This window comes from Schistocerca gregaria, chromosome X, assembly GCF_023897955.1.
Source record: "Schistocerca gregaria isolate iqSchGreg1 chromosome X, iqSchGreg1.2, whole genome shotgun sequence".
NCBI classification, from domain to species: Eukaryota; Metazoa; Arthropoda; class Insecta; order Orthoptera; family Acrididae; genus Schistocerca; species Schistocerca gregaria.
Window position 1 is genome coordinate 450,243,963 of NC_064931.1, and position 249,197 is coordinate 450,493,159.

The following is a 249,197-nucleotide window of genomic DNA, read 5'->3' on the forward strand; positions in this document are numbered from 1 at the left end:
TGTTATTTCCTCATTTGATAGTTAAGTCATTAGCTAACTTTTTTGCTGTTACAATAAAGTTCTCAAAACCTTCCTGCATCTTCTCATATATGATTTCAAAGCTGCATTTTGTATTTTCTTTTTCATGCAGTATTGGACATTCTTGGAGTTGCTGATTACCTACTTATATCCTGCATTCTCCATGTATTTGATTTTACCTCAAGATTTATTTTCTTCTCTGGGAATGCAACATCAAAGCGACATTTGTAATTACAAAAAATGAGTCTAATGTTTTATTGACATTATCTTGGGACACCATCTCCCAACTTATTTTTTGTAACATATAATGTAGTGATTTTTCTTGTGACATAGTTGTAATTTATTTTTCAGTTACTGCTATGCAAAGTTTTACTTTAATTGTTATCTGAAAAACAAGTTTCCACCATCACACTCTTTTCCACTAAATATTGGTTTAGTTTTTTTTTCTATTCCTGACCTTGTATGTTGGTCTCTTATGCTGTTGACAGGTTGTAAGACATTAATAAGTTCTTCATTTGACCCCCTTTAGTATTAATAGCTCTGAATTTTACATTGATGTCACCTAACAGAATTGTACATTTTAACTGAATATGAAATAAATTTAAAAGGAGTTTTGGATTTTCTGTCACTTCATGCACACAGTACCCAAAGTCTTTTTCAGTTAATTTCCTTAGATGCATTCTACATTATTTATAAAAAAACACACACACTACACCATATGTATAGGTTTGCTTACAGAATCAGCTGATCATTTCAAAATTGGCAATTGGAGATGTGCATGTTTGTGTTTCCTTTAACCAGTGCCCAGTAGTGCAAAACATCATGACTCCCTAAAGATCATTATTTTGAAGTATCTTGTATTTACCCATTTTGCCACTGAAACCTTGGATATTTCTTACACAGTCTTAAAGAATTTCTACATTCTATCCTTTGTCCATTGTGTACCTTAGTGATTTCCTGGGATTGTTTAACACTAGAACTTACCCAGTATTCTTCTTCTGTGGTGTGCTGGGTGTTTGATTACTGCCGTTTCTGCAGGCAGTTTCTTCGTGTCAGTTGCTTTGATGGTGATGATGTATGTGCTATAGCTGTTATTCTATATTTTTAGCCTAAAAGTGATATAGCTGTTATGTTTTTAGCCTAAAAATCTTTGCCACTGCTACCTGTTATAACAGGGATTTGACCATGCATAACATGAGATCCACACAGTATACTCCCTTTAGATACCTTTCCAAATTTCCCTTTCTCTGACAAGTTGAGATGTAGGCCCATCTAGCGAAAGCCCCAACACTTAACATAACAATATGCACATTGGACATCATCTGTGCTATTATAAGTCAGTATGTGGAATCTATGTATTTTATCTATATTCATCCAAAGATAATCTCACAATGATACAGGATTTATGGAGGTAATACAATGCAAACAAATAAGTTAAAATACGCTGAGGTGACAAAAGTCATGTGATAGTGATATGCACATATACAGATAGTGGTGGTATCATATACACAAGATGTAAAAGGGCACTGCATTTCCAGAGCCATCATTTGTACTAGGGTGATTCATGTGAAAAAGTTTGTGATATGATTATGGCTACATGATAGGAATTAACAGACTTTGATAGTTGGAGCTAAATGCATAGGACATTCCATTTTGGAAATCTTCAGGCAATTCAACATTCCAAGACCCACAATGTCAAGATTATGCTGAGAAGACCAAATTTCAGGAATTGCCTCTCACCATGGACAACACAGTGGCCAACAGCCATCACGTAATGACTAAGAAGAGCAGCGTTTGCATAGAGTTGTCAGTGCTAACAGACAACCAACACTGTGTGAAATATCTGCAGAAATCAGTGTGATACATATATATCCATTACAACACTGTGGCAAAATTTGGTATTAATAGGCTATGGTAGCATATGACCAATGATACTGCTTTCACTAAGAGCATGACATTGCCTGCAGCACCTCTCCTAGGCTCATGACCATACCAGTTGCACCCTAGAAGACTGAAAAACAGTGGTCTGGTCAGCTGAGTCCTGATTTCATTTGGTTAGAGCTGATAGGAGCGTTTGAGTGTGGCACAGATCCCACAAAAACATATACCCAAATTGTCAACAAGGCACTGTGCAAGCTGGTGGTGGCTCTATAATGGTGTGATCTGTGTTTATATGGAAAGGCCATTGTCGTCTGATCAAACTGAACCAATCATTGATTGGAAGTGGTTATGCTTGGCTGGGCTACTTCAAGAACATTTTCAGTCATTCATTAACTTCATGTTCCCAAACAACACTCTCATGTCACTGGACCACAATTGTTGGCGACTGATTTGAAGAACATTCTGGACAATTCAAGCACATGATTTGGCCACCCAAATCACCCAAATAAATCTCACTGAACATTTATGGGACATAACCAAGATGTCACTTCATCTGCAACATCCTACACCAGTAACACTTCCGCAATTATGGACAGCTATAGAGGTAGCATGGCACAACATTTCTGCAGGGGACTTCCAATTACTTGAATCCCTACCACATTGAGTTGTTACACTACACCAGCCCAAAGGAAGTCCAACATTTGGCACTTTAGTGTACACACAGCATACAAAATACAGCATACAACATACAGCATACAAACCATGATTTTTGAGGCTAGGACAGGTAGTCTGTGAGGGTAGGACAGGTGGTTGACTGTGGCCTCCATTAATGGACCATACCAACATTTACCTTAGTGATGTAGGAACTATGGAAAAGTGAAATCAGTATGACTAGACAGAACAAGTACCATCCTCCCAAATAAGAGGCCAGAGTCTTAACAGGCTGCACTTCCTCATTCTGTAAGTTGCTATTGTATGCGTTACCTATAGAGAATGTTACGGTTGCCTTTTTAAAGATTTAGTAATCTTTTTCATTTCCTTTGGTTATTTATTATATACCATTTTATTCCTTGATTTAAATTGGTCTTGTACTTCATTGTTTGTTTCCCTGGATAAATGTAATTCCAAACTGGCTCTTGTTCCATGATTATGTGTAAAGCTATTAGCAAAGAATTTAGTAATATTTCCCTCATATGTTTTGGTAGATGTACTTGCTCAATGCAGTAAGGATGCAGACTATTTTAAACAGCTTGTTACAGTGAGCCTGGCTACTATCACAGTGTTAAATGTTAAAAAATACTACCACAGTTATTATTGTTTTGGTCCTTTTCTGCAGTTTAAAAAATGTGTCCATGATTTGTGCCTTTGATCCCCATAAAAAATCCCATAGCTAAGAACTGAGTGTATGAAGCATATTATGTCACCACAAGGCACTGGTTGTTACAAACTGATGCTAAGACACTGAAGCATAATATGTTGATGGTATTCTATTTGCCAATATCTTTGTGCATTCATTCTATGTTAGCTGACACTCAATCTTTATCCATTAAGACTTTCTGTTTGTTATAGAGTATATAGGTTTCTCATCTATGATTAATGTGACAGAGTTGTTTCTCCTCTTTATGTTTAATGCTTACTGTCTGTTTCCTTTATGTTCAATTAGTGTATTACATACTGCCCAACTGTAAACATCCTTGATATTTTTGTTTGATTTCTCTAATAGGAGCTTTGGTGTTTTATCAGTCTTATCATCTGTCTTTCATAGTTTTATCATGTCTCACACTGTCTGGAAAGTTGTTGATATATAGTTTGTAAAGGTTATAAGTGAAGATCTCTTTTATGTGTGGTACCTTAAGATGTACATACATCATTATGTTTGTTGTTCTTTCTTTGCATCTTCCCACAAACTTTACAACCTGTTTTTGTGCATGGCTGTAACTGCACCACAAAGTGGACTACACCTTTCAGTATAGACTAACCATTTTGTGTCCACATGTATCCACCCTTCAACACCTGTCCTGCTACCTAGGGGAAAATAAGCATTGATGGCATGTTCTTGCCACACGCACCTGCAGGCATATAATTTGTATGCAATTTGTTGTTTTTACATCAGCCTCAGTCACTAATACAAATATCTGCACTTATGCTTATTACACCCTGTAGATTAAAAAGAGAACTGGCTCCAATCCATTACCCTGAGGAATACCTGTGTTTATACAATTCTTGTATCACAATTGTTTTACTGAAATTTTTCATTGGCATGCGTGCCAACAATCTACATAATTTGCACTCAGCTTTCAATGTATGCCTTCAACAAGTCATTCACTATTCCGCTTATACCTAGTGCTTCTAGCTTGCTTAATAGTGTTTTACAGTCAAGAGAGTCAAAAGTATTGGACATGTCTAAAAAAAATGCCTGTAATACAGTCATTCTCATCAAGAGCTTTATGAATCACTTTTTTGAACTCTGTAATGGCTGATATTGTACCTTTCCCACTTTGGAAACTAAACCATGTTTCATTAAAAAGGTTGTGTTTATTCATATAACTTGTTATTCTCTCTTTCATGACTTATGCAATTATTTTTTAGAATAAAGATAGTAATAGGAGTTGCCTGTAATTTTCAGTCCTTCTAGCATTAACTTTCTTTAGTAAGGACACCACTCATGCATGCTTTAAGTACTCTGGAAAAATATCTGAACTGAAGGACTCATTCATTACTTTTGTCAATAGGGCAAATATACTGTCTATACATATCTTCAGAAAAGAGACAGTATACTCATCTATGCCTTCTGCATTCTTATTTGCTTATTTCTGAATTGATTTTCTTGACTTCAAGCTATGCTGTGGGGAACATCATTGTGCTTGTTCTGTAAGTTATTATGCTCACTACAAGTGTTTCAGGAACATTTTGGTGTGATTTCCCAACAATACAAGAGAACTAATCGTCTTCAGAATTAGCAAATTCCTGAGAACTTTCGGCAGTTCTGTTGCCATCTTTGATTTACAGATTATTATACTTGTGTCTACCTTTTCCAGTTTCTTGTTTTACGACATCCCACACTACTTTGCTTTTATGTTCTGGTCATGCATTTTCTCATTGAATGATTTTTTTCTGCAATCTGTGTTCTCCTGCACATTTTATTTCATATGTGTGCCAGTTCTCTAGGATCTGTGGATTAGTGTAGTGCTTTTGCAAAGAAATGGGTAAGTTTAAGTGTCTGTGAGGACTTTCTAATATTCACAGTTATCCATCTAGTTTCCTTAGCTGCTGCAAAAGAAATGTCTAATTTTGCATATTTACCCTCAATAGTTAATTTAAATAATGTGCAAAATTTAGAGAACTAGCATCTACATTGTTTTCCATATACACATCATAATAGATCAGATTTGCCGATGCCCTAGAAAAATTATGTATTTTATGTTTCGAGAAAATCCATCTACATCTGTATTTATATCTTTACAATGCAACCAACTGTGAAGTCCATGACAGAGGGTACATCTCACTGTACCACTTATTTAGATTTTTCCCATTCTGTTCACATAAGGAAAATGGGAAGAATGATTGACTAAATGCCTCTAGGAGCAATCCCAATTCCTAGAGTCATTGTTTAAAGATAGTTCTTGAAATTTTATAAATAGGCTTTGTCAGAATAATTCACATCTATCTTCAAAAAGTCTGACAGTTCAGTTTATTTGGCAGCTCTGTGACATTCTCCCATGTGTCAAACAAGCCTGTGACAATTCAAGCTGCCCTTTTCTGAATACATTTAATATCACCTGTTACTTCCATTTTGTATGGGTTCAAAACACTTGAACAGTATTCCAGGATGGCTCACAAGAGTGATGTGTATGCAATCTTCTTTGTAGACTGGTTGCATTTTTCCAGTATTTTACTAATAAACCAAAGTTTAAAACCCACCTTATTCATGACTCATGAGCTCATTCCATTTCATATCTCCGCAAAGAGTTGGACACAGGTATTTACATGAATTAAATGATTCAAACTGTGACTCACTGATATTATAGTCACAGAATACTACACTTTTTCATTCAGTGAAGTGCACAATTTCACATTTCGTAACATTTAAATGAAGTTACCACCTTTGCATCACTTTGAAATGTTATCAAGCTCTGACTGAAAATTTATGCAGTTTATTGCAGACAGTACTTCATTATAGATAACTGTATCATCTGCAAAAGTTTCAGGTTACTATTGTCTGCAATATCAGTAATATATGAAATGAACAGCAAGAGTACCAGCACAGTTCTCTGGAGTATACCTGAAATTACTTTTACATCTGTTGATGACTCTCTGTCCTAGATAACTTGCTGTATACTCCCTACCAATAATCCTCAATCCAGTCACTAATTTCGCTTGGTACCCCATATGATTGTACTTTTGATAATAAGCTCATATGTAGTACTGAGTCAAATGCTTCCAGAAGTCAAGAAATGCTTCATCTACCTGACTGCTTTGGACCAAACCTTTCAGTAAGTCATCTGAGAAAAGTGTGAGCTGGGTTTCACATGATGCAATGTTTTCAGAATCCATGGTGGTTGGCAAGGAGGAGGTCATTCTGCTTGAGATACCTCATTATGTGTGAGCACAGAATATATTCTAAAATTCAATGACCAATTTATGTCATAGATGTTTGCATAGTTTTGTGGATCACTTCTGCTACTCTTCTTGTAGACTTTTTTTGTTCAAGGGATCTATTATAGATTGTAGTTAAAGTGGAGGCTAACTCAACCATAAATTCATTATAGAAACTGACAGGGATTCCATTGTCCCCCAGAGCTTTGTTCAGTTTTCATGATTTTAACTGTTTTTCAATGCTCCTGACACTAACACTTATTTCACTCATCTCTTCAGTGATACGAGCATAAAATTGTGGCTATTCTTCTGGGTTTTCCTTTTTAAAGGAACATTAGAAAATTAAGTTAAGCATTTTTGCTTTTGCTTTGTTAACCTTAATTAAGTCTCATTCACAAGTGACTGGACACTAACTTTGGTGAAACTAACAGCTTTTATGAATGACCAGAATTTCTTGGTGTTTTGTGGAAGTACATTTGACATTATTCTGCAATGATAGTCACTGAAGGCTTCAAGAATTGCTCTTTGTCACAGTTATACATTTCAGTTCATGCTGTCTATAGCCTTATGGTTTGTTTTACACTTGACGTGCAGTAGTCTCTTTGTTTTGAAGTTTCAACAAGATTATGAAAAGTCTAGGTTGCTACTTACCAAATAGTGGAGATGTTGAGTTGTAGGCAGACACAACAAAAAGACTGCCAAAAAAAGTCAGCTTTCAGCCAAAAGGCCTTCTTCTAAAGTAGAAAAGGCACAAATATTCACTCAAGCGCACACCTGACCAAAGGTCCTGGTCGCCTCAGCAATTTGGCCAAAAGCTAACTTGTTTGTTACTCTTTTTGCTTCACCTGCCTGCGACTCAACATCTCCACTATCTGGTAAATAGCAGTCTATTCTTTTCATATTATTGTCATTATTACATCCTGGATTTTCCATCTTTAAATGTTTCTTTACAGTGACTGTATAGCATGGAGGGTCACTCCCATTATGAACTGTTCTAGTGGGTACATATCTGCGCCATGCATGGTTAACTATTCTTTGAAACTTGATCCATAGTCCTTCTACATGCTACTCTCCTGTGCTAAAACTTTCGTGTTCCTACTGCTTTTTTATCTTGTTTATTGAGCATAGATATTATGTTTCTGTTTGTTTTAGTTGCCCTTTGTACTTTGGTAATCATTGTTGCCACAATCCTCATGGTCACTAACACTAGTTTAGATGTGGACAACCTCAAAGAGGTCAGGTCTACTTGATGCCATTATGTCTAACATATTTTCATTATGTCTGGGGTTCTGAAAGTTTGTTCTTCATTGTTTTCTGAGAAGGTATTTAGTAATGTTTCACAGGATATCCTGTCATGCCCACCACTAACAAAACTGTGGTTTTCCCAGTTGATTGTTGGATGATTAAAGTCTTCACCAATGATAATAGCAGGATTGGGAAATCAGGTTTTCTCTAAAGTTTAGGATTACAGTAGGAGGTGAGTCTAGTGGTCAATAGAAGGCTCAATTTACAATTTTATGTCCACCACCAATATTGACTCTTGCCCATATAATATCACTTGCAGCTTCAGTTTCTACCTTGGTGAATTTGAATTTCATTTCTGATGTGACAAATACACCATCTCCATTTTGCATTAGGCTGTTCTTTCAATATACACTTAAATTTTTCTGAGAAATCTCACTTTTATCAACTTCAGGTTTTAACCTGCTTTCCATACTTTGTGTTATGTGGGGTTCTCTGCTTTTTAGGAGCAATTCAAAGCTGCATTTTTTTGTGAATGCTTCGACAGTTAACTACTAGCATTTTAACATTCTTGCCTGAGGGGGCCATTCCTTTGTGTCTTACACTAATGCATCTGGGTTTCCTACAGCTATCATTATGTAGGCTTCATGGAGAGTTGCATAATCTAGCAAAACCTTTGGTGCACCCCACACACAGTTAGTTCTCTGGGTAGTAGCCAATGAGGTGTAGTGCACACCTGACCCATACAGAGATGCCCTACAGTTATCAACCCTATGGTGCAAGTCCAAGGCCTTTTGTAGGTATGCAGTTTCGTGAGTTTTACCAAGCTTGCCTTTAGTTTTATTATCTGACAGCAATGTTCCAAAGTATCAAGATATAATACAACTACTTTACAATTATTCTTGTCAATATCTGTAAGTACATAGTCTAAAATTGAAGCTGAACTTTTTGAAACAGTTGTAACAGTGTTTTCCATTTGTGCCACACCAAAAGTACTCGAAATATTTAGGAACTTATTTATAATTTTGCTCTCAACACTTTTATCAATATTTGTGCTTCCACATATGAGGGGCAGTCAATAAATACTGCAAGACATTATTTTCAACCAGTTTCAGTTGAAAAAATGTGGAATTTTCTGTGGGATATCATGGAATATTTGCACTACAGCCTCTATAATTTCATGAAGTTACAGTAGGTGGCAGTGCTACATGTCGCCTCAAAAATGCTATCTTTAACAGAGGTGCATTCCAAGCAAAGAGCAGTCATTGCATCATAGACATTCATAGTCACTTGCCAAATGTCGACAGAGACCTGGCAGTAAACCAAAGTATGGTGGGTTGTTGGATGAGGCCTCTGTCATTATTGCAAGGTCACGCAAACCTGTTTGAACACCTGCATGCTGGCTGGTCACACACAGCTGTCACTCCTTCAATTTTGCAATGTGTGGACACTCTCATTTGAATTGAGTGGGGGATCACAATCAAATGCCTCACTGCACAAGTTCACATTGTTGCCACCAGTGTGGGAAGCTACAGTATCTTATTCAGGTAATCACCTACGGCGTATTTCTTGTCCTTATTAACTATCACTACCTGATCACCTTTTGTGAAACCCTTACACAAAGTTCCTAAACCCTCAATCACCTGATCAAGCCCAGCAATCTGCACGAATATATTTACGTATCCTATAATAGAGGGCCTCCGCCTCAGTCATGACTGCTTCCTAACAGTGGCTCTCCCTTTTCCTCAACATATACACCTTTTCTTATTCTTCCTAATCATGGGCAGAGTTTGCTCCACGCATCCTACTTCTACACCACCTCAAGGCTCCTCTCCCCTCAACTCTGCCAGAACTGAATCTACATAATGGAACACAGAATATAATAAACTATTTTCATCAGAAATGTTTCTCAGGTCTTAAGAATTAAGTGGCAAAAGGCCACCTTGCAGAACTCATTACTTTCTTTGAATGGTTTCTAAATCACGCAAATAGATCTTTTCATTGAGTTTCATTTGTCACATATTCTGTTATTTCATACACATATGTGACACAGCTGTATTGATACTTAACATCAGCACATTGCTCATGCAAAGTTTGTAGCCCCTTCGCAGTAGGTATGGGCATGGACTCATATGGTAGGTTCTCAAGGCATGAACTAGTAAGGAATTGGTCGGAGTATACAGAGAGTGTTTAGTATGAGTTCTGCAACAAGCCTCTGGCATCGCAGAGGTCATGTGGCACTGTACATAAAGTTTTTGGTATCTGTCAGTGGATAGTGGGGGTCACTTGTGCATCAACAGGTCACTATGTTGCTGCCCACTCAGGAAGTGAAGTGGCAAGCAGCACCAATTGACTTATGCACGGGACTTTGATTCTGATTTTGTTGAGTTTACTTGTTCTGTTTGTTTAGGCTCTGGTTCTGTAGTTACAGGCTGCTGGACTATTTTGCTGTGCAATACACACTCTGCTTCAGAAGTGTTTTGATTACCCTGTGTACAGCTTTAAGAACCTTTAGTGGAACTAAGATGAACAATGGTCCTTCCACGTGGTGCTGCAAGATTGCTTCTTCCAGCTTGTTTTGTTTTAAAAAGGCACAAGTACCTTATGCATATGGCAGAATGATTATAAGTAGTAGTTTGTGTGGATGAATGTGGCCATGTTGTGGTGCTCTCAGACAATGTTAAAGTTGTATGGTGTTTAACTGTATGTTTCCTCTGTTGTAGAAATCTGTGCAAACTTGTTTAGTATTAAGTGTGGGAATGGTGCAAGAGTGTGAAAAGATGAGCTGGGTGTCAAGTCCTGTGGTCTCATGTACCCAGTGAGTCCCCAGTAGCCAATTGGGTCCCATGGAAATTTACCTTAAAGCTTCTTTAAGTCATTCCCCAGCTTCAGGACAGACCATTTTCACATGTATGTATGTGTGTACTCTGCAACTGGTTGACAAAGCAAATTCTGTAACATCCTCTGTTATGCTTGTATTGCTTAAATCACTCAGTGCTGTACTGTTTACTGAATACTTGTCTAGAAATAATCAAATTTCCTGCAGGGTTACACCCATAAAATTTCTTTTCATATCTATTCACGTGTGTATTATTTGCTGAATTTAACTGATGCTAGCTTTGCATATGTTGCATATTCTAACTGTTCTGACTATTTTCTTGAGAAAGGGCAGTGCCTGATGTCTAGCTTAGTATTGACTGTATACAAAGTTTTTATTGTTAGAATGTTTTACAATAAAAGGGTAAGGCCTATTAATTCAGTGTACTCTCTTGTATTTCTTGTGTATTTTCACATTTCTGAGATAATTGTCATAATAAAGGGTGGTGCCTGACATCTAAGTCAAGGTTGAATTTTGAACCATAGCACTTCCGTAGAGTAATCCAACATTAAATAATATTTGTTAAAGGGCTAAAGTCTATTCCTTAAATGTAAATCTGATTTTCCTCTGGTGTATCTATTGTGTATTTGACTGTACAAGGTATTTTCTTAAGGGAGGGCAGAGCCTGATGTTAAGGGCACAATTAACACTGGAATTATCATGTCATGTAAGGCAGGCTTCCATAGAGTAACTCAGGTTTTAGTACTATTTGCTAAAGTGGCTATGGCCTGCTGACTATGTGAATCTCTTATTAAAATTGTCAACATTTGTACCAAAAAGTGCTTGTGCAAAGGAAATGGTTTCTTAAATAAATATTATGTAATGGCTTTCAGAAGCTATCCATTCAAGAGAACGTTTGCATTCAAGTCTGACTTGCTCCAATGGTTGTCTCTAGTTTCCTATCCCTGTCATGGCGGTATCAATATGAGTGGGTATCATCAAGTTACAAAAATTTGTATTCATTGCATAGAACATAATTAATTAATGACACCAGCATCAGTTAATTTGATAAAATGGAGCATGTTCTAATTGGAAACACTAACAGATTATTGTGTAAGGAAGGCTGTATTCATATGATGTTTATTAATCTCTAACATTTTATGGCTTTTCCTCTACAATTTCTTTAAGTATTTGAAACACATCTTTGAATGACCTATTTCTCATACAAATGGCTCTGGATTATAAACCCACAGGTGTGTAAATAACTTTATCAATGAAATATTCAAAGTGATTATTATTTTTACTTTTAAAATGTACTAACTTTCTTCTGAGATTGTATTTATTGATTTATTGATTTAGTGCTACAGTATGCCTAATATATGTCAATGACCAACAGAAAAAGAGCTTTGATACGCAAGTTACTTTATGCAATATACTATATGTAATTCAAAAATAGTTTCATTATGTGCAGGTGACGCCTTGAACAAAGGCTTGATGTAATGACTCAAGTGTTAAATTTACATCTCCACCCACATACATCTCTTTGTAATCTTTCATTGTCTTTTTACATTCTGTGTTCCTTTCTGTCTCGTTGTCATGCTGAGAAGCTGCCTTTATTTTTAAATGTGTCTGGTAGTCCTACCACAAATATCACAAATCTGGTAAGCATGACCTTTTACCAGATTTATTTGCATTCAACTTGTGTGCACCATGTAGCACCTTTCATAGGCTCAGAAGTTTTCTTTCATGTTTTTGAGTAGGGGTCGTCAATCATTAAACAAATTATGCATAAACCATATAGATCAGGCAATAGTAACTACATTCCTTTGGAATTATCGATACCCTGTGTACCTCTAGTAACTTCTTACGTCATTATCTTTCTTCTTCATTTTGTTGTAAATTGAAGTTACTTTCAGTAAAGTTGCTACCACACATGTGATCCAAAATATAATCATAAAATCACAGCTGACTGCATTTCATGAATGCTAAAGTGTTGGCAACCATCTCTGTTCACTGTGATTTATTTTTCAAATTTCCTTGTATGTGTCACCTATGTCTATGATTTTCAAAGTGAAGTCGGCCTATATTGTAGTGTGAGATATCAATGCAAGTCTTTGTATAGGAAGAAAAGTGTACTTTTTGACCTTTTAAGGACTAACATACTAAAATTCTTCATTGTTAAAAATACTTAACACAATTCTAGAAGCTTGTTTTGTAACATTGTATATTCCATCCTAATTGTTTCCCATTAATGCAGTATCCTGCAATATTTTCTACATTACATTTAAATTCTCCCTCAGTCACTGAAATTGTCTATTAAGTAGCTCTGTTCTCTTTCTATGCACTAACAGTCAGCATTAAATCAGGAAGAAATACTTAATCCTCTCTATCGGCACAAATAAATTTTGTCATAACTCTCTGTTACATTCATACATTTCATCACCACAAGGCAAAATCTTTATGCTGTATGGGATGTGTGTCAGTTCATTCCATAAACTTCAGTTACTTAACTTTATGTTCAATAATGAATTAGTCGGCTATAAGATTTATCAGATTCAAAACTCATGACAGTTTGCTTCATGTATAATATGAGAAATTAGATTGTCAGTAGTGAGAAATATGGTACCACCTCATACGCAAGCTTTTAGAAGTTTAATTTTTATGTGACACAGCTGTGTGGTATATCTATCAAATTGCCCCTACCTATGATAATGTCTTCTGCTAGGACTAATGATTGACTAAAATATTTACTGAAATATATGATACATTATGCTGATTTAAAAATGTTGCAGCACTTGTAGAGTTTCTGTTTAAGGACTGGGGCTGTCATCTGCAACTGACTGCTACCACTTCAGAATTTCTGCAATAGTGTCCACTAAGGAGCTTAAGAAAAGAGCAAATAGGAACTTGGATAACTGCAAACACACAACTTCTTTTAAATTTATTATAGTGCTAAAAAATAACAACTTCAAGGAATATGCTTTACAATGTCTACTACTCATAAATGCCAGATATCTGAATTAAAGCTTCACATACATTTAAATTTCAATCTAGTCATCAGGCATACTTTATTAAATTAGTTTCAACAGTTTTTAAAATTATTTATATACTCCACAGATACTTTGTCTCACTTACTTTACTGATAGCAAAAGATTTTCTGTAATGCACGTGTAATGGAAAACAGTACTACAATTTTTCCATTAAAATCTTAGCATTTGTACATAGTAAGATTCCTTGTCTGTTAATTTTGGTTTGAAGTTGTAACATATTATGGTCAACAGTAGTGCAATATATATGTACAGGTTATATGAAAGAGTGCTATTGTGCTCACTTCAGTAACTGCTTTTTTTTTAAATAATTCATGTAAACTTCACACTGAATTCTACTCAGTCAGTCGTCTTTAAAAGAAGTGGTGTATGAGAAACACATTAACCTTGGACTGCTGACATTCTTCCTTGTTTGTGGACTAGGAAGAGGTTCTTAAAGAGGATGATTTCACCATTAGTACACATCCAAAGTTATGTTTGGTTGGTTGAAGTATTTGTATGTTGAATACTTATCATTCTTGGTGAAGTTTATTTTACGTATTAAAGGCTAAATGTCAACTTCAATTACCTAAGGTTTAAATTTTTGAGAATATGTCACCATCAAATCTCAAGCACTGCCTCTTCAAATTCTATTTACATAGGCCAATCCTAATCTCTACGACCCCACAAACAAATCGGAAAAAAAGAAATCAAATAAATAGTATAACTGGTAAATGGTATCCCAAACATAGACCTTTGAAGTCTACTTCTTTGTTTTTAAAGAATATATGTTAGTACATTTTACATTCCATTCATTTCAATACCTATCATTTACATTTTAGCATGGATAGTATTATTTTCATCATCTATTATCAATAATCTACTCAGATTGTAAATGAAGTCATACATACAATCTCCAGTGGCAAACAGTTAGAGTGGTTATATGTTCCGAATATTTGCATAGGCATAAAGACAACAAAAACATTATTAAAGTGTGCTATAACACTAAATTATTCTCACTATAACCAAAACTGAATAGAATTGCTAGTTATATATATTTGCCAGTCTGTATTGTCTTGTCCATATATATGATTATCATAATATTTTTCATTGAATTTTTCTCTCAAACCATACAAAAAATTCAGAAATATTTGAAAAAAGTAGTACAGTTCTAATGATCTGGCACACCTGCTTCAAGGCATGTGGAAAAAATCTTTGTAATGATGTATTAGTATGAACTAACTGTGGATTTCATTTGCTCACTTCACACATAGCTCAGAAAAGATGATCATAACATTATTTGTAGTCACAGCATTCTATATCTTTATCACAAAGAGCAGACTAAGACCAAAATAGAAAAGCTCTAAATTCTGCTGCATCTGAATATCTGCAAATGCAGTAACAACTAAAAATATAATGCTGAAATTATGTGTAAACGTCATATCATATTTACAATAATTAATTCACATTCACAACATCAGTACTTGATTGTGTTGTTCACAGTAAGGCAAATATCAGAAAACATTAACACTGAAGTTCATTTCTTTAAATGGTATGCTAATGCACTAATGATACTTTCATTCAACACATGGTATGAATATTACAGTATAGTATAGTCCAACTACCCTTAAGTATGCACCATAAATTTAATGACAAAAGTTGTCATAACAAACTATACATAACTTTTTACATGTAATAATATATTATGGTTATCATATATTCGTTAACAAGACAACAATACCCGTGAACTTTCACAAAGGTAAATCTAGGTGCTTGCACCCCGGTGTTCTTGATAGTATATGCAGTATAGGGTAATTCATAAACATAACAGCACATATTGTAGTATCAAATACAAGTCAGACCTTTCAAAAGAAGAGTAATAAGTTAAAATGAAAGAGAAATGGCTTTCTTTGAATATGTAAGATGAAATATGCTTGTGGATAATTATTTTCCCTTAGCGAGTTTTTGGAGGTTCTTGTGGAGCCTGAGGAGGTATCTGTCCCACATTCTGAGTCATTCCAGGAGGTGGTGGTGGTGGTGGAGGTGCTACAGGAGCTGAATCAGGCATCAGTTTAACTGAAAAAAAAGAAAATAGTTATGACTTGTTGTCTCACAGTTACTGGACTATAAACAAATAATTAAAACCAGTTCAAAAGCTGTATGGACAGTACTATTGCTTTTCTTGTTATACATATCTGTGTAAACATGCTCCTTTCAGTCTAATGTTTTCTCTAAAATTTGTTTTACTATCTGAATTTTAAACTTACAAAGTAAAACTCATAGTATTGTTACTATTACTACTTATTACCACGTATGATAGTCTCTGTTAACCTTACATTATAAGAATACAAACAATTAAGAATATACATACAATAAAATACAAATACATTAAGAAAACAAGTAACATTAGTATGTAGATTATTTAAAAAAGGCTCTACTTAGCTTTTCCTGGTAGCTACTTAATTGTATGAAATTTCACTACTAATAATTTAACACCACCATGTGGTTTAGTTACATGTTCTATCCACTCTTTGTGTGCACTCTGTAATATGTATCAAAATATTTGTCAACCAAAAACAGTATCTGTAATCATAGTTTATGTTCAAAGCTTTCCCACCAACCATGACTGTCCTTCAGAAGGCAACACAAATAGATTTAGTGACACCACAAGAAAATTGTCATGTTTTAGGGAACTGACAGCTAGGGTGTTCAAATAGTCCTTCTCTTTAGAATTATAATAACAAATAACATATCTTGCATGATAGGTTTAAGGCATATTTACTGTAAGCTGTCATTACTCCTAAATGGATGTTATAATTCTAACACCTTCCTCCAGAGCAGTAGAACACTCTTGTAGTCTGCAACTCGTAACTCATGTGGCTGTGAAAGAGTGAATTGTACATTTCTAAGAGATACTGTGTTGTTGTTATGTGCATTAGTTTTTTTAATGGTGCACAACTTCTTTATTCACATCCATGTGCTATGTGTGTTTGCCAACTGAGTCTGCTGTCAGTCTTGAAACCAAGATGTTACACAATACCTATATTGCCCAGTCACTCTTTGGTCATATTGAGTAATACATCTGCTTATGAATTGCCTCATTCAGGTCTTTTGCATTACATAATAAGGTTGTATCATGTGAAAACAGTAAGGTCAGACGTCTGCAGCCCAAATAATTTACCACTAATATGAATAAAAAATGCTTGCATGATTTTGCTCTTTTGAGCACTATCTGTTGCTTGTTTTCTAAGCAGTACTGAAAAGTCACCAGGACAACACCAATAGCTCCACAATGCTCCACCTTGCTCAGAAAACTCTTGTGTTTTATGTAGTTAAACACTTTATTAAGTTCAAAAACTGTTCATGTTTTGTACTCCTTCTCTTTATACACCTTCCTGATCATTCTTCCATTAACAAGACACTGCTGAAATGATGAACTTTCATTGCCTAGATCAGTGTCATACATCATGTCATTACAAAGTCCCCCACTTTTTCTGGTACATGAGTTAGTAATATTGATCTCTTGCTTAACACTTCAATTTGATCACTCCTTTTGTAGACTGGCGCTCTTCAAGCTACAATAAAAAAACTGGGCAATTACAACACGAAAAATACTGTTTGATGCTACGGTTAGTGGTCCTGTAATTCAATAATAATTTTATTCAGGATAACACATGATGTACCATTGTCATCTGGAATCTCTGAACACTTGTTAGCTTTCACAATGCTATGAAGTCATTAGGATGCATTTCCTCCTCTCACTAACAGTACAATAGCTGTTTTGCTTCACAACGCATGTAGAGTCTATATCCAAATCTGGAAATTTTTTCACATATTCTCACAAGGTACTCATTATACAGGGTGAACATTAATAAAACTTTCGACCTGCAGGGATGGATTCCTGACTGGAAACAGAGGAAGGAAGGTCTTATGAACATGTGTCCAGAAATGCATCATTGCATTTTTGTGATGTGGCTGGTGTCTGTGAAGATACTTTTTTTGGTATAGCCATGCTGCCTCTTAACCATTTACAGCTGCTTGGCTGTACACAAACACCATCTTGGCTTGTTCCTGACATTAACACTAGACCATTCTGCTGCTTAAAGTATGCTTTGTCAGTCACACAACCTGCAAAGCAAAAGGAACACACAACATGTGGTCAGAGGAGCTTTCATTTGTCAGCACCATCTACTGTGGCAATGATGCATTTCTGGGCACATGTTCACAGGACCTTTCTTCCTCTGTTTCTAGTCAAGAATCCATCCCTGCAAGTCGAAAGTTTTATTAGTATTCACCCTGTATATATGAGGAAAATGTAGAGAATCTGTGTTCGTCAACTGAATCCCAAGCTCCCTTGCATGGATTATGAACATTTTCAAGTACAAGTATTGTAATTCTTTTTGACCACTTTGGTCTCTTTGCCATAAGCACCTTTTGCTTATAAATAATGGCAAAAAACATGTTGTATATAATTAGCTCCGTTGCTGCTATTATGTGGTTATTTAGTATGAGTAAAGTGCATTTTATGTTAGCCATGTGCCATGTTTTTTGTTGTTTTTTTATGTCTAGCAATTTCTTGTTGCAGTCAGTTAAAAATGCACTTCTCAGATGATAAAATTCTTCCCAATTAAATGATTCTCCTGCTAAACATGCACTATAAAAGCCAAATAATATCAGATCGGTTTGCATGCAAATCCACAATTAATGCAATACATCCTGCAATTACTGCTTCCTCTACACTTTTCCTGGAATACCTTGTGCATAAACTAAAACATCACCTCTGGTTGGCTGGTAGTTTGTCAGAAATAGTCCATATGTGCTACTCATATTTATAAATTCACTCACATTGATATTTGTTTAAGCTTTTTGTCCACCGAAATAATACAATTTTACTCCAGTCACATTAGGTACCTGAAGATGACATTTCAAAGTCATAATTTGGAGGACAGTAAACTGAAATAACAATTATGTCAAAACCTAATAGCAGCAGCTATCTCCATATCTGTATTAACACAGTGCCTCTTTACGACATTTTCACAGACATTAAAGCTACTGTCAGCATAAACAATCATAGAAACATGAATAATTGTTCAGTTTTTCTTTTATTTTTTTCCTAGAGCATGCCCACATACTTAATAACTTTGTAGTATTCATTTTCTGGCTGCAAAGCTCAGTTTAACAAACACATAACATACCTGGCTCCATTTTCTCAGCTAAGAATGATAATAAATTACCTTTTGCTCTAAGACACTGAACATTTACAATGAGTATTACTACAGGGACCTTTAATTTAGTATCTCCTACTATGTTACTAGAACACAGGGCATCTTTGGAAATAAAAACTGTCAGGTGACAGCATTTTTCGGCCACATACTTTTGATCATTATTTTGCGCCTTACTTCAAAGTACAAGCTGATCTTCGAGCTACTGGGCAAAGCCTCCATCTCTAGCTTCACAAATATGAATTTTTTATTCATATTAAGATTAATGTTGTAACTTAGAACACTTTTTAGACTTTTATCTGGAGGTAGCCCTGTAAAATAACTTTAATACATTTTCTTATTCCATTCTGAAATGATAGCATTCACTTTATGTCCACTCCACACTTTTTAAAATTACAAAAATTACTCTGGAAATGTAAGGTTTTTTTCTGGTGTTAAAAACTGTTCCAGGGTACAAAATGGTCATGTAAATGGGAACAAATATTCTATTCAAATTTTAAAATGTTGCAATCAAAGAAATTTTGTCAATACTGTTTTTAATACATTATGTGTTATGTTATCATTCTACCCCCTTTTTTTTCTTTTTCTTTTTTTGAGTCATCAGTCTACTGGCTGGTTTGATGTGACCCACTACAAATCCCCCTCCTGTATGAACCTCTTGATCTCAAGATAGCACTAGCAACCTATGTCCTCAATTATTTGGTGGTTGTATTCCAGTCTCTGTCTTCCTCAACAGTTTTTATTCTCTACAGCTCCCTCTAGTACCATGGAAGTTATTCCCTGATGTCTTAACAGGTGTCCTATCATCCTGTCCCTTCTTTGTCTCAGTGTTTACCATAAATTCCATTGCTCTCCAATTCTGTGCAGGACCTCCTCATTCCTTACCATATCAGTCCACCTAAATTTCAACATTCGCCTACAGCTACACATCTCCAGTGCTTTGGTTCTCCTCTGTTCCAGTTTTCTCACAGTCCGTGTTTCACTACTATGCGATGCTGTGCTCCAAACACATTCTCAGATATTTCTTCCTCAAATTAAGGCCTATGTTTGACATTAGTAGACGTCTCTTGGCCAAAAACACCCTTTTTGTCAGTGCTAGTCTGCTTTTGAAGTTCTCCTTGTTCTGTCTGTCATTGGTTATTTTGCTGTCTGGGTAGTAGAATCCTTAAACTTCATCTTCTTCATGACCATCAATTCTGATGTTAAGTTTCTCACTGTTCTCATTTGCGCCACTTCTCATTACTTTTGTCTTCCTTCAATTTACTTTCAATCCATATTCTGTATTCATTAGAGTGTTCATTCCATTCAGTAGGTCATGTAATTATTCCTCACTTTCATTGAGGATAGAAATGTCATTAGGGCATTGTATCATTGATATCTTTTCACCTAGAATTTTAATTCCTCTCCTAAACAATTTGTTTATTACCATCATTGCTTCTTTGATGTATAGATTGAACGGTAGGCTCAAAAGATTACTCCCTGTCTTACATCCTTTTTAATCATTGTACTACATACCAATAACCAGTAAGTGAAATCCAATTAAAAAGACGTATTATCAAGAAGCAGTTAAAAGTTAACAACAATTCTTGAAATAGATGCTATTGTCTACTAACACAAATTTCCATTTTCAAGACAGGGATAATAGTTAAGACATTAAAGAATTATGGTTCATTTGCAAATGTCATGTGTCCCATTGTAGAAAACCTCCTTCCATTTCAAGGTATAAGATGGTGCATGACCAATGAAGTTTAGCTTAACTGTCCACATGTTATGGAACTAGTTTATTATACAGAAATTAAATATACAGAGCTCCATATATTTACAAATGCTGGACAAAACGCAATGAACACAACATTATGTCTCATAGCAACCCCCCTCCCCTCGCAAAAAAAATCTGAATTCAGTCACTATGTAGCAACTCAAACCAGGATACATGTGTAGCTAGGCACACTTTCCTCCAGGTTCATTGCTCTCCGATATGCAGAAAATTTTCCATTGTCAGTGAAGAGACAGTGATATGTTATTTCAATGTATAATTATTTTTTGTAAAATCTTTATTAGCCAAGATAATATATAGGAAACTACACTCCTGGAAATGGAAAAAAGAACACATTGACACCGGTGTGTCAGACCCACCATACTTGCTCCGGACACTGCGAGAGGGCTGTACAAGCAATGATCACACGCACAGCACAGCGGACACACCAGGAACCGTGGTGTTGGCTGTCGAATGGCGCTAGCTGTGCAGCATTTGTGCACCGCCGCCGTCAGTGTCAGCCAGTTTGCCGTGGCATACAGAGCTCCATCGCAGTCTTTAACACTGGTAGCATGCCGCGACAGCGTGGACGTGAACCGTATGTGCAGTTGACGGACTTTGAGCGAGGGCGTATAGTGGGCATGCAGGAGGCCGGGTGGACGTACCGCCGAATTGCTCAACACGTGGGGCGTGAGGTCTCCACACTACATCGATGTTGTCGCCAGTGGTCGGCGGAAATTGCACGTGCCCGTCGACCTGGGACCGGACCGCAACAATGCACGGATGCACGCCAAGACCGTAGGATCCTACGCAGTGCCGTAGGGGACCGCACCGCCACTTCCCAGCAAATTAGGGACACTGTTGCTCCTGGGGTATCGGCGAGGACCATTCGCAACCAACTCCATGAAGCTGGGCTACGGTCCCGCACACCGTTAGGCCGTCTTCCGCTCACACCCCAACATCGTGCAGCCCGCCTCCAGTGGTGTCGCGACAGGCGTGACTGGAGGGACGAATGGAGACGTGTCATCTTCAGCGATGAGAGTCACTTCTGCCTTGGTGCCAATGATGGTCGTATGCATGTTTGGCGCCGTGCAGGTGAGCGCCACAATCAGGGCTGCATACGACCGAGGCACACAGGGCCAACACCCGGCATCACGGTGTGAGGAGCGATCTCCTACACTGGCCATACACCTCTGGTGATCATCGAGGGGACACTGAATAGTGCACGGTACATCCAAACCGTCATCGAACCCATCGTTCTACCATTCTTAGACAGGCAAGGGAACCTGCTGTTCCAACAGGACAATGCACGTCCGCATGTATCCCGTGCCACCCAACGTGCTCTAGAAGGTGTAAGTCAACTACCCTGGCCAGCAAGATCTCCGGATCTGTCCACCATTGAGCATGTTTGGGACTGGATGAAGCGTCGTCTCACGCGGTCTGCACGTCCAGCACGAAAGCTGGTCCAACTGAGGCGCCAGGTGGAAATGGCATGGCAAGCCGTTCCACAGGACTACATCCAGCATCTCTACGATCGTCTCCATGGGAGAATAGCAGCCTGCATTGCTGCGGAAGGTGGATATACACTGTACTAGTGCCGACATTGTGCATGCTCTTTTGCCTCTGTCTATGTGCCTGTGGTTCTGTCAGTGTGATCATATGATGTATCTGACCCCAGGAATGTGTCAATAAAGTTTCCCCTTCCTGGGACAATGAATTCACGGTGTTCTTATTTCAATTTCCAGGAGTGTAGATAACTAATTCTTGACTATTTTTGGTCATTTCAGATTTGAAGGATATTGAAGCAGAGTGTTACAAGACAGGAATTGCCATTCAATATTAAAGGTATTTACAAAAGATTTTAACAAAAGTATTAAATAGTTCATACTAGAATATAAAGAGTATGTGTAAGATAAGTGGACACTTAGGCAGTTAACTTTTAACAGTGCAACAGAATGTCAGCTGTGAAGTATGTACATCAACTGTCACAAAATGATGTAAAATTGTCATCAGATCATAACAATGTAAGCATACATATGCCATAAATGACAAGAAAATAGCATAAAAGTAACATGAAAACCATTACATTATAGGCATACCTTTGAACTTGTGCCTGTAACTTGAGTATACAGTAAATATTGACAAGTGCTGTTGTCATGCATTTAATGTGACATAGAAAATAGCCATGCTGTCTGGTGACAGTGACAGTCTAGGTTTCCATGAGCTGGTCAGAAACAAACTGAATAGTGTCAAGTACCCAGCCTCATAGGTGAAGAAAGTGAGAGAGGTGGCAACACAGTGTAATACAGTTTTGTCAAAAAACAGTTAAAATATGACTGTTGGAAGGAAACAGAGTAAAATAGACAAGTTGAATAAACAAAAATATGAAGTTGTACAGGTAGAAGATCTTGCAAATGGTGTAATTTCATAAAACTCTTTATTAAAACAGAATGACCAACAGTACAGTAATTTATACAGATTTATATAAAAAGTACTGCACATGTGTACAGAAAAAGGAAATCACATTAGCATGGATTTGCTTAAAATTATACGAAATATGAGGATGGCCAATATATGTGATTGTTTTGAATGGGTTACATTAATGTACACCATAATGATGTTACTGATATAAAATGATAAACAGAAATAGACAGTGGCAATTGGAACAATTCATCGAATAACTGGAATTTAAAATTACAAAAGACCAACATAATATGCCCATACAATAGTGGAAATTTACATACTGTGAGGCACTGGCTTACAGAATTATCGTTGCAAACAAATGCTACGCACATACACATTTAATAGTGAACCTCAGTGTGCATTAGCAAATCATCTGGATGTATATATCATTATATTGTAGAATAACTTCCATATAGAGTCCTTCACAGTGTAGTAAAGAAAAGCAATCAGTTAAAAATGACATGTATAAAATATAAAAAAGCCTGATCCAGGGTGTGGGTAACTTTTCTGATCCCTACCCCTTTTCCTAAACCTCACCAGTCATTTTCCTTAACCCCTCTTCCTTCCCCTTCAACACTTCCTTCTACACGAGAAGGAGCCACTAACTCCAAAAGCATGTGAACTGTAATACCTTTTATATTTGTGCTCTCCTGCCACCACTTGATGACTAGATTTTCTTTATCTACACAATAATTGAATATATACAATAACTTAGACAACAGTACCATCACTTACACATGGGGAAATGGATGCATGTACCAGTAACCTCTATTACACACATCAAAAAAAGTTTTTCATCACCTCGGTTCTGACAGTTCCGGAACCTGTACAGAAAATTGGAATAGAGATCAACATAAACACCAGTTCCACCCTTTTTATTGCTCATGAAAACCACACATTGTATGTTATACCACCATACCTTGAGACCTTCACAGGTGGTGATCGAGATTGCTATACATACCAGTTCCTTTAATACCCAGTGGCACATTCTCTTGCATTGATGCATGACTGTATTTGCCATGGCATACAATCCACAAGTTCATCAAGGCACTGTTGGTCCAGATTGTCCCACTCCTCAATGGTGATTCGGCTTGGATCCCCCAGAGTGGTTGGTGGGTCATGTCATCCATAAACAGCCCTTTTCAATCTATCCCAGGCATGTCGATAGGGTTCATGTCTGGAGAACATACTGGCCACTCTAGTTGAGCGATATCGTTATCCTGAAGGAAGTCATATAAAAGATGTGCATGATGGGGGCGCAAATTTTCATCCATGAAAATGAATGCCTCACCAATTTGCTGCCAAAATGGTTGCACTATCGGTCGGAGGATGGCATTCACGTATTGTACAGCTGTTATGGCACCTTCCATGACCAACAGTGGTGTATGTCGGTCCCAGATAATGCCACCCCAAAACAACAGGGAACCTCCACCTTGGTGCACTGACTGGACAGTGTGTCTAAGGCTTTCAGCCTGACCAGGTTGCCTCTGAACACATCTCTGACGATTGTCTGGTTGAAGGCGTATGAGACACTCAATGGTGAAGAAAATGCAATGCAAATTCTGAGCAGTCCATTTGGCACATTGTTGGGCCCATCTGTACCAAAATGTGTGGTGTCATGGTTGCAAAGATGAACCTCGCCATGTCGCGAGTGAAGTTGTGCATTATGTAGGCTATTTCGCACAGTTCGAGTCATAACACTATGACATGTGGCTGCACAAAAAGCATTGTTCAACATGGTGGCGTTGCTCTCAGTGTTCCTCCAAGCCATAATCTGTGGGTAGCAGTCATCCACTGCAGTAATGGTCCTTGGACGGCCTGAGCGAGGCATGTCATCCACAGTTCCTGTCTCTATCTATCTCCTACATGTTTGAACAACATCTCTTCAGTTGACTCCGAGACGCCTGGACACATCCCTTGTTGAGAGCCCTTCCTGGCACAAAGTAATATTGTGCACATGATTTAACCATGGTATCAACTGTCTAGGCATAGTTGAACTACAGATAACAAAAGCTGTGCATCCCCATCCTGGTGGAATGACTGGAACTGATTGGCAAACGGTCCACCTCAGTCTAATAGGTTCTGCTCATGCATGGTTTTCTACATCTTTGGGTGGGCTAAGTGACATCTCTAAACAGTCAAAGGGACTGTGTCTGTTACACAATATCCACAGTCAACATCTATCTTCAGGAGTTCTGGGAACCACGGTGAAGCAAAACTTTTTTGATGTGTGTATTTGTCATCACTGATTAATTTTGTAAGTTTATCTTTTATATCCATTATTTCAGTTGACCATTATTGTATTGTTCACTTTTTTTGTGGATAGCACACAGTCGTTGGATGCATACAGTAACTTAGACATCTGTAACATATCACCTAGACATGGGTCATTGTTCTTTTGTGTCATTCACCCATATTTACTTCATTTGCTTGACCTTAATCTTTTGCTTTACCTATGCTTTTTTTTTTATATTTTATACATGTCATTTTTATCTGATTGCTTTTCTTTATAACACCATAAAGGATTCGATATGTAAGTTACACTATGGTATTATAAAAAATTGCAGATGATACATTCATACATATCATCTTTACATATTTGCTAATGCACACTAAGGTTTGCTTTTAGATGTGTATGTGCATAGGATTTGTCTGCTACAATAACTTTGTAAGTCAGACCCTCACAGTATGTAAATTTTCACTACTGTAGTGATGTGTTATGTTTGTCTTTCATAATTTTAGATTTCAGCTGTTAGATGACTCATTCCAGCTGCCCTATCTATTTCTGTTTTTTTATTTTATATCAGTTACATCATTATGGTATACAGTGACATAGCCCCTTCAAATCAATCACATATATTGGCCATATTCATATTTTGTATAGTTTTAAGTGAGTTTGTGCTAATGTGATTTACTTTTTCTGTACACATGTGCTTTACTTTTCATACAGATCTGTATAAATTACTGTACTATTGGTCGTTCTGTTTTAGTAAAAAGCCTTCTGTCTGTACAGCATCATATTTGTGTTTATTCAACTTGTCTATTGTTCTCTAATAGTTTCCTTCCACCAATAATGCTTTTAACATTTTTTTACTTCATTTTATAACTTACCTGTACATTACCTATTATACAACTCAAAATTGTGTTATACTGTGTTGCCACCTTCTGTTACTTTCTTCACCTATGAGCCTGGGCACTTGATGCAAGTCAGTCTGTTTCTGACCAGCTCATGGAAACTTTGAATGTCACTGTTACCAGACAGCATGATTATCTTCTGTGTCACACTGACTGCACCGCAACAGTGCTTGTCTGTACTTACTATATACTCATTTTACGAGCACAAGTTCAAAGGTATGCCTATAACGCAATGGTTTTCATGTTACTTTTATGCTATTTTCTTGTCATTTATGGCATATGTATGCTTACATTATGATGATTTGATGAGAATTTTACATCACTTTGTGACAGTTGATGTATATACTTCACAGCCAACATTCCATTGCATTGTTAAAAGCCAACTAAGTGTCCACTTATCTTAGAAACACACTTTTTATTCTAGTTTGTGGTGTTCTATTCTTTTGTTGAAATATTTTGTAAATACCATTATTGTTAATGGAATTTTTGTCTTATAACCTTCTATTTCAATACCTCTTGTATCTAAAGATGACCAGAAATGGTCAAAATTAGTTATCTATTTTGCTATATGTGACCTTGGTCGATAAAGATTTTGCAGAAAGTCAAAATTCATTGACCTAAATACATACCCAAAATGACCATGCATCTAAACATAATTTGTGTTATTTGTTGAACAGGGACATACACAATCATAGCAAGATGTGGGAAAGATTCTCAGAAACAAAGAACAATACTTCATTTAAATGACAATATTCTTGTAAACATGTGTCACTCTCTACTCAAGAGACTCCCAGACAGCATAAAATATTGAAATAACATTACTATCCATAAATAAATTAAAATGTTAATTTGGATCAATGTGCCTATGCAGCAATAAAGAGGGTATAGAAGCTAGGCATTAAAACTTCCAAATAAAATTATAAGGTACATATATTAATGTAAGAAATTACTCATTTCTGGTACCCATTATTTGTATTTTGTTTCTATTTCATGCATCTGAGGAAACCAACAGTTTGAAGAGAATAGAAAGGAAGTACAATGGCAGTCCTCAGAATACAGAGGGAAAGATTGTATAGCTTGAATGGAAAACTATGTGTTTATGTGCACTGTGTATTAGGCTCCTAGTGATAATGCATTAAAAGAAACTTTAATTTTATACAAATTTTCTTTTTAGTGTTTCTGTAATTGGCACACTTGCATAACAATTTGTATAGGTCTACTCTGTTTATGTCTGTGGAGGAATGTGTGTTGTGGATCCTGGTTATTAGTATGTATCTGTGTAAATATAACAGACCTGTCTTTTACTACCTAATATCCATGTTTCATTCTGTTTCTCTATGAAATTAATGTTACATTACGTTATATTAAACTCAAACATCTACAAGCAATGAAAAAGATAATAATCAGGTAAAATGATCAGAAACAAAAGAAAACCATCCTATATTTATAGAAGATAACCTATAGTATAACACACAATCTATAGTGTTTGTGATGAACTTTTAATGGATATATAATTATTATTATTTTCAGATTTTTGATCATTGTGCCTCATTCAAGAGTGAATATAGGCATAAAGTTGAAAAGTATGAACACATATCACTCCTCCCAGCATTTTCTAAAGTATCTGAGAGACTACTGAAACAACAAATTACCAAGTACTTCCAGATTGTAATCAACACTGGTTTCAAAGAGGTAGAAGTACAGAAAGAGAATTATTATTATTATTATAGATAAAATAATTAAAAACCTAGATAACAACAATATTGTTGTATGAATTAATTCAACTATTTCTAACACTTTTGATACTTATAGTCGTGAAATTCTCTTAGATAATCTGGAAGCAATGAGGACAAATGTAATGTGGTTTCAGTCATATTTGCAAAATAGATCACAGGTTGTGGAACTTAATTCAGGTCATTTTGATCACAAATCAGATCAGTACCTGATGTAAAGTTATTTGAAATAGCTGTACCATAGGATAGCATGTTAGGTCCCTTACTATACCTTATTAAATGATATGTAGATCTTGGAAACTGTAGCTAGTGCCATGTTGTTTGCAGATGATACTAGTGTACTACTGAATGATGTTAAGGAATCTCTGTCTACAGCAACTGATCAAATCCTCAAGTCCTCACATCCGTGGTTCAATGCTAACAGAATGTCTCTTAATGTGAAGACAACATATTACATTCAGATTGGAAAAATGAATCACAACCAAGATCTCCAGGTGGTATTGGGCAGAAATGAGTTACATAGGGTACAGTATATGACACTTTTAGAAATATATGTTGATCAAGACAGACTGGAAAGACCACACAACAAAACTCTCCCAAAGCCCAGGCTCTATATATTTTGCCCTGATAATCATTTTTTAAGTATGCTCCTCAGAAGATGCTAGAATGGCTTACTTGGTTCCTTCCAGTCTATTGTAGCTCATGAAATAGATTTTTGGGGTAAAATTTGTTGATGATTAAATGATGTTTTCACATTACAAAATAATTTTGAATAATGAAATTAAATTATACATTGGCAACGAACTGGTAAAGAAAGAGTCTAGTGTAAAATTTCGTGGCCTAACAATCCAAAGGAACCTGAAATGGGACACACATATTGACTCCCTGTCAACTAAGTTGTCAAAAAATATATTTGCAATCAGTACTATTAGCAAGTTCTGTAAAGACACTGTAGTCCTAAAGACTGCATACCATCCTCTTTTCTCCTCTCTCTTGAACTACGGTATTGAAATTTGGGGGGCAACAACCAAACAATCAAGATAAGCTACTCATTCTTCAAAAAAAGGGGTGTGAGAATAATCTGTGGAGGGAAATATAGGGAATCTTGTTGCAACTTGTTTCCAAAAACAGGAGTGTTAACTGATATAAACACATACATTCTAAAAGGAATATTGCTTGTGAAAAGAATGCACCCAAACACTTATTTGGATTTCCACCAGTACAATACTAGAAATAATGAAAGAACAGCACTTTACAAAAAGGGGCCTCAGTACATAGGTATAAAATAAGCTAATCCACTGCCTAGTGCAGTCATGGCTCTTCCTATAATTAAACTAAAACATCACCTTAAGAAATTGTTAGCAAAACACCCTTACTACACATTATAAAAGTACCATACTTAAATGAAGAACAACAAATGTTTTGTGAAATTATGTAAATAGAAATCAGTAGACATCTTATTGTAATTTTGTTGTAAATTAACAACGTATTCAGAAGAACGTGTCTTGTGTATTGCATAAATAACTGTAATCATTACTGTTTCTTTGTACATGTGCAGTGTACCATTCGATGTTGAATAAAATTATTATTATTATTATTATTATTATTATTATTATTATTATTATTATTACAGAAAAGGGCTCTTCCAATCTTGTCACTAAGTCTACAATAGCGTTTGCTGTGTGTTTGCTGTACCCACTTATGCACATACAAATGTGTATTGATGAAAATAATGAATCTTGGAAATCTGCAAACTAACAGTGATCACCATAGCTATAATACTCACAACTATGGGTCTCTCAATGTTAAGCAAGGAAAAACAACTTGCACTAAAAGACACGTAACCCACTTTAGTGTTACTCTTCATAATACATTGCCATGATACATAAAGAGCCTGGAGAGGGGAAATGCCTTTTAGAGCAGAGTTAAGATCATTTCTTATTTCAAAGGGTTTTTTAAGTGTAAATTAATATGTTAATTTACACAATACTGTGCCCTCATTTACTGCTAAGTACTTTTTAATCAGTTAATGGTTGCACCATTTATGCTGTGTTTGTCTTTGCAAAATAACACTTCCGCTGTTGGTTTGCTGTTTTCTGTGCCTCAGATCCAGCACAATACATCTCTTAAGAGAAGGGATCTGTTGCAAGATTAGTTTTGATAGATATAGTGTTGGTTGGTGTTCATGTTTTATACTTTTAAATTTCATTTAATTAACATCTATGGTCACAAACTTTTTGTTCACAGATTACCGGTTTCAGTCTATAATGACCATTTTCACATATGCAGAAAAAAATATGGGGAAAAAAACATAAATACACTCGCAGATTGTCTACAGCTTAAAAACAACAAATAGACCATTATGAAAAGTACTACTGACATATATATAATTTTCATGAGAGTTATATATTGTGTTCATAAGTTTTCATATTCTCAGAATTGTATCAACTCTAAGACAAAAATAAATAAATAAATAAATAAAAAGACACACTATGAAGGAACTATCAAAATGAATAGGAAATTGGAGGATGATATGTGTACACACAAGCAAATTATTACAATTTAAGAAAAGGTAGATGATTTATTCAATGAAAGAGCTTAGTAAATTGAGAAAGTCAATACTCTGTTGGTCCAATTCTGGCCCTTATGCAAACAGTTATTCAACTTGGGATTGATTGACAGAGATGTGGGATGTCCTCCTGCGGGATGTTATGCCAAATTCTGTCCAGCTGGTACGTTAGATCATCAAAATTCCAAATCTCAAGATGGTTGGAAGGCCCTGGCAATAATGCCCAAAACATTGTCAGCTAGGCAGAGATCCAGGGAACTTAGTGGGCAAGTTGTGGTTTGGCAAGCAGTAGAATCTCTTGTCATGTGCAGAGGGCATTATCTTGCTGAGATGTGAGCCCAGGATGGTTGTCATGAAGGGCATCAAACAGAATGTAGAATATCACTGCTGTACTGCTGTGCTGAAGTGTGTCATGGATGACAACCAAAGTGAATTTTTGATGCTCTTTCTCAGGAATAAATCATCTGTGTTTTCTGAAATTATAATTATTTGTTTTTATGTATATTTATCTCACAGCTACCATTTTCCATCCAATTTGGATAATTCCTTCATGGTGTGTCATCTTTTTATGTGGTTTCTATTCCAGTCATATAATGAGATTGAGGTGGCTAAGCTACTGTTAATGCACTGGACTCACATTTGGTAGGGGCAGGCTTTGTACTCCATCTGGCCATCCTGACTTGGTTTTTCCATGATTTTCCCAATTTGCTAGGGTGAACAATAGGATGGATCCATTTATAAGGCCATGGGCAGCTTCCTGACCTACCCTCATTTAATTGTATTCTAGTTTCCATATGTTTTATAGGTGTGTACAGGTTGGCCCTAGAGGAACGGTGAGCATTCAGGGGCAGACAGGAATGATCATTTGAAGCCAAAAATCTGGTAAACAAGTGCTCTAAAATGCATACCTTAAGACCTTTATCACTTCTTCATCTTTGATAGTGTAAAACAAATCTCTTCTACTGCAAGTTTTTTGGTTTCCATATTTTCAGAAGTTATAGAATGGATCAAAACAAGAGAAAACGTCCAGTAAACATGGGCACTAAAGTGCATCTTCATATATTCATGGTGCAAAGACTGTTCCATAAAATTTTGGTCATGCAGCCACATAAATTTGACTTCTTCTTTTAATATTTTGGCTGAATACCATCCAACCATCTTCAGAGTGAGCCGAGGTGACTGACACTCCAGCACTTGATCTAGCTCTTATTCCAGCAAGTGCTGGAGCATCAGTTGCATCAGCTCATTCTGAAGATGGCTGGATGGTATTCTGCTTGCTCCAGCAAGTTCTGGAGCGTCAGTCATCTCAGCTCACTCTGAAGATAGCTGGACAGTATTCATCAGAAATATTAGAAGAAGAAGTCGAATCTATGGGGCTGCATGTCCGAAATTTTATGGTACATGGGCTCTAAAGTTCATAACTCAAGGACTATGACCACTTGTTCATCTTTCCTACTGTGAAACATCTTTCTTCTACAGAACAAGTGCTCATAGTTCTTAAATTATGCATTTTGGAGCCCATGTTTACTAGACAATTTTTTCTTGTCTTGGTCTATAATACTTCCAAAAGCAAAAAGCTTGCAATAGTAGAAATCTGTTTGACAGTATCGAAGATGAAGAAGTGCTCATAGCCATTAAGATATGCATTTTAGAGCACTTGTTTAATAGGCTTCTTTGCTCTGAATAATCATTCCTGTCAAATCCGTGAATATTTACCTTTCCTCCTCGGACACCCTGCATATTATTTCTGTAATGTATCTCAGACATTGCTGAACAGTCTAAGGATGAATAAATGAAGAATATAGAAAATATTGTCTTTTTCATTGCATTTGGATGCTTGAGAATGATCTGTTGTTTGACTAAAACTGGTAGTTTCAATAAAGCAACATATAGTTATAACACAAAATCATGATTTTTCAGTAATGTTTAAAAGGTGTAAATCCTTATGAATAAATAATTTGGTCACTGCAGATATGCACTAGCCCTACTCCTACTGGATAGTGGAAAGATAGTAGCTTGACTGTAGACTTTGTTGAAGAAACCTTTCTACTGTGGATCCGAAATTTGATGACAAGATAGAGAAACTAATCACACATAAACACAGCTGGATTTGAAACTGACGTATGCCTAATACAAGTCCAGGACATAGATTGTTACCCCATCTCAAAATATGTATACGGTATACTTTCTCTCCTCAAAGTGATTGTGGTTTTTCAGTGTTGGTAGAAGAACTTTCCAAATATCTGAGTACAAATTTACAAGATATTAAGGGTTTAAATTAGTTCATGATGTACACTTGGATATTTCATTAGGTTCATTACTTTTGTAAAAGGATATACAAGTTTCAGTTTTAGTCAAATTCATTGTTTTAATTCACAAAGAAGATGCTTTTTGGTTCACAGTTCACACTGAGAAGTTTCTTCCTATAATCTCTTCAAAGTTAAGAATATCTAAAATATAAATGAGAAAGAGACTTTATTTCCGCTATATCTCAGCTCTAAGGTTTTGAAGATACTAATGTGTTATGGTACATTTAAACTTGGAACTAGTGTCTTCAACACATTCCCACATGACCATACCAGTTATTCACTATTATGATGTTTCAAAGTCAGAGTCAGTCAGTGTCCCAAATAAATTAACTTCATCATGCTTTCAGACAGAATGTGTCTTCTTTATTCTGTGGCAGTGAGATTCATCTTCCTAAATAACCTGTAATTAAGATATTGAAGGAGTTTATAAGAAATAATGATTTTATCATGAAACTGAAGGAACAAGAGAGAGGGAGAGAGACGGAGACAGAGAGCTTTAGTTTTGAAACTTTCATACAAAAGGCTCTACATTACTGGTGCACATATTATTCAATTAGGAGTGACTGTATTGAAGAAGAGGTGAATGAAAAATTTTGCTCATTTTTTAAGTTGGGCCTACATAAATAAATATATAGTTGAAATCTCTGAACAGTCTTTTCACTTTCACACTGTATGCAAATGTTACATATGGACGAACAATCATAAGCATGAGCTAGCCTCCACTGAAAACTACAAAATTCATTTAACTTTTCACATCTACATACATACTGTGCAAGCTACCATATGATGCATGGCAGAGGGTACATTGTACCACTGCTATAAATTCCCATCTGATTTGAGTTTAGCACAATTATATTATCTTTCCTATGTTAGGTGTACAGGCAGTGATGAAACAGGGCAAACAAGCAAGTACAAAACAAGGATGCATAAGTGGTGTACTTACCAACAATTATAGCTAATATAACCAATCCAATAACTCCCATTATAATCATCATCTGAAAATATTAGAGAAAATGTTAGATAACAACAACAAAGCAACATTTGTTATGGGTAAATTCAACAAAGTTAAGGCCTTCTGAAACGTTAAATGTTAAACATGCTACAAGAGAAATTGTTACAGATTTTCAAGCTTTTCTGAGATGCAGAGTGATTAGGTACCAGGTTGGAGAAGAAAGAAACTTTCAGATAGAACAATGCAGAATACACATGAGGTAGACATAACACTGCTTAAAACACAAAACTATAGAGGTTACTACATTAACAACTATCAGCTAAAGCAGTTCCATTTTTAGAAAGCATTATTAGTTTATTAAAATTATTAGTGGCTACTTTATCAACAGATCTGGACTTCAGGATGAGTATGGTATTACATTTCCCAGCATAAAAAGTAATATGAGTGTTTCTGTGTTAACACATATAGAGTTTCCACTATTTGATGGTTCAGCAGCATTCACAATTACTGTAATAAGCTACATACAACAACAATCTCAGAGGATATACTCACCTGATTTTGCTACACTATAAAAGGAACATACTTTACGAAAGTGAATAGCATATCAATGTAAACTTAGCATATTTTGTAGACATGTTTTGTTTTTATGGTATGTTGTACCTCATCATGCGACTCCTCATATGAACCTATGGAATTACCAGTGCACATAATACAATCTAAAAAAGTAGTTCATATTTGCAGTCATCCTTCCTCAATTGTTACTTCAGTGATATTTATCATGTAGCTAAGAAAAATATTACTTGTATTTTCCAACAAAATGTTGTCATCAAGCACATAGCACCCAATCATGTTAGGTACTTTCTACAGTTTTTATGTGACCTATGCTTTATGTGTACCCAACAGCTCTCATGTAAGCAATAGAAGTACACAATATAAGTTTTCAATTATCTGCAAGCCATGATTTTGCATTTCATTGCACATAACCTTCTCTGTTGTGCACTGCACTCAACCTTGCTGAGTTAACATGTCATATGGGCCCAGCTCCTGGTGTGATGGTATGTAGTGCCTTGGAATATGACATGGCAGCATGTTGCCATTGCTGCTCCAATCTAGTTCAATATAGAAGGTATCGGATTATTGTCCTGGCTAGCTCCCTCTCCAAACCACCTACCCACTGAAAAAACCTCATCAGGGGCTGCTCAGAGACTAGCACACCACCACTCATCAGTCACTAAAATTGTTGAATCATAGTATAGAGTTGAAGTAGCATGGAATGATATACCTGTATCTGTCATTCAGTTTTAGTTCAGTTTAATGCCTAACTGGGTTCAAGTCACTGTTGCTGCAAGATGTGGCAGCATTATGCACTGCATTTTGCACCTTTTATGAACCTAATATGGTAGAAATTTAATTCCACATTATTTCTACTTTACTGAATATGCACAGTAAGTAAAATATCATTATTTCCCATCCTTCTTGATGCTACAATTTTAATGTCCAGTGGCTTTTATTAAATGTGGAATGGGCACTGAAAGACCATGTAAGTAGGTCTACTTCGTCCCACATAAATAATGTCATATTCACAGGAAATATCATGCACAGTGAGCTCTTTGAGACCTGACTTTCTGACTTTCCTTGTTTCCTCTGAGATACATGTTCTGCACCATTGGTTGTTGCACCACAGAATCAAGCAATACTGTTGGCCTGGCCTCTTTCACTGAGTCACAAATAATTCTTTCTGTCTGTAACTTATAAAATCTGCAACATTTTTCTTGCTGTAGTATTTTCCTGGAATGCATGTATCAAGTGAATACATTTTGACAGGACATATTATTTTATCATAAATAATTTCAACCCTATGTACAGGTGCATTCAAGACAATTCTTTTGTAGACAACATGTTAATGCTATTTTTGTTCTATTAATGCTTGGTGTATGGTGATTTCCTCAGCACTATGGGATCACAGCTACCAACCTTCTGCTGTTGCATCACATCTAAGAAAAGCAGTTTACCATCATTCTGCATCTTCTGAAATGCAAAACTAAATTAGTGATGTACTAACTGAGAGTATTGATGGTGACCCTCCAGCCTCTGACTCTCCATGATCACCTTGCTTTGTAGCCCACAAGAGTTGCCTTTGCTGCCTATCTAACCTTCCATGAATGCATAAATTTGGGCCACCTCTGCAAACTTCTAAATCTTGTATTTTCAATGATATTAAGAGAGCACTATGCCAATCCCAGCAGTCACAAACTTCACTCCTGATGAAAATAATGGTAACAGCTGCTAACAGCTCAAGCATTTTTTTGGATTAATACTGCTCAATAACAATTGAATGATTAAGTTATTTATCTTAAATTCAGTTATTCTATCATGACTGTTGCCAAATGACTATCTAATTTGCTTGTGGTGTTTCCATCTACTGAGTATGCTGTTTCATACCAAGCATTGTTTAGCTATGCGGGCTATAAGTGAATTGAATTCTGTCACTGCACATGCCAATTCTATGAACTCAGCCTTTGTTTATGTCACTGCTTAGACTATTTCTTCACCTTCACTGTGAATTTCATTCATATGAAAAATATTTGTATTGTTTTAGATAAAAGTAACATATATACAGACTCATGAGCATAAATGTTCAGAGTTATATAAAGAAGCCCCTGTAAATATCTAATTGCCCATAACACAGATCACTCCCACAGTTCATTTATGTTATAACTACAAAAAATTGCTTTACTTGCACCATTTTTCTAAGTCATTATGCCCTATTAAATTGTAAAATTAAACAGAGGGCAAATTAAATTGGAAACAGCTATTTAGCTTATATTTTCTTAACTTAGTTTCTCTAGTGGTTGATTAATATTCTCATCCCGTACTGACTGATTAGCTACATGATTATGAAGAAATGTTATGTAGAAGTTACAGTTAGTCTTCTGTCCATTTCGTATACTCCTAGATTATTATTATCTGTGTCAAACTATATGAGATATGGTTTTGAGATCAATTTTACTCATTTGTATACCTGTTCATCTGTTCTTTGTTTTATTTTTGTCTGGACCTTACATGTAAATTCAAGACCAAGCTTGTTTCTGTCGTATGGCTGGATTGGTCCCATTCTCCATGGTACAGGAACCCAGTTAATAATGTGGGTGAGCATTATGTGACAAATATAGTGAATTATGGCATAAGAAAGTAGACAATGTGACACGTTGGGGTTTGGATCGGTCCACGGAGCATGCTGATATAGCCAAAGTGTTTAAGGTAACTATCCATGCTAAGTGTGAACTCTGGGTTTGAATCCTGGTTTACACAGATCTCATATGACACTTACAGGTAGTACATTAAGTTGTATGACATTGACAACCACAATCATTACTGTACACCAAAGAATGAAGTAGTCTAATATCAGCCACTGAGACTGCAATGTAATAATTTCAAATGTGTTAGTTATAAAATAAATGTGCCCTGAAAATGTTACAAAAAGGTTTAAAAATAACCATATATAAATCTGTGCATATTATATAAGTCCTGTAGTTTGTTTAACTTCATTCTAGTATTAAAAGCAACAAATATTTCTTATGTGAAATTGATAGGGTGTGTTACGTAATATGGTTATAAGCCTTAAAGTTTTTATTCCTTATTGTCCAGGATATAACAGATTTGACCCATGGCAATGGTATAACTAGTTTGTGTACAAACATTCTATTTACAAAAATATTCAAAAATTTAGATTCTACTTAATTACATATTCACAAAATTTTGAAAAATATTCAAAAATTTAGATTCTACTTTATCACATATTCACAAAATTTTGACCTTCTTACTAATTAATTTGAAATTTATTCACTGACTGGTAATTCTTCAACATTAGCTGTATTAGGTATAGAGGTACTAACTATGAGTGACACATGAAAATTTGTGCCATACTGAGACTGAAACCCAGATTTTTCCCTTACTACAGGTGGTCACTTTAAGCAGTTTGGCTATCCGTGCACACTCCCTGGACCAACCCAAACCTCCATATATCACATTTTCTACATCTTTATGCCATACACCACTATATTCATCACCTAATGCTCACCAGCATTACTAACTGGGTTTGAGCATGAAGAAGAAGAAATTATGAGGAATCAAGAGCCAATTTGTTATAGTTGTATGGCTGGATGGGTCTCATTCTCCCTGGCGCACGAACCCAGTTAATAACATTGGTGAGCGCTATGTGGTCAGTATAGTGAGCTATGGGATAAGAATGTAGACAATGTGACATGTGGAGGTTAGAGACAGTTCAGAGAGCATGTAGGTATATCTGAAGTGTCTAAGATGATCATTCTCGATAAGTGGGAAATCTGTGTTTGAGTCCTGGTCTGGCACAGATTTTCATATGACACTTACAGGTAATGCATCTATACCTAATACATCTAATGTCAAAGAACTGGACAGGAGTAGATCACCAAACAAGGTCAGTTCTTTTAAACATGCAAGTAAGTTACTACTAATTATTTGTTTGAGGAATAACATACCTCGTAAAAATCTCTCAGTTCCTTCTTTGAAAAGAACCTTTTGTCTTCTTTCAAAATTGTGTAACTTAGCAAATATCTTTATTAAAAGTTATTGTTGCCATAAATATTCCACAATATTCAAATTTTAGAATGTACCAGTAATGGTAATCTTTCCAAAATTACAACATTTCTATTTTGTAGCCATTATATTTCTGAATCCAAAAATGAATAATATTAGTAAGAAAACATGTTAATTAAGAAGAGCACCAAATGTGAAAGTTTGTTTCCCAAAAATTCTTGTTGAGGTTTTAGAACAACGAGGAACATTTTGTGCCTCCAAAATTCCACCCACAGAAGTAGAAACTTATTTCAAAGCCATCAATTAACCTCAACAACTTCATTGAAAATCATGGAAAACTCTTGTCTATAATTCCTGTCTTTTATATTGATATTGATACCATATGTACTCACCCTTTGTTTTAATCTTTTGTGGAAATTGTACTATGTCTGTCTTAAAAAGGCAGTGCAGGTATTGTCACAGTCAGTCTTCTTGATTTTGACAAAAAGTACTGTGTAAAGTCAACTGCATAATAAGCACTTTTTTTTCAAAAAATGACTTAAATATTAGTATTTGTAAATGGATTTATAAAAACATGCAACCTCAAAAAGATGGTAATATCAACCACAAGGCTTTGTGTTTCTCAGCTAGTGACACATCTCAAAGATAAATAAATTTTTTTCTGCTACTACTTCTTTCCAAATAAGTAACTCACAATGCAGTTGTATAACCTCTAAATGTGTGCAATTGGTGGAGGATCAAGCAATGTAGTTGCAAGACTCCCCACATTTGCTGTTACTCAATCTGAACCCAGAACTGTATTTGCATCTGTTAGGCTGATTCTGCTTACTCTTATATAGATGAAAGTATAACTGAAGGAATTAGCTGTCATTGGTACCATAATATAACAGGATCTGCAGTAATGTGTTGTGGATCCAGTGGGAAGACCACTTTTCAGACAAACAGAAATTTCTAACAGAACATCTTTTGCACATAATTCATATAGAATTTCATTTACAAGACTGAACATAACTTCCTCTACATACAGGGTTGTCAGAAACCACCTCAAAAGTTTCTAAGAGTGTTGCAGGGTAGGGTGTGCTGAGAAATGAATGTTACAGAAAAAATTCAATATACTGCACCTTTAATGAGTTAATTAGCATTGAAGATAGCCAATCGAGCAGTTGTGCATGCAAATTAAAGTGGTCTGACAGAGATGCTGCCACTGAATATGTCCTTTGTTTAGTTTCCTAAGACTGAACAAGAGAGAGATACAAAGATTGGTCCTGGGACAGACTCAAGCCAAAGGCTGAGTAGTCTTATGTGCTATCACTTACACTACAAGAACAACTGACACCAATTGTATCTGGCGGACCACTTGAATTTGCATGTGTGACAGCCTGATTGGCTAACTTGAATGTTAATTCACTCTGAAACAGAGCCAAATGCTGAATTTTCTTCTTAACAATTATTTCTCAGCAACACTCTCACAAACTTTTCAAACTGTTTGTGACTGTTCTGTAGAGTATTCTGAATGAAAGCCCAAGAACAAAGGAGTCAGTGAGCTGGTTTGTATAATGTTGAGATAAACCTGAACTTAAAAAATTCTACAAAAACAGTCAAAGAAAAAACAGATCAGTGAGAGATGTACCATCTTCATCTCTATTTTATAAACAGCCATCATTATAGCACATTCAAGTCTGTTTGGAAATATGTGAGCTTTTATTGTAGCAGAATTCATGACTTTCTGTATAGCACACAACTTTGATATTTCAATCAGTACCCTATCATACCCAGAAGGGTAGGTTTTGTAATTTCATGCAAGACTGAATTTGAAATGGAGTGCCTTAGATAACAGTTCCATCAACAAGCTACAATTCTGTAACTTCCCTTCATACAAAAGTAAATGCCAGTTATATACACTTAGCTTCAGTATTTGCAGTAGGAAAGGTAAACTCTAAATAACTATCAAAATAAAATTTACTCACTTTGAGATTTTGCAACCAAAACTTCCTCTTCAGCTTTCCTGCTTGTTGTTCAAATTGTGAGGCTCCTTGCTGGAGGGCATCTACAGTGGAGAGACAAGAAAATGATGTGTACTTCTTCACAAAAATGGAAGTATCATTATGTCTAAACTGATGCAAGAATCACCAACACTAGTAATACATTCACAGAAATATGAGTTTTAATAATTCTTTTCTTTTTTTCCCATTACAAATAGAAATATGTTTCAGTTATGTCTACTTCTGTCAAATCCTTCAAACAGTAATGCAATGACCCTCTTATTTCTGATCTCAATTATATTAAGGAAACACAACTGTATCAAAAGTACTGAATAAGGTGTAAATTTATAACTACTGTGATCACCCACTAAACTGAAAGGGAATATCTCTGTAAAATAATATAAGTTTATATTACAGAGAGTGTCAATGGAGGTCACACATTCAATGTAGTTGACACTTGATGATCCTTCTGCTTTTATGACCATGGTCTCCCACATGTTCAATGAGTTCAAACACAAAAGCAATTTCAAAAATGAAAGTCACCTCAGTCACACAACAGCAGTCACTGAAAAATTGAACTTCTGCTGTAAATCTTACTAAAATTTTCAAAGTAGTAGAAGAGAAGCTACAAAACACAAGTCTGCATGAAATCTTGGTCCACCATGGCAACTCATCTGCAGACAGCATGGCAAAACCACAAGCAATTCCTCAAGTGTCTCAAAGCCAAACAACTCTGTATCTACTTTACATTTTAGATCTTGTTTCTTGTCTTTTTCCCTCACATGAAATGTGTGTGAAACAATGCAACTGGTTCCATGGTCATTCTGATTCTGTGGATGTGGAAAATGTTTACCAATGAAGTATTAGTTTTAGGTTTTGGTTCTGATTATACTAAAGCATGTACTGTCACTGTTGTTTACTAAATCAGTAATATGTTACACATTTCAGAGCAGAACTCTATTATCAGGGAGTACAGTTCATGTTTTTGCAGCTTACACTTGCTTCAGTGTCTCGCTTAGCAGTAAACAAAACAGTTCATCTCATTCTATTTAGTGATACGTCACTTACCTCACATATCAGTGGGATATCAAGACATCCCATGTAGTCTTGGTATTACACTTTATTTGCTGCAAAAAGACATACAGTCACAGTAATACTGTTAAGACAGGGCAGTAACTGTAACTGTCCGTTTGACCTCATTTAATGAGGGGAAAACTAAAGAAAACGTATGCTGAAAAAACACAAACTGTAGACCTTCAGAACTGAGTTATGCTTTAAAATGCCTCAGATATTATTGAAAAAAAAATTATGACTGGAGATTTTTAATGCTATTAAATACTCAAACCAAAGAGCTGATAACTCACGAAAAAGGTCCGTTAATAATGTAACTATTTCTCAAAAACCTTCCCAAGGAAGCAAATCATGGTATTCTTGCTAAATGATTTTGGAGGAGGAAAGCATGTATGAAATATGCAAGAAAGGACTTAAAGAAAATGCTAAAATAACATTGAAGATCATCAAAATTTGCACTGCTTTCCTACAGCTTCCAGAGTGGCCCTCATTCAAACATATCTTTTAGCTTTTATCTGTCTGCAAGATATTCTTTATATTTTGTAAGACTCCCACTTACAAAAAAGTAATTAAATATGATTCTCTTACAGTTGGTGAAGAATGAGGAAATACTGGACGTGATTCACTCAAAGTGCTAACCAAGAATTGACTCGAAATTATTTCAGAGGATTCCGCAAAACTTCAACGATTATCACCAAATTGGGATTGGAACACAGTCCCATAAGTTAATCACAACACTAACGTATGATGTTCTTTGATTTCAGTGCAGAATTTTCTGATATGTTTCATTTTATACATACATGTTACAAAAATTCAACTCAACTAAATGCCAAAATTTAATATTTTTAAGGTTATTTAATAGTTTTCATCTATTTTTAATGACTGTTCAATATTTCCCACATCTTATACAGGGCCTTCATTGTGACCATCATCCATTCATCTAACATTTGATGTATAATATTTTCCTAACATTATTTCTTTTATGTGTTACATTAATGCACACAAGTGACAAGTTGATTTCTAACTTCTCTTGCAACATACAGTACTTTTGCTTATTGTTTATCTTTTCTCTTTCTGCTACTGGATAGGGTATGTTTAGGAACTTTTGTAAAGCACATGCTTGCACCACGGAATAAATATTCAGAAGGATTAACAAAGCAATAGTCGTTGACTAGTATTACAAAATACTAGTCAGTTTATATCCCCAGAATTTAAATAAAAAAGAAAGCTTAAGACATGTATAATAATCAAGTTAGTCAATAGTGAGTAATAATGAACAGATATGAAGCAATTATAGAGAATTAGCACAGTCAGAGACCAAATTTCAACAAACATAGAACATCACCAATAATTTTATAGATTCATGTGTTGGTTTTGCTCAACTTTTTATAAGTAATTAAAAAGCTATGATATATGGTAATGAGAACAAAATGTGAACTCAGCGGTCCTAGAAATTTGCTCCCGCTGTGCATTCAAGACAGGTTGTCTCTGCAGTTTTTTCAACCTGATGTATGACACTCTCACAAAACTTATTTATTGTTTCAAAGCAATACTGCCGCTTAATACATAAACTTTACTTGCAGTTTTCACAGAAATAAAAATATTCTTTGTAAGACAAAAAAATCTGACTAAAATATCATCTTGATATCACCATTGTTCTTCACGCCACATAATTAAGGTGTTTTGAGTCCTCTGTTGTTCTCATAAGCAACACAACATTTCTTGATTATATTAATCAAAACTGTAAAGTACAGTAAGGTACTGCCAGTGCTCATAAATAATAATAAGTGAATGGTCATTTCAGTGTTGTTATGTTATTGCAGTTTCCATATATTTCATTTTTGGAAGAACAAACACTTAAAGGTAATGATAACTTTCAAATTTTTTTATTCATTTATTGTGTGATGAACATTTTGCTGATCCATATTAGAAGAAAAACTCCCTCTCCCTACCATTAAAGCCTCACAGTGTCTGTGTAAAACATGTATCACTACATTTAGAACTGAGGAATATCAAATCACAGAAATTCCAAATAATCTTTTGAAAATCTTCTGTCATTTACTAGTACCTCATCCAACTTTTTACTAAAGTCTGTAGAAAAAGTTTATAGATTCTCTCTGTTTAGAACACATGTAAGAGGAAAGCTAAAAAAACATGCTGTATGTTTGTAAGTGTAATTGCTAATGTGTGCTGCATGACAAAAATATGAAGAAAATAGGAAACAATATTTTACACCTTTAATTGAACACTTGAGCTTGTGACATAATTTTTAAAATAAGGTCCAAATATATGATAAGGTTTCGAGTTTTCCAACTTTAGTAGAACTTAATTTTCTACAACAACAAAAGTTTATTTCATATGACATACCTGCTCGATCATCAAGTTCTGATAGTTTCTGATCTCGTTCAAGTACTTTCTCGACATTAGTTTTCATGATGTCAACAACCTGTAGGCACAAAAAATCATAATTATTAGCACACATTTCTAATAAAACAGTAATTCATATTACATTTTTCCAACAATGCTGTAACTTAATTAAGGAGATAATATTAATTTTTGATATTTGGTGATCATTTAAATAAATTATTGACTCCACATTAAGTGCTAATTACTAGCTATTGCACAATCTTCAGATGATTATTTACATATTTATTGTGAATGTCCTTGTGTCAAAATTTAACATTTTGATTGCCACTCAAAACATTGTTATGAGTGCAGAGAGCCAAGTTCACATCAACTCATTTAAAACAGGTGAGGTTAACTTTGTATGAATAAAGGTGCTTGGAAAGTGCAAGAGCAGAGTTTAAAACACTTTAAGTAGTTTACATGACCTGAACTTAAAGATAATGTTGGCCTGAATGCTTCATTTTTGGGACAAATCACAATGGTGTTAAATATGTACTTTTGCACTAAGTCACAGTTTTCTACATTGTTTATATGTTTCATTTTTCTGTACTGTCAGTTCTACAGTCTACAATTGGTCTTCCTTTCTTCTTTCTTCAGGAAGCTGGTTTCCACAAAAAGAATAAGTATTTACACTATTCCCAATATTCAGTTTACTTTTGTTCAATGAATTCACCTGAAAGTATTGCTTCATCTTATACTAGTATCTAGAGATGAGATGCTCCTTCAGTTTCCTTTTGAAGGTGATCCATTCCTCTATGCTCTTTATGCTAAGTGGTAGTCTGTTATAAAATAAGTTTCCTGCATTTAGGGCCCCTACCAGTCATTATCAACCTTTTACTGCAGGTATGGTAATTTGATCCAGATTTCTGTTTAGAGGTGGTATACAATTTACCATGAAAAGGAGCATTTTATCACAATAATATAACCAGTGTACAGTTAATATTTTAAAGTTTCACTATGCATCTGATGGCTTTCTTTTGAAGTATTAAAACTCTCTGAATATGTGTATAATCTGCTGCTTTCCATATTGATACACAGTGCAATATGTGTGGGAAGATAAGTTCGTAGTACATTTTAGCAAGGTTTCTGTATCCTCTGTATAGGACCTTTTCTTCATTAAAATGTATATTTGTGCTCACGTTTGAGCAGATCTTATCATGGTTTTTCCATGACAGAAACTTGTCCCCATCTGTTCACAGAAACTTATTATAGTCCACTTCTTCTAGGTCTGCATACTCAATGCTCAGAATAAAATCCTCCAAGCTGACAGTTCAATCTATTTGAAATTTTTTAGAAGTTTTCCCCATTAATTGAGTGATCATTTTTCTCTAGAATATCATTCTACCATTTGCATGTTCTCACTGGCTCTCTTTTCCAGATCCTTTAATGAACTGCACCCCCACCATGTTTGATAAATATTATACTGGTGTTTCATGGTGTAGCACTTTTACTTTCTGTCATTATATTTACTGCATCCATGACACTTGAAAACACAACAAGCATTTGTTTACAGAATAGGTGATATAAGACCTGATTATTGACCACAGCCAGAAAAATAAAACATGATGCTGGCATTTTCTTGGCTTAAATACATTGAAATCATCACTAAATTCAATTAAAATGTAAAATTTCACAAGAAAACATGATATAAGACTGGATATGTTAAGAACCATCTCTATACACTCAATAACAACCTGTAACTCATTAGATGACTGGCTCTGTGTTTGAACAGATGGCCTTAATAGAAAGAGGTGTAACTGCAGTTGTAGGGGGATAATGCCTGCTTGTTCAAGTTTGTGTACCAATGTTGTCAATAATTCCACATCAGCTCAGTGACATCAAAATATCTGATAATTTGAGTTATGGTGGAAGTGTTAACTATGGAGTTCATTGTTAATGGCTAGAAAAGAAGTAACTCTCCAGTGAATAAGATATTGAATCCATGGTAATGAGGTGTCAGACCATCTTTCCAAGAAAAGAACTTCAGTACAAGGAGCAAAATATCCTGCATTGTCACACTAATTAATAAGAAACTAACAAATGAAGTTCTTCAGATAGATCTGAGGTGTTATTGTCATTGATACCCCTGGAATTGGCATCCGGTGACAACTGGTACCACATCGAGAAATTTCAGCAGACACTGATAGTGGTTGTGTGGGACAATGGTATAGTCAATGATGTTCACCCACTGGGTCTGCCTTCACCAGCTGTCAACAAGAGTGGCCTATGCAGATTGGATATAGGACAGCACAACTGCAGCCAGGGCCAGTTCATTATGAGTTAGAGAGCAGACTACACAGCATCATGGCATTCCTACTGCATGTTGAGTGTTGATTTCTATTGCTGTGTACAATGGACTACATTAATGAACTGTACATCTGGCTTGATCAAGTTGAGTAAATATACATTTATGGATTATTTGTGAGGATTAATTATTAGGTCTTACACAGATCTCTAGCAGCAATAGTTTTCTGCTCCACTACTCCTGGTGACCTGTCTTCTTACATTGGTATCCACTGAGGTATACAGCAAAATCAAAGGAAGGAATATTAGAGTTTAAGTCATTGGAGATGGCACACAAGGTCAGATTACAAAAGAATGGGGAAAGAAATCAGCTGTACCCTTCCCATAGGGATCATCTCAGCATTTGCCTGGAGCAATTTTGTAAATCACAGAACACCTAAATCTGAATGGCCAGATAGGGACTTGAAAAATCATCCACCTGAATGCAAGTGCAATGTGCTGACGGCTGCTCTGTTTTTCTAGAGGGGAAAGAACATACAGTGCAGAATGCATATCAGAAATGGAAAGGCCTTTTACAAATATGAATAGTTATTCTATAATATACAAGGAATAAAACTGTTGCAACATTATAACTAACTGAATGCCAGTTGTGCCTTATTGTTCACTTGGTGTGCATCAATCACTCAAATTTTTGATTTATAAGAATGGAAGTATTCTTATTAACCAGTGTCATTTGCTAAGTTGTGGAAAATTAGAACAACATAAAACAGCATCCAGAGGAACTTTGTATTAGAATGCCTGACACTAATGACTACATCAAAATTACAGCTCCAATGAGCTTCTTTTGTATGTTGACTAAGTGAAGCAGTGTGTGTAATTGAGACATTTTCATTTGTAACAGTCTTGTGTAAATGTATATTTCACTTTTCCTGTGTCTTTTGCTATGGCTCATTTCACAACTACAGGAAAAATGCTGCTCCTAGTGTGGTATATGAATCCAGTAGATTTGTTACTGCTGAAAGCAATCATTTACATTTTTGCTTACATACTCTTTGGCCTGACTTGTCTCCTATAATTTTCTTCACTAAATAGCAGAATCACTTTACCTAACTTTCTACATCCTCCGTATCATTCTTATATAGTAATACCCATTCCAAGTTCACTCAGTAAGCAAAGAGAGATTCAAGAAAGAAGTGGCAAACTCAGATGGCAGATGATATAAGAAAGTTATTGAGTTGCAAGTGCCACCAACTTTTATAATGTCGAGAAGCTCTCATTATGAGGGAAATGTAAAAATGCCTTGTCCTAGGTGTGAATGACTGCTGTTTCAGGTCGTAAATGTCATTTTTGGATTTAGTCCCCTTTAATATCAAAATACATTCCTGAAAACCAGTTCTCAAAGGTCTACAAAAGTGGATTAGTCATCATCGGAATGGGAAGAAATTACATGTGGTGTCCCACAAGGATCCCTCTTAAGGCCATTGCTTTTTCCTGTGTACATTAATGATCTCTCATTAGTTACACTGCCAGAAGCAAAGTTCACTTTTTTTGCAGATGACACAAGTATTGCAATAAATAGTATGTTGGGTGAAGTTCTAGAAAGATCTGCTAATGATATTTTCATGGATATTAATAAATGGTTGAAAGCCAACTCACTGACATTAAACTTCGAAAAGACTCACTATATGCAATTCAGAACCTGTAAGAGGTTTCTACTCAGTATATGCATAAAGTATGAAGAAGAGCAGATAGAAGAGGTTGATAGTCTTAAATCCCTGGGATTACAACTTGATAATAAATTCAGTTGGGAGGAGCACACCACAGAACTGCAGAAACGCCTTAACAAATCTGTATTTGCAATTCAAGTGCTAGCAGACATAGGCGACATAAAAATGAAGAAGCTTGCATACTTTACCTACTTTCATTCCATAATGTCATATGGTATAATATTTTGGGATAACTCTCCAAGTCAAACAAATGTTTTCAGAGTCCAAAAGCATGTAATAGGTATTATTTGCGGAGTAAATTCACGGACGTCCTGTAGAAACCTCTTCAAAGAGCTGGGTCTACTAACTACTGCCTCTCAGTATATTTACTCCTTAATGAAATTTGTCCTAAATAATATATCTCTTTTTCCAACAAACAGCTCAGTTCATACATACAATACCAGGAACAAAAATTATCTGCACAAGGACTTAAAAGCACTTACTTTAGTTCAAAAAGGGGTCCACTACTCAGGAACACTCATTTTCAATAATTTGCCAGCAAACATAAAAAAATTTAGTTACAAATAAAGATCAGTTTAAAAGGAACCTAAAAGACTTACTAGTGGCCAACTCCTTCTACTCCATTGACGAATTTGTTAATAGAAACAAATGATTTATTGTATATATTCATAATATTAGCATTGCTATTTCAGCTTTTTCTTTAAAAAAAAAAAAAAAAAAAAGAGATGTTCCACATCCATGAGGATCTCCTCAGCACAGATCTATGGAATAAAAATCTAATCTAATCTAATCTAATCATGGTGGAGGGTTTATCCCATTGTACCACTTCCTGAGCATGGGACAGATGACTCAATACCTCCACGTGTCCTGTAATTAATCTCATCTTATCCCCACAGTCCCTATGAGAGCAATAAGTAAGGAGTTATAGTATATTCCCAGAGTCATCATTTAAAGTTGGTTCTTGAAATTTTGTAAAGAGGCTTTTGAAGGAAAGTTTATGTCTGTCTTCAAGAGTCTGTCATTTCAGTTCTTTCAGCACATCTGTGGCTCTTTCTGGTGGGTCAAACAAGCCTGTGAACATTTTTGCTACCCTTCTCTGCATGCGTTAAATATCCACTGCTAGTCCTATTTGGTGTGGGTCCCACATACTTAAGTAATACTTTAGGGTGGGTCATATGAGTGATTTGTGAGCTGTCTCCTTTGTAGACTCATTGCATTTTCCTAGTATTCTAACAACAGCCTGAAGTCTGCCACCTGCTTTACACATGACTGTCTTTGTGATCATTTCACTTGATATCCCTATCAAGTATTACACCAGTTATTTGCATGAAGTGACTGGTTACAGCTTCAACTCATTGATATTGTAAGCATAGGATACAGGATACTATGTTTCTTCATTTTGTGAAGTGCACAGTTTTACATTCCTAAACATTAAAAAAAGTAAAGTCGTAGGACACGTATTGGTAAGAGACCCCAATGAGCAAGTTCAGCCACCTAATTGGAAAGACTTTCCTATCCTCCACATTTGTAGGCAATTTTCATTCACGAAGTATTGGAGCTGTCTACAAGGGCATCTGTTAAGTGAAGATGACTGTAATGGTGTGTGTGTGTGTGTGTGTGTGTGTGTGTGTGTGTGTGTGTGTGTGTGTGTGTGTGTGTGTGTGTAGTGTTTTGTTTATGTTGGGGATGATGGGAAAAGGGAGAACATGAAACTCGACACCAGCACCAAGCCTGTTTCTCTTGAAAAGCACCAAGGGGGCCAACGAGCTAATGTCCCCACCAAACTGACAGATTGCCATCAACAGTGCCATATGTCCTCACTTCATGAGACCCTGGGGAAAGGTTTGTAATTTAATCCAGGGCACTGGCACAAAGACTAGTGATCAGAAGCTTTAGGCCACCACCTCTCTCATTGCCAGATAAATACTGGCAGCAAAAATTTCATCCTATACCAGGATTCAAACTGGCTTGCCTCTGAGTAGAATGCCACTGCACTTGTGTGCATTAATGATCTCGTCTATGCAGGTGGGTATTCTAAAAACTTAAAGGAAGCTGTCAGTCTTTGCACCACTTTGAATTCTTATCAATATCTAACTTAATATTTCTACAGCTTCCGTCAGACACTTCACTACAAATGACTGCTTCACCTGTGAAAAGTTTGAACTTACTATTAATATTGTCTGTGCTGTCATTAATATCCAGCATGAACAGCTAGGGTCCCAACACACTTTCCTGGGGGCACTCGTGAAGTTCCTTCTATATCTGTTGATGACTCTCCACTCAAGATAACATGCTATGTCCTCCTTACCAAGAAATCTTTCGTCCAGTCACACATTTTGTCTGACAGCCCATATGATAATACTTTTGAAATAATTGTTGGTGTGCTATTCAGTAAAATGCTTTTTGGAAATTGAGAAATAGTGCTATTACATGACTATCTTGAATCATGGCTTTCAGAACATTATGTGAGGAAAGTGCGAGCTGCATTTCACATGATCAATGTTTTTGGAATCCATGCTAGTTGGCATGAAGCAGGTTATTTTGTTCAAGATACCTTGTTACATCTGAATGCAAAATATGTCCTAAGATTCTACAACAAATGGATGTCAAGGAAATTGGATGGTAGTTTTGTGGATCACTTCTGCTACTATTTTTGTAGGCAGGTGTGACTTTAGCCACTTAGATTTTAGTTTGAAGAGAGGCTAACTTGACCCCAAATTCTGTAGGCACTCTCAGTAGTATGAGAATTGAGTTGGGACATTATTCTTCAGTTTTCCTTTGTAGGGGAATATTTGAAAACAGAGCTGAGTATTTCAGATTTCATTTTGCTATTCTCAGCTTCAGTTCCTCTTTCATCCATGAATGAATCAACCAAACCTTAGTGCCCCTAATAGTCATTACATACAGTGAGAATTTCTTTGGGTTTTGGAGGGATCCTTCGACACTATTCTGCCATCATAGTCACTGAAGGCTTTATGCCTTGCTCTTTTGACAGCCAAATGTGTTTCATTCAGTAGATCTCCATCTATAGGCCTTTGCTTTATTTTACACCTGTTTCTTTAGGAGTTTCTTTACAGTACTGTATACCACAGAGTGTCCCTCCCACTATGAACTGTTCTACTGGGTGTATATCTATCTTGTGCATGGTCAGCTATGCTCTTACACTTGAGCCATATTTCCCTACATTCTCCTGTCCTGAAGTAAAAGCTTCAAGTTCTTCACTGTGATATGACACCACTGCTACTTTATCTAGCTTACTGAACATATAAATCTTTCTACTTGTTTTAGTTACACATTGTACTTTGTTAATCATTGTTGCTACAACTGCCTCATGGCCACTGATACCAGTTTCAATGTAGCTGTCCTCAAAGAGGTCAGGTCTATATGTTTCCATTAGATCTAATATAATTCCATCATGAATGGGTCCCAAACTATCTGTTCTAAATATTTTTCACAAAAGGCATTTAGCAATGTTTCACAGCATGCCTTTCACTCCCACCACTAACTAAACTTTAATTTTCTCAGTTGATTGTTGGATGATTAAAGTCTACACCAAGGATTATAGTATGACTGATATATTTAAGTACAAGCAAACTGAGGGTTTCTTTAAAGTTTTTGGTTACATCAGGAGGTGGGCCAAGTAGCTGGTAGTAGGATTCAGTTATAATTTTATGCCCATCCCTATAGTGAGTCTTGCCAAAAGAGTCTTGCATGTATTTGTTTACTGTGACAAATACACCACCTCCATTTCCCTTTAGCCTACCCTATCGATATGTGCTTAACTTTTCACCAAAAATCGCACTTCTGTGAGCTTCAAGTTTTAACCAGCTTTCTTTATCTAGTGTTATGTGAGCTTCACCATTTTTCAGGAGAGTTTCGAACACTGGCACCTTGCAAATATTTTGGCAGTACCTTGCTGTGGTAGTAAGTGAAGGCTTTATGCATTGCTCTCTTGATAGCTAAACATGTGTTGTTCAGCATCCTTCTATCTATATCCCTTTGCTTTGTTTTCACCTGTTTCTTTAGGATTTTAATACTATCTCCTCAGGGGCAGTATTTCTTTGGGTCTTACAATGATACTTCTGAGTCTCCTAGAACTATTGTTATATGGACTGGATGGATGTTTGCCTAATCGAAAAAATCCTGTGTGCACCTCAGACAAGATATGGAAGAAAACAGTTCATATCAACTTAACTCCAGAAATTTATATCTTCCACAAAAGACAGCAATGCTGTTATTGACTCACCAACTCTTTTTTTCCTAGACAGCTTTCACTTGACCTTGGTTAAGTGCACTTACATGGTGGTTTCCTTATCATCTCTAACAGACTGACATGGTAATCATGCATGGGCTAGAAAATGAAAATAGAGACGCCTCCTTACAGAACCCACCAATAAAACCTTTTCATCAGAACAAAGACCGCTTGTGAGAACACCTGTGCACGCTGCAGGTGATAGAAATACCGGTAGTGGTGATATAAATAAAAAAGCATAACAGGCGGCTCACTTGTCTGGCGTTTCTAACGATACGGAGTTTAATAGTCTCATAGAATTTGTTTTTGAAGTGACAGTCTCTGCCATCTAACAATGCTATTTTGCACAGACTCTCAGGAAATGAATAGAGAGGGTGAGGAAGGAAGTGAGAATTGTTATAGTTAAATGTCTCGTCGACATCTAGGTTATCGGTGTTGGAACATTTGTTCTCTTGGCAAAGAACAGAGAGAATCTCACATCAATGGAAACTTCTTGGCATTTGTTTCAGATGATTTAGTAGAAGAATGGAAAACCAGAAGCAATATGGGTGACTCAGACTGGAATCTAGCTTCTTTCAACTAAGAATCCACTTCAACTACTCAGTTACTTCTTTCTGTTCTTAAACTTCAGGTTACTGGTAAATCTGTGCTGTCTCCTTATCATCTCCATCTGTTTGGCCATTTGCAAGTAACATATTAGTTTCTCAAGAATACCTGACAATTACGTAGCTCTGCTTGATTTTGCTCACTCCATAGCTAAACTGCAACTGCAATAACTTAGCGAGTAACAATATTACCATTTGTCACAGAAAATGCACATTGTCGGAAGGCAGTTGATTTGAATGTTTTTACTATCATAGGGGAGAGCAGGGCAAGATGGGCTGGGTGGCAAGACAGGATTCTTGTAAGTGCTGCCAAGGCAGATGTTGCAACCTAACGGCGAATAGTTGAACTAGTAGGCTGTTGCTATGTGAGTGCTTGACAGTGCTGGCAGCCCTTTTGAGCAAACCATTCAGAGAGTATACATCAAAATGTGTTTTTGTCTGTGCTGATGTAATTTTTCATCGTTTTCAGATGTGAAAAGGTAAGAGAAGTAATTGTTTCTCACACTTTTAACTATTATCATTGAAAAAAGCGCTCTTTTAGTGATAAATTAATGCATGCATTAACTAATTGAATAGATCCTTTGTGCTGTAATATTAAACTAACCTAAAAATGGTCCCTGGTGCCAAGACAAGGTACATAGTGGGAGGGCAAAATGGAGTACCCCATATGACATAACACATAATGCAAGAAATCTAATTATATTTTTTATTTCCAGAAAATGGTTCAGACATATAAAAGGAAAACAGAGAGGGGTTCATGGAGTGACGCAGCTATAAAAAATGCTGTCACTGAAATAGTCAATGGCTGAATGGGTTATTATCGAACAGCAATGGCATTTCAGGTGCCTCAAACAACTCTTGAACGTAACGTAAAAAAATTCAAATCAGAATCTAATGAAGCTGATAAAGGTGAATCTTTTGCTGTAAAGAATCAACTGGGACCTTAAAAAAGTGTATTTAGCTCTGAAGAAGAACAAGAATTAGTTATTTATATAAAGAATGTGGAAAGGCGTTTGTTTGGTTTGACTGGTAATGATGTAAAGTGGCTGCCATACCTGTTAGCTGTGAGAAATAACAAGCAGCATAATTTTAGCCAGAAAGGATTGGCTTAGGGGATTTTTGCAAAGAAACCCAGGTTTATCACTTGGGAAACCTGAGCAAACCTCCGCAGCTAGAGCGATGGCTTTTAACAAAGTTAATGTATCCATATTCTTTCGTTTATTAGGGGAACTATATGACCAGCACAAATTTACAGCAGATCAAATTTATAATTGTGATGAAAGTGGGATTTCTACTGTTTCAAAGAAGACTTCAAAGGTATTGGCATCGAAAGGGAAAAAACAAGTAGGCTCGTTATCATATGCCAAAATAAGGAAAACTGTCTCTGTTGAATTTTGAACGAATGCAGCTAAAGGTTTTATGCTGCCCATGTTAGTGCATCCCCACCAGCGAATGAATCTGTAACTACTTAACAATTGTGGGCAGAATGTCATGTCTCTGGTTGGATGCAGAAAGACATTTTTGAGAAATAGTTTGACAAATTCATTGAATTTTCTAAAGCAACCAAAGAGAAACTCATGCTGTTAGTGTTGGATGAGCATTCAACCCATATGCAGAGCCTGATTATAATTGATAGAGCAAGGGATAATGGTGTGGTCATCCTCTGTTTTCCACACCATTGTACCCATGGGCTTCAGCCTCTAGATGTTTCATTCATGAAGCCCCTCAGCACATACTATGATCAAGAGCTAACCAACTGGCTAAGATTAAGTACTGGTGACATTGTTACCATGTTTCAGATTTCAGAGATTTTGGACAAACCTTTTCTCAGAGCTGCAACCATGTTGACTGCCATAAACGCTTAAAATAAAAAAAAAATAAAAAACAGGAATTTGCCCTTTCGAACCAAACATCTTCCCAGATTCAATGTTTGAAGTTTCTCTCACTGCAGACACTCCTTTAGCTACAGGTGAGGCTGCTAACATTACTGTCAATAACGACAAGGAGAGGCTTCAGTTGGCTCACATAAGCAGGTTATGCCAGAGACAAGTGATGATCCTGTCAACCAAGCTGGTCCTAAAGAGCAAGATGCACTTGCTGCAGGCCTAAGCCTGGGGTGCTTATTTTGGAATGATAATAACCCCACTTATCACACTACAAACAAGCAGGCTTCTGAGAACAACACCAACCAGTTAAGGTCACTTGCTGTTTCACCTGAACAAACTGTTGTGATCCCTCATGTCGGAAAGAAAAACATCCAAAAAGCAGGTCACAAAAAGGAAAAACTGTTGTTGTTACTAGCTTCCCTTACAAAAGAGCACTTCTGGTGAGTGCAAGTGAAGTTAAGTCTGGCAAAAAGAAGGAACAGGAAGGAAAGAGTGCGCCTGAGAAGAATGTTAAAGAATCACTCTTTGTTTGTAAAGGAAAATGTGGGAAAAATAAAAAACCAATGACAAACTTGGCAAAGAAAATAAAAAAAGGGAAAAATTAAGAAGAATGCCCATCAGAAGAAGATGACACTGCATGCCCATATTGCAGCTATTTCTGCTTGCAGTCAACAGAAGGATGGGTGACATGTGTCTCTTGCAAAAAGTGGGCTCACTGTTCATGTGCAGGAGAAGAGGACGAGGATGCCGAGGTACATCATGTCTGTGAATTTTGCTTTCGGGAAGACGATGATAACTGAATAACAGTAAAATAAACCTACTAGTGATTAAAGTAAAAATGATTGAACACCCTTACAATCCATTAACAAGAATTAATTTAGTTAGGCCTACTGAAGTTAATATATTGAGTAACTAATTTAACTTTTTTATCATGCAGTGTTTTAGGTATTGAAGTTAATGTTACAACTACTTTTTTAAGTTAGCAGCCTATTTATATAATTTCTTTGCAATAAAATGTTAAAAAGATGATTTGTATTTAGTTATTGGAGTTGTCTTTAGTAATTAAAGTTAATGTTTAAAGTTAATACTTTAAAGTTAATAGTTACTAAACTTTAACATCATATAATGTTTACTTAGTGCATTTTTATTAGATATTAAAACAAATCTTTTTATACATTTGTAAATCTGTGTTCACTGAATCATTTAATAACCTTTGCCTTGTACAGTATTGGAGCAACCCATCTTGGCCCCACCTGTCTACCTAATCCATCTTGCCCTCACTATAGGGCAAGATGCGGTACTTGGTAAACGTTGAAAAATATTTTTTTATACACTACTGGACATTAAAATTGCTACACCATGAAGATGACGTGCTACAAACGCAAAATTTAACCGACAAGAAGAAGATGCTGTGATATACAAATGATTAGCTTTTCAGAGCATTCACACAAGGTTGGCGCCGGTGGCGACACCTACAACGTGCTGACATGAGGAAAGTTTCCAACCGATTTCTCATACACAAACAGAAGTTGAGTGGCGTTGCCTGGTGAAACGTTGTTGTGATGCCTCGGGTAAGGAGGAGAAATGTGTACTATCATGTTTCCGACTTTGATAAAGGTCGGATTGTAGCTTATCGCAATTGCGGGTTTATCGTATTGCGACATTGCTGCTTGCATTGGTCGAGATCCAATGACTGTTAGCAGAATATGGAATCGGTGGGTTAAGGAGGGTAATACAGTACGCTGTGCTGGATCCCAATGGCCTCGTATCACTAGCAGTCGAGATAACAGGCATCTTATCCGCATGGCTGTAACCGATCGTACAGTCACGTCTCGATCCCTGAGTCAACAGATGGGGACGTTTGCAAGACAACAACCATCTGTACAAACAGTTCGACGACGTTTGCTGCAGTATGGACTACCAGATGGAAGACCATGGCTGTGGTTACCCTTGACACCGCATCACAGACAGGAGCGCCTGTGATGGTGTACTCAATGACGAACCTGGCTGCACGAATGGCAAAACGTCATTTTTTCGGATGAATCCAGGTTCTGTTTACAGCATCATGATGGTTGCATCCGTGTTTGGCGACATCACAGTGAATGCATATTGGAAGCATGTATCCGTCATCGCCATACTGGCGTATCACCCGGCGTGATGGTATGGGGTGCCATTGGTTACATGTCTCGGTTCGCATTGACGGCACTTTGAACAGTGGATGCTACATTTCAGATGTGTTACGACCCGTGGCTCTACCCTTTATTCAATCCCTGTGCGACCCTACATTTCAGGAGGATAATGCACGACTGCATGTTGCAGGTCTTTACGGGCCTTTCTGGATACAGAAAATTTTCGACTGCTGCCCTGGCCACCACTTTCTCTAGATCTCTCACGAACTGAAAACGTCTGGTCAATCGTGGCCGAGCAACTGGCTCGCCACAATACGCCAGTCACTACTCTTGATGAACTGTGGTATCGTATTGAAGCTGCATGGGCAGCTGTACCTGTACACGCCATTCAAGCTCTGACTCAATGCCCAGGCGTATCAAAGCCGTTAATACGGCCAGAGGTGGTTGTTCTGGATACTGATTTCTCAGGATCTATGCACCCAAACTGCGTGAAAATGTAATCACATGTCAGTTCTAGTATAATATATTTGTCCAATGAACAGTCGTTTGTCATCTGCATTTCTTCTTGGTGTAGCAATTTTAATGACCAGTAGTGTAGTAAATACTAACATTTTTGGTCCTAATTTTTTTATAAACTCTAGAAATACTGACGTTTAAGGTGGGACATATGGTATTTTTACTGAGCATTTTGTAAGCCTACAAAAAATTGTTAAATGCTTAAGCACCCCGTCTTGCCCCCTGACTCAACTTTTTCTGTCAGATGGGATGTTCTGAAATTTGCCCCTATAATTCTTACTCATACTTAACGTCAGACTAATTTTTTATTTTATTTTTTATTTAAAACTATTACGGCACTGGAGAGCTGTTGTGTCAATAGCTTAGGACAGCAAATTATTGCGGAATTCAAGTGATTTTCTTTGAAAATACCGATGTAGGCCCACTCTTGTAGCCTTCCTCTCTTATTTCGCCCAACGAATATCCCTTTAATCAGAGTAGGAAATTAGCTTCAATTGCATAATAAATGATTTATCAAACTTTTTATCGTAGTGACAATTCTTTTAAGGACGGTATATTACTCATTTTGCTCGCTGTTCTTTGTTGTTTACTCATTTTATCTTCGGTGTTCAAAAAATGGTTCAAATGGCTCTGAGCACTATGGGACTTAACATCTGAGGTCATCAGTCCCCTATAACTTACAACTACTTAAACCCATGCCCGAGGCAGGATTCGAACCTGCGACCGTAGAGGCGCGCGGTTCCAGACTGAAGCGCGTAGAACCGCTCGGCCACCACAGCCGGCGACTTCTAGTCAGATCAAGAATATGGTTCGGAGAGTTTAGAGTTCTTTCGGCGTGCAAGCCCAAGAATTTGCAGTATTTTTTAAAATTCAAATTTTAGACTTAGGTCTTCTTATACCTACTGAGTCCGTGGAACTATCTCGGGTGTCTCTCTTATGGGTTTGTCAGGCGCATTTTCTCTGGTGTTTAGGCAGATGCGTGCAATTTCATTTTTGCAACGTGTAGCTGGAGACAGACCAAACAAATAATACTCATCACGTCTTTCATATGACGCCCAGAGTCTACGGAAAGCGTCGGTTTGTTTCCCAGCAGAAACAAAATGATTTTTCAATCGGAATTTTACACGTCCATTCGTCTGAGAGGTCACAAATTTGTCAAGTGTGTTTGTCGTTTCTACCTATATGTATTAACAGAAACAGTACAACACGTAGAATAAGCAGTGCCCCAGAGCGACCGTGCAGCGCTTCTGCATTGGGGAGCAGTTAGCGCGGGCCAGGGTGGTGTTGTCGCTGCTAGCGTACTGGTTATTCCTCGTGTTTTACTGTCCCTGTTAATATATATCCATAAAGCGAACATCACACTAGACGTATTAGGAACCGCTCTACCAATAAAAAATTACGGTTCAGAAGTCGTTTTGTTTGTAGTGGGAAACAAACCGACGCTTTCCGTCGACGCTGGGCGTCGCCTGAAAGACGTGATTAGTACTATTTGTTTGGGCTGACCCCAGTTACACATTGCAAAAACGAAATTGCAAATACATGCCAAAACATTAGGGTAATGCGCCTGATGGCCCTTAGGAGAGACACCCTGTATTTGCAAAAAAAAAAAAAAAAAAAAAAAAAAAAAACTTCTTTTTTTTCAAGTTTGAAGCAAGTTCGTTGCAACTAAACCATTTTTGAACATCCATGAAAAAGTTGTTTGTAGATATCGCTATATTGCTGTCTGCTGTATTTTCAACCAATTGGGGTGCATTGTCTGCAACGAAGGAAATTATTCGCACAGCTATTGCACAGAGTGGGAGACTATTTATTAAAATAGGAAACAACGTAGGACTGTACACAGAGCTCCACTGTACTTCCATGCTTACTGTATATCACTATGATGAAGTTAGTATTCCATCTGCACCCTTAAATGACATCTTCTATTTTCATTCTGTTAGGCGTACCTCAGTCCACATCCTGACTCTTTCAGTAAAAATGAAAAGCCAATTCTACTCAAGAGAATAGCATGACCCACGCATTAAAAACCGTTTGACCGAAAGATTTGAACACATACCGTTTTAATGTTTAGTGACCCAAGAGTAAGATCAGTGAAGGAGAATGTTGTAGTATGTTGACAGAGCAGGTGCTCACCTCGTCGACCTGCGCCTGTGTCTGCTGGAGCCTCTTCTGCGCGGCTATCTGCTGCGGGGTCCTGGGCCCGCCCACGATGGCGCCATCCTCCCCTGGCGTCAGGCCGGCACCTCCTGGCGCTGCGGGCGCTCCCTCGGCAGACCTGCAACACGGAGCACCCCGTACCTGTCAGCGGCCTTCCGAGGAACGAGGGACACGCTATTTGCTTGATTCTGGATCTCGTGGACGAACAGAGCGAGCTATGTTTCCCTGAATGCTGCATAATCCTGCAAGGAAGTACGCGGGCGTGTAATGTCTCCCACCCTGAAAAGCTTTTAAGGGTGTGTTGCAATGTACGTTGAGCTGCGAAATAATTGTTAAGAAAAAATTTGATACGTTGCGCTGTTAATTAGCATTGAAGTCAGCCAGTCAGACCGTTGCGCTCGCAGGTTCGAGCGGTCCGCCAGAGACGGTGTCGCCAAACGTGTCCTTCGTTTGGTTTCATAACACGAAACATGACAGCGATTAAAAAACTGAACATGGAACGGTAGTATGGATCGAACCTGAGCCTAAGGTCAGCAGTCTCGTGCGCTGTCATCTACGCCAGGTATGAGCAACCCTTGGTGACCCGCGGGCCTGATTCACATACGTCCCTAAGCTCGCTGGCCGCTTCGTCACCTAACGTGACAGCAACGCTTTCAAAGTCGAAATTATTGCACCCGTGACAATGTTTACGGGGTAACACACCGATATGAATGGTACCCATATACCGACGGCGCCCGCTAGCAAAATTATGCCTCAAAACGCGAATATTTGAGATATCATCATTTTAAGTTCATCCCATTTTCAGATGTTTATATTTATTTATGTGTCCTGAACATTGTTTCTTTATTTACGATGTTTTACAATAGCTGTCTTAGAAATTTCCGTTGCACAGTTCTCCAACGCCGTTAGTAAAAAAGCGATGTTCACGATATCTAAATAAATGGAAACATATGAAGCTAGGTTGCCGGGCATCTTAAAATGCCATCATGAAAAAATAAATGCCTATACAGGCAGTTGGTTGCAAATAATTCATTACAAATTGCCTTCAGTTTCAACAAGTGCAATGGCCTAATATATCCACAATGGATAAGAATTGCTTACTGAACTTAATGCGAAAAAGAATAGAAAAATAAAACAAGGCAATGAGACAGGTAATCCCTGTTGATAAGCAGTTAGGAGCACCTTTTGCGATTTTTTGTCTCAGACAGGTCATTAGGGTGTCTAAAATTTAGTGTGTTAATATCCACAAGTATTTTTTTTAAATATTTGTCCAAAAATACTTTTCGTTACTGATAGCATACGCATGGGTTGTTTCTGTAACACTAAATAAATTAAGTCATCATTTCTTCTTTCATTTTAAAAAGTTTTAATGTCTAAATCGCTTGTAGTCCTCATATATCGGCTGTATTACACAGAAGCCAAACTAGAATAATGCGAACGAGAGAGGGGCAAACATCTGAAAATTCGTGACAGGGAAGTACAATGTGAGCGCCTATCTCTCTCTCTCTCTCTCTCTCTCTCTCTCTCTCTCTCTCTCTCTCTCTCTCTCTCTCTCCAAGAATTCTTCCGAGTACCGGACTGAAATCGATTGCTGGCCGGACCCAGTCAGTAGGCCGCCAGTTGCCCATCCAAGATGAGAACAACTGACACTAATTGTATCACGCGGGACGCTTGAATTAGAGGGTGCAACGGCCTGATTGGCTAACTTCAATGCTAATTAACTCGGAAACAGCGCAGCATACCGAATTTTTTTCTTAACAACTATCTCTCAGCACGATCTACCCTGTAACATCCTTTCAAGTTTTCGGACTGTTTCTGACCGCACTGTATATTATCTCTACATTGGAAGCCGTTTTATTTATTCACGCAGCACCCTGTAAGCTGGTTACGAGTAGGTGACATGCTTCTTATGTAGTCTAATGGAGGTGATCGAACTGCCCCGTATGGGACTATAGGTATTTATGTAAACGTCGCACTCGCTCAAATGTGCTAACCTGTATACAAATCATATCACAGACAGTATGAGCTATTCTAGTATCTGTACGTGTAGGAAGATCTTAATGTGTACGAAACCTTTCACGGATGAAAGTCTAAATGGCTGAAGTCCTGCCACCGAGAAAATCATGTGACTGGACTGCCATGTCCGATCCACCGAGTATCGAACCTGTTCGAGATGACTTCGCAGTATGGTGATTGGTGGTTGAGAACCACATATTAAGCTATCGACGCTGCATAAAGCCAAAGGCAGTGTCCTGCAGTGCAGTGCAGTCACCGCGCGTCTCGCCTGTAAAGCGCCGTGGCAGAGCGACCACTCCCACGAGGCCGCAGCCAGCAATCACTGTCTACACACACGGGCTGAACCGGTACTGGTGATTCATGGCCGCCATCCCACAGGGATTAAGCGTACCCCACATATAGTAGGAAAATAAGTGTTTATTCCAATAAATGCACTGGCCCTTTAAAGGAAATACACTCAGCCATGGGAACCTTGCGTTTCTGGAAATATGTCCACTGCAACTCATTTGTTCTTTATCCATTTAAGGATCGAATTCCAGAATTTGTCTCCATGAATCCAAATCATCCTGTGTAACTGTAGGAGTTCGTTCAAATTTCATCGGAACCAAACGGAACTTAGTGGAAATTGAATGAAATGGAAATCTAGTTCGACAATTCTTACAGAAGGACAGGAAACTCCTGCTACAGTACACTCTTCTGAAACAGCGCTGATGTGACAACCGAGTTTAAAGTTCCTATCCACCAGGAAAACCACCATGTTAATGTCCATACTACACTATGATTAAACAACATACTTTCCTGGTGAATATCTATGCTGTACCACGAAAAGGTAATTTCGCATCGCGTTTTCATCCGCTGTAAAATATACAGTACCTTTAAGAGATCAAAATTTCTGGTTTCAGTAACGTTTAAATGGTAATAACGGTCCGAATGCAAACTTAGAGCGCTGGTTTCAGCAACAGATTCGATCAAAACGTGCATTGACAGAAATAAGAAGCTCTACACAATGAACACCTTGATCAAACGCCACCAAACTGATACTTCTGCATTTACATGGCTGTGGGATATTTTGATTAAAATTTAATCGTTATGGGCGTTTATTTCCAGTATTTTCTGTAAAGAAAAAAAGCAGTCTCTGCGGATGGAGAATGTTGAGAGTGCATGATGACTGCTCGATGTGTCTAATGTTAATGAAACTTTTCAGATGAAGATTGCAGCACAATATGCGCAGAGGCTGTGCACATACAGCTTATCGCCATATTTCAGACTGTGAGAAAAATGGAATCATTGGCAAAACGTAGATAAGAGCATCATACCGACAGATCACACAGACAGTTGATTGTTGTGCAACAGAATGCGTGTTGAAGAGATAGACTCAGAAGAACATTGTGGCAATAGAGTAGGCTCGACACTTACCAGCTGGATTGCACCACGGAACCATAACAATTGCAGTAGTGGCGTAACCACACTCTTATAAGGGGCGATAAAAAAGTTACTGTCTGAGGGCGTTGCTGCAGCGTACATGCAGCACAGCGTGACGCATGTATAAAGCAACGACATGTAGGCTAGGTATTAGTGTGGCATTCGTGTCTTTCAGACATGTCTGCGGTAAATTCGGAAACGTAGACTATGGCCACGTCATTACGAATAGTGTCCAAACAGGACCAACGTGCTGGTATTCTTTTCTTGGCTGCCGAAGGACAAACGCCGGTAAATATCCATTGGAGCGTGAAGAGTGTGTATGGGGCAGCACGTCTGTCGAACTTCCCCGTTGTAGAAGGGTGCGCAAAGTTCCGTGATGGTCGCGGTGCGAGACAAGACGCCTGTCGATCTGGGAGGTCAGCCTCATCCACTGCGGACAAGTGGGGGGCATTCGAGCACCCACCCTACACTATAGATCTCTGCCCATGCAAATTTGTTTTACCAAACGGGTATCTTCAACCTAGTGCGTCGGTTTGATGATTGCACTAATACTCACAGCGACTTTGCCTAATCGACATACTGATTCTGGCTGTACGGCCTCCGAACGGAAATTTTTTGATCACTCTTTACAATACCCAAAGCACCGTCGCTGCTTCTGTATCCGTACCACCAACAGGATACGACAAACCGACTGCCGCCGATCTCATCCGCATGATATTCTCTATGCAATCAGCATGAGTAAGATATTGCTCATTCACGAACTGAGTGTAGCAGATTTATGACATTTTACCAAATACAGTTCGACCATAATCTACACGAAGGTGATAAAAGTCATGGGACATCTCGTAATAACATGTCGGACCTCCAAATGCCTGATGTAATGCAGCAACTAGATGTAACATGGACTCAACAAGTCGTTGGAGTCCCCTTCATATACATCGAGTCATGCTGCCTGTATATCCGTCCATAACTGCGAAAGTGTTTCGAGTGTAGGATGTTTTACACGAACTGACCTCTCAATTACGTCCCATAAATGTTTGAAGGGGGACATGTCCAGCGATCTGGGTTCGCAAATCATTAGCTCGAATTGTCCAGATTGATCTTCAGATCAATCATGAACAATTGTGACCCAGTGACATGACACAGCTGTTTGGGAACATGAAGTCCATGAATGGCTGCAGATGGTCTCCAAGCAGACGAACGTAACAATTTCCAGTCAATGACCGGTTAATTACGACCACAGGACCCTATCTGTTCCATTTAAGCACAGCTTACACTATTATAGGGCCACTACTAGATTGCACAGCGCCTTGTCAACAACTTGGGTCCATGGCTTCATGTGATCTGTGGCACATTCGAACCTTGCCTTCAGCTCTTACCACCTGAAATCGGGATTCATCGGGCCAGGCCATGGTTTTCCAGACGTCTAGGGCGCAACCGATATGGTCCAGAGCCCAGGAGAGGCGTTGTTGGCAAAGGCACTTGGCTCAAATGGCTCTGAGCTCTGTGGGACTTAACATCTATGGTCATCAGTCCCCTAGAACTTAGAACTACTTAAACCTAACTAACCTAAGGACATCACTCAACACCCAGTCATCACGAGACAGAGAAAATCCCTGACCCCGCTGGGAATCGAACCCGCGAACCCGGGAGCGGGAAGGGAGAACGCTACCGCATGACCACGGGTTGCAGACAAAGGCACTTGCGTCGGTCGTCTGCTGTCATATCTTATTAACGCCAAATTTCGCCGCACTGTCCTAACAGATACGTTCGTCTCATCTCACATTGATTTCTGCGATTATTTCACGCAGTCTTGCTTGTCTGTTAGCACTGTCAACTCCATACAAATGCCACTGCTCTCGGTCGTTAAGTGAAGGCCGTCGGCCACTGTGTTGTCCGTGGTGACAGGTAATGCCTGAAATTTAGTATTCTCGGCACACTGTTGACACTGCGGATCTCGGAATACTTAATTCCCTAAGATTTCGGAAATGGAACATGCCATGCGTCTAACTACATATACCATTCCGCGTTGAAAGTCGGTTAATTCCCATAGTGCGGCCATAATCACGTAGGAAGCCTTTTAACATGTATCACCTGAGCACAAATGACAGCTCCACCAATGCACTCCCCTTATATACCTAGTGTTCGCAACACTACTGCCATCAGTATATGTGCATCTGGATATCCAATGACTAGTCATCTTAGAGTACAAGACAGCTCAACGTGCAAAAAATGGCTCTTAGCACCATGGGACTTAACAGCTGAGGTCATCAGTACCCTAGAACTTAGAACTACTTAAACCTAACTAACCTAAGGACATCACACACATCCATGCCCGAGGCAGGATTCTAACCTGCGACCATAGCGGTCGTGCGGTTCCAGACTGTAGCGCCTAGAACCGCTGGGCCACTTCGGCCGGCATCAACGTGCAAATGAAGACTGATTTATATCATGCAGCTGTCATGTGTTTTTACTTGTTAGCAATTCTTCATTGGTCTTTTGCACACACAGTTTACAGTGCTGAGCAAATTATGTAAGATTATCTCCTTAATTGGACTAAGTTTACGGTCACTAAATAGTTAACCACTGCTGAAGCATATTGTCGGAGCAGAGTCTTAGATGGCTAAACTACTCCTAACTGCAACGCAGGTGCATAAAATGGCAACTCGTTTATAAAATTAGACCTACACCCGAAATTCTTATGACATTTAGATATTTAGTTTTCGTAGAAGGAAAATAATGGCATGAAGTTGGCCCTATTTTTTGCAGACGATTCTGTTGTCTATAGGAAGGTTGCTACACTAGAAGACTATGGAAAGCCAGGTAGACATTTTTTCTCTAACGTTTCACTCTCTAACAGTGCGTGGGGAAAATGAACACTTAAATATTTCTGTACGAGCTCTGATTTCTCTTCCTTTATTACGATGACCTTTTCTCTCTATGTAGGTTGGTGATGATAAAATACGTTTTCCCTTCTGTAGAGTTCTAGGGTTAAATTAACCGTAAGCTGTAGCGTGGCCTACGCGGAAAGCCATATATGCGCCTCGCTACAGCTTATGGTTAGTTTAATACTGGCAAATAAGCAACGCTTCTTCCCCAAGCTGTCAACGTTGAGGGTTTCGGGATGGTCTTAGCCCGGTTTTCTGTTGATGGACGTACGCACATTTGCGAGTTATAAATTTTGAGAATGTTGGGGAATGTGCTCTTTCCGGCTTTTAAACAAATCGCTTCTATGGACTGACTGTAAACACCTCATTGTGCAAATATAGTTTGCGAAACCGGTCGTATCTTTGAATAATGATTTTTGACAGTCGCTGCAGTCTTTCTTATTCAACATATCTGAATTTTTTATGTTTCCATTTATTGTAGCTAACTGATAGACTTGCATTAAGTCATTACACGTCCGTTTTATCTGAACAAGCTGTGTTCGTGTCTTGTGTATGTGGATGCTGCTTTCTAGTCTTTTGCGTTGTCTTTCTCACAGGAGCTATTACTTAGTCATTGCTTGCTATTAGTGTTGTCAGAAGTAAATTTTTCTCTGCTGGTTCTTCCATTTTTCCCCTGGTTTCAAATGATTTCTTTGGTTTATGGCTTTTTTATTTCTATTGATTTTAGTTCTGCCCTACTCTGTGCTCGTGTTGGGCGTTTTATCTGATTTTGTGTTATATTTTTATTTCTATGGGCTTCTCTTTCCATTTCTGGTCTCGTTTTTATCGTTGTGACTTTGAATGTCTAAGCGCGCGTGCCTGCTAGAGGAATTTGCTTTTCCTATAGCTGAAGTTTCCACTACTTTCTCGGCGTACGAGTAGACCTTTCCATGGTCTCCTCTCTGCTTGATATATATATTTATATGTTTATTAGTGTTGTTCACATGTTCTATGTGCGAGTTGTGATGCTATATCTCTGCAACTATGGCGGATAATGGGGAGCGCACACATTTAGATATTTTGCATTCATTTCTTCACCACGCTTAGGTATGACTGGGCTCTTACGTGTTTTGGACGTTGCTGTTCGCTATGTACTTCGTGTAAGTACATTCTGGCCGTCATCGATTACTCGTATTTTTTTGTATTTCGCTATATGTTTTTTTTTTCTTTATGTTTACTGTCTACTGCAAGTGATGTGTCATTCTCTTTCCCGATAATTTTACCACTGGAGCAATTTACTTTTTAAATCGGCGGAGCCACATCTCCCCCTGATGGTAGTTATCCACCACAGATTATGAGGGGCTCAAGACCCTGTACCATTTTACATGTATCACATACTTTATCAGGCCTCCATTCTCAAAGTTAAAATGTCTTTAAATAGGCCACTTTACGTTACTTATGTGGAGAACGGTCCCATAGGGTACTAAAACTTATACTATTGCCACCGCGTTTACCTAAAAGTGAAGATTATATACACGGACACGTCTTCAACCGAGCACTGTGGTACTACCTGTTACCTTCTTAGATTATGGATTTGAGTGGGAGAAGTTAGCCTTGTTACAAGGTCGCGTCACAATCTGGGCACAAGTTGCTGTTGGAGTGTTTCTATGACCAACCATCGGCTTGCGAACACAAGATTTGGGAGTCCATTGTGAACGAAATGACTGTTTACTTCTTATGCGGTACTCACGGAACTTGTGAACAGCTGTCAGCGCTAGGCATGAGCGAGACGGAAGCAAATCGTCATTACTCTTCCTTAACTGCGACAGAAATGATTGATAGGGCTGACTGAACGTGCCTCCACGCCTGACCCAAACTTCCACTGCCACTAATGTTTCCATCTATAAATTTCGAATACTACTATCGGAGGTTTAGCAACGGGGGAACGTATTCGGTAGACGACCGTGCTTACCCTGCTGCAAGGGATATATGAACTGAAATAAATGAATTGAAACTAAGTGACTGGATCAACACGGATAAAATCAATGAAAGCAATTAATATTCCCTGGCAGATTAAAACTTTTGTCAATCCAAGACTCGACCTCGGATCTACTGCTTATCACGACAAGTCGCCTTAAGCATTTACAAACCAATTTTCATTTGACTGGACATGTTAATTATATGTCAGGTTTAGAGTAATTTATAGTTTTCGAATGATATCATTTCATGTAACTGCACCTTTATTTATTTCATCTCTATTGACGCATTCGTTTCACTCCATTGCGTTTATTTAACTTCATAAAATTGAATTATTTGTTACACAGATACAATATTTTTTCTGAAATTCTCTTTACTAATCTTGAGGCCTACTTTTGTACGACAATGTTGTGAAGGTTTGACAGAGTTTGTACATTTTCATATACACTCCTAGAAATTGAAATAAGAACACCGTGAATTCATTGTCCCAGGAAGGGGAAACTTTATTGACACATTCCTAGGGTCAGATACATCACATGATCACACTGACAGAACCACAGGCACATAGACACAGGCAACAGAGCATGCACAATGTCGGCACTAGTACAGTGTATATCCACCTTTCGCAGCAATGCACGCTGCTATTCTTCCATGGAGACGATCGTAGGGATGCTGGATGTAGTCCTGTGGAACGGCTTGCCATGCCATTTCCACCTGGCGCCTCAGTTGGACCAGCGTTCGTGCTGGACGTGCAGAACGCGTGAGACGCCGCTTCATCCAGTCCCAAACATGCTCAATGGGGGACAGATCCGGAGATCTTGCTGGCCAGGGTAGTTGACATACACCTTCTAGAGCACGTTGGGTGGCACGGGATACATGCGGACGTGCATTGTCCTGTTGAAACAGCAAGTTCCCTTGCCGGTCTAGGAATGGTAGAACGATGGGTTCGATGACGGTTTGGATGTACCGTGCACTAACAGTGTCCCCTCGACGATCACCAGAGGTGTACGGCCAGTGTAGGAGATCGCTCCCCACACCATGATGCCGGGTGTTGGTCCTGTGTGCCTCGGTGGTATGCAGTCCTGATTGTGGCGCTCACCTGCACGGCGCCAAACACGCATACGACCATCATTGGCACCAAGGCAGAAGCGACTCTCATCGCTGAAGACGACACGTCTCCATTCGTCCCTCCATCCACGCCTGTCGCGACACCACTGGAGGCGGGCTGCACGATGTTGGGGCGTGAGCGGAAGACGGCCTAACGGTGTGCGGGACCGTAGCCCAGCTTCATGGAGACGGTTGCGAATGGTCCTCGCCGATACCCCAGGAGCAACAGTGTCCCTAATTTGCTGGGAGTGGCGGTGCGGTCCCCTACGGCACTACGTAGGATCCTACGGTCTTGGCGTGCATCCGTGCGTCGCTGCGGTCCGGTCTCAGGTCGACGGGCACGTGCACCTTCCGCCAACCACTGGCGACAACATCGATGTACTGTGGAGACCTCACGCCCCGCGTGTTGAGCAATTCGGCGGTACGTCCACCCGGCCTCCCGCATGCCCACTATACGCCTTCGCTCAAAGTCCGTCAACTGCACATACGGTTCACGTCCACGCTGTCGCGGCATGCTACCAGTGTTAAAGACTGCGATGGAGTTCCGTATGCCACGGCAAACTGTCTGACACTGACGGCGGCGGTGCACAAATGCTGCGCAGCTAGCGCCATTCGACGGCCAACACCGCGGTTCCTGGTGTGTCCGCTGTGCCGTGCGTGTGATCATTGCTTGTACAGCCCTCTCGCAGTGTTCGGAGCAAGTATGGTGGGTCTGACACACCGGTGTCAATGTGTTCTTTTTTCCATTTCTAGGAGTGTATTTCACATTATCAAAGAAATCGCTGCCTAATAACACCTTTACGCACACTTACTGTGACCATGTTGCTGATTTCTATGTAGGGTAGATACTCGAATCTCATCCCCTCATCATCGCGTTCCATCTTCCGCAATATACAAATCACCCACTTATTCAGTCTTAATGTTGTGCAAGCACGTTCCGCCCCATTCCCTTTGTCACTATCACCCTTTTCTCATTCTTAAAATTTTGGGTATCGGAAGCTGTCTTGCCTGGCCACAGACACATTTCAAGCCATCACTTCCTTGCTCGTCTTTTATGGTAACAATTTGCATTGCTTTGAAGTGGAACGAGACTGATTCTTTCCAACTATGGCTGGAACTACTGTTGACTTTGTCGGATAGTGTCCAACTTTTCAACAGCTACGCCATATCTGCCTCAACAGTGCGTTCAGTACTCAGAGGTGAAAAATGTGCCAGACTAGCTACACATTTTGTCATGTCACTCCATAGGCAATAATTTGCTGTTTTCGTCCTGTTAGTGAATGGCTGCGGAACACAGACTCCGGGCTGCGTCACCACATCAAGGAGCACGGTTTTAGTTAGCTCTGAGTCCTATGTTTAAGCTCTCTTGTGCTAACATATTCTGTAAAATTTGGAAGTCACACTCAGCACTGTGTAGTCCACACATCTCTGATGCAATTCCAGTTTCATATATAGAATTGGCGAATAGTTAACGCTTCCTTCGAAAATGAAAGCACCAGAGTAAAATCCGTGAACCAATCACTTATAAAGAATAAAGGAAAGCTTTGTCAGGACAGGATGTACTTAAAAACGCAGTTTAGAGCGGCACCGGCAAGGCTCCTAAATGACGGAATTTAAGGGTGAAGACTCAAATTCTAACAGGCGACAGAGCTCTAGAAATTCAATTCAGCGTTCTCCATCCAGAATGGCGGCTTTGTTCTTCGATCGCGGGCTTAATGAAAGGAAGGGGCGAGGCGGATCCTGAGCGCTGCGTCCACAGCAGGACAGCCGCTCAATAACCTGCCGCATTGACTCCCTCTGTCCGACAGCTGCGTTCCCATGCTACGCACCGTCAGACCTAGTCCACAACGCTCTTCCATTCAGCCAACGTTCTTACACTCTTCCTCAGTTACGATGTTTTTCTCTAAACCATGGAGCAAACGTCAGGCGCAATGGATCATCAGCTAAAAACTCTCAGCGTTCGCAAGTATCTTGGCTTTAAGACCTTGAAAGGTTCCACTCCAAGAACTGAACCAATTCGAAAATCAAATGTATGAAAGTATGTTGAAGTTATAAACAAATATGTATCTGAAATAAAGCGAGTAATTTAAACCTATGCTTCTTCGAAGCTAGTGCACAGCAGGAATCCTAGAACTGGAATTCACTCAAACGTTCATCAGTTACATGCGTAAGTCATAACATTTTTCAAGCGCTGCAACGGTGGTGTTCCCCGCATTCTCTTCGTGAACTCTAACCAGATAAAAACGGAACCGTCAGCCCTGATAGACACGTGAGAATACACTGTTTCTCAGTCATACCTGGAAAACTCGTAGACATCACATGTACATCTGTTGATTTAAGTTAAATCTACAGCCCAGCGAATAAAAGTTTTTACGTCATTGTCGTCGGAGCCCACGACACAGGCATACGTAGTGCCACCGGTCGCAGTACCTGAAGAAGGCTACCGTAGATCAGTGCCCAGAAATTCAGTCACTAACTCAGCTGGAAACCCGAAAACATTCGAGCCCCGATTTCAGTTGGTAAGAGCTAGTGACAGGATTACAGTGTGGCTCAGACCCGACGAACCCATGGACCCAAGTTGTCAACAAGGCAATGTGCAAGCTAGTGGTTTCTCTATAATTGTTTGGGCTGTAGTTGCATGGAATGGACTGGGTCTCGTGTCACCTAACCCGATCATTGAGTAGAAATTGTTATGTTCGACTATTGGAGACCATTTGCAGCCATTCAAGGACTTCATGTTACCAAACAACGATTGAATTTTTATGGCTGACAATGCGCCATGTCACCGGGCCACAATTGTTCGCGACTGGACATTTTGGACAATGTGAATTATTTGGCGACCCACATCGTCTGATATTAACCCCATGAAACATTTATGGGACATAATCGACAGCTCAGTTTGTGCACAACATCCTGCACCGACAACACTTCCGCAATAGAGTCAGCATGGGTCAATAATTCTGCAGCGGACTCCCTACGACTTGTTCAGCCCATGCCACAACGAGTTACTGCACTATGCCGGGAAAAATTAGACCCGACAAGATATTAGGAGGTATTCCATGACTTTTGTCACCTCAGTATATGTCACAGAGAATTGCAACTCGATACTAATTTAAAAGTAACACTGACTTCCGACCATGTCTTCAGGGTGCTTCACTTTTTTTGTCAAGCAGTACAGTACACGGAGCTGTCATTTCTGGCAGCAAAAATGGCTCCAACCCAGCTGGACGTAGCGACGAGCAGACCTTGGATAACAGATAATAGTACGTCATCCCAAGCTACTTCAACTCTATGCCGGAATTTATCGATCGTAGTGGCTGGCGTGTGATAGCGTGTCAGCCTCTCACCAACAAATGGTTCAAATGGCTCTGAGCACTATGGGGCTTTACATCTGAGGTCATCAGTCCCCTAGAAATTAAAACTACTTAAACCTACCTAAGCTAAGGACGTCACACACATCCATGCCCGAGACAGGATTCGAACCAGCGACCGTAGAGTCCGCGCGGTTCCAGACTGAAGCACGTAGAACAGCTCACATGACCAAATATTTTCATTGGAAAACGAGGTGGTCAGGGCAACAACAGCACACATTCTGACTCGGGGTAGTTCAGGACAACATGAGCAACGTATGGATTTGCGTTACCTTGTTGAAACATATCTTCGCGGATAACTCGAAGAAAGGCCATAGCCATAGGCCGTAACACGTCAGAAACGTATAGACTGTTGTCCAGACTACCGTCCAGCGGCGGTTGGGATCTTGAGTAGCATTGATTACGGTTCTCCTGAATCCGTCGATTCCATATTTGCATGACAGCTGTGGGGTCGTGAACAATACCAGCAGCAATGGTCACGATCCTTCCGCTCACAGACGTTTCTCCTTTTTATAGGGGTATATCAATTTCTCACAAACGAACAACACTCAAATGCGATTTCGGAACGAGAAACGCGCGGCACAATCTTTCCTTACATGAGGGCTAAGTTATTTCCAACCTGCGACCGGTTGCGAAATTAAAACCATGGTGAAAATCCAGTGAAGTTTAGAGCAGATGTGTTACGTAGTGTCGTTCGTGCGCCCATCTATGACATCTCGTCGGAATATTCCATTCTGATCGCACAGTGATAACGTAAAGATGCCTAGAAAATAGCGTCCCCCGCCGAGTGTGAAGTCCATCAGAGGGGTTTCGCCTGATTTCATGCAGCTCACATAACGTAACCGTTATATGCTTCCTTCCTGATGACAGTTCTCGGCTGCATGCAGCGGGAACAACGAAGACGCTCCTGCAGTGTATTACACGGAAAGTGTTCGATCACCCACTACACAGCCCGGATCCGGCTCCCTCTGATTTTGATCTCTTCGTTCACACGAACCGCATACTACGAGGACAGCATTTTATCACAGAGAACGACTGCAGACCAGCGTAGGGAATTGGTGGAAATCATAGGTGGCTACCTCCTATGACGAGGGTATTGGAAAGTTGGTACAACGCTACGACAAATGACTAAGTCGGAGCGGCGATTGTGTAGAGAAGTAACGGGAAGATGAAGGTAAATATTGCAAATATAACTTTTTTAAAATTTTCACTGTGGTTTCCATTTCACGAGGGACCGAGTGTTGAAAAAAAAATAGTCCTCGTACTAGATGTTGTTACTCCTGTTTTCTAACGATGCTCTGAAATGCTAATCATTTGTATTTCCAAACATATAGTACATTTCATGCCAATTTGACGTTTGTTCCATGCCCTCTTCGTTGTGTGGGAATTATGAAGCTCTATGGTTTATGAAAATGCTACTCAGATATTCTGAACAAACTGAATGAAAAAATGCGCAAGGAAAGGCCTGGATTTCAAAGGAAAAAGGAATTATTTGTCTTGGAGAAAATGTATCTTCATACTATGGCACTTTGGCAATAGGATAGTGAAGGGGTTTGATGTAACAATTGCTGTCTATTCAGTAGATTTGGCGCCCTCTGATTTCTCTATATTCCAGCGTATATAATAAATAGTGTCCAAAAAACTTTATTTTAGTCTAATGAAAACTGTGGTAGCCACAAACTAACAAACGTTTCAGAACCACCCTTTCGGGATTGTATTTGCTCATTAGAACAACGTTATACGAAACGATGTCGGAGAAGTCTTTTTGGTGTAAAAATCACAGAGTTACATTGATACGACGACGAATTTTCACCTTGGACTCACCTTCAACCTTTGAAAGCATGTTCAATTTATTTTAAAGAGAACCAGTATCGGAAAGACGCTGCGATTTAACTCCCCATTTACGACACCCGTCGATGAAATTCGTATTACATGGCGGTGGCGTTTCGGTGTCACAGAGCGAGCATTCTCCTGGCCAATATCAGCCCGAGAATACGACGGAAAAATCCAATTTCAGTGCGCGTCTGCAGCGAGCGAGGAAAATGTCAGTGCGCTCCCCAGCGAATACCACCGCCTCTCGGCGCTGCTCCAGTGACGTGTTCACCAGCAGCGCCTGCCTCATACGTCGTCTCACGCTTGCTTTTGGATTTATTTACACCCTTTCTGTTCCGCTGTAAATTTGAACAAATCTACAGGTAAAATGTAATTCAAACACACTTTCGATGTGACATCAATTTCTACACCAAATTCATAGCCCTGTAAAATATTTCAGATTTTTTTTTTCTGTTCAGCCGGCCGGAGTGGCCGAACGGTTATAGGCGTTTCAGTCTGAACCCGCGCGACCGCTACAGTCGCATGTTCGAATCCAGCCTCGGGCATAGATGTGTGTGCTGTCCTTAGGTTAATTAGGTTTAAGTAGTTCTAAGTTCTAGGGGACTGATGACCTCAGAAGTTAAGTCCCATAGTGCTCAGAGCCATTTATTTTCTTCAGAGCCTGCCTCACACTTAGAAATAATTGGTATTCGAATGTGAAAGTTTTATGTTAGCGTAATCGTGTCTGTCGTGAATATGGATTGAAATACGCAAGTATTTCTGACCAGACAACATCATTTTAGGATTCCAAGACGTTTCCCCGTGTGTCAAATCTTCATCATCAATTGAATTCAATCCCACAGCTACGCAGTACCTGTTTCCTGTAAGCCAATGTGTGGTGGATGGTAGGCAGTGTACCGATTTTTCATATACACGAACTTTGCTTACAAGGTGAAAGTGAGGGGATGTATAGAAGATTTTTCCGGAAATAAATCAACGTGACAACAAGCTGGACTTTGGGCTCAGCCTTCACGATATCTTGCTGGGAAAGAGTCAGAGAGTACGGATATACGTGTTGTCTACAGAGAGGAGGTTTTCGGTATCTAAAAAGGCCGTTATACGTGAGCATTAAATGTCTTCCATTATTCTATAACAAACAGTATCAACGTGCATAGCCTCGCCCGTTAGCACGGCGCTTTTTGGCTTGGGGGAGGTGCGTCTGTCCTTGATCGAATCGGTCCGGGGCATAAACGACGAAGTCCGGTGTGTTGGTCACCTTAAATGTGATTTTTAGGAGGTTATTCGCATCCGACTAGGTAAATATTGGGCTAGTATCAACGTCCCGCCTCAGTTACGCGATCCACATACATTTTGAAAACGTTCCCACATTTTCACATGGGTAACACTAGACACAAACAGATGGGTTACTAAACCTGGCACTAACACTGCCAAATCCAGATTAACATGCAACCCCCGTGAAGATATGGGGTAAAGGCCAAGAAAAAGCTTAGAGTTCTATAACGAGAAGAGTCAGTGACATTAGTAAGTAGTTTCGCGTCCCTATCCTGCGAGCCTTCGTTAACAGCGAAACAGAGTACTTTTTTCCTTGTATATAGGACGCCTAGTTGTTCCAAAACTATACAATGTACAGCTGCACAGTTGAAAGCTGAAGGGGCTAGGTCTTTCGCATATTCGAACAGAGTCTACCTGGAGAGCGTCTTCAGCTGTGGTTCAGTTCGGCTTTAATTTATTCGTATATGTGTCATTTACTAACTCATTCAACAATCTAAAGCTGTTTTTCGAATTATATTGGTACACATAATTAAACATTTTAGTCTTCATTATACAATATTCCGCTTCGATACCATCGTGTTAGACGTTCATTTCAACATATAAATTTGTCCACTGGTTGATTATATGTAAGATCAAAGCATTTCAGGACTTTTGTTTTAATAACTCAGAAGGTAAGATCTTACTTTCGAATCTGATAATGTTAGTTTATCGTAAATGTCAATTATTTTAAGCACATCATTTTTTTTTGTAACTTGTGGTATTGCGTTTTGAGTGGCCACAGATATCGCGTACACATTACAGTGTGACGCCAGTTTAACAAATGAGAAATATACACAGTGTTTCAGGATGACTGGTGAATATTCGGGGATATGACGATCATTCGCAGCAAAAGTATCTAGTAAGATAGGTTCTAATGTGCATACCTTAAGAGCTGTGAGTACTTTTTCATCTTCGCTACTGCAAAACATTTCACTTACACTGAGCAAGTGCTCATAGCCCTTAAAGTATTGAATTTTAGAGTCATGTTTACTACGCAATTTTGTCTTATTTTGGTCCGTACTACCTCCTCCTAAAATATGTAAAGAAAAGACTTTACAACAGAAGAGATTTGTTTCACATTATCAGAGATGAAGAAGTGCATAAGGTATACATTTTAGAGCCCATGTTTACTATATTTTTTCCCTTCGAACGATCGTTCCTGCCATATCCGTGAATATTGATCACTCCTCCTGGGGCACTTTGCATAAGGTGTACATCGTATTGTGGAGCTACTTGTGACCCCTGAAAGACATTACCAACAAAAGCCAGTTACATAATTTAATATTTATGGTGGACTGACGTTAAATGAATCACTCTCGTTTCAAATTCTATGTGGTGTTCTAATTGATTGCTGCTTTTTAACGTTATCGCATGTCCTTCAGTATGCCTGCAGCTTCCAGAGAAACAGAAAGGTGTTCTAGTTCGGCTCTTTTTTGTTAGCTAAGGTTCACCATAGATACGTGGTCTTGATCTGTAATATGACAATGAAAAAAAAAATATTTAAAACCTAGACAGAAAATTATGAAGAGCTGAATACAGGGTGTTCAGAAACAGCCTGAAAAACTTGTTAGGATGTTATAGGGCAGGTTGTGCTGAGAAATAATTGTTCAAAACAAAACAAAAAAATTCGATATGTTGCGCCGTTTCCGAGTTAATTACCATTGAAATTAGCCAATCAGGCCATTGCGCGCCCAAATTCAGGCGGCCCGCCAGGGATGGTGTCACCAAACGTGTTCTACGTCTGTTTTTCTAAAACTGAACAAGGGAGCGATACAAAAATTGGACACGGGGCTGTAGTAAGGATCAAATACGAGCCAAAGGCTGAGCACTCTCGTGCACTACCGTCTCCGCTAGGAGAACAACTGACACTAATTGTATCTGGCGGGCATGCTGAATTTGGACACGCAACGTACTAAGTGGTTAACTTCGGCGCAACGCATCGAATTTTTTCCTTAACTGATATTTTCAGCAAAAGCTGCCCTGAGACACCCTTGAAAGCTTTTCAGGCTATTTATGACCACTCTATATAATACCATATTGCTAGAACACTGTAAGATACTACAAAATCATTTCTTAGCATTCTTCACGTGATAAATTCCCGGTGTAAATGTTAGTCTACTATTTGCTAAGTAGCATGTTGAGCCGAAATAGTATGATCAAGGAGTTACTGTGCAAACTAAACGTAATCACACAACACAGTAATATCTCCTCTTACATAACGCACTGTACAAGTTGTGGGAGTTATTATTTTAGACAAGGTTTAACGGTAATCGTATTACTAATGCTTAATTTAGGTAATCTGAATCAAAGTTAATTATCCATCTCAAAAAGAAACCGTAATCACTGTACGAAACAATGCTTATTGTTAATCGTTTCTGTTAGCTCTCACAACTCTATAATTACGTTTTGTAGCAACGCAAAGTTTCGCTCTTAAATTCCATTCGGCCATACTTTTTAATGGCTAAGGAAATAGAATAATTGAACCCAAAATGTTAACTGATAACTAATTGTCTGCATTAAATATTTCACAGAAAACTATTGAACCAGCTTTCACGTACAATACTGATTATGTACTATGAGACATTAATTAACCAGCAAATCAGATCTTCATATTAATATAGGTGTCCTATAAACACAAGTACGCACAAATCGGCACGCACATGGCACACTTTACAAACAAGGATATCCGAAACAAACAAAAATTAATAATTTATTTTGAATGTTTGTTACTTAATATTGCCAGAATAAAGTTACTTTTAGACTGATGATTCACTTTTCATGAAAATCTGAATCTATTACTACAGAACGCAATAGCCAGATTCTGAATCCGTTTTTACTAGAGTGGTTTTCCAAGCTAATCCAATTTTCTGACAGTCTTTGTTAAGAGAATAAGACAGTTTTCTCCTTCTACCTACGACGCGAAGGTAAATATTGGGATTTGGGCCAGGTATCTATCACAGGAAGCTTGCTAAACTATATTGGTAATACTAGCCCATGTTGGTTACAGAGCTAAAGAAAACAGTAAGCTGCCTGGAGGCGACGATAAGAAGCACTACGTTTGCATCGTCGAGTATTATGTAGTTTTAGCCTTGGCATTTACAAGGCTTAAGGCTGTTGTAATTAACGATTGCCTTTGAGCACTTTTTAAAAATGTTACATCTTTACTATCGGAGCCAACGACCATTCGAGGCAATATTTTCATATAGTTGTATAGATTTTAGCCTCGTATACGATCTGAGATGTGCTCACTTTTATTTTATTTTATTTTGTTTTCACTTTTAATTTCCTCTTCTTAGGGAGGAGGGAGGGTTTTTCTAAGACTTACATTTACCCTTTGGAGCCGGAAAGTCTTTACATATATGTTTTTATCTTTTTATTTCAATGGCGTGTAATAAGAAATTTTATGTTTTTTGGACTCTTGCTTAGGTTTTTAGATTGTAAAAAAGTGAAATAGTTGTTAATAATTCTAGTTTTAAAAATTATTATAAAAGTTTTCACAAATTTCTACAAACAGTTGCCTTTTGTTTTATCTATAATTTTTATTTCCCTTACCGGTTTCGAATCACCTAGCGATTCATTATCAGATGGTACATATTTATTGCATGTTTGCAGCATTGTGATGGTCGTGTAGTGGTTGCAAAGTTTATAAACGAAACATGTAAGCGCTGAATTTAGCGATAATTTTTCACATTATGAGATCGATTTAGCAGCAATACTACAGTTATTAGTATCTGCTGGTTTTCTATTGGTGCACACATTGTTTTGGAAAACATAACGTATGTTTTCCAGCGACGTTAATTTTACACCACTTCACAAATTTAGCCTTAGGTAGCAACTTCCATTACTCGTTCAAGTAACCCTAGAAAACCTTTACAAGTTGATAAATGAGATTACGAACATACGAAACCAAACGCAAATGTAGTTTACTCGCTTTTGCAGTTTTTCATTAAGGTAAAATAAATTTTTGAATGTTATGATCTAAGGACATATTAATGAATGAAGTCTGAAAAGGAGTTATAAAACAGTGAACGGTATATTGTAGGGGTATCTGATATGCAGAGAAAAAAATAAATACCAAATGTAGTTAAAATCAAGATGTATGTTTTGTTACTAAGAGAGAAAAGAAGAAACGTAGTTGTAACATTTAGAAGGAGGAAGATTATGTTTTAAAGCTCGATCGAAGACGTTGTCATCACAGACGCAGTACAAATTTGGATTGGGGAAGGATACGGAAGGAATCAGCCGTGTCTTCTTCTAAGGAAGCATCGCAGCTTTACCCTTAAGTAATTTATAGAAACCACAGAGAACGTACAACTGAACGTCCAAAAGGGAATTTGAATCGTCGCCCTCCTCAATACGGCTATTACTTTACACCGTGCCACCTCGGCGGGCCGGAGCGGCCGTGCGGTTCTAGGCGCTTCAGTGTAGAACCGCGCAACCTCTACGGTCGCAGGTTCGAATCCTGCCTCGGGCATGGGTGTGTGTGATGTCCTTAGGTTATTTAGGTTTAAGTAGTTCTAAGTTCTATGGGACTGATGACCTCAGATGTTAAGTCCCATAGTGCTCAGAGCCGTGCCACTTCGCTCGGTCAGTTGTAAGCTCAAATGTAAACAACAAAAATACGGCAAATATAGTAGTATTATCGGTCAGAGTAGGAAGAATGTTTTAAAAATAAACAAAACATATTTCATAGAAATCATGGAAAGCAGCGCGCGTTAGCAAGTCGCTTCCGAAATTCGGGTAGGCATGCGGCCCCAAATCTAATCCGCTTGGCGGACTGAAGACGACGGCTGGAGTGCCAGCGAGTTGGATGTGGTTTTTTAGGCGGTTTTCCATATCCGATTAGGTGAGTAGCGGGTTGTTACGTTCCGCCTCAGTTACACGATTAACAAAAATTTAGAAAATGTTCGCAGTCATCCATACGGTTTACGCTAGACTCAGGCAGATAGGACAGACCAAATTACGTCCCGGGTGGTAAGGGGCATTAGGCCACCTTCTACCATTAACAGTGTCAAACACGAAAAATTGACAAACGGTTCCCGAGAAATAAGAGATAAACGCCAATAGAAATGAGAAAAATATTCCATTGAAATCACTTAAGTCTATTCACTAACGTGCTCATATTCTGACTAGGCGGTACAAGTGCCCTACGAAGAGTAACAGAATCTAATAAAATACCGCAAACGCCACTACAGCATGATAATGGAAGAAATTAGGGAAAAGACAAAACAAAAGACAGATTGTTCAGCTGAAAAAATGGATATGGTTTCGGAAATGGCAGAATACACACATTAGTAGAATTTGCCGAGAAGAAAAGACGTCGTTTTTATTACACTTTTCGAAAATAATACAAACCGAAAATCGGCTTGGATCTTAAATGACAGTGTTATTTTCTCAGACAATAATGAAAATGTACAGGATGTGACAGACAGAAAACGTTTTAGAAGATAATAGACAGGTAAATATACAATAAAAAAAAGATACACAGCTAGAGCGAAACAAACATAAGGAATGTAGCAACTGATAATTCCTTTAAGAATAATTTGTGCTCCAAATTAAATTAAAAAAAAAATTCAGCTACCTAGAAAATGAAGATCATACACGCACAAACAAAATCAGACGTTTGTTTAACCAAAAAAACCGGTTACGTTGCAGATATAAAAAACACAACAGAAAAGAAAATAGAACAAGGAATTTAATAAAGTGAAGCCGAGAATTTTTAACCAAACCAAGGGCCTTCAGTAAACTAAACAGAATTTTCGAAACTATGCTTCGAAAGAGTTTGAAACGGAAAAATTGACCGTCAGTGTTTATTATTAGTTTTGTCTTTTCGCAGTGAGACAGACCTTTATTCCGAAAACTATTCACAGACTGATCTTTGCGCAGTGACCAACGGACAGGGACAGAAACAGGTACAAGTAGACCAGAGTCGGGAGGACGTAATTATGAGTGTAATGAAACTGATGGCGATGGTAGAGACATGTAACTGGAGAAATGGATCATAGATGAACGGAGGAAGCTGTTGGTTGAGTCTAGTAGGTTGGAACGCGGGTAGGTGACATCAGAAGGAAAATTTAGGCGTGATTCGATGCATGTCACTGATGCGCATAACGAACGGGGGAAGTCTGCAGCTCTTTATCCAGCAGTGGATGCGAAATGAACGACGATGATGAATACACTTCATTAGAAAATTGTATCTTAGCTACGGTATTTTTCTTTGACCTTTCATCAAAAGTAGACAATCACTAGTAATGTAAGCGAACTTTTAACACTTCCGGGCTGCTGTTATTTTCTAAACAAAGTGCTCCCTGTTCTAGTTGTATTCATTTGCCTGGAAATATTGTCTGCGTGGGATTCTGGGAGTTGAAAGCATATCTGCTTTAATATGAAACACTTCAATGGCTACATTAATGCGAACCGGCCCATCTACAATTAATGAGGGACCGTTGTCCACCAGCGTACCCCCGACATCATTGATGGAGTGGCATTCAGTCGTACAGGTTTACGTAACAGGCGGGAGTGCGCTGCCGCTGATGAATTTGGCACTCCACGTGTCAATAACGCCAATTAATGAGTTTGTATCGAGCGCTGTAATTGTCTGATTAGCGACTGGCAAATGCTATTTCGCGTGTCGCCATTAATTCTCCGAGTTACACTGCATATTGATTACAATTGTATTTCTGTCGTCAGGCTGTTTCCTCCCTCTGCGCTTCTGCCTCAGCGTCCTTCTCATCACTCCTCTTCCATCCATCCTCTTCCCTCCATCAACGCTTTGTTGCTATGAAGCCTAAATTAACAGCACTGGACACCAGGAACGTACTGCCGCAGAGATGTAGTGTAGGGCGTACATCTGTCCGCCGAACAACGAAAACGTTTGTGCATGCCAGGCAGTTCAAAGGCTGCAGCGGTATTATTCATTCTCAGATTACCGGAAATTATTTCTTGTCCATTTGCAAGCCCCTTGTGTTCTTTAGTTTCAATAACTAACCTCACAAGTCCAGCTTTTAACTGTTTCCGCATATTATTGGGTTCCTGCGAATAAACAGCATTTTTGACTTAACGTATTCGGCTACACACAAAACGTTGCACGTTCGTGTACGTTTTCACGCTTGGACTTGAAACACATTGTGGCTATAAATGAAGGGAGAAACGTAAAAACCCACTCGCCAATCTCTGAAGATACCTCTATGTTCGAAGACGTTGTTATTAGCATCGAATACCTTAGGCGTTGTCTACTATGAGTCACCAAGAACTCCCGTTTTTTTTTTTAAAAAAAGGAAGCAGAAAAAGTTCTTAATATTGTTTTCAACCTGAAAAAGACACTAGTGAAAAGACCTTTAAAAATTTTTGAGCTTCGAAAGAAATGTAATTTCATTCGCTATTTCAATGCAGTCAATTCCTCTAACCCGAAAGGAGTTCTTTTCAGATGTTTCTTTGTAAAGAAATATATCCAGCCTTTTTTTTCATTGTTCAAATACTTATGTAAGACGATTACACGATAAAATATATAAACCTACAGACACATTTGACAAAACTGCGTAAAGACGGTCAGAGCATACTCGGTCGCTTAGGAACGAAGACGAAGTGACGAACGATTTGTAGGTGCATTAAACTTGCTGGAGAAATATAAGGCAATTTATTGTGTTTTGTTTGCGATTCAAATTTTATCAACAGGGACTGAATTTGATAAAAATGTATCGTGGTTCAACGATAATATGCGACGTTATACTAAAAAGTGTAAATACAGAATTTTGACACCATGAAACAAAGAGATGTGTACGATGTGACCTAGTCCTTACTAGTTAATTTAAATTAAGTATACTGTGACCAGAGGCAAAAGTAATTACTTTCAAATTCGCTAATCAACTGACTCCGATATATCGCGCTTCACGTGAAGGCCTCAGTAGAATTTTTTTTAGCACTCTGTCCGTTCTGATGATGAAATTGATTTTTTAACCATACGTCATCTGAAATAAAATGGTACCGTGTAGCCAAGAAAATAGGTGTTATTCGAAGATCGCGCTAATCAATCATAAATTCTTCGCTGTTATTTTTTTGCCAAGTTAACGATACTGGCGTTCCACGAAGATTGGTACCTGCTGTAGCATTACAGGTAAACTTAACGTTTGATAGCGCACGTATTTTCTGGAATCACTGGAATCCATGGTTCAGAGGAGATCGTATACTGATGGAAATGGCAAATATTAGTTTTAACAGATTTTTAACACAGAAGCAGTCCACCTCCGTGAATCAGTAGTCAGCGTATTTGATTGCTATACGGAGCACTTAATTTGACGTCTGGCATCACAAAGGATTTTACCTTGGTCAGAAGATTGTAACATGATATAATTGGCGTTCTGACGAGCAGTATCTGAAGAAGATAAAAAAAATCCAGTATCGTAATGTGGCATTCACGATCTGTAAATCCTCAGCAGAGTATGGAATAGTACTCAGTGGACTGACCAGTGTCAAAAATGAAGCTTTTTTTCCATTGTCAAGTACGAGAGTGTTCGTGTAAACAGAGAGCTGCCACACTTTCTTCGTTCACTTAACATTACAATGAACGCTCACATATTTCACAAAAAGTAATGACGCTACCATTTCCAAAACTACAATCATGCTTAAATTTCACTGCCAACTGTATTTTGTAAGCAAGCCTTTAAATAAGAAATAAAATCCGTTGCTCATTATAAAGGGACTGCAGTGCCGAAGCACGAATTTAAATTTTTTTAAATGTCCGGTGCTTGCTCGAAATTTTCAGTGCATCGTGTCTGTTAGTTTACAGGCACAGGTTCACGGATGGAAAGAATGCCAGGAGGACGAGCACAAGTCAGAATTTTTTTGTCGCCTCACTAGAGACGCTATTAAAAACGTGCATCCAGGAAAACGTGATATATTTTGTAAACTATACATCATGATCTGAAATCAGAATCTTCCTCATATTTGTCTCTTCTCTCATGTCGAGGGATAAATTTAGGTTGCTCTTCATTGGATGTCAATACGGACTCTAAGAAACAGACGGGTTGTGCACGATGCTTTGTTAGTAGGCTCGCTAGAAGAAACATACATTCTTGGATTATACAACTGCGAATAGGAAGTGCATGAAACTGATTCGCCGAATGATTTATGTTCGTATAGGTAAATGACTTGGACCATATCACTGAAAAAAGTTATTTTATGAAAATATTATGAAGCGAAACTAAACCACCTATGCTTCACGACTAATGTGTTTGCCAACTATAGTGACAGGCTGCATCAAACGAAATTCATTGGTTCTGACAGGATGGGCACAACAACCGGTCAGCCTTATGCCATCCGTATATACACTCCTGGAAATTGAAATAAGAACACCGTGAATCCATTGTCCCAGGAAGGGGAAACTTTATTGACACATTCCTGGGGTCAGATACATCACATGATCACACTGACAGAACCACAGGCACATAGACACAGGCAACAGAGCATGCACAATGTCGGCACTAGTACAGTGTATATCCACCTTTCGCAGCAATGCACGCTGCTATTCTCCCATGGAGACGATCGTAGAGATGCTGGATGTAGTCCTGTGGAACGGCTTGCCATGCCATTTCCACCTGGCGCCTCAGTTGGACCAGCGTTCGTGTTGGACGTGCAGACCGCGTGAGACGACGCTTCATCCAGTCCCAAACATGCTCAATGGGGGACAGATCCGGAGATCTTGCTGGCCAGGGTAGTTGACTTACACCTTCTAGAGCACGTTGGGTGGCACGGGATACATGCGGACGTGCATTGTCCTGTTGGAACAGCAAGTTCCCTTGCCGGTCTAGGAATGGTAGAACGATGGGTTCGATGACGGTTTGGATGTACCGTGCACTATTCAGTGTCCCCTCGACGATCACCAGAGGTGTAAGGCCAGTGTAGGAGATCGCTCCCCACACCATGATGCCGGGTGTTGGCCCTGTGTGCCTCGGTCGTATGCAGTCCTGATTGTGGCGCTCACCTGCACGGCGCCAAACACACATACGACCATCATTGGCACCAAGGCAGAAGCGACTCTCATCGCTGAAGACGACACGTCTCCATTCGTCCCTCCATTCACGCCTGTCGCGACACCACTGGAGGCGGGCTGCACGATGTTGGGGCGTGAGCGGAAGACGGCCTAACGGTGTGCGGGACCGTAGCCCAGCTTCATGGAGACGGTTGCGGATGGTCCTCGCCGATACCCCAGGAGCAACAGTGTCCCTAATTTGCTGGGAAGTGGCGGTGCGGTCCCCTACGGCACTGCGTAGGATCCTACGGTCTTGGCGTGCATCCGTGCGTCGCTGCGGTCCGGTCCCAGGTCGACGGGCACGTGCACCTTCCGCCGACCACTGGCGACAACATCGATGTACTGTGGAGACCTCACGCCCCACGTGTTGAGCAATTCGGCGGTACGTCCACCCGGCCTCCCGCATGCCCACTATACGCCCTCGCTCAAAGTCCGTCAACTGCACATACGGTTCACGTCCACGCTGTCGCGGCATGCTACCAGTGTTAAAGACTGCGATGGAGCTCCGTATGCCACGGCAAACTGTCTGACACTGACGGCGGCGGTGCACAAATGCTGCGCAGCTAGCGCCATTCGACGGCCAACACCGCGGTTCCTGGTGTGTCCGCTGTGCCGTGCGTGTGATCATTGCTTGTACAGCCCTCTCGCAGTGTCCGGAGCAAGTATGGTGAGTCAGACACACCGGTGTCAATGTGTTCTTTTTCCCATTTCCAGGAGTGTAGTTGGCCGCTCATTTGGTACAAGTAGCTGAAGGAAACAGCGTTAGCTGATGTCCTGCGATGAAGACTTGAATATCCGTATCACGTTGCAGTGGCCAGCCGCGGTGGTCTCGCGGTTCTAGGCGCGCAGTCCGGAACCGTGTGACTGCTACGGTCGCAGCTTCGAATCCTGCCTCGGGCATGGATGTGTGTGATGTCCTTAGGTTATTTAGGTTTAAGTAGTTCTAAGTTCTAGGGGACTGATGACCACAGCAGTTGAGTTCCATAGTGCTCAGAGCCATTTGAACCATCACGTTGCAGTGTGCTGTTCCGTCGCAAAGAACTCGAAACATGACGAAGCAAGAGACTGAAAATACACCTACAAATTATTTCGAGTGGTCGTTGATATAGGGAGCATCCATACTATGTAGTGATCTAGATCGGCGCTAGCAATCCAGACCGCTCTTCATCATTATGCTAGCGGTTCATCATACACGACGCTTCGAAACACGTAGTGGACTTGATCCTGAATGGACGCACGAACGCAACTCTATACTAGTGTGGTATAGGCCACAGGTCGGAATGTCGGTTTAGTATTACAGTTACAGACATGTTCGAAATATGTTGTCACTTATAATTTTGTATAACTTTGAAGTTCTGTGCTGGACGAATGGCAGACATGATAGAATGGCGTGTTCGATGTCCCATTGTCAACTAGACTGCTACAAATAATGGATGATTCCAACAACAATTGATAGTGTTGAGAACTTGCATTGAAGAAGTCCATATTATTCGTTTCGAAAGCTCTTTAACCTGTATTCCAGCAACACACAACACCATCAAATGTTCCCTGGAAGGTGGAAACAGTCCTTACATCACAACCTATAGTGTCTATCCTGTTTGTTGGCCCGAGATGCTTCTGATAAAAACATATAAGATGTTACTTTCCAACTGAACCATCCTTGTTCCCAAGAACCGTGATCGAATGAACTTAAGGATTTGACATAAGCAATCTTAAAAACGTATCATCGTCTTCTTCACATGTTGCTGTAACGTAGAGAAAGTCTTACTGCAGGGCACCGTGGCGCTAAAAGTATCAGATTTTTTGCAGAGACGCGATTATTATTCGGGAACGCTGTTTACTTGAGGGAGCACCGCGTAACTGTGGGATAAACTTTTTTTATTTTGTAATGAGTATTTGTCTTAATGCTTCAAGTTTTAAGGTAAGCGTTTCGTTGTGATTCGAACACGAATATAATCGCCCGATTCGTCCTCAACTTTCTACGCAGTCGACGCCTGTGTTCTTGAGGTATGTCGCTGCTTTGAAATGTAGCTGTCGGGGATTCCAATCCCACATATAGCATGAATGTCGGTTTTAAACGTGCCTCTACTTCATGTAAGTGGGTCTCTATAAAATTTAATTTTATATAAATAAACATGTATATGTACGTGTGACTGCACGCCAGTGTACAGTATAACGAGATTTCCCATTCACACCAATGAATCGGTAAAAACAAGTATAGCTAGCTGAGTGCTTGTATGGAAGAATGCCAATATAGTATTGTAACGTGGGGCATGATGCGTATTGTTCGTTGTGGTTTGTATGAGTCGACTGTGGTTCGGCAGTAGTGACTGCAAGCTGCCAGCCACACTTGCGAACTTAAACACGACTAAGTGTGCAAGCTATTCTACGGCTTGAAGTTTTATACGACTTGAAGTTTTATAACACCACGGAACGACACTGCAATGATAACGAGTCACCCTGTTCAGTGCAGATGCAGGCGAAGTTTACCAAAAATAAGCTCAAAAAATTCATAAAAAGGAAATGAAACAATTAACTTTCCTGGCTAATCAAACAAGTTCCTTGTAATGGAAATTGCTTTACACCGGAACACCGACACAGCAAGTGCAGAATTCAGTCATATAGAACCAACTAATGCTTTTTATTAAAAGACAAAGGGTCGCCTCATCAGAAAAATAATGAGAATATTCATTAAAATTAACCATCAATTTATTTCACCTTAAAAATTGGTTCTCACATTAAGATAAATTGCAGTGACTGTTCACTCTGTCAAGGATAAAAATTAATGGGCGTGGAATTACAAAATGAATTACAGTAATCAGCGGCGACACAAAATTCCAGACTGTTTTGGAAACACCGTATGAATGCTGAAGGCACCTGAATGCTGTGTGGAAGAATGCTATTCAACAAGAAAATGACTTTTCAAAGTATGAGCAGCTTGCAAACGCAATAATACTGCAAAAGATTGACTCACGCTCCCGGTAGGAAAAATTTACAATAAAAAGCAAACTCACTCAAGTTATGAGCTGCACAGAAGAAAAGCAGCGCAAATGCCAAACGCAACATATACTGAAAAAAGCAGCGAAAGAAGCGCCAGACCGGGCCGGGCTCCTCTCGACATTTGCACGGCAAAATGTCGCCTCTGCGGTCCGCAACGGTTAACACCAAGTGTATCCTCCTGTCTATTTTCCACCCCGATCCTAAACGCCGCCGGTTGGATCGAATGATTCACTAGTCTTCCCACAGTGACAACCAATAATTTCTCCTCACGTTCTAAAATGCAGGTGAAGACCGCAGAATTTTCTTCACTAGGACTTGGCACTGGACGGGCTCTCACGCAGCTCGTTTCCCACGCCCTGTACGGTAAAATGACGTTGGCTTATAATTTACATATGGTTCGAGCAAGGCCGTCGGCATTTATGGCTACCTCCCAAGCATCAATCATAGTTCGCACATCTCTGGACAAGCGCTTCACAGTATTCCGACCCGGAAGCACCGTTACCTGCGGTGGCCTTCTTAAGTGGCTCTACCGTACCTGAGGAAATTCGGGGAAACCTCCAGAAAATGGGCTCCTCGACCACCCAATGCCCAAAAGCTTGCAGCTTGCCTTTCTCACCACCCTGCAGCAATGGGGAATTTAACAAGGACAAACCCCACACTTTATAAGCCCTGTTCTTCCACCCAGAAAATTTTGCGTAATACAAAAGCAACTGATTTTTTATAGTCGCTTAACGACTTGTGAGTAACCAGTTACTTCACAGGGTGAAAAATAACTTCTACGTTTTTTCAGGGGGACGTAAGTCTCTAGTTACTTTCATTAGTTGGACAAAAACGGCAACTTCTTTTAATAGTACAGTAGTTTCCACTACGCATTCACTAATAAACCTCCGTGCGATCACGTATCGAATAGGCTGCAGGCAAGCAGATAAAACGGCCTCTCATAGTCTCTCCAGGATTGCAAAGTGCGTTTTTCCGGTGCCTTTTCAGTTCGGTAACTGACGTGGATGCGTGATCAATTAACTAGTAATTTCCGATGGACAGAATTCGACATCGACTAAATCTCTTTCCGAAACACAAAGATAACAAGGATGCTCCATAAATTCTGTAATCCATTATTGATCTATTTACTGTCAGCAGTGATAATTGTATCATACTCAAAAAGGTTGTTATAGCTACCGTCCCTAATTGCCCATGCATTCCAGTGCCTTTGATTTCCGTTACACACAACACTTCAGCTCCTGCAACTTTCTATTCAGCTCTGCACAAGTCTGATAGGCATATCTGAAATACTTACTATAGAGACATCACTAAGGATAATTCAGAAGCTGTTGAAGGGTCCGACTAGGCAAAATTAACAAAGTGAAATTTAATTCTCGGAACAATGTTCTCAAAGCGTTTATTCATCCTGACCTTATGCATCTCCATCGCACTACAAAGAGGCACTGCTCTGATCGTATCATCGCAGAACACACACAACACTTCAACGAATGCCACAGTAACTTCAACCCACTTACCTTTGTCTGAAAAATATGAAACAAGAGCCTCTGAGGCGAAAATATAGCAGATTACACAAACTCAGCGACTGGGAAATGTTATAAAAATACTCTGCCCAAATGCTCCCAATCAACTTTATTTCGGATGCATGTTAGTTTTAGTCTAAATCAAAACCATATGAACTGACCAGTTTGAAAGATTATGTGCTGGCTTTTCATGACTGGTAAGGACCGACTGTGCACCAGAAATGTTCAGTATTTCCTAACGTGTAGGCACATTTAACATTTCCTCTCGGATTTGTGCATAAAGCACAAGTTGTGGTATGAAACGTCTCCACTCCGCTACTATTTCCAAAGTCATATTCTGCAAACAGCATGTTCTATAGAATGAAATTTTCACTCTACATCGGAGTGTGCTCTGCTATGAAACTTCCTGGCAGATTAAAACTGTGTGCCGGACCGAGATTCGAACTAGCGACCTTTTCCTCACGCGAGCAAATGCTCTACCAAAATTTCATTCTAGAAATATCCCCCAGGCTGTGGCGAAAGCCATGTCTCCGCTATATACTTTCTTCCAGAAGTGCTAGTTCTGCAAGGTTCGCAGGAGAGCTTCTGTGAAGTTTGGAATGTAGGAGACGAGGTACTGGCGGAATTAAAGCTGTGAGGACGGGCGTGAGTCGTGGGTTGCTCTGTTGGTAGAGCACTTACCCGCGAAAGGCAAAGGTCCCGAGTTCGAATCTCGGTCCGGCACACGGTTTTAATTTGCCAGGAAGTTTCAGCATGTTCTATGTCTGTAACAGGCGCGTTGATTAGGAGTCAACAGACCATTCCACAACAATTCATCCAAAGCGTATATCTGTTCCACTTGCTCGTAGTATACGTCAAGTAGCCTACAACATCACCCTTACACATGCTCTTCCGTACAGCAGGTCCTTCAAAAAATTCATCAGAACACGTATAAAAATTTAAACCTCTTGAATCTGTACGTCACTGCTGTTTCCTCCGCGTTCGTTTTGTGACTCAGGAAGATATTATGCACTATTTGGGTGTAGAACCATTTACTCAGGCTTGTCTATTCACCAGTAGCTCATTTAACCACGAAAGAGTGTCAGAGCATTTTGTCACTTTTACTCCTTGTTGCATTAAGTCAAGCATTAGTAAATTTCCTGACAATATGCAGTGTTTTATGACGTAGTTCCACACCTTGTGTTCTCCTGCCTTTTATTCTCTCTGCCGAAGTTACTTATGCATATACATTCTAAGAAGAAAGAAGAAGACGAACCATAAAGGAATGATTCGAATGGGGTGGAAATCGGAAAATGTGATGCACATGTACACACAAACAAATAATTACAGTTTCAGAAAAATTGGATGATTTATTCTAGTGAAAGAGCTTCAAAAACTGAACAAATCAATAATCCGTTGGCCCACTTCTGGCCCGTATGCAAGTAGTTGTTCGGCATGGCATTGATTGATAGAGTTGTTGGATGTCCTCCTGGGGCATATCGTACCAAATTCTGTCCAATTGGCGAGTTAGATTGTCAAGATCCCGAGCTCATTAGAGGACACTGCCCACAATGCTCCAAACACTTTCAGTTAAGATCCGGCAATCTTGCTGGCCAAGGTAGGGTTTGGCAAGCACGAAGGCAAGCAGTAGAAACTCTCGCCGTGTGCGGGTGGCCATTATCTTGCTGAAATGCAAGTCCGGGATGGCGTACCAAGAAGGGCAACAAAACGAGGTGTAGAATATCGTCGACGTACCACTATGCTATAAGGGTGCCGCGGATGACAACCAAAGGGGTCCTGCTATGAAATGAAGTGACAGCCCAGACCATCACTTCTGGTTGTCGGTTCGTATGGCAAGCGACAGTCAAGTTGGTCTCCCACCGCTGTACTGGGCGTCTACAGACACGTCTTTGAACCTGAGTCTCACTGACTGGAGTGGAACTGTCTTCAGTGATGAGCTTTGCTTCGAACTGAGCCCTGATGAGAGTGTAATCGGCCAATGTTCGCGTGAAACTTAATTCCATGGTTCTTCCTGTGCGCTGGGACCGAAGTAGCTTCATACAGTCCATTACATTATTAAAGGTAAAAGGTAAAACTGCCAAATGAGCATATCAGCTTTGTAAATCAGATAGTGATTACCGCTGAGAATTGGGAACTAGATGTTAATATATTTGAAGTTAATTCCATAGTTCGCTCGTTCAAGGCAGATGTTTCATTTCGAATGTTCGGTGTTGAAAAACATTGGTACTTCACTGTTCGTTTCTATGCATAAAAATTAGACAATGCGCCATGTCGTGACATTGTTGTCGTATCTTCATATTCTCATACGTCTGTATTTTAATTTCAAGTATCAGTGTAAGAAAACTTCACCGTTTATACGAGCTCCTGGTACTAGTAAAGAACAAAATGACGTGAATGTCATCCTTAGATGGGACATCCTACATATGTACGTAGTTCAACATGGTAAACCGGAAATATTTCAATAAGAGATAAGGATAAAACTTGTACTAATTTGCTGTAGCACAATTCACATCAAAAACAACCATTCCCTTTAACTAGCTCGTTACTGACTATTCATCACTTAAGAATCCTCCACATGTATTTATAATACGGCATCTGGTATTTCTAGCTTTTCTGTGTCGCTGGAATGGAGGCACTGCCTAGCGCAATGTTATTGACATATTTTCCCTTAATAACTGTTGCCATTTAAGAACAGAGTTCACAGTAATTTACCAGCTTAAAAAAGCGAAGAGTTGACGTAGTGAACTAGATACCCCATTAATATCGTTTGGTAGCTTCTTTTACTAAGAGATGCTATAAGTTATGGAATGAACGAAGAATGACCTAGTGCGCCAGTCCGCTACTATGTTTAACATACACGAATCCTTTAATGATTTCTTATTTTATTTCAGTCACCATATTATGTTTAGAAGATGTAGTAACTGGTCTCTGACCAGAGTGCATACCACAGCCAACATTATCCTTCAGTAATTAGGGAAACGACGAAAATAGGAGTAGATACTTCTAAACGGAATTCATTGCCTAACGATCGCACTGTCTCCATCGCAGTGTGAGGGTTTGTGTCAAGTAATTTCATATGAAATGACTGGTTTCCATTGTAGAGTATCTTGGAGGTTCCGAAATGGAGCTCCATTGCTTCAGTTTATCGATAAGTGTATCAACACAGAGCCATACGCAAACATGGAACCAGAAGTCTGTATGGCTAAGGAGATGCGACATGGATCTAAGTCATACACGTGTATCTTTCCATTATCAATGACCACAATGTCACACAGGAAGCGTTTGGAACTGACATTGTTAATATACGAACCATATACACTCCTGGAAATTGAAATACGAACACCGTGAATTCATTGTCCCAGGAAGGGGAAACTTTATTGACACATTCCTGGGGTCAGATACACCACATGATCACACTGACAGAACCACAGGCACATAGACACAGGCAACAGAGCATGCACAATGTCGGCACTAGTACAGTGTATATCCACCTTTCGCAGCAATGCACGCTGCTATTCTCCCATGGAGACGATCGTAGAGATGCTGGATCTAGTCCTGTGGAACGTCTTGCCATGCCATTTCCACCTGGCGCCTCAGTTGGACCAGCGTTCGTGCTGGACGTGCAGACCACGTGAGACGACGCTTCATCCAGTCCCAAACATGCTCAATGGGGGACAGATCCGGAGATCTTGCTGGCCAGGGTAGTTGACTTACACCTTCTAGAGCACGTTGGGTGGCACGGGATACATGCGGACGTGCATTGTCCTGTTGGAACAGCAAGTTCCCTTGCCGGTCTAGGAATGGTAGAACGATGGGTTCGATGACGGTTTGGATGTACCGTGCACTATTCAGTGGCGCTCACCTGCACGGTGCCAAACACGCATACGACCATCATTGGCACCAAGGCAGAAGCTACTCTCATCGCTGAAGACGACACGTCTCCATTCGTCCCTCCATCCACGCCTGTCGCGACACCACTGGAGGCGGGCTGCACGATGTTGGGGCGTGAGCGGAAGACGGCCTAAAGGTGTGCGGGACCGTAGCCCAGCTTCATGGAGACGGTTGCGAATGGTCCTCGCCGATACCCCAGGAGCAACAGTGTCCCTAATTTGCTGGGAAGTGGCGGTGCGGTCCCCTACGGCACTGCGTAGGATCCTACGGTCTTGGCGTGCATCCGTGCGTCGCTGCGGTCCGGTCTCAGGTCGACGGGCACGTGCACCTTCCGCCGACCACTGGCGACAACATCTATGTACTGTGGAGACCTCACGCCCCACGTGTTGAGCAATTCGGCGGTACATCCACCCGGCCTCCCGCATGCCCACTAAACGCCCTCGCTCAAAGTCCGTCAACTGCACATACGGTTCACGTCCACGCTGTCGCGGCATGCTACCAGTGTTAAAGACTGCGATGGAGCTCCGTATGCCACGGCAAACTGGCTGACACTGACGGCAGCGGTGCACAAATGCTGCGCAGCTAGCGCCATTCGACGGCCGTTACCGCGGTTCCTGGTGTGTCCGCTGTGCTGTGCGTGTGATCATTGCTTGTACAGCCCTCTCGCAGTGTTCGGAGCAAGTATGGTGGGTCTGACACACCGGTGTCAATGTGTTCTTTTTTCCATTTCCAGGCGTGTAGTTATGACCCCAGAATTTCCAGTCCAGCTATACGACATGCACCAGAAGCCATCAACAAAGATAAACCACAGCTACTAGCTGTATTGGAACATAAATATGCGACAGTGTTTATTTTGTAATTTCAACACTTTTAATAATCTGGAAAGTCAAATAACTGGACAAACAATATCGCCGTGAGGTCGTTGACCGCATCATGATTTCTGTTCAGAAAGTTTACCAACCTACTTCTTCAATGACAGAAAGGAAGAGCCAAAGATTAGAGTTTAACCTCTTGTCAACTGCGAGGCTGTATGAGGCGAAGTACTAGCTCAGTTGGACAAGGATGCGAAGGGATACGATAGTGGCCTTGTTGAAGGCATCATACCACCATAAAGCTAAAGTGATTTACGGAAATCATGGAAAATTTAAACCAGGATAGTCAGACAGATCCAGTGTCTTCACCACTACGTCATCTCACTCCGTCAAAAACAGACATGTTTCGTTTTTGCACAGAATAGTGACGTGTAATAAAACTGAATATTATGTGATAACCACAACCACCCTGTACTGGCAAAAAATATACACCGACACAACAGTTCGCCCAATGAAAATTCCTCGTTCGTTCGAGTGCAATAACTAATGCAGAAAAATACGGCGCATAGCTTCTAAGAACGTGACGCCAGTTTCGTTCTGTAGAATAAAGTAAATCCCCAAGTCACAAGAACAAGGCAACTGTAATTGCACTAGACCTCCTACCAGACGAATCCGTGGATATACTACGAAGATGACAATAAGGGGCTGGTTGTTTAACGCTTTACATGAAGTTGAGACAATAGAACGTAACCTAAGGTTACACATTTTGTGCCAATTTAGTGTAACTCTAATTTTCAGTCCTTTACTTTTCTGTGCTCAGCCTAGAGTTATAATCAATTAATGGAATCCTGAAATATCTCTCTAGTGTTACTGATTCTCATAGTCCACAGTACGAAGAAACGGAGGGAGTTTACGGTGTTACGTTCCATCGGCAAAGAGGCCACTAGAGACGGAGCACAAGCTCGGTTTGATTTATTAAGAACGGGGAAGGAAATCGGCCGTACCCTTGCATGGAACTATTCCAGTATTTGCCTGGAATGAACATAAATGTGAATGGTGGGACGAAGATTTAAACCGTCGTCCTCCCGAATGCGAATCCAGTGTGCTACACTTCGATTTCGACTTTGTAACCACAGAGGACTAATTTACATTTCTACGCTCAGTGAACTGTGTCCGGCTACTTCCGTCTTAGATCGAATATCAAACTATCGCTGTTGTCAGTTTATACATTTTTAATAGCAGGAAACACTTTAAGTTTATGTAAAGTAACAAACTGAAAGTAAACCAAGAGAGCTTAGGATACTGGAATTTTGACCCGGGGCAGTGCGGGTTAAGCCCTAGTTCAGGCATGCGGAATTCAAGTTGTCTGTAGATTCCCATAACTTCAGGCGAATGTCAGGTTGGTTTCCCCTCCATGGTCCGAACTGACTGTTGCCTTTATTCTTGTCCATTCCTAGCAGGTAATTAATTTCTAGTGAACTGATTGTCGGTGTAACCTTAAACCGTACCTTCCTTCCTCTTTCATATTGAATGCCGGTCAAAATCACTGATAGAGAAAGTGTGTATTGCATAAAATGTCGTGGATGTACTCTTGCCAACTGAAAAATTTGTTTATAGTACAATAAAATCCTGACTCTTGAGTTTGTGAGTGATTTCTTCATGCGTAATTCGTTCATTACTGGAAGTGTTTGAAACACTCGTTTTACTTTGGGTGTCTACGCTCATGCGAGGTGATCTTAAGTATTCACAGTATAATCACTCATCAAGAAGGACAACTGCTAATTTCACACGGACCAAATCATAGTGTAACGATTTCACTGTTAGTCGTGTCAAAAGCTTGCTGCAAATCTGCAATAGGCAACACAATTAATCGTCATCATTGTACAGTTTCAGTTTACCAAGTACCGTTAATCAGCCTCTTCCACTTTCTTCTGTCCAAGTACAACCTGTCAGTAACTTCCTGGTAATTTCCTGTCTAATCGAATTATCTCTGGAGATTATTTTTCCGAGGTAAGGACAACTGTCTACACACTAGTTTGTGGTGTAGTTTCACACGAGTGAGATGTCCATCTTCCTTGCGCCATCACCACTGTCTTGGTCTCACTGTTGTGGAGATTGTACTCCTGGAACGTGGATTTCCGTACGTTCAGTCTGAACTACCTCTTCTCCTTCACCATAGATCAGCAAAGGCAACTGCATTAAATTCACCAATACTTTCTTTATGTTTATTATTTCACACAGCACAATTGGTACGTAATAAAAATAACTAGTCAAACGCTCGCAAACATATACTACTGGCCATTAAAATTGCTACACCAAGAAGAAATGCAGATAATAAACGGATATTCATTGGACAAATATATTACACTAGAACTGACATGTGATTACATTTTCACGCAATTTGGGTGCACAGATCCTGAGAAATCAGTACCCAGAACAACCACCTCTGGCCGTAATAAAGGCCTTGATACGCCTGGGCATTGAGTCAAACAGAGCTTGAATTGCGTGTACAGGTACAGCTGCCCATGCAGCTTCAATACGATACCACAGCTCATCATGAGTAGTGACTGGCGTATTGAGACGAGCCAGTTGCTCGGTCACCATTGACCAGACGTTTTCAGTTGGTGAGAGATGTGGAGGATGTGCTGGCCGGGGCAGCAGTCGAACATTTTCTGTATCCAGAAAGGCCCGTACAGGACCTGCAACATGCGGTCGTGCATTATCCTGCTGAAATGTAGGGTCTCTCAGGGATCGAATGACGGGTACAGCCAGGGGTCGTAACTCATCTGAAATGTAACGTCCACTATTCAAATTTCCGTCAGTGCGAACAAGAGGTGACCGAGACGTGTAACCAATGGCACCCCATACCATCACGCCGGATGATACACCAGTATGGCGATGATGAATACACGCTTCCAATGTACGTTCACCGCGATGTCGCCAAACAAGAATGCGACCATCATGATGCTGTAAACAGAACCTGGATTCATCCGAAAAAATGACGTTTTGCATTCCGTGCACCCAGGTTCGTCGTTGAGTACACCATCGCAGGCGCTTGTGTCTGTGATGCAGCGTCAAGGGTAACAGCAGCAATGGTCTCCGAGCTGGTAGTCCATGCTGCTGCAAACGTCGTCGAACTGTTCGTGCAGATGGTTGTGGTCTTGCAAAACGTCCCCATCTGTTGACTCAGGGATCGAGACGTGGCTGCACGATCCGTTACAGCCATGCGGATAAGATGCCTGTCATCTCGACTGCTAGTGATACGAGGCCGTTGGGATACAGTACGGCGTTCCGTATTACCTTCCTGAACCCATCGATTCCATATTCTTCTACCAGTCATTGGATCTCGACCAACGCGAGCAGCAATGTCGCGATACGATAAACCGCAATCGCGATAGGCTACAATCCGACGTTTATCAAAGTCGGAAACGTGATGGTACGCATTTCTCCTCCTTGCACGAGGCATCACAACAACGTTTCACCAGGCTATGCCGGTCAACTACTGTTTGTGTATGAGAAATCGGTTGGAAACTTTCCTCGTGTCAGCACGTTGTAGGTGTCGCCACCGGCGCCAGCCTTGTGTGAATGCTCTGAAAAGCTAATCATTTGCATATCCCAGCATCTTCTTCCTGTCGGTTAAATATCGCGTCTGTAGCACGTCATCTACGTGTTGTAGCAATTTTAATGGCCAGTAGTGTATTAACCCGAAAGTGGACCGCGTCCATTCCACTATGCACATACGAGAGCTTTCCAGGAGCTGTGCACACTACAAAGAGGTCACAGGTACACTGACTGGAGTGAGTGCCTATTTTTCTGCGTATTGAAGTAGTCTTGTGAAGACCAGAAAGCCCCAGTTCTACGGGTATATGTTGCGCCTATCAACGCCAGCTCAAGGTCTGTTGAGTGACAAATACGTGCAATAATTCTTCCACGTGTGCGACTGCGAACATTCCTGTTGCAGTAGAATTAAATGAACTGTGAACGAACTTGAGTTACTGAGTGGCAGACTTTAAGATGTGAGGAGCCAGACAACGTAACGAGTAGAATTGCTTGTAATAAAGTTTTATGCGAGATGGGTGCCACATTTGTTACATGCTGACAAAAAACGAATACAGAAACAAATTTTCCAGAAATTTCTACAGAGATTGAATAATAGGTCCTTTCTTTTGCGTCAGATTTGTACTGTGCCTGCGATGTGAATCCAGCACTTCACTCCCGAAATGAAATAGCAATTAAACGTCCGATGAGAGCCTAGACAAAGATTAAGTTCCTTCTATAACCATGAAAGATTATGACCAGTGTTTTCCAGTATGGAGAACAGAATCTTGATACTTAATATTAAAAAAAAACGGCAAAGGAATAACTAGCGAAAAATACGCAAGACTTCTGCAGCAACTATATAAAAAAAAAGCGAAATAAGCCGGGGCTTGAGAAATTAAAAACAAATATTTTTCATCAGAACAACGCGCCTGGCGCCTCCACAACAGAGTGTTTCAGGAACGGTAAAAGTGATGAATGTAGAGTAATAGTAGTTGAAAAATACACTCCATTCACCAGATATTTCGAGTCTGATTTCCAGCTATCCTCATATCAAAAGAAATGGAAATATTATAGCAACTGCCCAAAAAACTTGTAGGCCTTCCACTTCAAAGACGCCATCCACTCAATGGAAAAATGCTGCACATAATGCGTTGACCTAAAAAGGGGAGTGCCTCGAAACAGTAAGTGAATTTTTGTCAAAAGGACACACAACTTTGGCCGGCCGAAGTGGCCAAGCGGTTCTACGCGCTACAGTCTGCAGCCGCGCAACCGCTACGTTCGCAGGTTCGAATCCTGCCTCGGGCACGGATGTGTGTGATGTCCTTAGGTTAGTTAGGGGACTGATGAGCTCAGCAGTTAACTCGTTAAGTCCCATAGTGCTCAGAGCCAACACACAACTTTTTCTACTGTCAGGCGGACGAGTAGCGCTTTAAATTTGCGGTTAATTTTGGCGACGGCGTGGGGTAAGCAGATTAGTGATTTGATCGTGCAGCGGCGCCGCTTTCCGCGCATTACGCGTTGCAGTGCACCAGCGGAGCGGCGCGCGTGGGCGGCAGCGCTGGCCTTGTTTGCGCGACCGGTATCGACGTCTCGGCGGCGCTGCCACCGCAGCCACCCCGCCGACGCCTATACCCCAAGCCACGGCTCCCCTGTCCCCACGCTGCATTCGTACTTAACAACCGCGCTATCGACCATGTCTCGTCGAGATTGCGCGCGCTCCAAAACACGGCTCCCTGTCACTTACTGTTTTACTCTAACGTTCCTGATAATTGCAACGCCCAGAATAATTGGAATTGAAATTGACTTAGGTTAGGCCTATAACAGTACACAAATGATAGTGAATTCTACACGATCTCTGATTGAGAATTCAGAGTAACGTAAAGCCCCCACGCGGTGCAGTCAGTCACCTTAATCATCGTGGCATGGGTTTACGAGGGCACAGAAGCAGTTTACCCACATATCACGTGTAGCACATGCTACGGACTGCGCAACTGCCGACTTGTTCAGGAAAAAATTAATAGTTTGCAATTTTGTATTGAAACTAATATCAATATTTAGAATTTTGTGTGTAAGATTGTGTAGTATTTTTGAACCAGTGAAAATAATAGATCGTTGACACAATAGTGTGTGTATTTTCTAACATTTGAAGAATACATTCTTCGTAATTCACTTTTATTACACTACATTTTAAGTACTTCGTTTTAGTTACATATTCTCTTACGTTCTGGCAATTCGTGTATTATTTCGAAAGCATATTGTCGACAGAGATTATTCGATATAAATTCAACCATACATATTATAAAATTGTATGTATGTGTGTATGTATGTTCCACACCTTCTACTAAACAAAATGATCGATTTAAACGAGACTTTGTAAATACATCACTTACTGTCTGGAAAGAACAACTGTGGGTTAGGAACCACCTTCCTCTCAAAGGGGTGGGGGTGAAAACCATCGTAGCTCACGACACGCAAATATCCAGACTATGTTCATCCCCTGTCTGAGAATGAGACCACTTAGTGACTTGCGACAGGCTATATACATAAATGTATATTTTTACAAGACTTTTTCCTAGCTGACCCGCCCACGCCGCCCCCCCCCCCTCTCCCCTCTCCCCCAACACACATAGACAAAATGACGAAAGGAAAAATGTTCATCGGATACTACAGTTTCGTTTTCCATGCTGTAAAACTTAAGTAGCAGGCAAGACTTTTTCATTTATTGCTTTTTTATCACAACTCTATTCGCAACATAATTTGCAGACAGTATTCGCATATATCGCTGAATGTACCTGCAACAATATATGACTGTACAACACATAGTTCAAGAGATAAGACGTGAAATGCGCGAAAAACAGTCGTGTCATGCAAACGTTTTAAATTATTACTTCTTTACTAGTTACCCTAGACGTAATACATTTCTCAAACAATGTCTACATATACCACAGGCTGTACCTGTGTGAAAACGAAATATAGGGAAAAATTCACTAGGAATATGTGTACAAATATGAGTGATCACCCACAATACATTGCGTAATTGGCTCCCCCTGAGTCTCATCTCTGCTCACAAGAACCACTGGCTATGACGACAAAATTTTTCCGCAGACATCGAGCTGCAGACCAGCGCAGATAACTAGCCGAAAGCACAGGCGGCTGCTTCCTATGACGAGGATATTGGAAAGTTGATAAAAACTACAACACTCGAAGTTGGAGCGGCAACTATGTAGAGAAGTAGGTGGAATGTGTACTTAACTGTTGCAAATAAAACGTTTTTGGTTTTCACTGTGATTTCCATTTCGCGACCGACCGGAACTTACTTTCTGGACAACGGAAGGAGCCATATAACTGGATCCGTGAATCAAATAGTTATGCAACAGCTCTTGGTGGCCAGGCGACACAGACTGGGGTGGTTAGCAAACATCAGTGTTTGCTAACCGCCCCAGTCTGTGTCGCCTGGCCACCAAGAGCTGTTGCATAACGATTTGATTCGCGGATCCAGTTATATGGCTCCTTCAGTGTATAGCGATTTTACGACTGTGACGTGTAGGGCCTGAAGGTGGCATCAATGTAATGCCGAAACTGGTAGCACAAAAGAAGTTCATAAAATCAATTTCTACAATACATTTGGCTGTTGGTAAACTATTGCATCAAGAAATACTTGCCAGCCGTCGTCCCATGGTCCATAATGGATCAACGAAGACTATTGAGGAAGTTTACAGGAACGGTAGTTCCGACAGAGTTGGTTGGTTGATTGGTTTTGTGGGAGAGGACCAAATAGTGCGGACATCGGTCTCATCGGATTAGGGAAGGAAGTCGGCCGTGCTCTTTCAAAGAATCGTCCCGACATTTGTCTGAAGCGATTAAGGGAATCCACGGAAAACCTAAATTTGGATGGTCGGACGCATGTTTGAACCGTCGTCTTCCCGAATACGAATCCAGTGTGCTAACCATTGCGCCGCCTCGCTCGGTCTCCGACAGAGTGCAGAACAATCCAACTGCTTTCAACATACATTTCACGTAAGGACCGTGAAGACAAGAGAAATCAGGTTCGTTCGGAAGCATAATTATAGACATTAGCATTTACAGATATTAGCATTTCCCCCGCCCCATCTGCGAACGGAAAATATAGGCACCCTCCGTCACGTTCTGTATGATGGTTTGTGGTGTACTTGTGTAGCTGCAGATCAATTTTGAAGAAAGCTTCCAAGTATAAAAATCCAATGCTGGACACAAACATGCATTCAATACATAGACAAATATTAGTAATCCTACGAACCTTGGCCAGTCACTGGCAATGCGAAGCCAGTGATAGACATGTAATAGTAAAATGGCGACATACAACTTGTGTATCGCACAAACTGACGATGCACACCTGCACCTATTGCTTTCAGTCATTTAACATGCAATTATAAAACTGATCCTATGCACAAAGAAAATTGTAGTGCAATACAACTGATGATCCTTTGATACAAAAACAAAAATGCGTCGGATGTTGATAAAGGTATAATCCAATAGTTAATGCAAACACTTTTCTTAATCTAATCAATATGACTATAACGTTTTGTTCATAGCATTTAACTGACGAAAGTCAAACTGATGAGCTAGTGTTCCATCTCTGATGTCTTCTGTGTTGACGAGATTTTAACTTCTAAATATCGCTTCCGTGTTACTTTTTGCCTCTTCCTTATCAGTTATCCCTCTTATTGATAATAGTTAAAATGTACCCGCTGTCTAAGTAACTGTGTGAAACTTTATTTATTTATCCATCCGTGTTCTATTCCAATGTTAAACATAGTACTACACTGCAGTGCCTGCGTTGTTAAGAAGTGCGAGGTAATGTTCCTTCGGACATGCAGGCACGTCTGAAGGAACAGGCATTGCGGCGACTACACCCATCATTAAATACATGAAATGTACTGCAGTTGCTAATACATACAACTACCCGCTGTATAATGGAATGACAACAATGAAAGTTTGTGCCGGACCGTGGCTCGAACCCAGATTTCCCGCTTAACGCGAACGGTCATCTTAACCACTTTGGCTTTCCGTGCACTACTCAGAGACAGATGCAAACCACTATATGTCGTCGTCCATGCATGTCCAAAGGAACATTGCGTCGTACTTCTTAACAACAAGGCCACTGCAATATCGTATTTATCCGCTGATACCAGACGCGACTTTCAATTAAAATGCCTTCCCCCTGTACGGGAATTACAAAATTTGTCCGAGTGCATTAGCAACAACTGGCCGTGAATCGTCCATGGATGCGGGACCTATATACCCCAGATTTGTACAAAAAAGAAAAAAGAAGTTTCGTGTTAAACATAGTGCTTTAAAAGGCGTTCTATTATGTAGTTCGGAAAAGTAGAAAGAGAAGTAGTCATAAAGAGAGGAATATTCTAATTGCACTCCAAGGTGATGTCTGGCATTGATACAATTTTACAGGCGACGGTTCAGTGCAAATCCACTGTTCACTGAATATCTGAAAATGAACGCTACCACCCCATTCACTGTTGGATGATCTTTCGTTCTTTTGGGACAATGAGATATCTGGATCTTCCAGAAACTTCCCTTCGATGGGACACGACTGCTGAATGCAGAGAATCGTCCAGCCGTAAAAGTAAACGACACGAGCGCTGCATGATGTGTCAAAAAGGACCAACCAGTTTCATGTATGCCCACAATGCGACCTCGTTCGGAAGTACGTCTTTTTTTTCTGTCAAGTGTGATTCTTCTTCAGAGTCATCGTTATATTCCAAAGATGCGGCCGCGCCGAATGCACGAGTGGCTGAATCTTATCCGCGTCATAGAAACATTTTCAAAGCCTGCCAGACATGGTGAAGACACCACCATCGTGTAGTCATACGAAGGAACAGAATCACTGTAACACCATTGGATGTGGAACAACCATATGGGATTCTCATATACATCGTACATAGTAATACAATATTTATTACTTTTGGATTGTCGTGTACCTAATATGTAGCATAAAGTTAATTTCGAGCAACTATATCCATCTTGACATTGTAATTTTCATAAACTTTACTTCGTTTTTAAGTCCTGCAGCGTGTTTTTGAGTCTCAAATCGATGCTTACTCGACTCAAACATTTAGACGTTTCATGGTTCTCACGAATGTTCTGGCAAATGAACTATTGTATCGCGTCTTATGGCCATGTATGAGAATGTTATCCAGGTATCTGTGTAAATTGTCTATGTTTTTACACTAATTCAGGTTCTGTGAAGCAGGAACTTGTAGTATCATTATTTGAACAACATTCTCGGTCGTTATCAATGGTCTAGATAGCCGCGCGTTGGATGTGGCTTATAGGCGGTTTTCTAGATACAAATACGTGAATACCAGACTGGACCCAAGTCCTGCCCTAGTTACACGATTTGCAAATATTTAGAAAACATTAGTACATTTTCAAATGGATAGCACAAGATGCAGGCACAAATTCCGTCGCGGAGGGTAATGGGGTGGCAACAGGAAAGGCAGCCAGCCCCCATCTATCAATAACAACGCAAATTCTGATAATTAGCATGCTGACCCGTGTATATACGGACTAAAGGCAAAAACAAGATGAAGAAAGATTCTCGTTCGTTATCAATATCATTGTAGAATAGAGTTGAGAAACATAAGTGAGAACATATGTATTATTGGGTTAGTTGTAAGTATCTTAGAAGTTATTTTTTGTTTTATCAGGAGATTACTCGAATAAAAAATTATAGTGAGAAACTAAGAAATGTTATCAGAGAGGAGTAAAAATTTAAATCAGTATAAAAATAGATTTATTACTAGCAGAAGCATAACAGACGCTTTTCCATGCAACAATTGTTGACAGCTCGTAAAGACTGGCGATGAAAGCTATTATCATCTCAAACACAGTAAGAAAATTGTCGAAAAATAGAATCTGTAGATATCTTCCCGTCTACATAAAAAAACATTAGAGACGTCGTGCTAGTGCAGTTTGACGACGATGGAAAAAGAAATGAGCTGTGAAAAGTTGAAGAAAGAAAGGCAAAGTTCGCCTGAAGTTATTCAGAATAGCTTACATCAGGATGGTCGTCCACGAAGTTATATGCCGCCTCTCCCCTAGTTCGCTAAAATCAGTATAAAAGAAATTCAAGAGAGCAAGACTGGAATACGAACAATAGTTCCACGGTGCAGGGTGACAGTACTGGAATTTCTCCATAATTCGACATCGAACCGAAGAACTGGTGCAGCTTCATGAGTATTTTTTCGTTGTTATACTAACTTTTTTACGTGAAGGTAACCAATCATCAGGGTGAAGCCTGTTTACCAGCTATAACATCCCATTGACGAAAAGGGGATTTTCGATGATATTTGCAGCTGACATAATCTGTAACGTGATAGAAAGAGATTGAAGAAATGGAGCCCAGTCAACGAAGGAAAATTGTGGGAAGAATTTGTATGGATGCAATTTTTCTTTACAGAGAGTTCCAGGAACAACGTACTGAAAGACCTGAATGGCGGAGTATGAACGTGTGGAGGGGGGAGTTCAAGATCGCTTTTTTCTGTTTTTCTCGAAAAACTCGAAAACCGTGCCTTCTAGCGAACATGTTTCTGGAGGCAAAATTTAACTACATTAAATTTCCTACAAGAAAGGTCCTTTTCGCTTTTGCTCTAGGACTAGTAGTTCCCGCATTGGAGAGGATGGAAAGAAACCACAGATTATTAGAAGTGGGGTATTAATGGTATAAAATTAATCTTTGTTGTTAAATGTAGTGAGTTAAAAAGAAATATTAAATGTGTATACCACATTTAAGTGCAGTAGCGCCGTATTAAGGGTAAATTGTGACTGGGGGCGTGCCTGGGCGGTGAGGCGGGGCTAGAGGGTAGAAACATGAGGGACGGTGGTCATCCACTTCCCTCCTTAGTGTGCAAACTGAGGAGCAAGCAGCTGATTACCCTCTCTCTAGACACCACTGCGTCGTGGAGGCGCTACTACTCAGTCAGGTCGTTCATCAACTGGCATCACGAGGCTGACTGCACCACGTCCCATTCCTCCCACCAATGAAGAATCCTTGGCAGTACTGGGAATCGAACCTGGGTCCATCACATCTATACTGGCCACTCAACTACGGAGGCGTATCATTACTAATGGAGAGAGGTTATAATTAAATTTTCGCTAGTTGAGACAGTGTAGATGGAAAACGGTTTACCAACTGAGGATCAAACTTTTGTTCAGACTATGCGCTCCAGGATTTGCGTTGTTAGTAGTGCTGGTGTCATGACCTGCCGTGTGGCGCTGATACTGTACTGTGATGAAGCGTTGAAAAACAAGCATCAGTTATTATTATTATTGTTTCGTATGTCGTAAAGGATACATTATTTAGATTAAACAGCAAAGGAATTAATGGCAATACAACATCCATAAAATACAGATAAAAGAAATTGCATTCATTCCTGAATATGAAAGTCTTAGATTAAGTCAATAACACGATATTATTCATGTGAGTAGAATAAATTTAAGAAAAACCTGAAAGAATTACACATAAAACGAAAAAAGGTAATGATTATAAACCGAATAGAAGTTTAAAATTGTAATATAAAGGAGAGTTGTTTAAATATGTGCAAGCAACTGGTTATAGGTGGATATCTAAAGTTTCCATCCAGGAGATTGCAACGTCGGAGACCTCTTGTATGCTGGACAGAGTTCCAGCATATTTCCGTAAACGACGTTCTGCAACTATGTGGTGTATTGTTTGCCGCTGGTGTCTGCAGTCACACTTGACACTTCCAATGATCCCCCACTTGTGCTTCAAGTCCGGGCATCTTCCTTGGTGTCTATGCGATTTTGGGTGCTCCACAACCTCTTAGGTAGGTGTAATCCAGGACGGGCTCATGTAGGACCGAAAATGAGACCTTCGCAGTCAGTATTGGCTGCAAACCACTCACGCCGCCATGCTGTTTGCGGCTGGAATCATTCAGAAGCGAGCGTTTAGCCGAGTCTTCAGGAGGCTTCCCTAGTCTTAAGTCGTTGACTTTGAGTGGCATCACAGTCCTGGTGCAGTGGGGGCTCAGGATTTCTGGAACATTTCCCCCACTCCCTTTTCAACGCAGTTTCACGTACTATCTTCGATGGTTCGATATTAGACAGAACACGTAGCCCATCCTTTTTTTTAAATTTTGTTTCTTATTGATCGATGTGTTTGGTCATTGAGGACGTCGCAAGACATCCTGCTCAAGTTCAGTGGTTGTTCCTTCCACTCAGTTTTTTATTACAGAGGGCAACTGACTCTCTGACCGAACACGCTGAGCTAGCGTGCCGGCGTCCATCTGTGGGCGCGTATTTCATTGTGCTATATGTACTTCTCATGGCCACATTCAGCTGTGTATCAACAAAGTCTGTATGACCACTATTCATCCATACGGGGCAGTAATAATCGCCAACAGAGTACGCAAGTTAGAGGGAAGTTGTTTTCAGAACTGACGCCTTAGCTCCCAAATTTTTCCAGAGAGTTTGTGTAGTATGTTGTTCCTGGTTCTTATTTTTGAGGTTGTTTCTGTGAGCATTACAGTTGCAAAGTCAACATGGGTCTGGACAAGGTGAGAAGGGCTTTACCCGTAAAGCTGTTTTATGAAAACAACAGCAGTAGTGCTTCTGCTCCTCGCAACTGTCATCACACTAAAGAAATGCGGAGAGAGGTCTTCTTTCCGCAACGGGGTTTGAAGAACATAATTCGGAATTTCGAATTAATTGGAAAATTGGACCTTGCTCCTGGGAGAGGCCGACAGCCAATTGGGCCACAAGTTGTTGAATGGCTGAGAATGTTGGACGCAATGTGTTATCTTTAAGCAGTGCACGTGCTGTGTCACGATATCTGACATTCCATGGTCAAATGGTTCAAATGGCTCTGAGCACTATGGGACTTAGCTGCTGTGGTCATCAGTCCCCTAGAACTTAGAACTACTTAAACCTAACTAACCTAAGGACATCAAACACATCCATGCCCGAGGCAGGATTCGAACCTGCGGCCGTAGCGGTAGCGCGTTTCCAGACTGTAGAGCCTAGAACCTCACGGCCACTTTGGCTGGCGACAGTCCATGGTCCACCGTTCGAAAAATGCTAGGAACAAATAAGAAATTCGGCCCCAGGCTGTCGCGGATGCAGGAGGTCGTCGCACTGAGCAACGTTTGCAACCTGGAGCGTAAAATTGGTACGCAATCAACAAACGTTACGCTCTCATGTGGAAATTAAAATGTTTTTCCATCAATAACCTGTTGGTTATTCCTCCTCCAAGTGTCACTACAAATGTTTCCATAAACTTTCATTGTCCTACGATCGGTAGTTTTTCATTTGGCCCTCTCAAATAGCGAAAATTTAATTACAATCGCCCTGTACTAATGCGAGAATCGTATACGGGCAGAATCCAGACAAATCACTGCACACTGTTCTACACTACTAGAGAGGAAATTGATTCTTAGTCATCATGTACAGCAACTGCAACGTTTTTCCCGGAAAGACAATTTGCACCAAAATGAGTGCTGATAGATTTTCAGTTTACAGACTGACCACTTTTCCCCAGCATATCTTCCCCAGTTCTCTTATGTGAATAGACAAAATAACTTCACTGAGTCCGTGTGGACAGTCGCCTTTCCTGGAAGAACGTCCCAAGCGCCCTACAGGATGACTAATACTCGGTTTCCGTTTTAGCAGTGTAGAACAGAGGACAGAGATTTACTTAGTATCTGTCCATATGCGTTTCTCGCGTTAGTGTTAATAGTAACTCATATCTGTATTCCGCGTAGTGCAAACGCGCTTTTTGGGAAAGACACCCCCAGGTTCGTCTGCACACCACGTCGCCATTGATTCATAAGGCGAGCTGCAGAAGTGTCTGTACAATTTTGATAAACACCCTGTAGTTGCATATTGTGACATACTAGGATAGAGAGAGTGATGAACTGCCTGCTCGCTATTCAGTTTGCAGGCCTATGAGGGATGTTGTTGTTGTTGTCTTCAGTCCTGAGACTGGTTTGATGCAGCTCTGCATGCTACTCTATCCTGTGCAAGCTTCTTCATCTCCCAGTACCTACTGCAACCTACATCCTTCTGAATCTGCTTAGTGTACTCATCTCTCGGTCTCCCTCTACGATTTTTACCCTCCACGCTGCCCTCCAATGCTAAATTTGTGATCCCTTGATGCCTCAAAACATGTCCTACCAACCGATCCCTACTTCTAGTCAAGTTGTGCCACAAACTTCTCTTCTCCCCAATCCTATTCAATACCTCCTCATTAGTTACGTGATCTACCCATCTAATCTTCAGCATTCTTCTGTAGCACCACATTTCGAAAGCTTCTATTCTCTTCTTGTCCAAACTATTTATCGTCCATGTTTCACTTCCATACATGGCTACACTCCAAACAAATACTTTCAGAAACGACTTCCTGATACATAAATCTATATTCGATGTTAACAAATTTCTCTTCTTCAGAAACGCTTTCCTTGCCATTGCCAGTCTACATTTTATATCCTCTCTACTTCGACCATCATCAGTTATTTTACTTCCTAAATAGCAAAACTCCTTTACTACTTTAACTGTCTCATTTCGTAATCTAATTCCCTCAGCATCACCCGATTTAATTTGACTACATTCCATTATCCTCGTTTTGCTTTTGTTGATTTTCATCTTATATCCTCCTTTCAAGACACTGTCCATTCCGTTCAACTGCTCTTCTAAGTCCTTTGGCGTCTCTGACAGAATTACAATGTCATCGGCGAACCTCAAAGTTTTTACTTCTTCTCCATGAATTTTAATACCTACTCCGAATTTTTCTTTTGTTTCCTCTACTGCTTGCTCAATATACAGATTGAATAACATCGGGGAGAGGCTACAACCCTGTCTCATCTCTAAGTCTACAAATGCTAGGAACGTATGTTTGCCTTTTCTTAATCTTTCTTCTAAGATAAGTCGTAAGGTCAGTATTGCCTCGCGTGTTCCAGTGTTTCTACGGAATCCAAACTGATCTTCCCCGAGGTCTGCATCTACCAGTTTTTCCATTCGTCTGTAAAGAATTCGCGTTAGTATTTTGCAGCTGTGACTTATTAAACTGATAGTTCGGTAATTTTCACAACTGTCAACACCTGCTTTCTTTGGGATTGGAATTATTATATTCTTCTTGAAGTCTGAGGGTATTTCGCCTGTCTCATACATCTTGCTCACCAGCTGGTAGAGTTTTGTCATGACTGGCTCTCCCAAGGCCGCCAGTAGTTCTAATGGAATGTTGTCTACTCCGGGGGCCTTGTTTCGACTCAGGTCTTTCAGTGCTCTGTCAAACTCTTCACACAGTATAGTATCTCCCATTTCGTCTTCATCTACATCCTCTTCCATTTCCATAATATTGTCCTCAAGTACGTCGCCCTTGTATAAACCTTCTATATACTCCTTCCACCTTTCTGCCTTCCCTTCTTTGCTTAGAACTGGGTTGCCATCTGAGCTCTTGATATTCATACACGTGGTTCTCTTCTCTCCAAAGGTCTCTTTGATTTTCCTGTAGACAGTATCTATCTTACCCCTAGTGAGATAAGCTTCTACATCCTTACATTTGTCCTCTAGCCATCCCTGCTTAGCCATTTTGCACTTCCTGTCGATCTCATTTTTGAGGCATTTGTATTCCTTTTTGCCTGCTTCATTTACTGCATTTTTATATTTTCTCCTTTCATCAATTAAATTCAATATTTCTTCTGTTACCCATGGATTTCTAGCAGCCCTCGTCTTTTTACCTACTTTATCCTCTGCTGCCTTCACTACTTCATCCCTCAGAGCTACCCATTCTTCTTCTACTGTGTTTCTTTCCCCCATTCCTGCCAATTGTTCCTTTATACTCTCCTTGAAACTCTGCACAACCTCTGGTTCTTTCAGCTTATCCAGGTCCCATGTCCTTAAATTCCCACCTTTTTGCAGTTTCTTCAGTTTTAACCTACAGGTCATAACCAATAGATTGTGGTCAGAGTCCACATCTGCCCCTGGAAATGTCCTACAATTTAAAACCTGATTCCTAAATCTCTGTCTTACCATTATATAATCTATCTGATACCTTTTAGTATCTCCAGGATTCTTCCATGTATCCAACATTCTTTTATGATTCTTGAACCAAGTGTTAGCTATGATTAAGTTATGCTCTGTGCAAAATTCTACCAGACGGCTTCCTCTTTCATTTCTTAGCCCCAATCCATAATCACCTACTATGTTTCCTTCTCTCCCTTTTCCTACTGACGAATTCCAGTCACCCATGACTATAAAATTTTCGTCTCTCTTCACTCTTTGAATAATTTCTTTTATCTCATCATACATTTCATCAATTTCTTCATCATCTGCAGAGCTAGTTGGCATATAAACTTTTACTACTGTAGTAGGCATGGGCTTTGTGTCTGTCTTGGCCACAATAATGTGTTCACTATGCTGTTTGTAGTAGCTTACCCGCACTCCTATTTTTTTTATTCATTATTAAACCTACTCCTGAATTACCCCTATTTGATTTTGTATTTATAACCCTGTATTCACCTGACCAAAAGTCTTGTTCCTCCTGCCACCGAACTTCACCAGTTCCCACTATATCTAACTCTAACCTATCCATTTTCCTTTTTAAATTTTCTAACCTACCTGCCCGATTAAGGGATCTGACATTCCACGCTCCGATCCGTAGAACGCCAGTTTTCTTTCTGCTGATAACGATGTCCTGAGTAGCTCCCGCCCGGAGATCCGAATGGGGGACTACTTTACCTCCGGAATATTTTACCCAAGAGGAGGCCATTATCATTTAATCATACAGTAAAGCTGCATGCCCTCGGGAAAAATTACGGCTGTAGTTTCCCCTTGCTTTCAGCCGTTCGCACTACCAGCACAGCAAGGCCGTTTTGGTTAATGTTGCAAGGCCAGATCAGTCAATCATCCAGACTGTTGCCCCTGCAACTACTGAAAAGGCTGCTGCCTCTCTTCAGGAACCACGTGTTTATCTGGCCTCTCAACAGATACCCCTCCGTTGTGGTTGCACCTACGGTACGGCCATCTGTATCACTGAGGCACGCAAGCCTCCCCACCAACGGCAAGGTCCATGGTTCATGGTGGGGGGGGGGGGGGGGGGCTATAAGGGAAGAAGTGCATAACCACAGCCAGGCGACCCACCTTCCCTCACGCTTCTACTCTCCATCTCCCTTCCCTCCTCCCCGTCACAATCCTAAAACACAAATTGTCTCTTAATACGCCTCAACTTCACTTAGATGTGGTACAAACAGTTAAGATTTGTTCCCAGCCTACTTCATTTAGCAATAAAAATTAATTTTATTCTATAAAACCATTAAGAACCTGCCACTTTTCCATGCCCTGCAACACGTAACGTATTAGAATGGGGTCTTTTATGTAGGAAATTTAATCTAGTTTAATTTTGTACTGGTAAACATCTGCCCTAGAAGCCACAGTTTTCGAGTCATCCAAGAAAAACATAAAAAAAACTGACCTTTAAACACCCCCTCTCCCTCCCGCGCTCATATTCCGCCAGTCAAGATTTGTAGTATGTTGTTCATGGAACTCCATATCTCTGCAAAAAAAACTTTGTGACTGTATGATTTTGTTCCCCTATTGGACTTTTTTTTACCTTCGTGGACTGGAATACAAAAAGTAGACATCGATTTAAAAAGTAAAATACACTTAAAATTGTCTTTGACTTCTAGTCCCTCAAATATCGAATGTAAATTGATTTCAGTAGCGGCATGCTGTGTCACAGTCGGTTATTGTTGAGGCCAGCCACTGTGCTTTATTAGTGCAAAAACGCCCGCTGCGTCCTCTGCTACAGCTGCACACTTACTTGCAGTTGGTCATATACCACTTTAATAATGTTATCGGTATACACTCCAAAAACTCAGGGACAGTGATGACCTTATTGGTCTGAGTACACGTGAAATATGACGATATTTGTTCCCATTAACAAAGCTGCACGGATTACTTGCAGCAACACTGTCATTGCTCAGGCTACGTTGGATACGACGGCTCCTTTCTGTTGTAAGAGAGGCAAATATTCATCATCGGGAAGATAAAGACAAAACACCCATAATTACTTTTGACGTCATTTAAGAAATACAGTGCTCGTAAATTACAATTTTTAACCAAAAAAATACCACATATCGCAGTTTTGGTTTCGGTCTATATGACATTCCTTTATCCCAGAGACTGAGATGACCTAAGGAACCAGTACATGGCACTGCTGTGAGCAGCAACTGATCACCAGTTGGTGACAGCTACCAGATGGTAACAGCTACCAGCTGGAACTACAGCAGCTCCACGTTCCCGGTCATCATGTCATCTTAGCCTTTGGTCTGACGATCGTCAAATAAACCGAACCCAGTTACCAGAATTAAATATAAAATATTCATTGCACTAAGTACTGATTTTTTGGTTAGAAAAACTTATAGCATTTTTTTGCATAATAAAAAATATTTCGAAGCGAACATTCTAAAAACAAGGATACATATTTAGCTGCCTCCAAAACCACTATAGCATCAGCTGTTGACTCGTCAACGCTGCGTTCACTTTTACGACGCAGAAATCCACTGACGGAAAAAAATCGCAGCACCAAGAAGGAGCTAAGTTGGAAGGCGTGTTTCTACATCTGAAAGATGTTGTCCACTCAAATTTTGTGCCAGTCACATATGACGACGCTTTGAAGATACGCTGTGACAATCGTGAGAGTTAGTTACGTTTGAGATTGGACGTGGTGAGGGTTCCTTCTGCGATACTGCAGGAAGACTTGACAGGAATGTAGCCGCTGGTAGCGGTGGTCACTAGGAGACCGGGCTCCGGTCGGTCACGTGGCATTACTGAGTGGGAACACCATCATGTTCGGCGTATTCCTATGGCGCATCGTTCTGCATCTGCTCCAGCAGAAGTTGGCACCACAGTGACACAACGAAGAGTTACAAATTGGTTACTTCAAGGACAGCTCCGAGCCCCACGCCCTGTAGCATGCATCCTGCTGACTCCAAACCACCGCCATTGGCGATTTCAGTGGTGTCAAGCGAGAGCTCACTGGAGGATAGGGTGGAGGTCTATTGTGTTTTCTGATGATAGCTAGTTCTGTCTCGGTTCCAGTGACGGCGAGATGTTGTTCAGAAGGAGGCCAGTTGGGTGCCTGTAACCAATCCGCTCACATACTAGACACAGTAGATCTACAGCTGTAATTATAGTCTGGGGGCGCGATTTCATATAACAGCGGGAGCCCTCTCGTGGTCATCCCACGATCCTGACTATAAATTTGTGCTACAGTCTAGTGATTCGGCCTGTTGTGCTGTTGTTCATGAACAGCACTGTAGCGAATGTTTTACAACAGGAAAACACACGCACACCTAACGCTGTTGTAACCCATCATACTCTACAGATTATCATCAGTTTTCCTTGACTTACTCAGTCAGCAGATCTGTCTTTAATCGAGTACATATGGGCATCATTGCTGAGTCAGAGTCTTTTAGCCAAATACCACGCGAACTAGTAGTGGGATAGAGGGAGAAAGCTTAGTTGTACCCAAGACTACGTGCAAAATGTAGTGGGCATGAGCACGATTTTTTTCACGAAAATATAAGCAATTCGCTGTTTACATGGTCGCCACAAACAAGCAATTAAACACCCATGTCTGTAACTTCACAGTGAGTTACCTCAAAATTTTTAGCTACCAATGGTCTTACGAAGACAGTTTGAAAAGTAAGGCCTCTGAATTTTTTCTGAATATCTTTATTCTTTATGCCTACATATTTATTCCTCAACCTAATCACCCTGGTGACGAACACATTTCTCCCAATGAGAGACAAGTTTGTTGATACCGTCACTATGGAATGTCTGACTTCTTTGACGGAGCCACAATCTCATCTCTGCTTGCATAATCAAATTAAACTCCCCGAAGGTGTTCTTTAAGTTTTAGACATAGATGAAAATCGGGTGGGGCCAAGTCTGCAACATATGGAGGATGATCGGTGACAGTGAACCCAAGGTGTCGTATTGTTGGAGATGTTGCAACGCATACGTGTGGTCTGGCATTGTCATGTTTAAGGAGAGCGTGCTCCATGTGTGGACGAACTCTCCGAATTCGAAACTCGATTATAGCACCCTGTCTCTCACGCGCCGACATAGTTATGTTACATACCGCCACTTAACACGCTACAATTCGAAGCCCTCTAGTGGCAAAGGGTTGCATCTTGCGTCAGCGAATCGGGAACATCGACTGAGTAAAGTGCTGAGTATGTAATACCTTAACCGGTATTGGGAACAGAATAAAAAAATTAGGAGGCATTACTTTTCTACACGCCCTCGTAGGATTTTGGCCATTATATTCGCTGGGGTATTAATAAACACTTTATTAGAGCTTGCAATCCAATTTTATCCATTTTTTACGAAAATGTAAGCACTTGATTGTTTACATGGTTGCCACAAAAACAAGCAACTGAACCCCCATCTTCGAAACTTCAGAGTGCGTCATCTTATTTCATACTAGCACAAGCAATTATACTCATACCATAGAGGGTATACAATTTAGCTAGCGAACGGAGTGCGATACCTAGAATACGATTCAAATCTTTTGCTCTTTCTCGTCACCATTTCATGATTTGTCGCTGACCTCGACCAGAGCAAGGGCGATGTCGTGTAGCGGTACGTGCGTTCTGGTTTTCGCACCAATAATGCACTATAGTTGGGGGACAGTGGACTATGAATCTAAACTCTGTTTTTCCATTTATATTCCCGTTTTGCATGGATTCTTGAAATTTCTGCCCAAACGTCACGCTCTCTCGTGCTCTCTCAATCAGTAATAAATATTTATGAACATCAAACTCACTTTAATATTCACGAGGATTGCACTCCTGACTTCGTGCTGCAGTTGTGTGGCGTATTTGTTACAATAGCTTCCCACATTCACGTCCCTTGCGTTTTATTAGCAGTAATTAGCAGATTTATCGTATTTCTTCTAGATTACACAACCACAGGTCTGTCAGTCGATATTCGTTTAACCCAATGATTTTTCCTGGTGGCTATGACGGCATTCGCGTCTGGCAGTTCTTTGTGGATCAAGTTTCACCATGGTGTGGCCTCCCCCTGCTACTGGCTAGTTCAGTTAGTTTTCCGGTGAAAGGGAGGCCAGAGTATACCATCTCTAGTATGATCACGCTTAGTAAAGTAAAGTGATGTTTAAATCAACTGTCGGGCTGAGGACAGCTTTACTTCTTTTACAACCATTATCTAGTAGTGATTCATTTGGTGCCGTGATATTATTATTATTTGCAGCGCGACAGTATTTATTGTTGGCGATTGCTTGTTTTCCTTCAACTACACATAGATCCAAATGCGTATTCACTCACTGGTATGCGCAAAGAGATGTATTCTCGAAGGTACTTCATGCCACTATAACTTATCGTTCCAGCTCTCCTTTTACCATTCCTTCACGGCAGTTGGATGGAAAGAACGAGTGGATATATTTTACTAGACATGCCATAATCTCTCCGATTTTACCTCTACGAATCCTAAGCGATACCGAGCGAGGTGGCGCAGTGGTTAGCACACTGGACTCGCATTCGGGAGGACGACGGTTCAATCCCGTCTCCAGGCATCCTGATTTAGGTTTTCCGTGATTTCCCTAAATCGTTTCAGGCAAATGCCGGGATGGTTCCTTTGAAAGGGCACGGCCGATTTCCTTCCCAATCCTTCCCTAACCAGAGCTTGTGTTCCGTCTCTAATGACCTCGTTGTCGACGGGACGTTAAACACTACCCACCACCTAAGCGATAAATAAGTTGATGGGGGAGGTGTAATATGATCCGAAGATGCTATGTGTAAAGATATCCTTGAAATTTAAAAGCTATTCTTCACATGATGCACGACACTTCTTCTGGAGGATATCCCACCTAAGCTAGTTAAAGACCTCTGTGATCTCCAGTTAGCCGGCCGCGGTGGTCTCACGGTTCTAGGCGCGCAGTCCGGAACCGTGCGACTGCTTCGGTCACAGGTTCGAATCCTGCCTCGGGCATGGATGTGTGTGATGTCCTTAGGTTAGTTAGGTTTAAGTAGTTCTAAGTTCTAGGGGACTGATGACCACAGCAGTTGAGTCCCATAGTGCTCAGAGCCATTTTTTTGAACTCCAGTTAGTGAGACCTAATAAATACACAACGAACTGCCCAGCTCCCCTTTGAATACTTTTTGTACACTGACAAAGTAAAAGTTGAATCGATCCCAGGCAGTACTGAAGAAGTGATCACAGGAGTTGTTTTCTGCCAGTTTCTGCATAAACTAACTACATCTGCCTATAATGCTTCAAATTAATCGAAATTCGCCACCCCACCTGATTATAGTTACATCATCCGAACAGTCACATCGAGGTATTTGATGCGCGTTTCTGCTATGCTACCGTTGTTCAGAGATGTTCTCGGTAGCTAAGATGTCTTCAAAACGGACTGAATAATGAAACTCTACATATTATACGCCCTCGTCTCCAATTACACATCAAAGAGACAGCTCTGTGCATATATATCTGGCAGTCGTTATGTTACATCAGCATATTTCCTAGCTGACGTTTTTATCTCCTCCAGTAGATACAAACTGAGAAGGTAAATCCTTTCGTTGCTGACATAGAAAGCAGGAGAATAAAATAATAAGATCCACGGAAGAGTTAATACGGCAACGTATAAGCTTGCAAAATTTTGCATATTGCTATCAGAGTAAATGAATTATTCATCACTTTCGCAAATAATACGTTTCTTCAGTCTACTGAAAAACAATTGTCCATTTGAAACCCAAACAAAAGCAGTAGTATTCAATTTCCAGAAAAGTATACAATTACGTACTTCATACCCACTGTATACCACTTTCCAACCAAATTTACCAATATTTAGACCGCTGAATGTAGCTTTCTACTGGCCAGCAACATCATCTGCTCTACCACGTAAGTCCAAAGAATTTGGAGGCTAAATTAATCAAAAATAGAGAAAGGTTAAGATGGTTGTTTTACTGCTCCAGGTGTTCTACATAGCCCCACTCCCCCTCACCCCTGTTGAGTACAATGTACCGACCGTTCATACAACCGTGTGAAACTGTTGGAATACTCCTTCTTTGGGATGTTGTCCAGTTCGTACCTAACACTGGCTTGAGCGTCGGTAACGTCCTCAGGGCTTCGAGACTACATGCGAATTTCTGCACTTTGTCGTTTTGTGGTAGGTTTGTGTGTAGATTTGTACCAAGTCCCATCACACGTAAGGTTTTTTTTCCAGAAAATAATTCCCTGCGTTTTACATTTCAGTCAAGTCGCGGCAGGCGTCCTGGCGTCAATGTTTATGTTTGGGAGGCAAGATGTGAGGGACAGACTTTGCACACCCTTTTCTCTTCTTCAAAACATTCTGGAGAATGTCTTGAACACTTGATTTCGAGACGTTGCTCCACTGCGATTGTTGACACACCAATGTTGTTACACTACGGTCATACGTCCATTACTTACCACTGCCTGCTCACAACTGACTCGTCGAATACACATTTCTTTGTAGTTGTTAGTTCAAGCACCACCGTACTTACTGCGCTGACGTCCGTTATACGCCAGGAATAAATAGGCCTCGGAACTTTTCGGACGACCGGTGTAGATGTCTATATGGTTTCTACCTCTGACTTGCTTCACTTGTATTGTACAGTATACACAGCGAGTAAGGAGGAAAGGTATATGCTTTGAGGAGTGATAGTATTGGTGATTTTGAACAAAACGTTTCTTAACCGTATCCGACATACAGCTGTTTGAAAACCACGGGCGTCAGTTGCATGTCCTTTTTCACCAGCATTCACATCCTGATACAACTAAAGTGACAGATGGGGTTGGCTTAAGAGCCAAGTCTACAAGAGCAGAGTGGACACAAAGGAGCAACTTCTCGCTCGCATTTTACACTCGTGTGCTCAAGTAAAGGACCGTACGAATCAGCCCAGATCAGCAACACAGCAGCTGTCTACAAGAGCCGTAAAATGCATTGCATTTGACGGTGAACTTACAGAACATCTTTTGTGAGGAAATGTACACCTTTAAACAAAACTTAGATCACAATGTTTGACTTACTATCACCTCCATATGTCTTGTTCCCCATTGTAGTCATTAGCTTCCTTGGAAACTGTTAAGAATAGCAACTATGGTCATGTGACGTTGTTTGTTGAAAATCACTAACACTACCACCCCTCATGCCGGCCGGGGTGGCCGAGCGGTTCTAGGCGCTACAGTCTGGAACCGCGCGACCGCTACGGTTGCAGGTTCGAATCCTGCCTCGGGCATGGATGTGTGTGATGTCCTTAGGTTAGTTAGGTTTAATTAGTTCTAAGTTAAGTCCCACTGTGCCCAGAGCCATTTGAACCATCTGAACTACCACCCCTCAAAGCAAGTATCTTTCCTCCTGACTCAGCCCGTCCACTATAGGCTTAGTCGTGGTGCAGTTAATAGAGGTTGCGAGAATAGAAATTGCCATAACGTAACACTGCACTAAAAATTTCATTTGTACGATCTGGAACTGCTATGAGGTATGTGTAACAATTGAATTCAGATTTAGCGTACGTGTTGGTACAAATCGAGTGAAGTGGCGCAGTGATAAGACACTAGATCCATATTCGGGAATGAGCATGTAAGGGCTGTAGTAAGGAAGTCGAATGGACGACTTCGGTTTATTGGGATTGTTTTAGGAAGTGTGGTTCATCTATGAAGGAGAGCAGCATTACGGAGATGTTTCGTGAACTCAAATGGAGATCACTGTAGGGAAGGCGACATTCTTTTCGGAGAGCACTACTGAGAAAATTTAGAGAAACGGCATTTGAGGCTGACTGCAGAAAGATTCTACACCAGCCAACGTATATTTTTCGTAAGGACCAAGAAGATAAGATTAAGGCTCACACTGAGGCATATACACAGTCATTTTTCTATCGCCCTATTTGCGAGTGAAGCAGGAAAGGAAATTACTAGTAGTAGTACAGGCTATCCTACACCAACCAGCATACGGTGGCTTGCGCAGTATGTATGTAGATGTAGAAATCCATGACCTGCCATCCTGATTTAGGTTTTGCGCGACTTCCCTAAGTCACTTAAGGTGAATTTCGGGATTGTTCCTCTCAAACAGCACGATCGATGTCCTTCTCCATCCTCTCCCAAAACGAGCTTGTGCTTTGTCTCTAATGACTTCGTCGTCGACGAATCGTGAAATTCTAGTCTTTGTTTCTTTCTTCTTGGTACTAGGAGTGTATTGCGCATTGTATAGTATGAGGTGCGTAGATAACAAATGTTTGCATTTTTGAATTATGTAATATTGTCGCAGAGCCGGTATCATGTCGACAATGACGTTACTTGGGATTAATAATGGATCAGACGTCGGAAAGATGGAATAAGGGTTAGACTGTACCCGTTTTCAAGGCATCACTAAATAATTTTAATTTGTGCGAAATGGAAACCCTCAAGAATCTAAATTCGTTCGAGACTCGAACAATAACAATAATCTCTCGGATTGGGCGTCCATAGTTTTCTCGTCACGTTGCAACTCGATTTATTAGCAAAGTGGATTACTGCCGTTCTACTTATAAACTAAATAACACAGCTGTAGCACTAGACGTGTTGAAGACAGACGAAGTTAAGTCGGGTATACTAGCGAAAAACAGTTAAAGTGGCAAGTCGTACAGCAAATCCAATTCCTTTGAATTAGTCCCCCATGTAATTTTCGAGCAAGTGGCGTAGTTCTATACCTAACATGCATTTACCACTCTGATACCCTCTCTAGATACGAACTCTGCAGGACCTGGAGCTGACGAGTGACAGCTTTCTCATTAGCAAAGTTCTAATTACTAACGCAGTTCGCGCCACTTAGCAAGTGATTGTCTTCCGGCGCAATAGCGGCGTGTCAGTCCACGCTACTGGCAAAGCTGAAACCATCTGGAGCCTCAATCAAATCCTGTATAATGGACGTTTTCTGATCGAAATCATCGCTAGATCAGCAACTGCATACGTAATGGACTGCACGTCATTCGTCACTGGTGGAGACATGTAAGTGTACACGCTCCCATACCTGTTTCGAATAGAAAGTACATGAGGGGCGTCCATAAACGGTAAGAGTGCCCAGTGTGCTATTTATTATACGATGGGCAATAGATCAACTGACGTCGCAGGCATACCAAAGGAAAGAGAAGATTTAACTAAGGGAATATTTGTACATAATGGGTGCTACACTGAATTCTGCCAGAAAGGATATAAAAACACGTGTATTACTGAAAGCTGCAGACTGTTTTAACAATAATCAAAGATATTACTATGAATTTGATGGGTCCGCTACTTCACATTATAAATGAAACAACAACGAAAACTGAAGGGTGTGGATGGAAGCCTCCGACCCTATATTAAGGGCACGGTGGGTTCCATTTGCTAAGCAGGTTATGACCAGTGTTCAGAGAGAAAAACTTTCATCTGGATATTATGACTGTCCACAGAGATGACCAAGCCAACGGAAAACAAAAAGATTTTAAATACGAATTACTGAAACATTTAAATTACTCTCTAGGTTTGACACCGGCTCATTTCCACCATACGCAGAGGACTGTATGGTTGGAAAACGTTTTGAATGCAATGTAGAGAATATGACAGTCGTAGCTGAAAGACTTCCAGATTCGCAATTGTGGGTCAGAATTTAATCACTCTTAAAAAGTTGGACAAAGTACACTGCCTTAAAATGAGGCTACGCCGAAAATATAAGTGCAGTTTTCATGTAAGCAACTCAGTCTTTCACTGTTGGTGTTGTCATTGAGTGAGATACGCAAGTATATCTCGTCCTCAAAATGTAGTTACATAAGAGTAAATTATGTTTAACATAAATTTATTTTCTTGTGGTATCATCGAAAATTCTATTTAATTTTTCTTAACAGTATAAATTTCTTTAAAACAAGGCAGCTGCTAGTTTCAACAGTGTATACGGTCGCCATAAAACTGCAATTTCTAAATATAATTTCTGAACACATTTAATGTTATTTACTTGTTGGATTTTTCGAGTTATTTACGTTTAAAAACCTAACCTAACAATCTTAACAGCGCTAATTCTATAAAAACAAAGAAACTACTAATTCATTCTTCTGTCGTTATAGCTCTCAATCAGTACAATGAGAGCGGCAACAACACAAAACACTTCAGTGTCATTTTGGTTACATACAGCTATTCTCTCCTTCTTGAAAAACTTAATACATTGTTTCAAGTTAAACTCAATTTTTCTTTCGAAACTGACAATGAGTGAGAAATGTAGGAGCTGTTATAGGGTACGAGTAATGGAATATCTTGCCAGTCTTACTTAAAATATTTTCATTCGGGTGCGGGGGGAGGGGTGTGGGTGGGTGTGGGGGGCGCAGTGGGGAGAACACTGGGAAAATAAAAAAGAATCTCCCCTGGAAAAGCAGAATATGCAACAGAAACATTTTGATTGAACAGTAGCATGGAAAATCTGTGCACTTCGGACACAGATGAAGGAAATAAGGAAAGAATTCTTGATCAGGATCGAAGGAGACAGAGCGGAGGAAGGAGGTTGGAAACTGGCAGCTGATATGAAGACGGAGAAAAAGAGGACGCGATGTGATAGTTCTATTATCAACGCTAAAAACAAGTAATAACTACTGCCAGAGTTAAGTAGACAAGAACTTCAAGTAGAACTAGACACAGGAAATGTTAAGCACACTTCAACCGAGATAATAAAAATGTTAGAAATGTGAAAGTGCTGCACCTAAGTAGTAGCCATGGACGACATTTTGGGCCTCATTTACATGAAACCTTAGGAGCAACGTACCAGGTCACCATCATTTTTAAACCAAATGCATGTCTTCGTCATGTGATAGAAGATTTAGGGTCTTAATGCATGGATTTTTCAAAAGAGGGTCATGTAGTGACAGTGGCTGACGCGGGAAACGGCTTGGACAGAGATGGGGCACATAACATAGGTGAAGACCTGGACGAGATAGCTTCCTTCACTCTTGGCACCTGTGTACACTTCGTGTAGCTGTTCCAGAGCAATGATCGGCCCCGCCTTAATGGAGCTGTGAGGTAGGTTAATGTGGGGTTACACATGGCACTCATGGCAGCCGATCTTGCGCATGTTGCTCTGGTACCAGTAGGGAGTTAGGGACTATCGACAGATGGGTTTTCAGTAAGTATGTCACGAATGGGATGGGAAGATTGCCACAGCTGTTTCATGAAATTATAAGACGTGGATCACAGGCTATGCATGGTCAAATACCTGTTGTCACGGGCCGGCCGCGGTGGTCTCGCGGTTCTAGGCGTGCAGTCCGGAACCGTGGGACTGCTACGGTCGCAGGTTCGAATCCTGCCTCGGGCATGGATGTGCGTGATGTCCTTAGGTTAGTTAGGTTTAAGTAGTTCTAAGTTCTAGGGGACTGATGACCACAGCAGTTGAGTCCCATAGTGCTCAGAGCCATTTGAACCATTTTTTGTTGTCACGGGTAGGAGAAATAGGTCTTTTTTGGATAAATCCTGAAGACATGTTCCTCCGCCTAAAGACTTCTCCAAAAGTTTAAAAAATTCTGCAACAAGCACTCACGGGATAGATTCTAACACACAAACGACACACATACTGCATCTCATAAGGGAGCAGAAACTATTAGAAAGTAACTTGAGAGATTTCACAGATTTAACGATCCTTCAAACGTGCAATCAATAAAAAATAAAATATGGCAAGCTGAAGATGCACAATCGATTCGGCTCAGCTCATATTCGCAAGTCGCTTGTGTACAACCAAAAATTAAAGAAATTAGAGAAAGTCATCCATAAAAAATTTATGACGTGCTGTCGATTCAAAACTAATGAGATTCACACCTAATTCAAAACTAAGCATTATAATTATTAATCATCATTCACGGTGATTCAGCTGCCTCTATATGGGTTTCATGCGACATACAACGCCTTCAAATACCATGCCCACGATTCTGACAGTCTCTCGTCTGCTGCGCGCCAACTATTAGTCCTACAGAAAAAAGGACAAGGTGTTATTTTCGCAAATTTAATGTAGTTAAATTTTGTACTGGGATACGTTTGCACTAGAAGCCGTAGTTTTCGAATTATTAGAGAAAACTATACAAAAGTTACCTACAAACGCGTTTTTCTTGAGTAACTCAAAAAGTGTGGCCTCCAGCGGAAACATAGTCCTGTTCAATATTTAACCACATTAAATTTCCTACAAAAACGTCCTGTTCATTTTTTTTTTCTGTAGGACTAATAGTTTGCTCGTAGCGAGCTAGAGAATATCAAAATTTCGATTGTGGTTTTTGGAGGCGCTGCGGACTGCATAAAATACGTAGGTAGAGGCAGTTGAATCACCCTGTATAGTGGGTTCGCAAACGCATACTTTCCTAGAAATCGAGGAAAGAAACTTCTTTGGCCGCCGCTTATGTACCAATAAGGTAAACATTATACTACGAAAACGTCGCTGGCTTAGCGACCGAGGCACCTGGCTGGGGAGCGGAGAACCTGTGTTTCATTCCTAATTGCATTCATTTTTTAAAATTTGTATTGTTTTCTGTTTCGAAATTGCTAGGTTAGGAGGATTAATAAGGTAAGTAAATCAATAAGAACTAAAAACAACGCAAGAAAATAAATTCCCCAAACTACTTGAATTAGTAAAAAATTACAATTTTTATCCTTGATGTATGAAACCAGTTCCGAGTAGAGTGCTGTGAAGACGAAAATTTGGCGAACGCTTCCGCATAAGGGAGAAAAACTAACCTTCGTCGCAGTTAGTAGTGCACATAAAATAACGCATCCGCACACGGCGCGGTGTTCCATCACAGCGTCTGGATAATTGTTGCCCGACGTTTTCCTGTGCTTACAAGAAGTAATTGATTAATTTGGTCCTCGTGATAAAGAAGAGGTCGGTCGGTTAATCGGCTCGTTAGAAAATGTTTACGTCACTCCAGCTGCTGTAAATTGATAAATTAAATTTACAAAGCACGTCTTGGGAACATTTTAAAACCATCCGTTTCTGATAACAAGTTTTGTCTAGTACTGAATTCCCTGGATGCACAAACTAATACTGTCATGTACCATCAGCTGTTTATAAATGACAAGGGTCAGCCGACTTGCGCGGTAGAAGTAATACCGCGGGATGGGCGTAATTTGCCAGCCAAGAGATGTTTATTTTCATCGCCAAGTTAAAATCTTTATTTCCAGCCTTCAAAATTGCAATCTGCTTCTGGAAATCCAGCAGGAATTCACAACCGCATAGTTGCAATAACGGTTCACAGGATAATTCATGGTCAAATTTAACACCAATTTTTCAGGAAATGTTATCGTATGCATGGTATAAAACAAAACTAATTCCAGATAAATAAATATCTTTAAATGTAAACCATGTCTGTCTCCAGCCGAATCCACGAAAGTAACGATGTATTGCGCGAATACTACGTCCATCAGATTTTCTTGGTGCCGCGAGTATATTTGCTTCGAATATTTATATGACGACAACGATCCACCTAGTTGTTCGAAAGAAATGGAGGATATGTAAGAGAGTGAGTGAAAGGGTCACTCTAAAGCTAGTACGATTAAATTTTTGATTCTTTGCTAAACCAAGTCGCCTGAGAATTCATTCACCTACCTTATTACTATTTATTATTGATTTACTTACCTTATTTATCATCCCAGTCCTACCAAAAGTAAAAATAAAAAAAAGCATTGCAATTAAGAATCGAACACAGGTTCTCTGCTCCCCAGCCAGATCCCTTGGTGACTACGTTAGCGCCAGCCGTTGTGGCCGAACGGTTCTAGGCGCTTCAATCTGGAACCGCGCGACCGCTACGGTCGCAGGTTCGAATGTGTGTGTGATGTCCTTAGGTTAGTTAGGTTTAAGTAGTTCTAAGTTGTAGGGGACTGATGACCTCAGATGTTAAGTCCCATAGTGCTCATAGCCATTTGAATCATTTTTGACTACGCCAGCGGCGCTTTCGTTGCGCAGCGTTTACCTTATGGGTACATAAGCGGGTGTCAGAAAAGCTGCTTTAATCGACCAAGTCAATTCTGAGTGGACTGCACGTCTTGAATTTTACGGCCAGTCTTCTGAAAAAGAATGGGGGGAGGGGGGGTTGAGCCAAAATATCTTCGAGTCTCTCATTTCAGTTTGTATGTAAGCGACCTGCCAAATATTGGCCGTGTCTGAAGCTTTCCCCTTGTGAGCACTAGTGCAGAGACAAAAAAATCCAACATGTAACATTACCGTTTTATGAAAATACAGCCTCTCAGTATAGGAGGTCCAAACAGTAAAATACGAAACACAGATATACAAAATTTCTACCGTTTGTGTCTTACAAACTGAGGTGACAAAAGTCAAGAGATAGTGAAATCTACATACACAGATCGTGCTATTATCGTTTGGGCAAGGTATAAAATGGCAGCCGTCATTCGCACTCAGGTGATTCATGTGAAATGATTTCCGACGTGACTATGGCCACACGACGGGAATCAAAATACTACAAACGCGGGATGGTAATTACAGCTAGACGCATAGAAATTTCAGAAATCATCAGGATATTCAATATTTTGCGATGCACAGTGTCAAGAGTGTGGCGAGAACACCACATTCCAGGGATTACCTCTCTGCACGCACAACGCAGTGGCCGACGGCCTTCACTTAACGGCCGTGAGGAGCGGCGCTTGCGTAGAGTTCTCAGTGCTAACTGACAAGCAACACTGCGTGAAATAACCACAGAAGTCAATGTGGGACGTGCGACGAACATATCCGTTAGGACAGCCCGGCGAAGTATAGCGTTTGTGGGCTATGACAATAGACGACCGACCTTTGCTAACAGCACGACATCGCCTGCAACGTCTTCCTGAGCTCGTGGCCATATCGGTTGGACCCTAGAAATACTGGACAACCGTGGCCTGGTCAGATGAGTCCAGATTTCAGTTGGTAAGAGATGATGATAGGATTCGAGTGTGGCGCATACGCCATGTAGTCCAAGTTGTCAACACAAGACGTTGTGCAAGCTGGTGGTGTCTCCATAATGGTGTGGGCTGTGTTTACGTGGAATGGAATGGGTCCTCTGGGCCAACTGAACTGCTCATTGACTGAAAATTGTTATGTTAGTTTATCTGGAGAGTATTTTCAGCCGTTCATGGACTTCATGTTCCCAAACAACGGTTGAATTTTTATGGATGACAATCCACCATGTCACTGGGCCACAATTGTTCGCAATTGGTTTGTATAACATTCTGAACAATTCGAGCGAATGGTTTTGTCTCCCACATCACCCGGCATGAACCCCATCGAACATTTGTGGGACGTAACCGAGAGGTCAGTTCGTGCACAAAATCCTGCACCGTCAACAATTTCGCAATTATGAACGGCTATAGAGGCAGCATGGATAATATTTCTGCAGGGGACTTCCAACGACTTGTTGAGTCTATACCACGTCGATTTGCTGCACTCTTCCGGCCAAAATATGCTCCGACACGATATTAGGAGGCATGCCATGACTCCTGTCACCTCAGTGTATGATTTGAGATGTACGGTTACATTATATATTTTAGACTGTAAATTCATAACTTTTGTAAAGCATCACAAGACTCTACTATTTTAACGTTTGACGGTACATGGAAACAAATAATATTTTTTGGTTTTGTATGGACACGACGTGTAATCTCCCACGACTGACCTTCGTTTATACTGAAATGCTCCCTGTTTCATAAATAACTGGTTGTGCTCATTGGCAGAAAATTGTACTTCTATTTGATGTACGCGCAACAGCGCATATTGGGTACTTTCTGGTACTGGATTTCATCCGGCAGACGGACCGTCCTAGTTTTAACGAAAATAATATATTCTCCTTCCCCTGTTTTACTGCCTGTATTTAAATTTGTGTTATATGTCTATATTGCTGTATTATATTTTAATTTTATATCGTCTGTCATATCGCACAGTTATTGTGGCTATAGCTTTTGAGGGTGTGCAGCGCCACGTAATACTCTCGAATTTAACAAATATTCTGTGCAAAGTTTTATCAATTTTAAGTCATAACAAGTTGTATAAAGAAACTATTTCTTTTACAATACGTCGGTTCACAGCCAACAGACAAACCGTATAAAAAGTGTGCAGTTGTTGATCCTGATGTACATTCTGTCATACCATCTGTTGGCAAAAATGTCGCTTGGTCCACACAGTACAGAAGTGTGTCAGTAGTGTGCGAATGTTTGTTTCATATACAACTTGAAACGTCATATCTACGTGCAGAAAACACTTCTGAGTAGGTGTATTTTAGTTAGTGTCAGGCTATTTCAATCAAAGTGGAATTCTACAGCTGTCCATAAATATGTTTCATAAAATATTTTTGTATCTGATTTATGGAGATATCAGATGATGTATAAATTCTGAAACGCGTCATAAGAGCAATAAAGTCATTCCTTGCCAGATGTTTGAGTTTCATCATTGTGATCCAGTCAGCCTGAGTGCAGAACTACTGAATGCTGTTTGATATATCACGAAGAAATTATCCGAATGGGACGAAAATCGAAAGATGTCATGTACATTTACAGAAAAATAAATGACTACAATTTCAGAGAAATTGGATGATTTAATCAAGAGAAAAAGTTTCACAAACTGAGCATGCAAGCAGTTATTCGGCTTAGCATTGAGTGACAGAGTTTTGTTGGATGTCCTACTGAGGAATATCGTGCCAAATTCTATTCAAGCCAAATTCTATTCAATTGGCGTGTCAGATCATCCAAATCCCGAGATGGTTGGAGGGTGCTGTCCATAATGCTCCAACCATTCCCAATTGGGGAGAAACCCACGACCTTGCTGGCCAAGGTAGGGTTTGGCAAGCACGAAGACAAGCAGTAGAAACTCTCGCCGTATGCGGGTGGGCACTGTCTTGCTGAAATGAAAACCCAGGATGGCTCTCCATGAAGGGCAACAAAACTTACGGTATAATATCGTCGACGTACCGGTGCGTTGTAAGGGCACCGCGAATGACAACCAAAAGGGTCCTACTACGGAAATAAATGGCACCCAAGACCATCACTCCTGGTTGTGGGGTCGTATGACGGGCGACAGTTGGGTTGCTATTCCACCGCCTTCCGGAGCGCCTCCAGTCACATCTTCACTTGTCATCGGAGCTCTGTTCGAAGCAGAACTCATCAATAAATATCCTTCTACCCTTGTCAATGAGATTCCAGCCCGATAGTGCCCGATACAATGCGAACGGGCTTGATGGTGTACAGAAGTCATTGGCAGTGGACACAATGGGCGCCGTGAGATTACCCCCCCTTTCTTGCAACCACCTATTAATGGTCCTTGTGGTCACTGAAGCATCAGTTTCACATCAGATCTATGACAGTGATGACTGCGGTGCTCTAACGATTGCTCGGTCCTCGCGTTCTGTCGACATTCTAGGCTGTGTTCCTGAAACATCGTCGAATAGTAGCATCTCTCCTATTCAAATGTCAAGCGATTCGCCGATTACTCCAACCGGCTTATCTGAGCCAAACTAAACGTCTTCTCATAAATGCTGACATCTGCGTATATTGGTCACACGTCCTTCTGCGAGGCATAGTTACTGTTCGACTGAGTACACGGAATGACATTCGCAAAGACTTTATGCCTTGCTATTGACATGTTCCCTGTTTACCATCCTTGCAAGGTGCATGGTGAAACCGCTCTGCAGCGTTACACATTTATCCATTGGCGGCCAAAGTTTACAATTTTGCATTTTCCGTCGATACCTGTATGAATACCAATCCATGACCAGTTTATGTAACGCGTTCGTGGTGCGTCCTTTTTTATTGTCTTGTAGACTGTATTCAGGATTTAATTGATATTTACGTTTTACTTTTCCACAGATTACTGTGCGCGATAACCATTTTTGGGGTGCCTATTTCGGTCCTGATTGGAGACTCCTGATCCTCTTGATCAATAATACTCAAAAGTGAAAACGAAGAGAGAAGGCAAAGCTCTTTTCGCGGGGTACTATTGCGGAAATCTAGAAAAACCATCATTTGAGGCCGACTGCAGATCCATTCTGCTGCTGCTGACGTACATTTCGCGTAAGACCTACGAAGATAAGACGAGAGAAATTAGGGCTTGTATGAAGGCACATAGATACTGGTTTTTCCCTCGTTGTATTTACGAGTGGAACATGAAAGGAACTGCCGTGGTGCTACGTGGTACCATTCGCTATGCGGACTTTGTATGTAAATGTAGATGTTGCCTTTATCCATCGTCCCTGACTGTCTTTATTTCCATCACGAAAAAATCCTGCATTTCCCGTAAGACACTAGATAATAAAAGCCCGAAGGTACGTTGGACTAATGCTAGCCATTCGCACTTGCAGTGAGCGAAAACAGCTATCTCTCTGCATACTCCCTAATTCTTTACTCTTGTTCTCCTGAACCTTCGCAAGACATACGATGAAGGCAATAGAATCGTTCCCCTGTCCATCACGAATACCATTTCTCTCAAGTACGTGCTACCGAGGAATAACTGTTATGAAAAGAATTCGGTAAGTTGTCCCGTTTCTGAATTAATTATCATAGAAGTTAATAAATGAGATCGTCGTGTGCGCAAATTCAAGCTGCCCGCCAGATACAGTTAGTGTCAGATGTTAGAGCGTAGATGATAGCGCACGAGACCGCTCAGTCTTCGGCTCGGGTTCGATCCTTACTACCGTCCCATATCCAATCTTATTATACCGGTCTCGTTCGGTTTTAGGAACCAAACTAACCACAGGTTTGGCGTTACTATCTCTAGCTGGCTGCTTAACTGAGCGCGCGACGGCCTTATGGGCTAACTTCAATGCTAATTAACTCGAAAATGGCGAAACACATGGAATTTTTTTCTTAACAATTATTTCTCAGCATAACCTACCCTGCAACACATTTACAATCTTTTCAGACTGTTTCTGACCACCCTATATATACACGAGTGTACATGTATATTTACAGGGTAGTTATAATTAAATTTTCGCTGCTTTTGAGGGCTCACATGAACAACGAGTGATCGTAGGACAACGAAACTCTGTGGACACAATTTTAAGGACATGGGGGCGAGAAATAAAGAACAAACATTGCAAGAAACACATTTTAATTACAACATTAGAGAGTAAAATTTGTATATTACGTATCATGTTTACGTTGCAGGTTACGGCAAGTCAAGACACTAACACTTCTAACAACACAAATCGTGCAACGCAAAGTCTGGTCATGATTCCTATAAAGTTGGGTGCTCACGTGGTAAATAGTTTCCCGTTGACACTGGCGCAAGTAGCGGAAGTTGAATTATAACCATCCCGTAGGTAAATATGTAAGTACATGTAATATGTGTGTATGTATATGTAATTTGTTTGTATGTATGTGTATCTATAAAGCTTTTTTAAAGAATGCTGTAAATTTTTTAAATAATCCATCTTTAGGAAATGTATTCCATAAATGGTAGTTAACTATTCAAATAAATTCACAGCAGTTTTGGAAAAAGTTGTAAAAATGAATTATTAACTACGCAACTCGCTTTTGGTCAGTCTTTTTTTGTGATGGAGCACGTGTATTTTATTATGATGGAGGTGGAATATAGAAGAATAGAACCATTTTATTTCCATTGAATGGACTTTCCATGTTTTTGGTCTGAATGGAACTTTTTCCAGAGATTACTCTTCCACTACGGGAGAACATTTGCAATTATATCTACTGCATCACTTAATTTTCGTCGTTCATCCACCACGTTGTTGTAATTGTAGTCTTCAGTCCAAAACTCGTTTGGTGCAGCTCCCCATGCTACTCTATCCTGTGCAAGCCTCTTCATCTCCGAGTCACTGCTGCAACCTACATCCCGCTGAATCTGCTTACTGTATTCATCTCTTCGTCTTCCTCTACGATTTTTACCTCACACGCTTTCCTCTAGTACTAAATTGGTGATCCCAAGGTACCTCAAAATGTGTCCTGCCAACCGATGCCTTCTTTTAGTCAAATGGTACCACAAGTTTCTCTTCTCCACAGTTCTATTCAGTACTTCCTCACTAGTTACGTGATCTACCCGTCTAATCTTCAGCATTCTTCTGTAGCACCACATATCAAAAGCTTCTATTCTCTTAGTATCTAAACTGTTTATCGCCCATGTTTCACTTCCATACATGAGTACACTCCATACAAACACTTTCAGGAACGTCTTCCTTAGACTTAAATCTGTACTCGATGTTAACAAATTCCTTTTCTTCAGAAACGCTTTTCTTGCCATTGTCAGTCTACATTTTATATCCTCCCTTCTTCGACCACCATCAGTTATTTTTCTTCCCTAATAGCAAAACCCACAGTCTCACAAAATACAGCTTCGTCAGACGTCATCTGACGCTGACAGTCGGCCATTTCGCCTTGTCAGTGCTACTTTGAAATAGCATGATCGTGCACTAAACTTCCGTACTAAGTCACGACAAGCCTCACACCAGCACGCTTCGAGCGCACGCTAAGAGTGAACGCGTCGAGGAGCAGCATGCGACCGCAGCGCCACCTTTCTCAGACTCGTCATACTCGCGTCTCTACATCAGGAAGGAAGGAAAACGATACAGCACTGACGTAACAGTGGCGCCTTGATTTACAGCATATTCAACCCTTAACATTAGACTCGTAATCGTTCCGTTTCTGATCCCTAGTACACTGGCTTGTGAGCTGTACTGGTCTGTCACAATTTTAACAGTGTCTCTCTGAGTTCTTTAGGCCCACGTGATATGGAACCAATTACTAGCGCTGTATTTCAAAATGGGTCGCACTAGCATCTTCAGTGCTGTCTCCTTCCAGACGCAATGCACTTTTAGAAAATTCTCCCGAGAGATGAAGGGCTTCCGTTCCCCTTCCCTACTCCCAAATTCACATTACATTTTAAATTGCTTCGTAGAATTACCCTACGTAATTAAACGATGGGACGGACTCCAAAGGCTTATTATTAATGTTTTAACAAGATACTGCCCGATTCCTTCTCCTGTTCATGGGCATTAACTTTCACTTATCCACATGTAAAGAGACCTGCATTTCAGTGCACAGAGGGAAATACTAAGTCTGCAGCAGTTTCGTACAAATACAGCAATGATATTTCCCTGTAGACAACAGCTGTAGGAAATGTCCTAAACTCGTCTCACAACAGCGACAGTAAGGAGAAGCTTCTTCGTAACTACAAGAGAAAGATGAAATACAGTAGGAAGTAAGGATAAACATTTACTGTGGCTCATCCCTCGGGAGATCACGCAGTCGCCTCGTATATCAACGTCGACCTCATTCGCAAACAGTCTGGACTCCCTCGCCAGGAGATCAATACGGCTAGACAGCAACGAAATAACGACTTCGTGGGACTCCGTGCAGAGACTGCGAGATCAGCCACGTGTTTCCCCTTCAATTCTGGCTTCGCTCCATGCTTGCGACAACAAGACGGAAAAAAAGTGTGGTTTAGAATGCTCGCAAATGATTGTTGCCTTGTAAATATCTGATGTCAATTCCACGCATAAGTAACTGTGTGTAAATTTTGATTCTTCTTGAGACAAGATTTCAAGACCTCTGCGGCAGATAAGTTATATATTAGCTACATTTTTGAATATACGAAAATAAACAGCTAGCTGAAAGAAAGTAGTTTGCAGAACAGAAAATTGTGCAATTTTCGAAGAGTGCAGTATTCCAAGAATAACTTATTATAACTGCATCGGGAGGTCTCGGAAGATGATCGTTTTTTAAGTTCTATTGATCGTCTTGGCTGACATGAAAATTTGAAATTGCTTTGCACTATAGCTTAACAAATGAATCTACAGGATTTTCTTGCTTGGGCAAAAGAATAAAAACTAATACTCTTCTGGAAGCAACAGCATAAACGATATGCACATAGGCGTTGGCCAAATTCAGAAGGGACTGCGTTATAGGTACTTCGATATATGTAACTAAGTTGCATCATAATGAGTCTTTATCTCCTAGGGATTTTGCCAGTGACTGTCCTAGTGGTGCTGAATATATTGTCTGAGAGTTTTCTGCAACAGCAGTTTAGTTGGTCAACTTGTCTCTTACTTTGTTTTATTCCGTGGTAATATGTGCTTTGATCCACACTACATGAATGGACATGTTTTCTCGTCTTGTACGAGGGAGTGATAAAAAGTAATTTCTCCGAATTTTTTATGTGAAAACTCAAGGCTTTTTACATAAAACAAACGCTACCAACATATTGCATCTTTATTCTTCAAGTCAACACATTTCCTTCTCAACATTGTCACCCTGGCGACGAACACGTTTCCCCCAGCGACAGGCCAGTCAGTTGATACCCCTCGTCACTACAGAACGAATTTGTTGACAGTGCCAAAACTTCACCTCTGCTGCAACAACTGCATCACTATCAAACTGCAATCCTCGAAGACAGATGAATATCGTATGGGGCGATGTCGGTATTATTTGGAGGCTGATCGATGACAGTCAATCCATGGCGCCGGATTGCTGCAGATGCCACAACGCTGGTGTGTGGTTTGGCACTGTCATGCTGAAGGAGAGGGTGTGTCATGTGTGGGATAAACTTTTGAAGTGGAAACTCGATTCCAGCACACTGTTTCTCACGAAGGGACATAGTTACGTTACGCACCGCCATGTTACACGCTACAATATGAAGTCCTCTAGCGCCAAAGTGCTGTAAATACGTAGACATGAAGAATAAAGATGCAGAATGTTAGGACAGTTTGTTTCATTTTAAAAACTTTAAGGTTTTTAACATAACAAAATCGGAGACTTTACTTTTCAGCACGCACTCGTTTTTACAAGTGGTTCTATCATGTCCTATATGTTTTAGTACGTTTTTGATGCACTGAATTCTCCAGACTACTGCGTAAAACAATGAAGATCACATTGTCCTTGAAACACTTTAGGTAGGAAGAAATTTCTTCCTGTATTACCGAAATGTCGACTGTACATTTGCTTGTGTCTTTTGGAAAACCACTGTATTTTGCCAGAATGAGTCCTTCACTATCCAGTGGCGGGAAATTTATGTAAAACTTCAGGGTGGATTAAAACTGTATACTGCATCATGACTCGAACCCGCGCCCTTGGTTTTGGGGGGAAATATTTTACCGACTGTGCTGTACAGCAGACGGGAAAGATGTACTGAAAGATGAAACTGTGTGAGTTGGATCGTGAAAGCGGCTGTATGGCTCTGTCGGCAATGTATTGCCCACGAAAGTCATGAGTCTAGCTTCATTGCAAATAATGGACATAGTTTCAATATGTCAAGACGTTTTACTGTATTTTATTAGATTACTTAGATGAGAGACATAAATGTGAACTCTACGTCAGTTGTAGCTATGGAGTCGCCCGCATACACTATGATAAAACATATTCGGACATCTATTAGCGGACATTAATATGGGGTGTGTCCACCCCTCGCCTTTATGATGGTTTCAGCTCTGCTGGGGACACTGAATGTCTGTAGAATTAGCCGAGCGGTCAGAGGCGCCGCAGTCATGGACTGTGCGGCTGGTCCCGGCCGAGATTCGAGTCCTCCATCGGGGATGGATGTGTGTGTTTGTCCTTAGGATAATTTAGGTTACATAGTGTGTAAGCTTAGGGACTGATGACCTTAGTAGTTAAGTCCCATTAGATTTCATACACATTTGAACATTTTGTCTGTAGAGGCATGGCCGCCCTTTATTTCTGAAGAGCCGATGGTGTCTGGAGCGAAGTCGACGTTCTAATTCATCCCAAAGGTGTTCCATTCCTCCTTATTTCAGTGTTGCCACTATACATAGAAATGTCTCTGGTGTATTTGTTACTAGGTGACTTCTAATTTTAGTGCACTTTCAATATCACTGAATTCTCCATTCTGCTGTTACTGCTTCTTTACCGACAACACAATATTCCCTGCCTCTTTGTATACGGGCCCGACAGCCTCCCGTGACATTTAGTGGTCAGTTACGTATCACATAAAGGTGTCCTGTTACTTTTGATCAGATATTGTATATCGGTGAGTGCTGAGCTCCGTTTCTCGATGCATCTGTCAGCACCATAACAAACTAATTCTCATTTCATGTAGTGGTGAGATCATTGAGTCCTCTTGTCCCTGTGAATCGTGTCTTTTACTTTGTATAAGTTTATGCGTTAAATTCTTCGCGTGTTGTAAATTTGAGTATTCTGAGGAGAAAATATTGGTTTATCCAGCTTACATCTCATAAGAATCAAAATTAGCAAAACAGTATAGGCACATAGCCCGCAAACCAAGTAATAGTTTTCTTTATTATTAATAATACACATTTCAATTGACTTTCGTAGCTTTGACTGTTCACTTAATTCAAGTCTTGTCCCTTTCAGATACACATTGGCTTTATCGTATTCGTTAGGAACATTTCCTAATTGTTTTGTTTTAACCTGTGCTATGACTCGATTCGGTTTAGTAGCTGCGCAAAAACGGGAATTAGCGTAAACTAGCTACGACAGGTACTGCGGTACCTTTATAATGTCTGCCTACAGTCGACAAGGTTTGACACGAGGATCCACGCCTGCGTTCCTCCGCGTTGCATAGCTTTCTTTCGTAAACGGTACATCTCCGAGTACGATAAACAAGTATATTATTCTTGCGCAATGCCTCTTGTAAAAATTTCCTCACGAACGTTTCCCGGCAAGTCGTATATTTAAATAAGTAACAAAACCTGTTAAAAGTCTTTTCTGTATAAACAAATAGACTTTAAAAAGGTCCGAAGTTACATGATATATTACGGAGCCATCAGTGAGGAGCAAAGAAGGGAAAGCAGAAAGATAGGAGTATATAGAAGGGCTGTACGAGGGAGATGTACTTGCGGGCAGTGTCATGGAAATGGAAGAGGACGTAGAGCAACATGAGAAGGGAGATATGACACTGAGTGAAGAATTTGATAAAGCACTCAAAGACTTCAGTCGAAACAAGGCCCTGGGAGTAGACAACATTCCGTAAGAGCTACTGATAGCCTTGGGAGAGCCAGCCATGATAAAACTCCTCCATCTGGTGAGCAAGATGTATGAAACAGGCGAAATACCCTCAGACTTCAAGAAGAATATAATGATGGAAATTCCAAAGAAACCAAGTGCCGACAGGTGTGAAAATTACCGAACTATCAGTTTAATAAAGCGTGGCTACAAAATGCTAACATGAATCCATTACAGGAGAATGGAAAAACTAGTAGAAGCCGACCTTAGGGAAGATCAGTTTCGATTCCGGAGAAATGTAGGAACACGCGAGACAATTTTGACACTACGACTTATCATAGAAGATAGGTTAAGTAAAGGTAAACCTACGTTTATAACATTTGTAGACTAAGAGAAAGCTTTTACAATGTTGGCTGGAATACTCTCTTTTAAATTCTGAAGTTGGCGGGGGTAAAATACAGGGAGAGAAAGGCTACTTCCAATTTGTACAGAAACCAGATGGAACTTATGAGTCGAGGGGCAGGAAAGGGAAGCAAGCACTGGTTGAGAAGGAAGTGCGACAGGATTGTAGCTTATTCCCGATGGTATTCAATTGTATATTGAGTAAGCAGTAAAGGAAACAAATGAAAAAACTGGAGTAGAAATTAAAGTCCAGGGAGAAGAAATACCAAATTTGAGGTTTGCCGATGACGCTGTAATTCTGTCAGAGACAGCAAAGGACTAGGAGGAGCAACTGAACGGAATGGACAGTATCTTGAAAGGAGGATACAAGATGAAGATCGACAAAAGCAAAACAAGGATAATGGAATGTCGTCTAATTAAGTCAGGTGATGCTGTGGATATTAGATTAGGAAATGAGAGACTCAAAGTAGTAAAGGAGTTTTGTTATTTGGGAAGCAGAATAACTAATGATGGTCGAAGCAGGGAGGATATGAAATGTAGACAGTCTATGGTAAGAAAAGCGTTCTGAAGAAGAGAAATTTGTTAACATCGAGTATAGATTTCAGTGTCAGGAAGCCCTTTCTGAAGCTTTTTGTATGGAGCTTAGCCATGTATGGAAGTTAAACTTGGACGATAAACTGTTTAGACATGAAGAGAATAGAAGCTTTTGAAATGTGATGCTGCAGAGGAATGCTGAAAATAAGAGGTACTGAATAGAACTGGGGAGACGAGAAATTTGAGGTACAACCTGACTAAAAGTAGGGATCGGTTGGTAGCATACATTCTGAGGCATCAAGGGACCGCGAATTCAGTACTGCAGGGAAGCGTGGGGGGTAAAAATCGTAGAGGGAGGCGAAGAGATGAATACAGTGAGCATATTCAGAGAGATGTAGGTTGCATCAAGGGACCACGAATTCAGTACTGCAGGGAAGCGTGGGGGGTAAAAATCGTAGAGGGAGGCGAAGAGATGAATACAGTGAGCATATTCAGAGGGATGTAGGTTGCAGTAGTTACTCGAAGATGAAGAGGCTTGCACAGGATAGAGTAGCATGGAGAGCTGCATCATACCTATCTTTAGACTGAAGACCACAACAACAACAACGAGGCTACTAGTTTGAACTACGTAATGTCAATTCAGTCTTGGGTTTCAACATGGTTGGTAAACACAGGTCAGAGTACAGAGATATGTCACATTCTACCTTGCGAACCTCAAATGGATACTTCTTCCACACTAAGTGGTTAGAAACGTCAATCTTAGTATTATCTTTTGAAGAATATCACTTAGACTCACATAGATTGTATCGTGAGCAGTAACACGGAGGCTGTCGGCTTCGATTTATGGGGAATGGTTTCCGATATTGTCAGCTAGCACTACTGGCCCCACGCACAGTGACAGTCTCTTTTGTGTAGAGATTTTTGCTGTCACAAAGAACCCAGCAAGTCTTAAAACATGAACCACTCACAACTATCTGAGAAGGTAGACACAGCGGTTATTCGCATATTGAAATCTTTAAGATTTCTTCCCCAGAAGTGTAGTCAGCCTGAAAGCAGTTCCATCACTTTAAGAAAACCAAGGGACAAACAAGAGTTTCTTCTCGATTTACTGCACAGTTACATATATCAAGCAATACCTATTCACGAAAGATTCAGCTTGATCATAAAAGGGTATGTTAAGTACATGCTTAACCATTAACGTTATTGACCTGTTTTCTGTCATTCTTTTGGGTGAAGCACAGCACTCATTCTGCAGTACATCGATTCGACTAAATCGCCAGTGAGAACTATTCGGAGAGACTGGACAGTAACAGATAGTTATTCTTTATTTAAAAATGAGGAGTATACACTGAATCTCTTTATCTCTTTTAGTAGGGCTCCACGTCGTGACGTTATATCAACAGGCCTCTCCGAAATCCATGTATAATTTTCCTCTATCAAGGCAAAGAGCAAGCAAGGAAGTTTATACATGATTACATCTAAATTCTCAGAGGCTTAATATTAGTAGAACAAAGATTCCTTGAAGTCCCGTGTCGTGATTTTCCAGCGAATACAAAACTTTGTAATATCTCCGTACTGCGTTTTGCGCAAATATTGTTCGCGTTCTCTTCTTTTTTTTTTCAGGGGCAGGTCAGAACCCCGGCTGATATCACAGTGGTTTTCCACAAGCAACGAGAAAAGGTAACCTAACAAAAAAGAATTTCGGTTGGTCTCGATACGTGATTACCTATATCGAATGACCTCATCTAAACGACTAGAAGCAGTGTACGCGGAATGAAAACGTTGCGTGACATTCTTTTGCTGCACGATGGAAAGCCATGGGCTACGTTTACGGCAGACCAGCACGCAAAGAGAACGGTGATGTGTACACACGTGTGTTGACTCGGCTTGCTGTTTAACTGCGCCGTTCGCTGAAATCTATCGATGAGAAACCTCCACCTGCACCAAGTGACGTACGGATAACGCTCAAATTTACAGCAATACAGCAAGAAAGGCCAGAATACAGAATTGTTTTGGACCGAATAATAACTATAACAACTGTAGTAGTCATCATACATGATACTAACGCTAAAAAATATCTGCGGAAGTATTAAGCCCACCTAACCAAATACATGTGTAAACTTTCAGAAAACATTCAGCACATGTACAGGAAGGAAACATATTATATGTTCAGGGTCTGTAAAAGCTTTATTTCCATGTTAGAGCCAGTTTCTACAACTCTTCAACACATTAGTATTGGGAAACACACAGGAAAAGTAAGTATCAGCACAGCATGAAACACTTTCCTAAATGACATGTTCAAAATCCCCTTTGTTAGCAATGATGCAGCTTAAGTCCGCCGTCGCACTGAATCCCTGATGTGCTGCTGTATCCCTGGAGAACTGCTTATTGTTTCACACCGCTCCACAATACGAGCACGAAGATTCTCTATATCTTGTGCAGGGGTTCCGTGCGCAAGAGCTTTCAAATACCCCCTCAAATTAAAGTCTTGTAGGTTAGGTCCGGAGAGCGTGGGGCCCAAGGAAATGGTCCATCTCTACCAATAAGTCTGTCACGGAATCTTATTCAGAATCCTACTAACATTAACACTAATATGAGGAAGAGCTCCATCGTGCATGAAGTTCACGTATTGACGCACTCGTAAAGGCCATGTTCTAGCAGAATAGGTACAGTATTATCTAAGAAAACATGGTCAGTTACTCAGTTAACCTTGGGTAGAAGAACGTTAGGCCTTAACAAATAGTCACCAAGAATTCCGGCCCAAACATTGACAGAAAATCTTTGTCAATGACGTGAATGCACAATTTCAGAAGGATTCTCAATAAGCCATAGTAAGGAACAGAAGTGGATCCAAAATACAATCTTGTGCACTCCCTTCGTGATTTCTCTCCTGTCATTAAATTTTTTTCTCCTTCAAACGTTGTTTGAAGTATTTAGTACACTTTTTGCAGTCTGTTCGTTAAGTATGACTCAAACCAGTTGTGTTTCCCATGATTCATGCGATTATGAGCAGAAGTAGAACAGTCGGTTCTATCGCGGAAATAAAGCGTTTCCGGACACATGTCCATTTAACACATGTTGTTCCTCTATTTGTGAGGAATGTTTCCTGAAAGTTTGGCCATACCTTTTTGTTACACCCTCTATAAATCACAACGTACAAAGTTACAGTGAACTGGGAAAGACCACTGATGAAACATGGCCTAGATGATAACATTTTGTGAGGCGTGTCATCGACAGTTCCTGTCTCTCTGTATCTCCTCCATGTCCGAACAACATCGCTTTGGCTCACTCCGAGACGCCTGTACACTTCCTTTGTTGAGAGCCCTTCCTGGCACAAAGAAACAATGCGGACGCGATCGAACCGCGTTATTGAACGTCTAAGCATGGTTGAACTAGCAACACGAGCCGTGTATCTCCTTCCTCGTGGAATAACTGGAACTGATCGGCTGTCGGACCTCTCAGTCTAATAGGGGCTGCTCATGCACGGTTGTTCACATCTTTGGGTGGGTTTAGTAACATTTCTGAACAGTCAAAGGGATTGTGTCTGTGATGCGATATCCACAGTAAACGTCTATCTTCAGGAGTTCTGGGAACCGGGGTGATGCAAAACTATTTTTGATGTGTATATATCTACCAGTGTCATTTAAAAGGTTAAATAAAGGATTTTTGTAGCCATCAGCTGTACACATTCAACTTTATTCTTGAGTGATTTGAGTTATTGTAACCATCATCACTGGAAGAAAAGCAGTTCATCAGATGGATAAAAAATACATAGTGCTCATAAATGACTCAACAGCACACCAAATACAACGATATTCCGTAGTGGTATGTAAAATACATATAATTTGACTAATGTCATGAATCACAGAAGTAGGTTAAACTCCAATTATGAGATAAGCCAAATCACGCGTATACCACTGTGGAACACTTAATATCACTGTGGTCTATCGTTGTGTTTGGTATGCCGTTGCGACATTTGTAAGTAGTATCTATTTTTTATCCACGTGGTGTATAGCTTTTCTTCCAGTGATGATGGTACAATAACCGAAACCTGTAAAAAATAAAGCTGATGTGTTCAACTGATGGCCATAAAAATGCCTTTCTTCAAATATTTAGCAGCTGCAGCAAGTTACCTATATAAAGCAATAAAAGGTTAAAGGCATTTGTGTCCTGCCGTCAAGATGCCATTCCGGAAAGTCGTATAAATGTCCAGACGAGTCACGTTAGGTTTCCTAGCACACGTATAAAGAACTACTAGCCTACATTTCCTATGGTGAAGTGTCTGGTCTGTGAAACGTGCGTTAAGAACGTTTATACTTTCATGTTATTATCAGTAAGCTGGCAGACAGCAATTAAAGAGTTGCTATGTGCTTGTGGTTCAATGCCGTGATATTGCCATACAGAGTAGCATGAATATCAAGTTCTCTTCATGAGCCAAACCACAACGCTGTAATAACAAAGGTAAAGGCAGGAGACTTCAATTCTGGGTAACTAAGGTTCGTATCTTTTTCTGGGAATCCTGACTCAGGTTTGTCATAGTTTCACTAAAATCTTTTCCAGGTAATTGCCGGTGTCCTCTTGAGCAGACCTCAACTGGTTTCCTTCTCCTTGTTAGTCTAAGTAATCATGTGTTACAGCTATCTGTCACTGGAATCAGTAACCTAGGAATTCTGACAGAAATTATTTTAGAGAAACGCCACGCAATTATAACTGTGAATGAGGCACCTTGAGAGAATCAAATTAACCCACAAAGACATTCTACAGAAGCCTCTTTCGACCAGTTCTTGAATATTGTTTGCCAGTTTGCATCCCACTCCAAGTTGGTTTCACAGAAGAGAGAGACAACATTTAAAGAATAGCTGCAACGCTCGTCACGGGTCTGTCCAGCTGGTTTTGTCCAGCATGTGAATCAGCGTCTGCCTGGAGTCAATGTAATATATTGGTTATGGCTTGGGAACAAAATTAACGCTTCAAGAACAACACAGTGCTAGGAACAGATATTGGGATAGAGTGAAATTACATTGTATTTGGGGGGCATGACAACAGAAAATTGTTGCGTTGTCAGATCATTTCGTTCAATGGCTGACGCCCTTAGCAAGTCACAAAATGTTATCATCTAGGCCGTGTTCCATCAGTGGTCTTTCCCAGTTCACCGTAACTTTGTACGTCGTGATTTATAGAGGATGTAACAAAACGTAATGACACGCATCCTCTGAAGGTCTCGCTGTATGGTGGTACAACATGCAATGTGTGGTTTTTCATGAGCAATGAAAAGGGCGGAGATTATGTTTATGTTGATCTCTATTCCAGTTTTCTGTTCAGGTTACGGAACTCTCGGAATCGAGGTGATGCAAAAATTTTTTGATGTGTGTATATACCACTGGAATTACCATGTATAATTTTTTGCCGCTGATTTATTGGTATGAATACTTTCCGCTTCAGAAAATAACGACGAACGAAGAATGATTTTTTACTGTATTAAAATTGTGGTTAGGTGCACAACAATTCCACAGAAAACTAAACAGCATGTGAAGCACGATCCTACGCTTGGGAAAAATAATTTGGTTGCGGCTATAAGTGGTATCTCTATTCGGGATAAAGTTATCAGGAAAATTTTAATCGTTCGAAATAACAAAAACTCTATTACTACTCCAGGAGAAATGCACCTTGTCTACCGAAGGCCTGTTATTTATGGGTGTGACTAAAATCTTGTTCTTGCTTGAGACTTACGAGGCTTAGTCACAGCTTGCATATATCTCGTGACGTTTGTGGCTGTAGAGTGTGATCAACTCATCAACTGATTGCCTAAGGACCTTACTACATGGCCCCATATAACTTGCTAACTTTGTGTACGCTTTCATGAATGATTCTGGAGCCTAGACATGTGAAATACCAAACGCCACTACCTGTTGTCTAAGACTTTATGGAAATTAAATGTATTTTTTTAATTTTCTTAAAAAAATGTACTGTGAGATTGTAGAAAAATGTGGGATACCCAAAAAAGAGATTCTCGCGTCCAGTGAGTTTAGGGAGCTTTCTCGCGTTTGTTACACTGAAAGGAGTCGAGCGAGATTCTTAGCTCGGTTGATCGGTCATGATCTACAACACACAGTTGTCCTCTAACGACTCATAAAACTGGGTTAGTAGCTTATATAACTTGGGGGTTCAAACTGGAAGGCATCTACAAGAAATTAGAACGAAAATAAGTAAGCAAATCAGCTTCCTTGAAGGGAGCGATCCCGGTATCGGAAAGGAAAAGATATCGCTCTACTTCAATACTTTAGCGTTACAATATTAAACATCGTTTACCACACGCTCCACGCGAAATCTTCCCCATCGATTGTATTTTCATTCAGCTAAAATTTAGTTTGATGTTTCGCCTCACGGTTTTCAATAGTGAAGATATAAATTTGTGACTGTGTTAAATCAGTCAGAGTCTTATTGTTGCTTTTCGTGCATACAGAAACTCTTTCCTGTCATAAAGAGTGCCATGTTTCACTAAAGTTGCCAAAATGGGCTGCGAAACTAACGACTACGTTAAACAAACTACTCGAACGCATTCGTCAGTCAGCGCCTCACATTCGCCCTCAACGCACGCCGCTGTTCAGTCTATCTTTCAGCTGAAAGATAAACCCACAAAGCAATTTTATTTTAAAAAGTTCACTTGTTTTTCATTTACACGGAACCGTTCCTCTAAATGACGAAGTGTCGGAACTTTGTGTCATCATAAGCATGAACAACATAGGAAACTTTTTCATGTGCACTAGAAAACAATATTCGTATGTGGTAGAACAAGGATAATTAAAAGGCAGCAGGACAAGTACCCTGAACGTTAGTGAGATTCTGTGCTTTTGGGTCAAGGCTACACTTCGTTTTCTATTTGCTCTCCTCTTAGGTCTGTGCTCTTCGCATATAATTTTTCCCGTGAGTTAATAACATTCCCAGTATATGTTTCTGGAATTTCCCCAAAACACCCATCCTCACTACCATAACCTCATCGCTGGACTGAAAAGCGTTATAGTCACGAATTTCTTCAGATACGGGAATAGTTCGAATCCAGGATGTGTCATATCTGGTGAACAGGGCTGCTGGTCCAGCAGTTTGTAATTCAGTTCTCTAAGTTTTCACTGTGCCAAAAAATACTAGAGGACATTTGCACTGAACTGATTTCTTTATTTTCCAACCGCAGAATTCTCACTCGTATTGTTTGGTTGTTCCAAGAGACTTGTTCTACCCTTCGATAGGTAATCAATGGAACACAACTCTTTTGCACCGCAGTTAACACTGGCCAGAACCTTCACTGCAGAAAAATTTGTCTTCGCCTTTCTTTGGCGTAGGGCTACTTTCTTGCACCTACTGATTTCACAACTCCTTTGTATCAGGCGTGGAGTGCTGAGTTCAAGTCAAATACACAGTAAAAAATCGGCATACAAAATTAGTTGAGTTCTTTTTAAAACGGTCCAGACATTGCTGAGAAATTTGTTTTCATGTTTTCTTCTGGTCATAATTCAACAAATCAGCAACCATTTTGCACAAAGCTTTCACATAGTTAATTCTCCACGCAAATTTCGCTGTAATCCTTCTTATGATATACATATGGCGTCATTAACTTCACACACATATATCGTCGATCATCCTATACCATAATGCCACTTTCTCGATTTTTACATTTATAGTTGTAGTTTACGGACGTCTTTCATATGGAGCATCGCCAAGAATAGCACCGCCAAGTATTAAATCAAGCACTTATTTCACAATTGTTGAGGGAATAGGCTCCTCTTCACATTTCACCGGCCAGGTATTCCAGTTCCTCCTTTTGAATGAAAACATACAACATGGCTATGAATCACGTTACTGCACAATATGTACCAACATCACAAATACAAAATTTAAAATTAATATTTGCCGTCACTCTACCAGGCCTGAAACTTTCCTTCACTCAGCACTGCAAACGCATTACTGACTCGCTTACTTCGTAATGCTATACAAAGTAAATCAAATATAAATAGCGCCGATCTCGGTATGAGCGTGATATTCTTATAAGATGTCAGAGTACAGTCATCTTGACGAAATAAGACAAAAAGAGAGTGCTAACATTTACGGCTTCTATTTCGCTTAATGAACCATTTTCAGGCCACATACTGGGGCTATTTTCCCTATAATCTAAGCTAAATCGCGATTAAGAATAAGATAAATAACATTTGTGCAAGTACCCTCCTTAGTTTACTAAAATATGATTTGCTGAATGCCGCTCCAAATTAGGGTTCAGCTGTACAACGAGAATACCAGAGGCGCTTTAAGGAAACGCCGCCCTACGTAACACGTGTGCGAAATTTTGTAGGAGAGCAGAGCATGAACAGCGACGGCAGAAATCGATGCCAACGCCTCCCACTGGCTTCTCGCCGTCGACGGCCTCGCCCGCCGCCTGCCGTCTCCCACGCCTTGACACCGCGTCTACCGTGAATCCAGCTTGTGCCGCACCACGTTCCAGATGTGAGTCACACAGCAGACAAGCAAAAATATCACGCCCTGTGACCGCGTTCGCCTTCCTTCTCCATCATCATAAAGAAAACTAAATATCAAACTATACTGATATGCAAAACTTGAGGGCGAAAGTAACTTTAGGATGATGTATCAGTGCCAAGTGCCATAGCTCGGTCCACCTCGGACCATACATGGAAAGAACTGCTACAGTATTGTACAGAAGGTACCTGAAAGAAATACGCAATGAGATCAACAGATATCACACTTTTATTCAAAGGCCTTTAACGACACTGAAGTCTCCCTGAGCAATGATCAGTCCCCTACACATTACAATAGGCGGGGAAATCTTCTTAATTGGGTGTGTGATCACCACGACGGCAATGCACACTGTGCAACGTCCTCCCACGCAGGCCACAAAGTTGGTGTGCAGTCTCTGTGGTACGGCGTTCCAATCCTCCACCAGCGCTGTTAATAACTGCTGGACGGTCATTGGTGCATGTGGATGTACTGCAATACGTCTCTGCAACGCATCCCAAACGTATTCGACGGGCTGTAAGTCGGGGAGACGGGCAGGCCAATCCATTCGCACAATATCCTCTCGTTGTAAGAGTTCTTCCACCTCCGCTGTTCAATGCAGTCGCGCAGTCATCCAGCCACGAAAAGACGGAACACGGGGAAGGAGTACAGTGCCATAATAGAGTTGACTGGTGAGTGTACGATATTCAAAGATTTGAGGTCAGTATGCCCATTCAACATTATGCCTACTCACACCATAACATCTGGACCACCAAAACCATCATGTGGCGAGATGTGGCAAACACGAATGCTCCCAGGAACACTGTCGAACATGATCATGTTACTGTGTAGGGAGGCGCAATGTTGTTTGTGCGTACTGACCACCAAATCTTTGAACATGGTACACACAGCGGTCGACGTTAAATTGCCACTGTACTCCTTCCCCACATGCGTCTTTTCACTGGTGAATTAGGCCATTACTTAGTTTTTAAGGATGACAATTCGCGACTTCATCGAAATTTGTGACATGAAACTGCCCCGTTGGGTAACTATAGGGGGCAGTAGATCGACAGGTGACCGGAGGGATGGATACATCACAGTTCTACAAACATTCCACTAAATTTTTTTTGCAGCAAGAGAGATCTTAGTACGGATGGATCGTGTCCCTTTTTTCCATTAGTACTTAACATCTTGCGCCCAAAGAAGCCGTTGTTCATTCAGAATGATAGCAATGGTAGCCTGCTGTATGTTTCATCGGGGCACAAGTTGACAGAGGCACCATTCTGGCACTCACATTTATCTGTTTAGGTAAACCGCGGAGATCGTAAACCTGGATGACCGAACGGACATTTGGACTCCGCTCCAGCCAAATGCGAGTTCATCATCTGAACCACTACATAACCTCGCTCGGCTTACTGAAGTCAGATTTGGAATACAGACAGCCATGACTGCAGCTTCCTTGACAGCGAACAGAATACACTCACAAGCCAAGTAAACTATGAGAGTGACCGATTGGCGTTAGCTCAACTACCACCTCAATTAAATGTGAACCACAAAAAAAAACATGTACCAGTAAAATGTCTTTTAACAATATACAGAGGTTGTACAAAATTATGAAAACACCGTGAGAAATGCATGCTTCAACATCAATGCAAATGCTAGCCAACCCTGTAGATTGTGCCGTTGTATTTGACCAAGAGCAGCTCCTGTGTAACGTCGTCAATACGTTGTAAGTGTCGAGTGTTCTGTGTCGTTGCGGGAGCATTACGGCGGAGCTAAGTGAATTCGAACGTGGCCAAATCGTTGATGTTCGTGTGGTGGGTGCTTCCGTAACCAAGGTAGCCGAAGTGTTTGGTATTTCAAGGGCGCCGTACCGAAGGTGCCAAGGTGTGATGTTAACATATTATGCTTGTGAAGGGCAAATCGTCACAGGATCATACTACCGAGGTTTCCTAACGAGGTTAAGGTAGACTACCGTGACCATCGTGTCTGCAAAGCCACAGTCAAATATGCTGCATCTTTGGGTTATCAGACATAACATATTCCTCTAACACGGCACGCAGTGGCTTCATCTTTCTTCGAATGAAGAAATAATTTTTAGGCGGGCATTTCCAGAATAACGACGAGTTGATATTCAAGGTAGATTTTTTTTTCCTAACAGCCAGAATGCAGACTTCTACAACCATGGTCTACTTACCCACTCACGAACAGTGCATGGGTTAAACGAACATATAATCTTTCCGTGCTAGCTCTGATTTATCTCATTTTATTACGATGATCAGTTCTCACTATGTAGGCAGGCGTCAATAAATATTTTCTTATTCGGCGGAGAAAGCTGGTGATTCAGATTTCGAGAAAAGATATCGATGCAACGAAAAACGCGTTTGTTTTAATAGCAGCCTCCCCATCTCGCGTATAATATCCGTGTCACTCTCTTCCCTATTCCGCGATAATACTAAACGAGCTACCCTGTATTCGACTTCTTTGATGTCCTTCTCCGATGTCGATGTTCTATCTGGTGAGGATCCCATACCGCACAACAGTACTCCAGAAGGGGCGGCACAAGCGTACCGTAGGCAGCCTCTTTACAAGAACTGTTGTATCTTATAGGTGTTCTTCCAATAAAATGCAGTCTTTTGTTCGCCTTCCCCACAACATTATCTATGTGATAGTTCCACTTTAAGTTGTTCTTAATAGTAATCCCTAGATATTTAGTTGAACTGACAGATTTTTGGTTTGTGCAATTTACTGCGTAACCGAAATTTAATGGATTCCTTTTAGTACTCATGTGTATGATCTCATACTTTTCATTACTTAGAGTCAGCCGCCTCTTTTCGCACCACAAATATATCTTGCCTAAGTCATTTTGTAACTGGTTTTGTTGACCTTCTGATAACTTTACTAGATGGTAAACTGCAGCCTTATCCGCAAATAATCTAAGACGGCTGCTCAGATTGTCTCCTAAGACGGTTATTTTATTAGGGACAGCAGAGGGTCTATAATTCTTCCTTGAGGAACGCCAGATATCACTTCTGTTTTAATCGATGACATTTCGCCAGTTTCTACGAACTGTGACCTTTCTGACAGGAAATCACGAAGCCAGTCGCACAACTGAGACGGTACCCCATAGGCATGCAATTTGATTAGAAGTCGCTTGTGAGGGACGCTGCCAAAAGCCTTCTGGAAAAATAGAAATGTAGAATCAACTTGAGATCCCCTGTCGGTAACACTCATTATTTCGTGTATCTAAAGAGCTAGTTGTATTTCACAAGAACGATATTTTCCGAATCCGTTCAAAATGGTTCAAATGGCTCTGAGCACTATGGGACTCAACTGCTGTGGTCATTAGTCCCCTAGAACTTAGAACTACTTAAGCCTAACTAACCTAAGGACATCACACACATCCATGCCCGAGGCAGGATTCGAACCTGCGACCGTAGCAGTCGCACTCCGAATCCGTGTTGACTGTGTGTCAATATATAGTTTTCTTCGAGGTAATCCATACTGCTCGAACACAGTATATTTTCCAAAATCCTACTGTAAATCGACGTTAGTGATATGGGTCTGTGATTCAGCGGATTACTCCTATTTCATTTCTTGACAATTGGTATGACTTGGACAATTTTCCAGTCTTTCCGACGTATCGTTGATCGAGCGAATGACTGTAAAGGGTGTGCTAAGTACGAAGCAGTTATATCAGCATACTCTGAAGGGTATCTTATTGATATAAAATTTGGACCGGAAGACTTGCCTTTATTAAGTAATGTAAGTTGCTGGACGACATCGAGGATATCGACAACTAAGTTTCTCATGTTTGCAGCTTCTCTTGGTTCGAATCCTGAAATATTTACTTCATCTTGTTAGGTGGAGGAATTTCGGAAAACCGTATTTAGCAACACCGCTGTAATGGCACTGTCATCAGTAACATTATTATTTACTACAAGTGCGTAGCGAAAGTAGTGATTGTATCTTGCTACTGGGGTACTTTATAAAGGACCGGTTTTTCATTGGATTTTCTGACAGATTGCGAGACAAGAGTTTCATTGTGGAAACACTTAAATGCATCTGTCATTGAAGACGGCGCTAAATTTCGAATTTCTATAAGAGATCGTCAATCTTGGAGATTTTGAGTTCTTTTAAATTTACCATACTCTTTGTTAGTCCTGCGACAGTGTTTTAATCTGTTCTATGTACCATAGGGGATCAGTTCAGTCTCTTTCCAATTTATTTAATATAAATCTCTCAGCTGCCGTCGATACTATTTCTTTGAATTCAAGCCACATATCGTCTACGCCATCCTTCACAAAAGCTGTACTGAGGCGTAAAGGCAGTCATTCTGTCCAAGCTGCATCCTGGAATTAAACATTAACGTATGGTACAGTAAAAAGCACTCTTTTCAACACACGTTCCGATTAAAATATACAGAAACAGTTACTATATTGTAATTTTTCATACAAGATTAATACAACGCTCTGCGCTAATAAAATATTCGTGAGACGTCAGACTCTGAAATGTACAGTCAACCTCAAATCTGCTCATATAACGCTGCGTGCCACTCTTTCCAAGCGGACAAGGTCCTGCTGGAGTATAACCACGTAACACAATTACATGCCGCATCGTGCGGTTAATTGCCTATTTCCGAAGACTGCACGCTATGTCTCGGGCCAGTTGATGAGAGTCGCCGCACCCGCGTAATGATTCGCTAAAAGCTTTCGATCGCAAACAAACTAGCGTTCGGTTTTGTTTTGTTTTCCTCATTCTTTTTTTCCACTCTGATTTCCGGTACAAAAACCACCGTAATCGGAAAAAGCTCTACCCCCTGCGCAACCTGTGGTTATTAAAAAAAGAGACAAAGGAAAACACCCATTACTGGAATGATTCTCATATTTTTTACTCTTTCGTAAACCTCTGGTTTTTCATTGCGTTCTACAAGCAAGCTACCAACATTATCTGCTTGAATTTTCTGGTGACACGTTTCGCTGTTAAATGCTGGAAACGGAGTACACGATTTCTTTGCGTACATCTACAGCTACATGGATACTCTGCGAACTACATTTAAGTGCCTGGCAGAGGGTTCATCGATTCACCTTCACACTAATACTCTAATATTCTAATCCTGTACAGCGCACTGAAAAAACAAACACCTATATCTGTCCGTTCAAAAAAATGGTTCTGAGCACTATGGGATTTAACTTCTGAGGTCATCAGTCCCCTGGAACTTAGAACTACTTAAACCTAACTAACCTGAGGACATCACACACACCCATGCCCGAGGCAGGATTCGAACCTGCGACCGTAGCGTTCACGCGGTTCCAGATTTTAGCGCCTAGAACCGCTCGGCCACCACGGCCGGCTATATATATTTCCGTGCGAGGTCGGATTTCCCTTATTTGATTATGATGATCGTTTCTCCCTATGTAGGTCGGCGTGAACAAAATATTTTCGCATTCGGAGGAGAATGTTGCTGATCGAAATTTCGTGAGAAGATTCTGCCGCGACGAAAAACGCCTTTGTTTTAATGAAGTCCACCCCAAATTCTGTATCATTTCAGTGACACTCTCTCCCCTATTTCACGATAATACAAAACGTGCTGCCCTTCTTTGAACTTTCCCGACGTACTCCGTCGATCCTGTCTGGTAAGGATACCACACCGCGCAGCAGTATTCCAAAACAGGACGGACAAGCGTAGTGTGGTTTCCTTAGTAGATCTGTTACGTTTTCTCCTGCCAATAAAACGCAGTCTTTGGTTAGCCTTCCCCACAACATTTCCTTCGTGTTCCCTCCCATTTAAGCTGTTCGTAATTGTAATTCCTACGTATTTCGTTGAATTTACGGCCTTTAGATTTGACTGATTTATCGTTAATAGAAGTTTAACGGATTCCTTTTAGTACTCATGTGGATGACCTCACACTTTTCCTTATTTAGGGTCAATTGCCAATTTTCGCACCATACAGATATCTTCTCAAAATCGTTTTACAATTTGTTTTGACCTTCTGATGACTTTACTAGTCGATAAACGACAACATCATCTGCAAACAGCCTAAGACAGCTGCTCAGATTGTCTCCTAAATCGTTTATATACAGAAGGAACAGCAAAGGGCCTATTATAATACCTTGCGGAACGCCAGAAATCACTTATGTTTTGCTCGATAACTTTCCATCAGTTACTACTAATTGTGACCTCTCTGACAAGAAGTCACGAATCCAGTCACATAACTAAGACGATATTCCATAAGCACGCAATTTCACTACAAACCGCTTGTGTGGTACAGTGTTAAGCCTCCTCGAAATCTAGAAATACGCAATCAATTTGAAATCCCTTGTCAGTAGCACTCAACACTTCGTGTGAGTAAAGAGCCAATTGTGTCTCACAAGAATGATGTTTTCTAAATAGGTGTTGACTGTGTGTCAATAGACCGTGCTCTCCCAGGTAATGCATAATGTTAGAATACAATATATGTTCCAAAATCCTGCTGCATATCGATGTTAATGATATGGGCCTGTAATTTAGTGGATTACTCCTACTGCCTTTCTTGAATATTGGTTGTGACTTATGCAACTTTCCAGTCTTTGGGTACAGATCTTACGTCAAGCGAACGGCTGTGTATGATTGTTAACCATGGAAGCTATTGTATCAGCACACTCTGAAATTAACCGACCTGGTATACAGTCTGGACCGGAAGACGTGCTTTCGTTAAGTGATTTAAGTTGCTTCACAACTCTGAGGATATCTGTTTGTACACTGCTCATGTCTCCAGCTGTTCTTGATTCGAATTCTGGAGTATTTACTTCGTCTTCTTTGGTGAAGGAATTTCGGAAAGCTGTGTTTAGTAACTCTGCTTTGGCAGCACTGTCGTCGATATATTTCCATTGCTATCCTGCAGAGAAAGCATTGTGTCTTACCGCTAGCATACTTATCATACTGCCTCAATCTCTTGTGGAAATTATTATAAGTATCTTGCGTTGATGTCCGCGCTGAACTTCGAGCTTCTGTAAAATATTGCCAATCTTAGGGATTTTGCGTTTTTTTTTAATTTGGCATCTTTTTTTCGCTGTTTCTGCAACAGTGTTCTGACTCGTTTTGTGTACCAAGGAGGATCAGCTCCTTCGTTTGTTGATATTTTTGGTATAAATCTCTCAATTGCTTCCGATACCATTTCCTTGAATGGTAGCCACCACTGCTCTACACTTACAGAGTTAATTTGCTAGGAGTAGAGACAGTCTCTCAGGAAGGTATCTGCTTTCTTGAATAGTTATATTTTTCGTTTATTTTTGGAGGATTTAGCGATCACAATATTCAGTCTCGCTACGACAACCCTGTGTTCACTAATCTCTGTATCCGTTTTGATGCTTGTTATTAGCTCAAGATTATTTGTTGCTAAGAGTTCAAGCGTGTTTTCACAACCGTTTACTTCTCGCGTGGGTTCATGAACTAACGGCTCGAAATAATTTTCAGAGAATGCATTTAGCACAATTTCGGATGATGTTTTATGCCTACCTCCGGACCTAAACATATATTTTCGCCAACATATCTAGCGTAAATTAAAGTCACCACCAACTATAATTACCGAGCGAGGTGGCGCAGTGGTTAGCACACTGAACTCGCATTCGGGAGGACGACGGTTCAATCCCGTCTCCGGCCATCTTGATTTTGGTTTTCCGTGATTCCCCTAAATCGTTTCAGGCAAATGCCGGGATGGTTCCTTTGAAAGGGCACGACCGATTTCCTTCCCAATCCTTCCCTAACCCGAGCTTGGGCTCCTTCTCTAATGAACTCGTTGTCGACGGGACGTTAAACACTAACCACCACATGTACATGTTTCAAATTATACTCAAGTTTCCTTGAAGCTTTCAGCAATTGTATCATCTGAGTTCGTGGGTCGGCAAAAGGATGCAGTTATTGGTTTATTCCGGTTGCCAAGAATGACTTCTGTGCATACTAACTCGAAGTAACTATCTACTTCAGTTTCGTGACAAAACAAACTACTTCTTACAGAAACAAACACTCCACCGCCAATTGTATTTAGTCTATCCTTTCGGAACACCGTTGAGTTCTTCGCAAAATTTCGGCTGAAGTTATCTCCTGCTTTAGCCAGCTTTCGGCGCCTATGGCAATTTGAGCATCATTGCTTTCTATTAGCGATTGGAGTTCTGGTACTTTCCCAGCACATCTACGACATTTTATACCGATGGTTCCTGTATCTACGTTCTTCCTGTGTTCGTCCTGCACCATTTGAGACTGAATCCCTTTTTGTGTTTTCTCGAGACTTTCTGTTCTAAAAGAATCGCCCAGTTCACGCCACAGAGCCCCTGTTATCCGTGTTGCCCCTTCCTGCGTGCAGTGGACTCCTGATCTATTCAGCGAAATCCGAATCCCAATCACTCAAATCGAGAAATCTGCAGCCTACACGGTCGCAGAACCGTCTGAGCTTCAGATTCAGACCCTCCATTCGGCTCTGTACCAGAGGTGCGCAACCGGTCCTCTCGACTACGCTGCAAATCGTGAGTTCTGCTTTCATCTCGCATGCAAGATTAGCAGCCTTTACCACTTCTGTTAGCCGCTCGAAGCCAGAGATAATCTCTTCCGATCGAAGGTGACATACATCATTGGTACTGAGGTGAGCCACCACCTGCAGTTGGCTGAACCTTGTGCTCTTCATGGCATCCGGAAGGACCAGTTTCACATCTGGAATGACTCCATGCAGTATTCACACTGAGTGCACATTGGCTTCCTTCCCCTTCTTGGCAGTCATGTCCCCAAGGGGCCCCTTAACGCGCCTAACATTGGAGCTTCCAGCTACCAATAATCCCACCCTTTGTGATTCCTCGTATTGTGCAGGCTGAGAGGTTTCCTCTGAAACAGGACAGGTGGCTGCACGTGGCTGAGCGGCAGTGTCAGCTACAGACAGCACCTGGAATCTGTTTTTCAGACTAACCGAGAGGCCTTACGTGCGTCCCCATGAGAAGTCTTTTGCCAGCTGCCACGCCCCAAGGCAACATCCCACTCGACCACGCGTGAGGAGTAAACCTCAATGCGAGCAGTAGCTGGGCTGGCGAACGATGAGGATCAGTTGGAGGACAAAGACATGCTGGACGTCGGTTGGATCCCCACGGCCGGCCCACAACAGTGACGTCATCCACTGCAGCTTCAAGCTGTGTGATCGAAGCCATCGCACCCTGGAGCTGAGAGCAAAGTATCACCAACTCAGCTCACATTTGCACACAACAGTCACAGTCGCTATCCATACTAAAGGCTGTGGAAAACTGCACTACTAAGAAAAGCGGACTAGTGACACGTGCTGCGAAACTCTACTGTAGACCCTGACCAAAACGCAATAACTGTGTCTAATAAATTAGATTCATACGCAGAAATTCAAAAATCGAACTTCCGAAGCACTCAGGTGAGACTAAATAATTCGACCCAGTTTAGGAACTTGTAATATTTCACAAAATCGGTTTACTTTCCGACGCGTAAAATCCCATTTCTCCCAATGTGAGTCAATATCCTGTTGTCACTCCCTTTGCTACTGATTCTCTGTAATGCGCTGGTACCGATGATTCAGATAGATGTTCCTTTCACCTCCAAGATCAATCTCCTCTTGAAGCCGACGCCAGTGGAATCAGCTCTAAATGTTTTGTATCACATTTATTACAATTCGACCGCAGTTTAACTTAATAATTAACTATTGGGACTCTATATCGACTGAGCTCTTTAAGAACGATCCACGACCCGCCCTCACAGCTGGAATGGAGATGAGGTACTAACGGAAGTAAAGCTGTGAGAACGGGTTGTTAGTCGTGCTTGAATAGGTGAGTCGATAGAGCATTAGTCCTCGAAAGGCAACGATCCCAGATTCGATTCCAGTTCCAGCACACAGATTTAATCTGCCAGGGAGTTTCATCCCTAATGTTCCCATTACACACAAATGACTTATCAGATAGCATAAGTCGACTGTTGTCTACAGGAAACTATCGCCATTGGAGAATCGTAAGGAGATGGTGAAAGACTTCGACAAAATTTTGCACTTGGATTAATGAACGATAATTGTTTTTAAATGTGGATAATTGCAAGATAATGCCTGTAACACAGAGAAAGAACCCGATAGTACCATATGGTCACTAGTGAGCATCTAGAACATATTGCATTTAGAGATAAGTAATACGTGGGCCTGCTGAAAAGTAATCCCTCCGAATATTTTTTTGGTTGACAAAACGCTTAAAGCTTTTTAAATAAAACAAACTTTATTAACATTCTTTATTTTCATTCTTCATATCTTCATATTTATTCCTCAACATAATTACCTCGGCGACGAACACTTTTCTTAAATTTATCCATGTTATATGGATGTTATTTGAGGACTTCGAAAGTATTGTAAGATTTTTGTGAAATGATATATATCGCGACAGTACCCTGTTACTACTATTTTACTAGCGTGGCGTGTTTCGGCAGCACGCTGCCATCATCAGGTGCATTTACGGTTACTTTTACTAAAAGTACTTAAGTAATTGTAGATGCACCTCATGATGGCAGCATGCTACCGAAACGGGTCGTGCTAATAAAAACTGGTAACAAATGATTCTTGTAATATATATTATTTTATAAGAACACATTTTTCCCAGCGGAGACCATGTTTGACCTTGTTGACTGAGCCGCAATTTCACCTCTGTTTGCACTGCTTCATCATTATCAAATTGAAGTCCTCGACGGTGTTCTTAAAGTTTTGGAAACAGATGAAAACCGGATGGGGCATAGTCGAAACTGTATGGAGGATAATCGATGGCAGTTAAGCCAAGGCGTCGGATTGCTGCAGATGTCGGAAGCGCTCGTGTGTTTTCTGGCATTGTCATGTTGAAGGACATCGTGCGCCATGCGTCGAATTCGAAACTCGATTACAGCACGCCGTTTCTCACGAACCCACAGTTACGTTACACATCGCCATGTTACACGATTTAAAAATCGTTAAGAGTTTTCACAGCCGCGCTGAGTGGCCGTGTGGTTTGAGGCGCCATGCCACGAATTGCGCGGCCCCTCCCGCCGGGGGTTCGAGTCTTCCCTTGGGCATGGGTGTGTGTGTTGTTCTTAGCATAAGTTAGTTTAAGTAGTGAGTAAATCTAGAGACCGATGACCTCGGCATTTTAGTCCCTTGGGAATTCATACACGTGAACATTTGAGTTTTCATATTAAAAAATCGCAAACATTACTTTTCAGCAAGCCCTCGTACCAAGAAGTGTTGTAAACTGGGACAATCGTGAAAAACAGGTATTAAGGAAGGCGAACGTAAGTTTTGGATTTGTCGGAAGGGTTCTGGAAAAGTGCAATCCATTTTTAATGGATTGTCAATGCCAATGAAATCCTCCAACAACCCGTGTAACTTAAGATGTTATTCTATTCTATTTATAACCTCTTAAGTTACACGGCTGTTGGAGGATTTCATTGACAGTGACAGTTACTTAGTCAGCCGATGTCCCCTGTCCGTGACGGACCAACAGAGATTTTTAAAGGAAGTTGCATGTATGACACCAGTGTGACGAATTCTAGAGATCTGTTCCAGCGCTTGGAGATCGTCCCAAGTAGACATAACAACAAACAGCGGACGAAATCAGACACTCTCTGCTTGGAGGGAAATAATTAGGTACAGCCCATAAAAAAGAGAAACAGAAATGTTCTGCGAGTCTTGTTGGGTAAATTTAGGTAACCTGTATTCGTAGAAGACTGTGCAACAGTTATACTGCCACAATCGTATTCCTCGCATAGGAACCATGAGGATAAGATAAGAGAGATTAGCACGCGTACAGAGACATATGGAAAGCCATTTTTCCCTCTCACAATACACGCATCGAATAAGACAAAAAACTGATAACACTGGTACGAAGTGCGCTCCACCATGCTCTATATAGTGGTTTGCGGAGTACATGTGTAGGTATGAACGTAGAGAGTGTGACATGTATCCACAAGCTGAAACTTCAAGTTAAAAGGTAAACTGTTTATAGAACACAAATGTGCATCGGGACGGAAATGGTTTCGTCGACGTTCTGTTGCCATCAAAAAGAACACAGATGAATGAGACGAACGAACACATTAAAGCAAAAATAGAATTCCAACACGAACTCAAATGCTTTCTTTCTTCCGGTACCACAATGCATATCGCATCCTGTAGGCTCATCACATGGTGCTTGTGGTCAAGAGGAAAGGTGTGGCAGACACGGGTTCTCTGAAACTTTATTTTTCTTAGTTGTGGGCATCTATGGATAGGCAATGTTGTACGGTAGCAGAACGTCGCGGAGCAACTATACAGGTTGAACCGTAATTCCACCGACAGACTTCCTGAGTTTGTTGTATGGACCAAAGTAAGAAAAGAAAATCTGAGAAACATGAGCTCTAAAACATATACCTCAAGAGCTACAAGAACTTGTTCATCTTCGCTACTGTGAAACACATCTCTCCTACTGCAAGCCCTTTGATTTCCATATTTTGGGAAGAGGTAGCATGTACGAAAACATGGAAAAAATGTCCAGTAAACACATGCTCCGAAACGCACACCTGTAGAGCTATGAGCACGTATTCAGTAGAAGAGATGCCTTTCACAGTCGCGAAGATGAACAAGTGCTCATAGCTCTTAAGATTTGCATCTTAGAGCTGATGTTTACTTTAGATTTTTTTTTCTTACTTTAGTTCATACCACCATCTTCGCGTATGTCGGTGCAGTTCTGTTCCACCATGTGGATGAGCGACACTTGGACAGACAAGACATGAGCACTCTTTTAATGTGTATAGGCACTGGACTCGTTCTCGAGAAGACGCCTGTCCAAATCCCATCGGCTACACAGATCTCGGATTTGTTTGGTTTCTCTACATCATTTAAGACCATTCCGTCTAAAGGTCACAAGTGGCCCATCGGGGCCATCCGACCACCGTGTCATTCTCAGTGGAGGATGCGGATAGGAGGGGCATAGGATCAGCACACCACTCTCCAGGTCGTTATGATGGTATTCTTGACCGAAGCCGCTGCTATTCTGTCGAGTAGCTCCTCAATTGGCATCACGAGGCTGAGTGCACCCCGAAAAATGGCAACAGCGCATGGCGGCTGGATGGTCACCGATCCAAGTGCCGACCACGCCCGACAGTGCCTAACTTCGGAGATCTTACGGGAACCGGTGTACCCACTGCGGCAAGGACGTTGCCTACATCATTTAAGACAAATGACGGAATCGGGTCTTCGAAACGGGCATAACTGTTTTCCTTCCACATCCTTCATCAATCCGAACTGTGCTTCGTCTCTGACAATATCATCGTTGCCGGGACATTAAACTCTAATCTTCCTCCTTCCAGATTTAGATTTCCTCTGATTTCCCGAGGCCGTGCGATATTCCTATAAGATGCCACGGTATGTTTCTCCCGTGTTATTGACCATTCCGAACTTGCAGTCCATTTCAAATTACGTCTTTGTAGACGGGACGCTACACCCTGATCTTCTTTCTTCCCTTCCACTGCGGGCACAGCACAACCGTAGCTTGCCTGGGCAACGAAGACGCAGTCTTGTTCCATCGTCAAGCATCCTCGCATAATTAAAGGTAGTGATATACTGCACTGTACTCTTCATATTACCATATGTTGAAGCAGCAGTACTCATCAGCAGAAGGTATTAGTATATTACTGTCTTGCCAAGCATACGGTATTATAATGGAATAAATACCGTGAAATTTTATTTCAGTTCAAGCACACCAATGAATTAAAACTAAATTAAATGTCCTATTGCATTGTTGGCTGGGATAGTCTCATGCTCTCACTTCATGAGACCCTGTGAAGAGGTTTGGAATTTAATCCCGGACATTGGTGCCAAGACAGGTTGTCAGGAACTTTATGTCACCAATCCTTCTCCCACTGACGGCCAAATACCGACAATGAAATTTTAATTCACCTCCAGAACTCGAAACGGTGTATCTCCGAGTCGATTTCACATCCATTATGTATTTGTTTCCCGCTTTCCTCCATACTACTACACTCCAAAACAAAGTACAACTTGATTTCACGTCCTAAACATAGAATAAGAAGTAGATTAATCTCACATACTGTATACCGCAACCTGACACATACGTCAGTGGAGCTGTAAAGTCATCGTTTGATCTAACGTAAGTGCTCATTCTGAACGTGAGTTATCGGTGTGGACTAAACTTCAGAATGAATCTAACATTTAATGACAGGCGTATGAGGAACATATATAGAGTCACACGGCGGTCACCAGCTGGTCGATGGCCGGAGGTTTCTCACGTGGTCGACCACGCCTCACGGCTCTGAGTCAACAACATTCTTGAAATGCGCTTCTTAAATTTGTGGTTCCATCGCCTGCGTGAAGCACTGACAAGGGGAAGGCCTCGGACACGGCCGACCGATTCAGCTGAAGTTTGGCAGGTGGCTTGTGTACAACCTAAAACGAAGGAATCTAAGATATTTTGGGTCAAGACCCCCGCAACTTTGAGAAAATCGACCCTAAAGGTTATGACTAGGAATCGACTCAAAATTGTCGGGATTGATAGATAATTGTAAATAGAGCATTTTTCATCATAAGGTATAGGGTCTGAAAATGCATACTTTTCCAGAAATCGCAGTAAGAAACTTTTACAGCTGCCACTTCTGTACACAAGGTAAACGCTTTTCGCCGACAGCACCGATAGCGCAACGGCCAAGGTAACTGGCTGGCACTCGAAGAATCCGGGTTCGAATCTCGAAGAAACCTAGCGGACGTTATTCTTTTCGTTTGTATTTTTCCATATCTCAATTAATAGGGATAGGAGGGTTAATAAGGTAAGTATTATTATCATTCCTTACTGATTTACTTACCTTATTAACCCTCCTATCCCTATCAATTGAGATATGGAAAAATACAAATGATAAGAATAACATCCGCTACGTTTCTTCGAGATTCGAACCCGAGTTTTCCGATTCCCAGCCAATTACCTTGGCCATTGCGTTATCGACGCTGTCGGCGACAGGCGTTTACCGTGTGGGTACAGAAGGGGCAGTTGTAAAAGTTTCTTTCCTCGATTTCTAGAAAATTTTGCGTTTGCGGACCCCTACCTGATGATGAAAAATTCTCTATTTACAATTATCTACCGATCCCTCCAATTTTGAGTCTATTGCTCGTCATAACCTTTAGGGGTGATTTTCTCAAAATTGTGGTGGTGTTGACCGGAAATATCTTAGAGACCTTCGTTTTAGGTTGTACACAAGCGACCTGCCAAGTTTGAGCCGAATCGGTTGGCCGTGTCTGAGGCCTTCCCCTTGTGAGTCACAGTCTGTGAGTGTCAATGAACGATAATTATCTTGTTTATAGACTAGGAAGACGCGGTATAATACGGTTAGAATCCCGTGAGTACCGCTTTGCCTACCAGCTTTTTAACTGTTTGTCGTTATGTTGAAACTTGTAAGATGAGTGTTTATCTTGCTCCACAACAGATACAAACCTGACAAGGTAGGGTGATAAGAAATATGCACAAACCAAAGTTTTCAGTTATTTCATTTGTTTTCGTACGTTGTTGCTCAAGGAAACCCCTAAACACCAAGAGATAATAACTTTTTTTTCCCATTCACAATCAGACAACCACTCAATTTAAGTAACCACAGTATACTGGCAAGAGATTAAACCCTTCTCGTTCACTAATATTTACTTCTTCTGTCACAGAATCAATGACATGCAACATAAATCTTGGGAACGTTTTTGTCAAATACATCCATACATATCCAGTCTGAAAATCTGGCCCACATCGTGAGCACTCTGAAGTTACGGTTCTGTTGCTGGGGTCACGCGCTTGTCTCGTGGCACTCGACTCAGAACTAGCCGGCTTAAATCCTAGTGGAGACAAAAGCTTCATATCCAGTATTTAGCCAGCAAGCCGAGCAAAGGCTGCGACATGAAATTCATTTCATAATAATAATCACCACTAACAACAACAACACTAAATCACCACTACACTAGAACTGCACCCACCATAGGCACCTACACGAAACAAACAACAATTAACACATCCAACACCTACGTTTCATAAGCGGTGAGATCAGAGCATGAGACAAACGAGTATGTAAATTTGAAGTAAGGACATTGTCTCGAGTTAGGTGACAACAATCACGTCACGAGTCTGTTTTTGTGTTTTTGTCACTCACCCAATCTTCAGCCATCTCCATGATTTTCCCGTCCGTTAGTTAATCAGAATCACAGTGCAAGCTGTGTAGATTGCGAAAACATACATTCAATAAGGAGTATCTCTATGTCTCCACCCAAGATGGCTGTTGCTCAAATCACATTCCGCTACAAACTGCTCCAACCAATTTTCTCAAAGCACCAGGAAACTGTAATAGTTTTTATTATTAATACGCAACAAAAATGTGTTGTACTGTAAATTACTTCTGGCATAACTTGTGCAAGATACTGACGCAATACAGAATGTCGGTTTTGATTGGAGATTACAAATGAAAATTATGTGACACTCAGCTATGATTCAAATTTTAGTTCTAACTTTATTGAACAGATGCAAATAATGATTTCGAATTATATTACTATATCGCCAGATGTCTCCAGTAAAATGCACTGAAGGCTCCTTATCAATAAGTGAAGATGAGTACGATCAAAGTCTTAAAATTGTCATAAAAATGTTTTATTTTGCTGGTGGGCAAGGTGTGTAACTTACTAACATTTACACAGGAATGAAGATTCTGTATGGTGATATGAATTTATGGATACATTACGACGAGCTAGCCACTTTGACTTGTAAGTCCAGAGAATATTGCAGTATATGAAGCAAACAGTATGTAATACTATCAAAACAGACTGCATGAAACGGAAGCAAAAAATTTTAGTCTCTGACGACGAGGAACACAAGCTTGTATTGGAAAAGAATGAATGTATTTTTTGGTCCCGGCGGAGGTTCGAGTCCTCCCTCGGGCATGGGTGTGTGTGTTTGTCCTTAGGATAATTTAGGTTAAGTAGTGTGTAAGCTTAGGGACTGATGACCTTAGCAGTTAAGTCCCATAAGATTTCACAAATATTTGAAAATTTTTTGAATGTATTTTTCAAAAAAACAATCCAGAGTAAGTCTTAATCGATTTAAGGAAACAATGGAAACCTACAGGTGGATAGCCAGAGAGAAATTTGAACTCCGTTAGTTCTTCTGTGAGTCATGTGTCAACAACTGCGCAACGTCAATCACAAGAGGAGGCAATGACGTTGGAATGAAAAAAAAGTATTAATAATCAAGTTTGGACGGGAGTCGAACAGTCACCTCACACACGTTGGTCTTACGAAACTTGAACACTACTCAGCTGACCTCCACGAACTGTAACGTGTGGCACCTACGCCCAGATATATAAATCTCATTATAGACGCGTAATACTTCTCTTGCGATTTTTTGGAAACTGTCAGGGTATTGCACATTACTACTTGCACATTATGTTGTTCTAATGGCCTTCTAAAAGTGTAGTAAGTTTGAAGTAAATCTGTGATCCCAACGTCGTGGCCTTCTCTTGTGAGTCGTCTATGCTCAGAGTCGTAGCAGGCCAGCGCGCTTTGAATACAGCTGAGGAAAAAACTTATACATGATGAACATGTTATCATTAGCTCAACTTCCGTATTATCCTCTACACTTGACTGTTACAACTTACCTTTATACCCTAACACGAATGAAGCATATGTTGTATAACAGGGTTTCTCCCAAGTACTACTGTAAAACATCATTTTCGGAGCTTGTTTTCCGACTTACCTGCCATTCATTTACGTTACATCCAATTTCTTCCTTGTTCGATCATAGCTCTGACAGTTTCTTTTCCATAATTGACTGAAGAAGACAGTGTCTTTGTCGTATGTTACTGATAAAGGATTTACAGCAACCAATTACTATTTAGGATATCAGAGTGATTGTCTACCCTTTACTGGTTTCAGTGTGTTCACATCATTATAAGGAAGTTAGACATTTTACATTTTGTTTATTACATAAAACTCATAGCAGTCCAATATTTGTTCTCAATATTTGCATATTCTTCTTTCTTTTCATAAGCGTGGCAACTAAAATATTAACACAATGCAATTCAAGCATAGTCTATTACACGTGAGGTTACGTCACAGTAATATGTAGTAAACTAATATTCACCTTCCGTAGTTAAGAGTAAATATCCTAGCCGGAAAAGTTATGTCCTAACTAGTGGTTAGCTGCTGTAAATCCTTCCTCGGCTTTGAACGTGTTCTGAGCCAATAGTACGACCACGGTCAATTTGTGACAGTGCCCTCTTAGCTGCTACATCCGTAACAACCAGCGAACAAACAAGGAATGGCATTCGTCTTCTCCACTAAAGATAAAATATTTTCGGGCACAACTGTCTTCAGTTACAACTCGTTTTTCGGAAAAAGCTTTGTTTTTTTAAAGACTCCACTGTGACCTCGTCTTTGAACCCCGCCCAAGAAAAAGAGCGAAGATGGTTAAGTTGGTTAAGTTCTAAGCATCGGTAGTGAATGCTGTTACCATTTCATTACATTTAAGTCTACTAAAACAGTTTTCGGCCAGTAGTTCAGTAAAAGAAACAAAGGTGTTCTCAAAACACAATTTCCAATACCGCTCCCGTACAATTGAATTTATTGACGATCTGCGTTTTGAATGTCTCCCTCACCCACGTACTCACTAGGCAATCTGTTCTTCGAAAAATGCCATGAAGAATCTCCGGATATCGGTCGTATAGTGTTGTGCTCCTAGCATAATACTTTATATCTCCCTGGGCCAGCATTCTTTGTCGTTCTATAAGTTTCTTTACAGTAAAGTTACAACGGTATTTGAATTTTGCATGTAACATAGGGTTGAGCGTTGTTTGAGTCAAACGCGAAAAGGCACATAGTTGTAATGATGCTGAAAGACCTCTAAAATTCACGAAATTGTAACAATACGCATTATTATCGGTTTGGAAGGGGCAGGGTTTACCCTCCAAAAACGGTTCTTCCCCAGCATAATAACCAATACAATGATATTCTCCAAAAGTACGTTCGCCACCCTATCTGTTCAACGCTGATATGACCACACCGACAATTTATTAATCGTGACCGCATGCTCTCAAAATTACCGGAGCAATATATCTCGCTCCGTCGCGATTTACATAGCAGACTAATCTGAGAGTCTGAACTATTCTGTTTGTCTTAAATTTATAGAATCACGAAATAACTAGGTTCCTCTCAGCGGTCGCTGTGGTGATTATCAGCATTCGGATGGTTGTTTTTTTTCGCTCTGCGCACTCATTTAGACGGTTACTAGACTAATCTCAAGTATTCTCCTTTTTTCAGTGATGAGGGAAAACTTCTTTTTCAACCTTATCTCTACAACTGCTCGCAAACCTAGATTTAAATCAGGTATGAAATTTTCGTAGGAAACTATTAACTGCACAATTGTGTAAAACTACGTTCTTTGGGGAGATAATTTAGGAGAGCGCAAACACTACTGTTTGAGCCAGTGCGGATAGTACCAACGCAAATGTGTGAGACACACGTCAGCCGGTGAGTCAGTGCTACGTAATGTACAGGTGTGCACGTTGCGTAGTCCATTATGCACGCCGAAAGAAGTAACCAGCTGTGAGTTTCCATAGTATGGGTCGTAGTATACCTTCGAACATAGAAGTAAACTTTTTCTTTTCGCACAAAAACCTCGATGGATGCCTCGGTATTTCAAAGGACCGTACACATTAATCATGGACAAGAATAAACTCTGATGACGTCGTTCCCCTTGTAACGGCTCTTCGTTTTGTCACAAGCATTTATCCAGATTCGCTTACATACATGGCGAACCAGTATAATTCTAAATTCGCTAAAGACTACCGGTAGAAACAGAGAGGAACAGAACATTCCGACTACAACGAGTGATGCAGTGCTGCCGTGCAAAATTCCTTGAAGCTGAATCCGGGACAGGCTATTTTTGGATTCGGTTTTTGCTCATTCACAAAATTCTCGCGTCCTCCAGCAGTTCATTAACCTCTGGAGCTTCGTTTCGCCTAACGTACGCCGCGTGGCGCAGAATGAACAGTTCACTCACAGATCCGTCACATTGTAGAAAGAAGCTAATCAGCAACAAAGCAAGATATTAAGCTCTTTCTTTCACGTGGGTAGATTGCAAAATAACGGGGTTCTGCGTCGTGACGGGGAGTGTAATGTCCGACAATCGATAAGCCACACTTGATAAACTGCAACTGCGAATACCAGAGGTATACTTTTGCCTGTTCTGATACTATAATTTAATGTCACAAGCTGTAAACATTTTCTTTTGGTGATAAGCGAAATCGGCGCATTGAACAATGCTGCAGGATTATTGAGCGGAATATGTTAGTCGGACGACTGTTCTATTATTCATCGTCAGGAAATTCCACTACCCTCAACAGAATCGTCATGCACATCGTCAAATAGAGCTACAATTAATAATAAGCAGTTAGTTGTCAAAACATTCGATAAGTGATGTTTCTATACAATTACGTGAGAATAAAATTGACGCCAGATTTTATATTTGTTAGTGATATAAAATTCTGCAGTTCATCAGCGTGACTTTTAAACAAAAGCGTTAAGTTTAATTACGAAACATACTGTCACGTAACGATGTAAGATCGCCATTTATTTTACTCCATTATAAGCACATGTTTTCCAAAATATGTCAGTTTAACTACAAAGAATAAACTCAAGAATATTCGTTTACTTGCTCCAGTCGCTATTAAGAAACAATACTGCATCATATTCATGCTTTCGGAAGTTTGTCAAAATAATTTGTAATAATAGAACTTTAAACATATTTGAGCGATTAAAAAAAGATTAAAAGAAGCTTTCTGCTGTATTTTTTGTCCTGGAAGTACTGAGGGCCTTTGCAGGTTACTTAATATGCGAACCATATCACCTCTAGTTATAACAACATGCTTAAAAGCCAAGTATTACCACAACATATCACTACGAAAAAACATTTATACTTACATTATTACTCTTTACTGACTTAAAAATAAGATAAATATGACAACATGAAAGCGTATATATGAAAGAGAGTTGCAAGCTATCGTAGAGTGTGTAAACTTACATGGTTTCGCGTAGCACTGAGCGTAAAACGGAAAATCTCTTTCACACAATATATCCAGCGCTGGTATTGATAATGTGCCAGACGGGGGTGCGAGAGTATCGACGCAACCTCTGTGCTGTGCCGAGAGCAACTATCGACTGCAAAGGCTTCTATGTAACACAAATAACACAGTGCAATTTGACGACAAAACAATAAAAAAATTCACCGAATAAGTAAAAATAATTTACTTTGATAACTGTCTAACACTATGGTAAAGCGATTTAGAAAACCTACGAAGTAATTCACGGCACGGGCGCCGCTGCCGCTGGCTAAACCTCGATGCCGAGGTCGATTAGCGCCGCGCATCGAAACGCGCTCTGCGGACATTTGAAGGTGACGTCATCGCTGACGTCATAGTCGGGTCTTGATGCCGCGCAAGGAGAATATGTCAATAACACGCGCTGCATTTGCGTACAGTGGAGACAGGGTTTGAAATCTCTGGATCACTGACTCACGAGGACGTGAAATCATTATGAAATTTTCGTTTCATAGTATACCAGTCAACCGCTACAAATTCGCGAACACTGAGGTAAGTGCTGACAACTTAAATTCTTTTGAAGCACACTAGACATAGCATATAACGCATAGATGCAGTTTCAATTTACTATTCAAACAGTGTACAATTTATTGTTTGCCAATTTGTCTGCCATAAACCAGCCATTATTAGTGTAAAAATGAACTGCATAAAAATGGATGCATACTCTTTACTTTCTAATTTTCTATACGTTGATACTGGTATATTTTCCCTCAGAAAAATATTTCAAGAATATTTCTGCATATAATATAAGTTATAGTTAGAAATGGTATCTCTTTTCATGTATCTACGAGCATAATCCACACGATGGGTTAGTCATTCATCATAACTCTTATTACAAACATGCCTTTCAAATGCAGTGAAAAGTAATATTAGTTTCTCGCATACAATGTAAAATCCTCCTAATAGTTGAATGCTATTTCGATTATCGCGGGGTTAACACCATACTGAGTGAACAATCTGACAATACGAATTGTTCTTGCGAGACCAAATTTAGTAAGTAATTTAAACTTGTGTCTAAGAAGTAAATATTTAAACAGTACGAGACTAGTGAAATATTTTCAGCATGTTATGAAAGTCTGTCGTGTGCGTGTACGCTTGAGCACACGTGGTCTGTAGACACGTGTATTGTTTTGTTTGCGTACATCGCCATAACAAGAGTAAGGCGTTAGTCGCAGTATCCGTGGCAGAATGGCAAAAGAATTACTGTCGAACTTTATAACAAACAGTTTCAGTTTGATAATTATGTCTGACTGCTAACAGTTCATTACCGATTGGTTTACTACATTTCCCAAATGTTCAGATGCTTCAGGACCCATAATAAATATTTTAAGTCAAATATTTTCACGATGAAACACATTTAGTATCACAAAATCTGTAATATTCTACAAGAACCAGTGCTTAGAGAGGTGATGTCAGTGTTCCACACAAAATTCTTCAAATTCGGACATCGAGTGTGAACTCTGTTAAAACGGAACTGGGGAGACTAAGTTTATATTCTCTTAAAATAAAAATTAAAAAAGAGAGCATCATTTGGACATCTCACGTTCGTTTCACTAATGACGTGCTGAATACTAAGGTAGGGAAAATAGCAAAACATTCGTGAGTTACTGTACTTTCAGAGAGAAAAATATAACGTTTAAATTAAAAATTTGTCCTTTACAAGCAAGAGAGTATGTACGAAACGCAACGGCTTTATTTTCGTTATCACATCTCAGCTTGCTGCACGTCTTGCATAGAGACTTCTCAGTCTCTGTGCTGCTAATCAAAGATATTATCCTCCAATAATGGATACGGTATGCCTCAATTTAAACTGAGCTCAAGATAGTTCAAAAGCCTTTGTACCATATAGGGGAATATAATAAATGATAGTCGATCGCAAAGTGATGTAATTCACTTTAGAGCGCAGTTTAAGACAGTCAGTTTAAATGTCCGTACAGTACAATGCTGTGGTGCCGTACTTTTTTTGAAGCTCGCATTAATTTGCTACAACTTATTTCTGTATTTGTTTGTTCTACGTGTTTTTATTGTGCCATAATTTCAAGTATCCTTTCCTCTGTATTCACCAGTCCAGTATGGGAAAACAGTCTGCAACATTCAACTGTAGATTCTATAACTAGTGACGTCTTTCTTCTTATCTATCTCCGTGGAGGCAAGGTGCACGGTGTCACATGATTTTCTTGGATTTTTCACTAGAAACAAGTGATACTTCAGGTTATCCTACTGAGGCCATAGTCCTGTCCTTTTCTAAGTATACTCCATTTTATGGTAATCTATCCTGATAGCACTTACTCTTAAAATATTTCTTGACAACTGAATAATCCTCGCAGTACCGAAGCGGGGGCTACTTAGTGCCCACATTTTGAAAATATTTTACCCTAGTTAGTTAACTTTCATTTTAAAATTTTGAAAAAAATATTTATCATTTTCAATGAATTCATCTACCAGATTTCATTAACGCTTTAAATTTTTCAGCCAGACTTAATCCTATAAGTTAAGTCTTAGGAGTAGACATCACTTCTCCAATGAATTTTATATTCTTTCAAATGCAGGACCTTACTTACACGTTAGTATCTCTTTAAAATCTATGTTGTAGTAGAAGTCAATAACAATTAACGGAATTTACTCATTTTATTTATTAATTTATGTTATGGTGGGCATAAGGTACCACCCCCCCCCCCTTCCACCCCCCAACGCTAGCAGCACGCGCTTTGAAAGTGCATAGGTATTGCTAGGAGTGGGCTAAAAGATATTTTCAGATGCTGGATACTACACACACATGAGTATTATCTTTTTAGAATATCTTGCCATTGTAACTCAACAATAAATAACAAATTTGGTTCTTTTTTTCATTTTTTTAGGTTGAGCACAAAGTACCCCCCCCCCCCCCCCCCCCCCCACTCCTCTCCCTTCCCTTGGTAATGCGCATTATGAAAACTGCGTTGGTATTGTTAGCGGTAAGTGTCCTGCAAACTGCCTGCTGCAAACTGCCTGTATCGTGAAAGAGTTGCAGTTTTCCCATATCGTACTAAAGGACGGAAGTCTACCGCTTGCGTTGTTCATTCGCTCTGTTATCCCTACACATTCTCACACTGAGGCACAATGCTACAGTTTGCTCTGTGGATCAATATTTCAGTCAAAAACTAATACGGTTTTACGTTTAGTGAAGTGTGCACAAACCCAGCTGCCATTCACTAAGCCTGCTCGAGACGTAACGCAGATCATACTGGGAACTTGTACTGTTACTTACAAGGTATCTGAGGATAGAACGTTTACAGTTTATCCTATCACTAATACGTAGAATGAAGAAAGAAAAGAAAAAAAGGAGCCGGGCACACCTTAAATTACCTCCGAGTCTGTTGCATTTTCTGTGTTTGAGATAAAGAATGAGCTCAGGTTGTTTAGAAATATCAGAAAAACTTCTTTATTTGACTTTGTCCCGTTGTGTATGGTAAGGTCATAAGATTATATGGAACCGATTATATTTCAAAAGTTGCGCTGAGACTCCACCTTAACAGCTGAACTGATGACATTTTGGATATCATGCGCGAACTAACAAGGGTTACATTACACATCGTTGATGTTTTGAAATTCGTTCTGTCCACTGTACTGATATACAAAATGTGTTCCAGAACGCAAACAGATATCACCATTACTCGCTACCACTGTACTGATATACAAAATGTGTTCCAAAACGCAAACAGATATCACCAATACTCGCTACCACTGCTTATCCACTTATCGGTTTATTTGATCGATAGCCGCTCGAGTATTCGCCAGCTTACACTATTACAGTTTATAGAGAAGCAGTTAATGAACACGACATTATTTTTGTAGCAACAACAAAATTACTTATATCGACGGTCCAATCAACACCATAAAAGAACCTTGCATATCTCATATACAGACAAACCTTCAACACTTACAAACTTCATGTTAACAGCTACTTAAATACAATTTAGTCATGACGAAGGTAAGACTTACGATAGTCCTCTAAGACCAGTGAACTATTAATAGTTTCAATAAAACCTTCTACAAAATAAAAGAGTACAGTTTTTTATGCCGGGAATGTTTGATTGATTTCACTCCTGCCGCCGAAAACGACTTTTTATTTTTAAGAGCCGAAGTGAATCAGATATTTGTTTTTGCTGTGACTGTTGAGTTCGGTCACGTTCTGAGCATCCTCGTGGCATACAAGAGGTATTCAACCGCGCACTCCTGAATTGCAGTAACTAATCATTCCTGGAATGTTCCATTTAGGTTTGCATTGCACTGCAGAGTGCTTGTTTATTATATCAAATGCTATATCTAATGGAAACATTTCAAGAATTGCCCACAAAAAGATTAATGTTTTGCTCTCCAATTCCATTCCTCCGTTTCTTGGGGTATATTGTCAGATAATAATGTGGGAAGATATCTGTACATATAGTATTTACATCGATGTGGGGAAGTGTGTTAGACTTTTAGAGGTTAACAGACAAATTTTTCCACATATGTTTCAATCTTCAGAATAGTCCCTGGCTCAATATTTAATTAGGACACTTAAACCGTGTGTTCCACAATCGAAGAAATTAGAATCGTTTATTTCCTTTTATTACAATGGGCTGAAGAAATGCTACGATTGATCTACATCTGAATTATCGTTGTAATAATATATTTTATATCCCAAGTGACTATTATTCCAACGATTATTGGGATGCAGTTCAATCGTAGCATTTCTTCGGCTCACCATAATAACAGGAAATCAAAGATTCTAATTTTTACGAAAGGTAAAAACTTGATTTAAATATCCTAATTATAATGCTGAGACAGAAACCACTGTCAAGATTCAAACACGTAAAGAAAAATTCCTTATTAATCTCTAAAAGCTGAATATACGTCCACACACCGATATCGATACGAGTATTTGGTCAGAATGGGATCAAAATTGACAGTCGAAATAAAAAATGAGTACAGCAGTGTGTTGCATGATGCAGTCAGTTCCTGATCTATGAAAGCTGTCAAACACCATCTGCACAAAATAAATTAAATATTTCATGCCTGAGGTCAACACAACTGTGACACCGAAAGATGAACAAAATTATTTTACGACCTGGCTTTCTGTTAGGTGCATGTGTTATATTCAGACAATACTCTGGAAAGATATTTATATACGTCGTAGTTTTCCGGTGTGGGGAGGAATATTCAACATTTAGCGGTTAATAAATAATTTTTCTATACATGTTTGAATTTCACTGTGGTGCATGTGCTACAGTCAGATAATAATGTGGAAAGATACTTACATACGTCGTATTTTTATCGGTGTGGGGACGAATATTCAACTTTTGGAGGTTAATGAATTATGTTTCTATACATCTTTGAATTTTCGCTGTGTTCCCTCGACAATCTTGTAATTAGGACATGTAAACCATATGTTTTACAGTCGTATAAGTAAGAATCTTTTATTTCCTGTATTACGGTAAGCTGAAGAAATGCTACAATTGAACTGAATCCGAATAATTGTTGCAATTATGCTCGAAAAGGCTATAAACTATATTATTACAACGATAATTCGAAAGCAGTTCAGTCGTAGTATTTCCTCAGGTCTTCGCAATAACAGGAAATTAAAAAAAATCTAATTTGTAAGACTGGGGAACACGTGATTTAAATGTTATAATTAAATACTGTGAAGATTTAATCACACATAGAAAAATTATTTAACAACATCTAAACGTCGGCTATTATTTGTCAGTATAGTCCAAGAAGTGGAGAATGGCGTAGGAGAGCAAAATTAGTAATCTTCTTGTGGGTAATAACATCTATAGTATACAATTTAACGATAAAATTGACTGTCTTGTTAAACTAGAAGCCGAAAGCGACGAAATGCTTCAAATTTCACTATCTCAGTATCAATGACACAAAAGTAGTAAGGAAAAGAGTACATAAAATGACTAAATGAACATATGAAAAGCAGTAAACAGAAAGATCTGTTTATGGATGCGTCCAATTAAACATTACAAGTTCCCTATCTTTCCATCATTTTCTAATTTTAGAGAGGAAAGATAGGAAACTTATAATATCGAAACAGACGTATCAATAAACAGATCTTTCTCTTTACTGTTTCTCATCCATTCATTTAGTCATTTCTATATTTTTTTCCTTATTATTATTGTGTCAGCGGTAGCGGAATCTGATTCATTTCGTCGCTTATGTCTTCTCATTTAAGAAGAACAGCTCGGTTCGTTGGAAACCGAAACCAAGCGCTGAGGTCCACCCATTCGGCAACTGTGCTGTTTTATAGTAACGTTGTTGAATGTTACTTTGACGGAATTACGAACTTTTTCAGTGTTATGTACAGCGTTCTGTGAGCGACATGTGAGTGATAAGTTGGATCTTCTGGAAATTACCATGCAGTTCTCAGCTCTATGTTTCATTGCCTCATATGTGTGCCATTGCACAAAACAGCGTTTCAACAGAATTGTGAACAAACACATCGCTTTCAGCAATGGCTACTACTCTGTATAGACTGATACCGCTCCACATAGAAATTAAAGAGGTAAAATTATATCCTGTCTCTATACTGGCCCACATTAGTTAATCATTAGTGATAAAAATGGTGTACTCTTCCATATAGTGACAAAAATTTCAGAAACTTCCGCAAAAAAAAATCATATAAAACATACGTTTTAGAATAGAATATTCTTCAACTGCAAAAAATACAATCAAACATTTAGCACAAAGTGTTATTTAGGACCCTTGCAGGCTCTGTAGAAAATTATGCGTGCGTCTGTCAGGCAAAGCTCTGGTGATACGACTCTCTGAAGATAAGAGAAGCTGGATGCTGAATAAATTGATTCTGCTTTTCTTATGCTTGTTCTAATGAAAAACCGGCTACGAAACTTGCAGTTTGACTCTTCTCATATGGCTAAGATGGTTCAAATGGCTCTGAGCACTATGGGACTCAACTGCTGTGGTCATTAGTCCCCTAGAACTTAGAACTAATTAAACCGAACTAACCTAAGGACATTACACACATCCATGCCCGAGGCAGGATTCGAACCTGCGACCGTAGCAGTCGCACGGTTCCGGACTGCGCGCCTAGAACCGCGAGACCACCGCGGCCGGCTCATATGGCTAAGAAAAGTATAAAGGTAACACTACTTAATTTATTAGAAATCAGCAACAACATGACGCATAATGCTAGCTTTGTTTTAAATGAACAAACAGATTTTCCATTTCCTCCTCTCTAAAATTAAATCTAAGTAGACAATTACAACATATAAATCAACTGTATTTATAAAATCTCGGGCTGCCGCTGTGGCCGAGCGGTCCTAGGCGATTCAGTCTGGAACCTCGCAACCGCCACGGTCGCAGGTTCGAATCCAGCCTTGGGCATGGTTGTGTGTGATGTCCTTAGGTTGGTTGGGTTTAAGTAGTTCTAAATTCTAGGGGACTGATGACCTCAGTGCTCAGAGCCGTTTGAACCATTTTTGAACCATTTTGTAAAATTTTAACAATTTTATCAGCAGAAGCAGCATCAGAGCTTAGGCCTTTAGTCCTGTTCCGGCTCGTTACGGGATCTGCCATCATCTTTCCCACGGGCGTCCCTTGTCTTCGTCGACCTGCTTTATACTGCCATGCTTGTTGGATGGCATAAATTTAGGCACGTGCTACGTGTGTTGTAACCAGTTGTTGCTCTATTTAGTTAATATGTGAGTAATGATCTGGATTCCCAGCTGTTCCCATGAGACTTTATTCACTATGCGGTCAAGCAGCGAATAACACGCTATGGATTGCAGTATATATCTGTCGACTCTATTTGTTTCACTTGGGCAGATATTGGAATCCAATTTGTACTGTTCCTATGAAACGTTTAAATCTGGTGAATCTGATGTAGGGATCCTGCAATTTATGACATGTAACGTGATATCCCAATTATGTGACATTAGAGAATTACTCGATGGTTTAGTTATCCATAACATCTTGCGATAACTTGGAGTATATTTTGTACACAGGGTGTAACAAAAATTTGCAGTCGGACTCTCACAACACATAGAAGAAAAATATGTTATTTGGACAAGGGTGTGGAAACAGTTTACTTCAATGTTAGAGCTCATTTGCTGCAACTCTTCATAGTACATTAAACAAAGGAAACGTAAACGATTGAAACGTACTAGCAGGCTACATGACATATTTTCTGCAATCAGTGGTTACCTGAGGATTGCCTAAAAAGCCGAAAACAGATGGAGAATGAATAGAAATTGATTAATAACATAATAATGTTCTTTTTCTAGCAAAATTACTACTAACTGATGAAATAATTGAAACTGTCGATGCAGAGAGTTTTCTGTACGGTTGCAGCCTTTTTCATTAGCGATGTAAACGTACATTTGACGCAATATTTCATCAGAACTCCCTGATACGAAGTAATTATGTTTTATATAGACACAGTTGTTATCGCTTGCTAAGGAACTGTTAATTTGCTAATAGTAAGGAAACACTGGATAGAGTAGCATGGAGAGCTGCATCAAACCAGTCTCTGGGCTGAAGACCACAACAACAACAAGAAAATACTCTCTAAGTGAAAATTATGAAAGGTTAAATATTTCGTTGCTACCATGGTCATTGGAGAGGGACGACTATATCAGCAGCACGTGGATGACTTTCTACTGTGCGAAGAGTGCACGTATACGTCAGAAGTGATTACTGAGAAACCTAAATCTGGATGAGCAAACTGAGATGTGGGAGCAGTTCCTCCAGAATACTACACCAGTATGTTAATTTACATACTGGTACAATAAAAAAATATGGCCAAATTTTCACTAAACATTCCTCACTTGTAGAGGAATAAAATGTGTTTTATGGACGTGGACCCGGAAATGCTTTGTTTCCATGTTAGGTCTCATTTTCTACTTATCTTTATAATCACATTCATCATAGTAAACACGCAGAAACATCATTACATGATACGTTTTCTTACATGAAATGTTCAAACTTCCCTCTTGGTTACGTTTGGTCAGAATACGTAGTAGCCTGCCGGGATGGCCGAGCGGTTCTAGGCGCTACAGTCTGGAACCGCGCGACCGCTACGGTCGCAGGTTCGAATCCTGCCTCGGGCATGGATATGTGTGATGTCCTTAGGTTTGTTAGGTTTAAGTAGTTCTAGGTTATAGGGGACTGATGACCTCAGAAGTTAAGTCACATGGTGCTCAGAGCCATTTGAGACCAATACGTAGTAAGTTGTAATTCTTAGTTTCACCGCCAGTGTTTTTATTCCAATTTAACGAAGTAAATGTAGGCATATGACTCATTCTATTGCCCTACTGGCATCAAGCACGTAGCATCAACTGTTTAGTGTTCATCATGGACTGTTCAAGCACGTAACGCCAACTCTTCAGCGTTCATCTGTGACTTGGTTTCCACACAGTTCAGTGGACGTACGTTCAAATGCTGAGTTGGCAGATTCTCATTTTGCTGTACGGATCAGCAAGTGATAATGACCGTGGAGCTCAACGTTTGTATCGGGAGAGATTTTCAGAATGACAGTGCCCCGACAGGAGGACGTTTGAAGCAACTGATAGTCAATTTTGGTAGAAAGAGAAGTTTAAGATTAGCACTTGTGACTGGGGGGGGGGGGGGGGGGGGGGCTAAGAGGGCGAGGACACCAGATGTGGAGGAGGAACTTTTTCGTGCAATTGACGACAATCATACTGCCAGCATAAGACAGTTAGCTGCAGCAAATCAACCGTTTCCCTAGCCATGTCCGCATAACATAATTTCTTCCTCTTCGTGTTTCGAATGTTTCATGAAAGACAATGCAGACACCGGAATTGTTGCTCAATCCACTTTCTATTTACCTATTAGGGTGCTTCATGAATACCATCCCTTTTCTTCCAACAATTCCCATTTAAGTTCTCTGAGCGTCTATTATATACTGTCCCAACAGCTATATCGATCTCTGGTTCCTTCAACATCTGCCGTCAATTCTACTTCATAAATACCCTAATTAGCTGGAGGAGTACCCTATAATAGTCCGCGATATCGTGTTGTACAGCCGCGCGGGGTAGCCGTGCGATCTAGGGCTTCTCGGTTCGCGCGGCTCCCCCCGTCGGAGGTTCGAGTCCTCCCTCGGGCATGGGTGTGTGTGCTGTCCGTATCGTAAGTTAGTTTAAGTTAGATGAAGCAGTGCGTAAGCCTAGGGACCGATGACCTCAGCAGTTTGGTCCAATAGAAACTTACTACAAATTTCCAATTTTCGTGTTGTACGTGGCATCCTTAACAAACACACTGCAGTCTTCTATTACCCTCTTAACAAATATGTCTTCCTTTAGCTCTTTTTTAGTACTTTTCTCACTTGTCCACTCAATTTAATATCACTTTGTAGCACCATCTCAAGTTATTCATGCGATATAATGGGCTGCACAAGTTCACAACTAATGTTATAATTGGTTACAGTCGACTTTTCCTCTGGTTTTTGGGCATTATACCACATATATGGCAATTAAAAAGAGCGGGCATTCAGTACATCCATTGGAAATATAAAGTCGATCAGCATTTACTTACAAAAATGATGTTACTATGGTGTAAACAGTAACATAAAAAAATTGTTCAAATGGCTCTGAGCACTATGGGACTTAACAGCTGTGGTCATCAGTCCCCTAGAACTTAGAACTACTTAAACCTAACTAACCTAAGGACGTCACACACATCCATGCCCGAGGCAGGATTTGAACCTGCGACCGTAGCAGTCGCGCGGTTCCGGACTGAGCGCCTAGAACCGTATGGCCACCACGGCCGGCAAACCAGTAACATCGTCAGCGAAAAATCTGAGAGTACTGCTGACCCTGTTTGAAGAAAGTTTTGTGCATATTGAGAATATCAGAGGTCCTATAATGCTCCCTTGATGTACACACAATAATATTTTCGTTTCTGTTTAATATTCTGTGTCCAATACAACGTACTGGTTTGTGTTTCTCAAAAGAAATGATCTGACATCAGAGATACACAAATAAAGCGGTCTCTAGTTTGGCTCGCTGCTGCAGTTGACGGTTAATAATTATCAGTCCGTAATACAACGTCCGGCCCGGAAACGACGTAAAGATTGTCTTATCTCAGTGGCACAACCTTAATACATCACTGCTCACTAGTTATGGTGAAAAGGATGCTATGGTTTAACGTCAGCGGGATTATTAGGCATCGAGCATCTTACCTCCTTTCCTCAAGGCGTTTGCTTTGTGTGATACGGTGAAACCACGGACAAAATAAACTTGGGCAGCCTGACGGTGATTTTAACTCGAGTCCTCCATAAATCGAATCCAGAGTCTTAACGATTTTTTCTTTGCTTATTTCAGCGTTATTTGTATGTACTTGTATTTTATTTTCTTCGTTAGTCCTCTTCCTTCTTAATTTTTCACTCGCGCTGGAAACAATTTTAAGCGGAGTCTGGTAATTTGAGGTTCAACTTTTAATGCGTATAATTCGTATAAAAATTTCAAAAGTTATTAGATACAATCAAATGAAGCTTCTGTTCCCTGAAAAGGTAAATCATCATCCTCGTGAAGAAGTGAGATACCAATGGGCTATCTCGCACGGCACTTTCCACAGAGCGCAGTTGTGTTTCTATGTCCTACTCATTTCATTGACTGCCGTTCTAGTTCTGTCCTCTCATAAATCACAGATACAATTACGAAAAAGGAAAGAAAATTGACACAATTAGTGAACTGTTCTCACGGGACAAATTAATGAGAGAGAAAATAACTTTAGTGCCGATTTATCGGTCATTTATGTCTGATAACTGGTACTATGATAATGAAGTATTAAAAGGTTCAATACTAAGCATTTTTATGACTAAATATTCCACTGTGTTATGAGTCGAGATCCTTGAAAAACACATAGTAAACATCTTAAGTCGCAGGGAACATGGTCTCATAGCAATTAAGAAAAGTACAGGGAGGTTCTCAGTGCAGCGACAGTACCTAGGTACCGATAGTGACGAGTCCATTAATAATATATACATAGTTCCATGCTGTGGCTACGGTACTGAGGTGATAGTAACGCCAAATGTTAGATACAACAAAAATGAAGTGTTTGTCAGATTTCACAGATCAAATAAATGATTATCTTCAAAATTGTTTTGAAAGTGGGCAACCGAAATTTTCGTACACAAGCGTTAAAATTTCGATATTTGTTTCGGAAAATGGCTTATGAGTGAATAGTCAAAGTTCGTCACGGAACCAACCATATCGTACATTTGATGGGGACAGTGACTGACTGAATTGTATTCGCAGAGAAATAAGTTGATGATAACCGAACAGCAGGAATAAATATTATTTATTTAGTGAATTCGTGGTAAGTTCTATGGGGCCAAACTACTGAGGTCATCGGTCCCTAAGCTTACACCCTACCTAATCTAACTTAAACTAACATAGCTAAGGACAGCACATACACACAGGCCAAAGGGAGGATTCGCATCTCCGAAGGGGCCAGCCGCGCTAACCGTGACAAGGCGCTCGAGACCGCACGGCTACCCCGCGCGGCTACGTAGTGGACCCTATGTTCTCTAACGACAGAATGTTTTTAAACTGCTGATAAGCTGCTCCTTGAAGTTCAAATACTTGAAGAAATGTCGACTTCTGAATGAAACAAATTTCTTCTTCTTCTGAAAGCAATATTTTCGACACTTTTCTCGCCATTTTGGGACTGATATCCATACCGCGTCAAGGAACTTCAGCTTTTCCTTGTTATCTAAGTTTCACAAGTGATTTAGTACTTACACTTCATCCGAGACGATAACTAAAGTCGAGACCGCCACCATCTTGTGAGACAGCCGGTACAGCGGGGCAATATAGAGACAATACTGAAATGGCTGGTAGCCGTATCTCAGCCGTCACATAGAAACAGGAAGAAGCTAATTAGCCGTCATACAATATCAATACAACGTTTACGTGGTCGCCAAACCGCATTCTTTCGATATGCGGTCTCAGAGCAGTAGCGACCGTCTGGCGTACCAAGTATCGGCAGTTGACAGTCATTTAGTGCACGTTGTTGCGGTAAGCTTTACTCCTTACGTTGCAGAATTCTGCTGCAACATTTCAGGATCTGTAAAAACAGTTACGTGCTTTTTATTTTAGGGTGGAAAAGATAGTGATCTGCATCGTAACTATCCACCTACTTGCCGTGCCAGAGATTTCAGACGGATGGCTCTCGGCCGTTCACAGCGAGCGTTCTAACATCAAAGTAGCAAGCGTTACTCCAACTGACATCAGTTTCTATGTACGGCAAATGTCAAGGTACGTATACACGTAAGGATCGAAGTGCTGCTTAAATGTACTCACTCAACGTTTCCCTTTGCCCGCATAAAGTCTGTTCTCCTGTTTTGAAACAACCTCTAATTTCATTACTATGTTTAGACTGGAAATAGGACTAAGTAATTGAAGCTCGGCCATTTTTACGTCCCTTTTATCAAATTACGCTGATATACTAGATAAGCGCCTTCCTACTTTTCTGTAGTGCCCGAGTAGCAGAGCCTCTAGGAAGACCTGCAGTGCTGATAAATGAGATTACCTATTCGAGCAGGTTTCTTCCGTGCTTTCTGCTTGGGCTCGGAAGTTACCTTTCTCAGTCACTAAACTCATTGCAGACGTCGTGCAAAAAAATACACAAACATTATACAGCCGATGAGGTGTTAATCAATTCGGGGCTCAATTCATTCTGTGAAAAAAGTCTGCAATGAATTGTTGCCACACTAATTGGCAAGAAGGATAGTTATGGTATTACTCTGTTTTTAAAGCTACTAACGCGTTTTTCTGATGCTGAAGTGCACCTCTCCTCGTTAGTGACTAGCGTCTGCGGCTCGTGTGAGATCAGCGAAGTATTTCGTTTCTACAAGTATCAGCGCATACTTCCTTTTTTTAGAAAAAAGAATTTTCATGGAAATCATTTAATGTAGATGCGTATTTTCAGAGATGTGGCGGTGCTAACAACATGAATAGGTTTGATTCTTAAGGATTAGCAGCCGGTAAACATAAATGTGCAATATTACGATGACAATTTGAAACATTCTCAGTCTGACGGTAAAAAACTTGTATTTTTGTAAAAAAAAATGCACTTGCTTTCAAAGTAGTCTTTTTTAGGTGATTGTAACGTGGTAACAGTGGGAAGATTAAACCCTGAAAGCATGTTTCTGGAAGGGCTAAAACTACCCAATAACTGCTGTCATAGCTTCGACACTGACATCGAAACGTTTTCTACTGGTACATTTCCTTAGATGTTGGCATAGGTGGAAGTCAGAGGGTCCATAGACTAATAATTAATGAAAATTCTGCAACAAGTCGCACTCAAATCCCTAAGTTTTCCATTTGCTAAAATATCTTAACAGCGTGGTGCATTCTCATGCTGAAATGTAGTGTAGCTTTTTTTCTTTTACAAGCCAGGCCAGTTCTAAGATATTTTTCATCTGGTTGTTTCAGAAGTTCTGTTTAATGCTCGCTAGTTTTTGCCTTACAAGTTGCGCGGTCATCAGTAAGAAGAGTCCCAGGGAGCACTGGCTCTTTCTTAAAGGTAAGGCAATGAAATTGTCTTCGTCGTTATTGTACAGGATTTCCGTCATCCACACAGTGCTTTGATTGCTGTTTCGTTTGAAATGTGAAGTGGTAGACCTCCCGCTTCGTACAGGAGAACTAACCGATGCCTAGAATAAGTTGGATTCTTTTGACGAGCAAAGTACCCTTGCTAACAAACTAGTTTTCGCATTTCCTTTTTGTCAAAATTCAACAAATGCCGCAACCGTTTTACATAAAGTCTTATCATTGTTGGTTCTTCATGTGGAATTGCACCGTATTCCAAGTTGCGATACGCCTATGGCGTTTCCAATTTCGAATGAGGTAGTTCGGTAGTTCAGACGCTAGACTCTCATTCGTGAGGAAGGGGTTTCAAATCTTCATACCGACTACAGTTTCCCTAAATCGATTAAGGTGAATTCTGTGCTGGTTCCTTTGAATGGACGGGACAAGACCGATCTCCTTCTCGGTCTTTGTTCTACTCGAAATAGTCATCCGTTTGCAACGAATATGCCGTCGATTGAACATTAAATTCTAACCTTTCTTTTTTCATCTATTTTCCACACCTATAGTCGCCTGTCGTCCAGCAAGAAATTATCCTCCTCACTAGCCGAGAGGTTTCATACAAATAATCGGGATAATATAAGGTTACACATTTGCAGACCATATGAAACAGAAATACCACACGTCAAGTGCTGTTGAAAAAGATATAACAACCATAATAACCGCTAAAGACAGACACCTCCTCGCTTTCCAATAAGCCTTCCGTCTATAAAAAGCTTTAACACAAAAAAAAGAAGTGGTTAACATGAAAGACCCGCATGTGGGGGACCTGGGTAGGATTCCCGGTTTTTTTTCTTGGTGTGAGCATTGGACCGGGGTGCACTTAGCCTCGTGATGCCAACTGGGGAGCTACCTGAGTGAGAGGTAGCGGCTCCCAGGTTGAAGCGTCAACAACGACGGAAGTGCGGTGTGCTGACTCCATTCCCCTCCACACCGCTTTCGACGACAGATGCAGAGGACCGTACGGCGGTCGGTCGACTACGGCGTGGTCTTGACGGCCTGATCACGTGGTTTCCTTTACATTTTTTTCGAGTACAGAATTACGAACTTTCTCTAGATGTTTATCTGTCGGTGCAGTTTTGGGACGTCGTTCACATCAATAACTTTAAGAGAGGTACGCTCATATCTGAATTCAACCTCTCGTTGCTTAACTGTTAAAATGAATGAGTAGTCTCCTTACAAATACACTCTAACGTTCGATGACTTCTCTTTGGATAGTAACCACACAAAACAAATAACTTATTCCAGTTCTTAAATTGGGAAAAAAAGGAAAAAAAAACAGTACTCATTGGTATCAGTCATTTCTGCGCTCGATCTAAAGGTGTGTTTTGTCCTCGTAGCTTGGATAGTCGAGAATTACCGTAAGGATCAGCTATGGCTTTAAAGGAGTTATCCCAGTATCTGAAGCAGTTTAAGATAATGCGAAAGACCCAAACACAAGTAACCAAATACAAGTCTTCACTCGGGTATCAGCTTTTAACAGTTTTTGTAAAGCGTAGTCATACTTTAAAAGTTCCATATCCTAAAAAAGCTTCAAATGTGTGAAAATAACTATGTAAGGTGGCCATCAGATAGCATATAAAAGCAAATCGCTCCCACTGTGTTTGGCGGTAGGTATTTTTATGGTAACTACATGAAATACCAAAACAAGAAGCACGTCGTTACTTCCACAACAGTTCAAATATTACACATATAACATTATGATGGAGCCTATATTGCACACAAGGACAAGTTAAACGTGAATAAATACCAGTTAGAGTTTCGGTCTTGTATTTGTCACTTGAACTATCGGTTTCCTGCGGCAGAAGATACTACTCTTGGCATTTTATACGTTTCTACTGCTGTGGTCTTCAGTCCGAAGACTTCTACACCGGTATATCCTCAGCAATCCACTTCACCTTTCCATAACTATTGCAACCTGCATTGCCGTCAGCGGTGGTCTCGCGGTTCTAGGCGCGCAGTCCGGAACCGTGCGACTGCTACGGGCGCAGGTTCGAATCCTGCCTCGGGCATAAATGTGTGTGATGTCCTTAGGTTAGTTAGGTTTAAGTAGTTCTAAGTTCTAGGGGACTGATGACCACAGCAGTTGAGTCCCATAGTGCTCAGAGCCATTTGAACCATTTTTTTGCAACCTGCATCAATTTGAACATGCTTATTGTATTCGAGTCTTGGTCTCTCTCTATAATTTTTAACCTCTCAGACTTTCCGCGCAAGAAAGTGTTCTATGAGCCGACCTCTTTTTTAAGCCAAGTAACGGCATAAATTTCTTTGCTCCCCTATTCGATTCAGCACCTCCTCATCATTATTCGATCTACCTGTCTAATCTTGAACGTTCTTTTGTAGCACCACATTTCAAAAGCTTATAGCCTCTTCTTCTCTGAAGCGTCCGCCCCGACAGCTGAGTGGTCAGCGTGATAGATTGCCTTCCTCTGAGCCCGGGTTCGATTCCCAGCTGGGACGGAGAATTTCACCTCTGAGGCACTGGGTGTGGTAATGCTTTGTAAAGCTACCGATCCGCAGATTAAAAGTATGCGAAATACTATCACTGAAGCCACAATCCTCATGATGTATCAGCTGGGGAAATTCGATTTATCCATTCATTTTAAGTGACATTAATTCCCAATGAATGTCTCGCTTGCAATAGCAATAGATATGGTTCAAGGTCAGAGGGGGAGGGGGATGAACATAGAGAGAGATGGGAAGATGGAATGAACAGAGACAGGGTGGAGGAGGTGATAGCCAGAAAGAGGAACAGGAGGAGGAGATGGACAGAGAGAGGGACGGGAGGGAGTTTAATACATATTTAGCAACTGCTACGTGTTGCCAGGTTCGCTAGTGATTTATGTAACTGAACTGTAAATATGCATGCCGCACGTATTTACAAATGCTGTGTACAACGGTAAGGATTTTCTCTGCGAGTTCTGTAATATGCACAGCTGCTGTTGCTTGAGAAGTAGACTATTTTCAAATCGCAGAGTGCCAGATTCATTAGTGTTTACTCGTTATTTCACTAAACTTCGTGAGACTATTGCACGGCCCAACATTTATAGATTGAACCTACAAAAGTCCTGGGATACCTTTTAATATCGTGTCAGACCTCCATTAGCCCGCCGTGATGCAGCAGGTCGACGTGGCATGGACTCAGCAAGTCGTTGGAAGTTATCTACAAAAATTTTGAGCTGTGCTGCCTTTATAGCCGTCCATAATTGCGAAAGTGTTGCCGGTGCAGAACTCTGTGCACGAACTGACCTCTCGATCATAGCCCATACATGTTAGATGGAAATCGCGTCGGGCGATCTGGGTTGACAAATCATTCCTTCCAATTGTCCAGAATGTTCCTCAAACCAGTCATGAAAAATTCTGGCCTGGTGACATGACATGGTTGTTTGGGAACATTGAGTTCATGAGTTCCTGCAAATGGTCTCCATGTAGCCGAACATAACCAGTCTAAGTCAATGATCTGTTCAGTTGGACTAGAGGACCCAGCCATTCCATGTAAACACAGCCCATACCACTATGCAGCCACCACCAATTTGCACGGTGCCTTGTTGACAACTTTGATCCATGGCTTCTTGGAGTCTGCACCACAGCTCTTACCAGTTGAAATCGGGACTCATCTGACGAGGCCACGGTTCTCTAGTCATCAAAGGTGCAGTGCAACCGACATGGTCATGAGCTCAGGAGAGGAGCTGCAGGCGGTGTCGTGCTGCTAGGAAAGACACTCGCGTCGTTCGTCTACTCCCACAGTCAATTAACACAAAATTTCACCGTACGGTCCTGACGGATACGTCCATCGTACGTCCCACATTGATTTCTGTTATTTCACTCAGTGTTGCTTGTAAGCTACTGGCCATTAAAATTGCTACATCAAGAAGAAATGCAGATGATAAACGGGTATTCATTGGACAAATATATTATACTAGGACTGACATGTGATTACATTTTCACGCAATTTGGGTGCACAGATCCTGAGAAATCAATACCCAGAACAACCACCTCTGGCCGTAATAAAGGCTTTGATACGCCTGGGCATTGAGTCAAACAGAGCTTGAATTGCGTGTACAGGTACAGCTGCCCATGCAGCTTCAATACGATACCACAGCTCATCATGAGTAGTGACTGGCGTATTGAGACGAGCCAGTTGCTCGGTCACCATTGACCAGACGTTTTCAGTTGGTGAGAGATGTGGAGAATGTGCTGGCCGGGGCAGCAGTCGAACATTTTCTGTATCCAGAAAGGCCCGTACAGGACCTGCAACATGCGGTCGTGCATTATCCTGCTGAAATGTAGGGTCTCTCAGGGATCGAATGACGGGTACAGCCAGGGGTCGTAACTCATCTGAAATGTAACGTCCATTATTCAAATTTCCGTCAGTGCGAACAAGAGGTGACCGAGACGTGTAACCAATGGCACCCCATACCATCACGCCGGGTGATACGCCAGTATGCCGATGATGAATACATGCTTCCAATGTACGTTCACCGCGATGTCGCCAAACAAGAATGCGACCATCATGATGCTGTAAACAGAACCTGGATTCATCCGAAAAAATGACGTTTTGCATTCCGTGCACCCAGGTTCGTCGTTGAGTACACCATCGCAGGCGCTTGTGTCTGTGATGCAGCGTCAAGGGTAACCGCAGCCATGGTCTCCGAGCTGGTAGTCCATGCTGCTGCAAACGTCGTCGAACTGTTCGTGCAGATGGTTGTGGTCTTGAAAAACGTCCCCATCTGTTGACTCAGGGATCGAGACGTGGCTGCACGATCCGTTACAGCCATGCGGATAAGATGCCTGTCATCTCGACTGCTAGTGATACGAGGCCGTTGGGATACAGTACGGCGTTCCGTATTACCTTCCTGAACCCACCGATTCCATATTCTTCTACCAGTCATTGGATCTCGACCAACGCGAGCAGCAATGTCGCGATACGATAAACCGCAATCGCGGTAGGCTACAATCCGACGTTTATCAAAGTCGGAAATGTGATGGTACGCATTTCTCCTCCTTACACGAGGCATCACAGCAACGTTTCACCAGGCAACGCCGGTCAACTGCTGTTTGTGTATGAGAAATCGGTTCTAAACTTTCCTCATGTCAACACGTTGTAGGTGTCGCCACCGGCGCCAACCTTGTGTGAATGCTCTGAAAAGCTAATCATTTGCATATCACAGGATCTTCTCCTGTCGGTTAAATTTCGCGTCTGTAGCACGTCATCTTCGTGGTGTAGCAATTTTAATGCCCAGTAGTGCATAAAAAAATTATTGTTTCAACGTTTACCAAGTACCGCATCTTGCCCTATATTGAAGGCAAGATGGGGTACACAAGTAAGGCAAAGATGGGTTTCCCCAATCCTGTACAAGGCAAACGTTATTAAATGGTTCAGTGAACACACGTTTACAAATTTATAAAAGATTTGTTTTAATATCTAATGATATTAGCACTGACATCTTTAAGGCAACGCCGCTCCTCTCGGGAGTAAAGTGAAGGCCGTCGGGCACTGCTTTGTTCGTTGTGAGAGGTAACGCGTGAAATCTGGCATTCTGGGCACACACTTGACACTGCGGATCTCGGAATGTTGAATGTCATAACGAATTCCGGTATGGATTGTCCGACACTTCTAGCTCTAACTACCATTCCGCACGCTTCTAGCCCAGTTACCATTCCGCGTTCAAAGTCTGTTAATTCCCGTCGTGGGACCATAATGACGTCTGAAACCTTTTCATTCGAATCATCCGAGTACAAATGACAGCTCCGCTAATGCACCGCCTTTTATACCTTGTGTACCTGATACTACCGCCATTTGTATATGTGCGTATCGCTATCCCATGACTTTTGTCATCGCAGGGTATTTCATCTGACCGTGCAAATGAACAGCGTGTGGCTGGAGTACAAGAGATTGTTCAGTTGGTAGAACATAGTCCTGCAACTAACACACGCAGAATTACTGCACACATCGCAGTTTCACATACAAGAATATGGCTGATATTGTGTGTGTATGGTCTCTATATTTATCATCCACAGCAGATAGCGTGCCTTCGAGAAAAGGTATATACTTAGAGTTTTATAGTCCGTTAATTGTAAATCACCGAGTAATCTTATTAATACTATTTACTAATGAAGCCACTTTCACTCGTGATGGTATCAATAACACTCGTAACTCACATCGGTAGTCCGACAATAACTCACGTGCTTTTGTGGAGACACTTTTTCATGGACACTTCTCTCTATATATATGTATGTGGTATGATAGACAAAAACGAACTTCCAGCATTATTGGAAGAGCATCTTTTTACTGCAAGGATGGGTATGTTCTTCCAGCATGGCGGGGCCCCTGCACAGTCCATTCGTCCGGAGACACATCATCAAAGCTTAACATTCCCTGGAAGGTGGGTTGGCAGAAATAGACATTTCTCTTGGCCATCAAGGTCCCCGAACTCTACTCCTTTAGATTTTTGCCTGGGGAGTTGGTTACAAAGCGAAATCTACAAAGAGAAGGTAAACAGAAGGGACGTAATGGTGCTTCGGATAATATATAGTGGTGCCCTCATAAAAGAACACCTAGACGGCCTCAGAGCTACAGGTGCTGTTGTCAAGCGAATTCCGAGGTGCATTGAAGTCGGAAGTAGAAACCAGCTTTGAATTTAATCACTTGCCCTTGCTGAACACCTTCTGTATTTAATTGTTTGGGGTACATTCTAACAGCTTTGTCTCTGTAACCAATAACAACAGGGCACATGTTATATAGAGTGTCGTTCTGGGATTAGTCTATAACAGAACCTACTCAAGTATTTACTATTCCTCCTGAAACACATTATATATATTGTATCTAGATATGGGCACGAGTTTGACACATCCTTTATTTTAAAAAAAAACTTTATTTATCTAAGAAAAGAGTAGGATGTTTATAATTTAGTGTCCCTTCAATACAGACGTCGACAGAGACGGAACACTGGCTAATATGAATAGGGGTGGGATAAGAAATCGATTGTCATCTTTATAAAGAGCTTTCCGAGTTTTAAGATGAAATCGGTTACGCAGTGTATTGGTGTATAGCTACATCGTGGCGGAGCGTCAGTGATTGTATAAGACAAATTTATCGTCAGCCACAATCGCAAAAAAACTTTAACAACTATAACCGGTTTCAACAACTGCGTCATCTTCAGACAGCCTGCGCTTGTGTCTTCTGCAATCCTGCGCAAACTGAAAAAGCAGCCGCTAGTCAACTTTCGCCAAGATGAAGTTTACTTCACTCTTGTAAAGAGTTCTTGCGGCAATTGAGATAAATATTTTACGTTCCGTTGGGCCCTCAGCATAGTACACGTCATCATAAGTTATAATGAAAATGAAAGCTCCAAAACTGCAACTTTTTTGTATAGAACAGTGAAAAGATGCGATAACAACGACTAATCAGATTCTTCGTGGCGCTTTCAGTACCAGCTTGCGGTCGGGTTACGATTCCATTGCGCTAATCTTTGAATTTTGATTTCTTTCTCTGGAAAACAATACATTCTACGTTGTTTTTTTAAATAGGATTCAGCTTGAGAGTATTTTTGCTGATAAAGTATACGTATGAAATGTTAGTTGAATTAAATGACAAGTCACTGCTACAATATAGCTTTTCGAAATTTTTATTTCCTCCACTTCAGATGGAGTGTTTTGTTTACATTATTGAAATGGTTCAAATGGCTCTGAGCACTATGGGACTTGACACTGAGGTCATCAGTCCCCGATACTTAGAACTACTTAAATCTAACTAACGTAAGGACGTCACACACGTCCATGTTCGAGGAAGTATTCGGACCTGCGACCGCAGCAGCAGCGCGGTTCAGGACTGAAGCGCCTAGAACCGCTCGGACACAGCCGCCGGCTACATTATTGAAGCAGAGGTGATGTCTTTTTTGCGACATTTCTGCAAAGGGATGTGTATTTCTTGTATATACATATAATTCGATGCAATCGATATTATTCGCTAATTATGCTGATATTGCTTGTTCATTATCAATACTTAGCGGGATGACGCTTTGGTTAAGAATTGAACTCTAGCACACTTCACTGATTCACATAGGCAAAGAACACCTTCTCCAATATACTGTCAGTGTAAAACAATGTTCAGGGCATCCAGCTGACTATGATATTGTACCTTACAGAAACTTATCAAATAAATTATAAATACAAAGTTATATGGTCTATATTGGGAATCCTTTAACGATGGCTCTCAATCAAGGTACGATAGTTAAAATGGCACTCATACATTCGTTGAATAGTTCTATTTCTAAGTGACAAGATTAACGATGCGTGTATGTTCATGTAATATGGGAGATAATATGTCGAAAAACGCTACAAATGCGTCCAACACATCAACTTGAACCTACTGAGTGTGAACACTCGTGTTAGAGTGTAGTGGAGTAATCAGTAAACGTCAGATTTTGATACACGTGGAGGAAAACAGCCACCGATACAGATGTGATATAAGTGCAAATGTATGGTCCAGAAACCGTGAGCAGAAAATGTATTCAAAGGCTTTAGGAACGGAACGGGAGCTATTGATTACATGTCACATACCGGTGGAGCTTCAACGGGCACAGCGATAGACCACATCGGGCAAGTGAGGCAGATGCTGTCAAAAGTTCGGCGAATATCTCTCAGAACGATATTACTAAATGCAAATAATAATGCAGAAAAATATAGTGCCACAACCACCCATCACACAATATGGAAAAATATTTTTTTTCCTTTTCAGAACGGGGATGTAGTAACATGCATTCGTCTTTACATAGAATTAATTATGTAGCTCATAATAAAAATATCATACGCGATCATTTGTAAGCTAAAATATGTCTTCTTTATCTCGTGCCATTGTTCCGCATCGGCGCAGGACTTGCATCGTTATTAACGGGTTTGGAAAGGTTATTTTAAGTGCTGGCGGGTGCCATTCCTGTCGCCATCCCGTTCCCCCCTGGACTGAGTATGTCAACCGCCTGCGTGTAGTGGTATGTATATGAAACTGAGCGAAACTTTTCTAAGCGTTTGCAAATCGTGTAACTGAGGCAGAGCTTGGGTATCAGCCCCCTGTTAAACTAGTGGGATGTGGAAACCGCCTTAAAAGTATATCCAGTCGCCCGACCACCGCGGCCGGTCGGATTCCATCCGAAACCGGCGCACCCGAGGTATAGGGAAAAAGGGGGTAGGCGATTCCAGCCCATGGCGAGCAAATGATTCCGAGACGCACTGCGCACCTTGACGTCACTTTGAGGGCTATTGCGGCTGTGCGTTCAGCAGAATATAGAAGTTGTGTTGTGCATTTAAAAAAAATAATTCGTTTTGTATCAGTCATGAGCAAGGGTCGCTGTAATTGCGCAGTGTCACAACGCATTAGTTATTTATCACGATTTTCCAAAAGGTAAGCACCTGCAACGTGAACGGATGGAAACACGAGGACAAGGTGAATGTGAGAACCGCACGCCGTGAGGTTCGAGGCGCTACAGTCTGGAGCCGGGCGACCGCTACGTTCGCAGGTTCGAATCCTGCCTCGGGCATGGATGTGTGTGATGTCCTTAGGGTAGTTATGTTTAATTAGTTCTAAGTTCTAGGTGACTGATGACCTCAGAAGTTAAGTCGCATAGTGCTCAGAGTCATTTGAACCATGTGAACGAGATTTGGGAAACGAACTTCTAGGATTACGTTCGATAAAGAATCTACTACACACAGCAATACTCAACGTAAACCTTACAATTTAACAAGGGAAAGAAATTACAAAAGGTGAGGATGCGAAAATGAGGGAAGCCAGCACATAAATGACGCTCAAAATAATTATAACTCAAAAATTACCTTAACAGAAATTCATTCACACGAATTTAATGCTTTTTTGCAGACGGTACTGGATTACTGAACTACAGTGAATGACTCGCTACAGTGAGTAGGAAATAAATAAATTTCGTTGTTCATGTTTATTAGTTTTTGCTCCTGGATATTATAACTTCATTTTTCGTGGAAATAGGCATTATATTTTATATTCTCAAGATGTATTAACTAAGGCAATATGAGAATACAGAATAAACTCCTCTTGAACTCTTACGCCTGAAGATTTCACTCGGTGCCTTGAACGTTAACAATAAGAACGCTCGTTTACGCGCTTGTGTAGTGTAATGGATGAAATGTTTGCGTGACGGGCTGAGGGTTGTGCGTTCGAATCCACTCAACGGCATTGGTTTTTACTTCTGAATTTTATCAAAATAAGCTGTTGTAGTGAATTATGTGGCTGATATTTTATTGCTTTTGTCTATTATTTATCTTATTAATAAGGACAAATTAATGTAACTGTAGATTGCTTGGTAAATAATTCCTAATAAGGACTAAATAATGTAACTGTAGATTGCTTGGTAAATAATTCCAGTAACTACAAAAGTAGATTCATTCCTTGGAATTTTGTAATGGTGCACAGCACTGAGAAGCAATAAGTTTGCAAAAACGAGGCTTGGCGACTTCAGTAACTGTCACCGAAGAACAAGAAAGTCGACCAACAACAGCTACAGATCCCGTTCATGAGCTCAGTGAAACAGCGGATAAGGATTTAGAAATTAAGGAACTGAGGGCCGAGACTGAAGTTTTAAAAAAACTAAATGCACGAATAGAAAGAGCACTAAAAATGTTGATGCAGCCTTACGGAGTAAAACAAATGATTTTAGCCGTTTTCTTTAGTTAAACTGGGTAAAAAGGTCGTCTGATGCGAAAGAAAAAACAAATTGCACAAAAATGTAAGAAATGAGTTATGAAACTTGGCGCAAATACGATGTCCATTAAAGGAGAAACAATTCAGAGGACATTGCCCATTGACTTTAAGACCCCTATCGCCAAGAGAGCATACTTATTTGCGAATGCGAAAAATGCGTTTGTCGTGAAGGGAACGCTTCAGAAGCGAACAAGAAAAGTCGACCACTTCTACAACCCATGAAAGCTAGCTGTTTTGACGTTTAACGAATTGAATGTTGATGCTCGCGTATGACACGACTCGTCGGAAGACATAGTCGTCAATCCACCTTCCAATGTTCAAGCCTTCATGATCCGTGGATAGTGAAAGCATTGGAAGCAACCAGTTTATTATGATTTCGACACAGTTATGAGTAGTAGATTGCTTCAGAGCATCATTATGCAGTTGAGCAATCAGGAATATACGTAGTGGAAAACATGTAAATGTTAGGAAGGAACTGTGTGTCGATACAGATAAAACATACTTCGTAAATACAGAATATATAGTACTAATATATAGTACTAATACAACTGAACTCTTCTGCGTCCCTAAGTTTCATTGCCAGTGAGCTCTGTTTCAATGTTTATGAATCGCTAGTACGAGGACTGTCGAAGAAAATTTATTAACAGATATCGTAATAGCGTGTGATGTCTCTAATCTCGGATATTCTTCCCCATGCGATGAAATACATAATGGGAAAAAAACCTCTCGTAAATTCTCTGTGCTCTATACTGAAATAAATGTTTCCTGAGGAGCGTGACAGTTATTGCTCTTTATGTAAGAATAAGAACATTTATAAGGATTAGGTATCTTAATCAATAAACAAAGCTGTAAACCATGAAGATATGTGCCACAAGGAGAAAGTAAATACGGACTGCATTTTCATTTGGTCAACGGCAATAGAAATCAGAAACACACTACGTCAACACAAACGCACTACGTTAACACAAGCTTCTTCATCAAAGGAGTGTCATTTTTCAGCTTAATTATCATTTATGTAATCCTAATGTGTAATACATCTGCCATGCCACTTTTTTTGATTTATTTAACTGTGTCCTGAACCAAACCGAAAGTAAAACCAACGATTAAAATGCCACAGCGTCTGTGGTGTGACGCATTTGCTGTATAATCGCACTGCTGCACTGTGCTACCCATCAGCCTCACCGTGGCGTCAGGGACCTGCAGCCAATAGCGAGTCTTGTTGCTGCAATGTCTGTCTCGCCCCCCTCCCTGTCGGCCGCTCAATCACTTGGTGCACCTCCCCGTCCCGGAAGCAGCGCTTTAACACGCACGACTATCCAGGTGGGTTAAGTTATTATATAACAGTCAACAGAAATGGGCACTTTCAACATAGCCGGTGCTGGTGCAAAGACCGGATCCAAAACAAGGATGGGAACTATGTACTTTATTTCATCGCATTAGGCTCATGTCGTATGTTAGTTCCCTGTCACATTATTTTACTGTACAGCACAGCTCAATCACACGGACGATCCCATATCACTTGAGTCCTAACCGTGCCACTAACTCAAGCGTTAAAGGGTTGATTTTGGGAGGTGATTTTAATTTCATTCTGTCCAAGGAAGATCAAAACCTGCATTACACTGAAGTGAGAAAAGTCATGGGATGTTGTTGTTGTTGTTGTTGTTGTTGTTGTTGTAATTGTCGTGGTCTTCTGTCGGAAGACTGGTTTGATGTAGCTCTCCATGCTACTCTATCCCGTGCAAGCCTCTTCATCTCCGAATAACCACTTCAACTTACATCCTTCTGAATTTACTTACTGTATTCATCTCTTGGACTCCTTCTAGGATTTTTATACTCCACGCCTCCCTTCATTGCTAAGCTGGTGATCCCTTGATATCTCAGAACGTGTCCTATCAACTGATTCTTTCTTCTAGTCGAGTTGTATGACAAATTTCTTGTCCCCCCAATTATATTCAGTACCTCCTCATTAGTTAGGTGATCAACCGATCCAATCTTCAGCCTTCTTCTGTAGCACCGCATTTAAAAAACTGTTTATCGTACATGTTTCATTTCCATACATGGCTACACTCCAGACAAATATCTTCACGAAAGACCACTTAAGTCTATATTCTGTATTAACAAATTTCTCTTCTTCAGAAACGCTTTTCTGGCCATTGCCAGTCTACATTTTATGTCCTCTCTACTTCGGCCATCATCAGCTTTTTGCCGCCCACATACTTTAAGTGTCCCGTCCCTTCAGCATCAACTGATTTAATTCGACTACATTTCATTATCTTTGTTTTGCACTTGTTGATGTTCATCTTGTATCCTCCTTTCAAGACACTGGCCATTCCGTTCAGTCTAAAGCGCTGCAGTCATGGACTGTGTTGTTGGTCCCGGCGGAGGTTCGAGCCCTCCCTCGGGCATGGGTGTGTGTGTTTGTCCATAAGATACTTTAGGTAAAGTAGTGTGTAAGCTCAGGGACTGATGACCTTAGCAGTTAAGTCCCATAAGATTTCACACACATTTGAACATTCCGTTCAATTGCTCTTCCAAGTCCTTTGCTATTTCTGAAAGAATTACAGTGTCATCGACAAACTTCAAAGTTCGTCTGTCTCCTCCCTGTTCAAATATTTTTTCGTTTCCTTTACTGCTTGCGCAGTGCACAGAATGGGTGACGTTGGGCATAGGTTCCAACTCTGTCTCCATCCCTTCTCAGCCGCTGCTCCCTTTCATGCCCTTTCACTCTTACAACTGCCGTCCGGTTTCTGTACAAGTTGTAAATAACCTTTCGTTCTATTCATTTTACCCCTGCTACCTTCAGAATTTCAAAGAGAGCATTTCAGTCAACGTTGCCAAAAGCTTTCTCTAGGTCTACAAATGCTATAAAACGTAGGTTTGCCTTGCATTCCGGATGTATTGTTCACACTCCGCACACCATAAATATCAATTATTGCAATTATAATTGTAAGAAACGTTTACAGAATTTTTTAAATGTAACGTTACTCTGTAGCAATCTCCGGTCGTGGAGTATGACGTCTGTATATTTTGTGACAGTCTGTTCACATGCCATACTGTTCGTTATGGAAACAGGTCATAACCATTTACTTCAATCTTTATTTTATTTTTTCCCACCTAACTAAGTGAAGCAGCCACAAGAGGTTCTCTACAGGCGCGTGAGGATTTGTTTGAAATTATCTATTCGGCTCGCTGTTCCTCGTGAAAACCCATGTCAATGACGCAATACATGGCTGACAGCTAGCCACGGACGCCTATTGGCGAGCACAAGGTAGAAAGGAAAAAAGACTTAAACTTTATTCCTTACGGTAAAACAAATAAAGATAAAAAACTGAAAAATTCATGAGTGCAGTACGCTGCCTTATGAGGCAAAGAAGTAAGGAAGACCAGTGTCGCGTCGAATAAACGGTTGTTGGTGTATTGTCTGAGTGTGATTTATAGGCTGTTTCCGAGATTCGTTTTGGCATGTGCTGAGCTGTTCCTCAATATTCGTCTCAGAAAACATAATAAACATTTAAAATATAACAAATAGATCGAAGTTTACATGATTCATAGACAATTGGCACACACTGCTTTCCTTCTTTAGCTATAGCATCAGGAATTACAAAGCTAAAATAAATATTTGCAAGATCACGGAAACAAGCGAAACCGCGGGGACAAATCTAGGAAGAAAGTGGGGCGAATTTATAGTGACAGCTCCATCTATCAATTTTTTTAAAGTTATTCTAATATTTCAAAATTGCAAAACCCTTAATTATTCAGTCACATGATGAGCAATTCTTACAAAATTCTTTCTCGTATCTAGGTAATCTGAGAGAAGGCCGCTGCCTATTAACGTTTAAGTTGAACGTTTGAGTTTCAGTCCCATCTCGGTCATAGGTGTGTCGTTTAATGTACTTTTGTAGTGTATGTTCCGTGTACACAACAAAATGATCAAAGAAAATACAATATTTAAAATAATAACCTCATTGTAAAAATCGCTAGGAAGGAAAACTTTTCTAACCCTCACAAACTACTGATGTTAAAAGTATAACTAAAAGATGTGAGTTCAATAGCGACAAGTTTGTAACCATGTTAATTGCTTCTTTTCGGCAATAGAATTTAGTTAATATCTTCGCTGCACAAACATTTGTGATACATGTGACCAACAAGACGCTTTGCCAACAGACCAGCGTGGTTCTATGGCTAAACGTCTACAAGTCCAAGAACAAATCCAAAGCATCATGTTTCAATCCCCAAACGCTCCTAGAAATTTTTACTGTCAGTTATCAGATCACCCCATATCTCGCAATAATGTAAATATATTATTATAAAAATAGCATGGTTTTACAGTGGTACGGTGTCCAGGTTAAAATGAATTTTATGGGAGACCCACAACTGCCTATGTAAGATAGTTGAGATGTCGGAGAAAGACACACCACCTCCAGTATGACAATGCCTATTAAGTCACCGTGGAGTTCAATGAGACGTTTGAGCTGACAAGTGACTCGTTGTAAAAATCATTAGGCAAGGAACACAAAAGGCTAAGTAGGATTACAAAATAGTGCATGATCCTTGACTTCAAGAATTTAATATCATGCGAAAACTCGCACGATATAGTTAAAAAGCAATGGCGTGGGATCAAAGACATCATGGATAATTTCGTGCCAAAACTCTCGACGCGTTGTTTGCATACAAGTCCATAAAGTATCAAAAGTGGCTGCTGGAGACCATTAGGAATTCCAGACGTGTTCAGTTGGTAACCTGTTAAGCTAATATGCTCAGCTATGGAAGCATGGTACTCTTTGTGCTTCGAATAAGCCTCTGTCATTCGTCATCTCATGAGGCCGGAACATGTCTTTAAAAAGTTAAATAAATAAATAAAAAAATTCTGCTTCGAGTGGAGATACCTGGAGGAGGGGCAGTATCACGGCCTCTAAAACTACACTGATGCAGAATATCGGTTAAAATTTACAAAACACACGGATCTCAAGATCGCATGGTGTCTCCATTGCCTCAAAAAATCATCGCACTGGGCATTGGCCAGCATGCTGCTAGTCCAGCCAGGAGCAGATGGCATGATTCGTCATCGCAGGCATGTTCACACCGAATGGAGTGTTTCAACGTGTGGCTAACACTACGGAAAAAAAATGCACGATTTCACCCACGTGGACAAAGTGACGGTTATCACGGACAGCAGTCACGTTGCGAGGTCCAGAAACATCTCATCGATGCGCGCGATCATCTTCTGCCGTCTAGGTAACACGCTTTCCTTGCTGTCGTATCAGCATGTCATTTACGAGCAGAAAATTCCTTCGATAACGAACTCTTTCTCGTAGACGGATCGTTCTGCATCTTTCGCACTCACTCTCAATATAGTACTGCGCCTTTTGACGTCGTCGAACAATGGTACTAGACCCCACGTTTCCCCTTCCTTTTAGGGTTGGTAACTGGCTGATAGTGGTGTAACAAGGAGTTGTGCAGTCCAGCTAGCACAATGACTGGAGTTAAAAAGAATGGAAAACACTGACCAAGCAACTTCTCATAAGACACATGTTTCTGAAGTCAATAATAAGCGACGCTTAAGATGGTGTAAAAAGCAACGCCACTAGACAATGGATGACTGAAAACGGATGATTTGTAGTGGTAATCACGCTACACCCTCTGACAGACCGATGGGAGGATTTGCGTTTGGCGGATGCCTGGAGAACGTTAGTTACCGTTATACGCAGTGCTAGCAGTGAGGTGTGGAGTAAGAGAAGTTACGGTATGACGGTGCTTTTCGTGATTAGGGTATGGTCCCATTCTTGCGCTTAAGAAAACGCTGAATGCCTGAACTTAGGAACACGTTTTACAGCACTGCGTACTGCTTACAGCAGAGGAACAATTTGGTGACGACGATTGTTTGTATTAGCATGACAATGCGCACTGAAATGAAGCAGCAGCCTCGAGGCAATGGTTTTGGACAACAACGTTCCTGAAATGGACAGATTTTTCCAGAGCCCCGACCTGAACCCAATAAAACACCTTCCGAATTAGTTAGAACGTCGACTTCGCTCCAGACACTGGCCGCCAACATGACTACCTTTTCTGTTTTCGGCTCTTTAGGGAAAATGGGCTGCCATTTCCCCACAGACATTCAGACACCTCGCTGAAAGTGTCGCCAGTAGATTTCAAGCCGTCATAAGGTGAAGGGTGGACACGCACCATATTAATGTTTTATGGTACTTTTGATAAGATCGTGTATAGTGTAGTTGCTGATAGATTGTTTGAAATCAATTCAGAGTTTTCGGCTCATACGAGCTATTCCTTCTCGGAATGCAGTTTCACAAAAATTACATTCGACTCTGTTATCGTTATCAGCCATTTGATATCCATTGAGCTCCTCTAGAGTTTTCCATTGATTACTGGCTTCAGCCATACGCACCCATGACACTTTTGTATTTTCTCTATTGTCGCCTATCAACCTTTCTTAGGTCACCACTTCCATCTTTCTTATCTCTTGGAATTCATCAAAGAACTTCACTGGTCCATCTTTTATCCATTCATCTGCCTACGTGTCTCACTTAAGACCATTCCATTTTCAGTACAGTCATTATTACGTCCAGTCTGTTCCGCCTTCCACTTTTTCTTATCTTGTCTCTCCTCGTGATTTTACTCATTTGCATATCTCCATTGTTCGGTGAGCTGTTAATGGGTGGTTTTCACATTAAAAGTTCCTGTTTCAGTGCTATAAGTCATAATCATTTATTGTAAACTTCGCACCTCAGACACATTTAAAGTTCACTTTTGAAATCCCTATTTAATTTACCAAAAGCACTTCCAACCATCTTTACTCCTCGGCTATTTCTGCTTTCGTCCGTCCAGGCTATATCTTTGACTGTCAAAATACGAATGCTCGTCCACTGAGTGTAAGAAGTCATTGTTAATTTGTTCAGTTTTCTTTTCGATCTAACGATTTCACATTATTTTAGTCTATTGTAATTCATTTTTAAGGCCCGTTTCGAAATATGCTCGACTAAGTTCATCCATTAGTTTAATTTCATCTACACTGTAGCAAACAGAACAATGTCATCAGCTAAACCGAGATAGTTTATATAAGTTCCTTTATCTCGTACTTCTTGTTCGCTCTCTCTGGTAAGAGAGCTTGCTCCAGCATGACATTGCACCCTTTGCAGCATCCGTGACGCAATGGCTTTTGGACAATAACATTCCTAAAATGTACTGGCCTGTCCAGAGCTCCAGTCGGAACCTAATTGAACCCCTGGGAGCGCTGAGAATAGTTAAACCGATACGTGATCTCCATGTTTCACTGCTCTTTACATAATGAATTTGCCATTATCCTGACGACGTCTAATGGAACATGCAGAATTAACGTTTATCTCTTCAGTATACCAAGAAAGAGTAAATCTAAACCTTGTCTCTCAAGGTGTGTTCACATAGAGTCAAGAACATCCTTAAAATCTATGAATGTAAAACACAGCAGTGATACTCGTTGCTTCATTCTATAAAAGCTTTCACTTCTTACAGATTCTGTATCTATTTCTACGGTCAGCGTGTTCCTTTGGTATTTTGTTTGATGCTAGCTATGGACCACACCTAGGCTGCTAAATCAGAGTCATGTTTTCTCTAATTTCCTTTCATCTGTTCGTTTTTGTGCTTCCGCTTCTCTGCCTTCTATTTTGTCCCCTAATTCTTTCTAAACTTTGCTTCTTTATTTTGTTCTGTTCCCAAATGTTTACTTATTGGTGATAATTTCTTCTAGATTTGCATTCAGGTTCCTAAACAAAAAGAGCTTGACTTTTCAATTTTCCAAATTTTACACATTTTTCAGTCTTCTGGGACTTCTTTAGATGTTCCTTGGGTACATTAGACTTTTAGTCCTAAGTTCATCTGCAATTTATATAAATGTTGTATAATTCTGAGTTGCGTCTTAATTTAAATGTGTCTGCTGTTGTTTCATTTCGCAACATCTTCCTCACAATTCGTCTTTCGTTTATACTAACGTATCAATTTTCTTTGATCAGAATTAAAACTATTGTTTATGATGTATATGTGCTTTCTTGCCATGATTTTTTTCTTGAATATACAGTGATTTTTCATTATAAATATCCTTAGCTGCGTGGAATACTAGTTCCATATTTCGTTCTTGCATCAATATGTTCTTTTCTCCTGCATTAGGATGGATGGTTTTTTCAGTATACGTAAATTAGTCTGTTTTTCTGTCATTTCTTCAGACGGTTGTACATTTCTTTCTCTCTTTTTAGACACTAGTTTCTTCACTCGCTTTAATTTCAATGTTTACTCTACGCCATCGGTAAAGAATACTTTATACGTTGCTAGGTTGAGGTTATTAGCTTTTATAGTCATAGTTTGTACGTCTTTTCAGTGTCAGTTTTTTGCGAAGTACAGTTATTAGATCATGGTTCTAGTTTTGGCCAATTATATTCCACTGCAGACAAAATGGAAATAATTTTTGAATTTCCTTCTGTGTTACTATTCTCGAGCTTTGACCATTTCAACTGAAGTATTATCGTCTCCGTGTACCGATCCTTTCATCATGCCTCGGATGGTTTTTTACACCTCACCCGGCAATACTTTCGGAATGGTAATATTGTCATTGTTAAATCTTTTTGTTCTTGAGTCAAATCTTGAACTATATAAACACTGAAAAAGTTTGCAAATATTTGTACAATTTTTCCACCTTTATTACAGACTGTGCTATCTGTCATCTTAACTAACAAAGTGTGGTTTTTGCCCAATAAAAGATCGTGGAGTAACGGGGATTCTCATTTATAATTATTGAAATATGTATAATGTCCCTTTTCATCAACGACTTGTTTTTTAATGGGTGATTTCTGTTTAAATAGTTTAAGTAGTTTGATAGAAACCAAACTACATTTTGGAACAAATTTTTAACAGTAAAGTCTTCTACTTTCCGCAACATTTGACAATAGATTGTTATGTAGAAAAGACACCGATTAATTATACACTCCAGTATCCGCCGAAAATATCGAAGAGTCTTCAAAACACATGTTTCAAATTGAAGTCGCACATAAATTACATAAAAATGAAAAGTTTAAATTTATAGTAGGAAATGCAATAGCTGTCTGTGATTGAATCATCAGAAAACTTGGGCTTTTTGAGTTACTGTCAAAGGTATCAAATGAGATGAGTGTTTACTATCTCGAATATGCTCAGAATCCTCCAAATTCTGTAAACTTCTTAAATAAGAAAATTAAATAGTGAAGAACTATGGATTTACTGCCATAACAACGAAACAGCTCACTCACTGCTGTTACCAAGGCAATGTGCCCTCCGCTACACGATGTATTTTACGAGGAGTGGTTCACAAAATAAAGTTCACAGTGCTTTAGGTAGCCTAAGTCCTACGTGGTGTGTAATTGAAATCCGTTATGTGCGTTAAGAGTTTAGCGACCCGTCAACATAGAAATCATTAGAGATGGACTTAGAAAACTTGTTATTGTCATTTAGAATGAAATATTTGGGTAACTGCCTTACTTCTTTTTAATTATAAAAGGAAAACTCAGTTCTCAATGACCCTGCTGTGGATTTGAAAACCCTCTGCTCCCACCACTTCAGTCGGTTTACGATCATGAATATGAGCCAGGCAGGTTTCATACTGGCATCCTGATCCCACATCTCTCTTTCCCCAGTTTTCTCCTGTTCTCAGAGAAGTGAAGTCATCTTTGTACACTATACTAGGCAGATAAAATAAACTGTAGCAGCGCACATATTACGGTATATCAGGATATGATTTCCGATATTACCTGGACACAGTGTAAAGTAATACGAGATACTCTACTGATCCTTGTCCAAGTCGTTTCTTTTCTATCGAGGGATGTGTTTGAACTCGAATGCTTACATCAGGGGACCGAGCGAAGTGGGTTAGTAGTTAACACTCTGGACTCGCATTTGGGTGGACGACGGTTCAATACACGTCCCACTATCCAGATTTAGGTTTTCTGTGATTCCCCTAAACTGTTCCAGGCAAATGCCAGGATGATTCCTTTTGTAGCGGAACAACCGTTTAAGATAGGAAAAAGTTAGATTCAGCGCACAAGATTCTGAGCGCACAAGTTACATCAAGGTGCGGGTCTGTTGACAGTAAGTTGCACTTACCAGCGGTTGCAAAGTAGGCAGAAAAGAGTAAATGCAGCGGTTGGCACGGCGCAAGTTACAGCCAGAAGGGGCCCACTGGCCCAACCTAGGTGTTATGGGTACACCATTTGGAGGGGCGCGTTAGCAAAACAGAGGCGCACAGCCGCATATAAATAGGTGCCGGTTTTCTAATGAGGGGGATTCAAGTGTGGCAGCTCTCCTGGATGGCAGGACATGTCACACCACCAGCTACACGCAGCAGCAGATGGGGTGCCAGCTTTCCAGTCCACGGCGAGTCGCTGGTTCGACCTTCTGAGGTCAGTGCGGGTCCGTAGTCAGCCAGCGACAGGCCACTCGACGGCTCGCTACTGCAGATAGTCTTGTTGGTTCCCAACACACGCCGGAGGCATGTCGAAGCGTCGGCCGCAGGTTTGGCTGTCGGATTGCAGGCATTTGTTGTCGCCGCGATCTTAACCACGACGGCGAAGAAGCACGCCTCGGGCCGACCTGTGGCTCCCAGCGAGCGGCGCTGAGGCAACGGGGATGGAGACCACCGAGTCGGCTGCTAGCACATCCTGACGTCATCAAAACACTGCAGCTGTACAAGGCCTGCATGCTGCAGTACGTTGCACGAGTCGCCTAGGTATCCCTTCCGTGCCAAGCAGACAGCAAAGTGGTGTCCTTGGCATTGCGGGATCCTGTGATGCAGACAGAGGGGAATGCGGCACTGTAGCAGGGAATAATAAAATACTTGAAGATCATAGCCGAGCTTTAATACAGAGCATCCTGACTCTTTCCATCCACGTCCAACATTACTCCACCACATGCCAACATCTACATTTGGCAGTGACACCCACACTTTGGAAGGACGTGGAACCCTTAAAACACTTCGTCACTATTGACCTCGATTTCTATGGTGCGTTAAACCCTGATCTTCCTTCCACATCAGGGGAAATTGATACTTCGAAACTACTTGCCACAGGAACAGAGGTATGAAAAATTTCCAAAAAAAAAAAGTGTTGTACTGTGTCACTTGAATTTTCACCTATAAAGTGTTGAGGGTAGTTACTTTGGTAACACAAAGAACAAGATACGAATGTAATAGAAAAAATATTAATGTTCATATTACTGCATTTATATCACAAAACACTTGCACAGAAAAGTTAGACAACAGATGTTTAGGCATTGACTTTGCTCAGCTATACAATTAGAAATGTGCAGTTGTTCAGTTTCATTTAAGTAATCAGACCAAAGCAGGACTAAACTATATGCACATCTGATAAAAGAAACAGTCTATAGACATGCATACTGAAGTTATTTTGCGTAAAAGCAGAAATTTGTGGCAAAACAAACAAAGAGAGTAAGTGCTATAGGATGTTAACAGGCTGCCGTTTGTTAACAAACAAATGCTGCGGTCTACATGAGAAACACCTATACTACAATTTCTGTTCATGACCAGTTTATATGCTCAGGTCATAACCACACCCAAGTCCAAATCCGAAAGCTAGGTTGTCAGTGACAGCACTGAAAGCAAGTTTATTACGGACACCAACTCACACGCAGAACAGAACTGCCTCTTGCACGGAGAGTCTTGCTATTTATACAAACATCGAATATTCCAGAATATGCAAACAATACATACATACTACATTTTGAAAACCTTCTAAAATTATGAATACTAAATAACAAATATTTGCTGGTGAACGTATTTCAACTGGCGACCTACAGGAATCCAGCCAGAGACACTAACCTAACCACTACTCGACACTCCATGCAGCACAGCTCGTCGCAGTATTCTAAGTGTAATATCGTAAGAATATGGGCATTTGAAAACAAGAAGATAAAATATCAGAAACCATTTTAACTTTCATCGACTCTGAATTAATTTTTGTTTTTCTGTAAACTACCTAAACCAAAAAAGCAAACAATTTTATTGCAGTGCGATATTCCAGTTTGTCCATTTAAGACAAGACATGCAACACACTACGTTAAAAACCCGCACAAACATAATTATGAGCGGTGATCAAAAAGTTTTCGTTCGAAAGCAGTACATTCCAGAATCGGTATTCCAGTCAGGCAAAATCGGCGTGAGCATTGAGGCAATCATCCTAGTGACACGCCAGGATGGAGATACATACTTGTTTGGCGAAACACCGTGCCCTGCTGTGTGAAGAAGTCGTAACTGCCTGCTACACATCGTCGACCCTTCAAGGCCTTTTCTAGTGACCGAAGGCGTGATGACCGCAGGAGAAGAGCTCAAGACAGGGCGGGTGCTCGACTGTCTCCCCCTTCATCTGCTTTACGACATTTGTGATACGGAGACGTGCGTTATCTTGAAGCAGCGGCACCCCTTAGCGCACAATCCCACAATGGTGACTTGCGACAGGCGTGCTGTCCCCTACACGTACTTCATTTTCCGTTGAATGTCTATTGGTGTCTGTCCTTCAGCAGTGAAAAAAAGGATAACAGCACGTTGGTCCTGTCTGTATGCATTTGGTAAAAACGTCGCCATAATTCAGATTCCCGCGTTTACCGCACGCACGATGGAAAGACACAAATGCCAGACTAATCTCTTGCCTACATGTCGATGCTTATATACCTGTACCGGAGTCGCACCACGTTGCATGTACCGATACGCTGCAGCAACGCCCTCAAACGCAAACTTTTTGATCGGCCCTTATATTCCGAGGATTGGCAGCTGAAGAACGTTATTTTACATCGTGTAACAACACAAAAAAATAATGCGATTTTTTTTCAGTCATCAATCTTCTGACTGGTCTGCTGCGGCCCGCTACGAACTCCTATTCTGCGCCACTTCTTCATCTCAGAATAGCACTTGCAACCTACGTCTTCAATTATTAGCTGACTGCAGCCATATCTCTGTCTTCCTCAGCAGTTTTTACCCTCTACAGCTCCCCGTAACACGATGGAGGCTATTCCGTGATGTCATAAGAGATGTCGTATCATCCTGTCTCTTAATGCCTATCAAACCGGTATCTGTGCGAGGCCGAGAAATGCTCAAGTTACCCGGCTACAATGTTATCGACATTGAAGCTATTAGACAGGTAGCACTTGCTGAATTAAAAATGTTTACTGGTAAGGAGGTGGCCATTTTCTGTGTAAGAAACTATTCCACCTCCAGAAGTATATTAAAATCAAATAAACCTAAATCATGGTTACCAAAAGAATCTGAACCTCACTCCTCCCAAACTCAAGTCCAGTATCTTAACAACTGTGCCACCTAGCTTGATCGATCTGTAAGACTCCCACGTCTATTACGAAATGTATTAACAGGAAAAAAAGAACTAGCCGTAAGGAACCATTGCTGGTTTCTGATAATCGGTACCACCTGTGAAAAACTAGGCAACACCCAGTGACGCTGACACATTACGCAGCAAACAGAGGCATCTGACTTGCTTATCTCAGCTGCTGACATGATTACGGAACAAAGCGGAATGCTCTAGAGCCGAGTTGCTCGTTCCAAGACTAGCAGCGAGATATTCCGGCATACTGAGGCCCACATAAGGGAACATATTAATTAAAAGTTGCTGTTCCCTGTCTACCTTGTAGCCTGTATCTTCAGCACCTATCAGTTAACCTCGATGCGTATCATACGGTACTTAGGTATATGAAATCCAACTTAAGAATATGCGGAGGTTACTTTCTAACTAATGAATTATAAATTAATAATATGTAATTCTTTCTTGTTTTTGATCTTATACTTTTACTTCACTTCTCTAACGTAAATGTAATAAAAAGTAAATTATAGTGACTGATTTTATTATAGTTTTGCTTCAGCTTCATCCGAGAAGAAAATAAGTCTAATATAGGGAAATAGAAAACACAGGATACAAAGCAAGATTTGGCAACGAAAGGTGGACAGCTTATAGTTCTTCGTAAAGGTGAATAAAAAGGCATTCACAATGATATCGTGTAAGTTTTGCAATAATTACAGTTTTAAAAATGTGTTCCACGTGTAAGACTTTTTGTTACATTCGATACCTACGTAGAAATGTTGTCTATGGACTAAATATTGAAACTGACAAAAGCCAGAAGTCTATTTAGATTTTTTTTTTAAATCTATGTCGTTGACAGAAGCCGTTCCGGAATGAAGTTGCTTAATGGCACAAACGTATTAAAGGGAAAAAAAACAACACAAATAATGCTGTCAAATCCGAAAACATGAAGGACGGAGCAGACTGCAAAAGTAAATATGGAGAGTGAAGCAGACGGTTAAATCTAATCGCTTACCACCATACCAAAGTAGTGATATTTGAGTTTGGTTCGTCTTGGAGAAATTGTTAACTGATTTAATTTCAAATAAAACCATTTCAGTCTATGCATTCTGAAGCCCATGTTCCATGTTGACCTTTCGACTTATGGAGCCTGATTCTCACTTCCAAACATAAGAACTCATCTATAGCATCTATCTTTTCTCTCTCACACACACACACACACACACACACACACACACACACCTATGCGCTCGTGCAAGCGCACGCACACGCATGCACGCACAGTTAACATCAAAATGTACTTCTTATCTTCTTAATTACTAGTTCACCACTGTCGGCTGCAGGTACCTCCTTGTGCCACTGGTTGTCATCTGCGATGACGACCATTGCTCCCAGATACCACTACTTTCTGGATAGGAAAGTTGTCATGTTCAGTTGACGAGTCCATTTTTTACACATAATATTTCGATGACTGATGTATAGTCTCAAATGTCATTTGCTGTGGCGACGGCATGGGCAATCGATCGGATTCATACAGCTGTAAAGTTAATACTTCAATAATAAACCAGACAGACTTTTAATCTGACTTCATTGTGTACGGCAGCTCTCACTCGTGGCGTCTCACATTACCACATTTTGGTAGTGATTTTATGGACAGATTTCAAATGTTAAATCTGTTACCATGTATTCGTCATATGAAGGATGAATTTCACTCTGAAATACATTTTAGTCAGTAGAGTATTTATTCACCCTGTTACATAGCTTAAAGCAATTGCTCAGATGACTGCTTTTGAAAATACGCGGTCAATTTATTTTCTCCATCCTTTCCCAGTTTTTAACTATCTCGTAGTCAGTGGTAGGCTGAACCGTAATCTGCCTCTTAATCTTTTGTGTTTTGGGTTACCACAACTGTTTAATACGGGAAAAGAATTAAAGAGACGATGGTTTGTTTGTATACATTCATCGCGACGTATTCTGCATTCCATGCGCTTCCAAAGTTGGGTTTTTGTCGCTTTGTGGGAACCCGTGTAGTTCGCAGGCAAAGCGTGCGTAGTTAGTCACTTCTCAAACAGATGGCGTACATATCCTACCTTACGAGGAACAGTCTAACCTACCTACGGCAATAGCGTCGCACAGAAGCAGCTGCCAGGTACTATGGTGACCGAAAGCGTTCTACATCCTAGACACCGTATAAACAGAATAGGAAAACTAGTATCAGTTTATTTTCTTCTTAGATTCATGAATTTTTGTCGTGATAATTGTTCGGTTGCTACGTTACTATACCGAACGGATAAAATGAAACTTGATCAAATAGCGTTACTGTAAGTAGTATCAAAGTAATAAATGCGGACAATTCGTAATGTACACGATGAATTCATCCAATATAAGTATGACTGAAGTTTCAAGTAAGTGATGTATTTAAAGCGAACTTTATCACATATGTTATTGTTTGCCTCACCACAGGAGAGTGCAATCTACATCTTCATCTACATTTATACTTCGCAAGCCACCCAACGGTGTGTGGGGGAGGGCACTTCACGTACCACTGTCATTACCTCCCTTTCCTGTTCCAGTCGCGTATGGTTCGCGGGAAGAACGACTGTCTGAAAGCCTCCATGCGCGCTCGAATCTCTCTAGTTTTACATTCGTGATTTTACAGAAGTAAGTGCTACCAGTGTTTGTTCCGCTATGTGCGAATTGAAAAGAAATAAGGACATAAAATTATCAATATAAACAAGACATAAGTTTCAGCGTCTGCAGGTCAAACAGCTTCGAATATCCCCGAGAAACGTTTAGGTATTCAAGTAACAAGATTCTGACAAATTTCGGTTTTCATTTCATGCGAACAATAGTGGATGCAATGTTCTGTAATTTCCATCTTATTGAAAAAAAAAATGAACACACTCCGCTATACATATGGCTAACAAATCTTGAATTTGACACATATCTAGTAAATGAGAAGGTCATTAGAGACTAGGAATCCATCACTTACTATCAGCCGATGTGTTACAACATGCTTTCGACAGATCATTAATGCTAGATGAATAAATGAGATTTCGTATTAAAATCTCTGGGAGATTACTTAATAAAGAACTGACGGACTGCCCATAAAGAAGAGAAAAAAGAGGTGGTTGGATCATACGCTACGGAAACCAGATACCGTTGTTGAGCTAAATCTGCTACACAGGGGTGCAATAGGTAAGAGAAAACGCCGAAGATCAGTAAACACGCAGGAACTGACCTTTGAAAACCATTATCAGAACGAAATAAAAATGAGATAAGTATTAAGAACTAAGCTAAAAGGAGAACCAACAAAGGTACTTCCCTCGGTTCCCAGAGCTCCAAAAGGCGCGATAGAAGATGTCTCACTCAGAGATCTGCGATTTCAGTGGCTCATTTCTATAGCTATCTCCCTTTCATATCCATAGTGTCAGACCTGTAATGCTTCTCACTACCCTATTTCTTAAAATTGGTGAAAATGACTCTTCCAAACATTCACTGCATTTGGCTTCCAATTTTACAAATACACGTTCTGCTAACGGAACTCTGTTTCTTAAGTATGGTACTTCATTTCTATTGTTTTCTCTGTCGCTAGCCAGAATGACAGTTCCATTCTCATTTCAGATGACACAAAAGATATAGCGAGAACGAGTTCCTACCATCTTCAAAACTATTTGCTTAACTTTCTGATCTGGTTTCGATTAATTCCTTATTCTGTGACAAGGAAGTAAGAGTGGCGATACTTTGTGCTGCTGCCGCTTTTTAATCAGTTTTTCCACGGCACAACGATGAATTCTTTAAACTCGATCAATTTCGCCCATTGATTTGTCTACTTCGTTCACATGAAGTCCTTTCCTTCATCGTGAGACGTCATCTTGCATTTATCCCGACTTTAACTCATGTATTCTTCGTATATACGAAAATGGTCCCAAAATTGCGATGCTCAGGCATCTCAATACCAATAGTTCTCATAAAAAAGACTCGCAGTATCTTCCTTCAGCCTACATAACCGTTTTCATAACGACAGTTATGAATTCCGGGCGTTAGTCTTTAGCAATGAGTCATCGTTTCCGTCTGCGGGATCATATCCAGGCTAACGTGTCCGTAGACGACCTGCTGAAAGATCAGAGAAATCAGTGATGGTGTGGAGAATTCCGAATGCATGCAGGCATGTGGCAAACCCTATTATCATAGCTTACATGACCAGGGTCCTAAACGGCGCATTCCATTAGGATAATGCAACCTCATATCGCAGTTCACACCACAAAAGCCTTGAGGAATATTCGCGTACTCCACTGGCCTTCCCGATTCTGTTGTTTGTCACTCACGGAGCCTATAAGGGAATGCGATGAGAAGACGTATACTTTCATATCAGCCTTCAGTCAGCAATCATGAAATGACACAGCATATATTTCATGCATAGCGAGAAATTCCTCAATAAATTCCTTACCTTATATTGATACGTTTATGCTTCTCCATCTTCCTACAAAGTTTGTAACATCATCGCGGAATCACTCTGTATACATGCATTTACAGGCGCTAGCGCCTATAGACTTTAACGCCCTAGAGTGTCGTTGGATCATGTTTCGAACATGGGCTCGTATATAAAACCTGATCTACTAAATTTCTTCTACAACCTCTAGAATAGTGTAATATGAATTGTTAAACAGCCTGTGTGTCCAGGAATTATTCTACTCTCGATTCTCTCTTTGCCGTGGGCAGATAGATGTGTTCTACCAAGCACATTGACTGTTCGATAGTGGAAAGTTCAGTTCGGAAACCAAACTGCGTAGTGATCAAGACGTTCTCTGTGAGGAATTGGCGCAAGGGAGTGAGGATTATCAGTTCAAAGATTTTTTCTGAGGCCTGTCGATAAGGAGGCAGGTCTATAACATTCAGGGAGGAGTAGGTTTTTGTTGGCTTTTGGAAAGATGATGACCATCGCAGTTTTCCATCCAGAGGGAGTTTTAAACTAGCATTGTAAATGCTTGTTGAGTACTTTATAGCGGGAGGAGGTAGATGTTTTGAGAATGAGGTGCAGATATGGTAAGTGCCCGGGGATATGTGGTACCTTTGTAGCTTGATATGTTCATATAACCGTCAACTGGCTAACGGGCATGAATCCAGTTGTTGAGCTCGTGTATTTCATATCGAAGACACTCGTCCTGTCTGCCACTCTTGTTGTCAACGACGACGTGAGTTTGTAATTGTGAGTCTAGTCATTTTGCCTTAACTTCCGTCTTCTCTTGATCATCATACACGTTAGCGTGAGAAAAGGAGAGAATCCTTAATCTAATGACAAGGGTTAATATGAACAGAAAGTGCCCTGAAAAGCTTTCCACTCGCTACGGTGTTGTAAACTCCGGTGCTCGTTTAGCGACGTAGGTAGATGTTGTGTGTGTGTAAGGAAAAACAGGAGGAAGTTCTTTCTGTTCTGCTAGTGGCCAGACGAAGTTACGCGTGCAGCTGGCAGTGAGTCATGCTCGGCCCGCGCCACTTGCTTCCGTTAATTGATGGCTTCGCGACACAGCCGGCGGCGAGCTTCTCACTGTTAGCAGGCAGAGCTGTTGTCTTCTTTCTTACACGTTTTCTAGGAACTTCAGTGACTCTACAATGGGCAAAGTAGAGTAATTTGCTTCCACATTCACTTCTATGACTAGACAAGACGACTAGTTCTCGGCCTAGCACAATGATGGGGTATATATCAATTTCTTCTTTATTATACTCGAACATGCTGAGCAATAATAAATGAAGTGTCAACTGGTCCTACGGAAAAGTTTCGAGCAAACAATTTCTTTATTAGTCTTAGTTTCGTTGAAATGGAAAAACTGAACAACTGTGTCTCGTAAAATTATCTGTTTTGAGTAGTTTCTCGCCAATGTAAATTCATCCAAACTTAATGACAGTATACACAAAGTCTGCTTATTCAGTTTCAGCAGTTGAATTTTAACGTGGCCGTACTTCTCCGCAAGGTGACACATGTGAGAAACGCCCTGAAAGGTGCAACCACAGACGATAACATCGAGGAATTGTATAATCTGCAATTGGGGGCATATTAAGTAGTTGATATCATGGGCATATCAGAAGAAAGAGTGTTGTAGATTTAACGTGAAGAATTGACAATGCGAAAGTTTGGTCCAATATAAGTACTGTATTTTGATTGACGCTGGGTGAAGGTAAATGCGACCAAGTGTTGCATCAGAAACGGAAGAGCAGTCAAGGCAGTGGGGAGGAGCCGAAAATGTTTCACAAAAAGAGGCAAAATCTATTTCATCTTCCGGAATGTTTATGATCAGTGTTTTCACAGCACCAAAGGGATCTGTCTTATTAATTATGTTGAAAAGTACCTAGTGAACAGCATGCAAATCTTTCAGTCAACTAGGAGCAAAAACATACTCTAAGACATAAAAAAACCCATGCACCGCGAAGAAATTATCTGAATGGGATGGAAATGGGTATGAATATTTTGTAAAACGTCCAGAAACCTACAACAGGAATGGAGTCTATTCACCAGAAAAAGTTTACTCATAGTCCAGAGAAGTAAAAAGGGTCTACGTCGAAGCAAATGTGCATTTTTTTTTTTTACCTAAAAACACGATCTCTCACTGGCAGCGTGAGGACTCCTCACTTTGCTCTGGTTCATAGCCACATACTTCCGTTGTTTGGAGCATTTTAGCACAAAGAAATTTAAAATTGATTTATTTCTCTTATCAAGCTGCTCTTTTCCACAAGTATGTGCCGTGGACTAATAATCGCGAAGTTACTGCATCGACAATCCGTGTTACGTTGCTCGCGAGACCATGATAGTAGGTCTGTTAAATTGTCACACTAACCATCCCATCAAAGATAATGAATACGCAACAACAGAGTATCATCACAAACAGCTGTAACGATTTAGCACATACACGAGTGCAGAATCTCGCTAAGATCATTGGTTCAAATGGCTCTGAGCACTATGCGACTTAACTTCTGAGGGCATCAGTCGCCTAGAACTTAGAACTAATTAAACCTAACTAACTAACCTAAGGACATCACACACATCCATGCCCGAGGCAGGATTCGAACCTGCGACCAGAGCGGTCGCTCGATTCCAGGCTGTAGCGCCTAGAACCGCACGGCCACTCCGGCCGGCACGATAATTGGTCTTCGGGGTTGATTGCGGAAGGTATTTCTACTGATTCCCTCCCAATACGGCAGGAGCCGTGCACTTGTGGCCAAGATGATGACAGTTTGCTGTATTCGCGATTGATATGCATGCAGTGGCAAGCAGCACATTTGTTGCTTTGCCTTCACGACCGAAGCCTTCCCATTCGCTGCACGCAGGAGGCAACCCTCTGTGTCCTTGTTTCACAGTATACACTATCTGATCAAAAGCATCCAGACACCCTTTTGTAATGCGAAATTGACCACCGATATTAAAGGAGGTGGGGAGTATTGTGTTGTCAGTGGAGAACGCAGTAACAAAGGAATTGGTCGCCTAGGAGAGCTCAGTGACTTCGAACGTAGACTAGTCATTGGGTATCACCTGAATAAAAAAATCCATCAGGAACATTTCAATTCTTCTAACGCTGCCCAAGTCGACTGTTGATGTGATTGTAAAATGGAAAATCGAAGGAACAACCACACCTAAACCTAGAGCAGGAAGACCTCGCGTACTAGCGTACAGGGACTGCCGAACTTTGCTGCGGGTGGTTTAAAAACCGTTTGAAATCAGCAAAAGGAATCACTCGTGACTTCTAAAGTGTTACCAGCAGTCCAGCTAGCACAATGACTGTGCGTAGGAAGTTCAAAAGAATGGGCTACAATGATCACGCAGCTTCCCATGAGCCACACATTTGTGCAGACGGTACTGAATCGTAAAGAGCAACGTCACTAGACAGTGGAAGGCTGGAAATGAGTTATTTGGAATGATGAATCACGCTCTGCTCTGTGGCAGTCCGATGAAAGATTCTGAGTTGAGCGGATGCCTGGAGAATGTTACCCTCCATCATTTGTAGCGCCAACAGTGAAGTACGGAGGAGGTGGTATTACAGTAAGATTGTATATATTTTGATTAGATAGTGTACATTAGAAACACCAGAAATGTGTCAATGACTAGCGGTAAGAGAACTGTTTGTCCTGATTAGTTCCTGAACCGTACACATGCTTTGACTTCTCACGTTCTCTTCGTTGTATTTGAACAGAATAAGAATTGTTATGGCCGAAATTCGAAAAGGTTATTGCGTAGCCAAGCTACAACTTCTATTGCTTTTTGGTAACGCCAAACTTGCAACCTCAAAAAGCGAAATGTATGTCTGGGGAGGAGGGCAGCACTGTATCACGTTATTCGGGAGGACGTTGGTTCAAATCCACGTGTAGTCATCCAGTTTTAGATTTCCTTGATTTCTGTAAATCGCTTAAGGAAAATACAAAGATAGTGCTTTTAAAGGACAGAGCCGATATCTTTTCCCATTCTTTCTCAGTCCTAGCTTGTCCTCTGTCTGTAATGACCCAACCGTCGACGATTCGTAAAGCCCTAATCTTTCTCACGTCCTTCCTTCCCTGCACCGTGCAATACTTCAAAGAAAGACAGGGAGCTATTCGTGAATACTGTGAAATGAAAAATGGAGCTAAAAGTTTCTCATTTTAAAGTCCGTAATGTTCATCTCACTGAATAAGCAATACAAAAAATAAAGCACCAAGATACTGTGGATCCAATGCATTTTAAGTATCAGCAGTATGTTTCGCCGTTGTCCTAGATATCCACTTCAGCTGTTGGGCTTTTGGCGAGCGTATTGTTAATTCCTTTTAAGGATTTTATTTATGCCGCTGACGGATAAGTGTTCCATAGATACCACAGTATCGGCATCAGCTGTGGTGTTCTCAAATCAGCATATGCTGAATCTTCTTCTATTCAATTTCCCCTCTGTCTTCGCTTTTTTTGGGCCTTGCTCCTTTCTCAAGTGATCGTCCTCGTATCATCATGATCCTCAAATAAGCCAGTTGATGTTTTGTCATCTGTGCCGCTATGGATTTTTGGTATTATTTTTTCTTATAGTAACCGAATATTTCTTTTAGAAATCCAGGACATTCGCAGTATTCCCTTCCTGGCTAAACAAGTACACTGGTGTGCAAAACTTGAGGTCGAAAGTAGCTTTCGTGTGATGTGTCACTGCCAAGTGACATAAGTCAATGAAACTTGGCTTATACACAGAAAAAACAGCTGCTCTATAGTAAGAAGGTGCCTGAAAGAAACATGTAACGACACGAAAAGAAAAAACACTTTTATTCAGAGACAAAAATTACGCTGAAGTTATTGCGATTCATAGTGGTCACCTGGATATTACAAAAGCTAGGTCATACTTCTTAATAGGGTGTGTGATAACCACGAACCGCAGTGCACGCCCTGCAACGTGCTCCCATGCTGGACACAAGATGCGTAAGGAGTTCTTCTGTTAGGGTATTCCATCCCTCCACCAGTGAGTTTGACAACTGCTGGATGGTCGTTGGTGCATGTGGATGATTTGCAATACGTCACCCCCCCCCCCCTCCTCCACCCCACACGTACTCGATGGAATTAAAGTCGGGGAAACGGATAGGCCAGTCCATTCGCCGACTATCCTCCGGTTCCAAGAGCTGTTCTATGCGGTCAAGCGCTGTCATCCAAAAACGATGAAGTCAGGACCAAATGAACCCTTGAAAATGCACTCATTGAGAAGGAGTATAGTGTCACAATATCGTTCACCGGCGAGTGTACCGTGTTCAAAGATTTGGAGGTCAAGTATGCCCATCCAACATTATCCCTCCCACACCATAACACCTGGATGAAGTCAGGACCAAATGAACCCTTGAAAATGCGCTCATTGAGAAGGAGTGTAGTGTCACAATATCGTTCACCGGTGAGTGTACCGTGTTCAAAGATTTGGAGGTCAAGCATGCCCATCCAACATTATCCCTCCCACACCATAACACCTGGACAACCGAAACGATTATGTTGGACGATGTTCGCTAGTGCGTTACGTATTCTCACCTCTCGTTATATAAGGGTAAGTCCAGCTTTGTCGAACATGACCGTTTTAGTGGTCCAGATATTATGGTGTGGGCAGGAATAATGTCGCATTAGCGCCCTGACTTCCAAATCTTACAACACGGTACACTCATCGGTCAACTTCGTTGTGACACTATGATCCTTGTCCATGTGCGTCTTTTCAGGGGTGCATTCGGCCGTAACTGCACCACTGCGGATAAGAATGCGCGACCGCATAGGACAGCGCAGGGGAAGGAGCTATCGGAACGAGACGATATTCGTCGAATGAACTTGCCTACCTGTACCACCGAACTTGAATCCTGTCGAGCGTGTACTGGATGCGTTGGGGAGACGTGGGCACGTCCACATGCCGTGTACTGGATGCGTTGGGGAGACGTGGGCACGTCCACATGCAACAACGACCATCCACCAGTTGTCAACCTCGCTGGTGGGGGAATGGAACGCCCTATGAGAAGAACTCCTGACCAACTTTGTAACTAATATAGGAACACGCTGCAGAGCATACATTGTCGTCCGTCACGGTCAACGACAAAGAACCGTATCCGGCGTTCTGTAATGTACGGGACCGTCGTGATTCGCGGTGACTTCCAAGTGCCATTTTCGTTCGTTTCATTGCATAGTTCTTTTACTTACCTTCTGTACTATACTACAGCAGTTCTTTCTATGCATTGTCTAAGTTTCATTGAGCTAAGTTACTTGGCAGTGACACATCATACGAAAGTTACTTTTGCGCCCCATTGTACTAAATGTTTTCCACCTGGCTGCTTCATTTTGCCTTGTTAATTTTGCTGTTCATGGCTACATATAGACAATGGAGCGTTCTACCATTAAATGTGTGTTATCATCTTTTTACCACGCTCACTTAGCATACTAATTTACGCATATTTTGATAGATCAGTTCTGTGTTGATTTTCGTGATTAAAAGTTCTATGTCATTTGCTCCATTCGTTTTCACTGGGGTTGAGCCAATAGCTCTAGCACAGCTACTCCATCTTTGCTGTGGCTGCTAATTACAGACACATTTTGGCCTGCGCAACAGATGTTTCTTATTACGCCATTAACTACCCGGCCCCTTCCATTTACACAAAAGCAAGCTCGCTTCTCTAAAGGTTCCAAATGGCGGTATATTAAATTACAGTCAGCTATCACCGTGTCTTGGCTTCATTAGTCACTACAAGGGCTTGTATGTCACACGATTCTTAGACAATGTAATGAAAACTATTTCAAACAAAGCAGGTTTGCACACAGCGGATCTCTTTTATGTCGAAAATCTGACAGTATGTGCCATATAAGAGAAAAATAATGATCGTGTCATAGTTAACTTTTTCGTAAAGCATGTTGAAGATTCACACGACTCCCACAATCCATATTATTGTCACAGGTTATTGTAAGCGAAAATCAACTTCAGTAATTCGAAGTTTAATAACTGGTGATGGCGCTGCGCTTAAAACAGTTACGGTTCACGAAAAGCAGGGTTCAAATCCTGATCTGGACACCCACATTTAGGTTTCCTACGAATGTCCTAAATCGCTAACACAAATGCCGAAATTATACACTCATGTTCAGCAGAAAACACCTTGAACGACTAGAGACAGGACGGTCATATTCACAGGACATGTACATTAATACGTTCTGCACAAATGATTAGCATTTCAGTCACCTCGAGTCAGCGTGTGTCCTAGTCTAGTAGGCACAGGGTCCGCCATGGGCCTGCGCTTATAAGGCGCGAATTATGTCCTGTGGTATAGCCATCCACGCTGCATTCACCTGGCTCCAACGTTCGTCTGTACTGTTGGCACTGGGTCACAAAGTTGCACCGGTCGTTTCACAATATCCCATACATTTTCGTTCGGCGACAAGCCGGATAATCCTGCGGGGAAGGGCAAAAGCCTGACATCGTTTGACACCAACAAGGTACGTGCTCATGCAGCAACATGTGGTCATGCATTGTCTTGATGAAAAATGGCGTCGGGGGTGTTGTGCAGAAAGGGCATGTCGACGGGTCGTAGGATGTCATTCACATAGATCACATTGGTCACAGTGTCCTGGACATGCACGAACTATGATTTATGGTTATACCCAATAGCAACCCGCAACGTAGGGCCATGAGTTCGCGCTTTATCTCTTGTGCGAATGCAGTCACTGTGATGCCGCTTCCCCTGTCTGCGACGAACCAAAATGTGGCCATCATTTGCATCTACCTGATGCCATTCTTGTCCCCAGTAAAGTCGTTCCATACAGCATTGGCGTCTAGCGTGATTCTGCACATTCGTCAAAGGTAGGCAGAGAAATGGTAGACGTGCGCGTAATCAACGGCGACGGACTGTCACCCTTGATAGTGTACGATGTGTTACACTGTTTCTCGGCTGCGCCAGAGCCGAGGAGGACAAATATCTCTCCCGCAATGCCATTTGGATGAGGTGTCTATTTTCTCGAGGGGTGGTATGGGTAGTGCGACCTGACCCATCTCATCGTGTTCTAAGGCCTTCCGTAAACCACTCTGCACACACTCGCTTCACTATTGAAACTCTTCGAGCAGCAATTTCCCAGACAGATGCATCACATTGTCTGGTGCCAATAAGGCGTCCTGTTTCAAACACGCTGATTTGACGGTACGGTTCGCGCATACGTCTGCGGGGCACACTGCACGTTTTCTCAAGTCACGCTAATCCTTTACCTTCGGTTTATAGAGACAAGAACAGCACCCACAGAACTTGAACTCGTTGGCCAACACAGTTAGAATGCTAATCATTTCTGCAAAACATATTAATGTACATGTCCTACAAATATGAACGTCCTATCTGTAGTCGTCCAAGGTGTTCTGTTTTTTTCTGAACATGAGTGTACCTTTGGAAAGGATTGTCATCTTCGTTCCCCATGCTTTTCGACACCATTGCCGCATTTCCAACTACTTCATCATGGGAGAGACGATAAATCTTAACCTTTCTATCTTCTCACTTCGAAGTTCATCTGAAATCGCAATATAATATCAAATTTAAGATAAAAGGTTTTCCACAGTAAAAGAGAGTTTGGAAAAATGAATGACACAGAGGTGTATTGCACTCTTTTATTATTACTACTGGTTTCGGTCATAAACAATCATCTTGGTATGAAAGAATGAACAATATAGCTCAAATGTCAAGCAAATTGTGACGTGAAAACACATTTACTTGTATATTCATTACAAGCGCGCACATCTAGCAAAACGAAATTTTATAAATTTGAACCTCAGGTACGCTCAGTACTAACAGAGGAACCGGAAGTATTAAATACTAAGATGCTGGTTTATGAGCGGAACCGGTGGAATAATAAATGAATACAGTATAGTTCTGTCTCATGCATTTTCCAAAACCGTATTACAGATATTGATAGCCGACTGAAGAAAATGTATATGTAATACGTACTTATTTTCCGATTTAGGTCCCTTGTCAGATCATTTCCCTTTTCTCACAATTTCTCCTGTGAGTTGATTACGCCCCTGTAATGTGATTGTGGGAAGTCTAAAGCCGCGCGGGATTAGCCGTGCGGTCTCAGGCGCTGCAGTCATGGACTGTGCGGCTGGTCCCGGCGGAGGTTCGAGTCCTCCCTCGGACATGTGTGTGTGTGTTTGTCCTAAGAATAATTTAGGTTAAGTAGTGAGTAAGCTTAGAAACTGATGACCTTAGCAGTTAAGTCGCATAAGATTTCACACATCTCTCTACGTAAAGTCTAAAGAATACCCATTTAAGGTAGTCATAATCTCTTCATTCGACCCTAAACATTTGCCAGTCACAAATTTCTTCAGTGCACGCCTTCCAAAAATGTGTACTTCAAGCAGTCATATCCTTTGTGAGGGTTGTATTCTTCTCATTAAAGAAGTTTTATTTTGCTCTTGTAATATTGGCCTCTTAAAACTGTTTTTCATACACTTGGTCCAGCAAGTTTGTGTGACATATTTATTGTTATTTCGTTTGAAAGATAATCAGTAACAAGATTTGCATACCAGAAACTGTATGTCCTAACTTATCCTGTCCAAACATGTTGAGAAATTCGTTTTCGCTGTTGCTTTTGGCCATCACTCAACAAATGCGGCGTCTGTCTAACAGAATATAATTGGTGTCAACCTTTCACCTTATATCTGCTTACCTATATATTATTTTACAAGGAAAATGATGCACCTAATTTTACAACCCTTTGACCTCCATGTGTTCATCATTTTTTAATTTCCCTACAGAGACAACATAAGAAATAACTCTACCATTTATGTCTTTCGAGCATAGCAGTATATCTTCCTAGATTTTTCTACACTCTTAAAAAGTTTACAACAACACGTGTGGCCTATTCGATTTCTGTATGTATGTTTCATTTTCTCAGTGTTTTAGAGATTATTATGTGTGAGAGAGTATCAACAGAAAAAAACAATAACCAGTCACTGTAGATACTACCAAACAACTGAAAGCGTTAAATAAGAAAATAACACATGCAGACGCCATATTCAAGAAGATGTAAGTCCCGCAACATATAAGAACGGACATAAATTTGGTTATATGCGTTTTGATTCGTACCAAAAATAAATACCACAACTGCCGCAGTTGTTCTGTTTTTGAATTTATTACTACATAAGTTCAGATTTTCGAGTACATCATGTATGCAGGATAAAAGGAAGACTACACGATATACATATAGACAAGTTATGCAGTAAAACTGACAAAGGCACAAAAGTATGAGCGAAACACTTCCCGCCGGTAAACTATTATCGGCCTCTTGAGTGTTACTTTGCATCCAAAAGACTCTTGCTTGATAAGAGATCTGCAACGAAAGATAAAGCTGATTTCTGACGGAAGCAAACATGTGACGCTTGGAAGTTACATCAATAGATAAAAATCCATTCTTCCTTTATACTATACAGATGTTGAAAACGTTGAGTAGCGAAGCATTTCATTCGAACTTGCTGCTCGTATGTAATGTGAATTTCTAAACTGAACAGAACTGATAATTACATGAAAGATAAACCGTAATTTGATGCTGTTTCCCTTGTTTTCTCTATTTAAAATGCGTTTTGGAGGTTATGTTCCACATTCAGTAACGTAAAGGTTACGAGGTTCTTTGTACGTTTGCCTGCTTCAATTTGTTTCAGCTGATAGCTGTACAGCGTTATTTGCCCTCTGGCTGTAAATGTTGACACAGAGTGTCTACTTCTGAGAATGCAACAGAAGTTCCGAAACTGATTGAAAATAATTTTAGGAAGCGTGAAACACTTGCTCGTTAGACACGACGCATAAAATCTACACAATAATGATTAAACTAAACAAATTATCTAGATCTGTAAGGAACGTATATTGGCAATTTCGAGAAGCATACGAACTTTGAAAAAAAAATGTAGTCGTTCTTTACAGTTTAAACTGTTTTGGTATGAATATCCATTAACATTTTACTGCGCGTCACTGCAGGGGACGTCGTAGTGCCATCAAGAGATGGAAAAATGATGTACTAGCTGTCAACTACTCAGTGAACGTTTCTTGAAACGTTCAAACATGACGAAAATTTGCACTCGAAAATCACGCAGAATACTTCAGAGAGAAATTCTAACAAATAAGAGATATCGGTAATCCAATTGCCTGGGATATAGCAACCGTACGATTTGTCCGTTATTTCCAGCAACGAGCAGTGAACGTGATACAGAGTCGCTACAGAGGGACAGGCAGCTCCCGCCACTTCCTCGAAATTCTGGGCTGTTGTCGGCAGCAGAGCAGATAAAAATAGCGAGTTCCCGCTAGCCAGCGACTTATGAATGGTCGAGAGCGCTAACAAGGGGCTGTGGCGCTGGTTTTTTCCTCACCCGTGCTCGAGTATTCTCCCGAGGAAGTGGGGAAATCACGTGACGACCAGATCAATAGCACGGCGCCAAGTCACCCCGCAAAATCAAATATCCCGCTTGCCACAAATAATCCCTGTTAAAACAGTCGCTGGTACTCTCTGCATTCTCCGAACATTGGCGTTCTTGTTCCAAATAAACGTCGGCAGAATCGGTACTTCGAAACTTAAGCTCACAAATAAATGCATCTTCAGAATAATAATGTGTCTTGTCTACGCTGAATTCGTGCTGTTTTTCTTATCTTCTTCGCTGCAATCTTGGGATTATTAGCAGTGAGCAGAAAGGCTAAAAGTTACACATTCAACAATCAACAGTCAAGTTTTAGCTGGAACAGTACCGGTACAAACCTCATAAAAGCATCTATGCTGCTTAAATATAGGATCCGGACTCTCAACACGTTCACTAACCTACAACGTTAGTCAGTCAGTTCTGTTTGGGGAAAAGAGGTCAACATTAATGTTAATGCACAAATCTGAGTACTATGTTACTTACGATATTTAAAAAAAAAGTTGTAAAAAATACTACGTATACAGTAACAAAACAAATTTAGAAATTTATATTTCAGCACGCAAACAGTACTTTTAACATTTACTTCCTTCATCTACAACGAGGTGACATACTATTGGTGGAGCTGTGATTTGTACTCAGGTGCTTTACGTGAAAAGGTTTCCGAGTTGATTAGGCCGCACGATTGGAATTAACATACTTTGAACGCGGAGTGGTAGCTGGAGCTAGACCCACGGGACATCCGATTTCGGGAATCGTTAGAGAATTCAGTATTCTGAGATACACTGTGTCAAGAATGTTCCGAGAGTACCATATTTCAGTTATAAACTCTCACCCCAGACAAAGCAGCGTCCTTCACTTAACGACCGAGAGCAGCGGCGTTTGTGTAGAGTTTTCAGTGCTAACAGACTAGCAACACTGCATGAAATAACCTGAGACATCTATGTGAGACGTGCTGCGATATTTGGCGTTAATGAGCATTGGCAACAGACGGCCGACGCTAGTGGCTTTGCTAACAACGCCTCTCCTAGGTTCGTGGAGATATCGGTTGGACCCTACACGACTGTAAAACCATGATCCGATGAGTCCCAATTTCAGTTGGTAAGATCTGATAGTAGGGTTCGAGTGTGGCACAGAACCCATGAAGCCAAGGCCCCACGTTGTTAACAAGGCAATGTGCACACTGGTAGTGGCTCCATAATGGAATGGAATAGACTGGGTACGCTGGTCGAAATGAACCAGTCACTGACGAAATGGTTACGTCCGGCTGCTTGGAGACCATTTGCAGCCATTCAAGGACTTCATGTTCCCAGACAACGATGGAACTTTTATGGATCATAGTGCGCCATGTCACCAGGTCACAATTGTTCGCCATAGGTTTGAAGAACATTCTGGACAATTCGAGCGAATAATTTGGCCATCCAGATCGCCCCACATGAATCCCATCGAACATTTACTAATTGAAGACATAAAACGAATTCGCAATCATACTGTGAACGACATTTGTAAAGGCTAGGAGCTTCCCATTATTACTCTTTACAACTTTTATATGAATTTCAAGTATGAATCTAATTCCACATATTGTATGTCAGTTCATGTTTTATTGTTAGACGCTCATTTTGCTATGTGAACTAATTTTAATTTATGACTACTCATAGTGCATTTTAACTATTAAATTTATGATACTGGTTACTCATGCACTATGGCTGTAGCGACCTCTGGTGACCTCGGTTATTTGTATAAATACCAGAAACAAGCAGGCCATCAACAGCACTTATTATGCCCCTGCATGTATAGAGTTTGACGTTGATGCCTACATCAGAATATTTTGTGGTATGTATGGCTGTTAGGCATGACTGTTAATCACTTTTTTTTAAAAAAAATCTTATATATCACGAGGCCTGTTATAGTTTTTGGCTCGGCTAATTGCCATTTGAAGACGGCAGTAGCCGAAACCGGTAATAGTGAATTGTAAAATTTTTGTGATAAAGACAGACCTTTACAAATACCAGAAGTAATATTACGCGACACCACTTAATTTTCCGCGGTTTCTAACGAAGTTTTACGACTCCGAGAATCATCTGCGAGGTCTGCAGGCTTCGTAGATAGCAGTAGCGATATCACTTGAACAATTCATTGTTTTTGAAGTCTTTGTTGTCGTATGTCGCTTCAAAGGCATTAGGTGACGTTCGCGTTCTTCGTTTCGTGCGTTTTGTGTGCTTTTCTGTGGATTTTATGTTTGAAATATGCAGCGAAGAGGAGAAACCTTTGGAGAACATGATTTACGAAACCCATGACGAGTCTACAGACGATAAAAATTAAGTATTTGATGACATTTCGGATTACACGTCATCTGAAAATAGTAGTATTTCTATATCTTTTTTTGAAGATGAATTGCTGCATTTTATCGTATTATTTTCACAGATTGTGTTATTATGAAGGTTTCTCCTTCAGGTAGATCAGGAAATGAATACGAGCATAACTCCAGGGAATGTAATGTTGGACTGTGTGTCTCTCCATGCTTCAATTTGCATCACACTGCACTCCGTCGTAAATGCAATACATTGCGTTGATATTGTGTTTTGTAAGTTTCTTTAGATGAAAATGGGCTGCAAAAGAAATATAAACATAAAGATAACATGTCTGCTTACATACTTAAATACTAGATTTCTTTTCAATTTTTTTCCTGTGATGATTACTGTCAAATTGAAGTTCCACTTCATATTCAAGATTTGACACTTACAATACCAAAATATGTATATTTGATGTAGAAAGTCTAATAAACATAATAAGTTTTGAAATTCCAACTACAAAATTGTATACACGAACTATAACTTAACTTTGCAGTGCAAACAACGTAAAAATCGAAACCGAAAAGACGTGTATACATAGGGACTCGTACCCACGACCTTCCTATTACCAGTCTTCGCTCTTGCTGCTGCGTTACGCGCTGCTGTCGACGCATGCTAAAGTAAATTGCTCATACTTAGCCCGACCCGCGTCAGAAATGTTATTTTTTTTATAAACACTTGGCTATCTGGAGCTCCTACCTCTGTTGCTTTCATTTTTGGCCGAGCAATGCATATATCTTAAATTTAGACGAAATCGGTGATGTTGAGTAGCCACAGCCCCATGATCAGTTATATCAAAATAGAGAATTTTAGAATTTCACCCCATCTTGAGAAAATTTCTGAGGACGCCCATGCATGCCTCTGAACTCGGCAGAAAACAGGATAGTTCTCAGATGCTTTCATGAGGGTGTGCCCACGTGGGTGGGCTTGCAGAGTTACCTCTAACACCCAGCCACGTAAAGTTGTCAAACTTGTGGGAGTTTGTCGCTAGTATAGTTCTTAAATTACTTGCATTATTCTCAAATTTTCTCAAATTTTTGGATGTGAACTTTGCAAATATTATATTGCTCTGAATTGCTTTGTTATAATTATTGAAATCATGGACATACATAATTAATTTTCTCGAACCTACAGCAGCGTAAAATGATTAAATGTCCACAAGCTCTCGGCCGGGTACTCCACACACGTTGTCAAATGGTGACCCTCGGGTGGTATCTGCTACCATCATACAGCTACACTGCACTCTGTGGCGTCACTGATGCTCACTCAAGTGTCATAATTAAGTATATGGTAATGCTTTCGTCACGCGACCGCTTCAACCTTCACATAGCCGGGTACAAAGCTGTGCATAGCAGCAGGCTGGTGTCTTTCTTGCGACTGTTATCAGATATTTTTTATCTCGATCGCTTCTTTTATGACGTTATCTCGGAAACCAATTACACGTTTCATAACAGATGTCTCGTCGACTGCAGTTTGGTATTCGTTCTCCAGTACATGTTCTGATACCGTTCATTTCTCATGATGTCGTAGACGGAAACACCTCTCGTGTTCTACACAGCGCTGTTCAATAGTACACACAGGCTGTCAGGCATAAAACTCTCCACACCCACACGGTATTTTAGATATCCGTGGCGTTCTGAGGCCTATGCCGTCTTTCTCCATGAGTTGTCGAAGTTTGCTCGAGGCCTGGAGACCTGACCGACTTCATGCATCTATAAGAGACAACTAATCGTTCCTGTTACCAATCCATAGAACAGCAAAGAAACGTAAGCTTCTTCGTGACCTCTTCGGGATCATTTTGCTTACGTTCCTTTGAAGAAATGGCTAGTGAAATCACCCTTAAAGCGGCTTCCGCTTAATGCCCCAAGCTCCTGAATAATAAATTGCCCGCGTAATGTGACAGGAGAGGAGATGCTCTTTATTTTCTTAGTAGAACACTTTTTCTAATTTTCTGTTTTTATTTACCAAAGTAACTGATGCGAGAAGCTGCGGCGACACGCTATCCAAGCCCAGCTGAAATTCGTGTACACCTACATCTGCATCTATACTCCCTAAGCCATCTTACGGTGTGTGGCGAGTTTACTTCGCGTACTGGCCTCAATTCCCCCTTTCCCTGTTCCAGTCACGTGTGGTTCACGGGAAGGACGACGGCTGGTAAGTCTCCGTGTGGGCTCGAAGCCTCGAATATCTCTTATCGTCACGACAGTTTCCTTGCTAAATAAACAGTGACTGTTGCGAATTGAGATCTGCTTATTTAGTTGAATTTTTGTGTCCGCTCTGACCATGGAAAGTGTGTAGATGTTTGTACTTTGCGAATTGAATTGCAAGAAATAAATGAGCTCTTCCTGTCACTGTTTCCCCTGTCATCAGATTAAATTGTCCGTTGCCTTCGTTTGAATTTGAAGCTAACGGTCTCTAGAACTTCTACTAATTAACGTCATCCTGTGTATTTTATGAATTAAGTGATTGGGATCATGAAAATTGCTCTGTCCAATCCGTTCGAAAGTCCTCGACTTGGGCAAGCTATCGGTGGCTTCATCTGTACTGGGTGAAATTACTTTTAACGTACAGATTAGCAGATTAAATTCATTGACTTTTTAATTAACTATCGTATACGACTGTGTCTCCTAACATTCAACCTGTCACTGCATAAGCAGAACGAATCTTTGATTGGAAACACGGTTAGAATTTTATTTAACTCTCTTCTTTGGTAACTGCACGTACAGATTAGCATATCAAATTCACGGACTTTTTAATTAACTATCGTATATGACCGTGCCTCCTAACATTCAACTCGTCACTGCATAAGCAGGACGAATTTTTGATTGGAAACACGGTTAGAATTTTATTTAACTCTCTTCTTTTGTAACTGCACTTGAACTTCGCCACGTGCTTTAAACATCTTCGAAAAATCTCTGGATTACAAGGGTGTCTCTGGAAGAACAACTGTGCATTTTGTAACTATCTGATGCGCTATATGTCTTAGACGTATTTTTAGCTTCTCCATAAGAATACATTCTCAGGAGAAGAGAATAATAGTAGGGGGATATCAGCTCACTGGGTACTTCAAAGTAGTGTCAAAGACATGTTAAGGTTAGAGTGACTTGTTTACTCGTAAATAATGTTAATTTTTTTGCATGTATGGTGAAATGGTCAGGCAAATACTAGAAGTGGAACATATGCTGCATCTATGCTTTTTGAGCTTTGCAACAGTAATTCCACAGTAGCTCTTACCAAAAACGTTTGCTAAATTTATCCAAGTCCATTAGACGTCAGTAAATGCCAGAGTCGGTTTTCTAAGTTCAAATACGGCAAAGTTACTAAACACAGCCTTTCGAAATTCCTTCACCAAAGAAGACGAAGTAAATGTTCCAGAACTAAAATCAAGAACACCTGCCAACATCAATAACGCAGAATTAGATCTCCTGGGTGTAGTGAAGCAACTTAAATCGCTTAACAGAAGCATGTCTTCCGGTCCAGACTGTATACCAGTTCGGTTCCTTTCAGAGTATGCTGATACAATAGCTCCATAGTTAACAATAATATACAACCGTTCGCTCGACAAAAGATCCGTAGCCAAAGACTGGAAAGTTGCACAGGTCACACCAATATTCAAGAAAGGTAGTAGGAGTAGTCCACCAAATTACACGCCTATATCATTAACGTCGATATTCAGCAGGATTCAGGAACATATATTGTGTTCGAAAATTATGAATTACCTTGAAGAGAACGGTCTATTGACACACAGTCAAAAGGGATTTAGAAAACATCGGTTTTTTTTAAACACAACTGGCTCTTTACTCACACAAATTGTCGAGTGTTACTGACAAGGGATTTTAAATTGATTCCATATTTCTAGATTTCCAGAAGGCTTTTGACACTGCATCGCACAAGTGGCTTGTAGTGAAACTGCTTGCTTATGGAATATTGTCTCAGTTATGTGCCTGGGTTCGTGATTTCCTGTCAGAAATGTCACAGTTCGTAGTAACTGACGGAAAGTCATCGAGCAAAACAGCAGAGATTTCTGTCGTTCCCCAAGGTAGTTTTATAGGCCCTTTGCTGTCCCTTCTGTATATAAACGATTTAGGAGACAATCTGAGAAGCCGTTTTAGGTTGTTCGCAGATGACGCTGTCGTTCATCGTCTAGTAAAGTCATCAGAAGATCAAAACGATTTAGGAGAGCTATCTGTATGGTGCAAAAATTGGCAGTTGACCCGAAATAACGAAAAGTGTAAGGTCATCCACATGAGCGCTACAAGGAGTCGGTTAAACTTCGGTTAGGCGATAAATGAGCCAAATCTAAAGATCGTAAATTCAACTAAATACCTAGGAATTACAACTACGAACAACTTAAACTGGAAGGAACACATAGATAATGTTGTGGGGAAGGCTAACCAAAAACTGCGTTTTATTGGCGGGACACTTAGAAAATGTAACAGATCTAGTAAGGAGATTGCCTACACTACGCTTGTCCGTCCTCTTTTAGAATGCTGCTGACGGAGTACATCGAGAAAGTTCAAAGAAGAGCAGCACGTTTCGTATTATCGTGAAATAGGGGAGAGAGCGTCACTGAAATGATACAGGATTAGGGGTGGACATAATTAAAACAAAGGCGTTTTTCATTGCGGCAGAATCTTCTCACGAAATTTCAATCACCATCTTTCTCCTCCGAATGTAAAAATATGTTGTTGACGCCGACCTACATAGGGAGAAACGATCATCGCAACAAAATAAGGGAAGACAGAGCTCGCACGGAAAGATATAGGTGTGAGCTTTTTTCGCGCGTTGTACGACATTGGAATAAGAGAGAGTTATTGTGAAGATGGTTCGATGAACCCTCTGCCAAGCACTTAAATGTGATTTACAGAGTATCTATGTAGATGTAGAATCTCTATCATTTGTGTATTATCATGCACTTTATCTGAGATATAACGCTACTTTCAGTGATACTTTCCGCCCTTGGGGCTGCAGTTATTCACAAACCGTGGTTCGGAGTATCTTTTCTGAGTATCCTCAGTACATTAATAGCTGCATCTGTTTTCACGTAAAGAACAGAAGGGCAGAGCACTACCCTCATCATCAGACGGATACTTCGCTTGGTAGGGCTGTGCTTCGTACATCCGCAGATGTTACATCAACACGTCGTTAAGAATACAGAGATGCTTTGTTTTCGATCACGTAGGTTCTCCACAGTTTGTTCACATCAAGTTTACGTTCTTAATACAACAGAAAAGAAGATTCGCACGTTGCTCCATCATTATCCTTATTAGATTAAACTGCCCAACAAAAAATTTTGGACGTTTCTTCCATTGCTTGTGTCTAATCCAACTAATTTTGAAGCGAAAAAACGAATATGACAAAGAAAAAACTTATTAGCTCTGTTTTCTGTGATATACAACAGGTGGTAATATTTTATTTCAACGAATTAAGAGAAAACGATAGATTTTAATTACACGTGCCAACAACACTGAAAATCCATTTAACATTTTTTAGTGACAGTTACATTCTAATAGCTCTAAATGGATGGAAGAATTCTAGCAATTGGTTGGGTCTTTATGAAATCGTTGTCTTTTTGCTTGCTTATTGTCAGTTCTGGAAAAACCCTACACACGGACGAGTAGTAATCCGCAAGCATTATTTCATTCCAACGGCCCTGATATCTTTTTTCTATTACAGAAAAATTCTGATGAAATCTTTCTTCGTGTTCATCAGTGACATCTACACAACTAGAAGGGAAAAAACCTAGATGTGTGTGAAGAAAATGAAATTATAGAGACATGTTGCATCCTAGTCCATGGTATTTTTACAGAAATCCTGTGACCAACTGACCGTAGTTTTCATTTCTCTGTTACCTAAAAATCCTTGAATGATTGGCTATAAGGAATCTTTCCCCTCCAAAACTCGGTAATACGTAGAATAATTTACAATTTGTCGAATTTGTAGCCCAACAAAAAATGTTCCTTAACTTTTGTATCACTAAATGTAGTATATTTATCTCTTCAGTAAATGTCTGTTCTTTTCAGTTCATACTAAATTTTTCATCAAACTCAGCTTTATATAAAAGGGTGGAAGAACATTTTAGGGTCCACGAGAGGCTCGGTAATAATATTTTTCTCGCTAGAGTTAAGATTTCCTGCAGCCAGGCTGCTTGAATATAATGTGATTTGCTATCCTTACTGTCCCACACACATAAAAAGTGACAGTGATTAGTGTATGGTATATGTTAGTTACATAAAGGTACAGCGATGACTTTTAGATCGCCACAGATTTTCCACTTGCGTTCAGCATATTTGATTAAGTCGAGGAGGACTGCAATGTTGGCATAGGTCTCCTCCACATGAACTGTATGACGAACGGGAATAGAAGGAAAAGCGTTTCCATTGTGAAGTAATGCAGCTTTCAAACTAAGCCTCTTGGATGAGTCTATAAACAGCCTCCAATCAGCTAATCATGTGCAGATTAAAAAAAAGGAATAAGATTCCTACGACTATTTCTGCACTCTGAGACCCTGACTTCACATAGACGAAGATTCCAGTTATGTGGTCTTGACCCTAGAAGCTCAGCCTCATGCTTTGTCAAATATAGCTCTCGAATGATATCACTCAACTCCGTTTGATGTGTGCGGTTTATCATCTTTTGAATCAAAATCGGATTCAAGTGATGTGGAAGGCTAGTTATGTTCTTCTTCTTCCACACTGTCTTCATTTTGTACTTCAAACATATAATTTTGGGGTGAAGTAGGAACTGGTAATCTATCTGAATATGGTATATGTCGAATAGAAGATAGAAGATTAGGTTATTAAACTGTTCACCTTTTCTTCATTGACAACCCTACACTTGCTGGTGGAGTCAAGCAGAAATGGCATTTATCTTAGGGGGTTTGTAGGCTACCGCGAAACGTAGGCACAGAAAATGCCATACCGTTTTATTTATTTATTTATTTATTTATCTATTTTTCTTAGTACAGCCGCACAAGACTGCAACATATGTGCTGAGCCCATGCCTTGCCGTGGTGCCCTACTTCATGCAAAATAATGCTGAAGGGCAGTTTTCACAAGAGGCGTCAGATTGCGTGTCTGTGACGAAAATGTTATTTCATCACAAATGTAAAAAAAAGTTATTGACTGACTGTACGTTTTCGTGGCATTTTGATTTAACGAATTTTACATTTCAAAAGCAATCGAAAACCAGAAATTCTGCACTAATTGTTACACAAACAATATTAACTTCACATTCAGAGCGACAGTAATAATAAAAATAGCAGGAAGACGCTGCCTTTTGTCATTTAACGCGTGTGACAACCAAATTACCCCAAAACTAAGAATGCAGATCTAAAAAAAAAGGCATTTCGTTGTATCTCAAAAGCAAGAGCTTATCGGTCATTTTTTCGGCGTTTTTTGAATTCAGCAGGTACAAATATACGAGTTTAAGCTCTTTTTGAGCCCGAAAGATTTTCGTTGTTGGGCAGTGATTGCTATAACGAGTCATAGTAGCAAGTGTTTTTAGCAGCGTGGTACAGAATAAACCGTAGCTGTTGTTCATATAAATGCTATTAGATAATTATTTGACAATCTCTTCGTGTTTCCTCTCCCATTTCTCTCGATCCACATGTGATCAGTTATTCTTATGAGGACTCCACTTAGCCTTTGACATTTGTGTTCTTTTCATGTTCGCCGTTATCCCACGCAAAAGTCGTTTTAAAAATGCGATGTATATTTATACGAGATTCGTTTGGCATTTTGTCCCAAAACCATCAATGGCCTGAAACTACACGTTTCTTACAAAATTAGTCTTAGGTTGTGTTGTCATCATACAGGTTTGTGTTAGCTTTTCCAGCTAAAAACAGTTCTTGTGACTTGTTGGCTTACGATGTTTCTGTATTTTCTGTATTCGCACTGCGAGCTTGTTCTTGTAGTATAAGATCGATTACTATGTACCCGTGATATGGTATCACAGTGTTTATGTTCAGAAACAATCATTATACAAAAAGTACGAAATTTGGCAAATATTCTCTTGTATGAGGGTATTGGGTGCAACATTGAGGACGAGTATGAGGCTAAAACAACGGAAATCGAATCAGAGTCTAATTCCTTCAAACCTCTAGTTTTCTGCGGGATCTAGGAGCAACTGCCGAAGATATGAGTAGTGTATTAGTGGCAAATGTCACTCACAATCTAAATATTTTGTGCTGCTTCCTAACATTTTATTTTTAAAACGTCTGCCCTTGCTTTTTGCTAACTGAGTGCGCAAACGACAAACATTCTCGGCAAATAGATGTACCTTATTTTAGAATTTTTGCATTTATGTCGGTTTCGTAGCACGTGCAGCTGTAGCTAACCATACTTACCTCTTTTTATTCCAAATCGATGTACCCACAACAAAAGCATAATCATAAATCAAATTACTGTCTCTTTGCAGGCGGGAATGAAGACGATAAAACAGTTCCCTCCATACAATCACTTTCAACTGATTAAAGCTAGCCTAGCTTTATTCCTGCGGATCAGTCTCAAAATTACTTCCAGATAACACTTTTTTTCCTCTGGTTGCTGTTCAGGTTGTTCTTATTTTTATTTTAGCCTTAACAGTTATTTTTTACGATGTACCAACGACACTTTCAGTACTCGCTCCTGTGACTTTACTCACAATTAAGAATAAAGTAAGTACATTACTACAGAATTGACGATATCCATTTTTACAAAAGTTACGAAAGCACTTCCTCAATTTCTTTAAAGCCATTGCAGCTATTAGACTGTTGTTTATTTACAGTGCTACATTTACACTTACACAATCATGATTTCGGCTTCGAAGTGCCATTATCAAGTGTTTTAAGTGTTATAAAATGCCTAAGAAGGCATACTGTCGTACTAAAATACACTATTAGACACATTGTCTAAGTTCTTCGTACATCCATAGTTGAAATGGAGAGCAGTGGTGTCTAAGAGTCGATATTTCTGGCAGAGCCTTGTGCTTTGTTTCATTACTGAGTACGAGTCAAGATCTTGAGTCAAGATGGTGCACTCAGTAATGAAACAAGTCAGTAGGCTCTGCCAGAAATATCGACACTTAGACAGTGTGTCTAACAGTGTATTTTAATACGTCAGTATGTCATCGTAGGCAATTTATAACACTTAAAACACTTGATAATGGCACTCTGAAGCCGAAATAATGATTGTGTAAGTGTAAATGTAACACTGTAAATAAACAACAGTCTAATGGCGGCACTGACTTTAAATAATTATATTATGACTGCGGCCCCGCATTATGAAAAAATTATTACATTTCCTCAATCTCTTACAAGACTTCGTAGTATTTCGTGGAGCATATAGCGGAGACATTGGCTGAAACGACGTAGTTTATAAAGCTCATCTCATCAAAGATAGATGTGTATCATTGTCACTGTTGATATACTCGTTCACTGCTTTCTACTTTTAGTATCTGATTGATTCTATGAACGGAGGAGGAAAAATTATTTTTAATTGAAGATTTTCTACATCTAGGCAAAGCGTGACGTATTTTCTAAATGGGCCAATTTCAGCATCATGTGAACTGAACAAAGCAGTGATTTATTTTGCTAGAAGAACCGTCAAATATTTTGGTACTCCACCTCCTCCTCTAAAAGTCCAGAACCTAGGATGTTCTTTTGAACACAGAGTGAAAGAAGTGTGACGATTACTTTTTGTAGCCTAAGATAGGAATAGTAACGATAGTTTACAACCACAAAAATTAAACGTTCGCAGAAGAGAAATTGATGAGATTGGTCCGTTATTTTTTAGGCTGTATTTAACAGGTTGATTCCCTAAAAATGGCTCAAATGGCTCTGAGCACTATGGGACTTAACATCTGAGGTCATCAGTCCCCTAGAACTTAGAGCTACTTAAACCTAACTAACCTAAGGACATCACATCCATCCATGCCCGAGGCAGGATTCGAACCTGCGACCGTAACAGTCTCGCGGTTCCGGACTGAAGCGCCTAGAAACGCACGGCCACCGCGTCCGGTGTCGATTCCCTAGAAAATATTAGTGGTATCTAGTTAGACATCATCTAATAAACGGCAACACTTTCTGCAGGAATCGCCTATCATTTTGCATGACAGAGTTCTGGAGCATGTGGCGCAATTTATGACTAATTTGTTCGATGGATGGCGCTGGGAAGTGCCGTACCACCCAACACACTCCCCGGACATTAGCCCTTGTGACTTCAACTTGGTTCCTAAGATGAACGAAGCACTTCGTGGCGTTCACTGCAAAACTGTTAAAGAGATTCATCGAGCAATTAAGATGAACGAAGCACTTCGTGGCGTTCACTGCAAAACTGTTACAGAGATTCATCGCGCAATAGACGGCGCCACTCGAACTATCAATACAACTGGCGCTGCAACGAGTATCCTAAAACTTGCACATTGCTGGCAACAGGCTATAAACAACGCTGGGGCTGCTCTGAAGAACAGTAAAATTTGAAATTTTATCTATTTTTTATAAGTTGTAAATAAATAGTTGCCGCTGTTGAAGTTCCAACCCTCGCATTAGGAGCTTAATCTATGTACGGCCAGAGGAAATGTTACCTTATTAGCTTTCCTACGGCGTTTCAACATTTTGCCTCCATTTTTTATAATAAAATAAAAATCTGCTTCAATCAACAACGGCTACTTTATCCCATACGTTTTTGAAATACTTCAGTTCATTATTGAACCGTTCAAGTCATGCCCTACACTTGTCTGCTTCTGCTCTCAAAGTATAAAATAAGTTTTGCGTTATTTTTCTGTCACTTTTGCATATTGTATTACGAAGTTTGACAAAATACATACGATCTGTGTAAGAAGCAAACCATTTTACACTGATATGTAGTATGGTCGCTCACTTTTTCCGTAGCCAGACTCCTGACAATTCACCTCAAAAGGTTTTGTGTTACAAAGGGAGGAAGGTTAGTCTTAACGACTCGTCTGCAAAGAGGTCTTTAGAGATGGTGCACTAGCTTGGATTGAAGAACGATGACACATAAGTCTGACATATGTGGCTTTCGAACTGTTGATTACAATAACACCCTAAATGTTTTGTTGTAGGTTGAAATGGTTCAAATGGCTCTGAGCACTATGGGACTTAACATCTAAGGTCATCAGTCCCCTATAACTTAGAACTACTTAAACCTAACTAACCTAGGGACATCACACACATCCATTCCCGAAGGAGGATTCGAACCTGCGACCGTAGCGGTCGCGCTGTTCCAGACTGAAGCGCCTAGAACCGCTCGGCCACACCGACCGGCTTTGTTGTAGGAAAGGTTGAGGTAGAAAAGAAGCGGGTTTGACCGTGCCTGTAATAATGCAAAGAAAAACATTAAAAAATCAAAACTTTAGACAGTACAAGGCGGAATGTGACGTTCTAAACCCTGGGAAGAATGGAGACAAATATTTAGTATATTAAATCTTCAAAATCCAAGACGGAGTGTTGGACTTGAAAGATGAAAGAAGGAACGTTCATGTTAAGGAGAGCTATATCTCACAACCTCTATTGTTTTTTGTATGTGAAATAAACAATAAAGTATAAGGAATACCCTAAATACAGACAAAGATTTCAATATATAAAACACATTATATGGGACATGTATGATCGCCGAAATATTGTGCCCGTTGGACATTGTAGACCAGCAGTACTCTCGTGGATATTTTGATTATCAAATACGCCGGGAGAAACTCAAGAATCACACATTATATGGGATGTTCTGTATTGTTGATACTTTGAGATGAAAATTGTTGTGGTCTTCAGTCGGTAGACTGGTTGGTGCAGCTCTTGACGCTAGTCTTTCCTGTGCAAGCCTCTTCATCTCTCCGTAACTATTGCTGCCTATTTTCAGTTGAACCCTGTACGGAACCCATGAGATGACCGAGGCACAAAGCTGATCGCAGTGTCTCACGTTTCACTGGAAAGAAGAAGACAACTAATCTCGACATTCGTCAGGTATTTGCACCTCTTCAGCTGCTGGCGGAAAATCTGGTAAACTTTTATATCACTTTAAGATTCATGTTCGTGAACAGTAATGTAACTGTTTTCCCTGCAACAATGACGCCTTGAAATTATGAGGTACAGTAAGCGGAAATGTTTCAGAAATTTTCTTCGTCCACAGTATACTGTCGTACAATTATTTACAATGAAACATGACTCAGAAAACATGTATGCCTTCCTTATCTCAGTATAACACTTTCAGACTATATTACAAAAAAAGAGAATGTACACCAAGGTAGTTGTATTTTATGTCTTGGTAGTTCCGTGTGTGCACTCGCATGCGCGAAACGTAGCACGTCTGATGCGGCGTACATGGCTACTCGGTAACCGGACTCCTCGCTACTTAAAATTAATGGCTGCAAACGAAATGATTGCCTTCTGTCAAGCATAGAGGGGACGATAAAAAGCTTAAGCAGAGCTGCGTCGCAGTAGAGAGCTGGCTCTGGAGACCTACTGCACAGCTGCTGTTCGGCGCACTTCCTTTATTATTACTACCGTTATTCTTGTTTGTTATCGTGGTTGATGACATTCTTTTCCTGAGGTTGTCCTTTATAAACAATAGAAAGACATTCCAAGAAATAGAAGAGCCGTGATAGGTCGTAGGGATTACTACATTGTAGATCGTGCCATCTTGAGATGTGCATACATAAAGCACACCGACGTAAAACAGTGGGTGTTTATTGCCGAGTATCGTTGTCCGAATACCGGTTTGTTTTCATTAGTTTTTTCCAGTCGAGAGAGCTTCTGCATCAAAATATGGTTGGTGATAAATTTCAAGGGAAGTTTTCGTGTATAATTGATGATAGTTAGTAACGGAAACGAAGAAGAAATTAAACCAAAGATGAAAGTAGATGGTCCAGTACTCATACAGACGAAGTAAATGTCACATAACAGAATTGTTATGACCAGGTTTATCTTGAATGCAAGAGGAACTGCCGTTTATTAATGCTTCACAAAGGGCTAGGCGAGCACTGGTGAATATTACGAAACCTTCTGGACCACATTGATGATAAATTAATTGTGCGGATAAAAAGGGACCTAGATGGCAAATGTAGAAACAACCGTCTTTCATCAGGACAATGCATCTACTTAGGGAGATACAAAACTGAGCGTTTTCAAGTGTAAATTTTTGGAACATCCACCACATTCTCCAGATTTGGCACCCCTATCATCTGTTCATTTTCCAAAAGAAGTTTGTGGGTGGAGAATGTTTGGAGTCGAATGAAAAGCTTACAGCAGTCGTCAATAGATATTTAGTAGATCATCCACAATCTCAATTTAAGGATGGAATTTACTCATTGGAAAGTTTTTTGATTAAGTATGTTATTGTAAAAGGGAAAAATGTAGTAAAATAAGTTGGTAATTTACTTAAAATCTGACTTTTTCATCGCCAGCTCGAAAAACCACTTTAATTTTGTATTATATTTATAGTGTGTTCAAATCTGGCCGTAAGGCAGGATTATGAATGTCAACGGTCAAGTTGACTAAGAGGATACGTAAAGCATTCACCGGTACTCCAAGTTAACTTTTACCATTCTTTGAATTGTAACAGTCAGACGACAAATAACAAGAAGCATCAAACACATGTATACCACAAACGTGTCCATTACTGAAATAAGAAATACCAACCATGACCACCAACACATCGTTTCCAGTACAACAAAACAGTGACAAACAGCAGCTGTAATATCCATGAGAATACATTCCCAACCTGTCTCAGTTACGTCCATCATGGTATACCGTCTCTTTAGGTTTGTGACGGGTGTTATACTAAGACATCCGTTCCCTAAGAATTTAGTGGCTCTGAATGCCATAACAGACGCAACTATAACCACCTGTGAATATGCTCGCTCAGAAATTGTAACTCCAGTATTCTATTCTACAGAGTTTAAGACGATGTATTGTTGTTGATTCAGCTACGCTGAAAGTTTGTAAACGTAACGTCTTCTGCACACAGGCAGGGTTCTCGGAACTTGACGTTTGTGTTACATTTATTAAGATTAAAACAGGGTAAGCATTAGTTTTGAACGACCTGAATATCAGACATTGCTAGAATAGCTGTATCTGTAATGGAAGAGAAGGAAGTTCGGAAAGTTCTACCTTTAACATCCTATCGACGTCTGAATAATTAGGGATGGTGCAGAAGATGGATATGGTTAAGGACATAGAAAAACATAGGCCGTAAGGTTTTCTAAAATACCCTAGCGACAAGCGATTTGGGGAAATCAGGGAAAACATAAATTACATTGCTGAAATAATTTAAGGGTCACTTTTTTTAAAATCCACTGTTTTTCCTCATTATTTCTCAGAAGTGTCAAGTTTAGCTCAAAGGTGCCCAGAACCTGTCTTTGTAATGGTGCAAAAGCGTGATGGCCTGCGACGTATTCCCATTTGTCGACTGATAATAAAGATACAAGCAAGTAAAGTATTTTTGCAAATACGTTATCGGATAGAAGAGTTGTTTGTGGACAGAGAGTACCATACTACGTTATCCTGGGCGCAGAGGGTATTCAGGAACACAGGTAAAGTCGAGAGTGGCTCAAGAACACGTGAAAGGAATTTTTTTGCTCTCTCTACATACAATAGTTTTCCAAAAATCACAAAAAACTGTAAATCAAAAAGTTATGTGATGAAATTAGCCCAGCACGGTATAATTTAAATATGAAAACACTGTTCAGGCAAAGAGTTTATGGACGAAATTAGGACAGGTTTGAACGTGCAAAATGAATGTTTTAGTTTGGTCTATTACAAATAACGTCAATTCGGACTGTGATATAGCGATGTGTGATGCTGTCAAATATTGTGGCTCCCAGCGAGACCACCGTTTGGGAACGACGACTGCAAGCAGCAACACGCTTCCAGCAGCGCCTCAAACGTGCGCTATGGGATTCAGGACTAGAAATCGAGCTGGCTACTCTATGTACTGAATTGTTGCTGTTGAAAATATTGCCCGTGAGACGAGGCCTTTCTGTAATGATGAGCCACAAGAATCAAATTATCACCTGTTTCACCGGAACAGGGAGGTCACGTCGGTAGCCCTACGCAGCTGTAATTGTGCAGTGAATTACAGAATGTATACTAGAGACGTACGACCCCAAAAAGAGACACTGATTCGTCCGAACGGGTGTGTAATGATTGATAAAGGTTTCTATATGCTTTTTATATCTAAAAATATACGCTACTTCATCAAAAGTCTCCGGACATGCTTAGTGGACATTAATATGGGGTGTGTCGGCCCTTCGCCTTTATGACAGGGTGATCCCGGCTGGGGACAATTTCAGTGAGGTGTCTGAATTTTGATGGAGGAATGGCAGTCCATTTTTCCTGAAGAGCCGAAACCAGAAAAGCAGTGATGTTGGACTCTGGGGTCTAGGGCGAAGTCCACGTCCTAACTCATTGGGTTCAGGCCGGGAGTCTGCGCAGGCCGGTCCATTTCAGGAACATTATTGTCCTCAAATCACTGCCTTACACACATGCTTTATCTCAGAGTGCATTGTCTTGGTCATACAATTATCGTCTGTGAAATGTTTCTCTGCTACACGCAGTACCTACAGCGGAAATATGTTTTCATATGCTTGTGTTTTTAGCGTTTTCTTAAGCACAGTAAGGGGACCGCACCGTAACCACGAAAAACACACTCATACCATAACACCACCTCCTCCGAACTCAGTTGCTGGTACTACACACGAAGGCAGGTAACACACTCCAGGCATTCGCCGAAATCCATACCCTTCCATGGCGTCGCTCTCTACATTTCATTGACTACAGAAAGTGTGGCTTATGACGACCTTCTCGACCACTGTACCCCATTCCTTTTGACTCCCTGTGCAAAGTCACTGGGCTAGGTGTACCGTTAGTAGCACTTTGGAACTTAAAAGTGATTCATTTAGCTGATTTCATGTGATTTTTTACAAGCACCCTCCGCAATATTCGATGGTCCCTGGCCTTTGTTTTACCGTGGTTATTCCTTCGCAGTTACATCATCAACAATTGACTAAGGCAGCTTTAGAAGGGTTGAAATGTCCGTCTGCCCAACTAAATGAAAGGCAGTTTTATTTTTTGCCATACGCTTCATTTAATTATAAAGCATATCCAGTGGCCTGCACTATATACATATATACTGGGGGCCTAACCGCACAATAACACTAGGTTCGGTGTGGGGCGGCGGTGGGCTGACTGGACTGCTTACCCTGTTGTGTGGTTGTGTACCACGGAGGGGACGAAGCTTCTCCGTCGTTTCTGGGTCCCCAGTTCAATGCAATACAATGCTAATATGTTAAGGTTTTCTCATGTCACTCTCTTGTTTTTCAGGTGTGGGCGAGAAAACGCCGAAAACCGGTCATCTGGAGTATGAAGACCTAGAGAATTCATCTACAGGATGACACACTTGAGCTGGCAACATTGGAATCGTAAGTAACACCAAACGATAATTCAATCTCACGAATCTTGTGCTGTAAGAGTTGTTTCTAAGCTGAAAACCACGAGAGTAAGATGAGAAAGTGCGACATATTAACATAGTTGTAACAAATAGGTAATGCATTTATTATACACTACTGGCCATTAAAATTGCTTCACCACGAAGATGACGTGCTACAAACGCGAAATTTAACCGACAGGAAGAAGATGCTGTGATATACAAATGATTAGCTTTCCAGAGCATTCATACAAGGTTGGCTCCGGTGGCGACACCTACAACGTGCTGACATGAGGAAAGTTTCCAACCGATTTCTCATACACAAACAGCAGTTGACCGGCGTTGCCTGGTGAAACGTTGCTGTGATGCCTCGTGTAAGGAGGAGAAATGCGTACCATCACGTTTCCGACTTTGATAAGCGTCGGATTGCAGCCTATCGCGATTGCGGTTTATCGAATCGCGACATTGCTGCTCGTGTTGGTCGAGATCCAATGACTGTTAGCACAATATGGAATCGGTGGGTTCAGGAGGGTAATACGGAACGCCTTGCCGGATCCCAACGGCCTCGTATCACTAGCAGTCGAGATGACAGGCATCTTATCCGCACGGCTGTAACGGATCGTGCAGCAACGTCTCGATCCCTGAATCAGCAGATGGGGACGTTTGAAAGACAACAACCATCTGCACGAACAGTTCGACGACGTTTGCAGCAGCATGGACTACCAGCTCGGAGACTATGGCTGCGGTTACCCTCGACGCTGCATCACAGACAGGAGCGCCTGCGATGGCGTACTCAACGACGAACCTGGGTGCACGAATGGCAGAACGTCATTTTTTCGGATGAATCCAGGTTCTGTTTACAGCATCATGATGGTCCCATCCGTGTTTGGCGACATCGCGGTGAACGCACATTGGAAGCGTGTATTCGTCATCGCCATACTGGCGTATCACCCGGCGTGATGGTATGGGGTGCCATTGGTTACACGTCTCGGTCACCTCTTGTTCGCATTGACGGCACTTTGAACAGTGGACGTCACATTTCAGATGTGTTACGACCCGTGGATCTACCCTTCATTTGATCCTTGCGAAACCCTACCTTTCAGCAGGATAATGCACGACCGCATGTTGCAGGTCCTGTGCGGGCCTTTCTGGATACAGAAAATGTTCGACTGCTGCTCTGGCCAGCACATTCTCCAGACCGCTCACCAACTGAAAACGTCTGGTCAATGGTGGCCGAGCAACTGGCTAGTCACAATGCGCCAGTCACTACTTTTGATGAACTGTGGTATCGTGTTGAAGCTGCATGAGCAGCTCTACTTGTACACGCCATCCAAGCTCTGTTTGACTCAATGACCAGGAGTATCAAGGCCGTTGTTACGGTCAGAGGTGGTTGTTCTGGATACTGATTTCTCAGGAACTATGCACCCAAATTGGGTGAAAATGTAATCACATGTCAGTTCTAGTATAATATATTTGTCCAATGAATACCCGTTTATCATCTGCATTTCTTCTTGCTGTAGCAATTTGAAATGGCAAATAGTGTACGGTCGGCCTGCGTGACCGAGCGGTTCTAGGCGCTTCAGTCTGGAACCGCGCGACCTCTACGGTCGTAGGTTCGAATCCTGCTTCGGGCATGGATGTGTGTGATGTCCTTAGGTTAGTTAGGTTTAAGTAGTTCTAAGTTCTAGGGGACTGGTGACCTCAGATGTTAAGTACCATAGTGTTCAGAGCCATTTAATAGTGTATGTATGAAAACAAGCGCCGCTGGATATGTTTCACACGTAAACGAAATTAAACGCGTATGTCAAAAAAACAAACTGCCTTTCATTTATTTGCAAAGACGGAACATACCACCATGAACTTTTTTAAAAGTATGTCGCAATGAAATGCTACACAGCATAGAGTTCGCTTGTGTTAAAAATAGCTGCGCATGACAGAAGAACTGTTTGAGAACCAATGAATCAGCAACACCGCGAACGTAATAAATGAAATAAAATCGAGACTTGGATTTGTTACTCAGGGGATATCGAATGACTAATCCACGTTCGAAATCACTGAGCTCTCCAGACCTACCCATTCTGCTGTTTCTGCTTCTCTACTGACAGTGCAATATTCCCCGCTTCCTTTTTTACTGGCGCATCAGCCTCTTGCGATGTCTGGCGGTCAGTTCAGCATTATAAATAGGTGTTCGGATACTTTTGATAAGATAGTGTATACTGTCACTCAGCAAACTACCGACGCTAATGACCTCCCTGTCGACGGGATATTAAACCCCAATTATTCATCCTTCCTCAATAAATTAAGCTGAAAATGGAATAAAATGGTACTCCACTGATCTGCCGTCTATGAAACATGTTGGGCTGGCTATTGCAAAGACTGTGTCCTGCGGCATACACACACACACACACACACACACACACACACACACACACACACACACACACACACTTGGCTGCTCGCTGAGCGTTCATACCAACTTCGTGAAGCCTTCTGCAAACTTTACTCGATTAGTGCCAGCTTTCCTATGGATGAAGCAAAAGATGGCAGACCTTAATCGGGATAGGGCTTGTACTGTTTCAGGTACATAACAGCTAAGTCCGTCATCGGTGTGCCGGCCGCGGTGGCCGTGCGGTTCTAGGCGCTCCAGTCCGGAGCCGCGCTGCTGCTACGGTCGCAGGTTCGAGTCTTGCCTCGGGCATGGGTGTGTGTGACGTCCTTAGGTTAGTTAGGTTTAAGTAGTTCTGAAGTTCTAGGGGACTGATGACCACAGCAGTTGAGTCCCATAGTGCTCAGAGCCATTTGAACCATTTTGAACCGGTCATCGGTGGGTGTCTTAGCTCTGTCATCCTTCGTCTACGTCTATACTCCATAGTTACCTTACGGTGTGTGGCAGAGGGTACTTCTATTAGTACCACAAATTTCCTACTACATCATCGAATAGTGCGTGCTAAGAGCAACTGTTGATAAGTCTCCGTTCTGCGATTTTCTTGTCGCGATCATTTTGCGAGACAGTGTCGCACATCGTTACATCACAGTCCGAACTGGCATTATACGTAGAGGAAGGTGGAGTAAAGTGGCCAATCTAAGTGAAATTGAATTTTCATGAAACCATCGCTATTAACAGAATCTTATGGCATATACATTTCAAATCCACGTGCTATAATGTATTACACCAAACAGTTATAGCTAAGATAAAAGTATACTTTATAGAATATATAAACGTTTTTCTGAAAGCTTCAATTGTGGCCACTTTTCCCTACCTAATGGGGTAACGTGGCCAGTCCTTTGTGACCATTCCCAAATATCTTCTGGTAAACCTTCCTGGATGTAAGGTCGTGGTCCATGAAACTCTTCAGCTCCTAACGTTTCGTCCAGAGCTGCGCTGGACATCTTCAGAGGGAGTTTCATGGACCACGACCTTACATCCCGGAAGGTTTACCAGAAGATATGTCATCCGGTCGTGAAAGCCTTCATACCATTCCCAAATATCTTCTGGTAAACCTTCCTGGATGTAAGGTCGTGGTCCATGAAACTCTTCAGCTCCTAACGTTTCGTCCAGAGCTGCGCTGGACATCTTCAGAGGGAGTTTCATGGACCACGACCTTACATCCCGGAAGGTTTACCAGAAGATATGTCATCCGGTCGTGAAAGCCTTCATACCATTCCCAAATAGACTGTTCAAATTAAAAAAACTTGGCAGCGTTATAGTTTTTATTTCACCATTGATTATTATTAGGAGTACAGTAATATAAATGAGAAAGAAACGTGCTGCAATACACTGTTAGCACAAAATGTCAACAAATGAGAAGTATTAACTATTCCTAACGATGTAAATAGAGAAATCGTCGAGTAACTATGTGTTACCATTTCAGTCTAGTTCATTCACAGTATATCTAGTCAGAAATAATACAATGCCATGCACAAAATTCGCACGTGAAGTTGGCATCGTGCCCATCACATCCAGTGCACAGTTCATGAGCGCAGCATTTAAAACTCCGACATCTTACCCATCCTTCATTTTCTTTAGATCTAGAAAACGCTTCCTTGCAGTAAAAGCAGTCTGTGTCACTTGGCTCTCAGTGGAATTTTCATCCTCCATTTATTCTTTAAAAAGTTTTTTTTGAGCATGAACTCTCTTAGCATTTGGTCTCACATTTAGCTTCTTACCTTTATTTTGTGTTGCCTTACATTGTACACCACTGGCCTTATCTGTTTGTTTTTCTTCGAACTTCCTTTTTTTCATTAAAATCTCTTCATCTTTCTTTCTTTTAGCTTCAGCCAACACATTTTTATAAGGGTTTGAAGTGATTGTGGCAGTCTTTCCTTTTTTACTCCTAGTTTGTGTGTAATTCACAATTTGTTTCTTAGACAAAGCTTTTACATCCTTTGGACATATGTGGAACCAACCTGTTGGATGCTCAAAGGGACAATGTTGAGTGGTCGGACGCTGAGGGCAACCTTCTCTTGGAGAAGGAGTATCATGTATAATCTGAATGCAGCCTGCACTTAAAGACAGCTCATAAGTTGGTTCCGGAAATGAACCAGTAGGCGTATTTGAAAAAGATACGGCAGTTTGGCGTCCAGAGGGCTCAGCACTTGCAGAAAACTCTGCAGTTTCGCACTGAGGAGAACCAATATTTGAACTAGGCACAATATTAGTGTCCCTACCCAAAAGAATATCAGTAAACTCAGTTGCAGTATATTCTTCATCGGTAAACTCTTTAGAGTCTAGAGGAAAAATTCCACACTGTCTAAAGCCACTGGTTGCACGAAGAAACGCTTCACCGAAGGATGCACTTATTTGAAACTGTGTAATAGTTCTTCTTGGATTACTGCGAAGAAATGTTTCACAAGGTTGTGTGTAGAAAGTTTTAAAAGGACATGAACGCCACATCCAAAGGCTTGTGGCTACAGTGTGGGGGCAAGCACAAAACAGTTGTATGATTTTCTATGGCCTTATCAATGAAACATATGTTCTTAGTATGGGTAGAGTGACCATCTACGATTAATAGAACTGTATCTTGAGCAGTTGGCTCTGCATGTTTTAATAAAAGATTCACATCAATCCAAAAATCTTTCACTCTGCATCCACCCGCAAGGCTGGCGCGCAAATTCGATTCCTGGCGGTGCCACGTTTTACCGTTCAACTTTCATTCTTCGTCTAGGGAAGATTACAAGGGGGGCAATGAAATTTCCTCCTTCAGACATGCACACTACAAAGGTCGACTTGTCGTCTTCCTTTGAGTACAAACACTTTGCTGTTCTTGGACTGAACTCTCAGAAGACCGGGCTCATCTACATTATAAATACGATGAGCGCTATGAAATCGTTTATCTTGCAATGTTTTAAGGATATCGTAAAACTTGTATACGTTCACCTTGTTAAACGCTTCTGCTCTAGCCATAGCGGTAAATTCTAGCTTCCTAAGACTGATATTAGGATGCCGTTATCTAAAGGTTGCCACCCAGTCTTTACCTGCCATTTCAGACTCTTTGTTGGAATGATGTATATTTTGTTACGCTCTGCCAACTGGAATGCTAATCGCCCCAGATCATTACCCATAATTCCATAAATTCGGTTTTCCGTTTCAAAAATGTATTAAGGATTTCTTGCTCTTGTTCTTCACTGAACGCTGCTCCTAAGCTGTTCATAACCTTTTTACTGCCAACTACATCTCTGCTTTTTCCTAGAACTCTTCGTTTTAAAGTATTACGTACAATATTAAATTGTTTTGCTGTTACTAAAAAAGACATTTTATCGTTCTTTACTGCTTCAGTTGCCTTTTGCTTCGCAACAGGGTCCAATGTTTGATGTTCTATTTACCGGATGTGTTTCCTTGCCATCTTGAAACTCTTGCAAACCGTTGCAGTAGAGCAGAATAATGGATATTAGTTTTGTATATAAACCGATTTGTAATGTTTTAATTTCAGTTGTTACACTATGCATAAATATGGAATTGGCTAATTGTTATTGGGATAAACAGACTGAAAATGAACTTTCAGGAGTATTGGCCATCCGTCAGGAAAATAGCCAAGGTGGCTACTTTTCCCGGCATGTAGCGACGCCAGTTTTCTCGATCGGACGTCATGTCGGAGTCAGCGGTCCACACGCGAAACCATACAACCGAAGGAAACGACAGCGACTTATATTTGTAGCCCAAAAGGCATTGCGTCAAGCGTGATACAGTAAAAACTTATTGTTCTATATGAAAGTGAAGCAACTAAAGTAATATGTTTGACTTACCTTACATCAAAGGATCGAAAAACCTAAACGTTTTCACAGAAAGATTACGGAGCAAGCTCCCCTTGTCAACTTCACTGGCAACACTAGTGGTGTCGATTAGAGGGTCCCAGACTTACGGGTAATACTCAAGAATCGGCCGAACGAGAGATTGTAAGCTACTTGTTTCGTGGGTTAAAGCCATTGCCTTAAGAATATTCCAGTGAATCTCAGCCTTGCATTTGCTTTCCCTACAACTAACCTTATGTGGTCAGTCCAATTAAGGTCGCTCCGGAGGGTTACTCCAAGATATTTTACGGTTGTTATTGTTTCCAGTGTTTTATCGCAAATAGCGTAATTGAATAGTTTTGGATCTCTTCGCCTATTTGTGCACCGGAAGTTACATTTATTTACGCTTAGTCTCAGCTGCCATCCATGCACGAACCTTCTGCAGGTCTTTTGCATTTCGCCAGTCTTATGACACTGCAATATTCCTACAAACAATAGCGGAGGAGGAGGAGGAGAAGATTAGTGTTTAACGTCCCGTCGCAACGAGGTCATTAGAGACGGAGCACAAGCTCGGGTGAGGGAAGGATGGGGAAGGAAATCGGCGGTGCCGTTTCAAAGGAACCATCCCGGCATTTGCCTGAAGCGATTTAGGGAAATCACGGAAAACCTAAATCAGGATGGCCGGAGACGGGATTGAACCGTCGTCCTCCCGAATGCGAGTCCAGTGTGCTAACCACTGCGCCACCTCGCTCGGTACAGACAATAGCATCGACTGCGAACAGGCTCACGGAGTGTCCGATGTTATCCAGTAGATAATTTATTTGTACTATACACAGTAAACACTCCCTTGGGGTACTCCAGAAGTTACCTTCAAGCCTGTTTAAGAGCGACGTTGTCGGTTCTGTCTGCTAGAAAGTCTTGAATTTAATCGCAGATCTTCTCCGATACTCGATAAGCTCCTGATTTGTTCACTAAGCGGTTGTGCGGAACTGCATCGAATACCTTATAAAAGCCAAGGAACGGGGCATCAACCTGGACACCATTGTCTACAGTGCTCTGGAACTCATGAGCTAACAGAGAGAGCTAAGCTTCGCAAGATTTTGCGGAATCCATGTTTCTGTCTATAGATGGCTTTTTTTGTTCTCCACTCTTAGCTTTTAACCTTAGCAATATAGGTCTATAATTACATGCATCTGTTGGACGCTTTCAGAAAACGGGGACCTCCTGCGTTTTTTTTTTTTTGTTTTTTTTCCAGTTGTTTGGTACCTTTGTTACTCCAGAGGCCTACGATAAACTACTGCTAGACGGAGAACAAATACTTTCGCATAATCTGTAAAGAATGTCACAAGTACCTCATCCGGTTCATTTGACTTTCGCTACTGAACAATTTTAGTTAATTTTCTGTTCCGCGATTAATTATATCGGTATCTGCCATTTCGGTGCTCGTGCGATCTTACGCAGTGACACAGTTCTGGGCGACCATATACAGTACTTCCGCCTTATACTCTGTCTTCCTATTCAGTGGCAGTACGGTCACTTAATGGTCGAATAGCTCATTTGATCTGTGTACTGACTAAGACTAACACTACTCAGGATTTTTGGTAAGGTCTGTAGCAAAATATTGCTTTCGAATACATTGAGAGGTTCTCGCACTGACCTCTTTACGCAAATTTTGGATTTTTCAGGTTTTGTTTGTCTGCACGGTTTTTATTTCGCTTAAGCCTGTGATTAAGCTCTCTTTGTTTTCGTAGCAATTATTAAACTATAGTGGGTCTTTCTCATCCCTCACAACTTTACTTGGCACATACAGATCTTAGGCGTGTTCTACGATTATTTTAAATTTTATCCATTTGTGCTCCTCATATTCGCCTCTACACCTGAATATTTAATGTCAGCAGTTGAGATACTCTGCAATTTCTTTCCTGTCACTCTTGCTACGCAAAAATATCATCTTACCTTTCCTAATGTTCTTCGTAACACCTGTAGTCATTGATACAATAACTGTTTTATGGTCACTGATTCCCTCCAGTACTTTCTTTCGCAAAGTTAAGGGCTCTAGGAGATCTAAAACGTTGCCCTCATGGGTCGGTTCTCTAACTTGACTGAACCTTCTGCTTGACGAATCTAAGCCTAAAAACTGTGCCACAGTCTGTGAACTACAGATTCAAT

At 40.5% G+C, this 249,197-nt stretch overlaps 1 protein-coding gene and 1 long non-coding RNA gene across 3 annotated transcripts; one reads left to right on the forward strand and one right to left on the reverse strand.

The window, feature by feature from the left end:
- Nucleotides 1-13,459: 13,459 nt before the first annotated feature.
- On the reverse strand, nucleotides 13,460-180,366 carry LOC126297390 (vesicle-associated membrane protein 2). 2 transcript variants are annotated; one of them, XM_049988131.1, is made up of 7 exons: nucleotides 167,685-167,788; nucleotides 167,412-167,560; nucleotides 59,250-59,391; nucleotides 43,719-43,797; nucleotides 40,266-40,345; nucleotides 33,712-33,763; nucleotides 13,460-15,657 (listed from the first exon to the last, which is right to left on the reverse strand). In XM_049988131.1, coding segments are annotated over exons 2-7 (477 nt in total). In that variant the 5' UTR covers nucleotides 167,414-167,560; nucleotides 167,685-167,788; the 3' UTR covers nucleotides 13,460-15,535. The 2 variants fall into 2 exon arrangements, with proteins under 2 accessions (XP_049844088.1, XP_049844087.1); XM_049988130.1 differs by lacking the exons at nucleotides 167,412-167,560; nucleotides 167,685-167,788 and adding an exon at nucleotides 180,237-180,366.
- On the forward strand, nucleotides 167,837-240,792 carry LOC126297393 (uncharacterized). Its single transcript, XR_007552514.1, has 3 exons — nucleotides 167,837-167,979; nucleotides 236,238-236,341; nucleotides 240,698-240,792. It is a non-coding gene; the product is annotated as an uncharacterized LOC126297393 (long non-coding RNA).
- The last annotated feature ends 8,405 nt before the right edge of the window (nucleotides 240,793-249,197 follow it).

Bases quoted from the DNA above. Each gene is read 5' to 3' on its own strand.
- LOC126297390 (XM_049988130.1), bottom strand. From the start codon at position 180,277: ATGGTGGCGGTCTCGACTTTAGTTATCGTCTCGGATGAAGT. The intron at 59,392-180,236 runs GTAAGTACTAAA...TCCGTGTTGCAG, and splicing joins GTTATCGTCTCGGATGAAGT to GTCTGCCGAGGGAGCGCCCG. The intron at 33,764-40,265 runs GTGAGTAAATTT...TAATATTTTCAG, and splicing joins TTTGGTTGCAAAATCTCAAA to ATGATGATTATAATGGGAGT.